The sequence below is a fragment of the Protopterus annectens genome, chromosome 3.part1 (assembly GCF_019279795.1).
Source record: "Protopterus annectens isolate FY-2018-M chromosome 3.part1, PAN1.0, whole genome shotgun sequence".
Taxonomy (NCBI): domain Eukaryota; kingdom Metazoa; phylum Chordata; order Ceratodontiformes; family Protopteridae; genus Protopterus; species Protopterus annectens.
The window spans coordinates 1,856,170,981-1,856,459,338 of NC_056732.1; the positions used below are offsets into that span (position 1 = coordinate 1,856,170,981).

Here is a 288,358-nt window from a genome sequence, read left to right on the forward strand (position 1 = left end):
ACATATACACACAGACACACACACAGACACATGCACAGACATACACACACCCACACACATGCACAGACACACACACACACACACACACACACACACACACACACACACACACACACACACACACACACACACACACACACACACACACACACACACACACATACACACATTACATATTATATATATAGATTGCACAATTGGAAATTAAATTGACCTCTGTATTGTAGATCCACATTTGTCAACAATGCAGATGGTAACAGTTGTGCAGTAATGGACAGTCCCTGTGGAAGGGGGAATATAGCATTTAGCGGAGGGTTGTGCAGTCTCTGAGCTAGTATATATAATTATCAGTGGGATTGGGGGCACATGTGATATGCTGGGGGCTCGCCCCCTTACAAAACACTTTTTCAGAGTTTAGCATGCTCCAAGGGCAACCTTAGAGCATGCATAGATGGATGTCAGCATTCATGTTTCAATGCTATTCGGTCAGTCTTAGGCAAACTGACATAATGTTCATCGGGCTACATATATTACACACACACACACACACACACACACACACACACACACACACACACACACACACACACACACACATGTGTGTGTGTGTGTGTGTGTGTGTGTGTGTGTGTGTGTGTGTGTGTGTGTGTGTGTGTGTGTGTGTGTGAGACACAGTTGGCATAATGGTTAAGGTCTTTGCTTCCCATGCACACTGTATGAGCCTGACCTCTGGCCAATGGCTGTGTGGAGTTTGTATATTCTAACTGTGCCTATGTGGTGTGCCTCCTACCTCCAAAAAACACTCTGTTTCCACCTCAAGCTGACCCCAAAGAAAAAAGTCTTAAAAGGAGTTGTTAAGAACAGCATAGACTCTATATGGTACCTATCAGGGGAATATTTAGAATTCATAGGTTCATAGGTTCATAGGTTCATACTAGGCTATCTGCCCTAGGGCATTTATAAGCCTAGCCAGAATGTGTTTGGCTTTCGCCACCCATTTTAAATTTATTTCGCTATGCCCTTTTTCGAGGTTAGTATACTGTGCCTCTGTCTAACAGTGACACAGAAGTGATACCCGGGGTAAACCTATGATCTCCCATCCACTCATCAAGATTCCTCTTGAAGAGAGTCAATGAGGGACTCTGCCTAACCTGGACTTGGATTTTATTCCAGAGTGAAGGGAGCCTCTGGGTTATGAATCTGTCCCTCCAGCATGTCCTGTTTATTTCAGTGCTGAGGTTCAAGTCTCTTGAGCGTAGCTCGATGGGATTTGGATTTTCTGAGGTGCAGCATGTCCATTAATTCCGGGTTGGACATGGCTTTATACATCAGGCACAGATCGCCTCTGAACAGGCGGTATGCCACTGAGTAGAGCTGGAGTTTCTTTAACCAGGCAGCATATGGCATCTGTTTGAGCCCTTTGATCCTCTTGGTGAGGTACTTTTGGGGTCTTTCCAGTTGCTGCAGGTGTCTGGTAAGGTACATCCCAAAAGGGGCATTGTGCTCAATTATGGGCCTGATGAGGGATGAGTAAAGAGGGACGATGACCTCCCCTGATCTAAATGTGAATCCCTTCATGATTAGGTGGGCTATATAAAATGTTTTTCTAACCACTTTGGCCACGTGGTTGTCAAATGAGAGATTGCTATCAACTTGGGTCCCCAGGTCCCTAATTACTTCTTCTGTAATGAATGGATTACCCCCTATGTGGTAATTTGTGGGCACTTTGTTTTTGCCAAAGGGGATGACTATACACTTTTTGGCATTTAGCTTGAGGCCATGGCTCTGGCACCAGTTGTCTGTTTCTATGAGGCCCTTTTGGAGGATGCTTGTGTCGGCTGGAGAGTCGATTATGGCACCCAGTTTGCAGTCATCTGCGAACTTGGTCAGCCACAGTCCTTCCGTGTTGGCCTGTACCTCCAAGAAATATATACCGAACAAGAGAGGTCCCAGGACTGAGCCTTGTAGGACACCACTTGTAACTGGTTTGGAGTCTGACATGGCTCCAGCAATTCTAACCATGTGGGTTCTGTCTCTGTCCTTGAGCCAGTTTGCAATCCATCTAGTGACATAGGGGTTTATATTTAAGCTGGTGAGCTTATCTATAATGCCCGAGTGGGGTATTGTATCGAAGGCTTTTGCGAGGTCCAGGTAGGCTGTGTGGACCACCTTCCCCTCGTCAATGGCCTTGGTGACTGTTTCAAAGAAATCAACCAGGTTTAAGAGGCAGGATCTGCCCTTAACAAAGCCGAACTGGGTAGGATCCAGTGTCTGTAGGTCCCCAATATCTTTATTTATGAGGTCCATGATGATCCTTTCCATAGCTTTGCAGACCAAGCTAGTCAGGCTTATGGGGCTATAGTTTCCAGGATCCGTTGAGGCACCACCTTTATAGAGAGGGACCACTGTTGCTGTACGCCACTTTTTGGGCACATATCCTGTAGTAAGGCTGAGATTGAACAGTAGTTTTATGTTTGGGTTTAGCTCTTCTTGGAGTTCATGTATAGAAGCACTATTCTCTTGCACCATTGCCAAATTATGGAACTCCCTCCCACCCACAATTACCTCCGTACCATCATGCACTAACTTCAAAACTTTATTAAAAGCGCACCTAAAAACATGCTGGCTATGCCCTTGCAACTCCCACTTTAATATCATCCACCCCATCCAACTTCTACCTTTCTTTCACCTCCACTAACTACCTTGATGATAGCAAGCTCAGATGCTCATAAGCCTAGTACTTATTATACAGCAGGAACTTCTCATTGTTACATTTGTTAATGCCTGTTATGTACTTCACAGATAAAGATTCTAGTTGTCTACTGATGTACTATGTTCTTCATCTGTAAATATGTTGTAAGTAATTTCTATGTTAAATTGTTAATCGCTATGTAATCCAATTTAACTACTGTCTGTTTATTTTACTGTGGAGCTTTTCTCCTCGGGCCTCCACTGAAAATGGACCCACGTCCAGTCGGACACTCCCGGTCAACAAATTTAAATAAATAAATAAATAAATAATAAATGTAGGACGCAGCCCGGGACACCGTCTGGTCCCATTGATGCTGTGTTTTTTGCTTTGGAGAGGGTGGCTCTTACCTGAGCATCTGAGATGTCAGGGGGGGCAGCACTCTGCTGGGATAGATATTTGCCCTTTTGGTAGGGGGGGGGAGAAGTTTGCGCTGAACCTGTCAGCTAGGATTTTGGCAATGTCTGTGGGTTCGGTGTATTTTTTGTCATTTAGGACTAATTCTGAGCATATCTGGGAATTACCACCCAGGTTCCTAACATAACTAAAGAAAGCCTTGTGATTATCCTTAGTGTTCTGTGCAATTTTTCTCTCGAAGCTGGCCTTAGACAATTTTATGAGTGCCCGTAGTTTTTTGCTAATACTGATCAGTGATGCCTTCCCTTTTTGGGATTTTGCTCTATCATTTAGTAGCTTCCTCCTTCTATTGTATAGTTTGTTTATGGCTGGGGTCCACCAGACAGGACGTCTGCCTTTGGAGGATTGGGGCTTGGTTTTATTTGGGATCGCATGATCCACGCATTCCTAATTGTGTTCATAGAATGTGTTTATAAAGGATTCTGCGGTCTGGGCTGTATTTTCCACAGGCCCGGGGGCTTTGAAGGATTCCACCTCGGTTTTGAGGAGTGTGAAATTTGCTTTAGGGAAGTTTTTCACTGTGGTTTTCTGGGCAGGGGGTGGGGTCGGGATGTGAATATCCAGTGAGATTAGTTTATGGTCTGATCTTACCAGTGAGGGATACACTTCTGGTCTGGAGCATAGAGTCCCCATGTTGGTGATGATCAGGTCCGGTATGTTTTCCCCTCTTGTGGGAGTGGTAACAAGTCGTTCCATAGCATTTGAGTTTATAAATTCTAGGAACCTTTGGGCTAGGGTGTTGGAGCTAGAGTAATGCTCCCAGTCTATGTTTGGGTAGTTGAAGTCACCCAATATAATGGTGTTTGGAGAGACCTTCATATTTTCCAGTGTTCTCAGGAAGGCCGAGTGGGGTTCCTGGGTTTGGGAGGGTGGTCTGTAGCAGGCTATAAACTGGAAGGCAGTTTTACCCACTGTTAGTTGCACATGGATTGTCTCTGATGCTTCATGCTTTGCCACCAACCTGGAGGTGTGGGCATCTTTGTGGAGCAAAATATCCTCTAGACAGGAAAACATTGATCACAGACTGTAAACTATGTCAGAAGTAATCACTCAGTGGTATAGAAAGTGGTTCTAGATGATTTGGTCACATTGACTAATGTCACCAAAATAGGCGTGGGTATTTGCCACTAATAAGTGGTTTGAGGCCTGCTCTGAACTACAGCAGGGACCCATGCTAATGGTGGGAGGAGTCTATGCATCTTTACTATCCAGTGTGTGCCTGGCAGCCTTGGGTCAGAAAGCTACTTGTGTCACCTGGGACAGCTCTGTTGAATGAAAGCTGGACTTAAAATAAATCAAAGTGCCAAGCATGGACTTAGGATTGCCACTTGCAATATTGGTTCACTGACAGGATACAGCACGGAAGTGGTTGCCATGATGACCATTAGGAAGCTGGACATCCTGTGCATTCGGGAGACATGATAGAAGGGCAGTACAGCAAAGCCACATGGCTTGGGATCCAGTCTCTACTACTCAGGTGGGAGGATGCCACACTAGAAATGGTGTGGGATATGAGATGAGGAAGAGTCTTCAGAAGACAGTGTGAGTGATGTCATCAGATTTAATGACAGACTCTTGGCAGTCTCTAGTGTAAATACATGTAGGTATTCATAAACTCTGTAAATGATCCACAGCAGGGTTGTGATGTCATCAAATTTAATGATAGACTCATGGCAGTCTCTAGTGTAAATACAATTAGATATTCATAAACTCTGCCTATGATCCACAGCAGGGTTGTGATGCCATCAAATTTAATGACAGACTAATGGCAGTCTCCAGTGTAAATACAGGTAGATATTCATAAACTCTGCCTATGATCCACAGCAGAGTTGTGATGTCATCAGATTTAATGACAGACTCATGGCAGTCTCCAGTGTAAATACAGGTAGGTATTCATAAACTCTGCCTATGATCCACAGCAGGGTTGTGATGTCATCAGATTTAATGACAGACACATGGCAGTCTCCTGTGTAAATACTGGTAGGTATTCATAAACTCTGCCTATGATCCACAGCAGGGTTGTGATGTCATCAGATTTAATGACAGACTCATGGCAGTCTCCAGTGTACATACAGGTAGGTATTCATAAACTCTGCCTATGATCCACAGCAGGGTTGTGATAATGAGGAAGATAGTGCATTCAGAAAGCATTTGTAGGAACTACTAGATAATGTAGGACAACATGAGTCAGTGGTGATTATGAAGGACTTGAATACTCATATTGGGATGGACAGAATATGATATGAGGACTGCCTGGGCATACATGGGGCAACAGTAATAAAGAAGGAGAGACCATTCTAGACTACTGACTGGTAAATCCTTGATTGTGGCCAAGCAGCAAGAGAGAGACCGCCACAAGATCACATTCAAGAGTGGCCAACATGCAAATATTTCCTAGTAAAGAAATGGCATTGGGATGGACTCAGTGATGACAAAGTCATTCCCAGTAAAACAACTGGCCCACATCATAAATCAGTGGTGGCCAGAATCAGCTGCAAGCAGTGGTCACAGAAGGCTGTAAAGTCAACGTCAACAGACACCAGGGTGAAGATGTGGAGTGAAAGCACAAGATTTCAAGGAAACACTCGGAGCTCTAGGACCTCAGGAAGAAGAGGAAGAGGGTGGAGTTGAAGAAGAAGGCCGTATAGGCCTAAATCTAATATGCAACATCAACAAAAGCTGCTGGAGAGACAGGTTTGTCTTCCAGAGGTTGCCCCATCTCTGGAATAGACTTCCCATACATGTCAAACAGAGTACCTCTCTGACCCTTTTCAAGTGCAACCTTGATGAGTGGATGGGAAACCACAAATTTGTCCCAGGGGTTCCACCTTTGTCCCTCATTGACAGGGGTGACAGGTGCTGACTGAAGTTTCTTTTTTAGGGATAAACTATTGGCTAGGCTTGTAAGAGCCCCAGGGCCATTAGCCTAGTAGCCTCCTATGATCCTATAAGAATTTCAGCATCCCAAAGCAATATTTGTGGTGACTACAGAATAGATATGCAGCTCAGTCAGGTATGGAAATAAGGTACATAAGGAAAGCAAGTGGTGGAATGCAGAAATCTAGGAAGTCATAAAAAGAAAGAAGGAGTGCAGGAAGAAGTGGGAGATAGAAAAGACTAGGAAGTATTACTGGTTGGCTAAAAAACACGCTAATAAAGCAGTCACAATAGCAAAGAACAAGGCATCAGAGGCACTCTACCAGCTTCTGGAACATGACTCAGTAGGTGGCACAAAGAAATAAATCAAGAGGTGAAGCAATGGTAGAAAAAATAAAGAAGATAGTTAGGACCCCTCCCCAGTAAGGGATGCAGCAACAACCTACTCACTGTTCTACAAGACATGAAAGGCAGATGGAAGGAGTACTTCCAGCAAGTTCTGAATGAAGAAAACCCCACTAAAGCTGTACTGCCTCAGACACAGTCTACATTAAGAGAAGAAGAGGAGCCCATTCTAGAAGAAATAAGAACAAGACTAAGGAAAATCAATAAAGGGAAAGCAGCAGGCTCAGATGACATCATAGCAGGCTCAGATGAGGTCACAGCAGGCTCAGATGACATCACAGCAGGCTCAGAGGAGGTCACAGCAGGCTCAGATGAGGTCACAGCAGGCTCAGAGGAGGTCAAAGCAGGCTCAGATGAGGTCACAGCAGATATGATAAAGATAGTTGGGTGAACTAGGAAAGAAATGGCTCCTGAGGGTACTCATAGCAGGATAGAAAGGAGCATCTCAGGTGACTGGAGAACAAGTATATTTGTGCTAGTGTACAAGAATAAAGGGAACATTAACACCTGTGGGTACTACAGGGGTAACAAACTCCTGTCACATTACACGAAAGTGTTGAAGAGTGTGACTGATAAATGAATATTCAGCGTAGTAGAAAGAAAGATGAGAGATGAGCAGTTCAGATCAGAATACATAGGTTCATAGGTTCATACTAGGCTATCTGCCCTGGGGCAATTATAAGCCTAGCCCGATTCTGTATGGCTTACGCCACCCCTTGATTTGAGTATACTGTGCCCTTTTTAAGGTTTAGTTTACTGTGCCTCTGTCTAATAGTGACACGGGAGTAATCCCTGGGACAAACCTACGATCCCCCATCCACTTATCGAGATTCTTCTTGAAGAGATTCAGTGAGGTGTTCTGCCTCACATGAACTGGAATTCTATTCCAGAGCAAAGGGAGCCTCTGGGTTATGAACCTCTCCCTCCAGCAAGTTCTATTTATTTCTGTGCTGAGGTTCAAGTCCCTCGAGCGTGTGGCTCTAAGGGATTTAGATTTACTGAGGTGGAGCATGTCCATTAATTCTGGATTTGACATAGCTTTGTATGTCAGGCATAGATCGCCTCGAAGTAGGCGGTATGCAACTGAGTAGAGCTGGAGTTTTTTTAACCGAGCAGCATATGGCATCTGTTTGAGACCCTTGATCCTCTTGGTGAGATACCTTTGGAGTCTTTCTAATTGCTGCAGGTGTCGGGTAAGGTACATCCCAAAAGGGGCATTGTATTCTATGATGGGCCTGATGAGGGATGAATAAAGGGGCACGATTACCTCTCTTGATCTAGATGTGAAACCCTTTGTGATGTAGTGGGCTATGTAGAAGGTCTTTCTAACCACTTTGGCAATGTGGTTTTCAAAGGAGAGATTGCTATCAACTTGGGTCCCCAGGTCCCTAATAACTTTCTCTGTACTTAATGGGTTTCCGCCTATGTGGTAATTTGTGGGCACATTGTTTTTGCCAAAGGGTATGACTATACATTTTTTTGGCATTTAGCTTTAAACCATGGCGCTGGCACCAGTTATCTGTCTGTGTGAGACCTTTTTGAAGGATGTTTGTGTCAGCTGGAGAGTTGATTATGGCGTCCAGTTTGCAGTCGTCTGCGAACTTGGTGGGCCATAGTCCTCCCACGTTTGCCTGTACCTCGGAAAAGTATATACCGAACAAGAGTGGTCCCAGGACAGAACCCTGTGGGACGCCACTTGTGACCGGTTTTGAGTCTGACATGGCTCCAGCAACTCTCACTCTGTGGGTTCTGTCTTTGAGCCAGTTTGCGACCCATCTTGTGACATAGGGGTTTATATTTAAGCTGGATAGCTTATCTATGATGCCCGAGTGGGGTATTGTGTCAAATGCCTTTGCAAGGTCCAGATAGGCTGTGTGGACTACCTTCCCTTCATCTATGGCTTTGGTGACTGTTTCAAAGAAGTCAACCAGGTTCAAAAGGCAGGATCTGCCCTTGACAAAGCCGAACTGGGTAGGATCTAGTGTCTGTAGGTCCCCAATGTCTTTGTTTATGAGCTCCATGATGATCCTCTCCATAGCCTTGCAGACTAAGCTAATCAGGCTTATGGGGTGATAGTTTCCAGGGTCCGTAGATGCTCCACCTTTGTGGAGTGGGACCACTGTTGCTGTACGCCATTCTGTGGGCACATATCCTGTAGTGAGGCTGAGATTGTATAGCTGTTTTATTTGAGGGATTAGTTCCTCTTGTAGTTCATGTAGGACGCAACCTGGGACGCCATCTGGTCCCATGGAAGCAGTGTTTTTTGCTTTGGAGAGGGCAGCCTTCACCTGAGCGTCTGAGATGTTTGGGAGGCAGCCCTCTGCCGGGATAGATATTTGCTCTTTTGGGGGGGTATTTGCTCTTTGCACAGCTGACCTGAAGTTTGCAGTGACACAGATAGTTGAGAAGAAGCTAAAATGAAAAAGTAGTTCAACTGGGCATTCCTAAACTCGAAGAAAGCATAAGGGAAGGTCCCAAGAAAGCTAATTTGTGTAGACCTATGATGATCTGAAATACTTGCAGAAGTGGTGGAGTTGGCAGTACAGGCTACTTTTACAAGGACCCTGTGAATCATAAAGATATTCCCAGTGGGAGAAGGTTTGTATCAACGTTCATCTCTGAGCTCACTGCTGTTCATGATGGTGATTCACTACATTAGCAAACAGGCCAGAGGGGACAGGTTAACAAAGCTGCTATATGCAGATAATGAGGCTTTACAAGCAGTCTTTGAATAAGAATTTTAGCAAATAATAAGGGAATGCAATGTAATGCACAGATAAGACAGTTGTTATGGCAACAACTGCAGGAAATCAGAAAAGTCTTAAAACTGAAAGAGAAGGGAAAGTAGTAGAACATGTTAATAGCTTCAGATATCTAGGAGGGGTGATTGAGGAGAATGGAATTCTGAATGAAGAGGTCAAAACTAGAATCAGAGGGGTTGCAGCCAAATGGCACAGAGTGTTATGGGTAATGTGCAACAGAAGAATGCCAAAGAAGCTAACAGGTAGCAAACAGTGGTGTGATCACTACTGCTGTATGGTACATAAACCTGGGCAATGAAAGCAGAGCAGATAAGAAAGCAAGAGGTGATGGGGTGTAATACCTGAGATGGGTGGCAGGGTACACACTGTGAAACAGATGAAGAAATGAGGACATCAGAGCAGAAGCCAAAGTAGTTTAAATTGCAAAGAAGGTCAAAGAGAACAGATTATGGCAATTTGGGCATATGTGGAGGAAAGCAGAAGATGATCTTGTGAAGTATATATGGGAGAGATAGGAGGAAGGAAAGAGGAATAAAGGACATCCAGCAAAATATATATGGATTGCATGAGAGAAAACCTGCAACAGATATGACTAAAGAAGGCAGGAGACTGGCAGTGAAGTGAGAAAGATGGTGACAGTTGATGTGCCATCCCAACCCCATGTAGAAAGTGAGAACAAGGGATTGACAATGATGATGATGACGTACAATTACCTAATGAATGTTAAAATATTAAGCCACAGTCACACAAGAGATCAACCACAAGATGCTGAAAATTCATTTATCAACAAATGAAATGTAGAAAAGACAAAGGATTGCAAAAGGAAAACAAATTCCATTTCTGATCCACAAACCATAACCCTAACACACCACTCTGACAAATTTGTCTGAAGACTGGCAGTATTATGGAAATGGTTTTTCTAAGGTAACGTTTATGGTTAAGGTTAGGAATGGGGTTAGGTTTAGCATTAGCATGCATTTCTAAGATGGGCATGGGGGGGGGCATGCTAATCTTAATCCTAACCCTGTATATAACCCTAACCATACACCTCATCTTAGAAAAGCCCTGCCCATAACACTATCACTACGGATGACATCTTCAAACTTCATTAAATACAAATACATACCCACCACTAAACCTAACCTCTTAGCTAACCCCTGCTGCACCCATAACATGCACATACACACACACACACACATGCACACACACACACACACACACACACACACACACACACACACACACACACACACACACACACACACACGCACACGCACACGCACACAAAATCTATTCATCTACCTAATCCTTACTGTAACCCTAACCAGGCAAGTATATACTTTTTTTTTTTTTTTTTTTTTTTTGGCACACTCAGTTGCTGGCTCAGTTTTGCCTACTTCTGGGTTGGTTTTCATTCTCACTTCACACCAACATGCTTCAGTTAATTATACAGGGAAGTGATTTTAGATTTGTTCTCTTCATGTTTCAAAACTTTCACTATGTTTGGATCTGGTGAGGTCAACAGATATGTATGCAGTCCTACGATTTCTATCTGTACCCATAATCAATTTCAAGGAGGCCCATGCCTCCTTCAGAAGGGGAGAATCTATAATCTTGGTATACACACATTTTTATGTATCATTTGATAAGCATGAAGCATTTTTCTTGTTTTTCTATCCAACTGATCTGGTATCTTTTTGGACATGTCAATCATCCAAAACTGTAAGTTAGAAAAGGAAAAGCAAATTGGTTTATCGCTTGGACTTTGTTCGTAGATGTCAGTGTTTTCTTTCAGAATTAATTTAAGTCTTCTAATATATTCCTTACTAAATTTTATTTGCATTTGTTCATGTTTTATCATCAATCATTCATCAGTTCCCAAATATTTATACACTTCCTCCTCAGGTTCCTTTGCATCACATTCCTGTCCCAGATGGATATTTTCTTGGTGCTGCAGCTCTCCTGATTTAAATGTTGCTTTTGCTGATTTATCAAGATCAAATGTCATTGTTATATTATCTGAAAAAGATTTATCCACTTCCAGTTGTGCTTTCATCTTCTTATCTGACAAACTATACAGTTTGAAATCATCCACTAAAAAGATGAGAAATTTTTACACTTTATTGTTTTCTGGGAGCCAAACTGTAACAGTAACCTCATCTGTTAAGTAGATAATTGAATGGGTTAAAGCCAAGAAAAAAAAGCAGCTGTGACAAAGAGTCACCCTGAAATATCCCCCTTCAAATTTTTACCCCAGGATAATAATTTGTGCTTTATCATGGCTTAGCTGCAAAGTAGTTTGCCACTATTTCATGGTCACTGTAATGTACTTGATCAATGTAGGATACATCTTATACAAATTTCCATGAATGTGGGATGCTTTTTCTGTAATCTTTCCATGCCATACTTAGATTCTTCCCCTTTTTACAAGTCTCCATTATGACTTCATTTAACAACAAATGATCCTTTGTTCCATATGACTTTTTGTTACCTTTTTGCTCTATTGCCATGACTGAGTTTTTTTCCAAATGACTATAAACTCTGTCAGCATCAATTCCAATATACGGTTTATACATTGTTGGACAAAGTTATTGACCTGTAGTTTTTAGGATAGCTTGGATGTTCACTCTTATGGAGTATTGTTTTTCCTGTTGTTAACCAGGCTGGCCTCTTTGCGGGGTGCACATATACTAAATCTTCATGTAAAAATGTTAATACTTTTAGCCAGAAGTTAGGTATCTGGGCCTGGGGGTTTCAAATTAGGAGCTTTTCTTAACTTTGTTTCAATCTCTCTGGCTGTTTTATCTCATTTCATATCCTGTACATTTGAACTTCTTACTGTTTATTTTACTTCATCTACCCATTCAGCATCTTTGTTATCTTCCACAGTGTCTTCATAGATATTTCTCAAAAAATGTGTCTATTTCTTCCTTTTGTGTGATATTTCTATTCCTTTTGCTTTGTTTCCCAGCTCTATCTAAAACTTTTTAGGTCATAATTTTGTACTTTTCTTTATATTTATCTGCATATTTTCCAAGTTTTTTTGCCTCTGCTGGTCTGTTCTAATACTGCACATTGCTTTTATCACATCTATATTTCTAAATATTTTTCTTGATATGTTTCCTCTTCTATGCTCTTCTAACAGTGACACTTCTTGCCTTAATTGCTTCATAATTTTCTCTATTAGATACTTCCATGATGGCATTCAATTTCTCCCCTACCTTTTCATTATTGCCCTATATTTTTGTGGTAAGACTTTATCTGTTATTAATTTAGCTGCACAGTAATATATCCTATTTACTTATTGATAACTGTGTTCATTTATTTTACCAGACTACTAATATCTTTGATCTTATTGACTAAGGGCACATTCTTTATTTTCCATTTCCTTCAGGCATTCTACAGAAAGTCCCAGAACATCTTCCTTTGACATATTCTCTTCAGCTGCATCCTGCATAATCCATTCATTTTTCATATAAGAACTCACTGGCCTATCAATACACAATATTGACTACATCAGAGTTGCCACCATTTCCTGCTCCTTCCCTTGCTGTGCAACTCCAACTGAACTTTTGTCCTGGTTTCCATCTGAAGGCTCCAGAATATCTTCATGTCGTAACTGATCAGATACTTCCCATTCAACCTGTTTCTCTTTAGTGACTCATTGTTCCATCATACTGTGATGTTACCAGAGTTGGATTTTCTATACTCAATCCTTCACTTCACAGGTAATCCATAACTTCACTTTCTATTTCTTTAACTTTCTGATTACTAAGCATCTTTTCTAATTTCCCCCTTTATTTTCTTATTTTTTTATTGTAAAAGTTTTCATATCTGGATGACTTTGTCTGTATTTCTGTTCAAATATTTTTGCTGCTAATTTTTCATATTGATTAGTTTTGCTTTTTCTTTTGCATAAATATTGGGGTCTATATCTTAACATCAAAGTTGCAAAACTTTGAATGCTATAATATTGAACCCAAAACCTCAAAGACTGACAACAGTGAAGCCGCGGAACATCAAATTCTTTTCCAGGAAAATAATTCGGTGGGCCAGTTCCACGGCTTTGCTATTTCCTCCACTGTGGTGCGATCTCAGAGTTGGTATATTTAAGTAGGGGGAGTGTGGGGGCACAGCCCCCCATGTTGGGGGTTTGTGTGTTTTGTGCTGGAACAGTGATTTTTTTTTCCCAGGGAAAAAAATCGCTATTCTCAGCTTTCGGAGTTTTACGCTTTCGGGGTTTCAAGTTCAATGTTATTGTGTTCGATGTTTTCCTGCTTCGATCTTGTGATATAAACCCAAATATTGTACCTTATTAAATCTCTTTTTTTCCATGTCCACATTTCTTCTTCCGATGTCTCCTGCTCCACCTGTTTCTCCTTACTTGGTGAGTTCTTTATTCCATCCTGCTCTGAGGTAACATGTGTTAAACTTTCTACACTAAATCCTTTACTTCACGGATATTCCATAACTTCATTGACTGTTTGTTTAACTTCTACTTTACTGATCTTCTGTTCTACATTCACCCCTTGTGATCTTATTTTTTGTATTGCGAAATTTTCCATATCTGGCATAAATGTTGCACAATATCAGAGCACTATCTCTGTTTTCCATGTCCTTTTTTTATAACTTTCAAAAATCTCTAGGTTTTGTTTTTTTTATATTTTTGTACTTCCTTGGTTGTTTCTTTTTTCAAATGGTCCAAAGTTTCGAGGTCTATATAATGTTTTTCTGAATCCATTGTATTAATGAACACAAATCTGGATTTGATGCGTTTGACAGTGTTTCTTGTACAAGTATTTTTCTTTCCTTTACTTTCTGCCTTAATATTTTTTTAATATCTGCTATCTGGAAATTCTGGCCTTCCTGCAAATAGTAATAATACATAATTTCTTTCTTATCCTCAATAGTATACTCTATCATCGTTATGGCCTGTCAAGTTTTGTGTTTTTTTGTGGATTACTATTTCCTTCTACAAAGGGGGGATCCTCTCCCTGAGCTTGGCTTACCCCTTTGTAGCAATGTTTTCATGTCTTCAGGATTCTACAGTGTCATTTTTTCCAGTCCTGCAACTAGTGCACCCATCAGAATTGGACACTTTTATATCATAGGACTTCTGCACTCAGCTGTCTTTTTTGATTCTTCAGCCTATGTCTGTCTATGATACATGTTGTATAAAACATAGTCTATATATCAGTGTCATCTTGGTGAGCTTTGGTAAAAACAGGGTCCACCTCCTGAAGGTACTAACTAAGACTTGAGGACATAGCTCTCAACCTTCCCTTTCCAAAATGAGGAACACTGGCCTTCATAATGTGGAACAAATGGGCAAAATGTGAAACACATACTAATAGCTTACTAACAACTTCAATCAGGAAGGTCATGGGATGGTTAAAATATGCTGGTTTTATTTATAAAAGAAGACATTTTAATGAATTAATATGATTCATTTCTATTTATCATGGATACGAGTTAAAAAACTTCATAACATTGAATGTGTGAAAGACCCTTTCAACGTGGAACTTTGAGGAACATGAAATTTTTAAGACCCCAGTGAGGTACACTTGAGAGATATGCTTAAGAATAAATTAAATTCCAGCAATACTACTCTGCTTTGCTTGCTGGTTTTATCATCTCTCCATTTAGACCCCTTCAATTCCAGAATTGAAGAGCAGGAGATATTCCATGGGGGTGTGTGCTCAGTATGAAGCCAGAAGTGGCAACTTATTACACGGATATCAGCATTAGAGATTATGTATGCACACTCAGATATTTTTCCAGAATTACCACAAATGACTTAGATCCCTAAAATAGGACAGATGAGGAGAAATGGGAGGGTGAACTATTTTAAACAGGATGGCAAAGGCTGTTATTGTTTTGGACTGAAATGTCTGTAGGGACTTGTAGATGTTACAAAAAAATTAGGGCAGTGTCAAGTCTGAATTTGATCAGCTGTCGATTGTGGCAGAGTTTATGTGAAACCCGATCAGCTATGTAAACCCATGGATTAAACAATTAGTAGTTAAAGCTGTATTGCTCTTTTTGCATACATTGACAGTTTATAGTTGGAAAAACTCTGTAGTTAGGATGATCGATATACTTCTGAGCTCACACTGTACTAATAGATAATAAAGTGTGCTGTTGTTTAGAGGGATACATACTACAAAATAAATAAACAATATACAGTAAAAGTGTGTTTGTTCTTTCATCATGTGTGTTACACAATGCCTGTTCCTGCACTACATGTGTAGGTGATTCTTCCATCATTGCACATACTACACAGTGTCTGTTCCTACACTACATGTGTTACAGGGTTCCTTTTTCTGCACTACATGTATCACAGTGTGCCTGTTTCTGTGCTACATGTGTGCTTGTTCCCTCATTGCATGTGTTAAACAGTGCCTGTTCCTGGACTACATATGTAAGTGTTTGTTCCATTACTGCACATACTACACAGTACCTGTTCCTGGACTACATGTATAAGTGCTTGTTCCTTCATCGTGTGTGTTACACAGTGCCTGTTCCTGCACTACATGTGTTACAGGATGCCTTTTCCTGCAGTACATGTATCACACTGTAACTGTTCCTGTGCTACATGTGTAAGTGCTTGTTCTGTCATCATGTGTGTTACACAGTACCTGTTCCTGCACTACGTGTTACAGGGTATCTTTTCCTGCAATATATGTATCACACTGTGCCTGTTCCTGCAATACATGTAAATGCTTGTTCCGTCATTGTGTGTGTGTGTGTGTGTGTTACACAATGCCTGTTGTTGCAATACTTGTGTTACAGGGTGCAACTTCCTGCACTATGTGTATCACACTGTGCCTGTTCCTGCACTACATGTGTTACAGGGTGCCTTTTCCTGCACTACATGTATCACACTGTGCCTGTTCCTGCACTACTTGTATAAGTGCTTGTTCCTTCATCGTGTGTTTTACACAATGCCTGTTCCTGCACTACATGTGTTGTAAGGTAGCTCTTCTTGCACTACATGCATTACACACTGTTTGTTCCTGAACTAAATGTGTTAGTGCTTGTTTCATCATCAAGTATATTATACAGTGCCTTTTCCTGCACTACATGTATCACACTGTGCCTGTTCCCATGCTGCATGTGTAAGTGCTTGTTCCCTCATTGTGTGTGTTACACAGTGCCTGTTCCTGCACTACCTGTATTGTAGGGTGTCTCTTCCTGCACTACATGCATTACACAATGTTTATTCCTGCACTAAATGTGTTAGTGCTAGTTTCATCATCGAGTTTGTTACACAGTGCCTGTTCCTGCACTACATGTGTTACAGGGTGCCTCTTCCTGCACTACGTGCATCACACTGTGCCTGTTCCTGCAGTACATATAAGTGCTTGTTCCTTCATCATGTGTGTTACACAGTCTCTGTTCCTGAACTAAATGCGTTGTAGGGTGCCTTTTCCTGCAGTACATGTATCACACTGTGCCTGTTCCTGCACTACATGTAAGTGCTTGTTCTTTCTTCGTGTGTATTACATAATGCCTGTTCTTGCACTACATGTGTTGTAGGGTGCCTTTTCCTGCAGTATATGTGTTACAGGGTGCTTTTCCTGCAGTACATGTATCACAGTGTGCCTGTTCCTGCACTACATGTGTAAGTGCTTGTCCCATCACTGCAAATACTACACAGTATCTGTTCCTGCACTACATGTGTTACAGGGTGCCTTTTCCTGCACTACATGTATCACACACTGCCTGTTTCTGTGCTACATGTGTAAGTGCTTGTTCACTCATTGCATGTGTTACACAGTGCCTGTTCCTGTGCTACATGTGTAAGTGTTTGTTCCATCATTGCACATACTACACAGTGTCTGTTCCTGCACTACATGCATTGTAGGGTGCCTCTTCCTGCACTACATACATTACACTGTGCCTCTTCCTATGTAACATATTGCAGTGTGTGTCATTGCACTACATGTGTTGTACAGTACCTGTTGCAACACAAAATGTTACTCAGTGTGTGTCATTGCACTGCATTTGTTGTACAGCACCTGCTCCGACAAAAAAGTTACACAGTTTGTGTCATTGTACTACATTTGTTGTACAGAGCCTGTTCCTGCACCATATTCTGCCCAGTAGTTGTTGTTGCACACCATGTGTTACGCATTGCCTGTTCTTATGCAAGTATTGCACAAAGCTTGTTCCTCCAATATGTGTTACATTATGCTTGTTGCAACACTACAGTGGTTAAACTGTTACACAGTGCCTCTTTCTATATTACGTGTGCCTGTCTCTAAACTATATATATGTTACATGGTGCTTGTTACAGTATTACAGTGGTTAAACTGTTACACACTGTCTCTTTCTATATTATAGTGTATCCTTCTCTGAACTACAAGTGTTACATGGTCTCTGTTAAGTAGTTTCTCTTAACCACTGTTACTTTTTTAAAGTAACTGTTGTTGACAATTGCACTCATCCATCTATCAATAATGACTTTAGATCTAAAGAAGTCTACTGCACCTCATTTCCAAAGGAGAAACTTGTGGCACTCTTAACTATCCTTCTGGATTTTTTTGCAGTTTGGGAAGTTGGATAGAATATGACTGGGCCCTGGCCAAGAGTGACTGAGTGAGCAGGAATGAATAGCGAGTTAACATCAGCAGACAATGCCTGATGTAGCTTATATTAGGGCTGTTGAGAACATCCATTTTTGAACAATGGCTACTGCAAGATATAGTGTCTTACTGGGCAGTGAACCAGTTAGCAGATTGGGAATACACGTAGCATTTAACAAATTAACACAAGGGAAGTCAAGCTCTGTGGACGTACAGGATCATACAGTTATAGGAACTACAAAGCAAGTAAGCCTGAAGCCTATGCAAACCTTGTCAAATACCACCCTCAAAATACTCCTCCCATTTTTAGGAGGGCAAAACTTGTCAGGCCAGGGATAGACCTGTGGGTACCCATGTAGTCAGCAAGGTTAATCTTGAAGGAGGCAAGGGACTTACTCTGTTTAACATGCAATGGCAACTTATTCCAGAGATGGGGCACCTATAGGGTAATGAATCCATCTCTCTGATGTTTTATTAATGGGGTAGTTGAAATCCTTGATTTGGGTGATTGTACAGCCATACATCCTGTGAAGGTACAACAGATCCATTAGGTTGAGGTCTTTGCTGGCTTGGAATGCCAGGCATAGAGATCCCTAAAGGAGTCTAATAAGAGACAGAGTACAGGGTACATCCGTCCTTTTTATTTCTTCTACTTAATGGCCAAAGCCCTGTTTTTGCCCCACAGTGCCTTTTTATACTATTTTTACTGAGATCTACTTGCAGTGCAAATGGTTTATTCACATCACAATATCTGAATGCAGGTGCATCTGTAATTATTTTCTTGAGCATGTCAAAACTATTTTCCCATTCATAACTTAATTCTCACAATAGATCTTGCATTAAATATCTTTTTACATGCATAGTTTATCTCAGACATATTAAATAAGATTTGCCTAAAGGTGATACTATCTCTGACAGATTTTTCAAAATGCTGCTTCACTCCTAAAAGCCTCTATAATAGGTTCATAAGTCATAACTCATACGAGTGTGCCTAAAATATGGAATATGCAAATGTAAATGCAGGAATGTGATAGATTGAACTTCTCTAGGCCTCTGTTAATTCATTCACAGTGAGGAATACATCATTTTTCTCCATAAAAAATAGATTAGTACTAGGCTAACTGTTCTTATGGGTCATTTTAAGCCTAGCTAATTACCCCATGTGAGAATCAAATTCTGTACCTTGTGTCTGTAAGGTAAACACCTTAACCATTATGTCAACCTCCCTCCCATTTTTCTTATCTTCTGGTTTTGGCAGATGAACAACAGCTCGGATGTTTTCTGCACATGCTTTAGCCCCTTGGACATTAGACTATGACTAATGTATTTCAGACGTTTCATTCTTATTTTACATTTATTCTTATAAAAATGAAGTTATAATGTCTTGGTTTATTTAGCAGCTTTTCTATCTCTTATCATGCAATTTTCATGTCTGACCCTAAACTAGTAGAATATATTTTGTTTACAAAACTTGCCAAGCCTTACCTGGGCACCTGATATCTGGAATACCTCTGGTACTGATGAAAATGAAATGGAAGTCTAAGGAATATGCACCTTCCTTGTACATCTAATCCTGTGTTCCAGAAACCTGGTTAGCACCTAGTATTGAAAAGGATTTAGCATTTGGTCTTGGCGATCACTTCTGAAACTCTTAAGGAATAAATAATGCTCTATTCTAATCATTTTATTCACATACTGTAGTTTAATAATGGCAGTGCCATATTTGCTCCCCAGGCTAGTGAAAGCAGATAACGTATACATACTAAATCTAGAGTACTTGATAATAGTTTTCAATCTTACTCACAAACACTCACTAATCTACAATGTATGTACTGTACCTGTGTACTATGGTTTACTATTAAAATGTCGAATGGCACTACGTCGACTGTACTATAGTCGAACACGGAAGTTCGAAAATAGTAATGTCGACGTCAAAAAACAATCTAGGAATGGTTTTAACATGGGTCGAGGTAGGTGTTCAGTATTATTCAGAACTACAAACATCTCCCCTACCTCGACCCATGTTAAAATACAGTCCTAGATTGTTTTTTTGTCGTCGACATTACTATTTTCGAACTTCCGTGTTCGACTATAGTACAGTCAATGTAGTGCCGTTCGACATTTCAATAGTAAACCGTGTACTATGTATGTATTCTACCTATGTTCCAAATTTCAGCTGTACACCACAAATCTATTAATTACCTTTATTTTTAAATTAATATTTTTTTTGTTTGTTCTCTCCGCTGTAACTGTTGATGTGCCGCATACCACTGTAAAAACATGTCTCTTGTAATTTGTGTGTATACTGATCATGTCTAAATAACTAAATGTGTCTGTAATTTTTCATTGTGGAGCTTTTCTCCCCGGGCCTCTGCTGAAAAAGGGCCTTTTCGGCTCAGACACCCCCGGTTAACAAATGTAAAATAAAATAAATAAATAAATAAATAATACAAATATGAATTTTCTTCCTTTACAACAGTAACCATACTATTCACCCACATGTTGACTCTAACTTATTCTTAATGAAATCTAAGCTTTCTACTGACTTTAATCCCCACTCTATTTTATCCCTGAAAAGCTACTGATACTTTTCTTGGACCATATACCACTGGAACAGCATTGTGTGTTCCTTTATATGCTATTCTCTTGGCATAGTTCCTAAGCCTAGAAAAACACCACCATTGTCTTATGATATTCTTTCTCTGCAAAGTAACTGTGATGTCTATGTGACTGCATGACTAATTCTGTACACAACCACTGTTGGACATAAATGCTATGAACATGCTTTGCCATTCTTAGCTTCTTATAAACTGAATTATTTAAAATATAAAGTGCTAAAATCTGAAAAAAAATCTTACTTTTTATTTTTATGTTAATTTCAGCAGTTTCTGATTTGATGACTACACCTTGGAATATGCTAATAATGTGCACAGAGCTGGTATTTTTATAGCCCATGCTTCACTTATTCATATCATCACATAAAATAGTACACTTTCACCTATGTCTCAGTTAATTTAATGGTTCCCTTATTAACTGTCACCATTACTTTCCCATAGTTTGACCCGCATTCTTTTCTCAGGGCTTCTGCTGCACCTTCGTACTTCAATGTATCAGCTCTTTTCACTAGCATAGTGCTCTCATGCAAGTCAAAACTGTCATATAGTTCAAATTCATGTTTATGTTGAGCAACAAGGAAATTACTTGGATGCATTGGGTTCTGCTATTACAGATCTTAGTAAAATATGACATTATACAGAGCTCATTATAGAGAATTCTTCCGGTCATTCTTGTAGCAACTCCTACCAAAATTTGAATTTCAGATGCACAAATAGTTATTTATCTACATTTGTTTACTGGGTAATGCACTGTTCTCTAAAGACCATCTGTAGGCATACCATGGGTGAGCAGGGTCACAAGAAATCAGCAAAACATAATAATTTTATGGCTATTACTATTCATTCCCACAGGCTTTCCTATCAGTTCTTTATGTAAATTTTATTCAATTTATATGTTTACTTTTTTAACATTTTATTTCACTCACATTCTGCTTTACACACACACACACACACACACACTTTTCTCATTTTATACTTTTGTGTACAAGTAACTTCACTTGCTCTGCAAACATTCACAACTTTAGATAAGGTGATGTATGTTTCTCTTAATGACCTGTCCCTTGTTTCATCATTTCTTGTACCATAGATATTTGTGTCATTAATAAATCAGGTAACTCACAGAATTTGGTCTTTGTCTATATTTTTGTCAGCATCTTAAGTATCTGTAAACTGCCCTTGAAAAGAATAAATGACAAATATGCAGCAAATTCTTTTTAGGCTCACAATTTCTAAACTTCACTCCAGGACTACCATTTTATCTGTTTTCCTCTTCAAGAGAAGTAAGAATTAAATGTCTTCATGGCTTCTTACCTAGTAATTTGCAGGAATATGACACACTAAACTTCTCTAGGCTTCTGTTAATTCACTCACAATAAGGAATAAATATTTTTTCTCCATAAAAAACTACTTAACTATGCTAAGTTGCCTTCCAGTAAAAATACCTTTGGTGGTAGCTGTACTTGAAGCATTTTCTACAGTATATTACAATTCTGTACTTTCAAAAACATAAGCTTGAGAAAGCAAATATATTTCTTCACTTTTGTAGATATTTCTCCACTCTACAAGCATTTATTAACCTTTGTCACCATGTTCATAGGTTCATAGGTTCATAGGTAGATACTAGGCTATCTGCCCTAGGGCATTTATAAGCCTAGCCAGAGTGTATTTGGCTTCCGCCTCCCTATTAAATTAGCCTACTGTGCCTCTGTAAAGTAGGTCACAGAAGGTACCCTTTTAACAGTTTACTGTGCCTCTGTCTAGCAGGGACACAGAAGAGATCCCAGGGGTGCATTTGCAATTTCCCATCCACGCGTCCAGATTTCGCTTGAAGAGGATCAGCGAGGGGCTATGTCTAACATGAACTGGGATTCTATTCCAGAGTGAGGGGAGCCTCTGGGAAATGAATCTGTCCCTCCAGCATGTCCTATTTATTTTTGTGCTGAGGTTTAGGTCCCTGGAGCGTGTAGCTCTAAGGGACTTTGATTTTTTGAGGTGGAGCATGTCCATTAATTCTGGGTTTGACATGGCTTTGTACGTCAGGCATAGATCGGCTCTGAGTTGGCGGTAAGCAATTGAGTAGAGCTGGAGTTTCTTTAGTCGAGCTGCATAGGACATCTGTTTGTAGCCCATGATCCTCTTGGTGAGGTACTTTTGGGGTCTCTCCAGTTGCTGCAGGTGTCGGGTAAGGTACATCCCAAAAGGGGCATTGTATTCAATTATGGGCCTGATGAGTGATGAGTAGAGGGGCACAATGACCTCTCTTGATCTAGATGCAAACCCTTTCGTGATAAGGTGGGCTATATAGAAGGTCTTTCTAACCACTTTGGCAACGTGATTATCAAAGGAGAGATTACTATCTACATTGGTCCCCAAATCTCTAATTAGTTCTTCCGTACTTAATGGATTACCACCTATGTGGTAATTTGTGGGCACCTTGTTTTTCCCAGAGGGGATGACTATGCACTTTTTAGCATTTAGCTTGAGGCCGTGGCTCTGGCACCAAGCATCCATCTCTGTGAGACCCTTTTGGAGGATGCTTGTGTCAGCTGGAGATTCGATTATGGCCCCCAGTTTGCAGTCATCTGCAAACTTTGTCAGCCATAATCCCCCCGTGTTAGCCTGAACCTCAGAGAAGTATATACCGAACCTCAGAGAAGTATATACCGAACAAGAGAGGTCCCAGAACTGAGCCCTGTGGGACGCCACTTGTAACTGGTTTGGATTCGGACATGGCACCTGCGATTCTGACCATGTGGGTTCTATCTCTGAGCCAGTTTGCAACCCATCTTGTGATATAGGGGTTGATATTTAAGCTGGTAAGCTTATTTATGATGCCCGAGTGGGGTATTGTGTCTAAGGCTTTTGCGAGGTCCAGGTAGGCTGTGTGGACTACCTTGCCCTCATCTATGGCTTTGGTAACTGTTTCAAAGAAATCAACTAGGTTTAAGAGGCAAGATCTGCCCTTAACAAAGCCGAATAGGGTAGGGTCCAGTGTCTGGAGGCTCCCAATGTCTTTGTTTATGAGTTCCATGATAATACGCCCCATAGCTTTACAGACCAGACTAGTCAGGCTTATGGGGTGATAGTTTTCGGGGTCAGTTGTGGCACCACCTTTGTGAAGTGGGACCACTGCAGCTGTACGCCATTCTTTGGGTACATATCCTGTAGTAAGGGTAAGTTTGAACAGTGACTTAATGTGAGGGTTCAGTCCTTCTTGGAGCTCGTGTAAGACACAGCCTGGGACACCGTCCGGTCCCATAGATGCTGTGTTTTTTGCTTTGGAGAGGGCAGCTTTCACCTGTGCATCTGTGATGTCAGGGAGGTTACATTCAGTTGGGATAGGCATTTGCTCCTTTGGGGAGGAAGGGGGAGAGAAGTTTGCGCTGAATCTGTCTGCTAGGATGTTGGCTATGTCTGTAGGTTCGGAATATTTTGTACCGTTATGCAACAATTCAGAGCATATCTGGGAGTTTCCGCCCATGTTCCTGACATAACTAAAGAAGGCCTTGTGATTATCTTTAGTGTCTAGGGCAATTTTTCTTTCGAAACTGGCCTTTGATGATTTTATGAGGGATCGAAGTTTCTTGCTAATACTGATCAGAGATGCCTTCCCTTTTTGGGATTTTGCTCTGTCATGTAGTAGCTTCCTCCTTCTGTTGTATAGCTTATTTATGGCCGGGGTCCACCAGACCGGTCTCCTGTTTTGGAGGAGTGAGTCCTGGTTTTATTTGGGATAGCACGATCCATGCATTCCTGCAGGTGCTCATAGAATGCATTTGTAAAGGATTCTGCAGATTGGGCTGTATTATAGTTCATAGTTCACAGTTCATAGTTTAGTACTAAGCTAACTGCCCTTGCAAGCCATTTCAGGCCTGGCCAATTATCCCTTGTGAGACTCAAACTCTGCACCTTGTGTTTGTAAGGCAAACACCTTAGCCATTAAGCCACCCTCCCACCCTCACCTTATCCTCAGGCCCAGGGGCTTTGAAGGATTCCACCTCAGTCTTGAGAAGTGCAAAGTTGGTTTTTGAGAAATTCTTTACAGTGATTTCCTTGGCTGGGGGTGGGGACGGGATATGGATGTCCAGGGAAATTTGTTTATGGTCTGATCTTACCAATGAGGGGTTTACCTCTGGTGTGGAACATAGAGTGCCCATGTTGGTGATGATCAGGTCCAATATGTTGTTCCCTCTTGTGGGAGTGGTGACCAGTTGTTCCATTGCGTTAGAGTTTATAAATTCAATGAATCATTGGGTGAGGGTGTTTGGGCTTGAGTAGTTTTCCCAGTCAGTGTTTGGGTAGTTGAAGTCACCCAATAACATAGTGTTTGGAGAGACCTTCATATTCTCCAGTGTTCTCAGGAATGCCAAGTGGGGTTCCTGTAATAGGGAGGGTGTTCTGTAGCAGGCTGCAAACTGAAAGGCAGTTTTGCCCACTGTTAGCTGCACATGGATGGTTTCCAATGCTTCGTGCAGTGCCACTAGCCTGGAGGTGTAGGTATTTTTGATGAATATAGATACTCCCCCTCCTTTTGTGCTTCGGTCCGAGTTTTGGGGCCGAAACGCATGGTATGAGTTATAACCTGATAGTGCTGGGGTGCTCTCAGAAAGCCTTGAACCAGGTTTCTGTTACTGCACAGACATCGATTTTCTCCATACTGAGGAGAGCCACGAGTGCGTGCATCTTGAGGTTTAGACTTCTGGCATTGAGTAGCATTACCTTTAGTTTTTTTATCCTTGGGTTGTCTATGGAGGTGGGTTTGTCCTTTGAGCCTTGCCTAAAAAAGGCACTATGGGGGTGGCAAGAGCCTTGGCCAGTATACGAAAGCCTAAGGGTGACAGGTGCAAGCTGTCCCTAGCGAAGCAACGTGGCTTGTCGAGCATGTCATCCCAGGCTGACAGACACTGGATCCCCTTTGAATGACACCAATACTTTAGCCAGTTGTTGAAACTGATCATTTTGTCTTTATACTGTGGCATCATTCTTGGTGAGGGAAAGATGCTACTCAAGGTCAGGGTCATACCAGCCTGGGCTACATGGTCAGAGAGCTCCTCTATGTCTCTTTTCATGTAGTCCAGGGAGGTGCGTCTCAGGTCATTCACACCAGCATGGACAATGATGGAGTCATACTTGTACTTGCTTTGGAGTGACCTGAGTGCTTGCATTATGTGGCGGATCCTGGCACCCGACAGGCAGCTTACAGTGACCTTCTCCTTGTTCAGTCTGGTGAGCGGGACGTCAGTGTGCCGGACAATAGAGTCCCCTATAACAAGTGTATTTGGTGTGTTGTTTGTCCTTAAGGGCTGTGACTGTGAGGCACACTGATTTTGTGAGATATGTGATTCATGGGTATTGTTGAGGGGTGGCTCTTGCTTGGATATCTGCTTAGGAGGTCTTTGCTGTTTAGGCAGATTTTTATTTAGAGCCTCCGAGTATGTTTTTGTGTGTTTATGTGTTGAGTATGCAAATGCAATAGGTCTGTGTGAGACTGGATTTGTGGTGTGGGTGGTTACCTTTTCCTCCTGACTGACTGTGCCAGTCTTGGGTTGAGAGAGCTCTGCCTCCAGTTTGGCTGTGTAACTGCATCCCTCACATGTATTAGAGTTTGTTGGAAGGAGGAGAGGGTTGTCTGTGTACATAAGGCAATTGTAACATTGCCTCAAAATTCCCAGATTCACCAGCTGGACTGGAGAGTAACCTTGAAACTGACCCTTGGACATACCAGATTAGTATAGGGAACTGTTTTTTTACTGATCAGATTATTTACTGATCAGATGTGTGGACATGAGGGTTAGGGTGGGGTAAGTGAGTTAGGGTTAGGGAGCGAATAATGTGAGTGTGAAATAGTTAGGGACCTTAGGGTAAGGGTTGGGTTAAGGTAAGTGGATAGCTAGTGGTGTATGTCAGGTTTAGTGTAGGGATTTGTGAAGTGTATGTGTGTGGATTATTTATTTTGGTGTGCTTGAGTTGTGTGTATGTTTGTCGGAACAGCAAATGTTTTCCCTGGGAAAAAAATCGCTATTCTGACTGTTTGGTTTTCTGGCGTTTCGACTGAATGGGTTCGATATTATAACATTCAATGTTTTTAGACTTCGATGTTATAATATAGACACCCATATTTTAGGTACACTCTGCCTTAAACATGTTCTCATTAATTTAAGCTTAAATAGTTCACACTATGCTCTTGAAAAGGTATTTGTAAATATGGAAAATCACTGTAGTTTGCAGCAAATATTTTTGAAATGCCTGAAAATGAAAACTTATGAGAAGGGCAGGCAGTCATGGTCTTAATACCCAAAATATTTTACAAATGACATTAACCTGAAAACATAATTGCACATTTTTGTTAGTACACAAACCTGTTTCAGACATTCTTTCATCAAGTGCATAAAAATTAACTCAGGCATGATTTTGTAACATGACAAAACAATTATTTCTTGTTCATCTTAGTGACTGCATATTAGTAAGTCTTTAAGATAATGCCATCTTTGTGACCTGAAAGAAAAACATAGATGGCTGCTAACTGAAGTTTCTGTTCAAGAAGGTGTTTAAAGCTGTTCCCGTTACTTACCTCTAGTCAGTAAGGAATGGAATGTTGCACTGAAAGCTCATCCGAAAACAGACACAGAAATTAAAAATTCAAATGCAAAGTAAATACCGTAACTCACAAGGGAAAGTGCTGTAATTCTGTTCTATATATAGGGATTATAGCTTTCATCATTTTGTCTGGAAATTGTGACAATACACATGTTCAATTAACACACAAAACAAATATGTTTTAAGAATGTAAAACTGTATAAGCAAGTTTAGTAGGTTAACATTCATTTGTTGTTTTGTACGTATTCTCAGAACAAAACTTCAATTTCCAGCTGAGCATATACAGGTACCAATTAATCTGAAGTAGTGACAGCTAGGTCATGTAGTAAAGCAACATTATATCATTGCCTCATAAAGAAATTACTGTTTGTAAAATCTGTCTGTATACTTTGTACTTTATTACATGTTGTCTAAAGCTGAACAAACGGCTTTCACAGGCATTATTGGCACAACTGCACTGAGTGCAGTTTTCTATTCAGATAAGTTGTACATATTTAACAGATTCTTGTAAATGACGTGCATGTAGTGTTATTACCAACTTACCAATAAATGCATACCTTTCCACTGCAGTATGACATGTGCAATCATAACCTCATGTTTTGTATACATGGTCATTCTTACTATAAACTGTTAAAGCTGTCAGGTTACAGATAAAGGTCCAGAAGGTTGCCTTAGCATAGGTACTTGTTCGAAACTGTATTAGTAAACTGTCCTTGGCTCTGAATCAATGCTTCTTGATTTTTCCACACTTATCCTAAAATATTTGTGTACAGCATGTACAAACAATGGGCACATTCATTCAGCAAAATAAACAGTTTTCAGCAAGACAAGCACTGTGAAATTAAACACTAGAAGAAACATGCTTTTTTTTTATTCGGCATCAAGAAGAAAATGCATGTGGATGCAAGCAGCACTGAAACACATGCAGCCCTTGAGCTGTGCAGACTATGACCTTTTAGAATTCATTTTAACGCTGTGGTTTTGTATGGTACGTGTTACTTACGTTTCTCTCATTCACGTACAGCCTCACACAGGGACACAACAGTCTCTCCTGTTCATCACTGATGCAGGGGAGCATTCAGCATTGGAAAATATTTTTGATTTTTATATTTTTCTGTAACATAGTAACAGGAATATGTGTGTGATTTTGTAAACAAGGTCACCCACATGATAATACCACCAAGTCCTTAGGATAAATTCTGTTTCTGGCATGTTACTCAGCCTTTCAATCTGATTTTGTCACTCCATCTGGATCCTCCACTTCGGTGTGGACACTCTGATGTAATGCCAAATTTCTCTTACGTGTAAATCCTTTATCACATTTGGCACACTGATAAGGTTTGCGTCCAGTGTGGATGCTCTGGTGTCCTGCCAGGCTTCTCTTATCCATAAAACCCTTGTCACACATGGCACACTGATATGGTTTCTGTCCAGTATGGATGCTCTGGTGGGCTGCCAAACATCTTTTATCTGTAAAACCCTTGTCACATATGCCACATTTGTATGGTTTATACCCAGTATGCACACGCTGATGACTTACCATTGTGCTCTTCTGTCTGAAACTCTTTTCACACATGGTACATTTGTAGGGTTTCTGCCCAGTGTGGATGTACTGGTGACTTATTAAGTTACCCTTCTGTGTGAAACTCTGTTCGCACAAAGCACATTTATATGGTTTCTGCCCGGTATGAATAACTTGATGCACTGCTAACCCTTTCTTGTCTGTGAAACTCTTGTTGCACAAGGAACACTGGAAGGGTTTCTGTCCAGTGTGGATAGTCTGATGCATTGCCAGGCTTCTCTTACGTGTAAAACCTTTGTCACATGTGTCACATTGATAAGGTTTTTGTCCAGTATGGATGCTCTGGTGTGCCTCTAAGCACCTAACATATGTGAAGCCCTTGTCACACATGTTACACTGAAATGGTTTCTGTCCAGTATGGATACTCTGATGTGCAGTCAGACATCTTTTATCTGTAAAACCCTTGCCACATGTTATACACCTGTACTGCTGTTGCCCTGTATGGATGGTCTGATGGCGCATCATAGCATTTTTTTGTCTAAAGCTCTTTTCACACATGCCACATTTATAGGGTTTCTGACCGGTGTGGATTTCCTGATGCACTGTCAAGCTCTTCTTTTCAGCAAAACTCTTGTCACACATGGGGCACTGATAGGGCTTGTGTCCAGTGTGAAGACTCTGGTGCATTGCGAGACTTCTTTTATGTGAAAAGCCCTTGCCACAAGTAGCACACTGATAGGGTTTCTGTCCAGTGTGGACACTTTGATGGGCTGCCAAACATCTTTTATCTGTAAAACCTCTGTCACATGTGGTACATTTATAGGGTTTCTGCTCAGCATGGATATACAGATGTTTTATCATACCTCCCTTACGTGCAAAACCCTTGCTACATTTAGCACATTTAAATGGTTTATGCTCACTCTGTACTAAATTATATTTTTTCGTGTTATCCTGTCTAAAACTTTTGCCAAGTGTACTACAGTTAAAGAGTGATTGTCCAGTGTGGATTCTCTTATGCACTACTAGATGTCTCTTACGTGCAAAAGTCCTAGTAAACATGGGGTATTTATATAGCCTTTGTCCTGTGTTGATCAAATGATGCTTTTCCATGATAGACTTTTGTGGAAAATGTTTGTCACTTGTAGTGCATTTAAACATTTTCTGCCCAGGATAAATGATCGGATGCTTTGCTAGATTTCTTTTACACGTAAGCCCTGCATCAAGCATGGCACTTTTATGTAGCTTTTCTCTATTTGTTTGTCTTTTCCTTCTGCGAGTAGCTGAACCAGGCAAGTTGCTACTGCGAAGCGAAATACTGTTGCTGTGATTAAACCATTTACAAGGCCTTTCCAGTTTGTTAATTTCAGGATTCATTTCTAGTTCACTTTTCCTGATAATCTGTTTGTTACTTTCTACCCAGTTACGGTATTCCCTTCTAATCTGCATCGGGTTAAGTCTTGCGAATGACTCTGCATTTGACAAAGGTTTGTCCCACACAGAATAACAGTACTTTCCATAAAATAACTGCCGACTTTGAGTCTCAGTGAAATCTGCATTCCTGTCAGCTAAAAAAAAAAAGTCAGAGTCAGAATATAAAGCATCATGCTGAAAAGCTATTTTTTTACCTTTACAACAGACACTTATTGTGCCCTCAAACACACCTTTATTTCAACTTCTAACTGTAATAAACACGGGTTAATAATGAACTACATTTTCATAAAATTTAAGTAACAAGTATATCACCAAAAACAAATGCCTGTCATCTCACTATGCCTAACTGTTCCTTTTAATCATGTTAACACCATGAAGCCCATACTTGTAATAGTTGTATGTATGTATGAATTGTTCATCAGTTTATTTTTTAGCTTTGTTTAAAAACTTCAAGCATATGTCTGACATACTTGTATTTCTATGTTACCAACAAAATATAGGTTTGATTCCTATCTATCACAGCATAACTTTTAAATATTTAAAATAAACTCTCTGACTGGACCAATAACAAGTTATGTTTATTACAGTTAGGGTAACAGTAAACAGTATTAGTATAAATTTCACATGTTAACATGCTCCATTCCACAGATTTGTAAAGAAAAGTCATTAAATGTGCAAAATTCCCAACAATTTACTAAAAGGGAGCACATTTGTTATAAAAAATGTCTCTGATTCAAAATAAATCAAAATAAATCATTCATGAACTAGGAAATTTTATTTTATTTATTTTTATTTTACATTTGTTGACCGGGATAGTCCGACTGGATACATGTCCATTTTCAGCGGAGGCCCGGGGAGAAAAGCTCCAAGGGTAAGCAGATACAGCATTACATATTACAAACAAGACTATTTACAGAGATTAAGCAAGCAATTTAAACAAGTTCCACAGGTTACAGTTAATCCTGAGCACAAGTCAGGATTAAATTAAATTACACAGTAAACTGGTAAACAGATTTTTACACCCAGAAATGTACATAAAAATGTATTGCATGGTTTACTATCAGCAGGAAGCTTATTATATAAAAGCTCCTTGTCACTTAAGTAGTAGCTAGTTCTGCTTGAATAATGGTAGCACCATTAAATCCAAGCAAAAGGAAAGATATTGAATTCAAGGTTCTTGCATGACTTGTGCATGTGCACCTACAAACCCATATTAAAAAAATGCAAAATATGCAATGAACTGTAGGCCTTGTTATTCATAAAACATTGCTAAAGACATTCAGATGTACTACCCAGTGTTTAAACTGCTTGCAATAAGGTAGGATATTAACAGACAATAAAATAAACAAAATAATAACAAACAAGTAGGTAAATATACTGGGCTGTGTAAATTTTGTCTTAAAAGTAAAAGAGGAATAGAATTTTCAAAGTAGCACTTTTATATGTTTTATTCAGCATATCAGTAAAATACATCTTTCTTCCTTAATGCCACTTTGAGTTTTTAACATTTATTAATACATTTACTCAGAATTCATATATGATTGTGTCAGTTAAGCTATTTTTAAAGCAAGAGGTGATCAGTTAAACAAGGATAACATGTCGCATAGCAACTTGCCACCATAGCTTGCGACTTGTGTGAGGAAGTTCTCTAAAATACTAAGTTGTGTTGTAACTTTAGATAAATAAGTAATGTACTTTTCTTAAGCACTTTGTTTCACTGTTCAACTTTATATATACATATATATATATATATATATATATATATATATATATATATATATATATACCATACATCATAGTTTCCTTTTACCATGAAACTGCTAATGAATTTCATAAATATATCCCCAGGATTCATGAATCCTCAGTGTAAGACTAAATAAGTCTTACTCGGAGGCTGCAGTTGAATGGTATGACGTCAGCGTGCCATGAATATTCATGAGGGCACTCTGACTCAACCCCAAGTCTAACACGGACCGTGCAGGCAAGCAGGGGGCGTGTCCGACTGCCGAGCAGTGTAAAGGTCTATGCCCCTGCAAGTGTATGAAATGCAAAATGTCAACAAACAACAGCGAGTCCGCTCAAATGTCCATGTATCCAACACCACACACCCTGACATTGTAAACCCCCAGCACAGTTATAAAAAGTAAAAGATTATTTTTTTTTCTAATTCCCAATATAGCTGCCCGTATTTGCACGTGTGTGCGCGGGTTTGCCCATTGCTTAGCTGCAGTTAGCAATCTCGACATGGAAGAGCATAATAAGGAATATTTATGCAAATTACGCCAAATAGTAATAGCGTAGTGGTAGAGCATTCGCACAAACAGGAGGCATTCACGGTTCGAGTCCCACCACTCCCCTTCCTATTTTATGTTCCAAATTAGTATATGAAATAATTCCTGACCTATATGATTAAACTTTTACTAAAAAGCATTGAAATGGCGTATGTATCAGTGAACAAAATCTATATTTATAATGGAACCTGACATATAATTGCCCGCAGTTAAGTAACGCTTAACCCAGCACAATGTAGTTGCCCATAGCTAAATCGCGCTTTACCCAGTGCAATATAGTTGCCCATAGCTAAATAGTGTTTTACCCAGCGCAATCGGTTTGCGCGGAGCTGGACGCCATGCCAACTATCGGGCAATGTGGAGCAACGTAGAGCAAAGTTGCTTAAACACAGCCATGCCCCCTAACCTGTCTGGACAGAAGTAAAATAAAAAGCAATGATAAGGTTTGAACCCAGGACACTGTGCACCATAATCAAAGTACTGAACCACTAAGCCACAACAGCTTAACATATATATAGTAATAAATGTTAGATTAACCATTGCTAAGCAGGTCTGCAGTCAGCTGAGAATATTCAAAAACGGCCAATCACAGAAAAGTGCAGGAAATGCGGCATATTTAAGCGGCATAGGCGGGAATACTCGCCATAACTGATTGTAGCTCTCATCTGCAGTTAGAATGTCTGGTGCTGGAGAGGGTACACGCTTTTGAGTGCAACGCTGGGGCACCGAGGAGTCAAGATACATGGTTTGACTCCTAGTCCATCGGCATGAGACTCGACTCCTGCAGGGCCAGTTCCAAGGAACAGAGTATAAGGCAGAGGCTTTGAACCGGTTGGCTCATGAACTCACCAGTGCCACAGGCGTCCCTCGGACTGGTGAGTAGGTCCGTCAACACCATGCAGACCTGAAGAGATGGAAGCAGGACTTTCTGAACCAGTGGATCCAGGAGGCCCATCATATGCATGATGCCCCACTACTAAGTAGGTAGCCATGGAATGCAATATGTAAGACAAGCTAATATAGTCTAAATAATGGATAGGTATGTCTCAATATCCCTTCATTTACTCCACAGCTGCAGGTGCTCGTGCTATGAATCAGCAAGCCTATGCAGATAGGCTGCTAAGGCTGCGCCACCAGGCAGGTTAGTAAATATTCTGCATGTATTGTTACATGATATATGTGAGCGAGCATGACAAAAGTGTTTTAGCCCAATAATATAGCAATAAAATGTCCTGAATAAATCCTCTGCATGTACTGTTATATAACAAACGTCAGTGAGCCAGAAATAGAGTGTACTAACCCACCAATCAAGGTAAAATAAGTCTGGAATACTATCTCTGCATGTACTGTCACAACATATAAGTGAGCAGGCCTGAAAAAGAGTGTTGTAACCTATCAAGAAAGGTATAATATGTCCTGAATATGTCTTACGTATGCACTGTAATATCAAGTAAAGGAGAGAGCCTGTAGAAAAGAGTGTTCAATGTAATTAATAAAGGTATAAAACTTGGAGTGTGTCTGTGTCACTTACTTTGAAATGTTGTTGTACCCTTGCAATAAATAAATAGTACTGTTGTATTAGGTGCTGCCAACCCACAGTTGTGCAGTCCCATAGGAAGTGGATGAAGGAAGTGGCAGTAGCTGTGAAGCATAAAACATTCATTCCCTGAATAAATCATCTGCATGTACTGTTACATATCATAAGTCAGATAGCCAGGAATAGAGTGTAGTAACCCATGAATAAAGCAAAAATATGTCTGGAATACTATCTCTGCATGCACTGTCATATAAAATAAGTGAGTGAGCCTGAAAAACAGTCTTGTAACCTATCAGTAAAGGTATAATATGTCCTGAATAGGTTTACTGTACGCCGTGTAATATCAAATAAAGGAGAGAGCCTGTAGAAAAGAGTTTTAATGTAAATAAGAAAGGTATAATACTTAAAGTGTGTATGTGTCAGTTACTCAGAAATGTTGTTGTACCCTTGCATTAAAGAAATATTACTGTTGTATTAAGTGCTGACAACCCACAGTTGTGCAGTCTCATATAAAGTGGATGAAGGAAGTGCCAGTAGCTGTGAAGCATGTAACAGTCCTCAACAGTTGTTAAATGGCTGACATGCATAGGTAAATCTGGCACACGAGTAGCCTGTCAAGTTGTTCCCCAGAAATGTTAGTGTGCTACCTGAAAAGTAGGGTTGTGTAGAAAATCAAGTGAAAATGTCATGTGAACACATCCAGATGTGCAGATACATTAAAATATAAATAAAATACAAGTATGTAGCAGTAACATCTGCATCTTGGACAGTTACTATGTCAGATATAGGTCAGGTATATAATGAAGTAGCCAAACCCATAACGCAATCAAATGCATGTTGCCTAGTGTAATAATACATGTAGGGGATATACACCTGCAGTCAATAGGAATGTAGTGTACAGTTAAAGTACTAATAAGATGTTAATGGAGGTTCCTTTTTACACCCTACTCCATGTGCATAAACAATGCAATTCCACACTTCAATGGGTATGTCTACTCTCATAACATTTGTTGGGACATATGTCCTATTCTTATATAAAATCTGCATTTACTTTGATGCATGTCCCCTGTTAAAACACCACAATCTTGGTGGCCTGTTGCCACCAATCATCCCTGCATGCTGTTGTAATGTCCACTGTCATTCAACACATGCATGTGTTATGCTTGCTGTTCAACTGTTGTAACCCTGGTGTGTTGGGTTAATGGGAATATTACTGCATGCTGTTACAACTAACTTGGAATGCTGTTGTTTATGTTGTAATTAAACACACCTAATCAAAGAACGTATGGGAAGGCCAGTCCCAGCGGACCCACCTGTCCCTCCTCAGCTGGCAGTTGCACCTGGCACCAGCAGGTCTGGTGCCCAGCCCGGGCCACCCTCCTCCGTTGGTCCTGTGCCACCTTTGGGTGGAAGCGCTGCAGGTGATGGGGCTCACCCCCCCCTGCAAGCGTGGGTGGAGAAGGGCCTCCTGTCGCCCTCCGAAGGGTCCGGGTTGTGGTGCGTAGGGAGATCCAGCGTTTAGTCGCTGATCCCCTACGCCAACTCGAGGGAAGAGTAGCGCGACTCGCGGGTGAGCCTGCCCCTCTATGCAGCCCCCAGCACAGTGACCCTCGGGTCTGTGAAGGTCCAGTGGTGACTGCCCATGGGTGGGGATCTCAGTCCCACTGTTACCATCTGTGGGCTCATGGGCTTGCGATTTCCAAACATTCGTCCCCTTCAATTGTGTTCACCCACCCCATGTGTCATGCTCTGCCCCTGTATGCGGCTTGTTTGCCTTGTCTGTTTACCTACCCAACCTACCTCCCCAAATATACTTACTTCCTCTACCTCACTTTCCATTCTCCCTTGGAAAAAAAAAAAAAAAAAAAAAAAGGGCAATCTGTACCTGCAAAAAAATCAAGCCCCATACATAGCTGCCCATTTCACACACATGTCCGCTGGACATGTAAACTGATAATTATAATTGGCAGTACAACAAACTTTGTTGTCCTCACCCCTCTCTCAGGGGTGGAAGGTTTCAAATTTCACTCCAAATTTGCTACATATGCACAGCTGTTGCTGTTAAAGAAATGGGCAGCTATGGACCTTCCCTACACCCGTCCTGCACATCCCGAACTTGTGTACCTATTGTCTTTCCCTCTTTGTGACCCCTTTTTCACCACTTTCCTATCTCCCCATTTTCTTTTCTTTCAAAGAAATTAGCGCGGGGGTTAGCGGGAATAAGTACTTTTAAGCAGTAGTAAGCAGGTTTAAGCAAGTTTGCGCATGTGTGCACTTAGCTAAGCATTGATAAGCGTCGCGCAAACCCGCTTACAACTGCTTAAAAGTGCCTTAGTCACTCTAGGTCAGGGCCCTTGTTCTGCTCAGCAGCAAAATAAAATACCTTTGTCAGTCTCGAACCCCAGACCTTGGACACATAAGACTGCATGAAGTACCACTAAGCCACAACAGATATACAATAACTTGGTGCTGCAAAAAATATATCATGCATTACAATGAGTGAATGCAAAGGAAAAATAGGAAGGCCATAACACAAAGCCTGTTCTGTGGATCTTTACCAGCAATTGTTGTAGGATTGCATTACATGAGTGTGATGTGAGAAGCAGCCAATCAAGCAGAAAATAATGTTACAGAGGCACTTTACAACCCCCACACAGTATCATAGCAGGACAAACACTGGCATATCTGAGTAGGGCAGAGGCCATACCTCCTAACTCAGTCAACTTTCCAGGGATGTCCCTGATTGTGAAACATATTTTAGCTGTGTCCCTCAGAATTCCTCAGAAAAGTAGTGACGTCAGTCCGAAAGGTGGGCTATTACACAATGAATACTGACAATAATAACAGTAGACACCGCTTGTATGTCTTGAAAGGAGTACTAATCCATATGCACTACTTCACTGAAGTATACACCTACTGCCCCTATTATGTGTAAGGTGTATCTCACTTTCAACTACCTATCCCTGACACCATGCAAAGATGTATCTGACTGTTCCATAGGCCCGGCAGAGGCCCAAACACACAGGCATATAGGCTATACTACTGTTACACACTCTGCAAATAGCTTTGTTAGGACCTCCCCAAGCATACCCTTATGTAGGAGTATAACACAGAAATACCAATGGATGTAGCCATGTACTGGTAGCAACTGACTGTAACAATGCCATTGTAACAGTGCTGAAAACACCTGTGAGTTGCACAGACAAAGAATGACAGTGTAACCTCTGGCTACCATCTGGGTAGGTTCACAGGTGGGAACCATGCAGACAGATGACCTGACCTGATAAACCCACAGGTACACACAAATCCTGCAAGTCCAGTAAGATAATATTCACACATTAATGCATAATGCTCTAAGTATGTAAGCATCCCCCCCAATTAAAAGATACTTGTGCGTTTAGGGTCTACCAAGTGTGTAGGTAGGCATACTCAGTACAGGAATTGTCCAGTTGTCCTGCGAACCCTGTGCTAATGTCAACAGTAAAAACATAAACCTGCAGAAGTCAGTACATTAATATTCCCAGTATAGTCACATAAATGTTGTGTAAGCATTTGTAGTGGTGAGTAAAACTCTACACTGATAGCTCAGTATTGGAAGTGGCAACAGTCAGGTCTGAGTACAACATGTACATCACTGTCTACGCCTCTAGCTTCATTTATAAGACGTATGCCAACCTTCTGACTTACACAACAGTGTCCACAGCAAACAAGCATGGGCCCCACTCTGGATATCTGAAAGGGCTATGCCTACATACCCTAGCAATTTAAAGCATTGGGTTGCTATGACAGTGAGTACTGCAATTACCACTCAGCAGGCTGTATGCATTTACCAAATGCTGGGCAACAATTGGTGCAGACGGCATCACATGCACATGTGCAGATACCTATAAAAGCAGATAGTACTTGCTATCCCCACATGCAATCATTACATTGCAAGTTCCACATAGTGAACAACCCCAAGCAGGAAAAAAAAAAAAATAAAAAAAAAAAAAAAACAACAGTACGTTTCTGTACCAAAAAAAAAAAAAAACATACACAGATGGACCTGGAAGGGACATACAGGTATGTAACAGTTTGTAGTTACCGGCAGGTAGTAGATGGTTATAGTTAGTACTGTAGAGCCTCTGATACATGCATATGTGGCAGCAGTAGGTATGTATGCACTGATGCTATGCATAAGTATTGCCATGGAGAAATTGTTGGGTAGCTGTGTGCAGTGGGACATAAGTGTGACATTTGTAGCTCAGCAGTACATGTCAAACATCTGAACATGTTATCTATGGTCTGTACAGTACTGCGTTTAATGGCAGTTTGGGGGAGTATTGCAAACACCTAGATAAACTTGGATGTCACAGAGTAAGACATGCATGATAGTCACATAATGTGTAGCTTAGCATTGGCAACCGCTGTAGCAGGCTAGCATAGTAATGTATCATTTGCAGCTATGTATACCCTTGTACTATTACTGTATGCACACATGTAACAACTGTCCATGTTGTAGCAAGGCCCAACAGGTCATCCGTGAGGTGTCTGGACTTACAACAGTGTGGACCTTGTATCTGTATGGCACACACATATGTCGAGATACATGTGTGTCTGATTTATAAGGATCTGAACATGTGCATAGAGCAAGGGACATACTGCAACTGTTTGTGAAGGGTGGACATTTATATGTTGGTGCAGGTTGTTATGTGCATATATATATATGTAGGTTGTAGTGTGTGTCAAACAAGACTGCATACAGTGCTGGCATATGACATGTGTTGTTCAAATGCCGTGGGAATGCTTTGTTAGGTATATAGTCTTCCAGATATGAGGTCCTGCTAAACATATATGGGCTGAGAACACCTTCCATGCATTCTGCATAAGACAGTGCAATATCATTACATAACTGTATCCCCCTCAACCTTTGCATAATTGATATTCCCACCATGAAAGGTGGACTGTATATGTGCTGACATGCATATCAATGTGTACACCAGTGGATGTTGAAATGTACGCCCCAGCTAAATGTTGTACATGTATTGCCATCCCTGTTGTTAAAAGCCCTGTACCCATGAACTAACACATAGGTGGTAGTGTACTCAACACCGAAGGTGTGATAAGAGACTACGGGACACAGGTGGACAGTAGTGTTCCTAATGATGATCACTGTGCCACACTAGTCATGTAAACCTAGTACAGTCCACATGTCGTCAGTAAATGTGTGTCATCCATGGAAACAGAGGTCAGGGTTCCACTCCACTCATCAGTCATAACACCTATCATAGAGTACAATGTCCCTGTTGGTATGTACCTCAGAAGACATCCACAGCAACAGTAGATGCCAGACACATACCTCACAAAGAGTATTACCGAATTCCAACAGATGCCCTATGCTGACTGTCTTACCAAACCAATTGTATACTGTATCGCATACCGCCTACCCAGAGGCTACCCCTGCCCAACATACAAAGCTATGGCAAACCCACAGGTGTTGGACGTGCTCCATGTAAACAGATGGAACACCAGACAAGATACACACTCTACTGCCCAACACCTTGTAATGTAAAAAGCAGAACATGCTTGACTGGCACATCATCATCACAGACACATACCATACTGTCAAACCAACCACCTATCAACAGCATATGAAGGTCCTCATTAGCAGTTGCCATCAATAACCATGATGATTGCATGTGAGATAGGAAACACAACCCGATAATCACCCCTGTGGCGCTGCATGACAGGGGCACAGGAACCTACATTACATGTGTGTCATAGTGCAGGGTACCATATGTCTATGCTTCCATAGGCCCTATGGATAACAGCCTATCAGCCACCTAGGACATGATACACACATGCATGTACCTGTTGCAACATATGCTATGTGAGGTTGACTGTGTGTGATGGAGAATGTGTATGTGAATGTGTCAATGATGTGTATATGTGTGATAGCCTAGTGGGAATCTGTGTATACCATGGTATGTAGTGTTGTAGCTCTAATCCCATCAAAAGGTCTGTATGCTATTGCCAGGCAGGAAAATCAGTATGGCATACGTTGTGACGTAGTCCCATGGTGTCGAATGGAGTGTGCCTTTGTAGGCTAAAGCAGTACATGTATGCTTATTGATTGTTAACACTAGTGAATACAAGTCACATATGGACTGTAGTACTACCTGAAGCTGTATGCCTCTACTGCACAGTATGGTTTATATCCACATGGCTTGGTAACACACTTTTGTTTGTTACCTGTAGTCCTCACACATCGCATACCTCAGGCATGAGGTTATGTATGTGCTGACACACAGTAATGTATGGTACAGAGGTAACTGTAATCTGGGTTGCCATACCTTTGTGTCTTGTAGGTATGTCTGATGTGTGTGTGGGTATGCCTGTAACATGGCCTTGGTGGTATGTGTGTCACAGGATATAGGTGCGTATCTAGCAACATGTATAGTGTAGTACAGCAGTAAGCCACCTATAGTGGTGAATGTGCACATATGTTACTGAGGGGTTTGCTATCAATAAGTAGTGTGGTGTACTGCTAGTACCATAACCGTACTGTACATTGATTTAAATGGATGACAAATGTCTGTATGCATTAGCTTCATATACACTTCCTGTGGCTAGGTGTTGCATTGTGTCACATACAGTGTGCCATGTACTGTTGTATAGTCCTACATACTGGTTTCACTTTGTGGCTATGCAGAACATGGTTTGGTATATAGAATGTGCCAGGCACTGTCAGGCAGTTGTGGTCTTAGCAGTCATATGTGTTATTAAAAGTGTGTATCTACTGACAGCCAATAGGTTGCTATATATGGCATTTCACTGATGTCTATACATTAGAATGCTGAGTGTGCAACATGGCTTTTTCACAATTACTGTGTAATTGTCTTCCAGGGTTATGGCACACAACAGAAGGCCATCCTATACCCCTGAGGAGGAGGAAGTTATCACAGATGCACTCATCCAACATTATAATCTTCTGTTTTCAAGATACTGCCAGGACCAGCACTGTCGCACTGCACTGAGGCAGGATGTTGTCCATCGGGTGAATGATGTAGGCATGCATAGCCGGACTTATGAGCAGGTACGCCATCACTGCAGTGATTTAATCCGACATGTCCGGCAGCATGCCTCCGATGTCCACAGACAACAGCTTGCCACAGGTGGTGGTGCTGCTACACATCCCCCCTCACCAGAGTGGAAGAGCTGCTCCTCAGCGTGATGGCTCCTGGCCAACCGTTACAACAAAACTGTATCATCATGGAGGCCGGAGTCACCCAGCACAGCGACAACGAGCGTGCAGGTAACATGGCATATCCGTAGACCACTGTTATCCCAAGTGTTATAATATGCATTAATCAGATGTGTACTGTGTATACAGAATATGTGGAGCCTGGTGTCATGCAATACTGATAATTCGGGACATTATCTGTATGCCTGTGACTGTCACTCCATGTACTACTGTATAATTGCAGACTCACAGCAGCAATGCCATAGTTGTTGACACTGACATACTGTCGCATATCCTTGCAGGTCCCTCTGGAGGGATAGCAAGACAGCAGCCCCATGCTGGTGAGTGGGCTACAGTCAATATAGAATATAACATGTGCATGTCATAGGAGAGTTGTAGGCTATATACACATGTTAAACACCTACACATAGTGCATGCTCTGCATGTTCTCTGTGTGACTATGCACTTCCCAGTGACATGAGTAGCTGACTCATACACATGCAACACACAGAGCATCACAAACAAGTGTGGTATACTGTAGTGGACATTGTATAGGCATAGTCAATATACATGCACACAACATACACCACTTTGTCATATGCAGTATGTGTTAATATGATACACATGGCGTATGTAGACACCTGCTGTAAGGTCATACTCCAGTATCCCATATGTCATCAACACAGCACACATACTATACCTGAGGGTGGGGGCCTATCATGGGGTTGTGTGACATGCGTCAACACACAACACAGTCATGTTAGACAATGCTCCCTATTGAACACCTGACATGCCCATGTAATGACTATCTGTGAACTGTTTAATGTAGCCTAAGTGGTGCAGGTCAGGTACAGCAAGTTATTTGCCAGTGTGACATGCATCAGTGGCCTTGAGTGACTACATGATACTGCTTGATGATGGCTCATGGTACTACACTACATCCAGTTACAGTACCTGCAGTACTACACATACCATTCATTGTTAGACACCTGACAGTTGTATGCATCTGGACATGGTTTGTATACCTATGAGTGATGGTCCACAGGACATTGGAAAATGTTTCAGACTTGCAGTGCAATGTTGTGTCCATGTACACATTATGTACCAGGGTGAGGCCAATCAGTGAACAACACACATGCATCAATAACATGTATACTGTTATCTACAAGGACTCTCTACGCTCGCACTGCATGCCATCGAGCAACACACATCCTGTATGCTGACACATGTGAGAGGACTCTTTGGCTTGTGATACTGTACTCCACCATCAACCACTAACGACTATGTTCCATATTTCTGTTGGTGTGTGTGTGTCAACTTGAATGTGTAGTGTATTAGTGTGCATGTGTGCATGTGTGCATGTGTTCACGTGTGCATGTGTTCATGTGTGCATGTGTTCATGTGTGCACATGTGCATGTGTTCATGTGTGCATGTGTTCATGTGTGCATGTGTGCGAACATCCTGTACAGATGGTAAAGTGTGCTTCCTGTCTCCCTCTCACAGGTGCTGAGGTATTATTGGATGGGTGCAGCAGGGAACCTGAGGTCACTGCCACAAATAGTGACCATGATGATACATGTGTAGTGGCACAGGCATGTTTGACAGGGTCTGTCGATGGTCCACCAATCGACAGTACACAGCTTTCCACCCCATCTATGTGCACATACGTACTGCCATTACATCCCTCAACACCAATGGCCTTAGGTGAGGAACAGCATATGGGAGGCATTGACCAGGAAAGTGTGGTATCCATGGCACATGCAACTCCACACAGCAGCCATGCCCAGACACACGGAATGGTACCACATAGGCATATGTCCAGGGGTTCTCGTGGGAGCATCGCTGGCCGTAAAGCCCCTGGCAGGCGTGCCCGCACAGGTCTCACAACCTCAGGTATGTTCCGGGCTGTGATGCAAGCACAGGCACATATGGAATGGTACACCAGGCAGGGACTAAGGGCACAGAAGGCTCATAACACCGCGATCAATGACAGCATCCATGACCTTGCCAGTGCCATCCGCAATTACACCGATGTCATTGATAGACATTGGGGGGAGACACTAGATGTCCTCCGCAATGTTATGTCCATGTGCCAGGACAGTGCAGGACGGCTGCGATGTGGACGTGGACGTATGCCAGCAACATCCTCAGCTGGCAGTCATCGCGGATGACACCCAAGTGCCAGCCACTCCCGTAGTGCCAGTACCAGCCCCAGCAATGTTGTGGCTGGGCTGTCGGTAGACCATCTGAGATGACCACGTTCACGTGGCTCTGGCCAGTCCCAGCAGGGACATGGGTCCAGTCAACATCCCTCTGCCTCTGACGATAGTACTCAGTCTGGCTTAGTACCCGATACAGTCCGTGTCACCCCTGACAGGCACAGGTACTGTGTCCGTGGCCGGAGACAGTGATCTGTACAGCCTGGCAGGTACAGTCTGTGGCTGTCCCACAAACTCCCGTATTTGGCAGCCACAAGGGGGTACAGTGTGCATGCAGACACACACACATACTACCAACATGTAGGGCTAACACATACACACACACATCACATCAACACTGACCCATACTGTACTGTTTGTCACTCACATACACACACACACACACATACATGTTGATTGGATGGGTCATTGTCAGGCTCTGGAAAACAATCACACACCCTGTGCATATGATGAAACTGTGCCACCTCCTGTCATCTGTGACATTGATGCAGGAACAGGATAACATGGTGCTGATGCACAGGGTGACCTACTAGCAGTGTAGCATTGTTAGCATGTTGTGAACAGTAATGGGTAATGATATCCTTGTAGGTGTATCTGAGCAGGCATGATGCATCACAGCATCATATTGTTTACACCAGTGTTAATTCCAAACATGGATTGTCGACACATGTGCCAGTTGGCTGATGTGTATGGTACTGGCAGCATGTGTCATTGAGTGGATGTAATGTCTGTGATGTGTGCTGTACATATTCCAAGGTGTACATTTGTGAACATGGTGGAGGTACACTGTTTGCATGTATGTGCATGGTGAGCACATGTGAAGGGTGACATGCCCTGTACTACACAGTGTTAATACTTCACATTTCCTATTGGTGTCCAATATGCATGTCACTACACATATATCACAACTTGGGTACACATGTGTATATGACATGGTATGACACAATGCTGTGGGTGATACTGTTGATATCGGTTATTGGTTAGCATTCTGGTAGTGTACATAACCTCAACAGCCTGATTTTAACCAATCGTTACATGATGTCTTGACAACTGACACACAGCTGTAGGATACATAGTAGCATTAGAATCTTTCCGGTATTGTACTATACCAGTTACCAGTGGTAATGACCACCACACATTCCCGTGACCACTCCTGTTTGGCATGTGTCTGTCCTAGGTACAAGCAGACACACTAGGGATATGTACATCCACATCTGGTGATGCATACAGTGGCCTACAAAGCATTCCCCGGATTAGACACCTATCCTCCACAAGGGTATCATACAGACACATACCTGTTGACAAACCCATGTTGTGAAGCTATGATCCAACAATAGCATAGTCATCCACATTTTCTACACATAGTATCCTGATTGTACCACATTGGTAGTAGCACACAACATGTAGCAGGGGTACCGATGTGTACAGACAACCACATGTGATTTCATCTGTCCTTTGATATCCACATTCCCAAAGCTATGCTGATGTCCCTCAGTGTATCACATAAGCAATAAGGTGTCTGTATGCATATACACGGAGTTGTTGTATACCTACCATGAATGGCCATTATTGACAGACTGTGTTGTATTTGGGCATGTCTGTCATATGCCACAGGCATACACCCACACTCACACTATTCTATAACAACTGTCATGTGTGTGTGTGACACAGATGACCTAGGGCACAGCTCACTACAGTGGCTGGACTTGTCACATACATACATATGTGAGCTACGGTCCAAGAAGCAGCAGCAAAAACTGTCAATGGTAACAGATGTAGATGTGTTGACAGCAGGCTTCACACCTATGACGTGAATGAGGTCACATGTACATATATGTCTTGTCCACACAGTTACCAATTTAGGTCACATGTACATATGTGTATTTGCCACACAGATACCTGCAGTGTGCAATGCACATACTGTTGTTTTACTGATATGTCATACAGTAGTAGAAGCAAAACACACAACACATTGCTCAACAGTGTCACACACACACAATCAGCAATTGCAGGATTCAAAACCCTACCTACCTATGTCATGGTACTAGACAGATATGCATTACCACGATGCGCCATATGCTTTACTGGGAGTTTTCATTTCCATTGCTGTATTTGTGGGATACTGACATCATCAAACCGGCCAAAGGGGTATTCACCTCTTTCAATGTGTTTTCACAGTCTCAAAAAAGGCCACTCCTCTCATAGGATTAGACACACACACTTACACTCCCACACTCAGCATTTGCAGGTTTCAAACCCCTACCTAACTATGTTATGACACTAGGGAGATACATATTAACACGACGCACTATATGCTTTACTGAGAGTATTCATTTCCAAAGCTGTATTTGTGGGATGCTGATCATCACACTTGGCAAAGAGCTATTCACCTCTCCTAATGTGTTTCCACAGTCTCCAAAAAGGCCACTCCTCTCAAAGGGAATTTCACACACACACATTCACAGGATTCAAACCCCTACCTAACTATGTTATGACACTAAGGAAGATACGCATTAACATGACGCGCTATATGCTTTACTGGGAATATTCATTTCCAAAGCTGTATTTGTGGGATGCTGACATTATCACACTTGGCAAAGAGCTATTCACCTCTCCTAATGTGTTTCCACAGTCTCCAAAAAGGCCACTCCTCTCAAAGGGAATCTCACACACATTCACACTCAGCATTTGCAGGATTCAAACCCCTACCTAACTATGTTATGACACTAGGGAGATACGCATTAACATGACGCACTATATGCTTTACTGGGTGTTTTAATCTCCACTGCTGTATTTGTGGGATACTGACACCATCGCACTTGGCAAAGAGGTTTTCACCTCTTTTAATGTGTTGTGAAAGTCTACAAAAAGGGCACTCCTCCCAAAGGGGATCACACACACACATACACCCCCCCCACACACACAGCAATTGCAGGATTCAAACCCCTACCTAACTATGTTAGGATACTAATGAGATACACATAAACATGACACACTATATGCTTTAATGTGTGGTTTCTATTCTCATGCTATATTTGCAGGATGCTGACATCATCAGACTGGACATGGTAATGTGTGTGCACTTAGTGTTATGCAATCCCAGGAATGAACCTTGTGGGTCAGCAGGTGTGAACATCTTGAACAGGAATCCACAATTCATAGCTTGTGTGATCTATCTGTGGACAAATTACCATTCCTTCATATGACAATACATATTTATGCACAGATTGTTGGTTTTGTGGATACAACATGTGTCTGTGATGTTGGTAAAGGGCTATGCAAAGTCTATGTGGGACCTGTGTTGTTCCTTTCAGTGATGTATGTCCTGGGTGGCTGCCTTGCAAGAAATCTAGCAGGTTTGGGGAACATGATCTGCTCATTAACATACCACAGGCATTTGGGTTGTTTGTTTGTCGGATTGCAATAGCTCTGTTCCTGACTGCAATCATGATGGACTCCATGGACTAGAAGTTCGGACTTCATAGGCTTATAGGACTATAGTTCCCATTGTCTGTTGTGCACCAACACTTGTGGGGTGTGCCACATGTTGCTGTAACACATTCAACAGTGTAAGTTCCTGTAGAGAGTGTGAGGCTCAACAGACTGTTCAGGTGCAGAGTCTGTTTGTTCTGTTGTTCACTTATGACACATATGGGGAAACATTGTTATCCACGTGATGGGATTCATTTGGCTTTGGGAGGAGCAGTTTACACATTCTACATGTGATATCTCCTGGTATGATGATAGGGCCTTTTGTCACTGGGAGGTGGGTATGTATGTATGGGCCTGTCTGACAGGATGTCGACATTGTCAGTCAGGTACAGTTGCCCCTGACTCAGGACACATATGACTGTACATTGCTATTTCTGACATAGCTGAAGGAGGTGTAATGTTTCTGTCTGTACTCCTTCGCAGATTATCTTTCCAAAGCAACAACAAACCTGACCACTAAACCCCTGTTATACTCTTTTACACACTTCACACACTACTGATCCTTTGTGATCAGTCAACAGTGTATGTCATTGTTATATCCTGGCATGTCCAAAGGTCAGTTTTGTGTGTACTCTCCAGTCCAGCTGGTGCATATTGGAATTTTGACGCATTGTTACAACTGCCTTATGTACACAGAGAACACTGTCCTCCTACCAACAAACTCAGATATATGTGAGAGATGCAACTGTATAGACAGACAGTAGGCTGAGCTCTCCCAAGCCGTGACTGGCACAGTCTATCAGGTGGTGAAGGTAACCACACACACCACAAATCCAGTCTCACATGGACCTATGACAACAGCAAACCATATACATTAACACACACAGACATACTCGGAGCCTCTAAATATACTCTGCCTAAGCAGCAGAGACATCCAAAGCAGACACACAAACAACTGCTAACCCACAACCATACACACATATCATATAGTTCACATAGTCATTGTGCCACACAGTCACTGCCCTTAGGCCTACACCTCATACACTTGTATTAGGTGACTGTAATTGTCGGTCACACTGACATCCCACTCACTAGGCTGAACAAGGAGAAGGTCACTTTGTGCTGTGTGTCGGGTGCCAGGATCTGCCACATGACACATGCACTCTTGTCAGTCCACTGCAAGTACAAATATGGCTCCATCATTGACCATGCTGGTGTGTAAACCCTCAGACGTTCCTCCCTGGACTACATGACAAGAGACATAGAGGAGCTCTCTGATCATCTAGCCCAGGCCAGTATGACCCTGACCTTGTGTAGCATCTTACCCTCACCAAGTAGTATGTCACAGTATACAGACAAACTGATCACTTTTAACAGTTGCCTAACATATTGTTGTCATTCAAAGGGGATCCAGTGTCTGTCAGCCAGGGATTACATGCTCAGCATGCCACATAGATTCGCTATGGACGCCATGCACCTGTCCCCCCCTAGGCTTTCACAGACTGGCTTAAGCTCTTGCCACACCCATAGTGGCTGTTTGAAGCGAGGCTCAGAAGACAAAACCACATCCATAGACGTTACAGGGTAAAGGAAACGGAGAGTAATGCTGCTCAACAACTGATGTCTAACCCTCAGAATGCATGCACTCAGGACTCACATCAGTATGGAATCTGTCAATATATGTGCAGTAACAGACCCCTGGTTCAGGCTCACAAAAGCACACCAGCACTAACAGGTTTTACTTCATACCATGGTTTTCGGACACAAGACTCGGACTGGACAACAACAATAGGGGAGGGGGTATCCATATACATCATTCATACACACACCTCCGGGTTGGTAGCAGTGCACAAAGCATCGGGGAATGTACATGTGCAACTGAGAGTGGGCCAAACTGCATTCCAGTTTGTAGACTGTTACAGACCACACTCCCAAACTCGGGAACAACACTTACAGACCACACTCCCAAACTTGGGAACAACGCTCATTATTCCTGGGAACACTGGGGAATGTACATGTGCAACTGAGAGTGGGCCAAACTGCATTTCAGTTTGTAGACTGTTACAGACCACACTCCCAAACTCGGGAACAACGCTCGTTATTCCTGGGAACACCGGGAATGTGAAGGTCTCTAAAACACCATTATATTGTGTGACTTCAAATACACAAACATTGACTGGGAATACTACTCAAGCACTGACACCCTCGCACAACAGTTGCTAGGATTGTTACACTCAAATGTTATGGCAGACCTGGTCACCACACCCACAGGGGGTTAAAACATGTGGGACCTGATCATCACCAACATGGGGACTCTATGTTCCACACCAGAGGTATACCCCTCATTGTTAAGGTCGGAACATACATTCATCTCACTGGACATACATATCCCATACACACACACACATCCTAGGTGATCTCAGTGACATACTTCTCATGAGCAAACGTCACACTTATACAAACCGAGGTGGTATCCCTCAAAGACCCTGGGACAGTGTTAAGTACGTCTCAGACCACTTAATCCTTTACAAGCCCATTCTATGGACAACTACTGGAATGCATGGATCATGCTATCCCAGATAACTACAAGACTCGCTCCTCCAAAGGCAGGGGACCTGTCTGGTGGACCACGGCCATTAATGTGCTATACAAGGACAGGAGGAGGCTACTACATGATAGAGCACAATCACAATCAGGAAGGCATCTCTGATCAGTACTATGGTACAGCTGATCACTTGCTGATTCATCTAAGGCCCACTTCTAACGGACACTTGCAACAGACACTATGGACAATCACAAGGCCTTATTTAGTTATGTCAGGGACCTGGGTGGGAACTCACAGATATGCTGTGAGTTACTGCATAATTACAAAAGATACAGTGAAACCACTGACATTGCTAACATCCTGGACAACAGGTTCAGTGGGAATGTTTCCCCACCATCTCCCCTGCAGTGCACATGTCCATCCCAACAGGGTGTAGCCTCCCTGACATCACAGATGAACAGGTGAGTGCTGCCCTCTCCATAGCAGACAACACAGCATCAATGGGACCAGACGATGTCCCGGACTGCGGCTTACACAAGATTCATGACGAACTTCAAACTCACATTATGTCACTGTTCAATATCAGAGTTACTACAGGATATGTACCCATGGAATGGCATACAGCTACAGTGTACCCGCTCCACAGTGCTGGTGCCACAAGGGACCCTGGACAATATCGCACTATATGCCTAACTATCCTGGTCTGCTAAGCTATGGAGCGTATCGTCATGGAACACATACACATAGACATTGTGAACCTAGAGACACTGGATCCTACACAATTTGGGTTTGTTGTGGGCAGATCTTGGCTCTTGCACCTGTTTGATGTCTTTAAACAGTTAACAGGTCCATAGACGTACAGAGGGTTGTCCACACAGCCTACCTGGAGCTCGCACACCAGTTCAACACAATACCCCACTCGGCCTTTATACATAAGATCACCGGATTCAATATCTACACATGTCACAAGATGGATTGCTAACTGGATCATGGATAGCACCCACATGGTCAGTATTGCAGGTGCCATGTCTGACTATACACCAGTTACCAAAGTACCAACAAAAAACAAGTAATCTCCGTGGTATCCCCAAAGCCACAGCCATTTACCTTGATTACTTGCTGAAACCTCTAGCAGAAAAGAATAAGTCATACATAAGAGATTCAATGGATTTTTTGAAGAAAATAAAAAACATTACAGTGGAAGCTGACAGTATTTTGGTAACTATTGATGTGGAATCCTTGTACACAGTGCTCCCTCACAATTACTGTATAACAGCAGCTATGGAGTCTTTTAAGAAACATAATCAGGGTACACAGGCACAACTGCAAAAGTTAAGCAAGCTCATTAATCTTGCACTGGACTTCAATTTCTTTACTTTCAATGGCAAACACTACAAACAAAAAACTGGTATAGCAATGGGGGCTGCCATGGCTCCCAGCATAGTTAACATAGCCCTGGGCAAATGTGAGGAGGACTTTGTGTTAAACAACACAGACTACATGCAGCATATCACATGCTATTTACGTTTTATTGACAATGTTTTTATTGTGTGGGAAGGTGACACCTTGCAGCTTGGAGATTTTATCACTTACCTCAATCAAACAACCCCCTTCCTGAAGTTTACCTCTTCCCATAGCTGTACTTCAACCACTTTCTTAGATATGCAGATTATCAAGGACACCAACAATAACAGAATCACCACTGATCTATTCAGAAAACCAACGAGGGTTAACTTATTACTCCACAGTAAAAGTCTACATCCTACAAAACCAAGTATAATGTAGTGAAATCCCAAGGCTATAGATTAGCGCGAATTACCACAGAGATGGAACCATTTTTGAGAAACCTGAACAACTTAGAGAATGATTTTCTAGTGAGTGGCTATGAAAGTCAGATGGTAAAAAACATCCTGGAACCCATTATAGAACTGAAAAGGACTGAAGCACCTTCACTCAACCTCCCCAGTAGAAAAATGTTAAGTAATCCCACAGAGAATAACAAATGCAAAAATAGCTGCATCCTGACATACACTTTCGATTATCACAGTATCAAAAATATTATTGAAGAAAACTGGGACATTGTCACAGGAAACCCTTTTCTGATTATCATCTTAGGTGAAGCCCATCCTTTGTTCACAGGAAGGCCAGGAACTTTAGAAGTTTTGTTGAATTTAAACCTAGACCATGTGAGAAAAGCACTAAAAGATGTGAAACTAATTGTACATTTTGTATATTTATACAGCAAGGTGATAGTTTTTATTGCCCGTATTTAAAGAAGATCATTAAAACCAGTGCAGGGGGTGACTGTAACACTGAAAAAGTAATTTACAGGGCACAGTGCAATGAATGTGATGCATTCTATGTGGGCAAGACTGTAAATAAACTCAAGCGAAGGATTTCATGTCATCTGTCAGAAATCCGCTCTGGATGTAAAAATAATGCACTAGCCAAACATCTTTCTCTTTATAACAGACACACAGGTTTTAAGTTCCAGATCCTGGATCACATAGACATGGGTGATCTTGAAGGAGACATCCCAAATATTCTGGAGAAACATGAACTCATGTGGCAACTAAAGCTGAACTCTTTTAGGAAGCCTGGACTAAACTACTACTGCTGAATTAAAAGTGCACTGGAACTTAGAAAATTGCCACATTGTTTACATGACTAATTGTATTTTATTTTATTTTTTTCTACAAATTGGTTTTAAATACCATTTTAAATCATTTCAAATTTAAGTGTATATTTTGTTTCCATCATTTTATATAGATATATATATATATATATATATATATATATATATATATATATATATATATATATATATTTATTATTATTTTTTTTTTTTTCTGTTTTTTTTTCTGGTTCTTTTTTCCACTTTATTCAAAATGATGGTAATAACAATACTAACTAATTATACAATTATATAGGTTTTTAGGGTTCTTGTACACAGACCTGAAGAAGTCTAGAAGGACGAAAGCGATCTTTGTTAACAATAGGTTATGAAAATAGAAACTGATTTTTACATGCAAAATGTATATGTATATATTTATATATAATTTTTGATCGCAAAATGAACTAAGGTTGATATATTTCCAGACATGTAGTATATATTGCCTTGTATAAAATCACAGACTTATAATCTACTTAATAATTTGGTTAAATAAGATGTACCATTAAAGTACATTAGGGCTATATATTATTATGACAGCTACTAGGTAGGGCAGGGCCAGCTCGAATGTCATACTGATAGGGGAAAGGATGTGAATTTAACATTTGTACCAATAACACTTTGTTTTACAGCACAATAAACCACTCCCATGCCTGATAAAAAGTATATATATATTTAGAAAGCTTGTGAGGAAATTATTACTCTATTTTTGTTTTACTTGGATCGCTTGTCTGTGTACTTAATAAAGGATTTTCGACTGGAAACAGACTGCCTGCCTTGCTTGGATTACTTTCGAATACTTAGTAATGCTGTAGAATTATATATTTTCTATTATTACTTTTTGACTTGACGAGTTTACGTTCGCTACTTCTACTACTATTGTCTGATCTGATTAATATACAGTGATTAACTAGAAATATATGGACTGAAAATCTTCCACACAGAGAAGTTTTTTACACTGTTTTACTATACACCATTTACACGTGGCATCTCACAGGGCTCAGTCCTGGGACCTCTCTTGCTCCGTATATATTTCTGAGACATACTGGCTAACACAGGAGGAATATGGCTGACCATGTTTGCAGATGACTGCAAACTGTGTGCCATAATCGACTCCCCAGCTGGCACTAGCATCCTCAGAAAGGGTCTCACAGAGATGGATGACTGGTGCCAGAGCCATGGTCTACAGCTACCTTCCGTTAGATGCATAGTCATCACCTTTGGTACTAACATCGTGCCCACACATTACCACATAGGTGATGATACATCACGTACGGTGTGTGTGATTTGTGATTTGGGGACATGAATACTGTCAGAAGAAAAATTCAAACGAGTCGCATCTGCCTCAGGTGATAAAAAAACTTTATTAGCAGCTAACCAGATTACACAGCACGTTGGCCAAGATGATCTCCTCTGGTCAACTTGTTTACTGACATCGACTTTTATACTGCAAGCAAAACAACTTTTTGTTACATTTCTGACCGTTGACAGTTGGCTATGAAAAACATATAGGATAAACATGTTTATCACAAATCACCTCAAACCAACAGTTAGTACAGAATGTTCAAGAAGTACAGAATGTTCAGTTCAACAATGGTAGCTCAAATTTTCCAGGACACACAGCCTGCTTCAGTAAATTAACTCTTACTCGGCCGTGCGTCCTTATCCCAGGCTTCACTGAGCTATAACCAAATCTCTTTATACTGAAATGCAGAAAACAAATATCATTCAGGTTCATAAGCAATGCTGCATTTTGTTCACAGATGAGGCCCATCTTTGATAGGCATATCCCAACAAATAACATGTTCACTTTGCAAGAACAGGAAAAAGACAAATAACAGTATGTTTTAAAACTTTTTCTCTTAACATTTCTCCCCTGAAAACACTTTTATTTGTCTTTTATTTCAGCAATATATGGTAAAAACTAAGTTTTTCTTTGCATACATTACTTCATTGGCAAGACAAACTTTTAAACGTCAAAAACATTTGCAAAAGTCACACTTCAATGTATTCACTTTCACCAGTCTGTTGCAATTGCTGGTACATCGTCTTTGTAACAGCAGTATCAACCAGTCTTTGTAGAAGACCTCTGATACAGGGTATACAACAGCAACCGCATACCACCACGATAGCCACAGCGACTCCAACGAACACCAGGAAACTGCTGATGAGATGACTCCATTTTCCAAACCATGCTTGTAGAAAGTCTGTAAAGGGATTACTTACCCCAGAGTTCTCTGCCAATCCTTCGGATAACATTTCCAAACCTTTCAAAGCTCGGGTGATACTTCCATTAGGCGCAGTGTTGTTTGGAATATACGTACAACAGAAAGTCCCAAACATCCTGCAAACTCCTCCTTCTTTGGCCAGGAGCATATCCAACGCAATTCGATTCTGCCGTGCCACCTGTGAAGTGGCCTCCAGTTGTTCAGCAATTCCTTTCAATGCATCTTTGGTATAGTTCACAAAACGCTGCTGGTTATAGTAAATGTAGTTGATCCAGTCCACATTCTTATTAGGTTGAATCCAGACAAAGATGGATGTAAAACCAGCTGCTATTTGGTTTATTGCTTTGTATTCATCAGGTACGCCTCTTGGTACACCAATGCTATCGATGTAGACACCGTTATCGAAAGATTGCTTCGGTGCCTCTCTTTTTCTCCTACTCAACCACTTCGGCTTTATTTCAGGTTCTCTTACGAAACTGCTTGCTGGAACTGGGAAAATGTAGAATGGCAGAATTAACTTTACAAGTGCACAAGTTCCCTTCCAGGGAATCGTAAGCCTTGATCTGAGTTTGTTGTCTCCACATAACCACCATACGTCTGCTAAACTATGAGTTTGGTTCTCCAGAAATGGATTCTCATTGCCATTCACAGTAGCATTGCAATAGTTCTGTCCCATGTTGCCATAATTCTTCCCTGTGCCATCTCTGGAAATGCACATATACGAACCTGAATAGGAAATCGCTGCAGGCGGTTTCTCAACTTTGCTTATGACTGGAAAATGCTGAGTTTCATTTTTGCATTTATCTTCAGTTTTGTTGAAGAATACTTTCAACAGACACGTTAGGTTACCTTCATCTTGCATCAATGGGACTGTCGCTAGTTGCTGTTTACCTTCAGCACAAGAAATACAGTTCTCACGATGTGCTTCTCGGGTACTATATCTAACCCAAGATAACTATATGAATCCGTCTCGAGTAACAATTGTTCTTCTTCTGTGAAGGCAAAATCTGCTTTACTTGTCGCATTCTTAAGGCTTTGAACTTTAAGTTGGAGGGTCCCCAAAGGATCAGTTCTAGTTGGAATGGACACTCCGATTCCATAAACTCTTGAATCACTTTCTTGTGGTGACACAATGGTTATAGCAATTACTTCGGTACCTTGGAAATGCGCAATTTTTATTCTTTGTTGCCTGCTTTTATCTTTCTCTGGTATCATTGCACCACTTGTTTCCCATCCATTCACATCTGTTGACCAACAAACATTTGACCAGGACGTACAGTCTCTATTGCACAAGTATTTTGCAGGAGTCAAGAAATGATTATTGTTCCATTTAGAACAGTCCAAAATTCCTTCACAAAGTTTCACCTTAAACACAGTAGTAACACCTATTTGCACTTGCAGCACCACCATTCCTTTTTCTCTTGCAACTGTTCCTTCTCGTATGGACATATTTACTTTTGCCACCAAAATCATCATCATGTGACAGTTCAAGTACCAGTTGAACATGGCCATCCTTCCTAAGGACTACCTCGCGCCGTTGGTTTCTTCACTGTGTTTGAGACGAACTAACCCCTATTGGGCTAATCCCCCTTTGTAGCCAGACTTTGCGCTCAGAGGTCCGGTGGAGTTTGACCAACATCAATGGTAGAAGGAAGAGCCTTGAGTTTTTTAAAGTGGGTGATATGAATCCACGAAGTCCTCTCAGCGATCTTTACAGCCATAGGTGTCAAGATTAATACTTTGTATGGGCCTTCCCACCTGGGGGATGACCAATTCTTTCTCTTCACAATTCGGATCCACACCCAGTCCCCGGGTGCCATGCTTAACAAGGTTTCATTTCTGGAATCTGCAAAGGAGTCATTGGTTACAAGAGATTTGACATTTAGCAGCTTCTTCATATAATCCGCTAGATCCTCACCCCCCTCACGTTCCGCTGGCAACAATCCTTGCCACTGCGGGACATAATATGGTCTCCCAAACAAAAGTTCAAATGGTGTAAGTCCTTTGTAGGAAGGTGAGATTCGCATATACAGGAGTGCCAAAGGAAGGCACGCAGTCCATGATCTATGTGTTTCTGTCATCAGTTTGCGGAGCTTACTCTTCAAGACACCGTTGTGTCTTTCCACCAGTCCAGCTGATTGGGGATGGTAAGCACAATGATATTTAAGATCAATTTGAAACACTTGACCCAACTTCTGAACAATCTGGTTAACAAAATGAGACCCATTATCACTGTAAATGCGTCTTGGTAAACCAAATCGGGGAATTACTTCTGTAGTCAAAAGCTTTGCTACTGTTCGTGCATTCGGATGCTTCACTGGAAAAGCTTCTACCCATTTAGAAAAAGCATCAATAATGACTAAACAGAACCTTTTTCCCTTTGAGGGTGTCAATTCAATAAAGTCCATACAGAGTGTGTGGAATGGATATGGAGGGGTAGGGAATGCCTGCTGAGACTTCTTAACTCCCCCCTGAGCATGATACTTTGCACATAATAAACAAGATAAACAGAATTGCTTTGCATAAGTTGAAAACCCTTTACACCAAAACACCTTAGACACTATTTGAATCATTGTCTGTACTCCTACATGGGCAGGTCCATGGCTAACCAATGCCGCATACCTAAAAAGATTTGAGGGTAATACCATTTTGCCATCTGATGCCCTATACAACCCATCCTGTTGAGTGATACCATATTTTACCCAACAACATGTTTCCTTCTGTGTTGTCAATGTTTGCATTACTTTTAGTATCTCTAAGTCTAAGAGGTGTCCGGGCTCCATATCATTATCATGTAAAAGCAAATCATTTTCTTGAGCTGCCTTCTTTGCAGCCATATCAGCAAGGGCATTTCCCATGGAGACAGGATCTTTTCTGTTGGTATGTGCGGAACATTTACATATCGCTATCTGAAGTGGTAGTTGCACTGCATCTAACAACTGTAAAATTAAATCTCTGTGATTTATTGGTTTGCCTGTCGCAGTAACCATTCCCCTATTCCTCCATTGTTGAGCGAAAACATGTACAGTGGAGAAAGCATATTGACTATCTGTATAAATTGTCACTTTTTTACCCTCACCTAAGGTACAAGCTCGAGTCAAAGCCACCAACTCAGCTGCTTGTGCAGAATAAATGTTTGACAATCCCTTTGCTCCAAAACCTCAGTTTCTGTGGCGACTGCATACCCTACTAGTGTTTTTTCTATAGTGTCCTTCTTTGCTGATCCGTCTACAAACAAAACGAGATCAGAACCTACCAACGGAATATCCGTTAAATCTGGTCGGCGAAGCACTTTGTCATGAATGCTCTCTAAACAAACGTGTGGAGTACCTTCTTCTGGAGTCGGCAAAAGTGTCGCCGGATTAAGAGTAGTACATCTTTCTATGGTCATATGAGGCTGTGTCAGCAGCACTGTCATACATGACAAATGTCGACTAGGAGATAAAAAGGTTATCTTATCTTGCAAAAGTATAGTAGCTACTGAATGTGGGACCCGCAATTGTAATGGGTGAAACAAAACTAATGATGCTGAGGCTTGTACTGCCATGGCAGCTGCCACTACAGCTTGAACACAATGCGGCAATGCCCTTGCAACAGGATCTAATCTGGAGGAGTAGAAAACTATCGGCCTCTGTTTATCCCCATGTACTTGTACCAGAACCAAAGTCATATATCTTCCCTTACAATCAACCATTTGTACAAACGGCTTAGAATAGTTTGGAAAGCCCAAAACAGAGGATCCTGCTATCAATTGCTTAATTCTATTAAATGCTTGTATTGCCTTATTTGTACACTGTATATTATTCTTAGCCGCCATGGGAGTATCATAGATCAGTGCGGTCAATGGCCCTACTTCCTCAGCATAGTTATGGATCCAACTTCTACAAAAATTAGTCACACCTAAAAAGGACATCATCTCCCGCTTAGTTGTGGGCATAGGTGCCTCAAGAATTGCTTGTTTACTTTTGTTCTCCAATTGTCTACCTGCCTGCGAAATTAAATAACCCAAGTACTTTACTTGTGCTTTCCACAATTGTAGCTTCTCTTTATTTACCTTATGTCCTTGCTCAGCTAAAAAACTAAGAAGGGCAAGGGTATCCTTTTACAACTTTCCTCGTGGGTGAGGCCAACAAAATATCATCTACATACAACAGAACCTGGCTTCCCTCTGGGGAACAAACTGAGCTAAATTGCAGCCATTTCTTGTGCGAATATTGTCGGACTCTCACAATAGCCCTCTGGCAATCTGGTGTAGGTGTATCTTTTACCTTGATAAGTGAATGCAAACCAAAATCTACTCTCCTTATGTAGTGGTATGGAGAAAAAAAGCATTGCTTATATCTATGACAGAAAAATATCTGTGCTGAGGTAGTAAATCATTAAGTAATGTATAGGGGTCAGGGACCACCGGTGCTCTTGGGATCACAGCCGAATTAACTGCTTGTAAATCCTGAACCAACCTCCATGACCCATCTGGTTTCTTTACAGGAAACAACGGAGTATTGCAGGGCGAATCTGGGCATTCAACAAGAATTCCTACCTGTTTTAGCTGCTCAATGACTGGCTTAATTCCTTCCTCTGCTTGTTTACTTAGTGGGTATTGGTGCTTACGAGGTCTAAAACCTGACTTTGGAGTTATACAAACTTCACCTGCTGTTTTCATCAGTCCTACATCCCCTTTACCTTTTGACCATAAATCTACAGGTAAGGCACTTAACGCACTATCTTCCTCTTGGGTTAGGAGGATCTGTCATGCCCTTTCTGTTTTGTCATCCCTGAAGTGCACACTTGGTTGTGCCCAAGTCACTCAATTTAATCTTTGTACCTGGATCTGTTGATCTTTCAATTGACTTTCGGACATTGTGTCCCAATTCGTTACCTTTTTCGCCAAATCTACCCAATGTGTCCCCACTGCTTTAGTAATTGAAATATGTGGGCTATAACTTGAGCGATATAAAGAACTCATTTCCTTGGTCAAAGTACAGGTTACTACTGTATTACCTTGCGTATCCCAAAACATATCATTCAAAATTATCCTTGCACGTTTGTGCTTAAAGAATTCTTTTTCACATTCTTTATCCGGACCAGGGGCCTTTCTAGAGAACATTGTACAATGTAAGTGCGCCGCAACCTGCGGTGACCCGCTCCTAGATTTGCTTAAAGCTAGGTTGATCAAATCTGTATCAACCCTCCCCGGCCCATTTGAAATCAAGTCCTGGCTATACCAGTAAAACAAGTCTTGTGCTCCCTGTACCACCAAGCCATCCGCTAACCTTTTTGCCTCAATGCCTTTAGGTATGGGAATTGCCGCTATTCCAAACAAATGCATCAAATCTCTTCCCAGCAAATTAACTGGACAAACTTTTGATATAATTACCCTACACCTAACAGTTTGGTTTGTTTGCAGTTCTGTGAACAATAGAGGATGAGACAGTGGTTCCTTATAGATTTTCCCGTTTGCCGCTTTCACAAGGACAAACTCGTCCGTCTCGCAGTTCGGGGGCAGAACTGCTGGACCCAAAAGTGTACGCGATGCACCTGAATCACATAAAAACTCCACTTTCTGTCCCTCAACCAAAAACTCTATCATGGGTTTTTGATCTAGATGCATAGCAATACCCAAATTTGCCAGGTTTATGACTTCACAGTCACAATCCTGCCCTTCCTTCTGAGTGTTCTGACATTCATCGCAGAGAGTGTCTGCCTCATCATCATCACAATCATTCTCACTTTCTTCTTCTCTACAATAATCACAATAATGAATTTGGCGCCTTCCTTTACTATCATATAGTCATGCGGAGCCCTTGTTCGTAAGCTGTGGGGGGTGTTGCCACTCTTCACAGTCAGCAGCAAAGTGCCCATGTCTACCGCATTTAAAACATTCTCCACGTTTTAACCTCCCCTCATATTCCTCTGAATGTCCGCCCGGTTTATTTAACGTGTCCCATTTTGGGCCCCCACGTTTTTTTACGCCACCACAGCGCCCTTGCCCTCTTTGGTCCTGTACCAAGAATATCCCACCATCATCCCCTACTGCTAACACTTGTACTTTCTTTTTCTTTTTTAAATTGAAATGTCACTCAGCATGCCGTGCATATTCAAACAAAGGTTGCAGTCTACATGTTCTATGATCTACCATATGCTTAGTTATAAAACTACTTATCAGAGCCCTACAACCCTCAAGAAAAGCATTTTTCAATTGCTGTTCATACGGGCTATCATTGGTCTGATCCTGCGAAATCATCATTCCACAATGGTTATTGAACACTTCTGTCAATCTTACAATATAGTGATCTACAGATTCATCATCATTTTGGATGCACTGATTTATTACTGTCCAATCTGCCCTTGGACGTCACTTATCAGAAATTCTCTTTAACAGATCAGTGACTCGCGTGTCTAACACCCCAGAATTATGCTTTAATGTAGTGCCGTCATCTGCCTTACATGTCCAAGTACCACAAACTAAGTGCCAATCTGGACCTAGGATTTGTCGTACTACTTGTTCTACTTCTAAACCATTTAGATGATAACTTAAACGCATACTAACTATGTCCTCAGAAAACTTTTGAAAATTAACCTTGGGATAAGGAATACCATCCGTAGCTCGTTTTATATTCTCTCTAGCCCAGGGACGATAAACTAAAATAGTTGGCTCTTGTCCAACATCCCCTGCTTGTGGGTTTGCAACTTGTATTAAGGGAAGAGCTTCTGAGTAGTCAGAAAGTTTAATGGCCCAACGTTCCTGCCCTGCTGGTCCTGACCTTAACTGCATAGGTTGGTCTACCTGTTGTAAAGCAACCTTGGGTACTACGGGAATTTGCGGGTAAATTGGAGGGGTCACAACGCTTCCTTGAGCAGCCAATAACCCACCCTGCTGTACAGATCCCACATCTTCAGACTGATATTGAGGAGGTTCCGCCGGTACGGCAGCAGCAATTTCCCCATACGGTGGGGCAGTTGCCTGCCTTTGCACCGCACAAACTGTATGCTCATCCTCCTTATCTAAAAATAAAGCTACTTTTCCACTTGGCACCAGTGATCCCTTTTGATTTATTTTTTCTTTTTCCTGGCACTGTTTTTCTTTTATAGCTCATCTATTTGCTTCTTCTAACCATTTTTGTGCTTGGGGAAATCCCAATTGTCTTTGCTTTTTAGTTCTAGTTCCCGCATCTCTTTTCAAATCTCTAACCAATTTTGCACAGGCATTCTTATTCAGGGTACCATCAAAATAATATTTCAACTTCCACTTTTTCAAAAATTTAACATTATTTTTGTTTAAATCTTTCATATACTTAGCATCAACATTTAAACAGACATCACTCTCACACTTGCAGCAACTCGAACCCATGTTTCCCCTAGATTTCTTATTTTAGGACTGTATCAAAGTTATTTTACAGGGCTTATTATAAAATGGGGCTATCTTAACGGGTGATCCTAACAAAATAATCTTAACAAGTAATCCTACCCACCCTTAACTAAAAAATAAAACCCTTGTCGACAAGGTTAAATTAAATTAAAAGAAAATTTATTTTTCATCCTACCTGAACCAGATGAGACTCTGTTTCCCCTTTTCATTCAGAAACCGTCCCTCAGATAGGGATCAGAGAGCGGCCGGCCTCCTTTCAATGACAAATCAGTTGGAGGGCTTTCAGTCGAGGGAATCTTAAGATGAGAAACTCTCACCTGCACAGGTTTTTTGGTCTCTCTGTCGGTCTGATCCGTATCTTCGTAGAGGTTTCCGGTCCGAAGGACCAAAATGTCAGAAGAAAAATTCAAACGAGTCGCATCTGCCTCAGGTGATAAAAAAACTTCTTTATTAGCAGCTAACCAGATTACACAGCATGTTGGCCAAGAAGATCTCCTCTGGTCAGCTTGTTTACTGACATCAACTTTTATACTGCAAGCAAAACAACTTTTTGTTACATTTCTGACCGTTGACAGTTGGCTATGAAAAACATATAGGATAAACATGTTTATCACAAATCACCTCAAACCAGCAGTTAGTGCAGAATGTTCAAGAAGTACAGAATGTTCAGTTCAACAATGGTAGCTCAAATTTTCCAGTACACACAGCCTGCTTCAGTAAATTAACTCTTACTCGGCCGTGCATCCTTATCCCAGGCTTCACTGAGCTATAACCAAATCTCTTTATACTGAAATGCAGAAAACAAATATCATTCAGGTTCATAAGCAATGCTGCATTTTGTTCACAGATGAGGCCCATCTTTGATAGGCATATCCCAACAAATAACATGTTCACTTTGCAAGAACAGGAAAAAGACAAATAACAGTATGTTTTCAAACTTTTTCTCTTAACAAATACTTAGTACTCTTGCCTTTGACATTCACGTTGACAATGTTGTTGGACACACCTTCTATATAGCCCACCTTATCCCATAGGGTTTTACATCCAGATCAGGTGGGGTCATTGTGCCCCTATACTCATCAGGCCCATGCTTGGATACAATGCCCCATTTCGGATGTACCTTACTCAACACCTGCAGCAACTGGAATGTCCACAAATGTACCTAACCATGTGGATCTAGGGACTCACACAGATGGTATGCGCAGTTTGCCTATGGTGACCCCAGCTCTCCTCAGTTGCTTACTGCCTACTTGGATGCAATCTATGCCTGTTGTTTGAAGCCATGTCCATCACAGCATTGATGGACAGGCTCCACATCAGGATATCACAGTCCATTACAGCTACACGCTCTAGAGACAGGTACATCAGCAATGATGTTAATAGGACATGCTGGTGGGGCAGATTCCCATCCCAGAGGCTCCACTCACTCATGCATGAGATTACAGTCCCACATACGCAGAGACCCACACTGACCACCTAAAGGTGACATCTTCACAGGTGGATGGGTGATCATATATTTAGCCCCGGGATATGTTCTGGGTCCCTGCTAGACAGAGGCAGAATTAAATGAACATATGTGGGATATCTTGTGTGACCTACTATTCACACGCACAGTCTACTAATCTAGCAGGGTTGCAAAATACAAACACACTGTGGCTAGGCTTCTACATACCCTAGGGCAGATAGCCTAGTGTCAACCTCTGAACCTATGCTAATGTTCGGGATGCACATTGTTCAGTGATGGTACTGATTGCAGGTTTTGTTTCTTCTTTGCTTTCCCACTTTCTATGAACAACCTAGGTATCTGCATGACATATTTGATTATGACAGGGTTTCACTATATTATATATGTGTCTGTTGTCATATCACTGTGTACACATGGTGGATTGGTGAATAGTGCGAGGTTCCTGGGATGACACATGCAACAGACAGATATATGTGGCCCACTGCTGTACTCAGACATGCCCTAAGTGTGTGAGCATGCCCAATTCAGACTTTCACTGTTTTGTTGCCTGACATTTGTCTCATATATTCAAGTGCGTGAGCATGCCCAGTGTGACCTTGCAGTATGTTGCTGTCTGAGGTCCACTACATTTGTTGATGTGTGTGAACATTACCAATATTAACATTTATACTATATGTGTGTTGAATATCAGGTTCTATTCTTACTGCAGGCCTCACCTTTGTGTCTTAACTCGACAGGGATTATGCTATGCCTGCAAGGTTTCCATGAGATACTTTGCATTGACTTATCAACATTTTTTCATACAAGCTGACCATTGACATACTGTCATGGTTTAGTGGTTCTGTACTATGACTATAGTGCACTGTATCCTGGGTTCGAGGACTGTCACTACTTCATATTTTCATACATGGCAGAACAGACTGCTTCAAGAAATGTGAAGCAAATATGAACATGTTAACCTGCTTTTGATGAACTATGCCCACATTTGACTAGACTTGCACAACATTGCTCAATGTTGACCAACATTGCTGGACAGTGCACAATACTGCTCAACATTGCCTGAAGTTGTGCTACTTAGTGTGTGCAATTTTGTTTACATATACTAAATAGTGGTAAAAGCTGCTTAGCACTGCATTATATTGCTTAACACATAGCAATCATGCCTCAGGTGGTGCTGCAGGGCTGCCTAAGTTGGATGCATGTTTTACACTCCCTATACATGTTTGTTAACAGGTAGTGTCAAGTTAGACATCGCTTTTACTGTATGTGCAAGTCGGAGAGAGCTATCATTTCCAGGTTTCCTACTGAGCCAGTGTATATGCTATGCGTTGCCTCTTTGCCACGGCCAAAGCATACTGGGCACGCCTCCTTCTGCCTACTGGGGCAGGCTCAGGTTGTTCCTCCTCCGAGTCACGCTCTGCCTGCGATGGCTTTGGCAATGGTGGGGGGCTGTTGTGCCCGGCCCTATGCTGCTTCTGCTGCAGCTGTTTTCGCAGGATCATATTGTGTAGCATAGCACATACCATGACTATTTGGGTACATGTAGTTGGTGAGTACTGCAAGGCTCCACCAGATGTGTCCAGGCACTGGAACCGTGACTTGAGCAGACCAAACACATGCCCGATTACATTTCGTGTTTGTGCGTGTGCCTCATTATGGCGTTCCTGTTCAGGTGTGTGTGTATTTCTGATGGGTGTCATCAGCCATGGCTCAAGTGCATATCCAGCATCTCCCACTAGGTGACCATGAGGGATGTCCCCATTGGCAAATGTCTGGTACAGCTGTGTCAGATGCCAGATATGGGAGTCATGGTAGCTTCTAGGGTAGCCAGCACACACATTCATTACTATGCCCTGGGCATCACACACGACCTGGCAGTTGATGGAGGGGTAACCCTTGCGGTTATAGTAGACCCTACCCTGCTCACCGGCTGGTGCTTTGATGCGAATGTGCGTGCAGTCTATTGCACCCACTACCTCAGGGTATTCCGCTATTTGCTGGAAGTGACGCATATTGCTGGCCAATACCTCATGGGAATTGGGGAAATATACATGCTCACCAACATGTGCTGACATGGCATTCAGGAATTGGTGCAGTACCCTGGATGCTGATGCCTGTGAAATCCCCATCATATCGCCAGTTGGTCCCTAGAAGGTACCTGTTGCTAATATTCCTAGGCCAACACATACCTTGGTTTCTACTGGGATGGGTTCCCCTCTGTTGGTTCTGTGTGTGAGGCGTGGCCTGCACAGCTCAACAATTTGCTGCATGCTGTCTCCGTCCACTCTATAGCGCTCCACTATCTCCAGCTCATGTAGCCCCTTGTAGGTTACCCTAGGCCTGTATACTCTTCTCCATCTCCTCACTGTGGGTTGTCCAGCAGCATTTCCATTGTCACCACCCTCAGCATGTTGCATATGTCGCCTTATAACAGCAATGGCAGCCCCTAACATTTCTTTGTCTCAGTAAAGCTTTTTCAGTTTTCACTTCTATTAGCTTACTGCAGTGTTGCAGTGTCTCTTGAGAGAAACATAGTGGAAAGTTGTTTGCAGAGTTTTAAGTGCTGGGCTGGGCTGGGCTAGTGTACTGCCTGTGTAATTGCCTGATTCTGATTGTTTTCACCTGCTAGCTCTGCTAGTTCTCCCTGGTTAACTTCCTACTATTTGTTGTGCTTCCTTTTCCCTTTCTGTTTCCTCAGGGGGGCAGCGCCGTGCACACAAGCGCAAACACGCTCACACCAGCTCACACGCGTGCACACATGCTTACACGGACTAAAACTTGCTTATTCTTGCTAACACACATGCACACAGGCGCAAACGCGCTTACACGGGTTTCAACATCCTTACACCTGCTAAGTCCGGCTTAAACGCGGGCACACAGGTGCACACGCGCACACACATGCTTACTCGGTTTTACAGGTACGCACACGCACGCATACATGGTGCAGGCATTTCTACAAGAAACTTTGGTGTTGTTCACGGCATACATCTTCAATTTCTTGCCTTTAGCTAGGGTACCTGTTGACACACCTCTTCCAGTGATTAGTATCTGACAGCAGACACATTACACTCTACTCCAATGAGCTTCACTTCTCTCAGACATACCCCCCTTATGATGTCACCTATCTTCTACTCTGTTACACCCCTTATCCTACTCCTACACTACACTGACTGTGCTCTTTTGCTATGTAAACTTGTGATTCACTATCCTTACCCTCATTTGCATAGGATTGCCTACTAATGCTTGGTTACAACTCTTAGACGGTGCTTCCCCCCTTAGCAACCTCTACTCGGTAGCCATGTTGCCTTTGGACTGCCACTCCCTTGCATTGTATATTGGGGATTGTAAAATCCACATTTCTGCATTTTAATTATTGGTTTTCTGTTTTTTACAGCGCACCGCATTTGCGTGGCGCTGCACTACGCTTAAACATCGGCGATTAGGAAAAAAATATGTTTTATTTTATTTTATTTTTGCATCGGTGGACATTGCCAATGGCCGTATTTTTGGCCATTGGCATGCTTCCTCGACTGGATGCATCCTTTTTTTCGAGCTGTCATGGCTCTGTTTTGCTATTTGCAGAAAAGTACTCAGTTGTCAACGGAGTACATTTCTGCAAATAACACTACTTTTACTCGGACAGGTTAGGGTTTCCTGAATCACAATTTTACCTCATTTACATGCCTTTCAGCAGCAAATGAGGTAATTTGCATATCCTAGCCCTGTCCATGTAAGGGGAGTTTTAGGAGCTCTCTTACACACCCCTGCCGGCTGTTCCTGGATCACTCGGAAGACATGTTGGCTGCATGGAGTCTTACTCTACTCTTAGACTCCGTGCAAGCCTTCGTGAAAACGGCCCAATGTATATAACAACCTCTCATTAATATTATCCTTGCTGTTTACTGTTCTTGCTATGAACAGTCGGAGTATGGTAGTTAGTATTTCTCTAACAATGTTCAACTATTTGCTATTTTTTTTGAAGAAAAAAATATATATATATTTAGTTCTAACTACAATTTATTTGTAGTAACTACTACTACTTTTTATATTGTATTTTGTATGTATCTTTACTGTTATTTCATTCTTTATTGTATTTTGTAAGTGTCTTGGAGCTTTTCTCCCCGGGCCTCTACTGATAATAGACATGTATCCAGTTAGACTAGCCCGGTCAACAAATGTAAAATAAATAAAAAATAAACAAATAAAAATAAATAAATAAATATGGGTCTACCTCAGAAGATCGACAGACCATTTGATCGGCATTCATTTGGTCGACAGCTCATTTGGTTGAAAACCAGTATTCAAGGCACATAGGGATTTGCCCCACTCCCAAATGTTGTGCGACCCTGGAGTTGGTATATATAGTTAAGGGGGTGTGGGGGCACAACCCCCCACATTAGGGGGTGTGGTGGGCGAAGCCTCCCACCTATTTTCATTTAAAATGTGTAGTTTTTGTTGCATTTTCATGTTTTTAAATGGTAATAGGTGGGGGTCTTTGCCCCCCACACCCCCCCAACTATATATACTAACTCCAGGGTCGCACAACATTGGGGAGGGGGGCAAATCCCTGTTATGTGCCTTGAATACTGGTATTCGACCAAATGAGCTGTCGACCAAATGAATGTGGACTGTCGATCTTCTGAGGTAGACCCATATATATATATATATATATATATATATATATATATATAGATATGTATGAGCCATACACTAGACTTACTGGGGAGGAACAAAAGAAATGTAATCCCCTATACTGACTGAGTTTTGCTTCTAATTTATATCCAACAACACAAAATGGAAATTCCGTGCTTTGTCCTTTTTGGACCTTTATATTACTTGTTGTATTTGCACTGCTTCAGGAAATTTTTTAGAGATTTTAACCTAAAGTTGATTTATTTAAATAATTATTAAAAGGAGGTTTCAATTATATATGACTCTTTTATTTATTTATTGTCTTGTTGAATGGGTTAGACCAACTAGGCTTGTGGCCTATTTTCAGGGGAGACCTGAGGTGGTATTTATACTATGGGAAAATTTGGTCAAGGCATCAGGGAACTTCTTCTACCTGTGGTCAGCACTCACTGTGTTGTTTGTATGCGAGTATGTGTGCACATCCCATTCCTAGCAAGGAGGCAGCTGGGAGGACAGTATGTGAGATGGAACAGCAACAGATGGGAGTGGAGGCAAATGCCAGCTCAGCAGCAGTAACCAGCATAGCAGTAGAAGATTCAGAGAAAGCTTTTCAAAAAAAGTTATTTGACTGGACTGAGGAGACAGACAGAGAGGAGTGTATAGTTACAACCCTCCAACATGGATGGTTGCGGGATGATATACTTCAAGAAATTATTAACCAAAGTGAGATGGTAAATGAGGTTTCATGGGAGGACATTATGTAAAAATAGATGAGGGAGATGTAGAAGCAATGCCAGAAGGAAGCATCACAAGGATAAAGAAGACGGACACAGAGACAGTAGTAGCCACAACAGAAGGCATGAGGGGAAAAAAAAGAGAACTCATGGTAAGAATACAAAGCAAAACCGAACAAGAACTGAACAAATATCAGGGAAAGAGAACTCATGGTACGAATACAAAGCAAAAACGAACAAGAACTGAACAAATATCAGGGAAAGAGAACTCATGGTAAGAATACAAAGCAAAACCGAACAAGAACTGAACAAATATCAGGGAAAGAGAACTCATGGTAAGAATACAAAGCAAAACCGAACAAGAACTGAACAAATATCAGGATAAGAGAACTCATGGTAAGAATACAAAGCAAAACCGAACAAGAACTGAACAAATATCAGGGAAAGAGAACTCATGGTAAGAATACAAAGCAAAACCGAACAAGAACTGAACAAATATCAGGGAAAGAGAACTCATGGTAAGAATACAAAGCAAAACCGAACAAGAACTGAACAAATATCAGGGAAAGAGAACTCATGGTAAGAATACAAAGCAAACCCAACAAGAACTGAACAAATATCAGGGAAAGAGAACTCATGGTAAGAATACAAAGCAAAACCGAACAAGAACTGAACAAATATCAGGGAAAGAGAACTCATGGTAAGAATACAAAGCAAAACCGAACAAGAACTGAACAAATATCAGGAAAGAGAACTCATGGTAAGAATACAAAGCAAAACCGAACAAGAACTGAACAAATATCAGGGAAAGAGAACTCATGGTAAGAATACAAAGCAAAACCGAACAAGAACTGAACAAATATCAGGGAAAGAGAACTCATGGTAAGAATACAAAGCAAAACCCAACAAGAACTGAACAAATATCAGGGAAAGAGAACTCATGGTAAGAATACAAAGCAAAACCGAACAAGAACTGAACAAATATCAGGGAAAGAGAACTCATGGTAAGAATACAAAGCAAAACCGAACAAGAACTGAACAAATATCAGGGAAAGAGAACTCATGGTAAGAATACAAAGCAAAACCGAACAAGAACTGAACAAATATCAGGGAAAAGAGAACTCATGGTAAGAATACAAAGCAAAACCGAACAAGAACTGAACAAATATCAGGGAAAGAGAACTCATGGTAAGAATACAAAGCAAAACCCAACAAGAACTGAACAAATATCAGGGAAAGAGAACTCATGGTAAGAATACAAAGCAAAACCGAACAAGAACTGAACAAATATCAGGGAAAGAGAACTCATGGTAAGAATACAAAGCAAAACCGAACAAGAACTGAACAAATATCAGGGAAAGAGAACTCATGGTAAGAATACAAAGCAAAACCGAACAAGAACTGAACAAATATCAGGAAAGAGAACTCATGGTAAGAATACAAAGCAAAACCCAACAAGAACTGAACAAATATCAGGGAAAGAGAACTCATGGTAAGAATACAAAGCAAAACCGAACAAGAACTGAACAAATATCAGGAAAGAGAACTCATGGTAAGAATACAAAGCAAAACCCAACAAGAACTGAACAAATATCAGGGAAAGAGAACTCATGGTAAGAATACAAAGCAAAACCGAACAAGAACTGAACAAATATCAGGGAAAGAGAACTCATGGTAAGAATACAAAGCAAAACCGAACAAGAACTGAACAAATATCAGGGAAAGAGAACTCATGGTAAGAATACAAAGCAAAACCAAACAAGAACTGAACAAATATCAGCGAAAGAGAACTCATGGTAAGAATACAAAGCAAAACCGAACAAGAACTGAACAAATATCAGGGAAAGAGAACTCATGGTAAGAATACAAAGCAAAACCGAACAAGAACTGAACAAATATCAGGGAAAGAGAACTCATGGTAAGAATACAAAGCAAAACCGAACAAGAACTGAACAAATATCAGGGAAAAGAGAACTCATGGTAAGAATACAAAGCAAAACCGAACAAGAACTGAACAAATATCAGGGAAAGAGAACTCATGGTAAGAATACAAAGCAAAAATGAACAAGAAAGTACAGTTTTGTACCTACCATAAATGTAGATGTTCGAGTGCGCATACAGCTGCAGTCATTACAGATGGGTTATCCTGCCGTCAGGCGGGTCCTCGGTCGGCCGAATTCCAAAGTCTAGGTCCGGCGTCGGTTGTCATTGCTTCTTCCCTGACGTCAGTGCAGCAGGGGTATAAAAGAGGCAGCCGACGACATCTTCTTCAGTTTTTCTTGCCCCAGATGTCAGGTGCCCCCAGAAGGAAGGCAAAACATAAAGTTATGTAATCATGCAAAATAGAATAATCAAAAAACAGTAGTTGCAAGCAAATACACCATAAAAGAATACCCCAAGTAGGTTGTATGAGAAGGTGTTTTTCATAAGGCCTGTCCTAAGAGGGGACGGAGGGAGGGAAACCTGGACTGCAGCTGTATGCGCACTCGGACATCTACATTTATGGTAGGTACAAAACTGTACTATGTTCATCGTGCATACAGCTGCAGTCATTACAGATGGGAAGAATCCCAAAGCTAAGTAGGGGTGGCAGGCACTAAGTGGAACTAGGAGGAGCAAGGATGCCCTGCAAGACAGCAGTGGCAAATCCCGCTCTAGATTTAGAGTAAAGTGGAAGGTGATAGTGTTTGGAGAAAGTGTGCACTGAACTCCAAGTGGCTGCTTCCAAAATGTCCTTGGTAGGAACCCCCCTGAGGAAAGCTGCAGAGGTAGCTGTGGCCCTGGTGGAGTGGGATCTGATGCTTGAAGGCACAGCTTTTCCATGAAAAGAGTAACAAAAGCGTATGCAGTGGGCTATCCATTTTGAGATTGTCTGTTTGGAAATAGCCTTTCCTTGAGCACCTGTAGCATAGGACACAAAGAGTTGCTCATATTTTCTGAATGGCTTTGTCCTGTCCAAATAATAACGAAGTTGTCTGTGAATGTCCAATGAATGCAGTAGTCTTTCCCCTTTGTTTTGTGGATTAGGATAAAAGGTAGGTAAGTGGATAGTCTGATTCAAAGCTACACTGGATACTACCTTTGGCATAAAGGTAGGGTTGGTTCGTAGGGAAACTCTGTCCTGATGGAACATGATGAACGGTTGCACAGCCATGAGGCCCTGTAGCTCCGAAACCCTGTGTGCTGAGGTGATAGCCAGAAGGAAGGCTGTTTTCCATGATAAGTATTGTAGTTCTGTTGAAGCAGCTGGCACGAAGGGAGGAAGGGTCAGCTTTTCCAATACGAAGTTGAGGTCCCAAGCAGGGACTGGTGGTTTCCTTGGGGGGTTTATATTCTTTGCCCCTCTGAGGAACTGTCTTAAGAGAGGATGAGAGAATAATGGAGGATCTGTGTTGTATTGTGCAGAAATGGCTGAAGCGTGGATTTTGATGGAGGAGAAGGAAAGTCCACTCTTTAACATCTCAGCTAGGTACTGTAAAATTTGAGGTAAATTTATTACCCAAGGATTCTGGCCCTTTTCTTGATTCCAGGCACAAAATCGTTTCCATTTGGCGGAGTAGGCTTTTCTAGTAGAAGGTCTTCTGGCCTCCAAGATGACATCCTGCACCTCCTTGGAGAAGAGGGTCTGTTGGAAAATCAAGGGATTCTCCATGCAGCTAGATTTAGGGTTTTGAGCTGGCTGTGAAGAGTCTTGAAGTTGTGCTGGGACAACAGAAGAGGGGCTAGAGGTAGGATCCATGGTGGGGAATGTGTCAGGCTCTTCAGGAGTGGATACCAGTGTTGTCTTGGCCAATCTGGAGCAATGAGAATGATTTTCGGCCTCTCTGCTCTGGCTTTTAATAGAACCTTGGGCAGCAGAGGAAGATGCGGAAAGGCATAGACTGTCAGCGTTGTCCATTTGAAGGAAAGTGCGTCCACTTTCCAGGCTTGTGGATGATAGGTCCTTGAACAAAATTTTTTCAATTGGCAATTTCTGTGGGTAGCAAAGAGATCTATGTCTGGCTGTCCCCATGCCTGAGTTATCTTTGTGAAAACTTGAGGATGCAACTTCCATTCGTGTGGATCTGTCATATTTCTGCTTAGGCTGTCTGCCAGTGTGTTTTCCTTCCCTGGCAGGAATTGTGCCTGTAGTTGAATTTGCAATTCCAGTGCTGTGTTCCATAGGGTCAATGCTTGCCTGCACAGGGGGTATGAATGAGTTCCTCCCTGTTTGTTTATGTACCACATCACTGTGGTGTTGTCTGTCCTTATCAATAGCTGGCCTGGATGTAGTAGGTCTTTGAAGGCCATTATAGCATTTTGCACAGCTAGCATTTCCTTTTGGTTGATGTGTAGGTGCTTCTCTTTTTGGGACCATTTTCCCTGAATGCACTGATCTGTCATGTGTGCTCCCCAGGCGTAGTCTGAGGCGTCTGTTGTGATGATTTGAGTTGCTTGAGGTACGCAGAAAGGGAGACCTATGTTTCTCTGGCATGCTTGAGCCCACCACAGAAATTCCTTTTGAAGGCATGGAATGAGTGGTATAATTGTTTCCAAGCTGTGGCTGTGTTGAGACCATAAGTTTTTTAGGTACCATTGAAGTTTCCTCATATGCAGCTTTGCACATGGGATTAGTAGGATGCAAGATGCCATGAATCCCAGAGCCTGCAGGACTTTCCTTGCAGTAAGCCTGGTGAAGGTTGCCATTTTGCTGAAGTATTCAAACAGTTGCCCTTGTTTGTCTGGCATGAGGTAGGCCATCTGGGTGGTTGTATTCAAGCTGGCACCCAGGAAAATTATTTGTCGAGAGGGTATTAGTTTTGATTTCTTTTTGTTGACTGTGTATCCCAGAAAGTTCAACAGTTTTATTACAAACGCCAGGTGCTTCAGAAGTATGTCCTTGCTGTCCGCTTGGATCAGGCAGTCGTCCAGATATGGGTATATTTGTATTCCATGAAGTCTGCAAAAGGCGATTACTGATGCCAGGCATTTCGTAAACACTCTGGGCACAGTAGATAAGCCAAAGGGCAATGCAGAGAATTGATAATGGGTTGAACCTGCAAGAAATCTGAGGTATCTTCTGCAATCTTGTCTGATAGGGACATGCAGGTATGCCTCCTTGAGGTCCAATGTTACCAGCCAAGACTCCTTGCCCAGCATGGGAAGAAGCTGCTGTAATGTGAGCATCTTGAATTTTGGTACCTGTAAATATGTGTTTAGGATGGATAGGTCCAAGATAGGTCTCCAATCTTTGTCTTTTCTTGGTACCAGGAATAGTCTGGAATAAAACCCTTGACCTTGTTCTTTTGCAGGTACCTCTTGAATCGCTTTCATGTCCATGAGAGCTGAAATTTGTTTTTGTGCCTCTGCCCTTTGATTTTGTGGCAGGTTTGGCATGCCTCTCATTTTTGAAAGGGTGTGAAAGTGGAACCTGTAGCCTCTGTCTATAATGTCCGGAATCCATTTGTCTTTTGTAACAATATGCCAATTTTTTGAGAATAATGCCAGTTTTCCTCCCAAAGGTGCTGCCATTAAAGCTTTGCTTGGCAGGTAAAGGGGGAAGTCATTGTGTCTGCTTTCTGAATGACTGTGATCTATCTTCTCCACCTCTTGGAGTTGGTGCTGCCCTCTACCCCTTGGGCATCTGTATCTGCCCCTTTGAGGTCTGTCTGTGGCTGGAAAGGACAAATTTTTTGAAGGCCAGTTTCTGCTGAAACGTGGAGGTTGTACCTGCAGGAAATCTTTCACTGTTTGCATTGATTTCGCTTTTTCCTCCATTTTCTTTAGTACCTCCTCAGCTTTAACACCAAACAATACATCTTTTTGAAGAGGTGCATCTAATAATTTAGCTTTGACATGATCTGGTAAGGCTTGCTCTTTGAGCCAAGCATGTCTACGTATAACAGACCCCGTAACAGCAGCTCTACATGAGGCCTCTAGAGCATCAAAACCACACTGCAGGGTATGCTTACCCACTTGCTCTGCACCATGCAACAAATCCTGCAACTCTTTTAAATCTGGTTGTTCTGATTGTGTCATTTTGCTTTTCAACTGAGATAACAAAAACTGTTGATACTTTAACATATGGAACTGACAGTTTAATGCCCTCATGGTTAAAGTGGCCGAGGTATACACCTTTTTCCCCCACCTTTCTAAAGCTCTGGAATCTCTCTCTGAAGGTAATGGGTTTTTAGCAGTAGAGGCCTTAATTCCCTTGGGACCCTGTGAAATAGTTTCTGGGTCAGCAGTATGGCTTTTGTATAGGAACTGGTGTGAATCAGGAACCCGGTAATACCTGTCTGGTTTAACAGGAGCTGGAGGTAAAGAATCTGGATTAAGGCTGGCTTCTGTTTACACATCATCCAGTATATCTAAAACAGGAGGGATAGCCAGGGGCCTATGCTGGGGGAGCAAGAGAAAATCCCTGAGCCTTTTCTTGGAATCTGAGTAATCTTGGCCTTCCCAGTGAAAGTGTTCCCTCAAAGTATGCAGGGTTTCCCCAAAAGAGTGGTCCTCAGGGGGGGGAGACTGAGGGAATAGACTCCTCTGCATCAGAGTCTTCAAAGGGAGAATAGGCATAGTCCTGGTCCTCAGAATGTTCAGAGGTAATAGAGGCTTGATCTGAGGAAGGGTAGTCTTCCTCTAATCTGGGTCTTTTGTCCGAGGGGGGTTGAGAACCCCTGATAAGAGTAATCAAATCCTCAGCCATTTTGAGCATCTGTTTTTTAGGCATGGGGCCTTGAGAGGGAGTTTGAGGTCCCTGTTGTTTGGTTTTCATGGCTGCTTTAGATTTTGTGAAAGCTTTAATGGAGAAGGAGGAAGGCCTGAAGACACCTTGAGAAATGGCAGGCTTGTCTAAACTCTGAGTTTCCCCGCCAAGAGTGGTGTCGGTATCTGTAATAGGAATGGGGACAGAGGAGCCTGCGACCTCGGGTACTGAAGACGCCAGTAATGTAGTGTCATCGGTACTCAGGGGCTGCGTAGGCACCTCGCTGAAAACCGGAGAACAGGTAGTCGGCCTTAGCGTGGTTTCAGTAGTCGGTGCGGACCTCGTATGTCGGTCCTTATCTTTGCGTCTTTTACTCAAAACTGGAGTTGGAGTATCCGACGACATAATATAATTAAATTTTTTACCAAAATAGTGAAGGGCGAACTCCGCCCGGCGCTTAATAGTGCGCTTGTTGAATCTAGCACAAAAACGGCAGGCCGAGACGTCGTGGTCTGGGTCTAAACAAGGTATACCGAAAGAGTGGAAATCCTTATGCGGTATTTGCTTCCCACATGAAATGCAATTATTAACTTTGTCTGACATCGGTCTGAGGCAAGAAAAGTTTCCCCAACGGGGTACTTAGCTTTTAAGAAGACTTCGGCTGAAATATTTTAGTAAATCTCAGGAGCTGGCCGACCGGCACTTGCAAACTGCTTCTGCTTCGGGCACCGCGCAGCAAGAAAGACTGAAGAAGATAGCGTCGGCTGCCTCTTTTATACCCCTGCCACACTGAAGTCAGGGAAGAAGCGACGACAACCGACGTCGGACCTAGACTTTGGAATTCGTCCGACCGAGGACCCGCCTGACGGCAGGATAACCCATCTATAATGACTGCAGCTGTATGCACGATGAACATCTGAACAAATATCAGGGAAAAGAGAACTCATGGTAAGAATACAAAGCAAAAAAGAACAAGAACTGAACAAATATGAGGTATGGAACAATATAATTTTACCCTTGGGTGTAAAAGCACTAGGGCTAAGAACATTTATTTATTTAAATTTTTATTGGGTTTTCAATTTGTAAAATAATCACAACAATATTTACAGTCAGAATTTTATTAACATAATAAATGAAAAAAATTCAACTAAACCTCATACACAAAAGCAAATAAATTATCTACAGGAGTGTCAATTAACCATCAAGTCATTGAAGTTACTATACATTATATTGAATCTAAAATGCAGTAATTTTTGCTTGTCAAACAGATCTCTAAGTTTTGTCTGTGTATTGTAGCAAGAGGTAATCCTGGTTGTTCTTGACTTAATTGTAATGATTTTCAGGTGACAGACTTCAGTTGTAATATTTATAAATTCTTTGAAGGAGGGTGTAGATTCATTCTTTCTATTCTGCGTTATAACCTTTCTCAATATACATAATACAGACCACAAAATGTGATATTTGTTTAACACATATAGGAAAAGGAGTGCTAAAAAGGCTTAGTGATTCAGATATCTTTATCTAAAAAAAGCTTGTAAAAAGTGATTGTTATTCCAATAAGGTGTTAAGACTGTACACTCCAAAAACATGTGTTGCCAATCCGCTTTAAGTTCTTGTTTACATCTCTAACAAACTTATTTCTTCTTGAATATTAATTCAATTTCATGTGGTATGAAGAAAGATCTATGAAAAAATTTCCAAGTAAAGAGATTTCATTTAAGAGATGAAGTTGTATGTTTACAAGATATTAGACTTAATTTTTTTCTCTACTTGTAGGTCTATTATTAATTTGGGTAAAATAGTTCCAGTAATTGTCATTGCAAATTTTTGTTTCTCTCCTGACAACTCTATAAAATCTGGATGAGGGACCCTTTACCAATGTGTTTTGCTGCATTAAGAATATGAGATATTCAATTAATTTTGGGATATGATCTTTTATCTTTCATTGTATTAACTTAATTTCCCCTGCTACATGTTGTCTGCAGACTTGTACAACTAGCCATGTCTTTAGCTAAATTATATTTGTTCTTAATATAATCAACATAATGTAGCTTTTTGTCTTTAATTAACTGAAACCAATATAGCAGAATTTTCTCTTTAAATGTGATCACTGTTTCTAACTTTGAGGTGGAGTTGTAATTTTGGGTATACACCATAGGAAATATAAGAAAGATCCGTGCTTTATATGCCAGTTTTCTAAAAGTGTTTAATGTAGTTAAAATAAAACAGGAGTCACTTGTTTGGTGACTTTTTCCTATAAGGTAATCCTTTAATTACCAATGATGACTGTTAGTATGAGATAATTATTAGAATATCTGATATGTTTAGAGTTTATAAAACGATTTCCTAAAAACTCTTTCCACCTAGCTATGTGTTATTAATCCAAAGATATATGTTTTTATAATTGATGATAAGCAATATAATTCTAGAAAGAACATTTATTTTGAATAGCACAGTAGTACAGGGACATTTTGTGGAATTTTTGAGACTTTACAAGGTATGGAGATATTTTTGTGTGACTATGAAATAAGGCAGAATGACAAACCTTGGAATGAATACGTAATAAAAGCATCCTTTCAAGAGACTAAAAAGAAAGTTCATATACAGTTTCGAACTAAAGTAGAAAGAGAGACTTAACATTTAAAATATGTGTAAAGAAATAATATTTCAAAAGTTTATCATAACAGGGGTTTATGGAATGAGGCATGGGACTGTAACTGTAACTTGGGGCATGGGACTGTAACTTGGGGCACGGGACTGTAACTTTATTTTGAAATGGAAAGGGAAAGATTTGTACATATTCCAAGTGTTATAAAGTTTGATGGTAACAGGGGTGTTGCAAAATACTGGGAACAGCTAAAGGCATTATTTTTGCAGAAAAAAGAACATCTAGTTAATATCTGTAACAAAAAGAAGTGTAATATATGTGGTAAAACATGGCATGAAGCAAAAAAATGTGAACTTGAAAGTTATAAATGTAAAAAGGATATTTATGGATGGATTTGTAAAGAAAAAGAGAACAAGCAGATGAAATGGGAGATGCTGAAAAAATAATGAGGGAAATGAACTGCAGATAGTATCAGAAATTAGTGATGAAGAATATATAAGTCGGGAAATGGTGAGATGGAATAATAATTCAATTGGTAGAAGAGTTAAAGATAGAAAAAGAAAGTTTAAAGCTATTAATATAAAAGAAAAGCAGAAAGGAATGGATAAAGGTTTTCATATAAGAAATTAATATCGGATATTATCTCCTAAACAAAGAAACAAGGAAAGGAATAATTTAAGAATTTTTTCTGTGAAAGTCAACACTAAGGAAAATATTACTAGAACAATAGCAATTTTAGAATGATGTAACAAATGTTATGTTACGATAATTATTTTAGAGGACATAAGAATTTTGACACATGAAGAAAGATTACAGACATAAAAATATGGGATGGGGAAATAATACGGAACATAGGGAATGAACAGTGTTAAGTAATAGCAGTTCTATGTAAAAGAGTAGTGAAAATTCTGGATGTTATATTAGTCAAACTGGGAAGACTGACAATTATAGATGTAAGATGGCAAAAAAAGTTGTACAGAATTATTGCTATATATGCATGTGTGATTAGAAAAGAAAGGGAAATCTAAGAAAATATTGGATTATGTATTTGTAAACATGGATGTAATAATTACAGGAGATTTTAATTGTCACTTAAGGGGAAATAAGAAAAGATGAAATATGTACAAATGAAAGCAATAAAATATGGAAGATTAGTTATATGGAATAAAAATATGGACTTACAGGAGAGGTACTTTAAAATCTGAAATAGATTTTTTTTGGTATCAGAAGGAATATGTATAATTGAAGAAGACACTATTGCAACAAGTTTTTCAGATCATAATAAAGAGTGCATAAAGATAGAAAACAGTATAAAAAGAATAAATTAAAAGAATGGAATGAAAAAGGAAAGAAAGATATAAAGCAATTATGGAAGTATCATATTACTATTAAAGCATTTTATGTTAATTGGTCAGTATGGTCGCTTTTAAGCTTCTCCCTGGGCCTCCACTGAAAATGGGCTTCTACCCAGTCAGACTTTCCAGGTAATTAAATCTCAATAAATAAATAAATAAATAAATGAAGGAAAATATAAAGATGGTTATCTATTTAAAAGAAAAAGTACAGTTTTGTACCTACCATAAATGTAGATGTTCGAGTAAGAACACTGCTGCAGTCATTACACTTGGGTTATCCTGCCGTCAGGTGGTTCCCCAGTTGGCCTGAGTTCCAAAGTCTAGGTCTGGCGTCAGTTGCTGTCACTTCTTCCCTGACGTCAGTGCGACAGGGGTATATAAGATGCAGCCGACGCCATTTTCTTCAGTTTTTCTTGCCCCAGATGTCAGGTGCCTCTAAATATGTAGGCAATTGCAATTGCTAATAAAACATACATAAGAAAAGCAAAAAACAACTTACAGCTACCAGCAAATACTCCCATAGGTAGTAAGGGTAGAAGACATAGATACGTACCAGCCAGTAAGAGGGGAAGGAGGGAGGGTTACCTGTACTGCAGCAGTGTCTATACTCGAACATCTACATTTATGGTAGGTACAAAACTGTGTTCATCGTGTGACACTGCTGCAGTCATTACACTTGCGTGGAATCCCAAAGCTGAGGTAGGGAGGATGGATCTATAAGGCATTAGGGGTGGCTATAAGGCCCTGCAGCACAGCAGTGGCAAAGCCAGCTCTGGATTTGGAATATAAAGGCAAATGGTAATGTTTGGTGAAGGTATGTACAGAACTCCATGTTGCTGCTTCTAAAATATCCTTGGTAGGCACTCCTCTGAGGTAGGCAGTGGATGTTGCCCTGGTGGAGTAAGATCTAATGCTGCTAGGGACAGGTTTCCCGTGGTGTGCATAGCAAAAACGTATACAGTGAGCTATCCATTTTGAAATAGTCTGCTTTTAAATGGCTTTTCCCTGTGCTCCTGCAGCGTATGCTACCAATAATTGCTCAGATTTCCTGAAAGTTTTGGTTTTGTCCAAGTAGAAGCGTAACTGTCTGTGAATGTCCAAGGAATGTAGTAGTCTCTCCCCTTTGTTCTGTGGTTTTGGATAAAAAGTTGGCAAGTGAATAGTTTGGTTTAGAGCCACACTTGATACTACCTTTGGCATAAATGTAGGGTTAGTTCTTAAAGAAACCCTGTCCTGGTGAAAGATGAGGAAAGGTTCCACTGCCATTAGTGCCTGTAATTCTGAAACTCTTCGCGCTGATGTTATTGTCAGTAGCAGAGCCGTCTTCCAAGAGATGTATTTTAATTCTGCTGTGTTAGCTGGCTCAAAAGGAGGTAAAGTTAATTTTTCCAAAACAAAGTTGAGGTCCCAAGTTGGTGTAGGTGCTCTACGGGGCGGTCTCATGTTTTTAGCCCCTCTGAGGTACTGTTTGAGCAAAGGATTTGAAAAAATTGGTGGAGCCGTGTTGTAATGAGCAGAAATGGCTGAGGCGTGAATCTTGATGGATGAGAAGGAGAGGCCCTTGTCCAGCATCTCAGTTAAGTATTGAAGAATCTGAGGAATGATTGGGACAAGAGGGTCAAGGCTGTGTGCTTGGTTCCAGGCACAGAATCTCTTCCATTTATCCGAGTAGGCTTTCCTGGTGCAAGGCCTTCTGGCCTCCAGAATGACATCCATAACAGCTTTGGAGAGAGGCAATGCTTGCTTAGGATTAAGTTCGGTAATCTGAATACCAAGAGCGTCCGAAGGCCCAGCCAGCTCCACGTGGGAGTTGGAGGCGGTCTGTGGTTCTATTGAAGCGGTCGTCAGGGGCTGCATAGGCACCTCACTGAAAACCGGAGAACCGGCGACCGACCTAGAAGAGGCCTCGTCGTCAGTCTTGGGCCTCGGATGCCTGTCCTTGTCCTTGCGCTTTTTATGAATTTCGGTCATCGGTAGTTCCGACGGCATGATGTAATTAAATTTTCTGCCAAAATAATGTCGGGCAAAATCAAACCAACATTTAATAGTGTGCTTGTTAAACCTAGCACAAAACCAACAACCAGTGACGTTGTGGTCTGGGCCTAGGCATGGGTACAGTAGGAGTGGAAATCCTTATGAGGTATTTGCTTCCCACAAGAAATACAATTATTAACTTTTACTGACATCGGTCTGAGGCAAGAAAAAGTTTCCCCAACAGGGTACTTAGCTTTTTAGAAGACTTCGGTTCTGGATTCGGAATGAAAATCTCAGGAGTCGGCCGACCGGCACTGGCGAACTGCTTCTGCTTCGGGCACCGTGCGGCAAGAAAGACTGAAGAAAATGGCGTCGGCTGCATCTTATATACCCCTGTCGCACTGACGTCAGAGAAGAAGTGACAGCAACCGACGCCGGACCAAGACTTTGGAACTCAGGCCGACTGGGGAACCGCCTGACGGCAGGATAACCCAAGTGTAATGACTGCAGCAGTGTCACACGATGAACATGATACAAATTGTTATATATTTTGGAAAAAATGAAGAAAGAAAGAAAAAAGAAAAGCAAGAATATGCTAAAATACATAGAGATATGAATAATATAGACAATAATAGAGTTTATTATGAGAAGGAAAAACAGAAAGAGTATGAGAGAAAAAAATCAAAGAATTATGATATAAATAAAGGTATTTTTACAAGGAAGAAAAGAGGAAATTGAACCTTATTTAATCAAAACAGTGGAGGATCGTAGCATAATGAGAGAAATGAAAGATAAAGAAGGTAACATAAAGAAAAGTCATCAACAAATTACGTAGTTGCAAGGTATGTGGAAGAAATATTTAGTAAAAAGAGATAGAGTATAAAGAAATGTGAAGTAAAAATTTCAGAACATGCTAATAAAGAATTTGGAAAAGAGATAACATTTTATAAATTAAAAGCAATTGTTTAAACAGTTAAATTTGGAATCAGTGTCTGGCCCAGAAGATACTGGGTTTGAAATGTATAAAAATCTAGAAAAATGGCAGAAAAGCTATTTAATATGGTCATGCAATGAATGATTAAATGAAGGATTAAAATATAAGGAACTATGTGGTGGTGTATTAAAATTGATATGGAAAAACAGAAAAAATGATATAAAAAACTGAAGACGAATAGTTCTAAACAATACAGACTATATGATATTTAGAAAAATAATACAGAAGAGATTTGAGAATAAGGTAATACATAAGAGAAGAAAGTATAAAAGGTATAAAAGGAAAAGGATGCCAAGAATTATTAACTATAGTAAGAGAAATTATAGATGATATAAGTTACGAGAAAAAAGATATAAAACTTATGGTAGGTGAAATTAATAAAGCATTTGATTTAATACGGAGTTATATACTGTGGAAAATAATGGATGTGTATAAGGCTAATAATAAAATCAAGCAAGTGCATAGAACAGCTTATAAGAATAATAATGTAAGATACTTAGTCAATGGATGGTAAGTAAAGGAACAGATATGTATAATGGTATAAGACAGTGGTGCCCTGTGACTACTATTTTATTTGCTTTTGTCATAAATACAATGGTTAGAGAGGTAAACCAGAAAATGAAGAATGCAAATTATAAAATTCAAACAGATGTTGAAATTCCAGTTATGTCTTATGCAGATGAATTTATTATAACAACTAAGAATGCAGCATGGATGAAAGAAGTTATTATCTATTTAGTTGAATGTTTAAAGGGAAAAAAGGTATCACAATTAATAAAAAAGAGCAAAGGAATGGCCGACACAATAAAAAGAGCAGGTGGAAAATTTTCTATGACAGAAATATCTGTCTTAAGGATAACTTTTGATAAATAAGAAAATAAGAAGGAATGGGATATAATAGCAATAAAGGAAATAAAATATATTTGTATATTATGGAAAACATACGGATTAGTATATAGGAAAAAGCATATTTGATTAATTCAATGTTAATGGAAAAGCTAAAATATTTATCCAGTATTGTCATGACTCCAACAGGATACAAAAACCTTTACTAGAAATATTTTTCACCAGTATATGGGGATCAAGATTATATCCTGTTGTAATGGATATATTAAATATTAATAAGGAAGGAGGAGGATTAGCTATGCTATGATAAATCCAATAGTTTGCACTTCTTCTTCTTCTTCCAGCTGTTCCCATTAGGTGTTGCCACAGTGGATCATCTGTTTCCATTTCTTCCTGTCCTCTGCATTATGCTCTGTCACACCAACCACCTGCATGTCCCCTCTAACCACATCCATAAACCTTATCTTAGGCCTTCCTCTTTTCCTGTTACCTGGCAGCTTCATCCTTAGCACATTTTTCCCAATATACTCAGCATCCCTCCTCAACACATGTCCAAACCAATGCAATCTCGCCTCTCTTGCTTTGTCTCCAAACTGTCCAACCTGAGCTGACCCTCTAATATACTTACTCCTAATCATGTCTACCCTCGTCACACCCAGTGCAAATCCTAACATCTTTAACTCTGCCACATCCAGCTCTGACTCCTGCCTTTTTGTCAATGCCACTGTCTCCAACCCATATAACATAGCTGGTCTCACAACCCTTTTATAGATCTTCCCTTTCACTCTTACTGGTACTCTTCTGTCACAAATCACTCCTGACACTCTTCTCCACCCACTCCACCCTGTCTGTACTCTCTTCTTCACCTCTCTTCTGCACTCGCCATTACTCTGAACTGTTGATCCCAAGTATTTAAACTCATCCACCTTTGCCAACTCTACTCCCTGCATCCTCACCATCCCTCTACCCTCCCTTTCATTCACACACATATATTCCGTCTTAGTCCGGCTGACCTTCATTCCTCTCCTCTCTACAGCATATCTCCACCTCTCCAGGGTCTCCCCAACCTGTTCCCTACTCTCACTACATATCACAATGTCATCTGCAAACATCATAGTCCACGGGGACTTCTGTCTAATCTCGTCTGTCAACCTATCCATCACCAGTGCAAATAAGAAAGGGCTCAGAACTGATCCTTGATGTAATCCCACCTCCACCTTAAATGCATCTGTCACTCCCACTGCAGATCTCACCGCTGTCACACCACCCTTGTACATATCCTGTACCACTCTTACATACTTCTCTGCCACTCCCGACTTCCTCATACAATACCACAACTCCTCTCTAGGCACCCTGTCATATGCTTTCTCTAAGTCCACAAAGACACAATGCAAATCCTTCTGACCTTCTCTGTACTTCTCCATCAACACTCTCAAAGCAAACATCCCATCTGTAGTGCTCTTTCCTGGGATGAAACCATACTGCTGATCACTAATCATCACTTCCCTTCTTAACCTAGCTTCCACTACTCTTTCCCATAATTTCATGCTGTGACTGACCAGTTTTACCCCTCTATAGTTACTACAGCTTTGCACATCACCCTTATTCTTAAAAATCGGTACCAAAACACCTTTTCTCCACTCCTCAGGCATCCTCTCACTTTCCAAGATTTCATTAAACAATCTGGTTAAAAATTCCACTGCCATTTCTCCTAAACACCTCCAAGCTTCCACGGGTATATCATCTGGACCAACAACCTTTCCATTCTTCATAGCTAGCCTTACTTCCTCCTTGCTAATCCATTACACTTCATGATTCACTATCCCCACATCATCTAACCTTCTCTCTCTCTCTCATTCTCTTCATTCATCAGCCCCTCAAAGTACTCTTTCCATCTACTCAACACACTCTCCTCTCTTGTGAGTACCTTTCCCTCACTATCCTTTATCACCCTTACTTGCTGCACATCTTTCCCAGCTCTGTCCCTCTGTCTAGCCAATCGGTATAGGTCATTTTCTCCCTCCTTAGTGTCCAACCTTTCATACAACTCTCTATACGTCTTATCCTTAGCGTTTGCCACCTCTCTCTTTACCATGCACCTCATCTCCTTATACTCCTGTCTACTTTCTTCATCTCTCTGACAATCCCACTTCTTCGCCAACCTCTTTCTCTGTATACTCTCCTGTACTTCCTCATTCCACCACCATGTCTCCTTGTCCTCCTTCCTCTGTCCAGATGTCACACCAAGCACCTTTCTAGCCGTCTCCCTTACTAGCTCTGCTGTAGTTACCCAGCTATTCGGTAACACTTCATTGCCACCCAGTGCCTGTCTTAACTCTTCCCTGAACTCCACCTCACAATCACCCTTTTTCAATTTCCACCATTTGATCCTTGGTGCTGCCCTCACACTCCTCTTCCTCTTCTTGATCACCAATGTCATTCTACAGACTACATCATTAAATTTATATAAGTTAAATGAAAAAAAAAATGAAAAAGTAGTGACAAATGTATTGAAGTCTAGGGGAGTTTGGGAAAATATAAGAAATAATAAAATAACAAAATAATGTTTAATGAAGAACTAGAGAATCGTCAGTAAAAGATTAGAATGTGGAAAATAAAGACTGATGAGGTAGAAGACAATAGAAAAGCACGGCATAATAATATTATGAGAAAATATTATTGTACTAATCCATGGGACGTGGTCCAGAAGTAAAGAATAAATCAATTTAAAAAAGAAACAAGTAGTGTAGAAATAATGCTGAATGCTCAGATTTTTGTGGACACTGGGAATAAAAGAAATTACATGTCAAGGCAAAGATACCTTATAAAGAGGAAATTGAGAGAAAATGTTTGCATTGTAGAGAAGAAAAAACAGAACATGTTTTAATATGGGAGAGTTAAAAAGCTGTGGAATAAATTATGCATAGAAAATGTTTTTGAAAATATCAAAATTTACATTTTTGAAGATATAAATATGGATGTGATTGAATATGGATATTATGAAAACATATACAAAAAATGAAAATAGATTTAAATAAGAAAGTATTTGATATAGTTTGGGTATTATAGAATGAAAGAATTAATGAAATCATGTGTAATGGAAACTGGATATTGTCACTAATGTTAAATAAAATTAGATTATGGTTATGAAAAAGGGGTAGAGGCTGATATGAAAGTACAGAAATGGCAAGTTTTGATGAATAAATATATAAATGAAAATGATTCAAAATAGTTGTGCAAATTTGTATGTACATAAATATGTAAATATGTTAATATGTACATAAATATGATTATAAATAGTAGACTCCAAGGGATTTTTCCTCAGGTGGATGACAAATGGAGGTGTGATGGGCAAGAAGTAGGTGGCTGGGAACATGTTTTTGGGGGGCTGTAGTGAGCTGGCAGACTTTGGGGATTCCCTGCAGACCACTGTGTCGGAGATGTTAGGTGAGCAGATTGGACTGACTGGGGAGGTCATTCTTTTGAGCTATGACACAGAATCAGAATTGCCTAGACATAGTAAAGCTTTGCTGAGTCTAATTCTAGTGGCTGCCAAAAAAACAGTTATTAGAAAATGGAAATCAAAGTCTAGACAAACTTTACTAGAAGTAGTGAATATAGTAACAGAGATAAAACAACTGGAATTGGGGTCTTTAGAAAAGGGAAGGAGCAAACTGCATAGGAACAATGGGAATTGTAGGAACAATATATGCAGAGAAGGAACAAGATTTAAGAGGCAGGATTTGATTGAGCCATATAATGCTTGACTGGCAATGACAGGAGAGATTATAAGTGATGTATAATGTTTGCAACTGCAGTTGTTTCAATGGTGTGTGTGATGTATAATGTTTGCAACAAAAGTGGTGTCATTTTGTTTGTTTTTCATTTATATAAATATAAGACTGCCTATGTCATATGTGATAATTTAATAAAGATATTTATTGGAAAAAATATCACAACAAAAAAAAAAATACATAAAGGACCCCCTACTCTTTTCAATAGGTGTTGTGGGATTGTTTACATCTACCTAAACTACCATCAACTCTAGCAGATTAGGTGCATACTGATTATTAAAATGATAGTGGTTTATTTAGGGGCATAGTTTTTAACAACTCAAGTTTCATGATTAGTAATAGGGTGGACTAATTTGATTTAAGTTAATAAATCATTTTATGTCAGTTACAAAAATAGTATACTAATACAAACAGTATAATTAACATATACTAATCAGCTGCTAGCCAGACAATGCACATTTTCCTGTGCTATCTTTAATGTAGTCTGGAGTCACAAGGTGCTCTTAACATTACTCTGTAAAACCACTATATAACTTCACATTATACAGTTCAAACACTATAACTATAGTCATTGTCTCATGTAATACCTTTTTCAGTACTGTGACTGTACATTCTCATATAGTGATACAGATGCATATTATTTTTTGTTAGAATGTAATGTAACCCAGGCTGAGCTTGTAATTCGTCTTGCTATATCAATGTTCTACCCCGGATAACAAAATATAAATAAATTAATATATAAAATTGTATTCTAAATATAACACACCATAATTGAGAGGAATGTTTTTATAACTTGCTTTTAGTCTTCTTATAGCTTTATATTAGTGGTGGTGCTGCGGTAGCGTTGTCGCCTCACAATAAGACGCTGTCCGGTTCGACTCTCAGCTAGAGCGTCTTCTGCGTGGAGACATGCGTGAATGGACATACCTTCGTTGAAGGTTGTGCGTCAGGGCTGGCAACTCAGTACGTAAAAATCAACTGCCAATCATTAGCGGACCGGAGTTCCGCTGTGGCGACCCCTAACCGGGAAAAGCCAAAAGACACAACATATTAGATTAAATATTCCAGTGAAAAAAGCTGATATTTAATACTCTCTGTACATATAATATGGAAGGTAAAGTATGACTATTTAATATTAAAGTGCTCTCTCTAAATTGAGGTTTGCTATATGGAAATCAGAAACAGATTTTTACATGGTACTTATCGTCTGGTACTGAAACTGCATGAGTGGGCTCGGGAAAGCAAAGTATGATTGGTTTTCAGTGTGATGGATTAAGGAATCTCATTACTGAAACTAATTTGGACTATGAACTCATTTTACACTGGTGAGTGCTCCTTTAATTTAGACAGAATCATATTTTATCTTTATTTGATATTAAATAGCTAAGGAAACTGTAGTTATGTTAAGATGTATTTATTATTAGATTTGGATAATAAAAAGGAATAAATCCTCTATTGGCATCATCATATTGTTTTTGTTTTTTTTTTATTTACGGTATGTTCATTGGCTTTCCAAAGCAAAAGTTACAGTTACAATATATTTAATAAATAAAAAATAAATAAATAAATACTTGGATTATTTTTTTTTTTTTTGAAAAGTCCTTTTTATTGTATTTTCCACAAATACAATAATAAAAGTGAAAGTACACACTGATTGCAGACAATACAGCATGTGATACATAACTGAGTAAAGGTATCCAAACTTTCCAAAGAAAAACATTTAAACATTTGCAAGAAACTTTATGATTTACAATTGAGATGGTTACAACATATCTAGGGATTACTTAGTGCAGACTTATGCTGAGGACGTTGAGAATTAGGACTGTAAATGCAGGAAACCTTTAATTGTCTAGACTGGAAGAACAAGAAAACAGAAAAACAAGAAGAAAGAGAAAAGAAAAAAAACTTTAAAGTTTTCCAAAACCTAGAGGAAAAAAATTACATTATATACAAGATATACAATGTTGGAGCCATCCTTTTATTGAATCACAGAAGTGTGTTTTCTATATCGGTGATACAACTATTTATGTTCAATAACATAGAGGATTTATTTTAAATCACCCACCTACCTGACATTGAGTTTTAAGTATTCTGTATGTTAATCAAAATTGTCTCTAGGAGAGAATTCCAGTATGTTTGGAAGTACAATCTGTTTTTAATACTTTTAGTAGCTAGTTTGTGAGAGGTGATATATTTAACTGCCATTTCTTTAAAGTTGTTCCATGAGATGTTTTTGCTATTGACCCAATTCTTAGCTACATAGAATTTAAGTAGTGCTCATACTGTAACTAAGATATCAAATAAAACCAAACAGCAACACCTTCTCTATCTCATCTGGACCTTGGCCTGCAGCATGTGCCAAGACCAGCAATAATCTTAGGTTCCCACTTACCAATTCTAGTAATGTTAAGGAGATAGAGAATATTATGAGGAAGAACTGGTGAATCCTACTGTCGGACAATGAAGTTAGGCAAGTAGTTGGCTCCCCACCAAGTTTTGGTTACAACAACAATAATTTGAAAAGGATGTTGTGCTATCCTAAAGCCCATGAGCCTAGAAAGGAATTAGTTCAGACATACGGAACGTTTCCATGCACTGCATGTGATTGATGACAATATGTAGACAGTGCAGGAATGTTTGTACACCCCGATACAGGCAAGTGTATAGAGTTTAGGTTGACAGCTACATGCAACACAACCTCATTCGTTTATTTGGCAGTTTGTTAGCAATGTAGCGCATTTTACTTACAGAAAACAGATAGACGGCTAAGGGATCGTATAAGAGAGCACATCTATAATATTAGCAAAAGCATTCAGACTAATTCTCTTGCGCAACACACCTGATACACTTGTAATAGGTAACTCTATCGTCAGGCACACTGACGTCCCGCTCACCAGGCTGAACAAGGAGAGGGTCACGGTGAGCAGCCTGTCGGGCGCTAGGATCTGCCACATAACACAAGCACTCAGGTCACTCCAAGGCAAGTACAAATATGACTCAGTCATTGTCCATGCTGGTGTGAATGAGCTGAGACGTACCTCCCTGGACTAATTGAAAAGAGACATAAAGGAGCTCTCTGAGCATGTAGCCCAGGCCGGTATGACCCTGACCTTGAGTAGCATCTTACCCTCACCAAGAATGATGCCACAATATGAAGACAAGATGATCAATTTCAACAATTGGCTTACGTAGTGGTGTCATTCAAAGGGGATCCAATGCCTGTCAGCTTGGGATGATATGCTTGACAAGCCACGATGCTTCGCTAGGGACGGCTTGCACCTGTCACCCTGGGCTTTTGGATATTGGTAAAGGCTCTTGCTACCCCCATAGTGCCTTTTTAGGCAAGGCTCAAAAGACAAACCCACCTCCATAGGTATCACAAGGGATAAGAAACTAAGAGTAATGCTACTCAACGCCAGAAGTCTAAACCTCAAGATGCACGCACTCGAAACTCTCCTTAGCATGGAGAACATCGATATCTGTGCAGTAACAGAAACCTGGTTCAGGGCTCCCGAGAGCACCCCAGCACTACCAGGTTATACCTCATACCATGCTTTTCGCCCCAAAACTTGGACCGAACCACAAAAGGAGGGGAGTATCGATATTCATCAAAGATACCCACACCTCCAGGTTGGTGGCAAAGCATGAAGCATCAGAGACTATCCATGTGCAACTAACAGTGGGTAAAACTGCCTTCCAGTTTATAGCCTGCTACAGACCACCCTCCCAAACCCAGGAACCCCACTCGGCCTTCCTGAGAACACTGGAAAATATGAAGGTCTCTCCAAACACCATTATATTGGGCGACTTCAACTACCCAAACATAGACTGGGAGCATTACTCTAGCTCCAACACCCTAGCCCAAAGGTTCCTAGAATTTATAAACTCAAATGCTATGGAACAACTTGTTACCACTCCCACAAGAGGGGAAAACATACTGGACCTGATCATCACCAACATGGGGACTCTATGCTCCAGACCAGAAGTGTATCCCTCACTGGTAAGATCAGACCATAAACTAATCTCACTGGATATTCAAATCCCGACCCCACCCCCTGCCCAGAAAACCACAGTGAAAAACTTCTCTAAAGCAAATTTCACACTCCTCAAAACTGAGGTGGAATCCTTCAAAGCCCCCGGGCCCGTGGAAAATACGGCCCAGAACGCAGAATCCTTTATAAACGCATTCTATGAACACCTTCAGGAATGCATGGATCATGCGATCCCAAATAAAACCAAGATGCAATACTCCAAAGGCAGACGTCCTGTCTGGTGGACCCCAGCCATAAACAAACTATACAATAGAAGGAGGAAGCTACTAAATGATAGAGCAAAATCCCAAAAAGGGAAGGCACTGATCAGTATTAGCAAAAAACTACGGACACACATAAAATTGTCTAAGGCCAGCTTCGAGAGAAAAATTGCACAGGACACTAAGGATAATCACAAGGCTTTCTTTAGTTATGTTAGGAACCTGGGTGGTAATTCCCAGATATGCTCAGAATTAGTCCAAAATGACAAAAAATACACCGAACCCACAGACATCGCCAACATCCTAGCTGACAGGTTCAGAGCAAACTTCTCCCCCCCCTCCCCACCAAAAGGGCAAATATCTATCCCAGCAGAGTGCTGCCCCCCTGACATCTCAGATGCTCAGGTAAGAACCGACCTCTCCAAAGCAAAAAACACAGCATCAATGGGACCAGACGGTGTCCCGGGCTGCAACCTACATGAACTCCAAGAAGAGCTAAACCCAAACATAAAACTACTGTTCAATCTCAGCCTTACTACAGGATATGTGCCCAAAGAGTGGCGTACAGCAACAGTGGTCCCTCTCCATAAAGGTGGTGCCTCAACGGATCCTGGAAACTATCGCCCCATAAGCCTGACTAGCTTGGTCTGCAAAGCTATGGAAAGGATCATCATGGACCTCATAAATAAAGATATTGGGGACCTACAAACACTGGATCCTACCCAGTTCTGCTTTGTTAAGGGCAGATCCTGCCTCTTAAACCTGGTTGATTTCTTTGAAACAGTCACCAAGGCCATTGACGAGGGAAGGCGGTCCACACAACCTAACTGGACCTCAAAGCCTTCAATACAATACCCCACTGGCATTATAGATAAGCTCACCAGCTTAAATATAAACCCCTATGTCACTAGATGGATTGCAAACTGGCTCAAGGACAGAACCCACATGGTTAGAATTGCTGGAGCCATGTCAGACTCCAAACCAGTTACAAGAGGTGTCCCACAAGGCTCAGTCCTGGGACCTCTCTTGTTCGGTATATATTTCTCGGAGGTATAGGCCAACACGGAAGGACTGTGGCTGACCAAGTTCGCAGATGACTGCAAATTGGGTGCCATAATCGACTCTCCAGCCGACACAAGCATCCTCCAAAAGGGCCTCATAGAAACAGACAACTGGTGCCAGAGCCATGGCCTCAAGCTAAATGCCAAAATGTGTATAGTCATCCCCTATGGCAAAAACAAAGTGTCCACAAATTACCACATAAGTGGTAATCCATTAAGTACAGAAGAAGTAATTAGGGACCTGGGGACCCAAGTTGATAGCAATCTCTCATTTGACAACCACGTGGCCAAAGTGGTTAGAAAAACATTTTATATAGCCCACCTAATCATGAAGGGATTCACATCTAGATCAGGGGACGTCATTGTGCCTCTTTACTCATCCTTCATCAGGCCCATAATTGAGTACAATGCCCCTTTTGGGATGTACCTTACCAGACACCTGCAGCAACTGGAAAGATCCCAAAAGTACCTCACCAAGAGGATCAAAGGGCTCAAACAGATGCCATATGCTGCCCGGTTAAAGAAACTCCAGCTCTACTCAGTGGCATACCGCCTGTTCAGAGGCGATATGTGCCTGACGTATAAAGCCATGTCCAACCCGGAATTAATGGACATGCTGCACCTCAGAAAATCCAAATCCCATCGAGCTACGCGCTTGAGAGACTTGAACCTCAGCAGTGAAATAAATAGGACATGCTGGAGGGACAGATTCATAACCCAGAGGCTCCCTTCACTCTGGAATAAAATCCCAGTCCAGGTTAGGCAGAGTCCCTCATTGACTCTCTTCAAGAGGAATCTTGATGAGTGGATGGGAGATCATAGGTTTACCCCGGGTATCACTTCTGTGTCACTGTTAGACAGAGGCACAGTATACTAACCTCGAAAAAGGGCATAGCAAAATAAATTTAAAATGGGTGGCGAAAGCCAAACACATTCTTGCTAGGCTTATAAATGCCCTAGGGCAGATAGCCTAGTATGAACCTATGAACCTATGAATCTATGAAGCATGTATCCCATAATGAAACTCATACTTTCATAGGTTCATAGGTAGGTACTAGGCTATTGGCCCTAGGGCCTATACAAGCCTAGCCAAAAAGGTACCCTGGCTTTCGCCACCCAAGAAAATTATTTTCCTGTGCCCCTGTCAAGCAGAACCACAGAAGTGATCCCCGGGGTGAATTTCCTATTACCCATCCAATCATCAAGATTTTTCTTGAAGAGTGCTAATGAGGAGCTCTGCTTTGACATAGATAGGTAGTCTGTTCCAGAGTATGGGAAGTCTCTGGGACAGGAATCTATTCCTCCAGCATGTTCTGTTTATTGTGGTGACAAGGTTTAGGTCCCTAGAGCATGTAGCTCGGAGGGATTGGGATTTCTTTAAGTGGAGCATGTCCAACAGCTCTGGGTTTGACATAGCTTTGTATATTAGGCAGAGATCGCCTCTGAGTAGGCGATATGCGACGGAGTAAAGCTGGAGGTTTTTGAGACGGTCTGCATAAGGCATCTGTTTGAGGCCAGTAATCCTCTTTGTGAGGTATTTTTGCAACCTTTCCAGTTGTTGTAGATGTCTTGTGAGGTACATACCAAAAGGGGCGTTGTACTCTATAATGGGTCTAATGAGTGATGAGTAGAGGGGAACAATGACCTCTTTTTTTCTGGATGAGAAACTTTTTGTGATGAGGTGTGCCATGTAGAAGGATTTCCTGACCACTGTGGCAATGTGATTATCAAAGTCCACCTGTGTCCCAAGGTCTCATCACACTTTTGGTGTTAAGTAGACTACCGCCTATGTGGTAGTTCACGGCTACAGAGTTTTTACCAAAGGGGATGACAATGCACTTTTTGGCATTGAGCTTGAGACCATGGCTTTCACACCAGGCATCTGTCTCAGTGAGGCCCTTTTGTAGGATGTCCACATCGTTAGGAGCTTCGATTATGGCTCCTAGTTTGCAGTCATCTGCAAATTTAGTTAGCCAAAGACCTTCTGTGTTAGCCTGTACTTCAGAGAAGTAGATACCAAACAGGTGAGGACCCAGGACTGAACCCTGTGGTACTCCACTTTTCACTGGACTGTAGTCTGATTTGGAGTCTGCTACTTTCACAGTGTGGGTTCTGTCAGTAAGCCAGTTGGCAACTCATCTTGTGACATAGGTTTATACCTAGTTTAGTGAGTTTATCTATAATTCCAGAGTGGGGGGGATGGTTTCAAATGCCTTGGCGAGATCTAGATAGGCTGTGTGAACCACCTTACCCTCATCTATGGCTTTGGTGACTACTTCAAAGAAGTCTATCAGGTTTAGGACACATGATCTGCCATTTACAAACCCAAACTGTGTGGAGTCCAGAGTTTGGAGATCTCCAATGTCTTTGTTTATGAGTTCCATGATGATACATTCCATGGCCTTGCAGACCAGGCTCGTAAGGCTAATGGGGTGGTAGTTCCCGGGGTCTGTTGTAGCACCCCCCTGTGGAGTGGGATAACTGTCGCAGTGCGCCATTCAATGGGCACAAATCCTGAGATAAGGCTATGATTGAACATGATACTTAGGTGGGGTGCCAGTTCATTCTGTAGTTCATGTAGAAGGCAGCCTGGGATGTTGTCAGGACCCATGGATGCTGTGTTCTTGGCTTTGGAGAGTGAGGTTTTTACCTGTGCAGCCATGATTACAGGAACTTTGCATTCTTCCGGTATAAAGATGGGCCCTTTAGGGGGTGAGAGGGGGTAAAGTTAGCACTGAACCTATCAGCCAGGATGTTGGCAATATCAGATGGTTCTGTATATTTAGTGTCATTGTGCTGTAACTCAGAGCAGATCTGAGTGTTGCCATTAAGATTCTTGACATAGCTATAGAATGCTTTGTGGTTGTCTTTAGAATCAGTGGCGATTTTGTTTTCATAACTAGCTTTGGAGGATTTTATGAGGGATCTCAGCTTCTTACTGAGGCTGACCAGGGAGTTCCTCCAATCGTGGGATTTTACTCTTTTTTGCAGCAGTTTCTTTCTTCTGTTGTAGAGTTTGTTTATGGCAGAAGACCACCAGATTGGCTTCCTTTTTTGGAGGATATCATCTTGGTTCTGTTAGGGATAGCACGATCCATGCACTCGTGTACGTGCTTATAAAGTGCATTTGTGTAGTATTCAGCAGCCGTACCTCTATTGTCCATCTGCATGGGTGTCGTGAAGTTTGCCACTTCTGTCTTAAGAAGCGTGAAGTTGGCTTTGGAGAACTTTTTTACGGTTGTTTTCCTAATGGGGGTGGGGGTGGGGTGGGAGCGGGATGTGGATGTCTAGGGTGATTAGCTTGTGGTCAGATCTGACCAACGAGGAGATGACCTCTGGTGTGGAACACCGGTCACCCATGTTGGTGATGACCAGGTCTAGGATATTGCTGCCCCTGGTGGGGGTGTGGATATGTTGATCCAAGGCATTGGAATTGATGATTTCCAGAAAACGTTGAGCAAAAGAGTTGGTACATGAGTAGTTTTCCCAGTTAATGGTAGGGTAGTTGAAATCACCCATTATTAAAGTATTGGGTTGTACCTTAATATTTTCCAGTGTATCAAGAAAAGAGGAGTGGGAATTCTGGGGCATGGTGGGGGGTCTGTAGCAAGCTACAATCTGGATTGCAGTTTTGCCCAGAGTTAGTTGAACGTGGATAATCTCGGATGCATTATGCTGAGCAACTAGCTTGGAGGTGTGGATATCCTTAATGAATATGGACATGCCTCCACCTTTAGTGTTTTGGTCCGGGTTTGGTGGCCGAAAGGTGTGATATGAATTATAGCCTGGTAATGCAGGGGTGCTCTCTGGAGCTTTGAACCAGCTCTCTGTCACTGCATAGATGTCCATGTTCTTCATTTTAAGGAGTGCCTCGAGTGAGTGCATTTTGAGGTTTAGACTTCTAGCATTGAGTAGCATTACCCTCAGATTTTGCTTGCTTGTACCTGTTATGGTGGTGAATTTGTCATTTGAACCTTGCCTAAAAAAGGCACTATAGGGGTGGCAAGAGCCTTTGCCAGTATCCGGAATCCCAAGGGTGACAGGTGCAGGCCATCTCTGGAAAAGCAGCGTGGTCTGTCGATCATGTCATCCCAGGCAGACAGATACTGGATTCCGTTAGAATGACACCAGAAGCTTAGCCAATTGTCAAAGTCAATCATTTTGTCCTTGTACTGTGGTATCATTCTGGGTGATGGCAGGATGCTACTCAGGGCTAGGGTCATACTTGCCTGGGCTATAAAGATTGGAGAGCTCCTCCATGTCTCTTTTCATGTAGTCCAGGGAGGTACATCTCAGGTCATTCACACCAACATGGATAATGGCAGAGTCATATTTGTACGTGTTGTGGAGTGACCTGAGTGCGTGCGTTATGTGGCGGATGCTGGCACCTGACAGGCAGCTGACAGTAACTTTTTCCTTGTTTATCCTGGTGAGTGGAACATCAGTATGCCTGACTATAGAGTCACCTATGACTAGAGTGTTGGATACGTTATGTCTTATGCACTGTAGTTGAGTGGCACACTGAATATGTGAGCTATGTGTCATTTGGGTTGTGTTGGGGGTGGAGGTTGCTTGCATTTCTGCTTTGGAGGTCTCTGTTGTTTGGGCAGATTTGTACTGAGAGCCTCCGTGAATGTAGGTGTGTGTTTTGTGCTTCTGTGTGTGTGTTTTGGTGGTGTAGGTTTTGAGGGACTATGTGATGAGTGTGGTGCGGTGCAAGTGTTTACCTTCTCCTTTTGACTGTCTAGGCCAGTCTTCGGTGAAGAGAGCTTTGCTTCCAGTTTGGCTGTATAAGTGCATCTCTCACAGGTCGTAGTGTTGGGTGGTAGGAGGAGAGGGTTGTCTGTGTACATGAGGCAATTGCTGCATTGTCCCAAGATGCCCAGATTCATCAGGTAGACAGGAGAAAACACCAGGAGCTGACCTTTAGACGTGCCTGAATAGGTGCTTATTTATTAAGTACTAAAAACTGTTTTCCTCTAGACAAGTGAGGAAAGTTGAGTGCTGTAGTAATTTGTAACTTATTTAGTGCTTACAATGAGTTCTGAACAAGTGCTGAGCTCAAAGAAACAGATTTGAGTGCTAAAACTAAAAAGCTGCTAGTTGCAAGGGAAAACTTGAAGAACAGACTTTATGGAGCCAGGAATAGAGGGGGGGGCTTAGGAGCTCACAAACAGTCCTGGACACAGCAAATCCGTATCTGGACAAGACCTGCCACAGGAAAGGGGGGAAGCAAGCTTTGAATTTTTTTTTTCCAGTAAAGTGGAAATGGAGAAAGCTGGAACAGAAGTTAATTCAACGTTAAGAATCTGAGTGGGTTGGCCTTCACAAATGTTTTCTATACATTGAATGAACTAATGACACTAGACTGGGAGGAGTGTCACAGATCAAATATACAGTATGGGCGGACAACTGCAAAGCTACCGAGTATAAGAACACACAACACTACGGAGGGTGGGTAGGAAAAATTACAGTTCCTAGCTGTAGCCACTAAATGAAAGTTTTAAACAGATCAAGGAGCAAGCAGACTCTAGAGAATGCTTTTAACTGTAAACAGACAATTATAGTAATGCACACTATTACAGTTCCTAGCTGTAGAACACAGAAACCTCAAAAAATCAAAAATGCACAGAAAAGCTCGGATAGAGCACTCACAAACAGAAAATACAACTCTCAGTATGAAAAAGCAGTTTACAGTTAAGTAATTCAGTAAACATGCAATTAGAGTAATGAAACAGTATCTAGCAATGAAAAATACAGTTAAAACAGTATAAAACAGTACATAAATGCAGTGAAACAATAAAAAAGCTTTATAACAGTGCAAAATGTAGTAGATCAACTGTATAGCACAATTATAAGCGTTTCAGAAGTGCAGTTCAGTGAAATAAGGTTTATGGTGGTAGAGATTATAGCTCCTGGGCCTCGGGGTGGTGATGTCAGTAATAGGGTTGAGAATTGTGAATTGAAATGGATTATCAGGATGAGCGCCCACAATGGTAAAGGTTTGAACGACAAGATTTGTATCAAGCCTGTTCTTAAGAATAGACCTTTAGTTAAATGAAATATATTTGCATTGTTTTACATATTTTTAATGCGTGTGGTATGATACTTGTCTATTTATATGTTGAATTAATGAGGTTATTTATGTATTCAGCTGTTTTCATATGACACTGTTTTGGAATGTATAATGTATTTTATATGTTTTTATGATTTTTCTTCACAGTTTTTCATAGTTGTTTAAGGTGCTGTATGCCTTTTAATGAATTTCATTCATCAATTGAAAGAGAATTTTTATTGGTTGATATTATTTTAAATGAAGGGTGTAACTATGTGAATCTGTCTGATGAAGCAGTCATTGTGAACTGTGTAAGTGCTAACATTAAACGTTTATCTATTGGATTATATGCCTTCTTATTGCCATGGTTTGGTTCATTTTTTTTTTTTTGCTACATTTTAACAGTGCTGTGTGTTGCAGCTCTGAGTGGAGAACCGATCCTGTTCCTGATTGCTGTTGCTGTTTGGTTTATTTGATATATTTGCAGCAGAAAGGAGCCATGGCGGAAGGGAGAGAAGTATTTGTTAATCGTGCTCTGAGTTCCAGAGGACAGGTGGATGTGGTAACTAGATTCAAGGAAGCTTTGAACTATAATGATAATCCGTTACTGACTGGTATGAATTTTGTTAATAGAAATGAAGCTGAGCCTCAGTATGACTCGGCTGACCTACATAAGCATTTGTTTCAGTTGGAGGATGAAATGTTTAAATTAAAACGGCTCCAAGCACAGACATTTAATTTTGAAGCTTGTTTAGAATATCGCATTGTACCACGTGGCTTAAGGGTATTGTTAATGCCGACTTATGGAGACATATATACTGAGTTCCCAACAGATATTGTTGATATCAAGCTGAGGAATATTTTAGACTCAGCACTAATTTTTGAGTGTGAAATGCTGTCTCAAAAACAAAAGAAGATAGAGAGGGATCTATCTGACTTTTCAGCTAACCATGAGTTTTCTTGGCCAAGGAATAGACCTGGAACAGATTCACGTAATCCAGGCACATATAAACAAACGGGGGAACAACGACATTTGAGAACAGCTGAGTGTTCCTCATCTCAGCCAATGGGAGAAGGAGCTGAAGGACAGCACCCACCTAAGACGACCAATGACAGCGTTGAAACCAGAGATACACACTCTATGTGTGTTGAATCAAGCAGGCAGTAGTGAGGCTCTAAACAAGCATGCATCCACTTCGCTGGATTCAGTTTTCAACAATGGACAACAAGAGTGTCCTGGTACTTCCTCAGGGACTAAGAGGAAGCACAAGGGAATGGCTAATGATGCTAGTGTTTCACAGAGAGACAGTAATGGATTAATGCTCAAACAGTCTTCGAGTTTGAACAATCTCCCTTTTCCATTACCTATAAACAAGGACACAAGACATCGCTCGCAAAGCAGGGGGAGAACGAAGCAGAAGTTAACTCCAGACAGCCACCAGAACCAATCCCTAAAAAGGATGTGGCAGAAAATGAAAACTCCTTGTCTTGGAATATATCCAAGAGGGTCTTAACAGAGAATGAACTGTCTTTGCTGAACAGAGGTACGAGTTATGTACCCACACAAAAAACTTTATTAACAGACTTTCTGATAGATTTGAAGGTTTTTGTGAGAAATGCTATGTTGAAAGTTAACTTTAAAATGCATGATGTCAACACAATTAGTACTAATGAGAGAGCTATTTTTAGGAAACCCAGTGCGTACATTCCATGCATGAATTCTACTTTAGAAGTATTTGAAAAGATGTGTGAGAATGAAATGTAATCATTGTTTGACGGTAAAAAACTATGCAATAGGGCACAAAATCTATCTAGGGAAGAGAGTGTCACACTTGATAGTTTAATGCATGATACAACCATTTCTATCAGACCAGCCAACAAGGGTGGTTCTGTTGTTGTAATGGATTTTGTATTTTATAATGAGGCCATGCTTACTATGCTTAATGATCCTGGTACGTATGTGAAGATCACACGCGAGCAGATAGATTCAATGGTTAGGAGAATCGATAAAACGTTGATGGAGTGTTTACTTGGTCGAGATATTAATTTGGATTTATATAACTATTTGGTTTGTCATAAACCTTTGATTCCCAGTACTCATGGCTTGCCTAAAGTCCATAAGGATCCACTCAGACCTCCTTTTAGACCTATAGTGTCAGGGAGGGGCTGGTGTACTGAAAGTCTGTCTATCTATATTGAGAATCAGTTGAGGCCTATCCTAGATCAGAATAAGTATATCTTAAGAGACACCAAGCATTTTTTGAATGATCTACAATGTATTTACTTTATTTACCACCTGTAATAAAAGTTTCATTTTAGTTACGTCGGATGTTAAATCCCTTTTCACTTGCATACCCAATCAAGTAGGGATTAGTATGCTAAAGGAATATCTGAGTGGGCACAGTGGGTATGGAGAGAAGCACATTGAACTTATTTGTCTGTTTATGGAACTGGTTGTAGAAAACAATGTTTTCACCTATGGGGACTCCTATTATTTGCAGAAAGATGGCGTAGCTATGGGCACCTCCTGTGCCAAAAGCTACGCCAACATGGTTTTAGCGAATTGGGAGGAGGGACATTTGTTGACTAGGCCTGAAACAGGCTTTTACCGGAGATTTGTGGATGACCTCTTCCTGGTTTGGGAGGCAGGAGAGGATTCTTTGGAGATCTTTTTTAATGATTTGAATTTGACCACAGATTTTCTGGAGTTTACCATTACCAGCTCCAGGCAATATGTAGACTTCCTAGATGTGACCATCTGTAATTTGGATGATGGCACTCTTAAAACTAGAACGTATCGAAAAGGATGTAGTAAGAATGCTTATTTTCACAGAAAGAGCATGCACTCCCCCCCCCCCATATTTTTAACAATATTGATAAGGGTCGGGGGCTGAGAGCATCTAGGTTGAATGCCACAACCATAGATTTTGGAATGGAGACTGAGGTACAGAAAAAGAGGTTTAAAAGTAGGGGTCATAATACAAGTGTAGTGGAAGGTACTCTGGCTAGGGTGGCGAATTTGAGAGACACAGATGGAAAACCTTATTTCTCATCTGGACCTTGGCCTGCAGCATGTGCCAAGACCAGCAATAATCTTAGGTTCCCACTTATCAATTCTAGTAATGTTAAGCAGACAGAGAAGGTTATGAGGAAGAACTGGTGAATCCTACTTTCGGACAATGAAGTTAGGCAAGTAGTTGGCTTCAGACCGAGTTTTGTTTACAACAACAAGAATTTGAAAAGGATGTTGTGCTATCCTAAAGCCCATGAGCCTAGGAAGGAATTAGTTCAGACATACGGAACGTTTCCATGCACTGCATGTGATTGGTATCCATATGTAGACAGTGCAGGAATGTTTGTACACCCACATACAGGCAAGTGTATAGAGTTTAGGTTGACAGCTACATGCAACACAACCTCATTTGTTTATTTGGCAGTTTGGCAGCAATGTAGCGCATTTTACTTACGGAAAACAGATAGACGGCTAAGGGATCATATAAGAGAGCACGTCTGTAATATTAGCAAAAGCATTCAGTCTAATGCTCTTGGGAAGCATTTATCCCATAATGAAACTCATACTTTCAGGTTTATGGTGGTAGAGATTATAGCTCCTGGGCCTCGGGGTGGTGATGTCAGTAATAGGGTTGAGAATTGTGAATTGAAATGGATTATCAGGACACGAGCCCACAAGGGTAAAGGTCTGAATGACAAAATTTGTATCAAGCCTGTTCTTAAGAATAAACCTTTAATTAAATTAAATATATTTGCATTATTTTACATATTTTTAAAGTGTGTGGTATTATACTTGTCTATTTATATGTTGAATTAATGAGGTTATTTATGTATTCAACTGGTTTCATATGCCACTGTTTTGGAATGTATAATGTATTTTATATATTTTTATGATTTTTTTTTTCACAGTTTTTCATAGTTGTTTAAGGTGCTGTATGCCTTTTAATGAATTTAATTCATCAATTGAAAGAGAATTTTTATTGGTTGATATTATTTTAAAGTGAAGGGTGTAACTATGTGAATTTGTCTGACGAAGCAGTCATTGTGAACTGTGAAAGCGCTAACATTAAATGTTTACCTATTGGATTATATGCTTTGGTTCATTTTGTTTTTTGCTACGTTGTAACTAAGATATGTTTGCGCATTCCTATGACTGAACTAGGAATAATATGCAGGATCATTATTTCCCAAGAGAGAGTTTTTTTTTGCGTATCCAACTTTCTCTAGTTGCATTCTTGGAGAACACCAGAGCTTGGAGATTTTCTCGCACCTCCAGAAGATGTGGAGAATATCCACATCTTCCCTAAAGCAGAAGGGGCACAGTGAGCTTTTTTGTAACCAAATTTTTTGAGAACAGCTGGGGTATAATATGCATTATTGTTAATCATCACTTGTGTGTGTATGAGATTTTTGAAAGGTGTAAGTTTTAGGGTATGATTAATGGCTTCTTGTTTTTGTATTATATAGATATTATTTACGTTTTCCCAGTATTTTGAGTATAGTAATGCTGATTAGTGTTTTAACTCATTTATTAATTTATATGAATTTGATAACATTTTTTCTTTAGCTTTTAGAGCTTTGATTATGTTTTGAGTATTTTCTATATTTTGTGTTTCTATTTTGTGGTTTGAATATTTTAGGTTTATTATTTATATAATTTGTCTAAGAATGTAATTATAGCAAGCTGGCGACTTGAATTTTTCTCATAGTTTATCAAGTGTGTCTTCTTTGTACTGCAGGCTAACCCATACTATTAGTTCTTTAATTCTTGGGAATGGTTTGAGATCAATCATTGTATTATTTAACTTAATATTTCGGTTCATATGTATAGGTTGTAACAGTACTAACAAATTCTGCAGATTGATAGAAAGAAAAGGGACTGGAATGTAGTAATACCATTTTTGATTATTGCGTGTAGTTTGTGAACATTTTTTTGTTGGGGTTGGAGGAAAGGAACAGCTTTGGGATTTATGTTTACGGAATTTAGTAAATTTGCCCATATTTTAACCCATATTGGGCACCAAGTCTTTTTTGCCCTATCATATTCCGCAATTTGGATCAACCTGTTTGCTTTGATAATAAGGTAATATAGGCCAAAATCTGGTAGCCCCAGCCCGTCTTTTATTTTTGGTATTGTAAGTTTTTTGTAGCTTATTCTTGTTGTTTTAGGGTGCCATAGGAATTTGGAGAGGGCCTTTTCCATTTCTTTGAGTAGTTTTTTTGGTAGTTTGAGGTTAATTGAGTTTAGCTGAAATAGAATTTTGGAAAGAATGTTGATTTTAATAATGGCAGATTTAGAAAGACGCGATAGGTTTAAGTTTTCCCATCTTAAGATGTCTTGCCTAATTTTATCCCATGTGTTTAGGAAATTTGAGCTAAGCATTTCTTTGTAAGTATGAGAGAAGTGTATGCCTAGGTATATAAATACGTGGATTCTTATATTTCAAAACTGACTGCAATGGTAATGAGATAATATTGAAATGTAAATACTTAAAGAAAAAAAGTCTGATGTTATCTTCCTGTTAGAAACACATAATTCAGGAAGAAATATATAAGCATCTAGTTAAGCATTTCAGATACTTCTGACATCACTTAATAAGAAAAGAAGGGGTCGCTATGTTGTGGAAGAAAAAAAAGCTTTTATGTCGAAAGTTTTCCATACACATACTGACCCTAGTGGTTTATCTTTGATTATAACAGAAATATCCACCCCCCAAACAAAAATAGATTCTAACTGTATACTGGATTAGCATTATGGGAGCTAAAATAGCTAAATAATTATTAGAAATAGTAACAATCAATACAACAGGCAGCTTAGCTGTAGGAGGAGACTTTTACTGTATTTTAGGTGAACAAGACTCAAGTACTCAGAAGATCCCAAGAATATCAGACAAAATAGACATTGAACTGAAAACATCAACATTAAAAGAGCTGGTGCTCAGGACAAATATGACAATGGTTGTGCCTAATATTCAGTTTCTTTTCACATTATTCATGCTTGGTGAACAGAAATTGCTAAAGATTGTGTAGCTAATGGTTTGTGTAATAAAAACAGATTATGTAGCTAATGGTTTGTGTAATAAAACAGAAAAAACAGAATTCCCGATGTGATCTTTTTCTAGTCATAATGCCGTATGTGCTAACACTGATAAGAATTTTAAAAGGCTGCAAACTTTTACAAGATTGCCTGCATGCCTGACTAATTTAAAGTATATTAAAATAGCTATGAAAAGTAATTAAGACTTAATGTGTTCCAATACTTTGACAAGGTAGAGCAATAATCCTCCTGAAATACATGAAATAACACATTTAACAAAATTAAAGTCGGGAGTAAAAAGAAAACAAGGAACTGAAGAGCTAAAAACATGACAATCATTCTTTAACATTGCATTATGGACAGCTGAACGATCCTTGTGTCTTCTGACAGCCTTGTTGACTTGGGTCTCTTGAGGCAGCGTAGCAACTGCCTCATGTACACTGATAACCCTCTATGAATAACTCACTCCAGTGCACAGTGCAAGAGCTGTATCTACACCGAGTCTTAAATCCATAAAGAATTTACGAACATAAGTATGACATTTGTAAAATAATACCACCGACGCTCTGGAAAACATCTGAATGAAAATCATGCGCACGATTTTAAATTTTCAGAGTTGGAAAAAGTTACACAAAATGAAAGGGGCAGACCTTGACCATTATGGGTAGAGAAAAGGGAACTTTTATGGCAGCTGGAATTAAATTGCTGCACCTGGCCAGGTTTGAATGAACATATTACCATTGCCCCACTGATAAAGCTGACAGCCCTTAATAGATAATAAACATATATCTCTTACATTTTCTTTTCCCAGGTTGGGGTGCTTGATGAATATGTACTGGAATGTAATGCTTTTATTTGCCAATACAGTCGCTGTTTTGTATATAAATTGCTATATTTGTTGGTAAAATTTTTATTTTTATTTTACATTTGTTGACCGGGACAGTCTGTCTGAGTGGAAGCCCATTTTCAGCTGAGGCCAGGGAAGAAAAGCTCAGAAAAAAACAAAAATTCATTGAAAGTTACAGTGTAGATTTTACAAAGAATTTAAAGAAAAGTATATTAACAAAAAGATAAAAGAAAGGGTTATGAATGAACATTGCAACTGTTATCACCTTAGCCTTAGTAGCTGGTAGGTGTTGTTAGCTCTGCTGCTATAGGTTATTAGAGTGTGTGGGGGGTAGATTTGTGGGTGATGGAAAAAGTGGGGGAGGAGTCTGTGAGTGGTGACTAGTGTATAGAGGGCAAGAAATATGTGCGGGCTGTGTGTTATTAGCCCGGGCTGGTACAGGAGCAGAGCCATTTACTAGTGAGGTGGCTTTTGAGCAACTTTTTGAATTGGTGTAGGCTTTTTAAGCAGTAATTGGGTTGAGTGGCACATAATTGTTACGTATTTAAATAGGTGTTCATTTTAATTTAATCTGTCTGATGACATTTTGTGAATTTTAGCAAAAAGAAAGCGCTTACCATTTTAAAATAAAGTTTTAATATCGGTGGCTCATTTGGCCGTTACCGGCCCTTCTTGTTGAGATTTACTAGTTTGTTTTTCTTTTTGTGGAGTTACAACCTTAAATCCATGCTCCTTTGTACTCAAAACAGTAACACTGAAGAGGCTGTCAACCCACCCACCCACCACTACTCATGTACATAGTACCACTACTCATACACAAAGTATGCAGCAAACACAAAAATCAAAATATGTGGAGGTTCTCTCAAAAAAATTACCAAAACAATAGACAAAGTACAGTTGTGTACACTTACCATAAATGAAGATGTTCGAGTGTATTCACTGTTGCAGTCATCACACTTGGGTTATCCTGCCAGGGGTAGCCCTCAGTCGGCTCGAATACCAGAGGCGTAGTATTTCTGCATCGGTTGCTGTCACTCCAGAACCAACGTCAGGTTGTCATTGGTATAAAATCAGACAGCCGATGCCATTACAACAGTTTTTCTTGCCCCAACTGTCAGGAGCCCCCAAATAGGGAGTTAGGTTATGGTGGAAGAACACCAGCAGTAGAAAGTAAATACCAAAAGTTCCCTGTAAGGAGAGAGGAAGAGAGAAAGAGAGAGAGAGAGAGAGACAAGGGGGTTGGAGGGTGGGAAACCAGGACTGCAACAGTGATTACACTTGAACATATACATTTATGGTAAGTGTACACAACTGTACTATGTTCTTCGTGTTTCACTGCTGCAGTCGTCACACTTTGGTTGATTCCCAAAGCTGAAGAAAAGGGTGGTGACAGTTAAGAAGACTTCAGGGTGCCCCATTTCTGGGTTACAAGGTTGAAGGTTCTGTGGTCTAACTGCCACTTGTGTAGGTCTAGCAGATTTCTGCTTAAGTTGTCTGCCAGAGAGTTTAGGGAGTCTGGCAGGAATTGTGCTAGCAGGTGAATTTGCATGGCCGAGGCAGTGTGCCAAAGGGTCATGGCGAGCCTGCAGAGAGGATAAGAGTGAGCCCCTCCCTGCTTGTTGATATACCACATCACTGTGGTGAGAGGCCTCGGGGAGAGTAGGGGTCTGAAAGCTGTCAGGGTGTGCTGAACAACTAGCATCTCTTTTTGGTTGATGTGCAGATGTATTTGATTTAGGCTCCAATGGCCCTGAATGCACCTGCCGTCCAGGTGTGCACCCCAGGCATAGTCTGATGCATCTGTGGTAAGGGTCTGGGCGGCATGGGGTTGTGAGAAGGTAAGTCCCTTGCTGTGGTTGCATGCTGCTGCCCACCAAAGAAAATCTTTCCTTAGGGTATCATTTTTATTTTATTTATTTTTTTTTATTTTTTATTTTTTATTTTACATTTGTTGACCGGGCTAGTCCAACTGGTCATAGGTATGATAGTTTCCAGGTCTTGAGAGTGTTGACACAAAAGGCTTTTTAGGTACCATTGTAGTTTCCTCATATGCAGTCTGGCATATGGAATTACTAGAATGCAGGAAGCCATGAATCCTAGAGCTTGCAGGATTTTCCTTGTGGATAACTGGGGTCTGGTGGCTAGTTGAGAGAAGTAAATGAAAAAATAGGTACCAACTGCAGACCAGATGAGCGTTTTACAAAAAACCTTTACTTTATACTGTGAGCGCTTTCATGCAGATAATCTCCGCACTTCCTCAGACAAAATTACAGACATGTGACATTCATTATATATACTTTACATAAATAATTGACCGATTAAACAATTTAAACAATCAATCTTGTAACAATCAGAATTCCCTTGCTTTCATATTAAAAATTCATAAAACCAAGTTTAAAATAAACTATAATAGAAAACAGAATAAAGAAAAAAGAAAGAGAATAATAATAGTAATATATCCAACACCTACTCCTATATGGAATATTCATGTATTATTCCATTTATTAGTATTATTCCAATAAAAATTTCAAATGTTTCCAAATATTTTTCTGACTTATAGTTAATTATTTTACATAAGACATTTAATAGAACAGGTCTCGTTGAGACCTGGGGAAACATGTGCATTTGTCTTCAGTTGCCATAGCAACTCCTGTTCTTCTAGCAACAAATTCCAGGGACCACCTCTTGGATCTCTTGAATTGAAATTTGTGATCTCTATTATCCGAAATATGTTTCGCTATTCGCATATTTCGGATAGTAGAGATCACAAATTTCAATTTTTGGTGATTCAGAAAATTAAAAGAGATCCAAGAGGTGGTCCCTGGAATTTGTTGCTAGAAGAACAGGAGTTGCTATGGCAACTGAAGACAAATGCACATGTTTCCCCAGGTCTCAGCGAGACCTGTTCTATTAAATGTCTTCTAAAACTCAGAGCTCTTATGAGATAATATATTTATTTAGTTGTTCTAAAAGTTATGTAAAATAATTAACTATAAGTCAGAAAAATATTTGGAAACATTTGAAATTTTTATTGGAATAATACTAATAAATGGAATAATACATGAATATTCCATATAGGAGTAGGTGTTGGATATATTACTATTATTATTCTTTCTTTTTTCTTTATTCTGTTTTCTATTATAGTTTATTTTAAACTTGGTTTTATGAATTTTTAATATGAAAGCAAGGGAATTCTGATTGTTACAAGATTGATTGTTTAACTTGTTTAATTGGTCAATTATTTATGTAAAGTATATGTAATGAATGTCACATGTCTGTAATTTTGTCTGAGGAAGTGTGGAGATTATCTGCATGAAAGCGCTCACAGTATAACGTAAAGGTTTTTTGTAAAACGCTCATCTGGTCTGCAGTTGGTACCTATTTTTTCGTTTACTAAGTTTGTTTTCTAGTTTTGTTGTTTATGGCTGATAACAATGGTATCCAACCATCGCAGTCCTCGGAGATGTTTTTATCCAACACCGATCCTGGTACGGTTACCAACGATGATACTAGTTCCGTTGGGAACTTAACGGCTCTTATACAGCGTCTTACACAACGGGTAGACGACTTGGCTACACAATTCAACAGCCGGTTTCCTGACTTAACGCCTGCGGTTCGTCCGAGAACAGGAGTCATCTTTCAGCAGATCTCTCAAACTTCGAGGTCTGCACAAGATGAAAATGGTTTAGAACAACGAGATTCAACCTATAACACAATAGACAATATTCCTAACGCACAACCTATAAGGCAAGACTTAAGCACAAGTAACGATGGTGTTCCACCAAGGTCAAGAACTAACTAAATTATAATACAAACTATAATGTAAATCAGTCACGTACTAGCAACACGCATCTTTCCAATAATGGTCTTCCCATGTTGCACGAATTTATCCAAGCTTCTGATAATATGTTTTATAATAACTCGCAAACTGGAAATTCTGAATATGATGGGCACACCAATAACAACAGTATTGTTTCCAAGTTGAAACAATTTGACGGAGCTCTATTAAAATACAAAAAGTTACAAGCGGAAACTGTGTATTTTCGTGAGTGTATTAAAAACAGCATCGTACCTAAGTGGTTAAGACAATGGAAGTATCCATCTGGCGTCATAAAAGACTCAGCCTTTCATAAGTAACTAATTCAGTTTTTTAACCAGCAGGGATTGAACTTTTTGGAACTCCTCATAGGTGCCTATAATAACCAAATGGTGGATTTGAAGACGCAATTGGAAATACTGGAGAAAGAGATAAAAGACGACAAAGACTTTCACAGTTATGAGTACGACTATGGTTGTATCTTTATCAGCATAAATTCTCTATTGAACAAAATAAATGAGACAAAGAAGCGGAAATTCAACAGAGATAAACTAGCTTACAATAAGAACACACCACCCTTTTTAAACAACACTATGGTTCAGTCTCAACGTGCTTTACGTCAAAATGATAACATCAGCAATGACGGTGACCAAGTCTCTGATGTTGATTTCGACGAATTCCCACAACTGTTAGTAGATTCTCAACACGAAAATGGTGATATACCTTCAGAAGTTAGAAGAAGTGAAAGGATTCATCAACAACAACAAAAACAAAAAAATGATGCGAACGCCCAAAATTCATCTTCTTCTTCGGGTTTTCAACAACATCGGAATTTTCTGAAACCCAATATGAACAGGAACAACAAGAGAACTCAGAACAGGAAATTTTACAACCGCCGCAAGAAGTAATAACGGACTATGTGCACGGTACGCCTGCAATTGTTTATAATACCAGTAAAGACTTTAAAGTATATAATTATACCTTATTTACACCCGAAGCTGCGTTTATTGACATTCTAGCAAAGGGTTTTAATTTTGCACTACCTAGCAGCTTAAATATAGGGCGGGTGTTATGTGATCTTAAACTATACACAAGAAAATTGAATCTGAATGTGTTGTTTAAGGGAAGTAATGCTATTTTAAATGATGAACGGGTACCCAGTGTATATAATCCACCTCTTAACAACCACCTAGCAGCATTCGAGAAAGTTTCTGAAATACATTTGAGGGGCTTACACAACAAGCTTAAACATACTCATGAAAGGGATAGTACAGTTAACGATATGATTAAACCAGTTAAAAGTCACCAGATAAGGGTTATGAAACCCGACAAAGGCGGGGGTGCAGTCTTGATGTATGAAGAGGACTACAATAAACATATGGAATCGATGTTGTCCTCAGACAACTATGTAGAAATTTCCAGAAATTAGCTTAACCAAGCTCTTTCGAAAATTAAGAACAGCTTAAATGATTTATTCATAGAGGGAAGTATTACTTCGGACCTATATCATTATTTAGACATGGTAGCCCCCCGTACTCCGGTCATGTTCGGAGTTCCTAAACTCCATAAAGGATTGAACAACTTAGCTTTCAGACCCATTATTGACGGCAGGCAATCGATTACATATGCCTGCGCTAAATGGGTAGATAATAAATTGAAAGGAATTTTGAAGACAGAGCCACAAATATGTGTTGACTCGTGGCATGTATTAAAAAACCTTAATACTATTCCCTTTCATGATGATTATAAGTTTATTACTGCAGATGTTACGAATCTGTATACTGTTATCCCACAGGACACCGGCCTTGAATGGGTCAGAGAATTCCTTTTGTTTAAGCATCTTGATGGTAATGACATTGACTTAATTATCATATTGTTGGAATTAGTGTTGAACAATAACTATTTTTTGTTCAAAAACAAAATTTACTTGCAAAAGACTGGGGTAGCGATGGGCTCCCCATGTGGTGGCACATTCGCAAACTCAGTTATGGCGTTCTGGGAACGCACGTATTTGTTTAATCACACTTCATTTAAACAAACAGTCGCATGGTACACAAGGTACCAAGACGACATTTTTATGATTGTTAATGGTAGTGAAGATCATATAAAGAACTTAATGCAAAGTATGAACAATTTTACTGCCTTTTTGGATTTTACTTTTGCACTAGAAGGGGAATCAATCAAATTTCTAGATATTTTGATTAGTAAGGATCCACTTAGGAAATGTTTTGTTACTAACATTTATAGAAAAGAGCTGTACAGTAATTCTCTTTTACATTTTACTAGCAACCATCCTTAATTTCAAAAAAGAGGCATTGTAAAGGGCCAGTTAGTCCGTGCCTCACGTATGTGTTCAGAGGACTATCTGTTTGATGAGGAATGTGTACTTCTCAAACAGATGTTTACAAACAGAGGGTACCCTAGTAGACTATTGGACAATGTGATGAAAGAAGTACATCAAAAACGTCACAATGGTTCTCTAGCACCACTTTTATTACATCATAACACTGACACGCAAGCACAAGATCTAAGCACAGTGTCGCTTAATGAGAGACCTGATTCAGAAGTTAACAATTTTATTAACTATAAATCTTGTCTATCTACCCAATATAATGAACACATGAAAGGACAAATGAACTATACTGGACAAGTTAGTTCACTAAAGATGGCAAAACGGAATATAAGTAGCAAAACGAAGTGAATACACTTGTAACAGCACCAATAATGTAGTCCCAGTCAAAAAATAGCGTAGAATCCACTTTAATAAACGCTTTCATCACACGACTTCATCAGAATACTTTACAAACTCATTTTTACCCATTTAAATACACACTCAATCAACATTTAATTAAAAACAATTAAACAATTAATCAATTCAATTAAAAATGTATATTAAAAACTCCTCACAGTTCATGCTGAATTAAATAAATGCAATATATTATATTCCTTATTTATACTTAACTTTCTGTACTTTAAAAAACATTTCACATTAATGGCTTCATTCAACCCAGGATGTTTGTCAGAATTTAATCTAATCTGCCACATTGTTTCTTTTTGTTCTAACATATTTTTGAAATCCCCAGCCCTATTATCAACATCACAAACTTCAAGTACTGAAAAAACAAATTTTTTAAAAAAAATTACAATTTCTCGAATGTTTATATAGGGCATTTTTTTCATCTTTGGATTTCATGCTATATAAGTGTTCCTTTATGCGGGTGTTGAGACTACGAGTAGTCATGCCCACATAAAAAGCAGGACATGCTGTGCACATGCCTATATAAACCAAACCACAAGAGTTACAATCTACATACCCAGGTACTTCAATAATTCTATTGTGGCTGGCTATAGCAATGCTGGTACCTACAGATATAAACCGACAAACTTTACAGTTCTGGCAGCAAAACATACCATTTTTCATTATACCCGCCTTTTTATATTCACTTTTATTGTATTCTAACATTTTTTTAATGTTATTGGTGTTCCTGAATACAAAATGTGGGTTGCTGCCTAGAATCTTTGAAACATCCTGATTCCCTTGAATTATCTTCCAATTTTTGTTAACAATTGATGCTATTACATTCATTTCACTACTCATCTCTAAGGAACATATAACTTCTTTTTCTACATTTTTATCATTCCTAATTTTTGTTAAACTTTGAGAATCAAAATCATTTAAAATAGCTGGAAATAAACTGTCACGCTTCTCAAAAATTTCATTTCCACTATTCATTAAATAATTAATGTCATAACCTCTATCTAAAAATAATGAGGTTATGAAATGAAATTCTTCAATCAAATTTTCAACCCTGCTAGTCATTCGGCTTGCTCTTATATATTGCCCTCTGGGTATATTATTGACAATGTGTTTTGGATGGTTACTTTTATAATGTAAATAGCCATTTGTAAATGTCCGTTTCCTATGTATTTTACTATGAAATCTATTGTCATGCAAATCCCACCATAGACATACATCTAAAAAATTCACTGATAAACCTACATCACCCATGGTGAATTTCAAGAAATCTGAACATTTATTGGCTTTTGTCATAAAATTATTTACTGTCAATTCATCACCTTCTATTATGAAAAATAAATCGTCAATAAATCTTTTGTAAAACACAATTGTAAACTCTTCTTTTATCATGGATAATATATCCATTTCCCACCATGCCATGACTGTATTAGCGAATGCTGGGGCGGCAGGAGACCCCATAGCAATACCTTTTCTCTGCCTATAATATTGATTGCCAAAAATAAAATAATTATTTTCTAACACTATTTCTACAAAACTACAGATAGTGGAAATAACATCATTCGGAAGTAATTTTTTCTTTGTTAAATAACTACGTACTGCTTCAATGCCTACATAATGAGGGATACATGTGTACAGGGATATGACATCCAAAGTAAAAATAATATGTTTGTTGGAGTCAAACAGTCTATTCATATTGAATTTCTTAATTTCCTCCAAAAAATGCCATGAATCCTTAATAAATGATGCCGTTTTTTGTAATAGTGGTCCCAATACTGCATCAATAATTAATGAAATGCCTTCTGTACTAGAATGGGGGCTAGACACAATTGGTCTGAAAGGGGGATTTTTGGAATCTTTATGAATTTTGGGGATTCCAAAAATCACCCCTATTTTTGGATTTTGTACAGAACAAAATTCATATAATTCTAAACCAATATATCCCGACATAAGTGCTTCATATATATATGATTCAATAAATCTAAATCTTTTATGAATATCAAATAAATTCACTTTCTCATATTCATCTTGATTTTCTAAAATGTCCATCATATTGTTAAAATATTTTTGTTGTTCCATGACCACTATATTTGCACCTTTATCACTTTTCATGAAACGTAATCTACTTTTTAAGGCTATTAATTTTTCTAAGGCCATCCTTTCTGTTTTATTTAAGTTATCTTGGTTATTTTTAGGTTTTCTTAACATTTTCCTGATGTCTTCGATGCATGTTTGTTCAAAAACTTCCATAGTATATTGTAGTCTGGGTACAAAACTGGAAGGTTTAATTAATACTTTATTGGGTTGAGATATATCATGCATCAAATATGTTAAGTTTAGATTTCTGACAAATTTTTTAACATCTATAACCGTTTTACTTAAACTGGCTTTGTAATTGGGAACAAAATTAAAACCATATTTTAATACCTTTAACTCTTCAGTAGAAAAAACATGTTCTGTTAAATTAACTATATTAAAACAATCAATTTCACTTATTATGCTTCGTCCCCCGACGAGATGGACTAAAAAGTCTGACTTCTAGTAAGAACCGTTGATTTATTACTTTGACTCCTTTTGGCCATCAAGGCCTCATTCACTGTTTTCTGTTTTACACTCACATCTTGTTGTTCTGTATTATGTAAAGGCCTATTCGGACCTGTTCTTTGTGGTTTACCCCCCTCAATGTTGGTATTATTGCTAGCATAAGTTTCACTTGGAACACATGTTGGAGTTTAGAAATATTTTGAACATCAACTGGGAACTGATTTTACAAGATTCCCAATGTAATGAAATCTTAGGTTCAAAACCTCTAGTGGTCTTTAAACGAACACCATCTCTCAAAACTTTACTAGAACGTCCTTTCCAGTCACACAGAATGAATAAAGGTATGTTCAAATGTGGACACTGCAATTATTGCAAGCACATTCAAACGGGTTCCACATTTTATATTAAAGGAGAAAAATATTACATCAACGACAAATGTAACTGTCAAACAGATGGGGTAGTTTACGTAGCAATTTGTCAATCATGTAATGCCTTCTATTTTGGCAAAACCGAACGCCCATTTAGGCAACGTATATACGAACATTTATACGCTATTGCTAAAAATAATGTCATCAATGCTTTAGCGAAACATATTTCGGATAATAGAGATCACAAATTTCAATTTTTGGTGGTTCAGAAAATTAAAAGAGATCCAAGAGGTGGTCCCTGGAATTTGTTGCTAGAAGAACAGGAGTTGCTATGGCAACTGAAGACAAATGCACATGTTTCCCCAGGTCTCAGCGAGACCTGTTCTATTACATGTCTTCTAAAACTCAGAGCTCTTATGAGATAATATATTTATTTAGTTGTTCTAAAAGTTATGTAAAATAATTAACTATAAGTCAGAAAAATATTTGGAAACATTTGAAATTTTTATTGGAATAATACTAATAAATGGAATAATACATGAATATTCCATATAGGAGTAGGTGTTGGATATATTACTATTATTATTCTCTTTCTTTTTTCTTTATTCTGTTTTCTATTATAGTTTATTTTAAACTTGGTTTTATGAATTTTTAATATGAAAGCAAGGGAATTCTGATTGTTACAAGACTGATTGTTTAAATTGTTTAATTGGTCAATTATTTATGTAAAGTATATATAATGAATGTCACATGTCTGTAATTTTGTCTGAGGAAGTGCGGAGATTATCTGCATGAAAGCGCTCACAGTATAAAGTAAAGGTTTTTTGTAAAACGACAATGCCCAAACGAAATACCACTGATAAAAAAACAGAAATGCAAAGGCCAGGAAACAATCTTTTTGTAAAACGCTCATCTGGTCTGCAGTTGGTACCTATTTTTTCGTTTACTAAGTTTGTTTTCTAGTTTTGTTGTTTATAGTTGAGAGAAGTAGCCTGTCAGATAGGCTTGTTTTTCTGGATGGAGTAAGGAATGCCATCTGGGATGCTGTGTCCAGGCTTGCTCCCAGGAATACAATTTTTTGTGTGGGGACTAGTTTTGATTTCTTTTCATTGATAGTACACCCCAGAGAGGTCAGTAGGTCCTTTACAAAGGTCAGGTGCTGTAAAAGCTTTTCCTGACTGTCTGCCTGAATCAGGCAATTGTCTACGTAGGGGTAAATTTGAATATTTATTTGTCTGCAAAAAGCAATGGCTAGAGCCAGGCATTTTGTGAAAACTCTGGGAGCAGTGGATAAGCCAAAGGGAAGCGCAGAGAACTGAAAGTGCATAGATCCTGCCCTGAAATGTAGTTATTTCCTGCAAGATTCCCTGATTGGGATGTGTAAGTAGGCCTCTTTTAGGTCATGGGTGGCTAATCAAGCATCCTTGGAAAGCATAGGATCAAGCTGCTGGAGGGTGAGCATTTTGAATTTTGGTATCACTAGAAAGGTGTTTAGAATGGATAGATCGAGGATTGGGCACCAGGTGCCCTCTTTTCTGTGTACCAGGAAGAGTCTGGAATAGAAACCTTGGCCTATCTGGTCTGCAGGAACATGACGTATTGTCCTCATGGAGAGCAGGAAATGGACTTGCTTTTTGGCCTCTGCCCATTGGTTTGAAGGAAGATCTGGGAACCCTTTTGGGGTTGGCAGAGTGTGGAAATAAAATTTGTATCCCTATGGTGAGGACCCATCGGTCGCTGGTAATAGAGGCCCAGTTGTTTGCATGGAAGGAGAGTTTTCCTCCTGGGGCACAAGCAGGTGGGCAGAGGTAAGGGGTGGAGGTGTAAAGTCATTGTGAGTTCTTACCATAAGGGGGTGGCTTAGCACTCCCTGTTTTTGAAGAGGAGGAACTCCATTGCTTAGATCTCTGCATTACATGGGACTGCTGTCTGGGGGGTCTGCTTCCCTTGGGTCTTGGCTGAGCTGGCCTGGAGGGGGCAGGAAAGGACCAGTGCTTGGAAGGGGCAATGCCTACTGAACCAAGGAGGCTGGACCTGTAAAAAGTCTTTAACTGTCTGCATAGATTTAGCTTTTTCTTCCATCATTTTTAAGACTTATTCTGCCTTTGTGCCAAACAAATTGTCTTTGTTCAATGGTGTGTCCAATAATTTTGATTTGACATGGTCTGGCAAGGTCTGTTCCTTAAGCCAAGAATGCCTTCTAAGGACAGAACCAGTGACTGCTGCCCTGCAAGATGCTTCTAGTGCGTCAAAGCCACATTGCAAGGTTTGCTTAGTAACTTGGCTTGCAGAATGCATAAGCTCTTGTAATTCTTTATTTTCTGCACAAACAGGAAAGGAAGATTTTTTTTTTTGTTTGAGAAGTTCCATGGTATGCTGCTGATATTTCAGCATGTGGAGCTGACAATTTAGTGCTCTAATAGTAAGAGTTGCAGAGGTGTATACTTTTTTACCCCATCTGTCTAAAGCTCAGGAATCCCTGTCTGAGGGGGGTGGGATTCTTAGCTGAGGTCGCTTTAATTCCTTTAGGTCCTTGGAAGATGACCTCTGGGTCAGCAGTAGAATTTTTGAAAAGGAATTTGTGAGAGTCAGGGATTCTGTAGTACCTGTCAGGTTTCCTGGCAGCAGGAGGGAGGGTGTCATGAGAAAAACTGGATTCAATAAAAACATCATCCACAACATCCAGGACAGGAGGAATGGCCAGAGGTCTGTGCTGTGGATGATCTAAGAATTACTTGAGTCTCTTTTCTTAAACTGAGGATAGTCCTGACCTTCCCATTGGAAATGCTCCCTTAAAGGATGTAGGGTTTCACCAAATGAAAAATCCTCGGGAGGAGAGGCAGAAGGAAAGGATTCCTCTGCATCAGAATCCTCATAAGCAAAGAGGGGTTGCATGTCTTCATATTCAGAAACCTCAGAGTCATCGGACTCCTGTTCAGATAAAACTAATGGGGACAAGTCTCTTTTTCTTTTGGAAGGGGTAGCCTGGCTTCCTCTAATAAGCATAATAAGGTCTTCTGCCATTTTAAGCATTTGAGACTGAGGCATGGAAGCAGGTACTTGAGATTGGGTCGTAGGTTTTTTAGGCATAGTTCGTACCCTGGGCCTTAGAAACTCTGTAGTTTTAGAAAGAATTGAAGACGTGAAAGAAGTTGCCGGTTTGTGTCGAGTATCAGTAGTGCGAAGTACTTCCGCAGAAGCCAGTGCCTGCTCAGTGACTCCAGACCCATCCAAGGTAGAGACATCTGCAGGATCCTTAGTCGAAGAAGAGTCTCGCAGGATACCAGACTCCGAATGGGTCTCGGTAATGGTCTGCAAATCCATAGAAGCAGGCATGAGGGGCTGCAAAATTGCCTCACTATGGACCAGAGAACTGATGACTAGCTTAATGGAAGCATCGTCGGCAGTTTTGGACCGGTGTGGTCTGTCTCTGTCTTTATCCTTATGTTTTTTCGGAAGATCGGTAGTTGGATGGCTTACCGAAGCCATATTGGAATACGAGGACTGAGAGCGGAAATATTTAGCTACAATAAGGGCCTAACGATGTATAGTTCTGGCGTTGAACAAAGCACAAAAGTGACAGTGAGAGATGTCATGGTCTGGGCCTTAACAGGTGACGCAGTAAGAATGAAAGTCTCAGTGTGGTATTTGCTTTCCACAGGCGAGACAATTATTAACTTTTTCTAACATTGGTTAGAGCAAGAAAAAAGGATCCCCAGCGGGGTACTTAGCTTTAGAAGACTTCAACTTCAATTCAGAAATGAGAACTCAGGTAGTGGCCGACCGGCACTCGTGCGAACTGCTTCTGCTTCGGGCTCCTTGGCAAGAAAAAATGATGTAATGGCTGATTTTATACCACTGATGACCTGACATCAGTCCTGGAGCAACAGCAACTGAAACAAAAATACTACACCTCTGGTATTCGGACCGACTGAGGACTACCCCTGGCAGGATAACCCAAGTGTGATAACTGCAACAGTGAAACACAGAGAACATCTTCAAAACACAAGACTGTTACAGCTAATACAGTTCCCACAGCACCCATGACACACAGTAATACCAGTGTATCACCTACCAAGCCCATAAGGCATAACATTAAAAAAGTAAATTTTCTTGTAATTGGAGAATTCATAATGAAACACACAGGTGTCCCACTCACCAGGCTGGACTAGAAGAAAGTCACAATCAGCTGTCTGTCCCATGCCAGAATTCATCAGATCACAAATGCACTCAGGTTTCTCAGCAACAAGTACCATTATGACTCTGGCATAGTTCATGTTGAAGTGAACGACCTGAGACGTACCTCACTGGACTATATGGAGGGAGACATTATTAAGCTCTCTGAGTATATGTCTCAGGCAGGTATGTCCCTAGCCTTGAGTAGCATACTATCCTCATCTAGAATGATGCCACAGTACAAACAAAAAAATTATTGATTTCAATAATTGGCTTAGTTTTTGGTGTCATTCAAAGGGATCCAGTTTCTGTCAGCTTGAGAAGCCATGGTTGACAAACCTCACTGTTTTCCCAGAGATTTTTTGCTCCTGGCACCACTAGGCTTTCAGTTGCTGGCAAAGGCTCTTGCCTCCCCCCAAAGTGCCTTTTTTAGGCAAGGTCTTGAAAATAAACTTACAGGCATGAAATTTTCCAATCATAACAAAATAAGGGTCATGCTGCTAAACGGTAGGAGCATAAACCAAAAACTGCACACCCTGGAAGCACTTCTGTCACTGGAAGATGTAGATGTCTGTGCAGTCACAGAAACCTGGTTCAAGGCATCAAACAGTACCACGGCCTTGCAAGGCTACAATGCGTTCCACACCTTCAGACCACACAACGAACATGTGAGAACCAAAGAAGGTGATGTTTCTATCTATACTAGAGATAAATTCACCTCCCGTCTAGTTAGACTGAACAACTCAACGGAGTTACTCTAAGTTCAGGTTACTGTGGGTAAGACATCTATTCAAGTCATAGACAGTTATAGATCCCCCTCAGTGGGTCATGACAAGCATGAAGCTTACTTGACCATCTGGAGTCAATCCAAATATTCCTGATCACTCTGGTTATGAGGGATTTCAATTATCCCACCATCAACTGGGAAACCTATGCTAGCACTAACTCGCTAGTGCAAAAGTTCCTTGACTTTGTTAACTCAAATGCCCTGGAACCAATCGTTCATACCTCGACAAGAGGAACAAACATACTACATCTGGCCCTCACTAACATGTCAAACAGATGCACTGTCTGACCCTCATTAGTTAAACCTGACCACAAATCAGTCACCTTCGAGCTGGCACTAACACCAGAACTCTCAAAGGGCAAAATCGAATAAAAAACTTCACCAAGGCAAACTATACCCTCCAAGGTGAAGGTATAAATGCATTTCAAATCCCATCCCCAGCTTAACTACAACGAAGCTTACACTAAATCCCTATACGATCACTTGCATAAGTTACAGATTCAGTTCTGCCAAAAAGAATCAAAGCCAGAGCCCCAAGTAAAAACGAAATGCCATGGTGGGCATCCACTATCAACACACTTTACAATAAATGCAAAAAGTTGCTGTCCAAGAAAACAAAGGAGAGGCTCATCAATGGAAAAGCACCCTCTTCAGCCTCAACAGGAAAATAAGACAACATGTCAAATCCTCTAAGGGTTCCTTTGAGAAAAACCTAGCAAGCACAGCCAAGGATAATCATAAGATCTTTTACAGCTACGTACATAAAGCCTTCAGAAACCAGAGTAGCACTAATATTGACAAACTCAGAATCTTTCTCACAGACCACAACCTGATCTATATACTTTCCTTAAATGACCAAAACACAACAGCTGTAAGTCTAACCAACCTTCTACTCCAGCTGCAAGACAAAATCTCCCCCCTTATCTATACACTTTTTAAACCCACCAAAACTAATGGTTATCTTCTTCTTCTTCTTCTCTTTCAGCTGCTCCTGTTAGGGGTCGCCACAGCGGATCATCTGTTTCCATTTCTTCCTGTCCTCTGCATCTGGCTCTGTCACACCAACCACCTGCATGTCCTCTCTTACCACATCCATAAACCTTATCTTAGGCCTTCCTCTTTTCCTGTTACCTGGCAGCTTCATCCTTAGTATCTTTTTCCCAATATACTCTGCATCCCTCCTCAGCACATGTCCAAACCAACGTAATCTTGCCTCTCTGGCTTTGTCTCCAAACCTTCCAACCTGGGCTGACCCTCTAATATACTTATTCCTAATCCTGTCCATCCTCATCACACCCAGTGCAAATCTTAACATCTTCAACTCTGCCATGTCAAGCTCTGACTCCTGCCTTTTTGTCAATGCCACTGTCTCCAACCCATATAACATAGCTGGTCTCACTACCCTCTTGTAGACCTTCCCTTTCACTCTTACTGGTACTCGTCTGTCACAAATCACTCCCGACACTCTTCTCCACCCAATCCATCCTGCCTACACTCTCTTCTTCACCTCTCTTCCACACTCACCATTACTCTGAACTGTTGATCCCAAGTACTTAAACTCATTCACCTTCGCCACCTCTACTCCCTGCATCCTCACCATTCCTCTATCCTCCCTCTCATTCACACACACATATATTCTGGTTATCTGCTGAACTCAAACATCTTTAACTCTAAGGGAAGCATAGCAAAAATGGAAACAAACTTCTATAACTGACAGCCACATCTCTTTTATAGCCTTACGTAACCTAGCCAAAAAAAAAAATTCAATCAGGAGACAAAAAAGAAATCTCCAAACTAATAAACACATTTGGGTTGGGAGGGTGGCCTAATGGTTAAGGTGTTTGCCTTACAAACATAAGGTGCAGGGTTTGAGTCTCACAAGGGATAATTGGCTAGGCTTAAAATGGCTTGCAAGGGCAGTTAGCTTAGTCCTAATCTATGAACCTATGAACCCCTCTTGCACTTCCCGAAACACATTTGGAAAAGGTTAACTTTCTTACATAAGACTTCCTCATGATTCCCTGTCTAACAATGCCATTCAATGTGGTACAATAAAAAGTAATGCAGAAGATTTTCTTAAAGGACTAAGCCATCTCCCACCAATAAACTTCACCTCTTCCACAGATAATTTATTGCCTACCCAACCACCACTGTTCTACTTCAAATGCATACGTCCCAAAGAAGTCTCTGTTCTACTTGAAAATATTTCCACTGACACCCCTCCTGGATCTGACAGCATAAAGCCCTGGTTTGTATATCACTGCAGAGATCATCTATGTCTCCCTCACAGCCACATATATAATATATTCTCACATAAAACATCATGTCACAGATTTGGAAACTGCTCTAAGCAATCCAGCCCAAAAGATACCTCTCACATCCATCCAATATCCATTTTACCAATTGTGGGAAAGCGTTTGAAAATATATTGTAAACAAAACTCTTTCTCTCTCTATATACCCAGTGCCTCTTGTTCTACACCCAAATCTCCCTCTACATCCAGCAGTACCCACCTACTCTACACCCAACTCTCCCTCTATATCCAGCAGTACCACCTGCTCTACACCCAACTCTCCCTCTATATCCAGCAGTACCCACCTGCTCTACACCCAGCTCTCCCCCTGTATCCAGCAGTGTCACCTGCTCTACACCCAACTCTCCCTCTATATCCAGCAGTACCACTTGCTCTACACCCAACTCTCCCTCTATACCCAGCAGTACCACCTGCTCTACACTCATCTCTCACCCTATATCCAGCAGTGCCACCTGCTCTACACCCAGTTCTCCCTCTATATCCAGCAGTACCACCTGCTCTACACACAACTCTCCCTCTATATCCAGCAGTACCACCTGCTCCACACCCAACTCTCCCTCTATATCCCGCAGTACCATCTGCTCTGCACCCAACTCACCCTTTACATCCAGCAGTGCCATCTGCTCTACACCCAGCTCTCTGTATATCCAGCAGTACGACCTGCTGTACACCCAACTCTCCCTCTATATCCAGCAGTACCATCTGCTCTAAACCCAACTCTCCCTCTGTATTCAGCAGTACCACCTGCTCTACACCCATCTCTCCCTCTATATACAGCAGTACCACCTGCTCTACACTCAACTCTCCCTCTATATCAAGCAGTACCACCTGCTCTACACCCAGCTCTCCCTCTATATCCAACAGTACCACCTGCTCTACACTGAACTCTCCCTCTATATCCAGCAGTACCACCTGCTCTGCACCCAGATCTGCTTCTATATCCAGCAGTACCACCTGCCCTACACCCAACTCTCCCTCTATATCCAGCAGTACATCCTGTTGTACACCCAACTCTCCCTCTATATCCAGCAGTACATCCTGCTGTACACCCAACTCTCCCTCTATATCCAGCAGTACCACCTGCTCTACACTGAACTCTCCCTCTATATCCAGCAGTACCACCTGCTCTGCACCCAGATCTGCTTCTATATCCAGCAGGACCACCTGCCCTACACCCAACTCTCCCTCTATATCCAGCAGTACATCCTGCTGTACACCCAACTCTCCCTCTATATCCAGCAGTACCACCTGCTCTACACCAAGCTCTCCCTCTATATCCAACAGTACCACCTGCTCGACACCCAACTCTCCCTCTATATCCAGAAGTACCATCTGCTCTACACCCAACTCTCCCTCTTTAGCCAGCAGTACCACCTGCTCTACACCCAACTCACCATCTACATCCAGCAGTGCCATCTGCTCTACACCCAGCTCTCTCTGTATATCCAGCAGTACGACTTGCTGTACACCCAACTCTCCCTCTATATCCAGCAGTACCATCTGCTACTACACCCAACTCTCCCTCTGTATCCAGCAGTACCACCTGCTCTACACCCAACTCTCCCTCTATATCCAGCAGTGCCACCTGCTCTACACCCAACTCTCCCTCTATATCCAGCAGTGCCACCTGCTCTACACCCAACTCTCCCTCTATATCCAGCAGTACCACCTGCTCTACACCCAACTCTCCCTCTATATCCAACAGTACCACCTGCTCTGCACCCAGATCTGCTTCTGTATACAGCAGTACCACCTGCCCTACACCCAACTCTCCCTCTATATCCAGCAGTACATCCTGCTGTACATCCGAATCTCCCTCTATAGCCAGCAGTACATCCTGCTCTACATCCAAATCTCCCTCTATATCTAGCAGTACCACCTGCTCACCTCTAAACAACATGGATTCTGGCCTGGACAAAGTACTATGACAGCACTTTGGTCCCTAACTGATGACATGCTGCAAAATTCTGATAGTGGCCTCCTTACAGGCACCCTATTTACCAACCTGAAAAGACATTTGACTCTACCATCCACTATCTTCTCCAAAACAAGCCAACTCAAATTGGAATCAGTCCAGATGCCACTTCTAGTTTGAAAACTTCCTCACTGAGAGACACTTCAGAGTTAAAATAGGATCCTCCCTGACAAGCCTTATCTGCAAGGCCATGGAGCGTATTATCATGGAACTTATAAACAAAGACATTGGCAACCTTCAAACACTGGACCCCACCCAGTTTGGGTTCGTGAAGGGCCGATCTTGTCTCCTGAACCTGACTGAATTCTTCGAATCAGTCTCCAGAGCCATGGACAAGGGTAAGGTGGTCCACACAGCCTATCTAGAACTTGCCAAGGCCTTTGACACCATCCCCCACTCTGGAATCATAGATAAACTTACTAAGCTGGGCATTAATCCTTACGTCACCCAATGGGTTGCTAACTGGCTTACTGATAGAACCCACACTGTAAAGGTAGCCGGCTCCAAATCCAGCTCCAGACAAGTGACAAGTGGTGTACCGCAGGGTTTAGTCCTGGGACTGCTCTTGTTTGGCATCTACTTCTCTGAAGTACAGACCAACACTAAGGGACTCTGGATAACAAAGTTTGCAGATGACTGCAAACTGGGAGCCATTATTGAATCCCCAAATTATGTGGATACTCTACAAAAGGGCCTTACAGAAACAGATGCTTGGTGCCAGAGCCATGGGCTCAAGCTCAATGCCAAGAAATATATAGTTATCCCCTTTGGGAAAAAAAGTGTATCCGAGAATTACCATATAGGTGGCAGTACACTAAACACCGAAAGTGTGATTAGAGACTTAGGGACACAGGTGGACAGTGGTCTCACCTTCGATAACCACATTGCCACAACAGTCAGGAAATCCTTCTATGGGGCACACCTCATCACTAAGGGCTTTTCATCCAGAAAAAAGGAGGTCATTGTCCCACTGTACTCATCCCTCATTAGACCCATTATAGAATACAATGCCCTGTTTGGTATGCACCTCTCAAGACATCTGCAACAACTGGAAAGGCCGCAGAAATACCTCACTAAAAAAATCACAGGCCTAAAGCAGATGCCCTAAGCTGACCGCCTTAAAAAACTCCAGCTATACTCTGTTGCATATCATCTACTCAGTGGCGATCTCTGCTTAACATACAAGGCCATGTCAAACCCAGAGCTGTTGGACATGCTACACTTAAATAAATCCCAATCCCTCAGAGCCACACACTCCAGGGATCTAAACCTTGTCATCACAAAAACAAAACATGCTGGAGGGATAGGTTCCTGACCCATAGACTCCCCAAACTCTGGAATAGATTGCCCATACATGTCAAGCAGAGTGCCTCTTTGGTCCTCTTCAAAAGGAACCTTGACGATTGGATGGGAGAAAGGAAATTCACCCTGGGGATCACGTCAGTCGCCCTGCTAGACAGGGGTCCAGGGAAGTAAATAGTGTGGGAAGAAATAGCCAGGGAATTGTTATGGCTAGGCTTGTATAGGCCCTAGGGCTGATAGCCTAGTACCAACCTATGAACCAATCAGAATCTACACCTGTTACCAAAGGTGTACCAGAAGGATCCACTCTTGTTCCTTCCTCTTTTCCATATTCATTAACAGATTTCCTTGTGACCCTTCTATCTCTCACTTATCCTCCTTGCTGATGATATGGCCATTTACTAATCAGGTTACTCTCACATTAACACTCAATGCCAACTGCAGTCAGACCAAAACTATGCTTTTTGAAACTCCACAGAAAATTCACCAAGTGCCTGAACTAGCTATCCTTGACTTACACAACCATTCCAAAGGGACAGACTCCACCTTTAAATACCCAGGATTATGGCTTGATCAGTCACTAAACTTCCATTTCCAAAAGGTGAGAGCCCTCCTCTTTTCTACCCCAACCAGCCAGAGCAGCCATTGCAGTTCTCCTGTCCCAGCTTAAATATGGTCTCCCAAGTTTTGCTTCTGCCTCCAAGGAAAACCTTACCACACACTGCAGACTATCTCTAACAGTGTCTGCTGATGCCTTATAAACTTGCCTTTCTGTGAACATCATAGTATCACCCTATAAAAATCCAAATGGCTACCCATAAAACAAATAGCTACCCTACTTTCAGGATCCTAACTCAACAAACTACTCTAACTCCACACATTTACTCCTCTTGTTGCTAAACGTCATGAAAAAATCCTTGTATAACCAGAGATACTATTCACAAGCCACACCAACTCCCAATACCATTAGAACCACCTCACCAACCACACCAACTCTCATTATCCCTAGAACCATCTCAGCAGCCACAACAACTCTCATTACCCCTAGAATCAACTCACCAGCCACACCAACTCTCATTATCCATAGGACTAACTCACCAGCCACACCAACTCTCATTACCCCTAGAACCACCTCACCAGTCACACCAACTCTCATTACCCTAGAACCAACTCAGTAGCCACACCAACTCTCATTAGCCCTAGAACCACCTCACCAGCCACAACAACTCTCATTACCCCTAGAATCAACTCACCAGCCACACCAACTCTCATTATCCATAGGACTAACTCACCAGCCACACCAACTCTCATTACCCCTAGAACCACCTCACCAGTCACACCAACTCTCATTACCCTAGAACCAACTCACTAGCCACACCAACTCTCATTAGCCCTAGAACCAACATACCAGCCACACCAACTCTCATTATGTCTAGAACCAACTCACCAGCCACACCAACTCCCATTTCCTCTAGAACCAACATACCAGCCACACCAACTCTCATTATGTCTAGAACCAACTCACCAGCCACACCAACTCTCATTACCCCTAGAATCAACTCACCAGCCACACCAACTCCCATTTCCTCTAGAACCAACATACCAGCCACACCAACTCTCATTATGTCTAGAACCAACTCACCAGCCACACCAACTCTCATTACCCCTAGAACCAACTCACCAGCCACACCAACTCCCATTTCCTCTAGAACCAACATACCAGCCACACCAACTCTCATTATGTCTAGAACCAACAAACCAGCCACACCAACTCTCATTACATCTAGAACCAACTCACCAGCCACACCAACTCTCATTACCCCTAGAACCACCTCACCCACCACACCAACTCTCATTAGCACTATAACCACCTCACCCACCACACCAACTCTCATTGACCCCTAGAACCACCTCACCAGCCACACCAACTCTCACTACGCCTAGAACCACCTCACCCACCACACCAACTCTCATTAGCACTAGAACCACCTCACCCACCGCACCAACTCTCATTGACCTTAGAACCACCTCACCTGCCACACCAACTCTCATTGACCTTAAAACCAAATGCCACAGCACTGCATGTGCTTTCTCCTCTTGGGCACCTGCTCTTTGGTAAGCTCTCTTTACTGATATAATGGAGATTAACACATTTCAAATTCAGAATACAACTCAAAAATTACTTCTTCACCCAAGAAAAATGCTCCTGCTTCAACATAGGACATATCATCTACCCTATTTTTTTTTCCAAGTCTCGTCTCCTCTTTCAAGATTTAATGAAGATTGACATACTTTAGAAACTATTTAGAAAACAAGCAGAGTTAGGCCACCACAGCGAAACATTTATTGACTAATACAAAAATAAAATGGCATAAAAATAACAGAGGCATAGAAATAGGGCTAAGTGGTTTCAGCTCATAAAGTCTTCATCATATCCTGCATTACTGCCAGGCTTCTCCCCTTTAAATCCAAGAGTAGCTAATTAAAATTAATCTAGGAAGTCTCCTCCCTTTTATCAAATACTGCATTACTGCCATTGCTCCTCCCCTTTAAAGCAAAAAGCAGCCAATTTAAATTTAAAATTTTATCTAGTAAGTCTCCTCCCTTTCAACAGTGGCTTTAATGTAATCATCCCATTCAATCCAGGGAGCCAATCAGCCTGCAAATCAGCAATCCACCGGCTCTCCAAAACCTGTTTTATTATATAAATCACCAGCCTGAGGATTTTCATGTACTAATGCTAATGCCATAAATATAAACTTGTGTTGTACATTCTCTTGGGGGAGGAGCACTGGCAGTAATGGAGTATTTGATGAAATGGAGGAGACTTCAGTAATGTAGGATCTGATGAAGGCTGAGACTGTGGAAGTGCATGGAGAGCTAAATGAGAACCGCATGCTTGCAAATGACGTAAACAATGAAAACAGAGAGATTATGAAGACGAATTGTGATAAAAAGTATTATAACAACAGAAAGAGCAGACATTACAGACTTGGAGATGGGGAGTCTTCAGATCAAGTCTCACAGAATATAGTAGGGATCCAATTATAAAAGGAACTCCCGTCCGTAGAGAGGACAATGAACATGGAATAGTGTTATGTCTCCCAGGAGCAACAATACAGGATGTGAATAGGACCTTAGGATGATAACGCTATGGAAGTATGCCACTGTTTTTATTCAAGACGAATCAAATGATCTCATCTTTAAGGACTTGCTGACTTATTAGGGAGCTTACAACCCTCTCAGATAACATAGCTTCTACAAATGTTAAGACATTTTCACAAATCACATATAGAAAGAAGAGTCAAATCACTGTGAATGAAAATATTTTTGTGGTAAATTCCTATAAAAATGGCCTGTTTTAAAAAGTGTAAATGTAAAGAACATCCAACTGAATTTTTTGGGTACACATGTATTTAGACAGGATTAAGTCCACTTCTTAAGATAAGGAAAGAGAACTTTTTCGACAGATATATTACAATATTAGTCTAAAACAAGACAGGATTTTTGCTAGGACAGAAATGTAGCAGTTCACAGATAGCAAAATCAAATTTATCTGTGCTGGTTATTAATGTAAGGTGCATTAATAAAATTTTTTATTGAAAATTTTACTGCATTAACATAAGATTGATGTTGTTATGTTTGGAAACATAGTTAAAGACAATGAATAGAAACCAGTTCTCTCAGGATATAAATGTATTTTTTCCTCTAAAAGACATACTAACAAAAAAATCAGGTGGAGGTGTTATGATAAGGATTAAAGACTGTTATGAGACCTGTGATTATTACATGTTCATTCAAAACACCAATACTATAGGTTGTATAGCTGTGACAGTAAAGACAACCCTGGAACATATAACAATTGTTGGAGTGTATAGACCACCATAGTCAAGTGTTGATGATCTAAAGGAATTCATACATTCCTTGCATGAAACACAAAAAGAAAAACAATAATCAGGAAAAAATATAGTACTGAGGACTTGAATTTACCAGAGCTAGGCCAGAATAATATCGACTCTGCAAGATTAAGGGCATTATTTACAATGAGTGTACACTTTTAACAAATATTGCAGGTTGTAAACAAACCAGCCAGGGAATAGAACAAACTGGATATTGTTTGTGTTCCTAATTACGACTGTTACTTTTATGTCATGTTTTATTGTCTTTACTATGCAGTGGTCCTAGGGTTACAAAGGATAAACTGCTTCTAGATAATTCTGCCAAACTGAAATCTAAACCAACACACAGAAGATTAATAGCAGAGTATAAGGAAGGAAAACAGTTACTACACAACACTGAATGGAATGATGCATTCAATGGAAAGACAGCAGAAGGAACATGGTAAGTTTTGACAGGAAAACTGTTTGCATACAAAACATTGAAAAAAGTCTCACATCAGGATGTAGGCACACAGTAGGATATATTTCCGTAAGAACAAAATAATTAAGATGAGAGAGAAAAAAATATAAGAAATAGAAATGTGGTCAACCGATAAACTTTGAAAACTGAAGTAAATAAACTGGACATACAAGCCAACATAGTATTAGAGAAGCTCAGGAAATTTTTGAAGAAGCTATGTATAAAGATATTGGGTATAATAGGGAATCAAGTGATATTTAACCTGTGGTAGGACAGATAAAATAATAAACTGTGTGTGGATTTTAAAATTTATTCTCAAACACAACAGACTTTGAATATATTTTCAGAGTCATATGAAATACAATTTGGTTCCACAAAGGCAGAGGTAATTTGTGCTAGTAACATTCAGGTAACTTCATATACTAAAATTAAATTAGATTATGTTGAAAAGTACTATCCAAACTAGACCTGAGCAAAGCACATGTAGGAGATGGAATTAGTAATAATGATCTGAGAACACTTCTACATGAACTTACAGTAAGGAGATATAAGGTATGAACAGGTATTTGTCCATATTTAGGGATATAGTTTATCCTGATGTTGAGTAGTTTGTTTAGGACTGAGCATGAGCTTTGAGGAAAAAAAAAACATGTTTCAGTTGTTGTTAGAGATTCCCGACTATGTTTTGGAGGAGTGTCATGTTGTAAATATGGATAGATTTCTCAGGATTGAAGGTGTTCACTGGTTAAATCCATCTTTAAGGGAAACTGGAATAGGACAAATCCAAAGTTATACAGACTGAGAAATTTGCTTTCTTGTTACACTGGTATGGAAAAAATGTCAAGTTCTTTTGGAATAAATTATTGTTAAAACTGGAAAAGTTTGGACGTTCAATCATATATCAGCATGCATATGTTGAAATTAGGTCTATAACTACCTGTAATATGATATTCTATAATAATATAATAACAGCTGTAAATGAAAAATTGTTCAGTGATGTAATTTGTAGAAACTTAACCTCAGCCATTGATAGGTTGTTACACAAAACACTGACTAATACCTTTAAAAAACTAGGTATTTTTAAACACCTTTATTAAATTATTACTTAAGACACAGGCAAACACACTTTAGCAGAAAAGAAATCAAACCATATTAAATGTTTTCCATTCATACATTATACAACACATATATTGTCTTTCTTCTTTGCAATTATCAAGAGTCAAACATTACATAAATTGCTGAATTTCTGCCTTTCTTTAAACCTCACTCCTCCTCCACCTGAACATCATTATGCGTGTATTGTTCCTGTGATTTCCATTTATTTCTATGCAATTTGCTCCTTCCTTTTTCTAAAGATCCCTCTTCCAATTCGTTTATCTCTTTTATAATATTCAATACTTCAAATACAGTTGCTTTAGACTTAATTTCCATTTTCTAGTATTTTTTTTTGACAGCCAACAAAATTAAACTTAATAAGATATTACTAAGTCTAAGCAATTCACATCTTGTGTCCCAGCTCAAAAAAGAATGTCCTTAGTTACATTCACTTACCCAATATTTCTGATAGAGTATTCTGCAGGGAATTTGTAAAATATGCCAACTCAATACACTCCTAAAACACATATTCCTACTTACCTCTTTCCTCGCCATCACACCTCCAATATTTGCTGTGTACCTGAGGAAAAATTCTTTGAAGTCTGCTTGGTGTATAAAAATACCAATGCAAAATACTTCATGCAAAGATCCTAAACCCTCTAGATTTTGTTGCCTACTTGGGAACCATACATACGTCCTCACACTGTTCTTTCGTAAATTATTTTTCTATTCGCTTTTCCAAATCTTTTCTAACCATATCTGATTCTTTAAGTTATCATGCAATATTTTGTATGCCAATTAATTAGCCCTTTTTTAACTGCAGTTTCTGTCCTAGGTTTGACTAAACATTCCAACAGAGCAGGTCTTTCATTTAAGATTCCCCTATCCCTTTCTCTTTACCTATATTCTGATAGCGCCTTCTTGGCCGCATCCTATTTTAGTACATTTCCCTCTCTAGTTATTTGCTCCCAATAATTTGGTCCCCTGCCAGGTTTCTCCGGTAAATACCACAACCCTCTTGCCTATTTTTGTACCCCTACTTGCAGTTATTGCCTAATGGCAAATACTCCTTTCACCAGTCTCATGTTGGCTTACTTCTTAGAATAATTTCTGGTTTATGAATATAATATTCTGTATGGCTGTTATTAGTCTCCTTAAGGAGCTGTGTCCAAAATCCCACCCTCTCTTTATTTCTTGAACTTTCACATTGCTTCATCCCTTTCCATTTTGAATTATAACTTTCTGCTTTTGTTACGTAGATGAGTCTTAACTGTGTAGCTTTAAAATACCCCTTCAGATCAGGTAATTCTAAGCCACCTTGATCTATTGGAAGGATCAGCTTATCCCTTTTAACTTTTGCCCCTTTTCCCTCCCAGATAAATGCCTTCAACGTTTTATTAAATATTATCCACAGGTTCTCCTCTGGTTGATAAAAATATTTCTGACCTGTATATAAAAACATTTTCACTGCTTGTATCTCACTATCGATAGCCTTAAGCAGGATCTAGCAGTTTCTCACATTTTGTGTTACCTTTTGTTTAGTCTTTTTCTACAGATCATGAGCTGCTCTGACAGAAGCCTGTTTTAATCCACGGACCTAAATACATCATCTTACCATGCTCTCACAAGACACTAGTTAGCATAATGGTTAAGATCATCACCTCACAAGGACAAAGTGTAAGGTTTGATCCTGATCTCAGGTCAATGCCTCTTTGAGGTTTGCATGTTCTCTCTGTGTGTCTGTGGGGTTCTTCTCATCTCCAAAAAAAACATATTGAGTGTTTTCAGCTATTTCTCAGCAAAGAATGGAGTTGTGGACAGCAGTAGCACAAACTCTACATGGTGCCCTATAAAAGGAAGAGTTGTATAAACCAACCTCTTTGGGCATCTACTGTTGTGCACAATATCCTCATGATAGGAAAACAGGGATCACAAACTATGCACTATGGCAGGGCTAGCCATGGTGTAAAATATGACTCTAGGTAATTCAATCATGTTGACCAATGTCACCAAAAAGACATCAGTGTTTGCTGGTTATAAGTGGGATGAGGAACTGATCAACTCCAGGGGTGTATGTGCACCTATTAACAGAAAAGGAAAGAGAAAGAAAGGGTGGTATTTAGAAAAACACCATCACAAGGGTAGAGAGGCCTAATTAGAAGAAAAAGTTAGAGAAATGAAACTTTATCCAGAGTCCACTACTTAAGTAACAGCAAAGGAAGGAAGGGAAAAAGATATTAAAAATAAAAACTCACGAATGAGGAGACAGACAGAAACCTATTTAACACCCTTAGCTCAAGAGCAGAAAATTCACATCCAAATGATGTGGTGGCACACATGATCTGGGTATACCAAGTTTGTGGGGAACTGTGGGTAAAGGGAGGAGTTGGAGACCTGTATCCATGAGTCTAGTGAAAGAAGCCGAGTTGGATCTGAGACTTATCAGTTGAGGAATGAATGAAAATGATCACATCAGATCAATGGATTTATTTAAGAACCTGGGCATATGGGCAGAACCAGCTCTGAGTCTTTCTAATCATATCAACTATCTGGTTATTGAAAGTTACAAAACTATAAGCTTTATATGAAAAATTATAAAATCTAAGAAATTAGACGTTATGAAAAGTACAGTTGTGAACACTTACCATAAATGTACATGTTCGAGTGTATTCACTGTTGCAGTCATTACATTTGGGTAATCTGCTTGCAGGTTGCCCTCAGTCGGCCTGATTAACAAAGTCTTGGATCCTACGTTGGTTTCTGTCCCTTCTCCCATGAAGTCAGGTCGCCAGGGGCATAAAACATGTAGCCAACGCCATTACATCAGTTTTTCTTGCCCCAGATGTCAGGTGCCCCCCTAATGGGGAGCAAATAAACATAAAAACACAAATGTATACCTCCAACAAAAAGCAAATACACCAAAAAGGCTTTTAAGCATAGTAAAGGAAAGTAGAGGTATAGCCAGAAGAAGTTAGGGGGCCGGTGGGAGGGTAACCAGGACTGCAACTATGAATACACTTGAACATCTACATTTATGTTAAGTGTACACAACTGTACTATGTTCTTTGTGTTTCACTGTTGCAGTCATTATATTTGGGTAGATTCCCAAATCTATGGTTGGGAGGAGGAGTTTATATAGCATTAGGGCCAGCTATAAGGCCCTGCAAGACAGCAGTGGCAAAGCCAGCTCTGGATTTAGAGAAAATTGGCAAATGATAGTGCTTGGTGAATGTATGTACAGAACTCCAGGTAGCAGCTTCTAGGATGTCCCTGGTAGGAACACCTCTGAGAAAGGCTGCAGAAATAGATGCAGCCCTGATGGAGTGAGATCTGATCCCCTGGGGGGATAGGTTTTCCATGGCGCTTATAGCAGAAATTAATGCAATGGCTTATCCATTTAGAAATGGTTTGTTTTGAAATAGCCTTGCCCTCTGCCTCTGCAGCAAATGCTACCAGCAGTTGTTCAGATTTTCTTCGAGGTTTAGTGTTGTCCAAGTAGAATCTAAGTTGCCTGTGCACATCCAAGGAATGTAGAATCCATTCCCCTTTGTTCTGTGGATTTGGAAAGAAGGTTGGCAAATGAATGGACTGATTAAGAGCAACACTGGATACCACCTTGGGCATGAAGGATGGATTGGTCCTGAGTGACACCCTGTCCGCATGTAAGATGATGAAAGGCTCCACTGCCATAAGGGCCTGTAATTCAAATATCCTTCTAGCTGAAGTGATTGCTAAAAGGAAAGCCATTTTCCAAGAAAGAAATTTTAAGTCTGCAATAGCAGCTGGCTCGAAAGGAGGTAGAGTGAGTTTCTCCAATACAAAGTTAAGGTCCCAGGCAGGGGTTGGAGCTCTCCTTGGTGGTCTCAAATATTTGGCCCCTCTGAAGTAATGCTTGAGCAGAGGATGCGAGAAGAGGGGAGGTTCTGTGTTATAATGAGCTGAAATGGCTGAGCCGTGGATTTTAATGAAGGAAAAAGACAGAAACTTGTGAAGCATCTCAGTTAAGTATTGCAAAATCTGAGGTAAATTGGGCACTGCTGTGCTCATCCCTTGAGACTGGTTCCAGGCACAGAATCTTTTCCATTTTTCAGCATAAGATTTTCTAGTACTAGGCCTCCTTGCCTCTAAGATGACATCCATCACAGGTTTGCTGAGGGATGATAAGGGTGAGTTTAAGTAATTAGCCAGGCTGCAAGGTTCAATGTTGGAAGCTGAGGGTGCAGAATCTGGTTCCCCTGCTGAGACAGCAGGGAAGCGGTCTGAGGCAGGTGCCATGGAGATAACTGCGACACACTGCGCAGGAGGGGGTACCAGTGTTGGCGCGGCCAGTCTGGAGCAATCAAAATCATCCTTGGTTTGTCCTGTTTGACTTTTAGTAGAACTTTGGAGAGCAGAGGCAGTGGGGGGAAGGCATAAACTGACAGTTTTTTCCAGCTGAAGGACAGAGCATCCACTTTCCAGGCTTGTTTGTGCGGAGTCCTTGTGCAAAACTTGTCCAATTGGTAGTTCTGGGGGGAGACAAACAGGTCTATGTCTGGGCTTCCCCATTCGCTTGTCAACATGTTGAAAATCCTTGGTTCCAGTTTCCACTCGTGTGGGTCCATGAGGTTTCTGCTTAGTCAGACTGCCAGTGTATTTAATTTTCCTGGCAGGAATTGAGGTGCACTTGGTAGCTCAAGGCTGTGTTCCACAATGCCATGGCTAGTCTGCAGAGGGGGTAGGAATGTGTACCCCCCTGCTTGTTTATGCACCACATAACCTACCATTAGTTGTCCTGGAAGAATGTAGTCCTTGAAGGCTGTCAGAGCATTCTGTACAGCTAACATTTCTTTTTGACTGATATGTAGGTGCATTTGACTTGGGTTCCATTTGCCCTGAATGCACTTCCCTGCCAGGTGAGCCCCCCGTGCATAATCTGATGCATCTGTTGTTAGGGTTTGGGTGGCAGGGGGTAGTGTGAATGGTAGTCCCTTGTTTTGGTGGCAGGCCTCTGCCCACCAGAGGAACTCTAGCCGTAGGCAAGTCAACAAATGTTAAATAAAAAAAAAAAAAAAAAAAAAAAAAATGATTGGAATCATTGTTTCTAGGCTGTGAGAATGTTGACTCCATAGGCTTTTTAGATACCACTGTAGTTTCCTCATATGCAGTCTTGCATATGGAATTAGAAGAATGCAGGAGGCCATGAACCCCAAGGCTTGCAGTATTTGTCTTGCAGATAGCAGGGCTTTTGTGGCCACTTGTTAGAAATAGGTTATCAAATGAATTTGCTTTTCTGGTGTGAGGTACGCCATCTGGGAAGTTGTATTCAAGCTTGCTCCCAGGAATGTAATTTGTTGACAGAGTACCAGTTGTGATTTCTTTTCATTTACGGTGTACCCCAGACAAGTTAGAACCCTTTTTACGAATGCCAGACGATTCAAAAGTATGCCCTGGCTTTCTGCCTGAATTAGACAATCGTCCAGGTATGGGTTTATTTGAATACTTCTTTGCCTGCAAAATGCAATAACTAGAGCCAGGCACTTTATGAATACCCTGGGCGCAGTAGACAAGCCAACGGGCAGTGCAGGGAACTGATAATGCCTGTAGCCTGCTATGAAGCATAGGTATCTTCTGCAAGATTCCCTGATAGGGATGTGCAGGTATGCTTCTTTTAAATCTAGTGTTGCCAACCAGGCATCTTTGCCTAACATAGGAGGTAATTGGTGAAGAGTCAGCATCTTGAATTTTCGAATCTCCAGAAAGGTGTTTAGAGTAGACAGGTCCAGGATTGGATGCCATGATTTGTCTTTTCTGGGTACCAGGAAAAGTCTGTTTTAGAAATCTTGTCCCTTTTCCTCTTCTGGTACCAGTTTAATAGCCCTCATGCTTAAGAGAGAAAGTACTTGTTTTTGAGCCTCTCTGCCCACTGATTTGGGGGCAGGTCTGGCTACTCATTTGGTGTTGGCAACGTGTGGAAATGAAATCTGTATCCCTGGGACATTATATTTAAAACCCATTTGTCCTGGGTTATGAGTTCCCAGTTCTTTGCATGAAGAGCAATCTTTCCCCCCAAAGGGGCGGTCAGAAGATAAGTGCTTGGAAGTTTTAAAAGGAAGTCATTGAGACTGTTTACATAGGGGGGTGACTTGTTATTCCCAGATTTGGAAGTGGAGACCCCCACTGCTTAATTCTGAGAGTCCACTGGGACTGAAACCTGGGGTTTGTTCTGGTATACTGGCAGGTTAGATGGGTATTAGAAAGAAAGAAGAGGTCATTGTCTCCCTCTACTCTTCTCTCACAAGGCCAATCATCGAGTACAATGTCCCATTTGGCATGCACCTCACTAGACATCTGCAAGAACTGGAGAGGCCGCAAAAGTACCTCACAAAGAGGATCCTAGCCTTAAACACTTGCCCTATATGGACAGACTCATAAAACTCCAGCTATTCTCTGTCTCATATCACCTACATAGAGGCGATCTCTGCTTGACTTACAAAGCCATGTTTGATCCAGCTCTGTTACAAATGTTACATCTAAAGAAATTCCAATCGCTCCACGCCACATGCTCCAGAGACCACAAAACGCATTACCACAATCGACAGAACATGGTGGAGGAACAGGTTCATAACCCAGACACTGCCCATGCTATGGAACAGACTTCCCATACATGTCAAACAGAGCACCTCACTGGACCTCTTCAAGAGAAATCTTGATGAGTGGATGGGAAAAAGAAAATTCACCCTGGGGATCACTCCAGTGGCTCTGCTCGACAGAGCCACTGGGAACTAATGTTGGAGGGCATGATGCCAGGGTAATCCTATGGGCTAGGCTTGTAAAGGCTCCAAGGCCATTAGCCAAGTAGACACCTAAGAATCTATTACTGCTCATCTCACCCTTCACTAGCACACGATGTTCTGTAGTACTGCTCACCCCCAGCCTTCAGTACCACAACATGTTCTGCAGTACTGCTCACCCCCAGCCTTCAGTACCACACAATGTTCTGCAGTACTGCTCACCCCCAGCCTTCAGCACTACACTATGTTCTGTAATACTGCTCAGCCTCAGCCATCAGTACTACAAATGTTCTGCAGTATTGTTCACCCCCAGCCTTCAGTACCACGCCATGTTCTGCAGTACTGCTCAACCCCAGCTTTCAGAACCACACCATGTTCTGTAGTACTGCTCACCCTCAGCCTTCAGTACCTCACTATGTTCTGTAGTACTGTTCACCCCTAGCCTTCAGTACCGCACCATGTTCTGCAGCACTGCTCACCCACAGCCTTCAGTACCACACCATGTTCTGTAGTACTGCTCACTCCCAGCCTTCAGTACCAGACCATGTCCTACAGTACTGCTCACCCTCAGCCTTCAGTAAGACACTATGTTCTGTAGAACTGCTCACCCCCAGCATTTAGTATCATACCATGTTCTGCAGTACTGCTCACCTTATAGCCTTCAGTAACACATCATGTTCTGTAGTACTGCTCACCCATACCCTTCAGTACCACACTATGTCCTGCAGTACTGCTCACCTCATACCCTTCAGTACCACACCATGTTCTGTAGTACTGCTTACTCACAGCTATCAGTACCACACAATGTTCTGCAGTACTGCTCACCCCCAGCCTTCAGTACCACACCATGTTCTGTAGTACTGCTCACACCCAGCCTTCAGTACCATGCCATGTTCTGTAGTACTGCACACTCCAGCCTTCAGTACCACACCATGTCCTGCAGTACTGCTCACCCTCAGCCTTCAGTAAGTCACCATGTTCTGCAGTACTGTTCACCCCCAGCATTCAGTACCACACCATGTTCTGTAGTACTGCTCACCTTATAGCCTTCAGTAACGCATCATGTTCTGTAGTGCTGCTCACCCATACCCTTCAGTACCACACTATGTCCTGCAGTACTGCTCTCCTCATACCCTTCAGTACCACACCATGTTCTGTAGTACTGCTTACTCACAGCTATCAGTACCACACCATGTTCTGTAGTACTGCTCACCCCCAGCCTTCAGTACCACAACATGTTCTGCAGTACTGCTCATCCCCTGCCTTCAGTACCACACCTTGTTCTGCAGTACTGCTCACCCCCAGTCTTCAGCACTACACTATGTTTTGTAGTACTGCTCACCCTCAGCCTTCAATACCACACCATGTTTTGCAGTACTGCTCAGCCTCAGCCATCAGTACTACAAATGTTCTGCAGTATTGTTCACCCCCAGCCTTCAGTACCACACCATGTTCTGCAGTACTGCTCAACCCCAGCTTTCACTACCACACCATGTTCTGTAGTACTGCTCACCCTCAGCCTTCAGTACCTCACTATGTTCTATAGTACTGTTCACCCCTAGCCTTCAGTACTGCACCATGTTCTGCAGCACGGCTCACCCACAGCCTTCAGTACCACACCATGTTCTGTAGTACTGCTCACTCCCAGCCCTCAGTACCAGACCATGTCCTGCAGTACTGCTCACCCTCAGCCTTCAGTAAGACACCATGTTCTGTAGTACTGCTCACCCATACCCTTCAGTACCACACTATGTCCTGCAGTACTGCTCACCTCATACCCTTCAGTACCACACCATGTTCTGTAGTATTGCTTACTCACAGCTATCAGTACCACACAATGTTCTGCAGTACTGCTCACCCCCAGCCTTCAGTACCACACCATGTTCTGCAGTACTGCTCACACCCAGCCTTCAGTACCACACCATGTTCTGTAGTACTGCACACCCCAGCCTTCAGTACCACATCATGTCCTGCAGTACTGCTCACCCTCAGCCTTCAAGTAAGACACCATGTTCTGCAGTACTGTTCACCCCCAGCATTCAGTACCACACCATGTTCTGTAGTACTGCTCACCTTATAGCCATCAGTAACACATCATGTTCTGTAGTACTGCTCACCCATACCCTTCAGTACCACACTATGTCCTGCAGTACTGCTCACCTCATACCCTTCAGTACCACACCATGTTCTGTAGTACTGCTTACTCACAGCTATCAGTACCACACCATGTTCTGTAGTACTGCTCACCCCCAGCCTTCAGTACCACAACATGTTCTGCAGTACTGCTCAACCCCTGCCTTCAGTACCACACCATGTTCTGCAGTACTGCTCACCCCCAGCCTTCAGCACTACACTATGTTTTGTAGTACTGCTCACCCTCAGCCTTCAATACCACACCATGTTTTGCAGTACTGCTCAGCCATCAGTACTACAAATGTTCTGCAGTATTGTTTACCCCCAGCCTTCAGTACCACACCATGTTCTGCAGTATTGCTCAACCCCAGCTTTCAGTACCACACCATGTTCTGTAGTACTGCTCACCCTCAGCCTTCAGTATCTCACTATGTTCTGTAGTACTGTTCACCCCTAGCCTTCAGTACCGCACCATGTTCTGCAGCACGACTCACCCACAGCCTTCAGTACCACACCATGTTCTGTAGTACTGCTTACTCCCAGCCTTCAGTACCAGACCATGTCCTGCAGTACTGCTCACCCTCAGCCTACAGTAAGACACCATGTTCTGTAGTACTGTTCACCCCCAGCATTTAGTACCACACCATGTTCTGTAGTACTGCTCACCTTATAGCCTTCAGTAACACATCATGTTCTGTAGTACTGCTCACCCATACCCTTCAGTACCACACTATGTCCTGCAGTACTGCTCACCTCATAACCTTCAGTACCACACCATGTTCTGTAGTACTGCTTACTCACAGCTATCAGTACCACACCATGTTCTGCAGTACTGCTCACCCCCAGCCTTCAATACCACACCATGTTCTGCAGTACTGCTCACACCCAGCCTTCAGTACCACACCATGTTCTATAGTACTGCTCACCTCCAGCCTTCAGTACCACACCATATTCTGTAGTACTGCACACCCCAGCCTTCAGTACCACACTATGTCCTGCAGTACTGCTCACCCCAGCCTTCAGTACCACACTATGTTTTGCAGTACTGCTCGCACCCAGCCTTCAGTACCACACCATGTTCTGCACTACTGCTCACCCTCAACCTTTAGTACCACACCATGTTCTGTAGTACTGCTCAGCCCCAGCCTTCAGTACCACACCATGTTCTGTAGTACTGCTCACCCCAGCCTTCAGTACCACACCATGTTCTGTAGTACCGCTTACCAACAACATTCAGTACCACATCATGTTCTGTAGCACTGCTCACCCACAGCCTTCAGTACCACATTATGTTCTGTAGTACTGCTCACCTTCAGCCTTCAATACCACACCATGTTCTGAAGTACTGCTCACTTCATACCCTTCAGTACTGCACCATGCTCTGCAGTACTGCCCACCCCCAGCCTTCCATACCTTACCATGTTCTGTAGCACTGCTCATCCCCAACCTTCAGAAACACACCAGGTTCTGCAGTACTGCTCACCCCCAGCCTTCAGTACCACACCATGTTCTACAGTACAGCTCAGCCCCAGCCTTCAGTACCACACCAGGTTCTGCAATACTGCTTACCCCCACCCTTCAGTACTATACCAGGTTCTATAGCACTGCTCACCTCCAGCCTTCAGTACCACACCATTTTCTGTAGTACTGCTTACTCACAGCTATCAGTACCACACCATGTTCTGCAGTACTGCTCACCCACAGCCTTCAGTACCACACCATGTTCTGCAGCACTGCTCACCCCAGCATTCAGTACCACACCATGTTCTGCAGTACTGCTCAATCCCTGCCTTCAGTACCACACCATATTCTGTAGTACTGCACACCCCAGCCTTCAGTACCACATCATGTTCTGTAGTACTGCTCACCCCCAGCCTTCAGTACCACACCGTGTTCTGTAGTACTGCTCACCCCCAGCCTTCAGTACCACACCATGTTCTGCAGTACTGCTTACCCACAGCATTCAGTACCACAACATGTTCTGTAGTACTGCTCACCACCAGCCTTCAGTACCACACCATGTTCTGTAGTACTGCTCACCCCCAGCCTTCAGTACCACACCATGTTCTGTAGTACTGATCACCCCACCCATCAGTACCACACCATGTTCTGTTGTACTGCTCACCCTCATCCTTCAGTACCACACCATGTTCTGCAGTACTGCTCACCCCAGCCTTCAGTACCACACCATGTAATGCAGTACTGCTCACCTCAAGCCTTCAGTACCACACCATGTTCTGTAGTACTGCTCACCCCAGCCTTCAGTACCACACCATATTCTGTAGTACTGCTCATCTTCAGCCTTCAGTACCACAGTATGTTCTGCAGTACTGCTCATACTCAGCCTTCAGAACCACACCATGTTATACAGTAGTGCTCACACCCAGCCTTCAGTACCACAACATGTTCTGTAGTAATGCTTACTCCAGCCTTCCGTACCACACCATGTTCTGCAGTACTGCTCACCCCCAGCCTTTAGTACCACACCATGTTCTGTAGTACTGCTCACCCCCAGCCTTCAGTACCACATCATGTTCTGCAGTACTGCTCACCCCCAGCCTTCAGTACCACACCATGTTCTGCAGTACTGCTCACCTCCAGCCTTCAGTACCACATCGTGTTCTGTAGCACTACTCACCGCCATCCTTCAGTATCACACTGTGTTCTGTAGTACTGCTCACCCCAGCCTTAAGCACCACACCATGTTCTACAGTACTGCTCATCCCCAGCATTTAGTACCACATCTTGTTCTATAGTATTGCTTACCCCCAGCCTTTAGTATGACTCAATGCTCTGCAATGTTGCTCAGCCCAGTCTTCTTTACCACACCATGTTCTGCAGTGCTGAATACCTTCCCTGGCATTTGTTACCACATCATGTTCTGCAGTGTTTTTAACACTCAGCCTTCAGTGCTCACATAAATTTTCTTCCTAGCAGCTCAGTTTCTCAGCTTCCCATCCTTCTGTGTCATTCTGCTATTATATTACATTTTCAAACTTCCATTATGGCAAACACTCCTCCATAACTTTCAGTAGCTGACATGTATGACTATTACTGCATTTTTTTCAGAATTTGAAGACAAACATTTACAAAATAAAAATACATGCAAAAAAATAACTAGCAGCCATGATGATAGACTGAGTATATTCTGGTGAAGTCCTTATTTGTCCGAGTTCAACATAACATATCACATAGGATACATTCAGGTATTTGGAAAACTGTTGCAACCCTCACTAATGGATATATTGCATTCCTTTACCTACCTAATTCCTTTACCTACCTAACATTCTTAGTGTTTATGTAAATACAAGTGAGAAAATTGAATAATTATCATGTACTTACTGCCAATACAGTTACTGGGAAGCTGCTTTTGCTGCACTGTTGCATCTGTTTCAGTATTCATCTCATTGTTTATAATAAGTAAACAAAGATGCGCCACTGGGATGTTATATCCTGTAAATAAAGGCAGCAGAAGTTTACAGTCACAAAAGTATACTTCAAGAAATCTGCAGTATGACTACAGTGGCTTATTTATACATAACCTTCAGACAATAGCAACCATAAACAGAACTATAGTAAAATATCCTTAGGAACCATAGATGTACAATGGCTACCTCTGGAAGCAGGTTATTACATTTCACTTTCTTACATTAACTTAGTGCTCAGCTGGTTACATGCTTACATTTGATGTCATGAGGCTCACGAGAGTCATTTCTAAACCCAAATTAATTCTCCAACACTAGCACTGCAGTAAAAAGACAAAAACCAGCCCACAACATACAAAAGGCTACCGACAAGGGAACGGACTGTCAGAGTTGAAGGATACAACTAATCCTGTAAGAGGTAGAAAAACCCAAATGCAAAAACAGCACACTATGTAAAATCCAAAGATTTATTTGATAAGTGCTTTCATCCTTATAATAAGAACTTCATCAGATAAATAACAGCTACATGACTAAAAAATTTATAGAAGGTAATAGAAAAATGTAATAAATATGTCAAGAACCCCCCCCACCCATTTTTAACCATTTAAAAACCTTGTGCAAGTTAAAAAATTTATTAAAAACATAAAAATCGTTAAAAATATGTGGTAATAACAAACATTACATTCAAAATATATTCTAGACAGTTTAATACTTAATTCGTTACCTCCCCAGTGCTTTTAATCTTAATAAAAAACTAATGGAACCATGGTCATTTAAACTTGGCCTGTTACCTGCATTCAAAAACAATTGCCAGTAAAGTTCACATTTTTCTAATAACAATGGCCATGCTCCTCCCCTTCGGTCCATGGTGATGCTATCAATTACTACAAATTTAAAAAGGGGGTCATTTTCTTCCATACAATGTTTACTTAAAGCATTAGTCTCTTTTTTTAGTTCTAATGTCATACAAGTGCTCATAAATTCTATTCTTTAATATATGATCAGTTTTGCCAATGTAAAAACATTGGCATTTACAACAAAGAGCACAGTAAATGACCCTTTAAGAAGCACAATTATATCTCCCACGAGGTAGCACATAATTGTTAATACACGCAGTATTGCATTCATAAATGTACTTTGCAAAAATTGCATGCACCATATTTCCTCTTAATGCCATCACCTTTGAAAATCCTGGGCTTTTTTCAAAAATGTTTTTAAGATTCCTACCCTTCTTGTATACTACTAGAGGGGATTCACTCACATGTAGCCTAATGTTCCTTTCATTACTTAAAACAACCCAATTTATTTTCAAAATGTTTTTGATAACCATCCATATTGTAAGTAGTCGTAAATAAAGTCCTAAAATCGACCATACTGTTAGAAGTACAGACCAAATCACCTCCAGTAGAGTCCTGTGTTTATTTGTCAGATAACAATGGCACAAAATAACCTCTTCCCTTTTATCAATAACCTCTATCATAACACTGACAACAAAATCGAATGGGTAACCTCTGCTTAAAAACATAGATTTAAGGTGGTCACACTCATCTAAAAAAAGAATTCATAGTGGAAACCATAAGGGCTGCTCGGACATACTCACCTTTAACAATACCCTTCATTTGCTTTAGAGGATGTGGACTCGAAAAATGTAGAAAACGATTAGAGTAAGTCTCTTTTCTAAATATTTTTGATAAAAATCTTAACATTTTTAATGTCCTTAAAGAGCCAAACATCTAAAAAGGCTATGTTGTTGGTATCCATACTGTGAGTGAACTTTAAAAAATTGGTAGTAGTGTTAATATAGGCTACAAAGTCATCTAGTTCTTCCTTTGGTCTGTACCACAAAATAAACACCGTAAAGCCCAAAAAAATGTTAAAGTCCTTATTGTGAAGGCTGTTTGCAATACAAGCTGTAACACTGAAATTGAAATCCACTTGCACGTATAAAGCCACACCGAAGTCGGAAAAAACTTAAACCTTAACGCATGTATGAATGTAACAAACTGCTGATGCATCAATGTTTTATGGTTTCCAACTGTTTTAAAAGTATGAAACTACATACTTTTGAGAATGCTCCTAAACAGAGCTTTCATTTCCTGAATTTACTTTTGCAAGAAATGCTGCTAACACGCCTTCATTGTGATTGCATTACTAATTAAGGCGAGGGTGTGTTGCATAAAAACTTGACTCTGACACTGCATTTTACTTTTGCCTCTGATGAAGCTGTAGTTTTAACCACAGCGAAAACGCTTGTTTTAACAATAAAGTGCGTTAAGGTTTAAGTTTTTTCTGACTTCAGTGTGGCTTTATACGTGCAAGTGGATTTCAATTTCAGTGTTACAGCTTGTATTGCAAACAGCCTTCACAATAAGGACTTTAACATTTTTTTGGGCTTTACGGTGCTTGTCCGGACTGCTTTTGTGCATTTTACAAAATAAACAAATCATGCAAAAAATGGGTATAAATTTTGAAGTAAGAAGCAAATATAGACTCAAAACATATTTCTTCTTCCATTGTAAAACTACAATGTTAGCGTATAGACCCCCACATGCAGACCATCGCTACACCCTCTTGTTGTAAATAAATATCATTATCAAACAAAGCTGTTTCTTAACACTAATTCAATAAGTTGTTTAAAAAGAGGTACCTTCTTGTGCTCAATGCCTTTCTCATAAAGGTATTCACTAAACCATTCAATAACAGTGTTGTCTGGGATATATTTTTCTTTTACCTTCTATAAATTTTGTAGTCATGTAGCTGTTACTTATCTGATGCAGTTATTATAAGGACAAAAGTGCTTACTAAAAAATCTTTGGATTTTACATAGTGTGCTGTTTTGGATTACTTTGAAGTGTCATTTCCACTGCATTTGGGTTTTTATACCTCCTATTGTATTAGTTGTATCCTTCAACTGTGACAGTCCATTCCCTTGTCGGTAGCCTTTTGTGTGTTGTGGACTAGCACTGCAGTACAACCTAAGGGGGTGCCGTACACCTGAGGTGCCATCTGTCAGATTATACATTAAAATTAGGCCATATCAGCCTAGTAGTAACATAGTTGAATGTTACATTTTTCTCCCTACAAGATTTAAGCCTATCTAAACTTGTACTCTGACTGTGGCCTTAGGTTAGCTAAGCTGTCAAGCATAAAACTGTGCAGTGACTACCAGGCTCTTGGTGAATGTTGTATATTATTAACAGAAGCTATCAGAAACACAGTTAGTTCACTATGATGGTCCTATAGTCCTTTCAGTGAAACATGAGTCCACTATGTTTCTCTAGATGGCCCTCATTGGTGAGCTGAAAATGGGCTAACACACACAAAACTGTTAAAACTTAAAAAAGAAATACACAGCTGACATGCCTCTCAAAAACATAACTAATGTGCCTCTCTGCTACAACTGCACCTTGGAACTAAACAAAGCATTTCTCCATTACTTTTATAAAACAACTGACTCTATTTTATTTGTCAGCCTCCACAGAAATCCCCAATTTTTTGCTATTAATAACTTAATTTTCCCCAAAATATCCCTTCTTGTCTATTTCTTCTAAAACTCTTTATCCTGAAAAAAATCCCATAATGTTACTATAACAAGCTTTTTCACACTTTGGTCTAATAGTTCACCCTAATTCTTACCTCATTTTGTTTTTGCAAATTTTTAATTTTCCTCCTCAAACTGTGGATGATCTACTGTGAATTTATTTCTAAGTTATACATTCTGAAGTACTTAATACCTTTTTCTCTTCTGTAAAGAAATGTCAAGAAAAGTAAAACTAATACTGAAAATGAACACACTGGGTTTAACTGCATCCAAGCCCCCAATACGTTTACTCTGTGTAAAAAATGCCACTTTGAACTTGGTTTACCAGGAACCTAAAATTATAAAAAGAAAATATGACCTCATCTTCATTTTTGTTTCTGATAGCAAAGAACCCACCCCCTCCACACATACAATCCTGCCCCTAGAAAAACTGATTATATCAATTCTTCTTGAAAGACAAACTAATCTTACTTCATATCTTAATAATTTCTTTCATGTTATCACACATCCTGCAAAATTAAAAGTATCAGTTTCTCATCTGCTAATTCAATTAGTAAAAATGAAGTACTAACTATCACATTTAATGCACAGCAAATCCTCTGACTTAACAAAGTCTTTTTTTCTTAAATTAATCCCCAGACTATCCTCTAACAGTGCAAGGGCTAGCCATGTGCCTGAATGGATAAAGCATCTGACTCTGGCACAGAAGATTATAGGTTTGAGTCTGGTCATGGTCATCTAAAATGCAAGACAACAGCTTGTCTTCCTCATTAGTATAGTGGTGAGTATCCCCACCTGTTATGAGGTAGACCAGGGTTTGATTCCCTAATGGGGAATAGATGACGCTTTTGATTCTGGCAGTTAGTACAGGGAGTTAAGGCTGTCATCTGTAGCTCCTGTGGTATAATGTTTATTCCTTCAGCCCTTATTTGCCTACTGTGTATTTTGAGCAATCACTTAACCAGACATTGCTCCTGGATCTTACCTGAAAAGGGACTTTGTGTCCAGTCAGCCTACCTGGCTAGCAAATGGGTATTATTATCTCTGGTCTAGTACTCCCAAAAGCAATGCTACCAGCTGTAGGTTTTCAAGGGTACCAGGATTTCTGAGAGATCTGGGTTGCATGGCTAAATTTAAAAATGCCCCAGTGGTTGTTAGCCTACTACAAACCCAAGAACCAATAATCGTTAAAACTTTACTCATAATGCTGCATATGAAAGAACTATTCTAAAACTCATATTCACTCTGTGGCACTCAGGACAAAGTCCTGCTTGCAACCTAGGTATCTGGATTCATTTATGGACCCAGCATTACAGCAGCCAGGCAAGGAGAAAGAGAAGTGAAGGAGTATTGCCCAGTTGTTTCTGGGGGGGGGGGTGCACACACTCATGGGCCCGATGGGCAGTGTGATTTCCCTGCTAGAGACCAGGAAAACCACCTCTTATACTTTAAGTAGAGGAGTGGGCCTGTTTGACAGAAAACATCTAATGCGGAAGTGAGGGGACAGCTGTCACTGCAGCCCATCACATGTTCTTTCCCTGATGCCTCACTGGGTATATGCAAGAGGATTGTTCTGCGTGTAAAAAAAAAAACTGAATCCACGACTTATGGCTGTCTGAATGGCGACCACTCCCATTTAACTTTCAAACCAGTGATGGGAAATTAATTAACTAATTGAGCAGGAGGGTTAGATGACTGACAGACAGAGCAAACAGACAAAAAAAGTCATCCATATTCACCTTCCACCTCACCTGTTCTGTTGTAACGTTAACCTTCATGCATAAAAAAATCAAAAAGTACAAAGGAACATCTCAACTTACTCCAACCTCCACACTCCTTTCTTCTAAGGACATTATCATCATGAACTCCAACCTTCACACTCACCTTTCTTCTAAAGACATCATTATCATGGGACTCCAACCTCCACATTCGCCTTTCTTCTAAAGACAACCTCATCATGGGACTCCAAGCTCCACATTCGCCTTTCTTCTAAAGACATCATCATCATGGGACTCCAAGCTTCACATTCAACTTTCTTCTAAAGACATCATCATCATCATGGGATTCCAAGCTCCACATTCACCCTTCTTCTAAAGACATCATCATCATGGGACTCCAAGCTCCACATTTGTCTTTCTTCTAAAGAGATCATCATCATGGGACTCCAAGCTCCACATTTGCCTTTCTTCTAAAGACATCATCATCATCATGGGATTCCAAGCTCCACATTCACCCTTCTTCTAAAGACATCATCATCATGGGACTCCAAGCTCCACATTCGCCTTTCTTCTAAAGATATCATGATCATTGGACTCCAGGCTCCACATTCGTCTTTCTTCTAAAGACATCATCATCATGGGACTCCAAGCTTCACATTCAACTTTCTTCTAAAGACATCATCATCATCATGGGATTCCAAGCTCCACATTCACCCTTCTTCTAAAGACATCATCATCATGGGACTCCAAGCTCCACATTCAACTTTCTTCAAAAGACATCATCATCATCATGGGATTCCAAGCTCCACATTCACCCTTCTTCTAAAGACATCATCATCATGGGACTCCAAGCTCCACATTCGCCTTTCTTCTAAAGACATCATCATCATGGGACTCCCAACATTCACACTCACCTTTTTCTAAAGACATCATCATGTGACTCCAACCTCCGCACTCACCTTTTTTTAAAGACATCATCATCATGGACTTTAGAAATTCATAACATACTTTTTTATTTACAAGTTAAACCTCTCTGAAGTCCCCTCCCAAGACCTTTGTAAAATCTTTTTTAAAGTTCAGTTTTTCCATCAACTCACTGGTGTTGCTATGGGGACAGCATTGGCCCCATTTTATTCTAAGATTATTTTGTAATTGGGAAGATAATTTTATCTTTAATTCTAGGTTAAATAAAACATTGGATTGTATGCCAGATTTTTGGAAGGCAGTTTTGTCATCCAGAAAGGAACAAGACATGGGTTGGACAACCTGTTCACTTACATGGAATTAACCAGCATTTTTTTAAGATTTACTTATATATTGGAAAAGATGGCCATCAATTGTTTAGATATGACACTTTATAAGGATGTCACACAAAAATTTTACAAATCCATGATATACAGGAAACACATTTTTCAAATGCATACTTACATTTTAATAACTGCCACCTATAGAATCAGAAGTCTAGGTTCATAGGTTCATAGTACAAGGCTATCAGCCCTAGGGCCTATACAAGCCTAGCCATAACAATTCCCTGGCTATTTCTTCCGACATTATTTACTTCCCTGGACCCCTGTCTAGCAGGGCGACTGACGTGATCCCTGGGGTGAATTTCCTTTCTCCCATCCAATCATCAAGGTTCCTTTTGAAGAGGGCCAAAGAGGCACTCTGTTTGACATGTACGGGCAATCTATTCCAGAGTCTGGGGAGTCTCTGGGTCAGGAACCTATCCCTCCAGCATGTTTTGTTTATTGTGATGACAAGGTTTAGATGCCTGGAGCGTGTGGCTCTGCGGGATGGGGATTTCTTTAAATGTAGCATGCCCAACAGCTCTGAGTCTGACATGGCCTTGTATGTTAAGCAGGGATCGCCTCTGAATGGACGATATGCAACAGAGTACAGGTGGAGTTTTTTAAGGCGGTCAGCGTACGGCATCTGCTTTAGGCCTGTGATTCTTTTAGTGAGGTATTTCTGCGGCCTTTCCAGTTGTTGCAGATGTCTTGAGAGGTACATACCAAATGGGGCATTGTATTCTATAATGGGTCTAATGAGGGATGAGTACAGTGGGACAATGACCTCCTTTTTTCTGGATGAAAAGCCCTTAGTGATGAAGTGTGCCACATCGAAGGATTTCCTGACTGTTGTGGTGATGTGGTTATCGAAGGTGAGACCACTGTCCACCTGTGTCCCTAAGTCTCTTATCACACTTTCGGTGTTTAGTGTACTGCCACCTATATGGTAATTCACGGATACATGTTTTTTCCCAAAGGGGATAACTATACATTTCTTGGCATTGAGCTTGAGCCCATGGCTCTGGCACCAAGCATCTGTTTCTGTAAGGCCCTTTTGTAGAGTATCTACATCATCTGGGGACTCAATAATGGCTCCCAGTTTGCAGTCATCTGCGAACTTTGTAAGCCACAGTCCCTTAGTGTTGGCCTGTACTTCGGAGAAGTAGATGCCAAACAAGAGCGGTCCCAGGACTGAACCCTGAGGTACTCCACTTGTCACTTGTCTGGAGCTGGATTTGGAGTCGGCTACTTTTACAGTGTGGGTTATATCAGTAAGCCAGTTAGCAACCCATTGGGTGACGTAGGGATTAATGCCTAGCTTAGTAAGTTTATCTATAATTCCAGAGTGGGGGATGGTGTCAAAGGCCTTGGCAATGTCTAGATAGGCTGCTGTGGATCACCTTACCCTTGTCCATGGCTCTGGAGACTGATTCTTTTAGATAAACCCCTGAGACATTAAATTACTTATGTTATCCTAATGGTATAGGTATCTTGAAGTTTTAATGTACACACTTTTGAATGCTTATGTTTTTATTTATATGTATGATTTTTATATATATTTATATGTACTCTTTAGCGTCAGATGCACTACTTTTATGTCCATTTTTAACAATTGTTATTCATTCAAGAGTGATATATCTGAAGGTTTCTATGACTATGTGTTTTTCCAACTGCATACAAGCTATATACCTTTAAGGATATAGCCTTATTTTATCAGATGTTTGATATGAGATGTTTCATTGGTTTATTATGTAAGTAGTGTGGTATTTAAATGATTCTGAATGTTGGTTTTTATTTTAAGTCTGATGAAGCGTCCAGTGAGATGCGAAAGGGCTTACTTTTTTCAGTAAAGAAGTTGTTCCTTTCATATACATCTGTGGATTTATAGTCATATGAGTTGACAATCCTCCTGGCTTACTTCGATTGTCGTGGAGTATTCATCTTTTCTTAGTTTGGATTTGCTTCAGTCACATGTTAGGTGATACCTTACCCTGAGGTTTGGTTTTGGATATTCATTACTGATTCGAAGAAGTCAATCAGGTTCAGGAGACAAGATCGGCCCTTCACGAACCCAAACTGGGTGGGGTCCAGTGTTTGAAGGTTGCCAATGTCTTTGTTTATAAGTTCCATGATAATATGCTCCATGGCCTTGCAGATAAGGCTCGTCAGACTGATGGGATGGTAGTTCCTGGGATCCAAGGTGGATCCCCCCTTGTGGAATGGGATAACTGTAGCTCTGTGCCACTCAGTGGGCACAAAACCTGAGGTGAGGCTATGATTAAACATGACACTTAGGTGAGGTGCCAGTTCATATTGTAGTTCATGTAGTACACAGCCCGGGATGTCATCTGGTCCCATGGATGCTGTACTCTTAGCTTTGGAGAGTGCGTTTTTTACCTGTGTGGCCATTATTACCGGAATTTGGCAATCTTCCGGTATTGAGCTGGGCCATTTAGGGGATGAGAGGGGGGTGAAGTTGGCACTGAGCTCTAAGGATTTCTAAAGATTCTAAGGGGAGGTGGTGCACTTATCGTCTATTATTCAGACAACAGTATTTTTTCAAAGGAGAGTAAGGGGTTGAAAAAATGTTTCAGTATAGGGCTAACCTAAAGAATTAACCAACGCTGTACTGCAAGAAATTACACTAGTTAGACAAACAACATTTGTACCTATCTTGGGGGACAGAAATTACACTTTTGATCACATTATGAATGATGGATAAAGATGTCAGTTAATTGTTTTACCTTATGCAGGAGATTCATACATACATGCTAAAGCAAAGCTTATTAATGAAAGAGTGTGGTATTTGTAGAAACAACATTTAAAGTATATTTTCAAAACTAATGAGGGAAAACAAGAAAAATACAAGGCACACATGCGTAAATGTGGTAGATGCAAATGATGAACATATATCAAAGACAGCCCCTTTGTCATGGTACAGTCTTGCCCTAAAATCATTCCATGTGGCACAAGATCTGATTATAAGACACACGGGGTGGTACACTTTGCTAATCGCCTCTTGTCTGATGCTTTTTATATAGGAAAAACAGAAAGGAGTTTATACAAAAGAATTCAGGAACACTTGCATGATATGAAGAGAAAATATATCAGGAGAGCACTTTGCATTCACTCTTTTGTGAAAATTTTAGAATTGTTTTTTTTTTTATTTTGGTAAAGATTCCTGTAAAGACAAGAGGAGGCCCCTGGTGGTAACAGGAAGCTAGTATGGTAGCTCTGTTTGGATGCCACAAACTGACCATGGTTAAATGACAAGGGTATCAATAAACAATGTATTAAAACTGACATCTGCTAAATGGAATAATATTTTTGGTCATATAAGCCTTTTAAAAATACACATAAACACTATATTTATATTTGTTATATGCAGGATTCTTTTTTTTAATATTTCTATTCTTACATGGTATTTGTTTATATGTTGCTGTATGTTTCTTTCAGCTGTTTTTAATCTCATTTTATTTTATCCAATCACGTCTGCAAGATTTGGTCAGCTGATGCTGTTGTATCACATGACACATTCAAGGTATACTGCATAAAAGAAAGTGTATCAGTGATTTCACACATTTCTGAAGAAGAAGAAAAAGAAGAATGCGCAGAGGATGAAAGCATTTAAATAAAGTTTTACAGCCTCAGGGATATTACTCTTCAGGGCTTATTTTTTGTCTTTTGGAAGACAGTTGAACAGACTAGTAAAGCCTCCATTCGTTAACAATGAATTTTTCTTGTTTGATAAAAAATTCAGAATCAGTCACTGCCTGGCCTTTCCAATACTTAAGTTTTTTAGATAAGCTGTAGCTTATCGTTATTAATATTTTTGAACATCAGGTAAAATGTGTGAGGATATTTAGCTGATGCAAGTGACAGAAGTATGTTTTTATATTTTACTTCTGTTGACTCACAGAAGCTTAAATAATTAGTAAACAAGCCCTTCAAAGAAAATACTATTTTTCAAGGGTGTTTCTCCAATAAAATACATTCATTAGTGTATTTTCCATGTACTAAAAAGTTGTTACAATGGTGACATGTAACAACAAATTTCACAATAAAACTGCAAGCTACAAGTAACTTGAAATTTCAGACATTATGTCTGTATTTAACAGACAAAACACAAGAATTATGTTAACATTTTTAGTATTTTTTTTTATTTATTTATTCAGTTAGTTGCTGACATTACTATTTATTTAATTATTTATTGACATTTGTTTACTGGGAAAGTTCATTGGGCAAGGCTAGCCCATTTTCAGTGGAGGTGTGGGTAGAAAAGCTCCAGAGAACAAACATAGAGTACAAAACAAAACAAGCTCCATGGAACATACAAAGCATACAAACCATTGTAAAATTAAACATTTTACTTAAGAAGTACCTTACTGACTAAAGCAGTACATTTAAAATAGCTGCTAGACATTCTTCAAAAATAAGCATATGCACAAAAAAGATAAAAATAAAATATGCACTACAATCAGTGGGGCAGTTAGCTGATGTATGTTGCAAAATTATGTTTGTATTTTATTACAATTTGCTTACAGCAACTTTGTTAATTGTAAAGCTTGGGTATGTTAAATGAAAGGTTGGCTAAATAGGGGAATGTCAGTTGCTTATTCCGCAAAATGGAGAATTAGCAGATTATAGCATTAGCCAACTTTATACCTATAAATAGATGACCTGAAATATATACACCAGTGAATGTGAAGAAAAACTATTTAAGTCGAAGAAGGGATAATTATTTGACTACAGAGTAATTCTGAATAAGCATCTCCCTCATTTGCTATGCATCTAGTATTGCTGTGTGGCAGTATGTGTCAGATTTTACCATGTCTAGGGATGTACAAGAGAAACGTGTTAATAATTTTTATATGTTATTAATGCATTGCTCACATTTTCTACACGGTGAACTACGAGAAATATGATGGTGCTTTTTTCCAAGTTTTGATATAAATAAATGTCAGCTCATCAAAATAAGTTAGTAATGGATACAGATATAGACTGTCTCCATATAATAAAGGGATATAAGGTAGAAGTGATAGATACAGATATAAACTGACCCCATATAATGATGGGCTATAAGGTAGAAGTGATAGATACAGACAGAAACTGACCCTATATACTAGGGAAATAAGGTAGGAGTGATGGATACAGATGTAAATTTTCTCCATATAATAAGGGGGATAAGGGGGGAGTGCAGATAATTTGGGAAGAATGAGGATTACTGGAGTAGAGTGAGGAAGAAAACAGAGATGAGTTTTACAGCGTTATATAGTTTGGGTCTAGGTAGGCATGGCTGTCTGTACAATGACAGTTACTTTAGAAGAAGATGGTGATGAAGCAGCTAGCGATTCGAAAACAGAACCACTTAAATTAGCAAAAAGACCTAGGACAACGGATGAATATGTGAAAATAATCCAGGTAGATTAATGGAGTTCTACAGTAATCTATCAAGCTGGGATGTGAAGAAAAACTATTTAAATGTGAACAAATGATGACTATTTGACCACAGAGCAATTCTGAATGAGATGCATCCAGCTCACTTGCTGTGTCTATCACTGTTATAATGATAAAGAAATTAACGACTACTATTGATCATAGTATTATTTCCCAGTTTATGATTGTAGATATCAACAGAGAAAGACCTGAGATCAGACTGCTGGTAAAGGTGATACGAATCTACCTTAGTAGGCAAGATTACATCTGTATGAAAATTACACTTACTTAGAATTGAAGTATAGAATTACAAAACAGTGTAAGAAATGTCTCTGTGTGGAAGATTTAAAGTCCATACATTTCTAGTTAATCACTGTATATTAATCAGATCAGAAAATAGAAGTAGCGAACTTAAACTCGTCAAGTCAAAAAAATAATATTTCTTCTTCTTCTTTCAGCTTTTCCCGGTTAGGGGTTGCCACAATGGATCACCTGTCTGCTCTTGATTGGCAGTGGAGTTTTACAGTGTCGTGTTGCCAGTCCGGCACCCAACCTTCCACAGAAGGCACACACACGCACTCACGCCTAGGGCCAGTTTAGAGTATCCAATCCACCTACAGCATGTCTTTGGGATGTGGGAGGAAACTGGAGCACCCGGAGGAAACCCACGCGACCACAGGGAGTACATGCAGACTCCACAAAGAAGGCACTCCTGCCGAGGATCGAACCAGAGAACCTCTTGCTGTGAGGTGGCAACGCTAACTGCTGCACCACCGAGGCCACCCCAAGTCAAAAAAATAATACAAAATATATAATTTCAAATATTGTACAGAATTACGAAGTATTCAAAATTAATCCAAGCAAGGCAGGCAGTCTGTTTCCAGTTGAGAATCCTTTATTAAGTACACAGACAAGCAATCCAAGTAAAACAAAAATAAAAGACTAATAGTTTCCTCACAAGCCTGAAGAAGTGTAGAAGGACAAAAGCGATCTTTGTTAACAATAGGTTATGAAAATAGAATATGATTTTTACAATTGATTTTTTACATGCAAAGTGTATATGTATATATTTATATATATTTTCTGATTGCCAAATGGACTAAGGTTGATATATTTCCAGCCATGTAGTATATTGTCTTGGATAAAATCAACCTATTATTAACAAAGATTGCTTTTGTCCTTCTAGACTTCTTCAGGTCTGAAGAGGTACCACATCATTATAAATTGTATTTAATGTACGTAAGGGTTATATTATTATGACAGCTACTAAGTAGGGCAGGACCAGCTGGAATGTCACACTGATGGGGGAAGGGTTGTGAATTTAACATCTGTACCAATAACACTTTGTTTTACAGTACAATAAACCACTCCCTTGCCTGATAAAAAGTATATATATATATATATATATATATATATATATATATATTTAGAATACATGTGAGGAAACTATTACTCTGTTATTTTTGTTTTACTTGGATTGCTTGTCTATGTACTTAATAAAGGATTCTTGACTGGAAACAGACTGCCTGCCTTGCTTGGATTACTTTGAATACTTAGTAATTCTGTACAATATTTCAAATTATAAATTTTTTATTATTTTTTTGACTTAAGATGAATTTAAGTTCGCTACTTCTACTACTATTATTTGATCTGATTAATATACAGTGATTAACTAGAGATATATATGGACTGAAATCTTCCACACAGATAGGTTTTTTACACTGTTTTGTTTTTGGTTTCACTATACTTGTTTAGTGGGTTGTTTGAGACTTCGAGGATACCACGGAGATTGCTTGTTTTTTTTTTTTGGAAGTATAGAATTACCAGGCTAAAAATGATGTTACTATGTTTGGGATTGTGGAACTAGACTAGATTCTACCATGACAGTTTGTATACACAACTGTCACTGGTGGGTATAGTTATATTAGAAATATGCAAGACTGATTCTCACAAGTTCAACTTGCAAAATAGTCCTCTAAGGTCAGGTAAGTTAAAAGGTGTAAAGCTCCCAGGTTACCTCAAAAAAAGGCAGTTATCAAGAGCTGACTTCACAAGATGATGTAACCTGAAGCAAACTGGTAAAGCCAATGTCATTCACAGTATTTTGTTTGTCAAAGAAGAATAACAAGTTTCTTGACCAGTTCACAACTTCACGTCACATGACAATGCCATTCTTTTCAATAGGTACAATTCTCAACTAAGGGTAACACATCAGAGACCCCCCCTTACCTAAGGAGATCATGTTCTCATAGTTCTGCACCATCACCTCTCTGTGCAGCTCTTTCTGCTGTTTATTCAGCATCGCCCACTCCTCTCCTGAAAACTCAACAGCAACATCTTCAAAACTTTCTGGTACCTGAAAGAAGACAGAATTGTGTTGTTTTTTTTTTTTTGGCTACATTGTACAAACAGATAAAAATAAAATGTGACTGAGTACATAATCGACTCTTGCTAAAAATTCAGAAAGTAAATTGATACAGTTTATTCTCCCCACTCTGTTTGATGACAGGCATGTGAAAACACAACTATTTTATGATGAGTTAGCATCCAGGATAACTACTTATGTTCACTCATTACTTTTATGACAACATTTCAATTAAAGTACAATTAGCAGCAAAAGATACTTAACAGGAACAGAAAAATTAAAAAATACACACAAATTACACGAATGGATGACACCCTGCATCCTTTTGTGTCAAACAATCTTTCTGTAAAGATTTTAAACAACAAAATAACATATAGCACATAAGTACGAATTTTTAGTGACAGAACATATAGCAACATTTCAAAGTATTATAACAGACCTGAAACCAACAGTGACATTCCTGGAATAAATGTTTTAACAACCAAAAGCTAAAAGTGCCTACCAGACAAACAGACTGATCAGGATTGTACATCAGCAACCGAGTCTTAAGCTTGCTTTGATTAATGGAGTTCATTACAGAGATCCAGCCTGGCATTACCACTTTAAAAGGAAGGAATGAAAGTCAAACTAGGAAAAAAGATTTAATGCAGATATAATCTGAAAGCGAGTTTTCTAGTGAGAAACGTATTACTTAAATTTGTCATTAATTCTGAAAGAAAGAAGAAAATTTAGGGACATATATAGTACATAAAGAGGTCCACAACATGGTAATAAAGAATTTAACTATGGAGAAAAGTTCTATAATCATAAAGTACTTCTCTTGGATTGATTTGAATTAAAACAGCTTGTTACCAGGATGCTTAATATTTATAAGCTTCAGAGGCACAATTTTGTCACTAAAGTGCGATTGCAAAGGATAAACTGTGGTACAAGATCTCAAAATATGCAAAACATTGGCAGATAAGTAGGAAACATTGGTCCTTTGGGAGTTAGGTGTGCACCAAAATCTATCATACAGTGGGTATAAAAAGTTGTTTTTAAAAGGATACAGTGTAAAGTACCACTCCAAAGGTGAGTTCAAACTTAATTGTTTGACAGTATAGGATCCACTTTCTTCCAATATATGGAGTGAAAAGGCTAGCTGCCACAAATCATGTGTAAACTAAACTTGTATGGGGTTGTCATGGGATTAGAGAGGAGTAGTACGTAGTTTAGTTTAAGAACACTTAAAGTACGTATTTGTACTGAATGACACTTTTAAAATTCATGTGAAGTCCCAGTAATGTTTTCATTTGAAATATAACCAATACAAAGGTTACAGTAAAATTTGGAAGCACGTCAGAAAATCTTAGCAAAGAAGTCAGCCACAGTAAATGATGCAAGACCGTGGCAGGATTCATGAAGGTTACCACAAAGTGTACACTGTGTGTACACTTAATGTAACCATTCGGAGACAATAGACAGCACAAGCATTGCGGCTGTGTTGCTCAGGTGTAGCACACTTTGTGATAACCTTTATGAATCTGACTCAACTATTCCACTTGCTATTAAAATGTGTGGGTTGGAGACAGTTGTTGAACAAAATGTCTGATTTCAAGTAGTTCCACTTCTCTCTTATCTCTGAAAATGCTTACACAAATCAAGTATGAACCTGTCTGGCAGTTGGTGCAGAGCTGTTGACAAGACACTTCCTTTTGTACAGAGTTTGATTCCCACAGCTTTCATTTGCCTGCTGTGTGATACTGAGCAAGTCACTTACCCAGACAGTGCTTTGGGGCAATTGGGACTTTGGGCCAGGCTCCTTAATGGCTTCCTGGACTGTATGCTTAATAACTACATCTGAATACGGTGGCTTCACATGTTAGAGAGTATAGAGAGCGACGGTAGTGAGAGTATTGCATGCAGAGAGGTACAGCCCATGGTTTACGTGCATAACCAAATGTCATTGTCTTTGGAAGACAAAAGAAGCTTAAAAAGCTTAGAAGACTGTGTTACGAGACACCAATAAAATCTGGAAGTGTAACGTATTCATGTGTTTTAGGAGATGACAGTTTATAATAGGATACTCAGATTTAGAGAACCATATATATTTGAATGATTCATTAAGAATCATATTGAAGAACTTTTTTTGGAACAGACTGACAAGTTTAGACAGAAAAATAATTTATGAAATACAGTCACATTAATAACTGAGGTCTTCAAAGGCTTTAAAAAGTTCTGAGTTCACCATTTACTTATAACTTTGGATCTTTTCTACTCAGACCTCCACTGAAAATGGGCTTCTACCCAGCTGGCCTTTCCTGGTAATCAAATGCCAATAAAGAAATATCTTGCTGAACTAGGGACTAAGATTTACTAACATAATTGAGGTCATAATAACTAAAAGTAGTTCAAAGACATGAACACTTGAAATAATTTTAATATTGAACAAATATAGTTATACTGTTATAATCATCAGGGAAGGTGAATATTACAGATTTGTATAAACTTAGATTGTTGATAGAGAAGATTTTGTACATTCTACAAGATCTAACCTCTCATAATTTAATATTGTTCTGACATTTACCTGTTTATTTCTTGTGCCATGCTTGTCTTAACCACTATGGCAAATTGCTACAGGTAGCATTGTGTACTATTGTCTTTTTATTTATTTTATTTTTTTATTTATCCTTTGTTGACTTGGTCAGTACTACTAGGCTAATGTCCTCTTTTCAGGTGAGACCTGAGATTGCATTGGTACTAGGCTATCAGCCCTAGGGCCTATACAAGCCTAGCCATAACAATTCCCTGGCTATTTCTTCCCACATTATTTACTTTCCTGGACCCCTGTCTAGCAGGGCGACTGACGTGATCCCTGGGGTGAATTTCCTTTCTCCCATCCAATCGTCAAGGTTCCTCTTGAAGAGGTCCAAAGAAGCACTCTGCTTGACATGTATGGGCAATCTATTCCAGAGTCTGGGGAGTCTCTGGGTCAGGAACCTATCCCTCCAGCATGTTTTGTTTATTGTGATGACAAGGTTTAGATCCCTGGAGCGTGTAGCTCTGAGGGATTGGGATTTCTTTAAGTGTAGCATGTCCAACAGCTATGGGTTTGACATGGTCTTGTATGTTAAGCAGAGATCGCCTCTGAGTAGACGATATGCGACAGAGTATAGCTGGAGTTTTTTAAGGCTGTCAGCGTAGGGCATCTGCTTTAGGCCTGTGATTCTTTTAGTGAGGTATTTCTGAGGCCTTTCCAGTTGTTGCAGATGTCTTGAGAGGTACATACCAAATGGGGCGTTGTATTCTATAATGGGTCTAATGAGGGATGAGTACAGTGGGACAATGACCTCCTTTTTTCTGGATGAAAAGCCCTTCATGATGAGGTGTGCCACATAGAAGGATTTCCTGACTGTTGTGGCGATGTGGTTATCGAAGGTGAGACCACTGTCCACCTGTGTCCCTAAGTCTCTTATCACACTTTCTGTGTTTAGTGTACTGCCACCTATATGGTAATTCATGGATACATGTTTTTTCCCAAAGGGGATAACAATACATTTCTTGGCATTGAGCTTGAGCCCATGGCTCTGGCACCAAGCATCTGTTTCTCTAAGGCCCTTATGTAGAGTATCCACATAATTTGGGGATTCAATAATGGCTCCCAGTTTGCAGTCATCTGCAAACTTTGTTAGCCAGAGTCCCTTAGTGTTGACCTGTACTTCAGAGAAGTAGATGCCAAACAAGAGCGGCCCCAGGACTGAACCCTGAGGTACTCCACTTGTCTCTTGTCTGGAGCTGGATTTGGAGTCGGCTACTTTTACAGTGTGGGTTCTATCAGTAAGCCATTTAGCAACCCATTGGGTGACATAGGGATTAATGCCCAACTTAGTAAGTTTATTTATGATTCCAGAGTGGGGGATGATGTCAAAGGCCTTGGCAAGGTCTAGATAGGCTGTGTGGTCCACCTTACCCTTGTCCATGGCTCTGGAGACTGATTCAAAGAAGTCAATCAGGTTCAGGAGACAAGATCGGCCCTTCACAAACCCAAACTGGGTGGGGTCCAGTGTTTGAAGGTTGCCAATGTCTTTGTTTATAAGTTCCATGATAATACGCTCCATGGCCTTGCAGATAAGGCTTGTCAGACTGATGGGACGGTAGTTTCCGGGATCCACGATGGATCCCCCCTTGTGGATTGGGATAACTGTAGCTCTGCACCACTCAGTGGGCACGAAACCTGAGGTGAGGCTATGATTAAACATGACACTTAGGTGAGGTGCCAGTTCATATTGTAGTTCATGTAGTACACAGCCCGGGATGTCATCTGGTCCCATGGATGCTGTATTCTTGGCTTTAGAGAGTGCATTTTGTACCTGTGTGGCCGTTATTACTGGAATTTGGCAATCTTCCGGTATTGAGATGGGCCATTTAGGGGGTGAGAGGGGGGTGAAGCTGGCACTGAATCTATCTGCCAGGATATTGGCAATATCCTTCGGATCAGTATATTTAATGCCATTCTGTTTTAGCTCAGAGCAGATCTGAGCATGGCCATTTAGATTCTTGACATAGTTATAGAATGCTTTGTGGTTGTCTTTGGAATCTTTGGCAATTTTATTTTCATAACTAGCTTTGGAGGATTTTATGAGGCATCTCAGTTTCTTACTGAGGCTAGTAAGGGAGTTTTTTGAATCCTGGGATTTTCCTCTTTTCTGCAAAAGTTTCTTCCTTTTGTTGTAAAGTTTGTTTATGGCAGGGGACCACCAGATTGGCGTCCTTTTTTTGGATGAGAGCATTTTGGTTCTATTTGGGATGGTACAATTCATGCATGAGTGGATGTGCTCGTACAGTGCCTTAGTGTAGGATTCAGCAGTTGAACCTTCAGTTCCCGTTTGCATGGGTGTCATGAAGTTTGTCACTTCTGACTTGAGTAGCAGGAAGTTGGCTTTGGAAAAGTTTTTTATGGTGGTTTCTTTACTGGGGGGTGGGGGTGGGATGTGGATGTTAAGGGTGATTAGCTTATGGTCAGACCTGACTAACGAGGGGGTGACCATAGGTATGGAGCATTGACTTCTACTTTTAGGGGAAATTTGGCCAGGATATCTAGGAGCATTCCCTACTCTTTTTTGATAGGTGCTGTGGAATCCTTTACATCCACCTAAGCTATCACTAACTACACGGATGAGACCTCAATTTAATGTCTCATCCAAAGGAAGACACACGCAGGAGTGCAGCCCCCCCACTCCCATTATTACACTGCAGTGTCAGCAATCCAGTCACGTAGAGTGGAAAGAGAATCCACGGTCTTCTGGCCTTCCAGCACTCGAGGTGAGTGTGTTCCCTGTTGCACCATTGACACTGACACCATCCTGCACTTACTATGTGCAAATATATGCATTGTGGATGTATTTTTGTTGCATTCACAAAATGAGTAATGGAGCCTTTTCCCCATGGGCCTGTGCTGAAAATGGGCTCTGTGCCCAGATGGACATTCATAGTAAACAAAAGTAATAAATAAATAAGTAGGACTGAAAATATTCCATGGCCTTTTTGATTTGTGGGAAATCATTACTTGTGCAGGGGGCGGCCATGGTGGTGCAGCGGTTAGCGTTGCCGCCTCACAGCAAGAGATTCTCCGGTTCGATTCTCGGCTGGGGTGCCTTCTGTGTGGAGTCTGCATGCCCTCCCTGTGGTCACGTGGGTTTCCTCCGGGTGCTCCGGTTTCCTCCCACACCCCAAAGACATGCTGTAGGTGGATTGGACACTCTAAATTGGTCCTAGGTGTGAGTGTGTGCATCTGTGTGCCTTCTGTGGAAGGTTGGGCGCCAGGCTGGCAACTCGACACCGTAAAACTCCACTGCCAATAATGAGCGGACAGGTGATCTGCTGTGGCGACCCCTAACCGGGAAAAAGAAGAAGAAGAAGGAAATCATTACTTGTGCAATGGAAACATTTTGGATTTTTCGTACCCTACCCACTATGTTCCTTTTGTAATTTTATTTATTTAACGTTTGTTTACTGGGAATGTCTGACTTGGAACAAAGCCACTTTTCAATGGAGGCCTGGGGAGAAACACTCCGGGCACATGTCTTTATGATGTGGGAGGAAACTGGAGCACCCAGAGGAAACCCACAAGAATGTAGGCAGGACATGTAGACTCTGCACAGAAGGCACCCCAGCTGAGAATCAAACCGGAGAACCTCTTGCTGTGAGATGACAATGCAACCGCTGCACCACTGCACCTCAGATGCTCTTGAGTTGCCCACCCATTATATAAATATCAGTTTAGAAGCTCCTCCCAGTCTTACCTCATTTGCACACACTAAGGTCATATTGGAAAGACACTCCGCATACAATGTAAGGCTTCAGTTATATTCCCTTTCATATCTTAGCACCTGCTATATGCATGTTAGAATACTTACAGCATTAATCCCTTTTCCAGTTTATTTTTTATTTAATCTGCAATATCTGGGATGAGATTATAAATAAGTGAGAGCCTGTAACCCTCTTCTGAGGAATAAGCTTGTAATTAGTGTTACTGTGAGCCAGACTGGAAGTAACGCGACTGGTTTGTTCCTGGTGAGAGAAGGAGCACAGACACATTAATTCCTAACTGTTTCTGATTAGGTGTGGGACTTCCCCAATTGATCTAGTTGCCATTTCAGTGAGAATCTCTTTAATTTAAATTTCAAGTCATGACACAGCTCAGTGTTTTACTGCAAAGCTGATGAATAAGAAACTCAGTGCGTCTATCAAGAGAAGACAATATCAAAGCTACTATCCACAGCAACATCTAGGGCATGACTAACAATTGTTGGAAAATCTGCAACCTACTTCTTAGAACCACCTTGGGATTAGTCCTGCTAAAAAAAGAAACAACTTCTGGCTGTTTGCAATTACAGTAAAACCAACACTAATAGGATCATAGGTTAGTACTAAGCTAACTGCCCTTGCAAGCCATTTTAAGCCTAGCCATTTATCCCTTGTGAGATTCAAACCCTGCACCTTGTGTTTGTGAAGCAAACACCTTAACCATTAGGCCACCCTCCCAACCTGTTGTTATGGAACGCTTCACAAATTTGCGTGTCATCCTTGCGCAGGGGCCATGCTAATCTTCTCTGTATCGTTCCAATTTTAGTATATGTGCTGCCAAAGCAAGCACAAAGAAACAGCTTCTGCAAGGCTCAAACCCAGGACCCTATACACTACAGTCACAGTAGTTAACCACTAAGCCATCAAATAATAACCAGGTAATAGATAATTGGGTGAATCACCACTTAATTCAGGGTTCCTTCTATCTATTATATCACTATGGCAGTTCAGCAGATTATATGGCAATTTACCAGATTAAGGAGTTAGTAAATTATCTGATCACTCACAGGTCTCAGTCAACATGGACTGTCAGTCTGCTTTGTCCCTTTCTTTTGTCAGCCTACTTGAACTATGGACTCTGAGACTGTGCAGCAACTGACTCTAATTTATTGATAATCCTTTACTAATATCTTGCACCAGCACAACTTGTGAGTGCTGCAAACATGTTTTCAAACTGCAGACTAGCTTCTTGCATGCTGCAGACTACAAGCTAGAAAGGATACTGATCCTGAACTCCTCCAAGTTCAGGTTACCATTAACAAGACCCCTTATTACCATGGCTAACTACAGCTCTCTCTGAGCCCATAACTCCTAGCTAACTAGTATGGAGCCTCTTTTCATTAAATCAAACACTATTTTCCTAGGGAGACTTCAACTGCCCCTCCATTAACTGGGAGACATATACATCCCCTAACATGCATGCCCATAGATGTCTGGACTTCATCAATATAAACTCCCGGGGACAGTTAGTGTGCACTCCAACCAAGGATGATAAAATCCTAGACTTGGTCCTCACTGATATGGGACAGCTCCCTACCAACTGTAACTCCCTCCATGGTCAGATTGGACAACAAATGAGTCACATTCCCCTTAAGAATGAAGCCAGGAGCATCCTCCCAAATCCTCAGTATTCAGAGGTTATGCCAGTGCTAATCTACAGAAACTGACTGATGACCCAACTAAATTCAACACCCCCCACCAATTTCATGGCCCCCCACTGCTTATGTGTAAAATCCTTTACTGTCAAATTCTATGCATATGTCAACAGCTGCTTAGATGCATCTGTCATCCTCCAAAGTAAATACAAATTCAAATTCAAAAATAAACCATTATGGTGGTACCCAAATATAAACAGGCTCTATAATAAAAGAAAAAAAAAGCTAATTACACATAAAAATAAATGTAACTCTTGAGATGCAAGAAAAGATCTTGCTAAAATTAACTGGAAATGCGCACCCTGATCAAATCAGCCAAAGCCAGATATGAGGTAAAAGTTGCCACCCAGACAAAGGACAACCAAAAAAGCCTTCTTTAATTACGTTAGAAACCTTAGAACAATGTCCAGCACTGAGCAGCACTAATAGTACATGATATTACACACTCAGTTCCAGAGGACATAACCAATCTGCCAACAGATACATCTGGCTCTAGCTTCACCCCCATCCCCTCCTATAGTCTGAGATCTCATACCTGCAATTACTCAATTTTCCCATGAACAAGTCTTCAAGGAACTATTCAAGGTCAAAAACACTTCTTCTATGGGGCCGGACAGCATACCAAGCTACCTACTGGCCAACCTGAAAAAGGAACTGTCAGACTCCATCAAGAAGTTCTTCAATGTCAGCCTCCAAACAGTGTTTGTGCCAGACAAATATAAGACAGCAACTGTCATCCCCTGCACAAAGGTGGGGCATCAATGAACCCAGATAATTATACACCCAGAAATCTGACCAGCCTCATCTGTATGGCTATGAAGAGAATAATTATGGAGTTAATAAATAAGAACATAAATAACATACAAACTCTTGACCGAAGCCAGTTCAGTTTTGTCAAGGGCAGATCCTACCAACATAACCTGGTTGACTTCTTTGAGAAAGTTATTGAAGCAATGGATGAGAGTAAATCAGTGCACAGAGTGTATGTAGACATTGTGAAGGTGTTCAATATAACCCCACACTCAGGTATTGTAGATATCCCAGCTACGCATTAATCCCCTATGTAACTCATTGGATAGTAAACTAGAGCACAAATAAAACCCAAGAAGTTAGGGTGGGCTGCTCTACATCCCCAAAAACATCTGTCACTGGCAGTGTACCCCAGGGTTCAGTACTTGGGTCACTCCCCTGTGGCATTTACTTCTCAGACATCAAAGCTGCTGTTAAGGGTCTAGGGCTGACCACATTTGCAGACGACTGTAAACTAGGTGTTATCATAAACTCCCCAGAAGACACCAAAAATCCCCCAAAATAGCATTTTCCAAACCAACAGCCAATGTCAAAACCATGGATGAAAACTGAATACCAAGAAATGCATAATAGTATCCTTTGGCAAGCAAGACACCCCTTGTAACTATTACATAGGATCATAGGAGATTACTAGCCTATCGACCTGGAGATAATTTCAAGCCTAGCCAAGATTTACAAGCTGTAAATGATGCAGTAATACCAAGGGCACCTACAGTGCCAGACCCATACACACTGTTAAATGATTTAAAACCTCAACAGAAGTATTTTTCTGTGGTAGACATCAGCAATGCGTTCTTTTCGATACCGATACACCCTGACAGCCAGTATTGGTTTCCATTCACATTTCAGGGGAAATGGTATACATATACGCAACTACCACAGGGATATTGTAAAAATCCAACAATATTCTCACAAAAAATGGCAAGCAACTTGGCGAGATTTACCCCACCAAGAGGCAGTCAGATTTTACTTTATGTAAATGACATCTTGCTGGCGGCTCCCACTCAGCAAGATTGTAAAAAAAAATACCATAGCGCTATTACGATTTTTAGCCGCTAAAGGACATAAGGTAAACAAAAATAAACTGCAGCTTTAAAAAAAACAAGTCAAATACCTGATAGCTCACCTTAATGTTAGAAGTATCAACAACAAAATTTCCCAATTGCATGCACTCCTTGATGTGTACTCATTTGATATCCTATGTCTTACAGAGACTTGGCTAAAACAATCCACACTAGACCAGGAAATTAGCCCTCCTGGCTACAATATCTTTAGATATGACCGTATAACCAAAAAAGACGGTGGTATAGCCATCCTCTATAAATCTAATCTCCAAATTTCCCCTTTCAATGTGCATCCTTCATTTGACACCAAAGCCGAACTCCTGACTACCAAACTCCAAATCAATAACACCAAATCTATCTATCTAATCTGCATGTATCTTCCCCCAGGTAGCAATACTAATACTCTTGAAAACTTGCTTAGCTATTGTTCTACCCAACTACCCCAGGAGACCATTATACTGGGTGACTTTAACATCGACTGGTCCTCCTGCAGCTCCACTAACCCTACTAACCACATAAATCTCTTTGGATTCTCACAATTAATATCAACTCCTACTAGAATTCACAAACCCACCAGTAAGGAATCTATTCTTGACTGGATCCTTATTAACACCTACCCTGAAACTTATACTCCAGGAATCCTTCCCGACGATATCAGCGACCACATGCTTACCTACATTATTAGACAAAAAGTACATATCCCAACTACTCATAATCTTAAAACCTCCCGCGCAAAAAAATTCTTTAACCCACATAGCTTCCTAAATGAACTGCAAGCATGTGACTGGTCACCACTAACCCATCTTGAACTAGACAAAGAAGTTAACTATTTTAACACCAAATTTCTTCAAATTCTAGATTACCATGCTCCTCTTCGTTTGACTAGAATAAGATCCAAACCTGCCCCATGGCTCATAAAACAAACTAGACAAAAGATGTTCCTTAGAAATAAAATCTGGGCTAAATGGAGAGCTACCAAATGTCCATCAGATCAACTCCACTTTAAGCAGTTAAGAAGTGCCACCAAGAAAGATATTCTCAAAGACAAAAAAGACTTCTACCTTCACCTACAACAAACCAGTCAACAAACTCCACAAAAATTTTGGTCAGGGATTAACAAACTTCTTTGTCCAGGTCACTCTGCTACCCCTGCCCCTGTAGGTTTTAACCATAATAACTCCAACCAGATCCCTGATGCCTTTAACACTTACTTTACAGAAGCCATTCAAACCCTAGCCAATTCTTTACCTCCCTTTACTGCTTCTCCAATAAATTCTTCCAAGACTATATCACCTACCTTTCAAATACAACCTGTACCTACCTCTCTCATCTGTAAGCTACTTCAAAAACTGAAACCTTGTACCCCTTCTGCTGACCGTCTCCCATCTGAATACCTACAAATTGCTGCAAAAGCTATAGACTATCCCATCTCTATCCTTATTAACAGAACCATCTCAGAAGGCAAAATTCCATCCATATGGAAAGTATCCCACATCATCCCTCTACATAAAGGAGGGTCTTCTACTGAACTATCTAACTTTCGGCCTATTGCCTTACTCTCCCCAATAGCTAAGATTATGGAAAAATGTATTCACAAACAACTACTTAACTACTTACTACAAAATAACCAATTAGCCAATTGCCAACATGGCTTCAGACCATTTCATAGCACTACAACTGCCCTACTATCTTTCACAGACTATATAAATAAAATCGCAACAATAGCTCCTTTTCCTCTGCACTATTCATTGACCTGTCAAAAGCCTTTGATATGGTTAACCATAACTTACTTTTAGACAAACTAAAGACCCTTCCTCTTGAACCACAAGCATTACAATGGCTTACGTCTTATCTGAATAATAGACAGCAAGCAATCCTTTGGGATAACAATCTGTCTTCACTACTTCCTGTTAATATTGGGGTACCCCAAGGCTCTAGTCCCCTTCTGTTTTCCTTATTTATTAACGATCTACACATAAATATTCCTCAAGCCACCTGCATTCAATATGCAGAAGATTCCACCTTAATTTGTTCAGACAAGAACATAGACTCTCTCCAGTCCCTCACCCAAACAGTTCTTCATAATGTTGAAAACTGGTTTATGCAACACTGTCTCCTACTAAATCCCAAAAAAACAAAACTACTCCTTTTTACCCCTACTCATAAATCACCCATTCCATTGTTCTCTGTAACCTCTAACAATGCTACCAACATAACCCCAGACTCTACAACCCGCCTACTAGGAGTTACAATTGATAATCATCTCAACTTTGATGACCACATCAACACCACCATAAAGTCCATTAACAAAAAACTTGGTACCCTCTATAGAATTAAACCCTTCCTTACCCCTTCTGCCAGGAAAACTATTGCCCAGACCCACCTCATTTCTACCCTTTTCTATGCCTCTGCTATATATACTAACCTATCAAAAAATAACCTCTCCAAACTTGTCACCTGTTATAATAGCATAGCTAGATTCATTACATGCTCCACCTTTAAAACTCACCACTGCCTCAACCTCAAAAAACTTGGATGGCTAGAACTGGATAACCATATACTCTGTCAACAATTACTTATCACTCAAAAGATTCTATACCACCCTAACAACACCCCTATCCTCTCTAATCTGATTACACCATATAAAAATCTTGCTACACTACGCTCTGCTAATAAGCTCCTAGTTTCCACATTTAAATCCAACAACAAAGCTGGTGACTCACTTTTCTCTAACACAGCAGGTAAACACTGGAATCAACTTCCTTCTGAACTATCAATCTTAGCATCTACTCCTCTATTTAAAAAACACCTCAAAGAACATCTTAAAATTTGTTGGCTTTGTCCATGTGCTAACCCAGACTGATATCTTCCCCCGTCCTTCTCTTACTCCTTTCCCTACTCCTCTATCCTTTCCCCCGTCCTTCTCTTACTCCTTTCCCTACTCCTCTATCCTTTCCCCGTCCTTCTCTTACTCCTTTCCCTACTCCTCTATCCTTTCCCCATCCTTCTCTTACTCCTTTCCCTACTCCTCTATCCTTTCCCCCGTCCTTCTCTTACTCCTTTCCCTACTCCTCTATCCTGTGCCACCTAATCCAGGTGCTACTCTTTTCTTCTTAGTAATTTTATAAAACATAAAACCCTTTCTCTCTCTCTTTATTGGGTTGTACTCATACCCACTATTGTATTTAGTATAACTGTTTTCTTTACTCTAATAATTTTGTTTTTTTAGTATATTTTTTACAGTAATATTTTCAGAGTTTATAACCTGAGTATTATAATTTCTTTTTACCAATGCTTTCACTTTATGTGATTTTACATGCCTTTTTATATATGTTTAACATTGTCACTATTCATGTTTGGAACTTTTCTCCTCGGGCCTCTACTGAAAATGGACATATATCCAGTTAGACTAGCCCGTTCAATAAATGTAAAATAAACAAATAAATAAATAAATATGTGATATCCAAAAAAGGCAAAATATTAAATAAAGATAAAAAAGTAGCAATTTTACAAGCACCAAAACCCACTACCAAAAAAAATGATGTCCTTCCTGGGTACAACTAATTTTTGCCGGAGTTGGATTCCAAACTATGCCTTGAAATCTGCACCTCTGACTGACCTGATATACAAAAAGCCTATGGCAGCACAGGATTTGTTACAATGAAAACCAGAGGCAAAATCTGCTTTCTGCAAACTGAAACAGTTAATAGCGTCCTCATTAGTTCTAGGATTACCAAACTACCATAAATGTTTTTTTCCAAACTGTAGACTGTAAGCAAGGTTATATGACATCAGTGTTAACACAGCAGCATGGGGACAAGCAATGCCCTACTGCTTATTATTCATCACAGCTAGATCCAGTGGCACGGTCTTTACCCCACTGTGTACAAGCAGTAGTTGCAGCTGTAATGGCAGTACAGGCTTCGGCCTCAGTAGTATTATTCCACCCTCTCACTTTGAGAGTGCCTCATGCAGTTGCGATTATTTTACTGCAAAAAAAAGTAGCATATCTTTTCCCTGCTAGGCATCTTTCCTGTATGACCATATTGTTAAGCCAACCTCACATAACAATTAAACGATGCATGACTTTAAATCCTTCTACCTTGCTCCCAACCCCTGCAGACGGCACACCACACCGCTGCCTGCAGGTAATTAAGCAAAAGACACTACCTAAAAAAAATCTCACAGATGTCCCCTTAAATAATGCCGAGGCGACATACTACGTGGATGGTTCGTGCAAAAGGGGTCCTGCAAGACAAAACCTAGTAAAATATGCAGTAGTTTCTGACACTAAAATTATAAAAGCAAAACCTTTACCACACAACTTATCTGCACAGGCAGCAAAATTGATTGCCTTGACACGGGCATGTACCTTAGCAAAGGGTAAAAGTGTAAACATTTTTACTGACAGCCAATACACTTTTTCTACTTTACATGTTTTTGCGCAACAGTAAAAAAATCGAGAAATAATAACATCTACTGGCAAACCTATCAATCATGCACAGTTTATTTTAAATCTTTTAAAATCTATTCAGTTACCTCAAAAATAGCTATTTGTAAATGCACAGCTCACACCAAGCAACAAGATAGGATTTCAAAAGGTAATGCAAGAGCTGATACAGCTGCAAAACAAACAGCTTCAAAAGTATTTCTTTTAAATAAAGAACTACAACCCTCTGAGATTTTAGACTTAAAAATGTTAAAGACAATGCAGGCACTCACTACGCAAGCTAAAAAACAAAAATGGGTAAAATGAGAAGCAATTCTCGAAAAGGGGCTGTACATCTCTAAAAAAAAAAAACGATACTACCCTCTAATTTGTTTAAATATGCAGCTTTGTTGAGCCATGGGCAGTGCCATGTCTCAACAGGGGGGATGGTACAGCTGGTGAACCAGGTGTTCACAACATATGGATTTACAAACTCCTCTAAAAAATTTTGTTTGATGTGCCATGTTTGTAATAAACATCATGCACAAGGGGAGTTAAAGCCCAAGCAAGGGAGTTTCCCTACACCACCGTATCCGTTTCACACTATCTGTATGGATTTCATAGAATTGAACAAATGTGAAAATAAGAAGTATTGTCTTGTCATTGTAGATATGTTTTTCAGGTGGGTGGAAGCCTTTCCAACCAAATATCCAGATGCAGCCACAGTGGCAAAAGTACTTGTCAAAGAAATCATCCCTAGATTCGGCATTCCGGAAAGGATCTACAGTGACAACGGTACACACTTTGTAAACCAAACCATACAGCAGTTAAGTAAGCATTTTTGGTATTTCTTTAAAAAATCATTGTGCATACCATCCGCAATCTGCAGGGCTAGTTGAGAGGCATAATGGAATATTAAAGAATAAATTAAGAAAATTAATAGCCAAAATAGAAAAGAACTGGGTGTATTGTTTGCCCCTGGTACTGTTGAGCATGACAAAACCTAGTAAAATATGCAGTAGTTTCTGACACTAAAATTATAAAAGCAAAACCTTTACCACACAACTTATCTGCACAGGCAGCAAAATTGATTGCCTTGACACGGGCATGTACCCGTCAGAACTGTTCTGACTGCAAAAGGATTGACTCCTTTTGAAAAACTGTTTGGAAGGGCTTATTATACACCCCAGTGGAAACTTCTCATGCCCACAGACCAGGAAGCTGACTATACACTAGCTGATTATATGAGAAATTTGTTGAATTCTAAACATCTGTTGCAGTCAAATTCTGTTTCAGATAAAGAACAAACCGAAACATCGGAAGTGGCAGTGATCCCAGGGGACTGGGTTTGGATAAAGGCCATTAAAAAGAAAAATTGGACGTCACCAAAGTGGGAAGATCCACACCAGGTGCTTCTTTCGACACCTACTGCAGTCAAAATCGCAGAGCGAGCCTCGTGGATCCACCTGACGCACTGCAAACTAGTTAAGAACTTTGAACTGGACAAAAATCTTACCTCTCCATCAGGGCCCTCAGCACAAAGTCTGGCTACAAAGGGGGGTCAGATCAATAGGACTGATTCGTCTCAACCCCAGTGAAGAAACCATCGGTGCTGAAGGTCCTATTAGGGCAGAGAGTAAGATCACATGTCAAAAGCAAAAATGATAGAATCCAGAAAAATCCAAATAAAACCACTCGGAAGAATCGGAGAAAACAGGAATGCAGAACAACCATTTCCTCAGAAGTATTGCATAATCATCCTGTTGACTGTACTAGTGACAATAATCTTTTTGTTGTGGCCATTCCTTTTCCCAGCCACACAAACTGAACTGAATAAACGTGGAGAGTTGCACGTAAAGTGGCACCCAAACTTCAACACTTACCAGGCAATCAAATATGTGTATGCTGAGACCTTCAATGTTTCGAATTGCTGGATTTGCACAGCTTTGCCAACAGCATACGGGGGGTTACTGTTAACTTCAGTCCCCCTAGGAGCCAACAAGACCTGGGAAAATTTAGTCTATGATACATCAGATGTTACATCACAAGAAAAATTCAGATAATAAAACTACTCAGGAAAGTGTATGTTTATAGTAAAGTTACTACTTAATGCTTGTTGTTTGTTTGCTTGTTATTTCCCTGAAATGCTAATTCCACCTAAAACGCAGCTTTTCAGTGCTTTTGTGGATCACTAGTGATATCTGCATTGCTTACTGTACTTATTTCCTTGTTTCACTTGAAAGAAAGTTACTGTTTGTCGTTTTTGTATTTAAGTTACCTGTAACACATTGCATTTAAGTTACCTGGCACTTGCTCACTAAAGCAATTATATAAGTCAGCACTAAAAAATTAAAAGCACCACACCCTCACAAACTCACCTTGAGTACCTTGTTCCCCATTGGCCCTTTTTTTCAATTATAAAGGAATTCCCAATACTATTCTAGCATGTCCAAAGGTCAGCTGTCAATCTCCTCTCCGGTCCAGCTGGTGAATCTGGGAATCCTGATTCAATGTTACAACTGCCTCATGTACAGAGACAACCCGCTCCTCCCCCCAACAAATTCCAACACATGTGAGAGATGCAACCATATAGCCATACTGGAGGCTAAGCTCTCTCAACTCAGTACTGGCATAACCAGTCAGGAGGAGAAAGAAACCACACTCACTACAATTCCAGTCTCACATAGACCTACCACGACAGCAAACCAAACACATAAACACACAAAAACATACTCAAAGGCTCTAAATAAAAATCTGCCTAAGCAGCAGAGACCTCCAAAGCAGACACCCAAGCAACCGCTACCCCAAAACAAAACACGTGCAACACATAGCTCACAAAGCCAGTGTGCTGAACAGTCACAGCCCTTAAGGCTAAACAACACACCTGATACACTTGTAATAGGTGACTCTATCGTCAGGCACACTGACGTCCCGCTCACCAGGTTGAATAAGGAGAAGGTCACGGTGAGCTGCCTGTCAGGTGCTAGGATCCACCACATGACACAAGCACTCAGGTCACTCCAAGGCAAGTACAAATATGACTCAGTCATTGTCCATGCTGGTGTGAATGACCTGAGACGTACCTCCCTGGACTACATGAAAAGAGACATAGAGGAGCTCTCTGAGCATGTAGTCCAGGCCGGTATGACCCTGACCTTGAGTAGCATTTTACCCTCACCAAGAATGATGCCACAATATGAAGACAAGATGATCAATTTCAACAATTGGCTTAAGCATTGGTGTCATTCAAAGGGGAGCCAATGCCTGTCAGCCTGGGATGACATGCTCGACAAGCCACGATGCTTCGCTAGGGGTGGCTTGCACCTGTCACCCATGGGCTTTCGGATATTGGCAAAGGCTCTTGCTACCCCCATAGTGCCTTTTTTAGGCAAGGCTCAAAAGACAAACCCACCTCCATAGGTATCACAAGGGATAAGAAATTAAGAGTAATGCTACTCAACGCCAGAAGTCTAAACCTCAAGATGCACGCACTCGAAACTCTCCTTAACATGGAGAACATCGATATCTGTGCAGTAACAGAAACCTGGTTCAAGGCTCCCGAGAGCACCCCAGCACTACCAGGTTATACCTCATACCATGCTTTTCTGCCCCAAAACTTGGACCGAACCACAAAAGGAGGGGGAGTATCAATATCCGTCAAAGATACCCACACCTCCAGGTTGGTGGCACAGCACGAAGCATCAGAGACTATCCATGTGCAACTAACAGTGGGTAAAACTGCCTTCCAGTTTATAGCCTGCTACAGACCACCCTCCCAAACCCAGGAACCCCACTCGGCCTTCCTGAGAACACTGGAAAATATGAAGGGCTCTCCAAACACCATTATATTGGGCGACTTCAACTACCCAAACATAGACTGGGAGCATTACTCTAGCTCCAACACCCTAGCCCAAAGGTTCCTAGAATTTATAAACTCAAATGCTATGGAACAACTTGTTACCACTCCCATAAGAGTTAAAACATACTGGACCTGATCATCACCAACATGGGGACTCTATGCTCCAGACCAGAAGTGTATCCCTCACTGGTAAGATCAGACCATAAACTAATCTCACTGGATATTCACATCCCGACTCCACCCCCTGCCCTGAAAACCACAGTGAAAAACTTCTCTAAAGCAAATTTCACACTCCTCAAAACCGAGGTGGAATTCTTCAAAGCCCCCGGGCCTGTGGAAAATACGGCCCAGACCACAGAATCCTTTATAAACGCATTCTATGAACACCTTCAGGAATGCAAGGATCATGCAATCCCAAATAAAACCAAGACCCAATCCTCCAAAGGCAGACGTCCTGTCTGGTGGACCCCAGCCATAAACAAACTATACAACAGAAGGAGGAAGCTACTACATGATAGAGCAAAATCCCAAAAAGGGAAGGCATCTCTGATCAGTATTAGCAAAAAACTACGGGCAATCATAAAATCGTCTAAGGCCAGCTTCGAGAGAAAAATTGCACAGGACACTAAGGATAATCACAAGGCTTTCTTTAGTTATGTTAGGAACCTGGGTGGTAATTCCCAGATATGCTCAGAATTAGTCCAAAATGACAAAAAATACACCAAACCCACAGACATTGCCAACATCCTAGCTGACAGGTTCGGTGCAAACTTCTCCCCACCAAAAGGGCAAATATCTATCCCAGCAGAGTGTTGCCCCCCTGACATCTCAGATGCTCAGGTAAGAGCCGCCCTCTCCAAAGCAAAAAACACAGCATCATTAGGACCAGACGGTGTCCAGGGCTGCGTCCTACATGAACTCCAAGAAGAGCTAAACCCAAACATAAAACTACTGTTCAATCTCAGCCTTACTACAGGATATGTACCCAAAGAGTGGCATACAGCAACAGTGGTCCCTCTCCATAAAGGTGGTGCCTCAACGGATCCTTGAAACTATCGCCCCATAAGCCTGACTAGCTTGGTCTGCAAAGCTATGGAAAGGATCATCATGGACCTCATAAATAAAGATATTGGGGACCTACAGACACTGGATCCTACCCAGTTCGGCTCTGTTAAGGGCAGATCCTGCCTCTTAAACCTGGTTGAATTCTTTGAAACAGTCACCAAGGCCATTGACGAGGGAAAGGTGGTCCACACAGCCTACTTGGACCTTGCAAAAGCCTTTGATAGAATACTCCACTCGGGCATTATAGATAAGCTCACCAGCTTAAATATAAACCAATATGTCACTAGATGGGTTGCAAACTGGCTCAAGGACAGAACCCACATGGTTAGAATTGCTGGAGCCATGTCGGACTCCAAACCAGTTACAAGTGGCGTCCCACAAGGCTCAGTCCTGGGACCTCTCTTGTTCGGTATATATTTCTCGGAGGTACAGGCCAACACGGAAAGACTGTGGCTGACCAAGTTTGCAGATGACTGCAAACTGGGCACCATAATCGACTCTCCAGCTGACACAAGCATCCTCCAAAAGGGCCTCATAGAAACAGACAACTGGTGCCAGAGCCATGGCCTCAAGCTAAACGCCAAAAAGTGTATAGTCATCCCCTTTGGCAAAAACAAAGTGCCCACAAATTACCACATAGGTGGTAATACATTAAGTACAGAAGAAGTAATTAGGGACCTGGGGACCCAAGTTGATAGCAATCTCTCATTTGACACCCACGTGGCCAAAGTGGTTAGAAAAACATTTTATATAGCCCACCTAATCATGAAGGGATTCACATCTAGATCAGGGGAGGTCATCGTGCCTCTTTACACATCCCTCATCAGGCCCATAATTGAGTACAATGCCCCTTTTGGGATGTACCTTACCAGACACCTGCAGCACCTGGAAAGACCCCAAAAGTACCTCACCAAGAGGATCAAAGGGCTAAAACAGATGCCATATGCTGCCCGGTTAAAGAAACTCCTGTTCTACTCAGTGGCATACCGCCTGCTCAGAGGCGATCTGTGCCTGACGTATAAAGCCATGTCCAACCCTGAATTAATGGACATGCTGCACCTCAGAAAATCCAAATCCCATCGAGCTACGCGCTCGAGAGACTTGAACCTCAGCACTGAAATAAATAGGACATGCTAGAGGGACAGATTCATAACCCAGAGGCTCCCTTCACTCTGGAATAAAATCCCAGTCCAGGTTAGGCAGAGTCCCTCATTGACTCTCTTCAAGAGGAATCTTGATGAGTGGATGGGAGATCGTAGGTTTACCCCGGGTATCACTTCTGTGTCACTGTTAGACAGAGGCACAGTATACTAACCTAGAAAAAGGGCATAGCAAAATTAATTTAAAATGGGTGGCGAAAGCCAAACACACTCTAGCTAGGCTTATAAATGCCCTAGGGCAGATAGCTTAGTATGAACCTATGAACAAAATAAAGTAGCATTGCACTTGTCTGTTCGACATAAGGGGACTGTGTGTTTTTACAAAAATGATACAGTTCAGGTGGGTTGAAGCAATTGCAATGTGACTGTTCCTTATAGATGCTACACTAAATCTGATAATACTAGATCTTATTGCAATACAAACTATGATTCATTTTTTGAATTGATGCACAAAACAATTGAGGAAGTAAAACATGATTCTGTTCTCTACAAACAACTGCCTATAATTGACAGAAAAATGTTTCACGCAGGACAAGCGTATGTTTATAGTAAAGTTACTACTAAAGTGGTAAAAAAAGCATATAAATGGTTACCTGAGAATTGGTCCGGCAGTTGTTTTTTGGGCTACCTGGTTCCGGCCATATGACACACAGCAATTTTACCTCAAGGAAAAATTCGGAATGTTCGAAAAATTAAGAAACTTGTCAATCCAGTGGGGCAAATCGATGTGCACTGAAAAAACCATCATGCTGTGGGCGATGGACTGACACACATGGACTTGAGTGATACTGTTATATCGTGGGCAGGCATATTACCAGCATATGGAGCAACAAAATCGATCTGGGAGCTGAGAAAACTATCTAAACTTCTCGAAGTAATGAGTAATGTGACCTTTTCCTCCCTAGAATTGGTGACTGATGAACTGAATGCCATGAAAACTGTAGTGCTTCAAAACCGCATGGCTCTTGACTTCACCCTAGCGGCGAGAGGAGGTACTTGCGCTTTAATCCAGGAGGAGTGCTGTTCGTATATTCCTGACCACAAACACGAAATAGACAATCACCTTGAGGTAATTTAGCAAGTGTCGGCTATGACCAAGCCAGGACCAAATCCATTGACGGACTTTTTCCAGATATTGTTTGGGGGGGGGGGCAGTATCCTGATGAACATCCTCCTGATTGCCATCTGTGTAGGAATGATCCTACTGGTGGTATGTGTTTGCTGCTGCATTCCCTGCATAAAAAGACTGATTAAAGACTTTATAGACATGTCAGTTTCAGAAACCTTATACCAAGGTGCTAAACTTGAAGAATTGTTGAAAAATTAAAAATGCTTTCATAAGTTTAAACTGAATGACTCTCTTAACTGCAAATCCTGAGTAGGAAGAGGTTAGGGAAAAAAAAACTGTTTATGCTTATTTTAAAAGTAAAATAAAAGTATTAAAAGGGGGAAATGTTAGAAAAATATGTATTAGTAATATGCTTAGTGCATTCGAGTTTTAAAAAGGGTTAACACATTTATTCTATTTCACACTGCATAAATCTGCACGAGCTGCAGAAGCATTCCAATCCTGTTATGTCATGAAATATGCACAGTTATGATCTCTGCTTATGCTTTGGAAATTTACAGGAAAGCATTCCATTTCTGCTAATGTCAGGGAAATAATAATAAATGTTTCACTTCTACTAATGTCATGAGATTTAAACAAAGAGTTATTGATTTTCTGCTTATGCTATGAGAAAATGCATAGCTGCTGGAGCTATTGATAATGAAGACAAAGGCTGTTTGAAAATATGAACCGCAATCAGCATTTACTTGTCCCTAAGCTAGAAAAGTACCTTGAAATGTAACATATGTATTAGAGCTGCACAATTGAAAAATAGAAAGCTTGTAGTGGGCTAAAAAATACAGCCCCAAGGTCAGGTTGTTTTTCTCAAATGTTTTTCATAAGTCCAGTCATGTCAGCAGGAAATCCAAGTAACATTTTCTATGTAACACATAGTGAGTTTTAAATCTGTACATGTCAGCAGGAAATCTGAGTAACATTTTCTGTAGAATAATACAGAAAGCTGTGTCTAACTATGTCAACCATAGAAAAGTAACATTTCATAGAACTGTATAAAAGAAGCATAGTGCCTACTAGTAATTTAGACAAAATCCTGTATCTGCATGTTTTGTAAGTAATAAAGGGTGCCTAACCTGAACCTTACGTGAACTGGTCTTTGAAGTTTTTTCCTTTGACATACACTGATTACGCATATCACATTTTTGGTATGTTTAATAAGTTGGTTCATATTTCCAGTGATGTCTGGCCTGTTAGGTTTTTTCCATAATATTCCTGAGGTTATTAGACTTTTTATATGCAAATCTATGCCGCTCAACGAATACTTTAAACAATGCCAATTTGGCCTTAAAAATATCTCAATTCTACTCAACAATCTTACAAAAAAACTATGGAATTAATACAATACTGAAGTATCATTTCCCTCTTATAAATAGGGGGCTTTTGAGGAAGCCCACCTATGTTAATGGTACTTAGTCCTAACAATGGTTTAAACCTTTCACTCCTAGCCTTCGTTATTTCAGAAGTGATTTGTTCCAAAATTTTTTCAGGTAACCCCTTTGTATAAACATACTATGGAGAACTTTTACCTGCTTCAGAAAGACCTCATCGTTAGATATCATTCTAGACAACCTTACCAGCTGACCCTTAACCATACTTTGTTTTTATTTTAAGGGGTAATTGCTCTTTAAATGCAACTAAGACTTTGAAAAAGTAGGTTTTCTGCAGATCTTGGAAGAAAAACCTTTTGCCCATTTTCCACAGTGGCAGACAGATGATCAACACGACCAGGTTTATGAATGTATGTAAAAAAAGCAGCAAACCAGGCATATCCAAGCATCAGATTCCGGTGATTTCTCCTGTCCACCTGGTGAATCTGGGCATACTGAGGCAATGCAGCAATTGCCTCATGTACACAGACAATCCTCTCCTCCTACCACCGAACACTACAACCTGTGAGAGATGCACTTACATAGCCAAACTGGAAGCAAAGCTCTCTCCACCCAAGATTGTGCTAGACAGTCAAGAGGAGAAGGTTAACACCCACACTACACCTCAAGCAACACATAGCCCTTCTAAACCCACACCACCAACACCCACACATAGCAACACTAAGCCCACATATGTGGAGGCCCTTAACTGTAACCTGCCCAAGCAACAAGGACCTCCAAAGCTGAAATGCAAACAAACATCAATCACAACCAAAGTGTCACATAGCTCACAACACCAGTGTGCCACCCAGCAACAGCCCCTACGGCAAGACAACGTACCTAACACTTTAGTCATAGGTGACTCTATAGTCAGGCACACTGATGTCCCACTCATCAGGCTGAACAAGAAGAAAATTACAGTCAGCTGCCTGCTGTGTGCCAGGATCCGCCACATAACGCATGCACTCTAGTCACTCCACAACAAGTACAAATATGACTCTGTCATTGTTCATGATGGAGTGAATGACTTGAGACGTACCTCCCTGGACTACATGAAAAGAGACATGGAAGAGCTCTTGAATCATGTGGCCCAGGCAGGTATAACCCTAGCCCTGAGTAGCATCCTGCCCTTGTCCAGAATGATACCACAGTATAAGGACAAAATGATTGACTTCAACAATTGGCTAAGCTTTTGGTGTCATTCAAAGGGGATCCAGTATCTGTCTACCTGGGACAACATGATCGACAGACCACAATGCTTTGCCAGAGATGGTCTGCACCTGTCGCCCCTGGGATTCAGGTTACTGGCTAAGGCTCTTGCCACCCCTATAGTGCCTTTTTTAGGCAAAGTTCAAAGGACAAAACCACCACCGTAACAGGTACAAGCATGCAAATTCTGAAGGTAATGCTACTCAATGCTAGAAGTCTAAACCTCAAAATGCACTCTCTCGAGGCACTCCTAAAAATGGAGAACATTGATATCTGTGCAGTAACTGACACGTTCAAGGCTCCAGAGAGCACCCCTGCAATACCAGGCTACAACTCTTACCACACTTTTCGGCCACCAAACCAGGACCGAAACACTAAAGGTGGAGGAGTGTCCATATTCACCAAGGATATTCACACCACCAGGCTAGTTGCCCAACACAATGCGTCTGATATTCTCCAGGTGCAAATAACACTAGGTAAGACTGCAATCCAAAGTATAGCTTGCTACAGATCCCCCATCATGCCCCAAGATTCTCACTACACCTTTCTAAACATACTGGAAAATATTAAGATACAACCAAACACTAATACTGGGTGATTTCAACTACTCTGCTATTAACTGGGAAAACTACTCATGTACCAACACCTTTGCCCAACAGTTCTTGGAATTCATAAATTCCAATGCCCTGGATCAACTAATCCATAGTCCCACCAGGGGCTCCAATATCATAGACCTGGTCATTACCAACATGGGAAATCAATGCTCCACAACTATGGTCACCCCCTAGTTGGTCAGGTCTGACCATAAGCTAATCACCCTTAACATCCTCATCCCACCCTCAACCCCCAGTAAGGAAACCTCCATAAAAACTTCTCCAAAGCCATCTTCATGCTACTCAAGTCAGAAATGACAAACTTCATGACACCCATGCAAACAGGAACTGAAAGTTCGACTGCTAAATCCTACACTAAGGCACTGTATGAGCACATCCACTCATGCATAAATTGTGCCATCCCAAACAGAACCAAGGATGCTCTCCTCCAAAAAAAAAAGGAATCCAATCTGGTGGTCCCCTGCCATAAACAAACTTTAAAATAAAAGGAAGAAACTGTTGCAGAAAAGAGGAAAATCCCAGGATGCAAAAAACTCCCTTACCAGCCTCAGTAAGAAGCTGAGATCCCTCATAAAATCCCCCAAAGCTAGTTATGAAAATAAAATTGCCAAAGATTCCAAAGACAACCACAATGCATTCTATAACTATGTCAAGAATCTAAATGGCAATGCTCAGATCTGCTCTGAGCTACAACAGAATGGCATTAAATATACTGATCCCAAGGATATTGCCAATATACTGGCAGATCAATTCAGTGCCAAATTCACCCCCCTCTCACCCCCTAAATGGCCCATCTCAGTACCGGAAGATTGCCAAATTCCGGTAATATCGGCCACACAGGTAAAAAAATGCACTCTCCAAAGCTAAGAATACAGCATCTATGGGACCAGATGACATCCCGGGCTGTGTATTACATGAACTACAAAATGAACCGGCACCTCACCTAAGTGTCATGTTTAATCATAGCCTCACCTCAGGCTTCGTGCCCACTGAGTGGCACACAGCTACAGTTATCCCACTCCACAAGGGGGGATCCACCTTGGATCCCGGGAACTACTGCCCCATCAGTCCAACGAGCCTGATCTGCAAGGCCATGGAACGTATTATCATGGAACTTATAAACAAAGACATTGGCAAACTTCAAACACTGGACCCCACCCAGTTTGGGTTCGTGAAGGGCCGATCTTGTCTCCTGAACCTGACTGACTTCTTAGAACCAGTCTCCAGAGCCGTGGATGACGGTAAGGCCACACAGCCTATCTGGACCTCGCCAAAGCCTTTGACACCATCCCCCACTCTGGAATCATAGACAGACTTACTAAGCTGGGCATTAATCCCTACGTCACTCGATGGGTTGCCAACCGGCTTACTTACAGAACCCACACTGTAAAAGTAGCCGACTCCAAATCCAGCTCCAGACAAGTGACACTTGGAGTATCTTAGGGTTCATTCCTGGGACCGCTCTTGTTTGGCATCTACCTCTCTGATGTACAGGCCAACACTAAGGGACTCTGGCTAACAAAGTTCGCAGATGACTGAAAACTGGGAGCCATTACTGAATCCCCAAATGATGTGGATACTCTACAAAAGGGCCTTACAGAAACAGATGCTTGGTGCCAGTGCCATGGGCTCAAGCTTAATGCCAAAAAATGTATAGTTATCCCCTTTGGGAAAAAACGTACACCCATGAATTACCACATAGGAGGCAGTACACTAAACACCAAAAATGTGATGAGAGACTTAGGGACACAGGTGGACATTGGTCTCACCTTCGATAACCACACAGCCACAACAGTCAGGAAATCCTTCTATGTGGCACACCTCATCACTAAGGATTTTTCATCCAGAAAAAAGGAGGTCACTGTCCCACTGTACTCATCCCTCATTAGACCCATTATAGAATACAACGCCCCATTTGGTATGTACCTCTCAAGACATCTGCAGCAACTGGAAAGGCCACAGAAATACCTCAATAAAAAAATCACAGGCCTAAAGCAGATGCCCTATGCTGACAGCCTTAAAAAAACTCCAGCTATACTCTATCGCATATCGTCTACTCAGAGGCGATCTCTGCTTAACATACAAAGCCATGTCAAACCCACAGCTGTTGGACATGCTACACTTAAAGAAATCCCAAGCCCTCACAACCACATGCTCCAGGGATCTAAACCTTGTCATCACAATAAACAAAACATGCTGGAGGGATAGGTTCCTGACCCAGAGACTCCCCAGACTCTAGAACAGACTGCCCATACATGTCAAGCAGAGCGCCTCTTTGGCCCTCTTCAAAAGGAATCTTGACGATTGGATGGGAGAAAGGAAATTCACCCCGGGGATCACGTCTGTCACCCTGCTACACAGGGGTCTAGGGAAGTAAATAGTGTGAGAAGAAATAGCCAGGGAATTGTTATGGCTAGGCTTGTATAGGCCCTAGGGCCAATAGCCTAGTACCAACCTATAAACCTCAAAAAATGGAGGTAGAATTAATGTATTTCAGAAATTAATGCATCAAACAGCATATCATCCTATAGTGTTCAGTGTACACAGTGTACCCCATCATACCTCTCAACTGAGAGATTTTTGCCTCATATGTTTGTTTTTCATAAAATTGTGGTTTTCAGACAAATCACTGGCAAATCATTAAAGACTGAAGGCAGAAAATAATGACAGCCATTTGAGTTTCAGACTCATAAAATTTAAACTAATGCAAAACCTGTTATTCTCTCAACTTTTTAAGTTTGTAAGAGCAATATTTAAAAATTTCCCTAATTTTGGGCCTTTGTACAGCCAATATATATGGCTTTGTCCAGATTTCTTGCTTTAAGAGGTTGACAGGTATGTACCCCATAGCCACAGACAGACATTGGACTGCCATCCCAGTGTCATAGCCTACCAGTATAAAAACACCATAGACATCCACTACAGGGTTTGTTGTTCTTGCAGAAGTACTCTAACAGGTAGGGCTCCTTCCATAATTCTGTGAAGCTTAAAGTCAATGACATTTACTCAATTTTTTTGCAAGTTTGCATTTCAAAGCATTGTTGCATAAGCAGCACTGGCACTTCATGTCACAATATGGCACAAACAAGTACCCCGTGTCATGGAAGGTATGCTAATGAAGCCATTCAGTGCCCCTGTGTGTGAATCTCTGCTGGTGTGCAATGCACTATTTAAACATGCTGGCGCTAGTAGTGCATGTCATGGCAACTGTGAACCATGTGATTATTATGATGATCCATGCAGCATGCGGATGCCCCTAGCAACCATGGACCATGTGATCATTATGACAATCCATTCAGCATGCAGATGCCTCTGGCAAACATGGACCATATGATCATTATAATGATCCATGCAGCCTGTGGATGCCCCTGGCAATTGTGAACCATGGAATCATTATGATGATCCATGCAGCATGTGGATGCCCCAGGCGATCATGGACCATTTAATCAATATGATTCATACAGCAAGTGAACGCCCCTGACAACCATGAAGCATTGAGTAGTATGATGATGATGCATACAGCAAGTGACGCCCCTGACAACCATGAAGCACGTGATCAGTATGATGATGCATACAGAAAGTGAACGCCCCTGACAACCATGAAGCATGTGATCAATATGATGATGCATACAGCAAGTGAACGTCCCTGACAACCATGAAGCATGTGATCAGTATGATGATGCATATGGCACATAAATGCTCCTGGCATTGCAATACAATGCCATGATAATATATGAGTGCCACAGTGTAGGAATAAGGTCACTGTGCAGTGCTACGTTGTATGGCACATAGTTAACAGGCAAGCATCCATGTTTAAAAGCCACCATTTTGATCCTCAAGTAGACCTGAGTTAGCAGTTATACCTATGATTTGGCACTACAGAATGCAAGGAACACACATAGTGTGCCTGTTAGTAGGATTTTCCTCTTTTTTTCTGTAGATGAACATTAGGAAGCTCCTACTGAGTGCATATGATGGCTCACTGCAGAACGTGGATGCCTGGCACAGGGCACAGGCTTGCTGGGATGGTGAGTAATGCCACTGGCATCACCTATTCTTGTGAGCAATGCTGGCAACAATATGTGGTCTGAGGCAGTATCAGCCTGATCTGACTCATCAGCTGCAGGCAAAGCTTCACAGAGTAGCCAGGAAAAAATTGGGACTTCTTTATTTCCTAACCTTGTAACCATCTAGTCCTCTTCCCCTCTCACTCTTTAGGCTTATTTGTTCCCCAACCAGATACCTTAATATTCACAACAGATAAAACATGGTGAGCAGAACAACCCAGGACATCCCAAACCTCCGCAATACGCTTCCCCTAAATGCTAAGTAATTCAACTCACTACATGACTGCATAGGTACCCACACATTTATTCCAGGACCAACCAGTATGGCCCTTCTGGAGAAAACAGGTGCAGCCCATGGGAGGGTACTGGCAAGGCTTGAATGGTCATAAGGCTCAGTGGCCTTGGAATATCTATGAATTTATGAAAAAAGAGGTGAAAGTCTTACTGCCTTTCATTCCACTGAGGATGACAGCCAAGCATATAAGAGTACTGTCACCATCTGTGAGGGTAGGGGGTTTGATTTTTAATCCTTAAACACACAGTACATACCCAGTAAGCCCACCAAGCATTCAGCATGCAATGGTCATCAGAAAGGGCATGCCACTCACTTCAGCAAGTGATGTAACACCTCAGTACTGCCCTGTCCCATAGGCATCACAAAGCGCAAGCCATTCATTTTAACAAGTGATGTAACACCTCAGTACTGCCCTGCCCCATGGGCATCAGAAAGGGCAAGCCATTCATTTTAACAAGTGCTGTAACACCTCAGTACTGCCCTGCCCCACCCCATGGGCATCAGAAAGGGCATGTCATTCACTTCAACAAGTGATTTAACACTTCAGTACTGCCCTGCCCCAAGGGCATCAGAAAGGGCATGCCATTTATTTTAACAAGTGATGTAACACTTCAATACTGCCTTGCCCCATGGGTATCAGAAAGGGCATGCCATTTATTTTAACAAGTGATGTAACACATCAGTACTGCCCTGCCCCAAGGGCATCAGAAAGGGCATGCCATTCACTTCAACAAGTGATTTAATATTTCAATACTGCCCTGACCCATAAAGCCAGCACTCCGACGTGCTCTACTAACTACACTGGGAACTCTACTAAGGGATCAAACACCCTAGACATACACCCCACACTGCCTTCCTGCGGGGTGAAACAGTTCACAGTACTACAGGTTATCAGTCCTAATGTTCGAGGTGGTAATATTTGTAATTACACAGAACGTATTGAGATAAAATGGATTATTAAATTTAGAGCTGATAGACCACCAGGTATTAATGACAAAATTCCTTTAAAACCTATTTTATCTAACAGAAGGCTGCAAGTATATAAAGACAGATAAAAATAAGCAATGATTTTATATTATAGTATGGCTATTTTTAGATTATTTATTTTCAATATACATATTTTTATATAAAGTTTAAATTAATTTAAGCGTGTACAATTCTTATAGTTTATAGTAATGTTTAATGTTATGAATCTCTTATATATGATAGGCTAAATTTTATGCACCTATATTCGTTAAAATGTATTTTTTATTAGAGTTTTAGCAGGATATGATGTAATGAATTTTTAATGAGCACAAAGGTATTTAAGATTGAGATGTTCATTGTTTTACAAAGTCTGATGAGGCCCTAGAGGTGAAAGCGCTCACTGTGCACAATAAAATTATATTACTTTAAGCTGAAGCTATGTTTATCTTTTCGTTTTTCGTGTAAGAACCTATAGATTTGCATCTACTGTGACTGTGACTGACATCCTGTGTCTAGGAGCCGTGGTGTGCCCCGTGGATGATTTTTAATACTTTATTTGTCTTATTATACTGTTTTTACATCCTTTCAGGACCGATTTCCCTGTTGAGCTGCCGCTTTTGGATTTAACATAGTAAAAGGACACTGCTTTGTTATGTAACACGCACGCACACAAACACACACATACACACACACACACACACACACGCACACACGCACACACACACACACACACACACACACACACACACACACACACACACACACACACACACACACTACAGTGAATTATAACATTTTTCTACCAGAAAACCTTCAGTCTACAGAAAAATGCAATGTTTTTCCAAAAAAAAAAAGAATGTAGAAAAAAGAGGCAAGGGGCAAGTGAAAAGAAAGAAGTCAAAACTGAACATGGAAGGATTGAAGAACATTACTATAAGAAAAAAGAGGAGAAAGACAGAAGCTGACAACATGGCTCAATCTGTGGATGTACAAAGCCAGCTGGATGAGAATTGCATGCTTGTAAATGTAATAAGCAATGAAAACAGTGGGAATAATACGACTAATGGTGGTAAAGATCATTCCTTTGTAACAATTCATAGAGCAGATATTACTGAATAAAAAGTTGAAGATTCTTCAGATCTGGTCAGAAAAGGTATTCTTGTAACTGCAGATTCAATTATTAGAGGCCGTGATAATTAAAGTTGCAGAGAAGATAATGAACATTGAACAGTGTTATGCTTGCCAGGAGCAAAAATAGAGAATGAGAGAAAGGCCTTAGAACACCTTCATGTTAGGAGGTATGGATTTATTTTAATTTATGTTAGTACAAATGATCTCACCCACAAGGACTCTCTGACTGTTAGTAGGGTGTGTTATCAGTATGACAGTTAACTGGGATGGATGACTTCCCAAAGGATGCTATTATGCATTTCTTGGCATTTAGTTTTAGTCTATGACTCTGACACCAGTTGTTTGTCTGTGTCAGCCCCTTCTGGAGAACATTTATGTCAGTGTGAGATTCAATAACAGCTCCTAATTTGCAATCATCTGCAAATTTAGTCAGCCAGAGACCATGCCAAAAAGGAGCAGTCCAAGGACTGATCCCTGAGGGTCTCCACTTGTGACTGGCCTCTTTGTAGAGGCCGACTCCCCATTTCTAACTTCCTGGGTCCTGTCTGTGAGCCAGTTGGCTATCCACCGGGTGACATATGGTTTTGTACCTAACCTCTTGAATTTGTCAACAATGCCTGAGTTGGGTATTGCGTCAAATGCCTTGGCCAGGTCAAGGTAGGCAGTGTGAACGATTTTGCCCTCATCCATTGCTCTGGTGACCTTCTCAAAGAAGTCCACCAGGTTGAATAGGCATGATCTACCCTTGACAAAACCATACTGGGTTGGGTTCAGTGCCTGGAGGTTTACTATATCTCTGTTGATCATCTCCATGATAATTCCTTCAATGGCTTTACATATAAGACTAGTGAGACTTATGGGTCTGTAATTTCCAGGGTCTGTAGGTTGCCCACCTTTGTGCAGAGGGATGACTGTTGCCTTTCTCCATTCATGAGGCAAGAAGCCTGTTTGGAGGGGTTAAATAGTAATTCCAGAGGCCCTGATAAGTCATGTTTCATGCTATTTAGAAGGCATCGTGGAATACTGTCTGGGCCCACTGATGCAGTGTTCTGGGTCTTAGAGAGAGCGTTAAGGACCTGTTCCTTAGTGATAGTAGGGGAGTTTTATTTGATGACATTTCCTGAGGGAAGTTTGAGGAGGAGAGAGGAGTAAAGTTGGAGCTGAATTTATCAGCCAGGAGGTTTGCTATATCTTCTGGCTCAGTAGAGGTGGCTCCATTTACAATGAGCTCTGCACACAATTGTGTATAGCCTTTGTGGTTTCCGACATAGCTAAAGAATGCTTTGTGGTTGCCCTTGGCCTAGGAGGACAAACTCACCTCAAATTTGGCTTTGTTAGACTTCATTTGTCCTGTGAGTTGTTTGTTTAGTTTGATGAGAGCGCTTTTATCATGCTGGGTGCTGCACCTTCTAATTTTTGCCAAGATTTTCTTACTCCTGTTAAACATCCAGTTGATTTTGCGATTCCACCAGGGTGGCTTGTTTTTTGAGTTAGTTCTGTACTTCTTCCTGGTGGGTACAGCTGCCTCTATGCAGCTATTAACATGCTTGTACAGGGTTTCTGTGAACAGTTTTGCATAGGCAAAAGTGTTCTCAGGGTTTATAGGGGCATGAAATTTAGACATATCCTCACTTAATAGCAGGAGGATAGCCTTAGATTAGTTCGTGAATATTCCCGGTTTAGCTGCGGGTCCAGGTTTTATTTTGACTTCAAAGGGGACCATTCTCTGGTCTGACCTTATCAGGGAAGGCATTACAGTAGGGGGTGTGCAGCACTCTCCCATATTAGTGAGGACCAGATCCTGTATGTTTGCACCCCTGGTTGGTGTACTGAGTATCTGGTCTAGGGAGTTTGTGTTTACAAAATCCAGGAATCTCTGTGCATGTGCATTTGATGTCATATAGAATTCCCAGTTAATAGTGGGGTAATTAAAGTCACCCATGAATATGGTATTGGGTTGGACATCTGGTGTTTCTAATAAGTTTAAATACACGGTATGGGTTTCCTGGGTCATACAGGGGGACCTATAGCTTGAAAGGACGTGGTATTATAGCTATAATCTGTTCACATCCCTTGTAAATAAAGCTGTCCTGAGTCTTGAAAAGCTGATGTCTGAGTGTTTCTGTGACTGCTGTTGAACTGAAATACTGGAATACATATAAAAAAGTAACTACTAAACACACTCAAAGACCATCATGCTGTCACTGTGGCAAACATCTGCATTATGTTAGAAAGTCAAAAACATTTTTGTAGTCTGTATATCCTCAAAAGATTTTGGAAGGAACAAGTCGCTGCACCTTTCTAAACATACTGGAAAATATTAAGATAAAACCAAACACCCTAATACTGGGTGATTTCAACTACCCTGCCATTAACTGGGAAAACTACTCAGCTACCAACACCTTTTCCCAACGGTTCTTGGAATTCATAAATTCCAATGCCCTGGATCAAATAATCCATTGTCCCACCAAGGGCTCCAATATCCTAGACCAGGTCATTACCAACATGGGAGATAGATGCTCCACACCAGTGCCACCCCCTCATTGGTCAGGTCTGACCATAAGCAAATCACCCTTAACATCCACATCCCACCCACACACCCCAGTAAGAAAACCTCTGTAAAAAAACTTCTCCAAAGTCAACTTCATGTTACTTAAGTCAGAAGTGACAAACTTCATGGCACCCATGCAGACGGGAGCTGAAAGTTCGACTGCTGAATCCTACACTAAGGCACTGTACGAGCACATCCACTTGTGCATGAATCGTGCCATCCCAAAGAGAACCAAGATGCTCTCCTCCAAAAAAAGGAAGCCAATTTGGTGGTCCCTTGCCATAAACAAACTATACAACAGAAGGAAGAAACTGTTGCAGAAAAGAGGAAAATCCCAGGATGCAAAAAACTCCCTTACCAGCATCTATAAGAAGCTGAGATCCCTCATAAAATCCTCCAAAGCTAGTTACAAAAATAAAATTGCCAAAGATTCCAAAGACAACCACAAGGCATTCTATAGTTATGTCAAGAATCTAAATGGCAATGCTCAGATTTGCTCTGAGCTACAACAGAAAGGAATTAAATATAATGATCCCAAGGATATTGCCAATATCCTGGCAGATCGATTTAGTGCCAACTTCGCCCCCCCCACCCCCTAAAGGGCCCCTCTCAGTACCAAAAGATTTCCAAATTCCGGTAATCACGGCCACACAGGTAGAAACTGCACTCTCCAAAGCTAAGAATACAGCATCCATGGGACCAGATTACATCCCGGGCTGTGTACTACATGAACTACAAAATGAACTGGCACCTCACCTGTCATGTTTAATCATAGCCTCACCTCAGGCTTCGTGCCCACTGAGTGGCGCACAGCAACAGTTATCCCACTCCACAAGGGGGATCCACCTTGGAACTACCGTCCCATCAGGCGAGCCTAATCTGCAAGGGCATGGAACTTATAAACAAAGACAATGGTAACCTTCAAACACTGGACCCCACCCAGTTTGGGTTCATGAAGGGCCGATCTTATAGATTCATAGATTAGTACTAGGCTAACTACCATTGTGGGCCATTTTAAGCTTAGCAAATTGCCCAATGTGAGAATCAAACCCTGCAACTTGTGTCTGTAAGGTAAACACCTTAACCATTATACCAACCTCCCACCCTTGTCTCCTGAACCTAACTGACTTCTTCGAATCAGTCCCTAGAGCTGTGGACAAGGGTAAGGGGGTCCACACAGCCTATCTGTACCTCGTAAAGGCCTTTGACACCATCCCCCACTCTGGAATCATAGATAAACTTACTAAGCTGGGCATAAATCCCTATGTCACTCGATGGGTTGCCAACTGGCTTACTGACAGAACCCAGAATGTAAAAGTAGCCGACTCCAAATCCAGCTCCAGACAAGTGACAAGTGGAGCACCTCAGGGTTCAGTCCTGAGACCGCTCTTGCTTGGCATCTACTTCTCTGATGTACAGGCCAACACTAAGGGACTCTGGCTAACAAAGTTCGCAGATGACTGCAAACTGGGAGCCATTATTGAATCCCCAAATGATGTGGATATTCTACAAAAGCGCCTTACAGAAACAGATGCTTGGTGGCAGAGCCATGGGCTCAATTTTATTGCCAAGAAATGTATAGTTATCCCCTTTGGGAAAAAAACATGTACCCATGAATTACCACACAGGTGGCAGTACACTAAACACTGAAAGTGTGATACAGACTTAGGGACACAGGTGGACAGTGGTCTCACCTTTGATAACCACATCATCACAACAGTCAGGAAATCCTTCTATGCGGCACACCTCATCACTAAGGGCTTTTCATCCAGAAAAAAGGAGGTCATTGTCCCACTGTACTCATCCCTCATTAGACCCATTATAGAGTACAATGCCCCATTTGGTATGTACCTCACAAGACATCTGCAACAGCTGGAAAGGCCACAGAAATATCTCACTAAAAGAATCACAGGCCTAAAGCAGACGCCCTATGCTGACTGTCTAAAAAAACTCCAGCTATACTCTGTGGCATATCGTCTGCTCAGAGACTATCTCTGCTTAACATACAAGGCCATGTCAAACCTTGAGCTGTTGGACATGCTCCACTTAAAGAAATCCCAATCCCTCAGAGCCACACGCTCCAGGGATCTAAACCTTGTTATCACAATGAACAAAACATGCTGGAGGGATAGGTTCCTGACCTAGAGACTGCCCATACTCTGGAATAGACTGCCCATACATGTCAAGCAGAGTGCCTCCTTGGCCCTCTTCAAAAGGAACCTTGACGATTGGATAGGAGATAGGAAATTCACCCCGGGGATCACGTTAGTCACCCTGCTAGACAGGGGTCCAGGGAAGTAAATATTGTATGAAGAAATATCTGGGGAATTGTTTGGCTAGGCGTGTATAGGCCCTAGGGCCGACAGCCTAGTACCAACCTATGAACTGTCACCAGCCAGCATAGGGACATCACAGACAGGTAAACAAACCCACTTGTTACCTGGCTCCTGGCCTCCCCTCAGATGGCACCAGAATATCTAGTGGTACTTCTTGATGGCCGGGGGTAAGCAACCCGCTGTGCATGCGACACTCTGCACCCCCCCCCCTCTCCTCTCACTCTCTAGAGGTATGAAAAAGACCATTCTTAAATGAAAAAGTAACGTTTTTATTAGGTTATACTTTCCTGACCATCCTGGCACTGCAGTTAGACTGTTGGATTTACATAAAATAAGCATGTAGGAATATGGCTTCTTGAAGCCCAGTAGGCCATGTAAGACACTTAAGCTCACAAACAGAAACACAGAAGAAAATAAGGAAAATAGATGAAAGTGTAACTGAGAAAGTCCACACACTATGTCTTAATTAGAATATGGCAGTGATGAAAACTGAGAGGCACAACATGTTTAATAACTGTAAGTGTGCATAACTGAACAACAAATAATTATGTGTAAGTGTGTCACTATAGGCGTGGAGGGTGGAGAAGGAACTGGACACTGGTTTAGCACTGTCTGTACTGGTTCAGCACTGTCTGTACTGGTTCAGCACTGTCTGTACTGGTTCAGCACTGTCTGTACTGGTTTAGCACTGTCTGTACTGGTTCAGCACTGTCTGTACTGGTTCAGCACTGTCTGTACTGGTTCAGCACTGTCTGTACTGGTTCAGCACTGTCTGTACTGGTTCAGCACTGTCTGTACTGGTTCAGCACTGTCTGTTGTCACATAGACTTGCTAGGAAATGTAGTTTTCCCATTTACCTTTAACAGAAATCAGTTTAATTGTGTATCTGACGTTAAACCAAGAAACAAAGGCAAGATCGAGGGCTTTGAAAGGGAAAAGATGAATGTGTACATGGTTAATCAGTAGGACCATTATTCAGTAAATAAAATCTGACAGCTTGTGTTAAATATGATCTTTCTGAATTTTGTTACAAAACCACAAGATGGCTGCTAGAGCACCACTAGATTGACACTGCAGTCCTCAGAAGATGCACTCTACCACACTAGTATTTATCAAGAGAGGCAAAAACAAGTAGCAGTTAATACAAAGATTTAAAGCTATCAGCTACTCCACAGTTTGACTCCTTTAGCCTCCATTTGCCTGCTGTGTAACCCTGGGCAAGTCACTTACCCAGACAGTGCTTGGGGACAACTGTGCAATTAAACAAAGGCTCCTTAATGGTCTCCTGGATGACATGCCTAGTAACAACCTGCAAGTCTAAAAATACAGCTTGCAGTAAAGTTGCAATAGCCAAGAGTGGACTAAGTTGATACCACCATTGTTTGTGGTGCAACAGTTGGCACATTCACCTTTGGTGCAGAAGGCTGTGGGTTCTAACCAATTGCCGACACTGCATTGCAACATAGTGGGGTGCTGCACTCCTGAGTGTGCTGTTCTTCAGATGAAATGCTAAACCTAGGCCCCATCTGCCTGAGCTGATGGTAGCACACGTGGATGTAAAAGATCCCGCAGTACTTAAAGAAAAGAGTAGGGGTCCTTTATTTTATACATATTTACATAAACATACAAATATTTAAATCATTTATACAATTATTTAAAGTCATTTTTATATTTTTACACATCAGTCTTATTTATTTATATGAATATTGACCCCACCCCTTTTCCATAACTATAATCTAATCTTTTTTTTAATATTAACAACAATAACCAATTCCCATTAAACATAATTTCATTTTTTTCATTCCATAATACCCATACAACACAAAACACTTTTTGTCCAAATCCAATTTTGATTTTTTTTTTGTTTATATTCTCACAGTATCCATAGTCAATTGTATCCATGTTTATTTATTTATTTTATTTTACATTTGTTTACCGGGAAAGTCCGACTGGAAACATGTCCATTTTCAGCAGAGGCTCGGAGAGAAAAGCTCCAGAAAGCAGAGTACAAATACATTAGGAGCAATAGAAACATTTAGAGATCCGTATAATATGCAGTTTTAGTAGGGTTACAAACTTAGATAAAACATAGTAGACAACGTCAAAATCATGCAGCTTCAGTTTCAGACAATAATACATGTAGTTATGGCCTAAGTCCCATAGGTTCATAGGTAGGTACTAGGCTATCGGCCCTAGGGCCCATACAAGCCTAGCCAAAAAAATGTACCTTGGCTTTCGCCACCCAAGAAAATTATTTTCCTGTGCCCCTGTCGAGCAGAGCCACAGAAGTGATCCCCAGGGTGAATTTCCCATTTCCCATCCAATCATCAAGATTTTTCTTGGAGTGCTAATGAGGAGCTCTGTTTGACATAGATAGGTAGTCTGTTCCAGAGTATGGGAAGTCTCTGGGACAGGAATCTATCCCTCCAGCATGTTCTGTTTGTTGTGGTGACAAGGTTAAGGTCCCTAGAGCGTGTAGCTCGGAGGGATTGGGATTTCTTTAAGTGGAGCATGTCCAACAGCTCTGGGTTTGACATAGCTTTGTATGTTAGGCAGATATCGCCTCTGAGTAGGCAATATGCGATGGAGTAAAGCTGGAGTTTTTTGAGTCGGTCTACGAAGGGCATCTGTTTGAGGCCAGTAATCTTTGTGAGGTATTTCTGCGGCCTTTCCAGTTGTTGTAGATGTCTTGTGAGGTACATACCAAAAGGGGCATTGTACTCTATAATGGGTCTAATGAGTGATGAGTAGAGGGGAACAATGACCTGTTTTTTCTGGATGAGAATCCTTTTGTGATGAGATGAGCCACGTAGAAGGATTTCCTGACCACTGTGGCAATGTGATTATCAAAGGAGAGACTGCTGTCCACCTGTGTCCGAAGGTCTCATCACATTTTCGGCATTAAGTAGACTACCAGCTATGTGGTAGTTCATGGGTACAGAGTTTTTACCAAAGGGGATGACAATACACTTTTTGGCATTGAGCTTCAGGCCATGGCTTTGACACCAGGTATCTGTCTCAGTGAGGCCCTTTTGTAGTTTGTCCACATTGTTAGGAGTTTCGATTATGGCTCCTAGTTTGCAGTCATCTGCAAACTTTGTTAGCCAAAGACCTTCTGTGTTGGCCTGCACTTCAGAGAAGTAGATACCAAACAGGAGAGGACCCAGGACTGATCCCTGTGGTACTCCACTTGTCAATGGTCTGATGTCGGATTTGGAATCCGCTACTTTCACAGTGTGGGTTCTGTCCGTGAGCCAGTTGGCAACCCATCTTGTGACATAGGGATTTATACCTAGTTTAGTGAGCTTATCTATAATTCCAGAGTGGGGGATGGTGTCGAAAGCCTTGGCGAGATCTAGATAAGCTGTGTGAACCATTTTACCCTCATCTATGGCTTTGGTGACTGCTTCAAAGAAGTCAATCAGGTTTAGGAGACATGATCTGCCTTTTACAAATCCAAACTGAGTAGGGTCCAGCGTTTGGAGATTACCAATGTCTTTGTTTATGAGTTCCTTGATGATACGTTCCATGGCCTTGCAGACCAGGCTCGTCAGGCTAATGGGGCAGTAGTTCCCGGGGTCCGTCGTGGCTCCCCCTTTGTGGAGTGGGATAACTGTCGCGGTGCGCCATTCAGTGGGTACAAAGCCTGAGGTGAGGCTATGATTGAACATGATACTTAGGTAGGGTGCCAGTTCATTCTGTAGTTCGTGTAGAATGCAGCCTGGGATATTGTCAGGTCCCATGGATGCTGTGTTTTTGGCTTTGGAGAGTGTGTTTTTTACCTGTGCAGCCATGATTATAGGAACTTTGCATTCTTCCGGTATAGAGATGGGCACTCTAGGGGGTGAGAGGGGGGTAAAGTTAGCACTGAACCTATCTGCTAGTATGTTGGCAATATCAGTTGGTTCTGTATATTTAGTGCCATTATGCTGTAATGCAAAGCAGATCTGAGTGTTCCCATTTAGATTCTTGACATAGCTATAGAATGCTTTGTGGTTGTCTTTAGAGTCAGTGGCAATTTTGTTTTCGTAACTAGCTTTGGAGGATTTTATGAGGGATCTCAGCTTCTTACTGAGGTTGACCAGGGAGTTCCTCCAGTCATGGGATTTTACTCTTTTTTGCAACAGTTTTTTTCTTCTGTTGTAGAGTTTGTTTATAGCAGAGGACCACCAGATTGGCTTCCTTTTTTTGGAGGATAACATCTTGGTTCTATTAGGGATAGCATGATCCATGCACTCGTAAGTGCTTATAAAGTGCATTTGTGTAGGATTCGGCAGTCATACCTCTATTGTCCGCCTGCATGGGTGTCATGAAGTTTGCCACTTCTGTCTTAAGAAGTGTGAAGTTGGCTTTTGAGAAGTTTTTTACGATGGTTTCCCTAATTGGGGCTGGGGGTGGGATGTGGATGTCTAGGCTGATTAGCTTGTGGTCGGATCTGACCAACGAGGAATTGACCTCTGGTGTGGAACACCGGTTTCCCATGTTGGTAATGACCAGGTCTAGGATATTGTTGCCCCTGGTGGGGGTGTGAATAAGTTGATCCAAGGTGTTGGAATTTATGAATTCTAGAAAACATTGAGCAAAAGAGTTGGTACAGGAGTAGTTTTCCCAGTTAATGGTGGGGTAGTTGAAATCGCCCATTATTAGGGTGTTGGGTTGTACCCTAATACTTTCGAGTGTATCAAGAAATGAGGAGTGTGAATCCTGGGGCACGGTGGGGGGTCTGTAGCAAGCTACAATTTGGATTGCGGTCTTGCCCAGAGTTAGTTGCACTTGGATAAACTCGGATGCATTATGCTGTGCAACTAGCCTGGAGGTGTGGATATCCTTAATGAATATGGACAAGCCTCCGCCTTTAGTGCTTCTTTCTGGTTAGGTGGCCGAAAGGTGTGGTATGAATTGAAGCCTGGTAATGCAGGGGTGCTCTCTGGAGCTTTGAACCAGGTCTCTGTCACTGCACAGATGTCAATGTTCTCCATTTTAAGGAGTGCCTCGAGTGAGTGCATTTTGAGGTTTAGACTTCTAGCATTGAGTAGCATTACCCTCAGATTTTGCTTGCTTGTACCTGTTTCATACCCTTATTAGGGTATATGACTGAAATGCTTAGGGAGAGTTTGCAGGAACAGCATGTGTTGATTAATCGGGGTTTAAGCAGGGACATTGCCAATGCTGTTGGAAGTGTAGTTTGAGGCTTTTTTTTTAATTGGGTTATGGAGGATTGGTGAGTAAGTTCGGCAAGTAAGTTTTGCCTACTGAGTTGGTGAGTAGAGAGTCCCCAGCCACATTTATGCTTAGTTGTTTGTAGCAGCAGTTTATCAGTAGAGCGAAGTGACCTCAGGTTGCTGTATGGTTTGATGATCTTATTTAGTGCTGGTGTTTTTTCAGGTTGATATAGTATTTTGTGGGTTATTATAAATTGGTTGTATCAGAGAAGACTGGGCCACTCTAGCCATCCTAGCTGAGTTAGGTTGATACAATGGTGGGTCCTACAGGTAGCATCTGTAGCAAATCTAGCAAAATGGTTGTAACAACTAGAAAGTTTGGTTAGGGTGGCTTGGTTCAGATTAGTGAAGAGGGGGGAGGCATAGAGGAGGGTAGAAAGTAGGTGGGACTGAGCGATAGTGGCTCTTGCAAAAGGAGTGAGGAAGGGTTTTATCCTGTATAGGGAGCCCAGTTTTTTGTTGACAGATTTAATGGTTTGAGTGACATGGATATCATATTTTAGGGCGTTATCGACTGTGACACCCAGGAGTTTTGTGTGAGTATCTGAGGATATGATTGTGCCATTGTTGGAACGTATAGCAAAGAATGGGGAGGAGGATTTGTAGGTGGGGGAAAGATGAGCAGTTTAGTTTTATTGGGTTTAATAGAAGCTGACGGTTTGCGAACCCTTTTTCTACATCATTGAAAGTATTCAATGTTTATGTATATTTGAGTATTCGTGTTTATGTATATCCTCTATTATTAAAATTTTCAAAAAATTTTGCTGTACACAGTCTGTTCCATAGTTTTTAACTTTCTCAAATTTCAAAAAAAAAAAAAAACATGTTCTACTGTTTCTTCTTTACCACAGTGCAAACGTATTTTTTTCTCTTTTCTATTTGGAAGACATTTTTTTATTACCAGTCTCCATAAAACATTCAACATTATAACTACACAATTTCCTTCTAAACACACTGTTCAACCTCAGCCTCTCCACAGGCTACGTGCCTATAGAATGGCGCACAGCAATGGTTATTCCGCTCCACAAAGGAGGGGCCACAACTGACCCTGGTAACTATTGCCCCATAAGCCTGACTAGCCTGGTCTGCAAGACTATGGAGCGCATCATCATGGAACTCATTAACAAAGACATTAAGAACCTCCAAATACTTGACCCGACCCAGTTTGGTTTTGTTAAGGGCAGATCATGCCTACTAAACCTGGTTGACTTCTTTGAGACAGTCACCAAGGCCATAGATGAGGGGAAGGTGGTTCACTCAGCCTACCTTGACCTTGCCAAGGCTTTTGACACCATTCCCCACTCAGGAATTATAGAAAAACTCACCAGCCTGAACATAAACTCCTACGTCACGAGATGGGTTGCCAACTGGCTTACAGACAGAACTCACACGGTAAGATAGCAGGCTCCAGGTCCGACTCTAAACCAGTCACAAGTGGTGTCCCACAAGGCTCGGTCCTGGGACCCCTACTGTTTGGCATATACTTCTCAGAAGTACAGGCAAACACAGGAGGACTATGGCTAACCAAGTTCGCCGATGACTGCAAACTGGGAGCCATAATTGACTCTCCGGCTGACAGGGACATTCTCCAAAAGGGCCTTACTGAGACGGATACCTGGTGTCAAAGTCATGGTCTCAAGCTAAATGCCAAAAAATGCATAGTCATCCTGTTTGGGAAAAATAAAACACCCATGAATTACTGCATAGGTGGCAGCCCCGTTAATACTGAAGAGGTAATAAGAGATCTGGGGACCAAGGTAGATAGTAATCTCTCCTTTGACAATCATATTGCCAAAGTATTTAGGAAATCCTTCTATGTAGCTCATCTAATTACTAAAGGGTTCGCATCTAGAATTAAAGAGGTTATAGTGCCCCTCTACTCGTCACTCATCAGATCCATCATAGAGTACAATGCCCCATTTGGGATGTACCTCACAAGACACTTCCAACAGCTAGAAGGACCACAAAAGTACCTCACCAAGAGGATTACTGGCCTCAAACATATGTCCTATGCAGCCCGACTGGAAAAACTCCGACTGTACTCAGTGGCATATCGCTTACTCAGAGGTGATCTCTGCCTGACTTACAAAGCCATGTCCAACTCACAACTGATGGACATGCTCCACCTAAAGAAATCCAAGTCACTGCGAGCCACACGCTCTAGTGAGCTAAACCTCACGACAACAATAAGTAGAACATGCTGGAGGGATAGATTCCAGTCACAGAGACTCCCCATGCTTTGGAACAAAATTCCTAACTACATTAGGCAGAGCCCCTCACTAACACTCTTCAAGAGAAACCTTGACGAGTGGATGGGTAACAGAAAATACACCCCTGGGATCACTTCATTGGCTCTTCTTGACAGAGGATCAGTTAATTAATCAATGGGTGGCGAAAGCTGACACACTCTGGCTAGGCTTATAAATGCCCTCGGGCAGATAGCCTGGTACCTACCTATGAACCTATATCCCATCTATTTTTATTGCCTCCATTATTAAAATGTATCCCTAAAACAGCTTTGTTTGCAGTTCCTGTTACTGAATCTTTACCTAATTTGGAACAGAGGAAGTTCCCTTGCTTACCAGTGGGAGTGGGAAGCATTGAGCTGCCTGTTGGTCCAGTTTTGTGAGGTTTCAGCCAGCAACTTGTAGTTCATTGGTCGTTTTGGGCCAGTTCCTAGCTTCTTTCAGCCCCCTGATATAAAAAACGCTAAACGCGCGTTTTTTGGCTTGTACCTACTCAGCACAGATCCTCGTGGTGGCCAGCAGAGTAATCCAAGCTTCAGAGAGCTAAAAAAGCGACTTTACCTGATTTAAGTATAATTTTTGTGGCTTTCCACTTCTATTTATCTAGCAACTGTATTTCGCCTGCTTGCTGATACATTGTTACTGTTTTTCTGCATTTATTCTGTTTTTGCACTTGTTTCTCAATTTGTTACTTTTAAAATCTGTAACTGTTGCAAATTGTTTGTGTAGGCTGTGATAGCCGATTTATAGCATTTATAAGTGTTTACTGTATCTGTTTCTGCTTGTTTTCTGAAAAAAAAAAAAAAAAATATCTCTTGTTTTCCCGCCTTACTAAGCTAGAATAGTCCAGTTTCAGAGCTTGCTGATCCCTGGGCTTTGTTTGCAGTTCCTGTTACTGAATCTTTACCTAATTTGGAACAGAGGAAGTTCCCTTGCTTACCAGTGGGAGTGGGAAGCATTGAGCTGCCTGTTGGTCCAGTTTTGTGAGGTTTCAGCCAGCAACTTGTAGTTTATTGGTCGCTTTGGGCCAGTTCCTAGCTTCTCTCAGCCCCCTGAGATAAAAACGCTAAACGCTTTTTTTGGCTTGTACCTACTCAGCACAGATCCTCGTGGTGGCCAGCAGAGTAATCCAAGCTTCAGAGAGCTAAAAAAGCGACTTTACCTGATTTAAGTATAATTTTGTGGCTTTCCACTTCTATTTATCTAGCAACTGTATTTCGCCTGCTTGCTGATACATTGTTACTGTTTTTCTGCATTTATTCTGTTTTTGCACTTGTTTCTCAATTTGTTACTTTTAAAATCTGTAACTGTTGCAAATTGTTTGTGTAGGCTGTGATAGCCGATTTATAGCATTTATAAGTGTTTACTGTATCTGTTTCTGCTTGTTTTCTGAAAAAAAAAAAAAAAAATATCTCTTGTTTTCCCGCCTTACTAAGCTAGAATAGTCCAGTTTCAGAGCTTGCTGATCCCTGGGCTTTGTTTGCAGTTCCTGTTACTGAATCTTTACCTAATTTGGAACAGAGGAAGTTCCCTTGCTTACCAGTGGGAGTGGGAAGCATTGAGCTGCCTGTTGGTCCAGTTTTGTGAGGTTTCAGCCAGCAACTTGTAGTTTATTGGTCGCTTTGGGCCAGTTCCTAGCTTCTTTCAGGCCCTGATATAAAAAACGCTAAACGCGCAATTTTTGGCTTGTACCTACTCAGCACAGATCCTCGTGGTGGCCAGCAGAGTAATCCAAACTTCAGAGAGCTAAAAATGCGACTTTACCTGATTTAAGTATAATTTTTGTGGCTTTCCACTTCTATTTATCTAGCAACTGTATTTCGCCTGCTTGCTGATACATTGTTACTGTTTTTCTGCATTTATTCTGTTTTTGCACTTGTTTCTCAATTTGTTACTTTTAAAATCTGTAACTGTTGCAAATTGTTTGTGTAGGCTGTGATAGCCGATTTATAGCATTTATAAGTGTTTACTGTATCTGTTTCTGCTTGTTTTCTGAAAAAAAAAAAAAATATCTCTTGTTTTCCCGCCTTACTAAGCTAGAATAGTCCAGTTTCAGAGCTTGCTGATCCCTGGGCTTTGTTTGCAGTTCCTGTTACTGAATCTTTACCTAATTTGGAACAGAGGAAGTTCCCTTGCTTACCAGTGGGAGTGGGAAGCATTGAGCTGCCTGTTGGTCCAGTTTTGTGAGGTTTCAGCCAGCAACTTGTAGTTTATTGGTTGTTTTGGGCCAGTTCCTAGCTTCTTTCAGCCCCCTGATATAAAAAACGCTAAACGCGTTTGCGCGGTTTAGCGCGATTTAGCGCGGAGCTGCTACCGTTGCACACTAGGGCAGCGCTGGTTAAGCAGATTTAAACTATTTGGGCTACCTAAATTCCACTCTTCAAATTTTCCCTTAAAGCTACCTTCCTCGAACTATACTACTGATCTAATCAGCGTATACTATAACTAAAAAGATCATCTCTACTTGACTCCAAGTAGACTATTCTCTATCTGTTAAGCCTAGCACTTGCTCCTACAGTACTTATTACCTTGATACGGTGCTCTTGTCATAGATAGTACCCCAAAAAGGCAAACCCCCATTTCTCGGTCATCCACGTCCCCCTGCATCTTCTTTAAAGTTTTTTTTTTGTCTATTCCTTCTAGCATGTCGAGGGATCAGTTGCTAGTGTCCTCTCCTGCTCAGCTGGTGAACCTGGGAATATTGAGGCAATGTTACAATTGCCTCATGTACACAGACAACCCTCTCCTCCTCCCACAAAACACAAATACATGCGAGAGATGCAACTATACAGCCAAACTGGAGGCTGAGCACTCTCAACATAGGACTGGCAAGACCAGTCAGGAGGAGAAGGTTACCACACACACTATAGACCCAGTCTCACATAGTACCATCACAACCTCAAATCATACACATAAACACACAAAGACATACTCGGAGGCTCTGATCAAAAATCTACCAAAACAGCAGAGGCCACCAAAGCAGACACCCAAACAACCACCACCTCAGAACACATCACCTGCAACACACAGACCTCACAGTCAGAGTGTCAAACAGTCACAGCCCTTAAGGCCAAACAAAATGCCAGACACACTAGTCATTGGTGACTCCATAGTCAGACACACCGACGTCCCGCTCACCAGACTGAGTAAGGAGAAGGTCACAGTAAGCTGCCTGTCGGGCGCTAGAATCCGCCACATAACGCAAGCACTCAGGTCTCTCAACAGCAGGTACAAATACGACTCAGTCATTGTCCACGCTGGTGTAAACGACCTGAGACGTACCTCCTTGGACTACATGAAAAGAGACATCGAGGAGCTCTCTGATTATGTAGCCCAGGCAGGTATGACCCTGACCTTGAGCAGTATCCTACCTTCACCAAGAATGATGCCACAATACAGAGATAAGATGATCAGCTTTAACAATTGGCTTAAACACTGGTGTCATTCAAAGGGGATCCAGTGTCTGTCTGCCTGGGATGACATGCTGGACAAGCCACGCTGTTCATGAGGGACGGCTTGCACCTGTCACCCTGGGATTCCGGATATTGGCAAAGGCTCTTGCCACCCCATAGTGCCTTTTTTAGGCAAGGCTCAAATTCTAAACCTACCACCCTAGAACACAAAAAAGGAAATAAACTAAGGGTAATGCTGCTCAATGCCAGAAGTCTGAATCTCAAAATGCACGCACTCGAGGCCCTTCTCAGTATGGAGAACATCGATGTCTGTGCTGTGACAGAAACCTGGTTCAAGGCTCCTGAGAGCATCCCAGCACTATCAGGTTTTACCTCATATCATGCGTTCCGGCCCCAAAATCCGGACAATACCAAGAAAGGAGGGGATGTATCCATATTCATCAAGGACTCCCACACCTCAAGACTGGTTGCAACGCACGATGCATTGGAGACCATCCAGGTGCAATTAACCATAGGCAAGACTGCTCTGCAAATTGTAGCATGTTACAGGCCACCCTCACAAACTCAGGAACCTCACATGGCCTTCCTGAAAACACTAGAGGGGATAAATGTATCACCAAACACCATCATACTAGGTGACTTCAACTACCCTAATATAGACTGGGAACACTACTCAAGCCCAAACACCCTAGCCCAAAAGTTCCTGGAATTCATAAACTCAAATGCCATGGAACAACTAGTTACCATCCCCACAAGAGGAGATAACATACTTGACCTCATCATCACGAACATGGGAGCACAATGTTCAACACCGGAAGTATACCCCTCACTGGTGAGATCAGATCACAAACTAATCTTGCTGGAGGTCCTCATCCCACCCCCACCTGAAATAAAAAAGACCACAGTAAAGAACTTCTCAAAAGCCGACTTCACACTTCTAAAGACTAGTGTGGTCTCCTTTAAGGCCCCCGAGCCGGCGGAAAACAGTACACATGCCGCTGATTCACTTACAAATGCCTTCTACCAGCACCTGCAGGACTGCATGGATAAGGCAATCCCAAGCAAAACAAAGACTCTCTGTACCAAAGGCAAGCGTCCAGTCTGGTGGACCCCAGCCATAAACAAACTCTACAACAAAAGGAGGAAGCTACTACAAGATAGAGCAAAATCCTTAAAAGGTAAGACACCCTTGATCACTATAAGTAAAAAACTAAGAGCTCTCATAAAATCATCCAAAGCAAATTTTGAGAGAAAAATAGCTAAAGACTCAAAAGACAATCATAAGGCCTTCTTTAGCTATGTTAGAAACCTGGGAGGAAACTCCCAGATATGCTCAGAACTAGTTCAAAACGATGTGAAGATTACTGATCCTACGGACATTGCCAACATACTGGCTGACAGGTTCAGAGCAAACTTCTCCCCCACCCCCAAAAGGAGAGATATCTATACCAAATGATTGCAGCCCCCAAACATCTCCAACGCCCAAGTGAGAACTGCTCTCTCCAAAGCAAAAAACACAGCATCCATGGGACCTGATGGTGTCCCCGGCTGTGTGCTCCACGAACTCAATGAGGAATTAAACCCACAGCTAGGACAGCTGTTTAATCAGAGCCTTACCTCTGGATACGCACTCCAGGAGTGGCGCACTGCAACTGTGGTCCCACTTCACAAAGGCGGTGCCTCCACCGACCCTGGAAATTACCGCCCATTAGCTTGACAAGCCTTATCTGCAAAGCCATGGAGAGGATCATAATGGACCTCATAAATAAAGACATAGGAATTTGCAGACTTTGGATCCAACCCAGTTTGGCTTTGTCAAAGGCAGATCATGCCTTTTAAACTTGGTTGACTTTTTCAAACAGTCACCAAAGCCATTGATGAGGGAAAGGCAGTCCATACAGCCTACCTCGATCTGGCGAAGGCCTTCGATACAATACCCCACTCGGGTATCATTGAAAACTCATCAGCTTAAATATTAACCTATACATCACAAGATGGGTTGCAAACTGGCTGAGTGACAGAACCCACAGGGTCAGAGTTGCTGGCGCCATGTCAGACTCAAAGCCTGTCACTAGTGGTGTCCCACAGGGCTCAGTCCTAGGCCCACTCTTGTTTGGCATCTACTTCTCTGAAGTACAAGCAAACACAGGAGGGTTATGGCTGACAAAGTTTGCAGATGACTGCAAACTGGGCCATAGTAGAAAACACATCTGACACAGATATCCTTCAGAAGGGTCTCACAGAAACGGATAACTGGTGCCAGAGCCATGGCCTAAAGTTAAATGCCAAAAAATGCATAGTCATACCCTTCGGGAAAAACAAGGTTACCCCTAGCTACCAAATAGGTGGCAATCCACTGAGCACAGAAGAAGTTATCAGGGACCTGGGGACCCAGGTTGATAGTAGTCTGTCATTCGACACCCATGTAGCTAAAGTAGTTAGGAAGACCTTCTACATTGCCCACCTTATCATGAAGGGATTCTCATCTAGATCAAGGGAGGTCATTGTCTCCCTCTACTCATCACTCATCAGTCCAATGATTGAGTACAATGCCCCATTCGGAATGTATCTGACCCGACACTTGCAGCAGCTGGAGAGGCCACAAAAGTTCCTCACCAAAAGGATAAAGGGTCTCAAAAATCTGTCCTATGCTGCCCGACTGAAAGAACTCCAGCTCTATTCAGTCGCCACCGCTTGCTCAGAGGTGACCTTTGCCTAACATACAAGGCCATGTCAAACCCAGATTTGATGAATATGCTTCACCTCAAAAAATCTAGATCCATCAGAGCCACAAGGGCGGGAGACTTAAACCTCGACACGGCTATTAATAGGACGTGCTGGAGGGATAGATTCATCACCCAAAGACTCCCTATGCTGTGGAACAAAATCCCGGTATATGTGAGGAAGAGCACCTCGCTGGCCTTGTTCAAGAGAAATCTTGACCAATGGATGGGAGATCGCAGATATACCCCAGGGATTACCTCAGTGTCACTGCTCGACAGAGGCACAGCAAAATAATGGGTATAGTTCCCCATACTAAAGGGGTGGCGTAAGCCACAAAACTATGGGCTAGGCTTGTAAATGCCCTTGGGCAGATAGCCTAGTATGAACCTATGAACCTATGAACCTATTTCTTTCGTGTAAAATGCTGATTCTTTCACCCATTTCTTTACTTTTCTCTTTATTAAAAGACAAACCTCTTTCCTTTATACAATAAACTAAATAAACTAAGTTCTCTTATCCACTCTATTTTAGTTGTCATAATCAAATCATCTGCATAGGACATCATAACTGAAATTTCAGCTTCCAGTTGAATTATAAGGTTTGCATTCTTCATTTTCTGATTAACAACTATTATATTCATAACTAAAGCAAATAAAATACTACTCTTAGGGCACCCATGTCTTATATAATTGCACGTCTATTTCTTTACTAAACCAACCATTCACTAAGACTCTTACTTTATTATTACTGTATGCTGTTTTACATACTTGCTTGATTTTATTGCGAACATTTTACATATCCATTATTTCCCAAAGTATATCATGATATACTGAATCAAATGCTTTGTTAATATCACTTAGCATAAGTTTTGTATCTTCTTTTTTCTAACAATATCATCAATTATTTCTCTCAGTATGATTAATAATGCTTGACATCCTTTTTCTTTAATACCATATACACTTTCCACCACTATGTACTGCATCTTATTCACAAATCTTTTTTGCATTATTTTCATAGGAGATTACGAGGCTAATGGCTTAAGAGCCCTGACAAGCTTACCCAATATAACATGATTTTACCCAATATATGGCCCCTAGGGGCAAGAGGATGGCATGAATTTTTTCCTATGTATTGAGTAGCTTACAGATTGTCCCTGTCCATAAGGGTCACAGGCACTAACCCAGGTGTAAATTTGCAATTACCCATCCATTGATCCAAATTTCATTTGAGGAGGGCCAGGGAGGGGCTCTGTTTAATATGGATAGGAATACTGTTCCAAAGAAACTGCAATTTCTGAGACAAATATATGTCTCTTCAACATGTTTTGTTTGAGTCGCTGACTAAGTTTAGATCTCTAGACTGGATGACCTTCATGCTGTTTGACTTGTAAATGTACAGCAGCTCCATCAGGGCTGGATTTGTGAAAGCCTTGTATGTCAGGCATAGGTCACCCCCTTAATAGTCAATAGGAGACAGAGTGAAGGGACAGGGAATAGGTCACTCCTTAATAGTCAGTAGGAGACAGAGTAAAGGGACAGGGAATAGGTCACCCCTTAATAGTCAGTAGGTGACAGAGTAAAGGGGTAAGGAATAGGTCACCCCTTAATAGTCAGTAGGAAACAGAGTAAAGGGACAGGGAATAGGTCACCCCTTAAAAGTCAGTAGGGAGCAAAGGGACAGGGAATAGGTCACCCCTTAATAGTCAGTAGGAAACAGAGTAAAGGGACAGCGTATAGGTCACCTCTTAATAGTCAGTAGGAAACAGAGTAAAGGGACAGGGAATAGGTCACCCCTTAATAGTCAGTAGGAGACACAGTAAAGGGAAAAGGAATAGGTCACCCCTTAATAGTCAGTAGGAAACAGAGTAAAAGGACAGGGAATAGGTCACCCCTTAATAGCCAATAGGAAACAGACTAAAGGGACAGGGAATATGTCACCCCTTAATAGTCAGTAAGAGACAGAGTAAAGGGACAAGGAACAGGTCACCCCTAAATAGTCAGTAGGAGACCGACTAAAGGGACAGGGAATAGGTCACCCCTAAATAGTCAGTGGGAGACAGACTAAAGGGGCAGAGAATAGGTCACCCCTTAACTGTCAGTAGGAAACAGAGTAAAGGGACAGGGAACAGGTCACCCCTTAATAGTCAGTAGGAGACAGAGTAATGGGGTAGGGAATAGGTCACCCCTTAATAGTCAGTAGGGAATAAAGAGACAAAGAATAGATCACCCCTTAATGGTCAGTAGGAGACACAGTAAAGGGACAGGGACTAGGTCACCCCTTAATAGTCATTAGGAGACAAAGTAAAGGGACAGGGAATAGGTCACCCCTTAATAGTCAGTAGGAGACAAAGTAAAGGGACAGGGAATAGGTCACCCTTAATAGTCAGTAGGGAGTAAAGGGACAGGGAATAGGTCACCCCTTAATAGTCAGTAGGGAGTAAAGGGACAGGGAATAGGTCACCCCTTAATAGTCAGTAGGAAACAGAGTAAAGGGACAGGGAATAAGTCACCCCTTAATAGTCAGTAGGAGACAGAGTAAAGGGACAGGGAATAGGTCACCCCTTAATAGTCAGTAGGAGACAGAGTAAAGGGACAGGGAATAGGTCACCCCTTAATAGTCAGTAGGGAGTAAAGGGACAGGGAATAGGTCACCCTTAATAGTCAGTAGGAAAAAGAGTAAAGGGACAGGGAATAGGTCACCCCTTAATAGTCAGTAGGAGACAGAGTAAAGAGACAGGGAATAGGTCACCCCTTAACAGCCAGTAGGAGACACAATAAAGGGATAGGGAATAGGTCACTTCTTAATAGTCAGTAGGAAACAGAGTAGAACTTTACTGACTATTATGATTTATTCAGTACTGTCTCTACTGACTATTAAGAGGTGACCTGTTCCCTGTCCCTTTACTCTGGTCACCCCTCAATAGTCCGTAGGAAACAGAGTAAAGGGACGGGGAATAGGTCACCCCTTAATAGTCAGTAGGAAACAGAGTAAGGGAACAGGGAAAAGGTCACCCCTTAATAGTCAGTAGGAGACAGAGTAAAAGGACAGGGAATAGGTCACCCCTTAATAGTCAGTAGGAGACAAAGTAAAGGGACAGGGAATAGGTCAGCCCTTAATAGTCAGTAGGAGAAAGAGTAAAGGGGTAGGGAATAGTCACCCCTAAATAGTCAGTAAGAAACAGAGTAAAGGGACAGGGAACAGGTCACCCCCTTAATAGTCAGTAGGGGACAGAGTAAAGGGGTTGGGAATAGTCACCCCTAAATAGTCAGTAAGAAACAGAGTAAAGGGACAGGGAACAGGTCACCCCCTTAATAGTCAGTAGGAGACAGAGTAAAGGGGTAGGGAATAGTCACCCCTAAATAGTCAGTAAGAAACAGAGTAAAGGGGTTGGGAATAGGTCAACCCTTAATAGTCAGTAGGAGACAGAGTAAAGGGACAGGGAATAGGTCACCCCTTAATAGTCAGTAGGAGACAGAGTAAAGGGACAGGGAATAGGTCACCCCTTAATAGTCAGTAGGAGACAAAGTAAAAGGACAGGGAATAGGTCACCCCTTAATAGTCAGTAGGAGACAGAGTAAAGGGACAGGGAATAGGTCACCCCTTAATAGTCAGTAGGAAACAGAGTAAAGGGACAGGGAATAGGTCACCCCTTAATAGTCAGTAGGGAGTAAAGGGACAGGGAATAGGTCACCCCTTAATAGTCAGTAGGGAGTAAAGGGACAGGGAATAGGTCACCTCTTAATAGTCAGTAGGAGACTCATTAAAGGGACAAGGAATAGGTCACCCCTTAATAGTCAGTAGGAGACTCATTAAAGGGACAAGGAATAGGTCACCTCTTAATAGTCAGTAGGAGACTCATTAAAGGGACATGGAATAGGTCACCCCTTAATAGTCAGTAGGGAGTAAAGGGACAGGGAATAGGTCACCCCTTAATAGTCAGTAGGAGACAGAGTAAAGGGACAGGGAATAGGTCACCCCTTAATAGTCAGTAGGAGACAGAGTAAAGGGACAGGGAATAGGTCACCCCCTAATAGTCAGTAAGAAACACAGTAAATGGGTAGGGAATAGGTCACCCCTTAATAGTAGGAGACTCAGTAAAGGGATAGGGAATAGGTCACCCCTTAATAGTCAGTAGGAAACAGAGTAAAGGGACAGGGAATAGGTCACCCCTTAATAGTCAGTAGGAAGTAAAGGGACAGGGAATAGGTCACCCCTTAATAGTCAGTAGGGAGTAAAGGGACAGGGAATAGGTCACCCCTTAATAGTCAGTAGGAGACAGAGTAAAGGGACAGGGAATAGGTCACCCCTTAATAGTCAGTAGGAGACAGAGTAAAGGGACAGGGAATAGGTCACCCTTAATAGTCAGTAGGGAGTAAAGGGACAGGGAATAGGTCACCCCTTAATAGTCAGTAGGAGACAGAGTAAAGGGACATGAAATAGGTCACCCCTTAATAGTCAGTAGGAGATAGGGTAAAGGGACAGGGAACAGGTCACCCCTTAATAGTCGGTAGGGAGTAAAGGGACAGGGAATAAGTCATCCCTTAATAGTCAGTAGGAAACAGAGTGAAGGGGTAGGGTATAGGTCACCCCTTAATAGTCAGTTGGAGACAGAGTAAAGGGACAGGGAACAGGTCACCTCTTAATAGTCAGTAGGAAAGAGAGTAAAGGGACAGGGAACAGATCATCCCTTAATAATCAGTAGGAAACAGAGGGACAGGGAATAGGTCACCCCTTAATAGTCAGTAGGAGACACAATAAAGGGACAGGGAATAGGTCACCCCTTAATAGTCAGTAGGAGACAAAGTAAAGGGACAGGGAATAGGTCACCCCTTAATAGTCAGTAGGAAACAGATTAAAAGGACAGGGAATAGGTCACCCCTTAATAGTCAGTAGGAGACACAGTAAAGGGGTAGAGAATAGGTCACCTCTTAATAGTCAGAAGGAGACACAGTAAAGGGGTAGAGAATAGGTCACCTCTTAATAGTCAGTAGGAGACACAGTAAAGGGACAGGGAATAGGTCACCTCTTAATAGTCAGTAGGAGACACAGTAAAGGGACAGGGAATAGGTCACCCCTTAATAGTCAGTAGGAGACACAGTAAAGGGGTAGAGAATAGGTCACCTCTTAATAGTCAGTAGGAGACACAGTAAAGGGACAGGGAATAGGTCACCCCTTGATAGTCAGTAGGAGATACAGTAAAGGGACAGGGAATAGGTCACCCCTTAATAGTCAGTAGGAAACAGAGTAAAGGGACAGGGAATAGGTCACCCCTTAATAGTCAGTAGGGAGTAAAGAGACAGGGAATAGGTCACCCCTTAATAGTCAGTAGGAGACAGAGTAAAGGGACATGGAATAGGTCACCCCTTAATAGTCAATAGGGAGTAAAGGGACAGGGAATAGGTCACCCCTTAATAGTCAGTAGGAAACAGAGGGACAGGGAATAGGTCACCCCTTAATAGTCAGTAGGAAACAGAGTAAGAGCTTTTAGTCTATCTGCATAAGACATGTTGTTTACACCCCACATTTTCTTTATGAGAAACCTCTGAGTATGCTCCAGCTCTTGTAAGTTCCTAGTCAAGTACATGCCAAATGGCGCACTGTTTTCGATTACTGGTCTAATGACTAGTCTAATGTCTAGTGGGACTATAATTTCCTTTGGTCTGTATGCCTATCTTTACTTATAAGTTGTGTCACATAGAAGGATTTCCCCACCACTGTGGACACAAGGCAGTCAAGGTTCAGGCTGCTTTCTGTGTACCTTGATCTCTCACCTCTACTCTTTGGAGTCTGCTATTGATGTTGTAATTTTCAGGGGTATATGACTTCCAAAAGGGTATGATAATGCATTTTTTCACATTTAGTTTTAACCCGTGGTTTTGGTAACAATCATCTGTCTGATCTAGACCCTCTTGAAGGATATCTGCATCATTAGGGCAGTTATTAATTGTCCCCAGCTTGCAGTCATTAGCAAACTTTGTCATCCAGAGGGCTTCCATATTAGTCTTGACTTCAGAAAAGTATATTCCAAACAGGAGTGGATCCAGCACTGAGTCCTGTGGCACACCACTAGTAACCCGGCATCTTGCTAGATCTGGATAAACCCACTTTAATCACGTGTCTTGTTAGTGAGCCATTTGGGTCTCTATCTAATGACATAGGGATTTATGTCAGGTTTTGTGAGTTAATTTATAATATTTGAGTGGGGGATTGTGTCAAATACCTTGGCCAGGTTGAGTTAGGTGGTATTTACTATTTTACACTCATCCATGGCCTTAGTGTCTTTCTCAAACAAATCTACCAGATTCAGTAGGTATGACCTGCCCTTGACAAAGGTGAATTGTGCTGGATCCAGTGCTTGGAAGTTTCCTATGTCATTATTTGTCAGGTCCATAATTATTCTTTCCTTGGCCTTACATAGAAGACAAATCAAACATATGGGTCTGCGATATCTCGAGTCAGTAGATGGTACCCCCTTTATGCAGAGGGATGACTGTTGCTGTCCTCCACTCTGCTGGGACAAAGCCAATCTGGAGGCTGTGGTTAAATAGAGATCCTAATGGGCCTGATAAGTCCTGATTTGAGCTGTTTAAGAGGCAACCTGGTATATCATTAGGCCCCACTGAAGCTATGTGTTTGGCTTTAGAGAGTGCAGTGACAACCTGTTCTTTGGTGATAATTGGTGATGGAGTGGTGGAGGCTATTTCTTGGGAGAGAACTGGAGGTGATGGGGAGGTGAAATTTGAGCTGAATTTGTTGGCGTGCAAATTTGCTATACCTTTTGACTGAGTACAGGTGATGCCATCTACAACTAATTCCGCACATTATTGTGTGTTGTCTTTAAGTTTGCGGACATAACTGAAAAATGCCTTATTGTTATCCTTAGCTTTGGAGGTTATTTTTACCTCAGTCTCCTTTCAGAGACTTGACTAGTTCCCTGATTCACTTGTTTATCTCATTACCTTTAGTTTGCATATTTGAATGTTTATTGGTATATTTACCTACTAGTTTTCTATTAGAAACTCAATAATATAAGAATTGTATAGAATGCGTACACAACTAGTTTCCATAATAGAATTATTGCCACTTGAAGAAACTTCTGATTCCACCACTACATCAATTGTACTCTTAACCTGCTTTTACAGCTCTTATGTGTTATACATGATTTATATTAGACTATATATTTTTATAAATATTAAACTGTTTCATGGAGCTTTTCTCCCTGAGCCTCCATTGAAAATGGGCTCAGGGTCAGTCAGACATACCCAGTCAACAAATGCCAAAATAAATAAATAAATGAGAGATATTTTGCTCTATTGGGCACATTCCCTCTAACTTCTTAACAGGATTTTTGTTCTTTTATTGTACAACCTATTAATACCAGGGGTCCACCAGGGTGGCATGTTTTTGCAGTTTGACCTGAGTTTATTTCAGTCTGGTACCACTGTTTCTATGCAGCTGTTTATATGGTTGTACAGGGATTTTGTGTACACCTATGATATGTTTCTGTGTTTTCTGGATTTGAGAGAGCTTGAAAACTAGCTATGCCATCCCTTATTGGGGATAATTTACCTTAGACAAGTTCTTAAAGTTTTTTAGGTTAGGTAGGGGTACTAGTTTTACCTTTATTTCAAGAGAAACTGCTTTGTGATCTGATCTTACCATTGAGGACATCGCACTGGGGGGGGGTGCAGCACTCTTCCATATTTGTGAATATCAGATCTAAGATATTAGTTCCCCTAGCGGGAGTGCAGACTAGCTGCTCCAGGGCATTTGAATTTACAAAGTCAAGAAATCTTTGGGCCTGCATGTTAGTGGTCATGTATAGCTCCCAATTAATGGAGGGATAGATAAAATCACCCAAGAGTATGTTATTGAGCTGGCTGGTGAGTGATTCTAGTAACTTCAGGTATGATATACAGGTTTCCTAGTTCATTGGGGGGGGGGACCTGTAGCTAGTAAGAATATGGTAATTAATTGTTCCCATGGTTAGTTCAACATGCAGTAGCTCAAGCATCTCATATTTTTGACCAGCCTTGAGGTGTGCTTATCCTTTATGCAGATATATACACCTCCCCCTTTAGATTGTGTTCAGTGGTTGGTTGGAATGTATGAAAGGCATTATAGCCATGCACTGACAGAGTGCTTTCTGTGGCTTTAAACCATGTTTCAGTAACTGCACTGTCAGCATTCTCCAGGGTGAAGAGAGCTTCTAGGGAGTGAGGTTTCTTGATGAGACTCCTAGCATTGAGCAGTAACACTTTTAGCTTGTCCTGGGTAGCTTTGGTTATGTTGTAAGGTTTGTCTGCTTGGCAATGCCTAAAAAAGCACTATAAGGGTAGATAATGTTTTGGTCAATATCTGAAAACTTAGAGCTGACAGATGAAGACCATCCCTGGCAAAGCAGTGTGGCCTGTCAACCATGTCCTCCCAGGTGGACAAGTATTGAGCCCCTTTGGAATTACACCAATAGTTAATCCAATTGTTCAACTCAATCATTTTCTGCTGGTATGGTGGCATCATCCTTGTAGAGGGTAGAATGCTGCTCAATGCTGGTTTCATACCTGCCTGTGACACATATTCTAAGAGCTCAATCATATCTCTCTTCGTATAGTGCAAGTAGGTACATCCCAGGTCATTCATCCCCCACATGGACTATGAGTGAGTCATTCATACTTAGGGGTAAGTGACCTGAGTGCTTGCGTGATCTTGTGAATCCTAGGCCTCACAGGCAACTAACTGTAACCTTCCCCTTCTCCATCCTGGTAAGAGGGACATCAGTGTGTCTCACAATGGAGTTCTCTATGAACAGAATATTGGGTTGTGGAGTATTTTGCCTTACTGTCTTGGTTGCTGAGACACATTGAGATGTGGTTTTACGCGTTGTGATGGGAATTGTCTTATTTGTGTGTATGCTGAGTTTCTGAGCACAGCACCTGAGAAGCCTTTGAGGTTTGGGTTTAGTTACATGTGAGCACTTCTGCAAATGTGGTTCTATGCATGTGGCCCATTGCGGGTGTGGTGAGTGATGTGTGTGAGTTGCTGACAACCTGTTTCTTGCTTTTTGTGTCTGCATGTGAGGGTCTAGCCTCCTATGTCAATGTGTAACTATATCTCTCACAAACGTTTTTTTTTTTTACTGTTAGAGAATTAAGTGGTTGTCAGTGTACATAAGGCAATTGTTACATTGCCTCAGGAAGCCCATGTCCACCAAGGTGGATGCAGAGATATCTGGAAAATGCCCATTCATGGTTGTAGGTCCTAATGTGTACTTGAAAGAACAGAAGTGGAGGGTGTTTGTAATCGGATGAGGGAAGGGTGCTTACTTGGTGTAATCTGCAGCTAATCTAACCAGTAATGCTGCCCAGCATCAAACCAAATACTTTCTGAGTAGCAATAGTCCTGGATGCTATAATAAGATAAGATAAACCTAAGTAGTCCTAACTAAATGCATAAATGCTGCTCACTGTAAAAACTAGTTGCCCCATGAGTAATGTGGGAAATTTCAACTTCTGGTAAATGCAAGTATACAAGGCACTATTAAATACATACATATCTTATAGTCTATATTATTTAAAACTATTGGTCTCCAATTGTTTTATGTAAAGTCATTTTTCTGCCATTCTTTTAGATTCTTATACATTTCAAATCCAATACCATCTAGACCGGATGATGATGATTCTACATTTACCTGTTTAAACACTTTTTTCTAACTCATATAATGTAATCTCATTTGCAAATTCCCTATTGATTTATTCAGTATTTTTTCTTTACTTCCAAAGTCCTTACATTTTTTCTCTTCTACTTTTGAAACATTTCTTCCATATAATTTACAACAATTTCCATAATCTGTTGCTGACTTTTCTTTAGATTAACTTCTTTTATCTTGCATTCCTCATATATTTTCTTATAAATTTCTTTCGCAATATTCTCTATTGTTTTCTAAATTATCTAACAAATCTCTAACTATTTTAACATACGTCTGCTCTGCTATAATTTCTTTCTTACTTCACTCTGCCAGTGTAAATAGCTATATTTAAATTTTCTTTTAAAAGTAATCATCCTTTTTGACCAATTCACATAAAATATTTTCAGAGTTATGGGATCCTTCCATAACTGATTAATTTCTTTCCATTATTTTTCATTTATACTTTTCATAGCCTTTCCTACCTTTATAAGTTCTTTATTATGATATATTAGGAGCCATATCGCCAAATGATCTGAAAAATACTGTTACAATAATTTCTTCTTCTATTATAAATATTCCTTCTGATACTAAAATATAATCAATTTCAGATTTTAAAGTACCTCTCTTATAAGCCTATGTTTTCTTCATATAACCAACTTTCCACAATTCATTACTTCCATCATCTTTTTTACATCCGATCCTCTTTCCTTTCCATTTCCCAATAAATCATAACTGAAATCTCCTCTATTGTATACATAGTCAATATTTTCTGAAATAAATTCTCTCTTTCTTTATTAATCATATAAACGTATACTGCAATAATTCTATAAACCTTTTCTTGTCATTTTACATCTATAATTGTTAATCTTCCCATTTTAACTAATATAATATCTAAAATCTTCACTATTCTTCTACATAATACCACTATTCTTAAACACTGTTCATTCCCTTTGTTCAACATTACTTTCCCATCCCACATTTTTTCTGTCTGTAATCTTTCTTCTTATGTCAAAAATCTTATATCCTCCAAAATAATAATATCAACATAAAAGAAGTTATGTACTCACCATAACGTTCAATATTTGTAGTCCATCTTGCCCTTCATTCTTACATGTGGGTTCGGACCCGATCTTTGGCTCCGACTCAGCCTTTTTACAAGCTCAAAGTCTTCTAGTTGGCTCATGGCTAGGTAGGTATCCCATGGTGCACCAGTACAATCCCCAGATCTTGTTTGCTGCTAACTATAGAAAGAAAGAACAAAAACTACACAGAAAGAACAACAATAATAAAAGGTCTCCACTTATTAGGAAAAAAATTACTGTCTCCAGATCTTTCCAGGATGGGGGTAGGAGGGTGGATTCGTAAGAATGAAGGGTGAGATGAACTACAAACATGGAACATTATGGCGAGTACATAACTTCTTTATGTTCTGTAGTCCTGTCTCGCCTTCATTCTTACATATGGGACAGCATCCCTAGCACCTTATTCTTGGGTGGCTCATGGAAAAATACTCCTGAGTACCATGGAACCAAAGGAGGCTCTACCCCTACAGGTCAAATCCAATTTGCAATGAGTAATAAATGTGTGAGGGGGTAGCCCATGTTGCTGCTGCCCAAATATTATCGATTGGAACCCTGGCTTGAAGGGCTGCAGAAGTACACTGAGATCTCGTAGACTGAGCCTTAACTTTGAACGGTAAAGGCTTACCATCAGAAGAGTAAATGTAAGGTATGCAGCTAGAGATCCAGTTAGAGAGGGTCACTTTGGAAACCGGGAGACGTAATCTGGAGTTGGAGAAGAAAACAAATACTTGGTCTGACTTCCTGAATTCTGTGGTCCAGTGTAAATACAAACAGATACTCTGTCTTTGTGAAAAATCAAATAAGGGGGTTTGACAGACAGTGCTTGTAACTCTGAAACTCGTCTAGCAGATGTGATTGCCACCAGAAACAAAGTCTTCCAAGACAGAAATTTCAAAGGAGATGAATAAGCTGGCTCAAAGGGTGGAGAGAACGAAGTTCAAATCCCACGAACAACCGGTTCCTGAAAGGGAGGTCTCAACAAAGTGGCACCTTTAGGAAAGGTCTTACATAATCTATGTGACATCAGAGTGGACTCCTGTTGACCCAAATGGAAATTTGAAATTGCCGCCAACTGAACCCTAATTGTGGCAGCAGCACAGCCCTGGAAAAACAGTTCAGACAAGAATTCCAATACCACTGGGACAGATGCAGTATAAGGGTCAACATTCCTTTCCTCAGCCCAGATAGAAAACCTTCTCCATTTACTGGTGTATAACTTTCTAGTGGAGGGTTTACGAGAAGATGTAAGGATGTGAGTCACAGAGGATGAGAAATCATGAAGCCTGACTAGGGATGGAACTGGAGCAGCCAAGCTGTCAAACTGAGGGTGTGGAGGCTGGGATGAAGAGAGCCTAACATGTACGTCAATAGATCTGGCACTGGGTCCAGAGTCCATGTGTCGTCTGGTAGGTGAGGCCCGAGGAAGGGGAACCAAACCTGATGAGGCCAGTAAGGAGTGATGAGGATCAATTTTTTTTCTCAGCAGTTTTGCTTTCTCAATAACCTTGGGTATGAGAGGAAAAGGTGGGAAAGCATAAAGGAGACCCGGGGCCAATCGTGAACAAGTGCATCTCTTGGTGACTCCTCCAGAGGGGGGATGAGTAAGAAATAGTTGCTGCATTTGGAGTTGATTGGACTGGCAAAAAGATCGCAGCAAGGCTGACCCCATCTGTGGAAAATCTGTTCCGCTATTTCCTGCTTCATAGACCACTCATGAGGCATCAAGATTGCCCAGCTGAGTTTGTTGGCTATCATGCTGGTTGTCCCCGGGATGTGCATCACCACAAGAAAGCGCTAGGAAGATATCTCCCATTTCCAAACCCGAATGGCCTCTCGACAGAGTGGGTATGATCTGGTTCTGCCTTGTTTGTTGAGATACCATACTACCGACATGTTGCCTAATTGTATTGCAATCGTCCCAAGAGAAAGAAGGGCGTGGAGTGCTTGCAACACCAGAAGCACTGCCCTCATCTCTAGGACATTGATATGCAGGTGGGCCTCGTTATCTTGCCATGTGCCTTAGACAGTCCTGCCTAGATAATGCTCCCCCACCCTATCTGTGAGGCATCTGTGGTCACTGTGGCAACTGGTTGGCGAGGGAGGAATGGGGTGCCTGTCTTTAACTGGTTGGGTTGGATCCACCAATGGAGGTCCTTCTTGCAAGACTCTGTTAACAGGATGTGGTGGTGTAGAGGCAGTTGTTGAAAGGAACACTGGAACGATAGAAGCCATTGAAAAATCTGCATGTGTAGTCTGGCTAATGGCACTAGTAATATGGTGGAGGCCATGGTCCCTAGAAGTTTCAGTATAGTCTTTGCCTTGACTTTTCAGAGGGGGAAAAGATGGTGAATCTGTTGTATGAGATTCTGTGCCCTTTCTACTGGAAGACAAGCCAACATGGCTACTGAGTCTATTTCTGCGCCTAAAAAAAGTCACAAATTGAGCGGGTGATAAGGCAGACTTTACCCAATTTATAGTAATCCCTAACTGGGCACAAAGTTGGATACTGGCATCTCTGGTTTGAAGTAGATGCCTGGTGGGGGCAGTCAGGAGCCAGTCCAGATATGGAAACACCTGGAATCCTAGACGTCTCAGGTGAGCTGTCACTACTGCCATACATTGTAAGTCCCGAATCCTACTTCGTCTGCAGGGATGGTTTGGATGACTCTGTTTGCAAGCAACTTGTTCACTTCTACAGTTGCTTGATCCCTGTGATTGGGTGGAACATCCAGGATCCTCTTGAGAACATGAGGTGGAAGAGAAAAGGGTATGAACTAACCTCTGGTGATAATTCTTTGTATCCATCTGTCTCGAGTGATACTTAGCCAGGCTTCCAGATACAAATAAATGCAACCCCTGACCGGCTCCAGAGAAGCACAGTCGGGCCCCACATCAGGAGCGCTGATAGGGCCAGCCTCGAAACAAATCGCGGTCTCCCTGGGATTGCGGTCCGCCCCTGGCTCTAGAGTTACATCTGTCATTCACTCCTCCTCCTCTGCCTCTGAATGAGGAGTCACTCTGTGCATCCTGGAAAACCCTCTGGGACTTTTTGAACCACATTTTACCACCACTCTGACCCTTGGGATATAGTCTAGAGGGTATGGTAAAACATACTCCCACAGCAGAGAGTGTTTTCCCTTCTTGCTCGCACCTGGTGAGTGTGTCTTTTACCTTAGGTCCAAACAATGAAGAACTGTCAAAGGGGGCATTGGTAAAAGTAGACTTGAATGGTTCTGCAAAATTACACAAGCCCATCCAGGACTGCCTCCTTAGGGAAACTCCTGAACTCGTTGCCCTGCTCGCTCCATCGGCTGTGTAAGAGATCAGCCTCATGGACGAGTTAATGATGGAATTCAAGGTGGACAACTGAGCAGACACCTTATCAGGGACTCCTTCAGTGGATGTACCTTGTAGAGTCTCTCCTAACACCTTCAGGAGATCTCTCTGAAGCCTTGTAAAGTGAGTTAGGTAGTTCAGTGATCTGAGAGTGAATGCTGCTGATGAAAAGATATGCTTCCCGTACCTGTCCATCATTCAAGACTCCTTATTTGGCGGATGGACAGATGAAGAAGTCTCTGCTAGTTCCTTCTTAGTGGCCACCACCACCACCATAGCATCTATGGGAACACCCTTTGATAAAAATTCCTTCTCCTTGGGGACTGACAGAAATTTATTAGGTCTCCTGGGGACTGGCTCCACGGCATCAGCAGTCTCCCACACCTTTCGACTAACAAGCTCTAAAAGTTCGTCAAAGGGTGGAGACACCCACGAGGCTGAAGGTTGAGACCCAAAAGCCTTCAGGTACACCGACTCCTCATCAGAAGGGGTAACAGTGGGCCAGCCGCACCTCTGCTTAAGGATCTCTAAGATGTCTACAAAGGAGACATCATCAGAGGATGACTTAGGGGACCCTTCTGACTCCTCGAGGTCGGTGTCGGAGGTAAGAGACTCATCCTGGGAGTCTACATGCTTCCTCTTGCATGTCCTCTTCTGCAGGGGCTCCATGGAGGGAAATTCCGGGGAGGTCTTGGAAGAGTGGGGGCCACCAGCCGGAGGCTCCTGAGGCTGCGGGTCTCTGCTGTCCATAGAGGGAGTAGGTGCTGAGATGGAAGTCAGTGCCCAAGGGGAAAGAGAGCCGGTACCCCTGGGTGGAGCTGATGATCGGGACAGCACATTCCTCATCATCTCAAAGGCCGACCTCTCCATCTCCAAAGACCTCCCTTGCTTCGAGGAGATGGAGGACGCCATTGACTTCAAGATAGATGTAGGGTCCGAGCTCACCCTAGCCGACGCACCAAGAGGATGACTTGGAACCGAGGAGGTTCGGTTCCAGGCATCCCTGTCAGGGCCGACTGGGGTGTTTCAGCTCCTAGACACCAGTGACTGCACCGAAGGTGTCGGAGCGGAACTCGGCTCTGAGACAGCCTCAGGGGGAGCTGGAACTGAGGGTTCCAGAACCAGCGGCACTAAGCACTCCGGCTCTGAAAGCCCAGCATGGCTCGGAGGAGGAATCACCAAAGGGATAATGGACTCAAGTGGCTCCGGAACCGACTGGGTCGGAGCCAACAGCATTTTCGGTACGGCAGATGACTTCAGGAGTCTCAGCACTACTCTCGCCACATCTTCTTCCGATAGGCTCCTGGAAGATCTGGAAAACAGTGTGGGAGATCTAGACCTCTGTAATATAGGGGACCTTAATGTAGGGGAGACCGGTAAGGGATCGCTAGACCAGCTCCGATGTCTGCTATCAGTTGTCGGCTATGAACTTCCTGGTGCCGACACTGTAGCCATAGTAGCTATGTCCTCGTTCAGTTCCGAACTCAGTTGGGCCAAGGAGGAAGAAGACTTGTCGGGCTTGGAAATTTTGGGAGGTGGTTCCGATGCACCAGATGGTACCAGTGAATGCCTCTTTTCTTTCTTGGAACCATGCGATTTAGAGGAGGAAGATGAGCTGGCCAGGTCTTCCTCAAAAGAGGGCTTAAGGAGACCTTTTAGTATCAGTTTATTCTTTTTCTCCTGTAATACTCTGGCACTGAATGAGTAACAAACACGTTTCTTGTAACTGGATGGCCCTGAGGCAGTACACACAGTTACTGTGGCCATCGGTAATGGATATCTTCTGTGACCATTTCAAACACATTTTAAAACCCAGAGGGTTTATGATCCTTTACCTCCTTAGACATATCACTGAAGATGCAGCCAAAGGACACATCCAAACACACAGAGAGAGGACTAGGTCCTCTAACTTAAACAGCCCTAGCCCTTACCTCACTAGCAATCACACAACCACGAGGACTAGGTCCTCTAACTCAAACGGACCTAGTCCTGGGTAGAGAGAGAAGGGAAGAAACCTAGGTCCTCTAACTGAAATGGACCTAGAAGGGACAGAAGGTCAGAATAGCAAATTTAGTTACACACACACACACACACACACACACACACACACACACACACACACACACACACACACAAAGAGTCTCTATACAAGAACTATGCCTTAGAAGCGATAAGGGTTGACGTATCAAGAACCCTTGTCAGCTAAGATAAATCCAGCAAAAAACTATGCTGACTACTCCACAAAAAACTAGCCTAAGCTAACAACACAGCACACTAAGAACACTAAATAGCTAAGCTCTAAGGAATAATGCACACAAAATTTAAATTGAGTGCAAATGCGCCTTGAACACTAACTATTAACTACCAATATCTGAACTAACTAGCCCAGTAAATAACAACTAAAGGCAAAAAGTGCCCGGAAAAAAAAAAACTGGCACACACACACACACACACACACACACACACAAACTGGCCAATGGCCAACAGTTCTCAACAATAATTAGCTAACACTAATAGAATAAACGACTCTGACGATAGGAAACAACACTAGCAAATGCTAAACAATTCTATAGAAAGCTGAAATTAGCACAAAATAACAAAAATTAGCAAAATGTATTAAACTTAGCCACGGCCAAGAAGAAGCACATCTGAACTCATCAATGTGTCAAACGAGATCTGGGAATTGTACTGGTGCACCATGGGATACCTACCTAGCCACGAGCCAACTAGAAGACTTTGAGTTTGTAAAAAGGCCGAGTCGAAGCTGAACCCACATGTAAGAATGAAGGCGAGATAGGACTATAGAACATCATTTGTTATACCATTATAAAATTGTTATCTTTCTTGTAATAGTTTTCATACTATTTACTTTCACTGAAAGGATCCTTAAGTTATTCCTTCTCCAGTTTCTTAATTTAAGAGACAGCATTTTATTCTTATTCTAGTTTCTTTAAAAAATTGTTATCCATTCCCTTTCTTATTTTCCTTTATATTAATGGCTTTAAATTTTCTTTTTCTATCTTTTGCTCTTTTACAAACAGAATTATTTTTTCTTCTTACCATTTTCAAAATTATATCTCCTTTGTCAATAACTTCTGATTCTATTTTAACTCCTCTCCTTCATTATTTTTTTAGTATCTCTCTTATTTTTCTTCTAAAGTTTCACCTGTTTCTAACTCATCTTCAATCCTGTTTTGTTCTTTATTGCTGCTCTGATCCACAGTACTTAACTTGTTCACTTTTTCCAAGTCTTTCATAACATACAGCCATATATTGTCAATGTTACTTCTGACTCTTATGCTGTTGCTCTTGTATATTGTTATATGCTGTTATTAACTTTCTAAACAAATTCTTATTATGTACATTGTTTTTGGAGCTTTTCTCCCTGGGTCTCCACTAAAAATGGGCTCACATCAGCCCAGTGGACTTTCCTGGTTAATAAAAGCAAACAAATAATAAATAAATAATAAATAAATAAATTTTCTTTACAATCCATCCATAAAAGTCCCTTTTTTACATTTGAAACATTCAACTTCACATTTCTTTTTCAAGTCCTGTTTTACCGCATATATAACATTTTTTGTATCACAATTAATAACTAAATGTGCTTCTTTTTCACAGGGAAAAAATGTCTTTGGCTGTTCCCAATATTTTACAACACCCCTGTTAATATCAACGTTTATAATACTGAATTAGAATCTGTACAAGTTTTCCACACCACAGTCCATAAACAGCTATTATCATAAACATCTGAAATGTCTATTATTTTTTTACATTTTTTAAAACGTTCTTTTAAAATCTCTCTTTCCACCACTGTTTGAAATTGTATATGGATTTTCTTTTTTAGTTTCCAGAAAAGATGGTTTTACCACATATTCATACCATGAATTATTATTTTGTCTTTTCTCATACTCACATAGAAACTTCTGAATACCTTGTTGTTGTTGTGTCTTTCGGCTTTTCCCGGTTAGGGGTCGCCACAGTGGAACTCCTGTCTGCTAATGACTGGCAGTAGATTTTTACGTGCTGAGTTGCCAGCTCTGACGCACAACCTTCAACGAAGGTACGCCCATTCATGCATGTCTCCACACAGAAGGCGCTCTAGCTGAGAATCGAACAGGACGTCTTACTGTGAGGCGACAACGCTACCGCAGCACCACCACCGCAGTATACCTTGTATAGTCTCAAAAAATGTCATAAAATGTCTCTTCTCTTTATTAATCAAAATAAATGCTCTTACCTCCTGTGAAGTCACCCCAAGTGAAGTCACCCCAAAGGTAAAATTACATTGACCCATACCTCATATCTGTTCAGCTCCTGACTTTTCACTATATATTCTTACTACAAATTTTCTTTTTGGACTGATCTCGTATTTTCTTTTCTCTCATTTTGTTTTGTGTGGTTGCTACTGTCTATGCATACATTTTCTTTGCTTTTGCACTACCTCCTTCTAATGCCATTTTTAAATCCTCCTCATTTATGTTTTCCATGATGTCCTCACATGATACTTCATTCTCTGGTTCACTCTGGTTAATTGTGTCCTGAAGTAAATCATCCTGCAACCCTCCAGAATGGTGGGTTGTAACTATACATTCTTCTCTGACTGTCTCCTCAGTTTGTTTGAAAAACTTTTTCAAAATCCTCAACATCTGCTACTTTGTCTTTTTTTTTTTTTTGGAGGTAGCATTCATCTCCACTCTCTTCAGTTGACTGTCTATGCACCATCCTCTCAGCTGCCTCCTCACTTAGGAATGAGTAGGGGACTTTCCCTGATGCCCTGGCCAAATTTCCGCTACTAGTATAAACACCCCCTCAGGTCTTGCCTGAAAAGAGGCTACTAGTGGGACTAACATGGTCAACATAGGATAAATAAATAAATACAGAGGCTGGAGGACATAGTTGGTAGTAAGAAAATGATGGAAAAGAAGTCCCACCAAAGGATGAAGAAGTTTTGCTATGAAGTTTTTCCAAACCTCTAACTGGTTATGCAAGATAAGCACACAAAGAAAATGGATGGAAGATTGAATGAATCTTCTTGATAACTGAAACTAAAAAAAGCCACATTCGATTTTGCAAAAAAAAAAACACAACAGTATTCCAGCAAACGCCATAAAGACACCCGCTAATACTTGTTCAAGAAAAATAATGGAACTAGCAAACAGTAGCAACAGTAGCAAACAGTAGCAACAGTAGCAAACAGTAGCAAACAGTAGCAGTCAGGTAATTGTTTTACCCAGAAAGGCAGGAATACGAAAGCAGAAAATATCACTCCAGAAAAAGCTATGCAAAACATGTGACAAATTACTTTAAGAATCAATAGACAGTAGCAGCACTGCAGATAAAAAGCAAACAGATGCAACTAAAGTTTGTTAATACCAGTTCACCCAAAGAGGGATAAATCGCAAAGCACATGTACTTAGCGGGTCAACTGACCAAAGAAGTCACCCCATATGGAAGGATGGTCATAGCAGCCAACAAAGTTGGAAAAATGAACATTCCCACCTATGCACATGCAATGATGACCATACTACCCAGCAGAAATGGAGAGATGACCACACCCCCATCACAGATGGATGAATGGCCCTAACTACTGTAATATCTGCAGAAGAAAGTGACATCCCCACAGATTATCACATTAATAAAAAGGTCCTAAGCACACAATCAGTCGTGAGGAACCTGGGCACCCAGGTTGATAGCAAACTGACTTATGACCACCATATTGTCTCCACTGTATGGAAAGTTTTCTACATGGTCCACCTCATTTGTAAGGTTATGTCATACAGGGAGAAGGTGGTCATAACATCCCTGTATTCCTCCCTTATAAGACCCATTATTGAGTACAATGCCCCTTTCGGCATGTACCTCACAAAGCAAATGCAGCAGCTGGAGAGACCAGAGAGGTTCCTCATCAAGAAAATCCAGGGCTTCAAACATCTACCCTACACAGATAAGCTAAAGGCCCTATCTCTCTACTGAGTCATACAGACTCCTCAGAGGTGACCTCTGTCTGGCATACAAAGCAGTCTCAGACCTCTTTTTGATGGTTCTGCTGTATATTCGCAAGTTAAGCTCCAATCGAATAACCCGTATGCGCGACCTCAACCTGGTCTGTGACATCAATAGGACTTGTTGGTGGGACAGATTTGTATCCCAGAGACTCCCCCATCTGTGGAATAGACTCCCTCTCCACGTCAAGCAGAGCACCTCATTATCCATTTTTAAGTGCAACCTGGATAACTGGATGGGAAACAGAACATACACCCCTAGGATTCCACCTGTGGCCTCAGGGCCTAAAGCCTAGTAACTTCCTAAGATCCTATGAAGTATGCACTACCACAGATGGAATGCTGACCAATACAGACAAAATGTTGACCACTGGGACAGATGACTATACTATCCAGCCCACTGGTACAGATGGAAGAATGACCATACCATGCAGCAGTGATAGGACCCATCACCATAGATGTTGTGATGGCCATAACTGTGTTAGTGTCCACAGCTGGGTGAGTTGCCATACCATCCTGCCCACCCTCCCTTAAATGGAGGGATGACCATAATTGGGCCAGTGTCCACAGATGGGTGGATGGCCCATGATGAGCAGAGATATGCTGCCAGAAGAATGATCCTAACGGAAGACTACACTCTGCATGTGTGCAGCCATGTATAAGAAATGAGAAGTTTGAGCACCATCCCATATGAGAAGCCTAAACAGTGTCCCAATAAATAAAGAGGTCTACTGCAGCATGCTGAGGTCATGTCACTTCCAGTGCAGAAATGTAGATCATGGAAGGCTCCACCAAGTGGAACTAGGCAGACCAGTGAATCAAATCACAGGTTCTATCTCCGGTATCTGGAAATAAAGTAAGGGTGACTGGTCTCCAGTAGCACTGTGGTGAGCATCCAAAGCCTGGGCAACAGGTGTGACAGGAAGCAGCATTTTGAACTTAAATGTGTTGTGATGTTGTTTCTTAGTATAAATACATTACTTACATGTGCAGCAATGTTATTTCCCAGTCTAAACACCGTTTTTTAGATGGTGATTCATGTCTGCAGTAACTCTGCATATATGTTCATTGTGGCATGTAACATATTACAGTCATAGTTTTATATCACACACACACACACACACACACACACACACACACACACACACACACACACACACACACACATACACACACACACATAAACACAAACACAGCACAAGTTCCACATCCTAAAAAGGATCCTAAAGCACATCACATGTGTCACATCTTAAAAGGGTTCCCATGGTAACGCCCTATAACAACTCCCTACCCATACTTCCCTTTTCTTTGAGTGTCAGTGCCCATGAGTTCTGCAATAACCCCTCACCCATACTCGCCTTCAGTCAATGCATGCCACTGTACTAGGTTTCTACAATAATCCATACTCCTACACCTTTTTGGTCTATGTCATCACCTATATTTTTATATTCCTTTCCCCACTTAGAAAGTATATACCAATTCTGGGTTAAGGAGAGGTTCTGAATAACGAGGGAAAAACATGAACAGGAATGAAGAAACATGGGAAATAAATTTATAGCGCTAGCTTTTCCTGCAAAAAATTAAACAATTAAAAAAGGCGATGATGATCTTATCTTTTATGCTCGTAGAATTTCAAACCCATAACTCAGACCATCATGGACTCCAGGTGCCAGGTTCTTAGCTAAGTATTTAAAAGGCTGGATGATTTATCCATTTTTATGCAAAAATACACCCCATTATTGGTTTCATGCAAACACTCTTCAAGAGAAACCTTGACAAGTGGATGGGAAACAGAAAGTTTACCCCGGGGATCACTTCGGTGGCTCTGCTGGACAGAGGCACAGGGAACTAATCTAAGAGGGCAGCGAAAGCCAACACATTCTGGCTAGGCTTATAAATGCCTTCAGGCAGATAGCCTAGCACCTGCCTATGAACCTATGAATTAACTCTACACATTAAGAATTCCAAAGATATATCATATTTTTTGTAGTGTATGCAGGGAACACAAATCTATATTTATAAATCCTTTTTGGCATCTACTTCTCTGAAATAAAAGCAAATGCTGAAGGCTAATGGATGACTAAGCTTGCTGACAATTGCAAGCTTGGGGTTATCATCGACTCCCCTGCAGACACTAGCATTCTTCAAGAAGGTCTATCTTTGGCTGACAAATGGTGCCAAAGCCATGGTCTTAAACTCAATGCTAAGAAATGCATAATTGTCCCCTATGGGAAGTCAGCCATTCTGGTTAATGACCATGTTTATAAAACACCCCTAAGAGTCACCCCAGTGGTCAGGGATATGCTTAGGCATGTAGACAGCAGCCTTACCTTTGACCACCACATGGTTACTGTGGTGAGGAAATCCTTTTACATTGCACAGTTAATAAGTAAGGGCGTGGCATCTATGTCCAAAGGGGTCATTATCCCACTGTACCCTGCCCTTATCAAACCAGTCATACAGTGTACAATGTTCCCTTCAGTACATACTTGACCAGGCATATGCAGCAACTACAGTGACTTTAAAGGATCCTTACAAAAGGAATACAAGGCATACAAACCTGCCGTATGCAGTGTGCCTTAAATCCCTTTCCCTTTATCAGTTTCCTATAGATTGCTGAGGGGTGATCTATGCCTGGCTCACAAAGTATGCACAAACCCCACATTTATAAATCTCCTGCATATTTGTAAGTCAAACAGTACCAGAAATACAAGCTCTACAGACCTGAATTTTATCTGTGTCTTAAACAGAACATTCTGGAGAGACAGATATGTTCATAGGTTCATAGGTGTGTACTAGGCTAATAGCCCTGGAGCCTATATAAGCCTAGCCCAAGAAGACTGGCCCCCTATAGAACAGCGTTCTCATCCATGTAAAGCTGAGTTTGTCTACTACCCATTTTAAGCATAACCTAGACAAGTAGATGGGGAATAGAATATTTACACCTGACCTAGCACCCATGTCCCTTACGGACAGAGGTAGTTAATAAATGCCTTGCCCTCAATGTCCTATTGTGATACAGGACACCATTATTCTTTCAGGAAAACTTGGCTAGGCTTAGAAAGCCCCCCCCCCCCAGGTCATTAGACTAATAACAAGTTATGAATCTATAAATCCCAGGGTGGCTCTCCTAAAATACCCTGCATGATGACATTTTTTAATATATATATTCATCATAAACTTTGCAATACTTTAGTCCTTGTTTTAGCAAAAGAACAGGACTGAGATGTGTTTCAGTATTTGTTATGCCAACAACTTACATGGTTTAAAAATAATATGGTTTTGCTTACCAACTGAAAATAGCACAAAGAAAGCACTTTGCCTTCTGCTTTATGAAACAGACAAAATTGGTATTTGTACCACATCTTATGGTTTAGCCACCTATTAAAGATTGAGATGTGAGCGTGTATGTGCATGTGTGTAAGCGTGTGTGAGCATATGTGTGTGTATGTGTGTGCACGCATGCATGCGCATGTTCATGTGTGTGTGTGTGTGTGTGTGTGTGTGTGTGTGTGTGTGTGTGTGTGTGTGTGTGTGTGTGTGAGCATAAGACTGTGTGAGTGTGTGTCTGTGTGTGTGTGTGTGTGTGTGCGCGCGACCATGAGTCTGTGTGAGTGTGTGTCTGTGTGCATGTGTATTCATGCGTGTGTGTGCGTCTGTGTGTGCATATGTATTCGTGTGTGTGCGTGAGTGTGTGAGTGTGCATGCATGTGTGTGCACATGTGTGTGTGAACGCATGTGTGAGCATGTGTCTGTGTGAGTGTGTGCACATGTGAGCATGTCTGTGTGTGTGCGTGTCTGTGTGTCTGTGTGTGTGTGTGAGTGTCAGCGCACGTGTGTGCACACGCATGTGTGCACATGCCTGCACATGTGTCTGTGTGAGTGCGTGTGCGCGTGTGTGAGCATGTGCCTGTCTGAGTGTGTGTGCATGTGTGTGAGCATGTGTCTGTGTGAGTGTCTGAGCGTGTGTCTGTGTGAGTGGGTGTGTGCATCCACGTGAGCGTGTGCCTCAGTGTGTGTGTGTGCATGTGTGTGAGCATGTGTGAGCATTTGTCTGTGTGTGTGCGTGTGTGTATGTGTGTGTCTGTGCATGTGTGTGCATGTGTGTGAACGTGTGTCTGTGTGAGTGTGAGTGTACGTGTGTGCGTGTGCATGTGAGTATGTGCGTGCATGCAGGTGCATGTGAGTGTATACGTGTATGTGTGTTTATATCAGTGGTCAGTGTACCAAAACATTGACTTACAAAACAGTGAGAGCAGGACCTTGACATTTGACATGAGCGGAAGTATCACAATATCGAGTACGTCTCAAAGCAGATGAGGCTGTTATCCTGCTCTACAGCAGAGATAGGAAACCTACCGAAATAACATTGTAACCCCCTCGTAGCCCTTACTTATTACATATACTAATTCTGAGATTGCACAATCCATAGGGAAAAGGCATATTCCTGTACTCTAGGGACTGTCAGTCTCGAATGCATGAGTTACCTCTCAGTGTTGTAGAGGACTGCTCTCTTTCCCGCTGTGAAATGTGCATGATATTGTGTGCCTCAGTGTTCTGTAATTTCACTCGTGATCTGCTGACATTCTGATTTCACTGTTTTGAAACTCATCATATGTCATCCTTCTGAAATGGATGCATATATGGGCATATACACACACACACACACACACACACACACACATATATATATATATATATATATATACACACACATATATACACACATACACATATATAGGTCAATGTAGATATACAGATATACATACATTCTAAGACTGGGATATATAGTCACTTGTTTTGCAAAGGTCTACACACTGTACATCCTCTAATTTATTACTATTCTGATAATGTTTATTTGCATCTACCAGTGTTTACTATATTTAGTATTTCATATTGCTTCCCATTGGCTAATGCTGTTTTTAATCCACTGTTTAATGTTGTTTTATTTGTGCTTTTCCTATTTATACTACTTGTTCTCTCCCGGACTGAGTCTGAAATGTGCCCATTTAGAGCAGTGTTCTACTCCAGTCAACAAAAAAAAAAAAGAATAACTATATATATATATATATATATATATATATATATATATATATTATGCATGACCATTCTTGTATAATAATTCTAATTCACTTTTCCATCTTTTTTGTTTCCTGCTACATGTAAAATAAATAATTTTCATAACAAAAAAGAGAGAGAGAGCCCGGCTTGCATCATAATGCTAACTTGGTGGTTCTTTTCCTACTGTTTATATACTTATGTAATGTGCAAGCTATTTTAAATGTAATGAATATTCATTAACAGAAACCTATGAAATCCAATTTTACTAAAGATCCCAGGGCATCCTGCAGCTCTTAACTCCAGCTTTAGGATCTTGGTTCTCTCCCCGCCAACACAGACTGCAGAGTTCACACACAGTAGAATGCACTGCCTTTTATGATTTATGATAAGAACAAAGTATGTTTATCTCAGTTAAGGCATTTCCTTTGCAACTCCGTCTATATAGCACAGAATTCCTGACCTCCAGTTTCATAATCCTGGTTCTGCTCCTACCAACACAAAATACAGAGTTCCGAAATACTGGAATGCATGGCCTTTTACAATACTTATAGATCAGCGTTATAAGGAAAAAGGACATTTATTTCATGCAATCAGTTCCTCTGCAGCTCCAGTGTGATCCAGAAGTGCTATCTGAAGCTTTATGTTTCTGGTTCTGTCTGCAGAAACATAGAAATGTGCTGCCCTGTGCAATGCAGGATTAGAAGAATATTCATTTAATATGCTGCACTCACCCCTATGGTGCACTCTGCATCCCTAGCATCATGATCAAGGTTCCATCCCCACCAATGCAGACTGCAGAGTTTGAAATAACAAGAATATGCTACCCTTTACAATTCAGAATTAAAACAAAAGATAATTATATGCATTCAGTTCCTCCTGCAGCTCAGAATTATTTATCAGCAATTTCAATCTCTACTGTTTCTGCAGCAAACTGCTTTGTTCATAAACATAAAATTTAGCATTACAAGAACAAAGTGAATTTTCTCCAGAGAAAGTAAGTTTTCTCATCAGGTCAGGTGGTCTTACCTCCAACTTCATGATCATCCGTTTCAAGGTCCAGCCCCACAAGCCAAACTTTTCAAGCACAAATTCAAATGTTGTTGTGACAAGGGGAATAATAAAAAGCCACACAGGTCTGACTATGTATATAACATTCAGCTGAAAAGACAACAAAGCTGTCTTTAACTAGTATTTATTTTTTCTTGTAACCTTATAGTCACTTCCTGTCCATCTGTGTATTATTCCCCTACTTACAACAGACTGATAATGTGATTAATATTCATGAACTAAAGCTGTGATGAACATGAAGAAGGAGGAGTTTGTATAAATATTTAATGAAATACTGTGTTACAGCCTGCTTACACACCGCAGTGTTTGGAGAGACAGTTATAATACATACATTTGTGCTGGATATGATGCAGATGGAATTCATTATCATATGTATTTCTCTTCAGTCTTCAGCTATATGTGTGGAGTTTTTTCAGATTTTATATATATTGCTTTGTGAACTTTTGCATTCCTACAGTGATCTTTATAGGTAATCAACAAAACGTGTTCAAAACTGGTTAGCTAGCACAATGCTACAATATATCAGTAACTTAAACTATATGTGAGTCGTTTAGTTTATATTGTACTTGTCAGAAGAAAAATACAGAGAGAGAGACATACAGACAAATAGGTAGGAGCAGACTGACAGAAAGAGCAACAGATAAAACTGAGATGATGAGCCATGTTCTGTTTGTATACTCCTTGCTAAATGAGAGAGAGAGAGAGTGAATTAATTAAAAAAATAGTGCAGAAGTCTTGCCTTTCTGCTTCTTTAAGTTTTTATTTGATTCTACATATTCCAACAATAATCCAACAATTTGAAACAAAATAAAACAAAACTAAAGTCCATAACAAGATTATATTCACAAAACCATTAGCACTTTTCTAAATTTCTGCCAGGCTATGTATTGATGAGTTACATTTCTAGTTCTCATTATTATGGTCGATAATTCATTTTTACAAATAGATTTGGCTAGACAGATAAATTCACTAGTAAAAGAGAGAGTAGTTTTCTTTTCTAGTTTTTAATTATAACTTTCCTAGCAACAGCTAGAACAGACCAAAGAAGAAGTAATTGTGGTACTAGAATAGCATCTGGGATTGGGGTATTGAACAAATTGAAGGAATCTGTAATAGTGCAGTTATCTGACCATGGTGTTTGGCAAAAGTTAAACTTTTGCCTTTCTTCAGCTGCTGGTAAACAAGTCGGAGACACGTTTGCACAGTGGTAAAATCTCTGCCAGGGTCAAGGGTTCATGCCTGACCTCTGTTTACTGTCTGTGTGGAGCGTGCATGTTCTCCACGTCAGTATTTCAGTTTTTTCCTCCATTGTGCTGGGTAATTGGGTACACTAAATCGACAGTGTATATGTTGGACTTAGTCTCACTCTTACCGCTGGATCTGAGAAGGATGATTTCATTACCTGGTTAACAAATAAAATAATCTGAATTCAAGTGCAAATGGAAAACGTAACTCAATAACCAGCGAGTAAAACTGAAATCGAAGTTTATTATTGTAAGCGCTTTCAAAGGGGACTCTGCCCCAACTTCTTCAGACAAATAACTTTCAAAAAAACCTCGCTTTTTATACAAAACCAATTAAATAATAATTCATTTATCCCAACCAATTAACATTCCTTAAAAATATTGTTGAACTAAATAAAGACCATAAAATGTCTCCCTACTAAGTAAATATGCACATCCAAATATAGGAAAGCCATACATTACTTGGCAGGTGATCAATCCTTTAAAATACTAAAACCTTGTTATGAATACTGAGTGCTGAACAACAATCAAACAAGACATTAAATTAGCTAACAGCTTATGTACATTTAAAGAAGGCACACTTCCAAAAAACCTAACAATATAACCTTAAAAACTAATAATATTACACTCGCCTGTCTAAACAAGCCAATAACTAGAACTGTATCCTACCACTTATTATTACACGAAATTTTAAACAAATTTTTAATATATTGTTACTATACCTAAGACAATGAGCATTTATTTAGTTGCATAGTAGAAGTAGTTATAAGTATATAACTACTAAAGTTTGTAAATTCATTATATATACACAAAAGTATCCCATTATTAAATCTCATGTTCATCTACTTAAAGCTTTAAGCTTCAAGATACTTTTAACTGATCCACATTCGTTTAACCCTGGTGGGATGTGGGCTGAAGTTCGAATTTGCCACATTCATTCATTGGCTTCTAGCTTCACCTGCCACGGTCCCCCTCTCAATTCACCTTTGATTTGTTGTATTACAGTGTATAAAAACTATATTAGTTAGAATGGCTTGTTTAGACAGGCAAATGTAATACTATTAGTTTTTAAGGTTATATTGTTAGGTTTTTGGAAGTGTACCTTCTTTAAATGTACATAAGCTGTTAGCTAATTTAATGTCTTGTTTGATTGTTGTTCAGCACTCAGTATTCATAACAAGGTTTTAGTATTTTAAAGGATTGATCACCTGCCGAGTAATGTATGGCTTTCCTGTATTTGGATGTGCATATTTACTTAGTAGGGAGACATTTTATTGTCTTTATTTAGTTCAACAATATTTTTTAAGGAATGTTTTTTGGTTGGGATAATTGAATTATTATTTAATTGGTTTTGTATAAAAAGCGAGGTTTTTTGAAAATTATTTGTCTGAAGAAGTTGGGGCAGAGACCCCTTCGAAAGTGCTTACAATAATAAACTTTGATTTGGGTTTTACTTGCTGGTTATTGAGTTACATTTTCCATTTGCACTTGAATCCAGGTAGTTTGTGTTCAAAGTGTTTGAATTTTTATACAGTTTGTTAACAAATAAAATAATACAGATACCAGGTTGGGAAAAAGTCATTCCTATAGTCAAACACCAGTTTCAGATATATCAGATGTGTTATGTTGCTGGCACCACTATACGTTTTAGCACTGGGATGTTACTAAAGCAGACTGAATTATGGTTCTTGTGTGTTGGGATACATTTTAGCACTCATACAGGTCTGACTGGAGAGATGAAACAATCAGCAAGCAAAGGAGAGTAGTATTGCTGGAACTGAATTCATCCTTAAGTCTTGGTGAGTACCTTCATGAGGTAGACCCTTTTTTACAAAATCTCATCAAGACAACACTGATTATATATATATATATATGACTGTCATTTTATATAGCATATATCATGGATACAAGTAGGTTAAAAAAAGACAGCTGGATGCACAAATCCCAAGATAGAAAAAGTGCCCAATCCCAGTAAGTGAACTGGTGCCAGGACTGGAAAAAAGACAGTATTGAATCCTCAAAATACGGAAACATTCTTGCAATGGGGACAGGCTAGGCCCAGAGGGGAGGATGCCCCCCCCCCCCATTGTAGAAGGAAGTAGCAGTCCACAAAAATCACAAAAAACTGACAGGCCAATAAATGAACCATAAAGATGACAAACTGGACTATTGACGATAAGAAATAAACTACTTACACTATACCCAACTCATAATGGCCCACAGAATACTATAACAGCTTGATTAGATCCCCTGCACTACAAAACATACTACAACTGTATTCCAATAATCGTGTATTGCGTTCCACCAAAAAATCATTGCTTCAGATATCTAAAGCCAATAATATTGCAAGAGAATCACTTTTCTCATATCTTATAGCCAGAATCTGGAATACTCTCCCACTTACTATCAGGTCTACAACAAACACTGTCACTTCAAAAAATACTCAAAAAACACTTATGCAATAATTGGTTATGCCCAGGCTCCAGACCTGACTAGCTACCCTCCTCTTACCCATGATCCTTTCTGCTTTTTCCCTTCTTCTGCATATTACCCCCATTATCTCATCTTTCCTTTAACTTCGTCTTAGCAATGTAACCAGGCTCATCCTATGCTGTTCATTTTAGCTAACCCTGTGTCCACTTTACCCCATCCACATCAGTTTCATCTTTCCAAACTCTCTCGTGTAACCTGGTATGTTAAGTTCATTTAATCACTAATTAAGAAAGTAGTATATTATGCTAAGTTCATGAACTGTGAAAAACTTTTTTCCACCTAGGTATGTTCAGCTCTCTGCATATTACTATAACATTATTAGCTATGTAAGATTTGATATTGTTTGCATTTTCTTCGGAACCTGTCTAACTTGTATGTATTACTTGTGGTACTTTTAGCTCTCTGTTTATAATTGTATCACTATCATCTATGTAAGATTTGATATTGTTTTGTGTCTTTTTTGGCACCTGTCTAATTTGCTTTGTGTTACTTGTGGAGCTTTTCTCCCCGGGCCTCCGCTGAAAATGGGTCTTGTGCACAGTCAGACTTTCCTAGTAAACAAATATCAAATAAATAAATGTATTTTTGCTATTATGCAAGAAGCCCAGAATTTCCAGACAGAAGATATACAAAAAGATTAAGAAAGAAACTAGAGGAAAGAAAAAGACATGCACAAGAAAAACTGTCAAAAGTTTCAAATGCAAATTTGTATTCATTAATACAACAGATACGTGAAAAGCATTATACAGACCGAGAAACTTTGGGCCATTTGACTGAGGAAGTGTGAAAATATAAAGAACAAAATTTTGAGATTTTTGAAAGGTATAAAAAACAAATATGGACACAGGAAAGAGAGAGATCTGATATGGTGCAATATTTATGCAAAGCAAAAAGCTAAATTAATCAATACAAAAAAGCCCCAAAGATATTAGAAGAGAAATATAGGCAAAGGCACCCAGATATGGAAAATTTCACAATTAAAAAAATAAGATCACAAAGGTGGAATGTAAAAGAGTAGATTAATTAGTAAAGTAGAAGTTAAAAAAGGAATCTGAAGTTATGGAATACCTACAAAGTGAAGGATTTAGTGTAGAAAGTCTCTAAAACAGGTTATATCCCAGCATGACTGAACAATGAGTTCCCAAGTAAGGAGAAACAGGGGACATCTGAAAAAGGAATAGAGGACATGGGGAGAAAAAGATTTAATATGGTGCAATATTTATGCAAAGGAGAAAGCAAAAGTAATAAATACAAAAAGAGCAGCACCAAAGACATTTCAAAAGAAATGGAGGCAAAGGAATACGAATTTTACATGCGCTGATGCTGTTGCTTGGCACATGAATAGTAACATGTGAATGGGAGAATATTAACATTTGGGTGTTTCAGTACACACACACACACACACACACACACACACATATATATATATATATATGGTTCTACCTGACATAATCGAAACCACACAACACCGACAACCACATCACCGACACCACATATTCGACAGTCCATAAACACGAAACCACACATAACCGACAACGAAATAACCGACGGTACACAAACACGAAACCCCATACAAAACAAAACACATCCCCATTCCACAAACCACACACACAACACAAGCACACCAAAATCCTTACAAGCCCACACTAAACCTTACCCTAACCCTAAGGTCCGTCACTATCGCACACTTACCTACCCGCTCCTAACCCTAACTCACTTAACCCTATCGCCCCCTAACCCTAACTCACTTAACCGCCCCGCCTATCGCTCCCTAACCCTAACTCACTTAACCCACCCCTATCGCTTCCTAACCCTAACTCACTTAACCCACCCCTATCCCCACAGACCGTCAATCTCCACACTTACCTGCCTCGCACCCTAACGTCCGTCACTACCGCATACTCACACAGCCTTTCCCCATGTCGGCATCCTCGGCGTTGGTGTTGTCATCCGTCGTGTCGGTCTTCTGCATTGTCGATGTTCTGCAACCCGCGATTCGCGTCGGTCTTCTTCGCTTTCGATCTTCTGGAGCTCCGGATTCCGATGTCGGTCTTCTCAGCTGTCGACGAAGTCAGGTAGAACCATATATATATATACACACACACACACACACACTATATATATATATATATATATACACACACACACACACACACACACACATATATATATATATATATATATATATACATATATACACACACACACACACACACACACACACACACACACACACACACACACATACACTCACACACACAGTGAAGAATAAAACCAGAGACTGTAAGTTTTGTGAATTATGTGATTCACCTGCCAACACAATGGCACTGGATCAAATATATAATGTAACACCTTATACTGGACCAATATAGGATTTACAATTAGAGTCTGTCATTAGAAGTTATTAAGTGACTGACGTTAGATTAATGTGTAAACATCCACTTGTACCTAAAAGAGGAAGTACATCATTTATTTCCAATCAGCTTTTTAAACAAGTCATTTTAAAAATGCCAGATTACAGTTCTGATGTTTCCTGAACACTTTTACACCTCATCCCTCTGTGCTACATTAAAGGTTTTGATACAAACACACCTCTTATGCCATTGACTGATGCTACTGTTAGCATAGGAGCTACAAATTTACAGTAAGAAAGGCCTGTGTGGTATGAATTCAGGGTATTTCGTGCCACACAGGAAAGTCATGTAGAGCATGAGACTGTGTATCTCCAAATGTATTATGACTATCACAAGTTTTATAAACACATTTCTGGCAAACAGGTTCAAACTGAGAGTGATTGCAAGCCATTAGATTACCGTAAGGAAAGTCTTGCATAAGGCTTCAGTGAGGCTGTAGGGAGCACTACTATTTTATTTGTAAAACTGTAACCTGCAAAGTACTTACAAACTAAGACCTCAAACTCTCATAGCTAATGTTATGTTGTTTCTATCTCCAGGAGCAAAACTAGTATCTTTTGGGGACTGATCTACAAATGAATCAAGTTAGTCATCAATCACCTCTGACACAATTTTATAATTTTACTTTGAAAATGCCAGAAAATAACTTGTTAAAGGCGGTATCCATGAAAGGTCAATCTTAGCAGAAAAAGTGTCATTCTAAAAAGTGCCTTCTTGAAGAGAGAGATGAACATTTTTGGCTTATGAGGGGATACCTCATCTCATTTTGTTTTAATTACCAGTTACCAGGCAATGGCATCTGATGTGTAAGGCATTTACATAGACATACATAGAGCAGTATATAATCCCAGTTTATTAAAAGAGGCATTTTAGACATTGTTATACAGAACAATACCATCAGCTCAAAGCAATGACACAAGTGAATCAGAAAGGAAATAAGACTCAGCTCTGGGGAGGGGGGTCTCTGGAGCTGAAGTGATGCAGAACAGTTGTAGGGGGAGCCAAGCTCATCACTTGAATGGGCGCCACTCTGCACTGGGTATTAATGGATTCAGGACAATCAGGAAATGAAGATTTGTATTACTTATTCATTTAATAACCAAACAACTGACCTGATTCTTATGAATCTTCAACTACACCTCAGATTTCAAAGACAGTAGTGAATTAACTGCGGTGGTGGTGCTGCGGTAGCGTTGTCGACTCACAGCAAAATGTTGTCCGTTCGATTCTCAGCTAAAGCGTCTTCTGTGTGGAGACATGCGTGAAGGGGCGTACCTTCGTTGAAGGTTGTGCGTCAGAGCTGGTAACTCGGCATGTAAAAATCTTCTACCAATCATTAGCGGACCGGAGTTCCGCTGTGGCAACCCCTAACCGGGAAAAAGCCGAAAGACACAAAGTGAATTCAGTATGAATACTCAGTTATCTGCCATGTCTTTGGAGATCACAGCAAACTGGAGTACCCAAACAAGACTTACACATATAAACTCTATGACCTGCACATTTAAACTCTATGACTTCCACATGCAAACTCTATGGCGTACAGCATGCAAACTCAATATATACAGTAAAATGAAATCAGACTCATACCCTTGAAGCTGAAGCTTAGAGGCAGCCAACATTTACCACTCTGCCATTATGGACTATTTAGCAATGGGGGGGGGGGTTACTACCATATTGTGGTGACATGGGTGCAAGAGGTTCAGGAGAAGAAAGGAAGCCCCAGTACAAAACTGGTCACTCTCCTACTTAAGAAAGGCAAGATGTAGGAGGTAGAATAGCTGGCAATGTGTTATTGTCTTCACAGGAGGATAACACAGAGATAATGCTGAGGACAGTGGATACAAAGATGTGTTATTGTCTTCACAGGAGGATAACACAGAGATAATGCTGAGGACAGTGGATACAAAGATGGACAGGAAGCACTTTGCTGTCAGAAGCATGACATACACAAACATGATGCAAGAGATAGAAAGAGGACATGCATAATGAGTGAGAATGAGGCTGACTTAGAAAGAGGACATGCATAATGAGTGAGAATGAGGCTGACTTAGAAAGATGACATGCATAATGAGTGAGAATAAGGCTGACTTAGAAAGAGGATATGCATAATGAGTGAGAATGAGGCTGACTTAGAAAGAGGACATGCATAATGAGTGAGAATGAGGCTGACTTAGAAAGAGGACATGCATAATGAGTGAGAATGAGGCTGACTTAGAAAGATGACATGCATAATGAGTGAGAATGAGGCTGACTTAGAAAGAGGACATGCATAATGAGTGAGAATGAGGCTGACTTAGAAAGAGGACATGCATAATGAGTGAGAATGAGGCTGACTTAGAAAGAGGACATGCATAATGAGTGAGAATGAGGCTGACTTAGAAAGAGGACATGCATAATGAGTGAGAATGAGGCTGACTTAGAAAGAGGACATGCATAATGAGTGAGAATGAGGCTGACTTAGAAAGATGACATACATAATGAGTGAGAATGAGGCTGACTTAGAAAGAGGACATGCATAATGAGTGAGAATGAGGCTGACTTAGAAAGAGGACATGCATAATGAGTGAGAATGAGGCTGACTTAGAAAGAGGACATGCATAATGAGTGAGAATGAGGCTGACTTAGAAAGATTACATGCATAATGAGTGAGAATGAGGCTGACTTAGAAAGAGGACATGCATAATGAGTGAGAATGAGGCTGACTTAGAAAGAGGACATGCATAATGAGTGAGAATGAGGCTGACTTAGAAAGAGGACATGCATAATGAGTGAGAATGACGCTGACTTAGAAACAGGACATGCATAATCAGTGAGAATAAGGCTGACTTAGAAAGAGGACATGCATAATGAGTGAGAATGAGGCTGACTGACTCAGCATTGCAGGAGTCATTGTGCTCATGAGACGATCTGAAGCTCTATGATGAAGCTTTAGGATATTCTTGAGCCAACAGGCTGCCCATGGGACATGTTCTCTCACTGACAATGATCTTATATTAACCCTGCAGTTGAATTCTGGACTGTAGAATGGTGAGTACATTGTGCATTTATGTGACTGTTAATCTGCAGACTGTATGCTCATTCATAAGGTTCATCTACGCAAGCAAGAACGAGGCAATTTCAACAAGATTGCCTGAATTGTGTTTTCTATGTTATAGTCCTAAAATATAGCTGATTACTCCACCCATAATGTGCATATCCCACTATAACAGAATATCGACTAAATGGGCTGTAACTAATGAATTGTTAGCAGCTGTGTTAATTGAACAGGTATAATGAAAAAATGCATAAGACGAGATACTGTTGTTAGTTTCCTCTAGTATGGCTTTAAGACTGATTCCATTTCTTCAAGTGGATACAGCTGAGGTGCTCTGTAAACATGTGACATATATTTGCATTATCAAACATCTTAAATTAGCTTGCGGAGGGAATGGATGAAAAAACTGAAGTGATATAACACTAAGGAGGAAAGACTGCACCATACATTAGTTTGCAAGCTTTCTTTTCCTGCACCCAGAAGAATGATCTGAACAAGTATAATCTTTCTGCGGGATTGAAAGTGAATTATTCAGGTCACCACCAAAGCAGTTTATGCTGTGCTGACTGCAGAGTGTTGCTGTCCACAGCCCTCCTCCGCAAACCTGCTCCTTCTTTTCCAGGGCCATTGTTCCTATTTTCAGTGCATGCAGTTCGAGAGGTGTGCTCCTGCAGTTTGAGAAGTGTGCTCCTGCAGTTTGAGAGGGGTGCTCCTGCAGTTTGAGAGGTGTGATCATGCAGTTTGACAGGTGTGCTCCTGCGGTTTGAGAGGGGTGATCATGCAGTTTGAGAGGTGTGCTCCCGCAGTTTGAGAGGTGTGCTCCTGCAGTTTGAGAGGGGTGCTCCTGCAGTTTGAGAGGGGTGCTCCTGCAGTTTGAGAGGTATGATCATGCAGTTTGAGAGGGGTGATCATGCAGTTTGAGAGGTGTGCTCCTGCAGTTTGAGAGGTGTGCACCTGCGGTTTAAGAGGTATGGTCTTGCAGTTTGAGAGGGGTGTCCTCCTGCAGTTTGAGAGGGGTGCTCCTGCAGTTTGAGAAGTGTGCTCCTGCAGTTTCAGAGGGGTGCTCCTGCAGTTTGAGAGGTGTGCGCCTGCATTTTGAGAGAGGTGCACCTGCATTTTGAGAGAGGTGTGCCTGCAGTTTGAGAGGGGTGCTGTTGCAGTTTGACAGGGGTGCTGTTGCAGTTTTAGAGGAGTGCTGTTGCAGTTTGGGAGGGGTGCTGTTGCAGTTTGGGAGGGGTGCTGTTGCAGTTTGAGAGGGGTGCTGTTGCAGTTTTAGAGGGGTGCTCCTGCACTTTGAGAGGGGTGCTGTTGCAGTTTGAGAGGGGTGCTACTCAGTCATGGGTTTGAGGAATTGGTAAAGTCATTGAGCTCATTGCCCATAACTGCAGATGGCACTTCATTCCAACATATTTAAATGTCATTGGCTCACAGGATAATAGGAAGTTACTAGGCTAGTGGCACTGAGGCCCTTACAAGCCTAGCCAAGAATTTAGCCCATGTTCCAACAGGTCAGTACCTGAGGCCCCTGTCTGGCAGGGACACAGGTGGAATTCAGGGGTGTATTTTCTGTTCCCTATCCAGTTATCCAGGTTACACTTAAAAAGGGTTAATGAGGTACTCTGATTGATGTGGAGAGGGAATCTATTCCACAGAAGGGGGAGTCTCTGGGACACAAAAATGTCTTGCCAAGTCCTATTGATGTCACAGACCATGTTGAGGTCACACATGTGGGTTATTCAAGTGAAGCTTGACTTGCAGATATGCAGCAGTCCCACCAAGGCGCTGTCTGAGATTGCTTTGTATGCCAGACAGAGGTCACATCTGAGGAGTCTGTAGGAGACTGAGTAGGGGGCCAGGGCCTTTACAGTATCTTTGTAGAGTAGATGTCTGAGGCCCGAGATTCTCAGAGTGAGGAATCTCTGTGGTCTCTCCAGCTGCTGCATGTGCTTTGTGAGGTACATGCTAAATGGGGGGTTGTACTCAATAATAGGCCTTATAAGGGAAGAATATAGGGATGTTATGACCTCCTTGTCCCTGGATGAGATACCCTTACTAATGAGGTGGCCATATAGAAGGATTTTCATACAACACAGGGATTATGATGGTCAAAAGTCAGTTTGCTATCAACCTGGGTGCCCAAGTCCCTCAAGACTGATTGTTTGCTTAGGATGTTGTTATTAATATGATCATTTGTGGGGACGTCACTCTCCCCAAAGGGGATGATGATGCATTTTTTGGCATTCAGTTTGAGACCAAATGGTGAAAAATAATTTCAGTGAACTCTTTTTGGCAGCTCTGAACCCATAATTTATGAAGTTGGGACTAACTTGTACACAGCTGTATTTTTATTTATGAATTTTTGACAGTCCTGAGGGCTCATTTACATGTTTGCTTCATATATGGAATACTGCAGTTCTACAATGGGGTAAGACAGTTAATGGGAACTTATCTAACTATATATCCACATTTATGAATCCCTTGGGGCGTTGATACTTGCATGTAGTTACATGGATTCCACCAACTTGTCACATTCCCCACCTATATGCCCTAAACCACTTCTTTCAATCCTATTTTTGACTGGATCTTCACTCACTCCTCTAACCTTTATATAACCCTTGTACATTACCCGACACCTTAAGTCAGTGGTTCCCAAACATTTTCGATTCTCGGCTCCCTTGCTGAATCCAGGTTTTCCCAAGGCGCCCCGCCCAATAGCGCTCATAAAGTGCATTTTTTTAGGGGTTCCCAAAGTGTGCGCTGCGGCGCCCTGGGGAGTGTGTCCTCACAGGGGTGCCATGAACTAATAAGGTTAGCTGCAAAATAAACTGCGAACAGTTTGCGGTTTATTTTGCAGTCAGTAAAACAAATAATGAGCACTAAGTGTTGCAAATCCTCAGAAATAATTTATTGAAGTAAAAGTTTAGCGTTTTCGTCACTTCAATTGACTTCTTCAGAACAACTGACGAAAACGCTAAACTTTTACTTCAATAAATTGTTTCTGAGGATTTGCAACACTTAGTGCTTATTATTTGTTTTATTAGTTTTGTTTCGAGCACTACTGCACCATTTGTTTGGTGTTGTTATTTTGCAGTCAAGCTTATTAGTTTGCAGTGAGTGTGAGTGAATGCAGGAATGAATGAAGAAGTGGCTGTGTGTGTGTGTGTGTGTGTGTGTGTGTGTGTGTGTGTGTGTGTGTGTGTGTGTGTGTGTGTGTGTGTGTGAATGAATGAGGAAGTGGCTGTGTGTGTATGTGTGAGATCGAGAGTGAGAGCGGTGTTAGTGAATGCAGGTATAAGTGAGGAAGTGAGTGAGTGTGTGTGTGTGTGTGTGTGTGTGTGTGTGTGTGTGTGTGTGTGTGTGTGTGTGTGTGTGTGTGATTTTTAGAGCACAAAATCTGGACAAAGAATAAAATGATGGGGGGACAAATAGGGACAGTCTTTAAATATTGCTCTTACAAACTCAGAAAGTTGATAGAATAATAGGTTTGCATTAGCATGAATTCTCTGAAGGATGTGGAGTCTTAAACTCAAATGTTTGTCATTATTTAATGACTTCATTCCTCAACTATTTGCCAAAAAAGTACAGATTTTAGGAGGAACACAACAAAAATATGAGGCAAAAATCTGGACATTCAATCTCACACACACACACACACACACACACGCATGCACGCACGCACACACACACACACACACACACACACACACACACACACACACACACACACACACACACACACACACAAATTCACTTCCTCATTCATACCTGCATTCACTCACGCATAGCTCTCTGTCTCTCCCGATCAAACACACACACAGTCACTTCCTCATTCATACCTGCATTCATTCACACATCGCTCACACTGTCTGTCATACCCACATGCCACACACCCACTTACGCATTCATTCATACATCCCTCTCACTCTTCCAATTTCACACATACACACATATTCACTTCCTTATTCATACCTGCATTCACTCACACATAGCTCTGTCTCTCTCCCGATCAAACACACATGCAGTTACTTCCTCATTCATACCTGCATTCATTCACACATCGCTCTCACTGTTTGTCACACCCACGTCACACACCCACTTACGCATTCATTCATACATCGTTCTCACTCTCCTGATCTCACACCCACATGCCACACACCCACTTACGCATTCATTCATACATCCCTCTCACTCTTCCGATCTCACACATACACACACACAGCCACTTCATTCATTCCTGCATTCACTCACACTTTGCTCTCACTCTCCCAATCTCACACACACAAACAGCCACTTCTTCATTCATTCCTGCATTCACTCACACATCGCTCTCACTCTCCCGATCTCACACACACACACACACACACACACACACACACACACACACACACACACACACACACACACACACACACACACACACACACACACACACACACACACACACACACACACACACACACACACACACACACACACACACACACACACACACACACACACACACACACACACACACACACACACACACACACACACACACCACGCACACACAGGCTCTTTTGCTTTCATGCACGCATTCACTCACATAGGCAGGCAGATACACACACAGACGCACTCATACAGGCATTCACTTACCTGACAAATAAGCTGCTAAGCATCGCGGCGCCCCTGTGAGGAAGCCGTGGCTCCCCAGGGTGCCGCAGTGCAGAGTTTGGGAACCAATGCCTTAAGTGATCATCTTCCCACCTCCATCCAAAGACACTCTACTGAACTACCCAAATCACACTCTTGTAGAGACTCTTGTAGAAACTCTCTAACTTTAATACCAACACGTTCAACTCCACACTATCCAGCATTAACTGGTCCTTCCTCCAGCAGCTCCCTCTCAATGAAGCCGTGCTAAGATTTAACCACATTTTTCTAGATATTCTCAACTTCTTTGCCCCAACCAGGAAAATTAGAATTAAGGCTAATTATGCCTCCTGGCTGACTGAGGAAACCCGATCTCTTATGCACAAAAGAGACAGTATTTGAAAAGCCTGAGCCAAAACCAAAAAACATCCTTGTTTAAAAGCTACAAGGAACTCAGGCACCTTGCCACAAAAACAAATTAACAAAGATAAAAGATCTTACTAAAACTCTCCTCGTATCAACTGTAAATCCAATCCATGAAAATTCTGGTCCTCCCTTAACAAAATTCTCCAGCCTGGTTGCCCTTCCACTCTATTCCCTTTCCCAAATAACACTCCTCTAGAAACTGCTACCCTTCTCAATAATTACGTCATTGATACTGTTCAAAAACTACTAATACAAACCATAATGTCAACCCCTCCTCTTCTAACCCACACAATAAAAACCCTCTCTCCCTTCAGCCGGTTTCCACTGCTTACATCAAATCACTCTTGCTTCAGCTTAAACCCTGCTCTCCCTCCACAGATAGCCTTCTTCCTATCTTCCTCAAACTAACTGCTGAATCTATTGCCTACCCTGTATCCCTGCTAATCAATAGATCCATTCAAGAAGCCACGGTCTCAGACATTTGGAAATCCTTCTTTACCATTCCATTGCATAAAGGGGGGAACTCTATTGACCCATCTAACTATAGCTGCATTGCCATCCTTTCCCCTCTCTCTAAAATACTTGAAAAATTCATCCATACTTAGCTGCTCAATTTTCTCCTTCAGGAAAACCTTCTAACACCCACTCAACATGGCTTTTGGCCAAACTACAGTACTGCCACTGCACTCTTATCTTTTACTCATACAGTAGCTGAGGCCAGAGATGATAATCAACTTGTTTCCTGTCTTTTTCTTGACCTGTCCAAAGCCTTCAATACTGTCTCTCACTCTATACTTTTATCCAAAATAGCTAACCTCAAGCTCTCTGCTCCCTCCCTCGACTGGTTCACTACTTACCTCTCTAATAGGCAACAATCTGTCAGATGGCTCACTTTCTGCTCCCCCTCCCTACCCATCACATCTGGTGTACCCCTGGGCTCCATTCTGGGACCCCTTCTGTTCAATATTTTCACCAAAAACCTCCACAGCTCTTGCAAACAATCCTCCCTTATTCAATATGCTGATGATTCTACACTAATCTCCACTGCCAACAATATCTCTGACCTCTACGGTCATACCCAAGACTCTTTCCTATCCATTGAAAAGTGTCTCTCTGATAACTCATCTTAAACCCTAAAACAACTAAACTCCTGATATTTCTCCCTCGTTCTCTCTCAACATAACTCAGCCTTTGTTATCACATCCTCTAACAAGATCACCATTAAATCTGAACCCCAAACTAAGCTCCTTGGTACCATCATAGACAATGAACTAAAATTTAACTTGCATATCCTTCAAAGTATTAAAAAAAAAACACAGACAACTTGGACTACTATATCAAAATAGAAAATTTCTCACTTCTAACAATAGACTCTCCCTGGCTCAGGCTCTCCTCCTCCCATCCCTTCTCAGTGCTGCCCCAATCCTAACTAACATGCAATCTACTGCTGTATCTAAACTCCAACAAACATACCACAAAATAGCTAGATTTGCCACTAACTCCACCACTGTCTTTCTCTCAGCTCTCTTCAATGGCTGGAATTCCCTCAACAGCTCCTGCCATCACAATTTCAAATCACACACCCATTACTATACAAACCATCTTCCTGTCCATCTGTCTCTTTGTATCCTCTTACACCCCCACTCACCCTCTCCGCACATCCAATCAGCAACTCCTAGTTATTTACAAACAAATGTTGGAAAACTGCTATACAAATACACTGTAGCCCAAACCTGGAATAAACTACTCTCACACATAAGATCCACCCCCCACCTTAATCACTTCAAAAAGGAACTTAGACTACACCTACTCAACACAAAGTCCTGCCCCTGTCAGGTCCCTACCTAACCATATACACTTCTGTATTTACCACTGTATCTCTACACAGACATATCACTCCTCCATTTCATAACTTTCTTTTTGAACACTTACTTCTACCAACAATTTATACTCATTACCTTGACCTCTACATCACATGTATATAAGTATATATTTGTACCTCTACATTAAGTGCTTCTCTGTATTATTATTATACTAGAATATATTAGAAAATTAATTGCTTTATGTGGTACATAAGAGCTTCAAGCTCTTTTTCTTTTTTTATCTTGTTTATTTTCTGTACTTCTCTGTATTGGAGCTTTTCTCCTCGGGTCTCCACTGAAAATGGGCTCCTGGCCCAGTTGAACCAACTCGGTTAACAAATGTCAAATAAATACATAAATAAATAATGTGCCTCATCCCTCCTCTTCCCTATACCAAGGGCTAATGTGTTTATGAATCTTACTAGTCATTCTTGTGTACTTTGTTTTAAAATACTCTTGTTATCCACCCATAACACCCTATATCTCATTACTAAAAGATGGCACCAGGGCACTATCTGCCCTTGACGTACCTCTGACATTAAGAAACCAGACACCAGTGAAGGGACACTAGCAATATCATATTATTTAATCATGATCAACAAGTCAGACATGAAGTTCAGATTTCCATGCAAGTAACCAAAGCTACATTTCTAAGAACAAGCGTAACTCTCTGGCCATAAATGTTTCTGAAAGGAGCTTAAATCCATCATTGGTATACACATCTACCAACCTCCATCTCATTGACCACCAATACCTCACCTAACAACCAGCTTAAACACTTCTTTACCTCTTTCTCCATCCCTCCCTTTTCTGTGCAGCATTTTGTCTTACCCCATTCACAACACAACTCTTCCCCTTCTGTCTCTGAACTCACTCTAACAATAAATAAATACATAAATAAATAAGAAAAAAATACTAGCACCTATTCTTTTTATCTTAAACTTATGCTGTCATACTCAGTCTACACTTTTCTTTATCACTGATCTAAACCCAACAAACTCCAATTTGTTTTAATCCAAATGTCTTAAAAAGGTATCTGTTTATATATCCTATTCTCGTATGTTCATATTTAACCTTATCATCAAAAGTGTAATGTTCCCAATGACATAAGAACTGCCTCCATTAGCACTCTCGAAAAAGTCTCTAATCCTGCTTTACAGGACCTCTATAGACCCACTGCTGTCCACAATTCAACTGAAAAAAGACAAATAAGAGAACCTAGTAAGAAAACAGATCCTAAACCTCATCCCTCATACTTTCCTTTCAGGTACTATTCACATGACAGCACATTTTTTAAATTATCCTTCAGTACTACTGCACTTTTCATAACTTAATACGTTTAATGAAGAAGCTCAACAGAATTTGTCCATCAAGAAGGTTACTGCCCCATTCCTGTATTGGAATTTACAGGTGTCCATGTAGTTGTCCAGATCCTTCTTGAAAGTATGAATTGGTGAGTGGAATTTGTGAGTATCTGCATAACTGATAGTCACTTCTACTGAGGTTGATTGCCCTCTTATGTTCATGTCATCATGAGGTATTTTAAGCTAAATGTTTTTAAATGTTTGCTCACTATTCTAAAGTCAAGCATTTTTATGCCTGTCCTCGAATATACTTTACCCTCAACTCCCTCTGTATTTCGAACACAAGCATTTTACAAAAGGCCCAGTTTCTCTGATGAATAGACATGTCTGTCTATCCTTTTTAAAGTACTTAACTTAGACCTTTGCCTTCCTTTGCTTGTAAGGTAACTCCCCACATTACCTTCATTGATAGCCCTGCTGGGATTATCAACTTGCAAAGGCCCTCATTCTTCTTGTTGACCACTTTAAAGTCTTTGTTCTGAATGTGGCCCACTTTAAAGTCTTTGTTCTGAATGTGGCCCAGCAGCTTAGCTCTTTTTAAACATCACTTTCTTCCAACATATCTCCTGCACCAATGTAAATGTTTCACTCACATTCCCTTAATTCCCCTTATCATTACAACTCCATTTCCTAATCCTCTTCCCTAATCACTCACTCGCTCACTCATTTTTCCAGTTTTCCTGTATCTCTCTCTCACACTTTCTAAATCATCCTTTGTCATTTTCTAGTCTTGGTTATTCATAGGATCTTTCTACTCTATGTTGTTCTGTGTATATACGTATGTAAATATTTCTGTCATAACTTCATTACATTCCCTGATTGCATTAATTCTTTTGAAGGTACAGGGCCCATCATCAGGTTTACATTTTGTAGATATCCTAGTGTTCAAGACCAAGTAATCTAAATTACATACAAAGGGATCACGACTCCTTAACCTACCTAAAAATGCCTAGACCAGGTTGTTAGAAAATAGATTCCACCCCACAGTCCACCTCTGACTGAACAAGGGCAAAGAGGATTATCTCCTGGTTCTGGATTAACTCTTTGTCCTTGTGTAGGTATTGGAAGGGTTTGTGGAGTTTGCCAATCATGTAATAATAGTCATAAAGACCTGGAGAAGGAATATGCCTACAAACCACATAGTGCCTTGTGGAAGGTGTTGAAAGAGTATGAATTACATTTTAGTGTTAAATAAAATACATTTAAGGTAGACATAGGACTCCACCAATAGTGTGTGTTGTCTGTCTTGTCTGTGATTTCCATGGACAGGATATCAAGGTGCAGCTGAGTTTAGGAGACTATCCAGATAGGAGACACAAAGATTTCATCTATGTTGCTTGCATATGATGTTCTTTTGGCCTCATGTGATTGTGATCTGTGGTGATCTCTGGCATACACTCAAGTGGTTCACTTCTGATTTTGAAGCAGGTGGTATGGGACTCAGTGTAAAGCAGAGGTCACAGTATACTGCTTTCTATAGATGGATGTGTTTAAGTGCCTTTGGGAGCTTGTTCATGATGGAGTTAGAAGGGATCTTGAGATGGGCCACGGGATGGGTGCAATGGTGACAGGACTGCTGGTATTTGCATCAGACTATTATGATGAAGCAGGAGTTGGGTCCTAGGCTGATGCTCTTACAATTTACAGTTCTGTCTCTGTCCCTCTCCTCACCTACAGCCACAACCACTGGACAGCAGTTGAAAGAAGTAGATCATGGATACAAGTGACAGAACTGAAATTACTTTTGTAGGGCTGGTAGACTCATCTCCATGAAAGAGTAAGGGGCTTGACAATCCAGAATACTCTAAGAGTAGAAACAGTGCTTCTCCACATTAACAGCAACCAGCCAAGGTGGTTTAGGCCACTAATGAGGATGCCTACTGGTCACTTCTCATAGGAGGTGTACCAAGCACAACCCACTGTGTGAAAAGACCAAGGATATGCTGTTGCAATTATATCTTTCATCTAGCCCAGAATTACCTGTACCTTTGACCTAGCCTGGGAATACCTGTGCCTTCAACCTAGCCTGGGAATACCTGTACCTTCAACCTAGCCTAGGAATACCTGTACCTTCAACCTAGTCTAGGAATACCTGTACCTTCGACCTAGCCTGGGAATACCTGTATCTTTGACCTAGCCTGGGAATACCTGTATCTTTGACTTACCCTCAGAATACCTGTACCTTTGACCTACCATCAGAATACCTGTACCTTAGACCTAGACTAGGAATGTCTGTGTCTTTGACCTTGCCTGGTAATACCTATAGGGTCTCCCAGGATGAGCCAGAGACTGCTGCTTGGAATAGAGAAGTCTGGGCTGTTTTGATCTGCTTGCTGCCACATGACCCTCACAAGAATTAGTGGTTCAGAAAAGGGATTAAATGGATGGATACTATCCACACTACTTTCTATTTAATACTGTCCTATTTTTTGTTTGCTATCTATGTGCCAGTTCATGACTAAAAAGGATTCTGTGATTGCCCCACCTAGCCAATCAACAAATGTAAAATAAAATAATAATAATAAAATAAAATCAGAACAGATGAACATCTCAGAAACTGACAGTGAAACTGCAGATTACTCATTTTTAATGTGAAATATTTCTTTTTCTGAGGAAAAATCATTACACCATCTGTAGTAGTGGATAGTATGCCACATGGCACTCTGCCTGTTTAACATTTATTCTGGAAGTGTGGGAAAACAAGCAGGTACAAGCATAGGTTCATAGGTAGGTACTAGGCTATCTGCCTGAAGGCATTTATAAGCCTAGCCGGAATGTGTTGGCTTTTGCCGCCCCCCTTAGATTAGTTCCTTGTGCCTCTGTCCAGCAGAGCCATTGAAGTGATCCCTGGGGTAAACGTTCTGTTTCCCATCCACTCATCAAGGTTTCTCTTTAAAAGGGTTAGTGAGGAGCTCTGCCTAATGTAAATTGGAATCTTGTTCCAGAGCATGGGAAGTCTCTGGGACAGGAATCTATCCCTCCAGCACATCCTATTTATTGTTGTGGTGAGGTTTAGATCCCTGGAGCATGTGGCTCGAGGGGATATGGTTTTCTTTAGGTGGAGCATGTCCATCAATTCTGGGTTGGACATGGCCTTGTATGTCAGGCAGAGATCATCTCTGAGTAGGCGGTATGCAACCGAGTACAGCTGGAGTTTCTTCAGTCGAGCTGCATAGGGCATCTGCTTAAGGCCAGTGATCCTCTTGGTGAGGTACTTCTGTGGTCTTTCCAGTTGTTGCAGGTGTGTGGTAAGGTGCATCCCAAATGGGGCATTGTACTCTATGATGGGTCTGATGAGTGGTGTATAGAGGGACCCAACAGCCTCTTTCGATTTGGATGCAAACCCTTATGTGATTAGGTGGGCCACATAGAAGGATTTTCTAACCACTTTGGCAAGGTGATTATCAAAAGAGAGGTTACTATCTACTTGGGTCCCCAGATCCCTTATTACGTCTTCCATATTTAGGGGGCTACCACCTATGTGGTAGTTTGTGGGTACTTTGTTTTTTCCAAAGGGGATGACTATGCACTTTTTGGCATTTAGCTTGAGGCCATGGTTGTCTGTGTCAGCCACAGAGTCAATTATAGCCCCTAGTTTGCAGTCATCTGCGAACTTGGTCAGCCATAGTCGTCCTGTGCTTGCCTGTACGTCTGAGAAGTATATGCCAAACAGGAGGGGTCCTAGGACTGAGTCCTGGGGAATGCCACTTGTAACCGGTTTACAGTCAGACCTAGCTCCAGCAACTCTTACCATGTGGGTTCTGTCCGTGAGCCAGTTGGCAACCCATCTCGTGATGTAGGGGTTTATGTTCAGTCTGGTGAGCTTGTCTGTAATACCTGAGTGGGGAATGGTGTCGAAGGCCTTTGTGAGGTCTAGGTAAGCTGTGTGGACCACCTTTCCCTCATCTATAGCCTTGGTAACTGTCTCAAAGAAGTCCATCAGGTTTAGGAGGCATGATCTGCCCTTAACAAAGCCAAACTGGGTAGGGTCCAGTGTTTGGAGGTTTCCAATGTCTCTGTTAATGAGATCCATGATGATGCGCTCCACAGCTTTGCAGACCAAGCTAGTCAGGCTTATAGGGCGATAGTTCCCAGGGTTCGTTGTGGCTCCACCTTTGTGGAGTGGAATAACTGTTGCTGTGCACCACTCTGTGGGCACGTAACCTGTGGAGAGGCTGAGTTTAAACAGTGTGTTTAGGTGAGGGGTTAGTTCATCTTTGAGCTCATGTAGGACGCAGCCTGGGACACTGTCTGGTCCCATTGATGCTGTGTTTTTGGCTTTGGAGAGGGCTGTTTTAACCTGAGTGTCTGTTGTTTTGTGGGCACTACATTCTTCTGGTATAGTTATGGGCCTTTTGGGGGTGAGAGGGGGGTGAAGTTTGTACTGAACCTGTCTGCCAGGATGTTGCCTATATCGGTCGGTTCAGTGTATTTTGTGCCATTCTGCACTAACTCCAAGCAGATCTGAGAATTGCCACTTAGATTCTTGACATAGCTAAAGAATGCCTTGTGGTTATTTTTGGAGTCCATGGCAATTTTTCTTTCGAAGCTAGCCTTGGATGATTTTATGAGGGAATGTAGTTTCTTGCTGATACTGATCAGGGATGTCTTCCCTTCTTGGGATTTTACTCTTTTCTGTACTAGTTTCCTCCTTCTACTGTATAGCTTGTTTATGGCAGGGGTCCACCAGACTGGTTTCCTTTACTTAGAGGAGTGAGTCTTGGTTTTGTTTGGGATAGCACGAGCCATGCATTCTTGTAGGTGCCCATAGAGTGCATTAGTAAAGGTTTTTGCAGCTTGGACAGCGTTATCCTTTAGCATGGGGGCTTTGAAACTTCCCACCATGGTCTTAAGTAATGTGAAGTTTGCTTTTGAAAAGTTTTTCACGGTGGTTTCTTTGACCGGGGGTGGTGGTGGAATGTGGATATCCAGAGTGATTAGTTTATGGTCAGATTTAACCAGCAAAGGGTTGACTTCTGGTGTGGAGCACCGGTCGCCCATGTTGGTGATGTCCAGGTCCAATATGTTGTCACCTCTGGTGGGGGTGTTGACCAGTTGATCCAGGGCATTTGAGTTTATAAATTCTAGGAAATGTTGGGCAAGGGAGTTTGTACTTGAGTAGTTCTCCCAGTTAATGTTTGGTTAATTGAAATCACCCAATATCAGGGTGTTTGGTAGGACCTTTATGTTTCCCAGTGTTTCCAGGAATGCGGAGTGGGGGTCCTGGGACATGGTGGGTGATCTGTAGGAAGCAATAATTTGAAAAGCAGTTTTGCCCATTGTTAGTGGCACATGGATGATCTCTGAAGCATTGTGCTGTGCCACTAACCTGGAGGTGCGGGTATCCATGATGAATATGGATACTCCCCCCACCTTTTGTATTTCAGTCTGGGTTTTGTGGCCGAAATGTATGGTATGAGTTGTAGCCTGGTAGTGCTGGGGTGCTCTCTGGAGCCTTAAACCAGGTTTTTGTTACTGCACATATATAGATTTTCTCCATACCGAGGAGTGCCTCAAGTGCGTGCATTTTGAGGTTTAGACTTCTGGCATTGAGTAACATTACCCTCAGTTTTTTGTTACTTGTGCTATTTACGGCGGTGGGCTTGTCTTTTGAGCCTTGCCTACAAAAGGCACTATGGGGGTGGCAAGAGCCTTGGCCAGTATTCGAAAGCCTAAGGGTGACAGGTGCAAGCCATCTCTAGCGAAGCAGCGTGGCTTGTCGAGCATGTCATCCCAGGCTGACAGATACTGGATCCCCTTTGAATGACACCAGAAGCTTAGCCAATTGTTATTGATAATTTTTTCTCATTCTTGGTGAGGGCAGGATGTTACTCAGGGTCTGGGTCATACTGGCCTGGGCTACGTGATCAGAGAGCTCCTCCATGTCTCTTTTCATGTAGTCCAGGGAGGTACGGCTCAGGTCATTCACACCAACATGGACAATGACAGAGTTATATTTGTACTTGTTCTGGAGTGACCTGAGTGCTTGTGTTATGTGGCGGATCCTGGCACCTGACAGGCAGCTAACAGTAACCTTCTCCTTGTTCAGCCTAGTGAGTGGGACGTCAGTGTTGCTGATTATAGATTCACCTATTACTAGTGTGTTGGGTATGTTATTTTGCCTTAAGGGCTGTGACTGTGTGGCACACTGGTTTTGTGAAGTATGTGTTTCATGGTTTGTGTTGGGGGGGTGGGGGCTGCTTGGATGTCTGCTTTGGAGGTCTCTGTTGCTTTTGCAGATTTTTATTTAGAGCCTCCAAGCATGTTTTTGTGTATTTATGTGTGTTTTTTTGCCGGTGCTGGTTTTATAGGTCTATGTGAGACTGGTGGTGTGATGCAAGTAATTCCCTTCTCCTCTTGACTGCCTGGTCCAGTCTTGGGTTGAGAGAGCTTAGCATGTATCACTGTTGACTGCTGGCTTGTATTGATGAAAGATTGTACCAATAAAGCAATGTCATAAAAAGCAGTGACAGAAAGAGAGAGGGAGAGAAGTTTATTTGTTGTTATTTGATTACTTGGAAAGCCTGATTGAGTAAAGCCCTTTTCAGCGAGGCCCAGGGAAAAAAGTTTCACATTACATACATTTGCACCATCAATTAGCATGAACTAACAATAAAAATATTGTATATAATACTGATATATAGTTTAACAGGTGATCACAGTGTTAAGCAGGATCATAGGAAGTTACTAGGCTATTGGCCCTGAGGCCCTTACAAACCTAGCAAAGAATTTAGCTCTGACAAGTCAGCACCCGATGCCCCTGTCCAGCAGGGACACAGATGGTCGTAATAGTATCGAAGCTTTGGCCAGGTCAAGGTAGATGGTGTGCACTGCTTTCCCCTCATCCATGGCTTTGGTGACTGTCTCAAAGAAGAAAACCAAATATAACAGGTATGACCTCCCCTTGACAAAACCCAGCTGTGTGGGATTGAATGTTTGGAGGTTGCCAATGTCCTTGTTAATGTGGTCCATGATACACCCCTCCATGGTCTTGCAGATCAGGCTAGTTAGGCTGATGGGTCTATAATTTCCTGGATCAATAGACACTTCATCTTTGTGCAAAGGGATGACAGTGGCTGTCCTCCACTCAGCTGGGATGGAGCCGGTACTTGGGCTTTGACTGAATAGGGTGACGAATGGTGCTGAAAGTTCCTGCCTGAGTTCATTTAGGATGTAGACTGGGATGTTATTTGGTCCCATGGAGGCTGTATTTTTTGCCTTTGAGAGGGCAGTGATGACTTGCTCCCTAGGGATAAGGGGAGGGAGGCAGGTGCTGGAGATGTCCTGATTTACTGATGGGGGGACAGAAAGGTGAAATTTTCACTGAACCTGTTTGCCAGCAGTTTTGCTATATCTATGGTCTTTGTGTATGTAGTGTCCTTCACCCCTAGTTCTGAGCAGATGTGAATGCTTCCTTTGAGACTGTAGACATATGTAAAGAAGGTCTTATGGTTGTCTTTAGTAGATGTGTCCAGTTTGGACTTGAAGTTTGCTTCGGAGGATTTCACTAGTGCTCTTATTTGCTTGCTCAGGCTAAGCAGAGATTGTTTCCAATTAGGCACCAGCTCCTTCTTGGTCCTGGACAGCAATTTTTTTCCTTTTATTATAGAGTTTATTTATTACAGATGTCCACCAGACATATTTAATCTTCCTTGAGGAGGAGGATTTTTTCCTGTTGGGTATTTCTGATTCCATGCAGCTATATAAAGGCTCGTATAGTACTTTGGTGTAGATTTGGACATATGTGCCAGTTCCTACAGAGGGGAAGGGCTGTGAAGCTGTTTATTTTTTTCCCTCAGGAGGTTGTATTCAGCTTTATAGAGTTTTTTTTTTGTTTGACCCTAGCTGGGGGCGGGGGGGGGGGTCAGGGGAGATGGTGACTTCAAAAGTGACCGCTGTGTTTTTGAATCCTACCAGGCAGGGTGACACTGTAGGGATGCTGAGTGGTTACTCACGTTGGTCAATACTAAGTCTAAGACATTATCACCTCTTGTTGGGGTGTCAACCAGCTGGTCCAAGGCATCTGAATTGACAAAATCAAGAAATCCCTGGGCATTTGTGTTCTGGCATGAGTAGCTCTTCCAATCAATGTTTGGATAGTTAAAGTCACCCAGAATCAGGGTAAAGGGGTGAATCTTGATAGATTAAAAGTGGTCCAGACAGTTGAAGTGGGCATCTTGAGTCAAAGTCGGGGGCCTGTAGCTAGCTATGATTTGAATAGGGGTCTTGTCAATGGTTAACTGCACCTGGAGTGTCTCCTGTGCATCATACTGTTTGACCAGCCTGGAGGTGTGCATGTCTTTAATATATACTGCAACTCCACCTCCTTTTGCTTTGCTGCCCACGTTTTGGGGTCTGAATGTATGATAGGATGAGTAACCTGGCATGGCTGGGGTGCACTCAGCAGCTTTGAACCAGGTTTCTGTGATTGCACAAATGTCAGCATCTTCTAGGGTTAAGAATGCTTGCAATGGTGCAGTTTCATGTTTAGACTCCTAGAGTTTAGCAGCATGACCTTTAATTTACGTTTTGATAAAATTTTCATGTTGGTAGTTTTGACCTCATGGTATTGCCTAAAAGACACTATGGAGGAGGCAACAGCCTTTGCCAGAAATCTGAAGCCCAAGGGAGACAGATGCAGGCCATCTCTGGCAAAGCATCGTGGTCTGTCGATCATGTCTTCCTAGGCTGTCAGGTACTGGATCCCCTTGGCGTGACACCAGAAACTAAGCCAATTGTTAAAGTCAATAATTTTCTGTTTGTATTGAGGCATCATTCTGGGCAATGGTAGAATGCTGCTTATGGCTAGGAATATACCTGCCTAGGACACATATTCAGCGAGCTCAATCATGACTGTCTTCATATAGTCCACAGAGGTACATCTCAAGTCGTTCGCGCCAACATGGACTATGACAGAGTCATAACTCAATCTGTTGTTGAGAGACTTGAGTGCATGGGTAATATGGCGGATTCTGGCACCTGACAAACAACTAGCATGACTTTCTCCTATTCCATCCTGGTAAGGGGCACGTCTGTGTGTCTCACAATGGAGTCTCCTATGACTAATATGTTGGGTTTATGTTTAGGCTTTAGTGGTTGTGAGACGCAGGTGTGTGGACTATGTGTGGTGTGTAGTGTGGAGGGCAGTGGAGTTCACGTGTGTTTTTGCCTCAGAGGTATCTTTTGTTTGGGTATGTTTTTGTTGAGGACCTCTGCATATGTGGGTGTGTGTTGTGTGGGTGTTTGAGGTGAGATGTTTGTGTTGACAACCTTTTCAGTGCCAGATATACTGGCTTGTGAGGGGAGAGCATAGAATCTAGGTTCTGAATGTAATTGCATCTCTCACAAATTGTGTTCCTAGCTGGTAGTAGTAGAGGGTTGTCTCTGTACATGAGGCAGTTGCTACATTGCCTCAGGATCCCTATATCAATCAAGACTGGCATGAGAAACTGTAGGTAATTTGCCATCCATATTTGTCAGAATCTGAAGGAGAGAGGTCAGAGACTAAGGGGGTAAAGGGTAGAAGGTCTAAGAGGAGTACTGCTAGTAGGTGATCACACAAGTGCTACTAAGGGAAAATCAGTGTGTTAAAAACAGTGCAGCTGTGGTGCATGATGTGCAAACAAGCCCAAATCAGCTCAAACATGGGGTTTAAATACCACAAAAAAATAGAAGATTCTAGTAACACAGAAATCTAGCCTATCCTGCTAGTCCCTGCTTTCTTTACCAACTTGTGCCAGACAAGGTCCAGGCAGCCCTGCTACTCTCACTAGCAGAGGAGATAGGCCCCTACCAACACAAGATGGCTGCCAGAAACACAGAAGGCAAACACAAGATGGCTGTCAGAAAAACAGAAGGCAAACACAAGATGGCTGCCAGAAAAACAGAAGGCAAAAACAAACAGCTCTGGATGCAGCAAACCTTGTATCCAGACTATGCTACTCAATTTAATGGTAAGAACACAGTAAAACTCACAAAGGAGATCAACCACTTACAGACAAAAACAGAACTCACAGTATGAAAAAATGCAGATAAACAGTAATGAATTGCAGTAAATAGCAATGAAATACAGTCAAACAGTAATGAAATGCAGTTAATCAGTAAAATGCTTTAAAACAGTGCAAATGTGATAAATTAGCTCACAATCACAATGGTAAAAATACAGCTCAAATATAACAGCAATTCAGTAGAATACTGTTGTCGATTTAATAAGGCAACTGACAAGCAGTAATAAATGTGACAAACTAAATGCAGTTGAACCCATAAGAACAAGTAGCAAAATGAAGTAGGAAGAGGCACATATTTTAAAGTAGAAAGTGACAAAACAGAAGATATTAGTATTTACAGAATGCTACGGTTATGCTTATCTGTACAACATTCAGTATTACATGGTCATATTGAAATTTTAGTACACAGACAGCAGATGATGAATATCCATATTTAATCCTAACAGTAGGGTAGGGAGTTGACAGAATGGGTAAGCTGTTTACCTCACAGTAACAAAGTGCAGGGTTTAACTATCCCCTCTTAGGGAATTTGGCTTGCTTTAAAATGCCCCACAAGGGTAACTATAACTAGCATAGTATTTACCTATAAACTAAATCATGTTTTGTGTTAGGGGCTAGAATATTGGTTAAGTTGTTTACCTGACAGACAGGAAGTACAAGGTTTCAACTTCACTAAGGAAAACTGGCTAGGCTTAAAATGGCCCAGAAAAGCATGCTTCCTATGAATAGATATTATTTGAAATGTAAAAATAGGAGATGAAGTATAAAGATTTTAAGATATTTATTTGATTTAGCTGCATAAGTAGGGAAATTTGTGTGATGTGATTATGATTTTAAATTGTTGATGAGATATGATCAGACTAAGAAGGGGCTTAGTAATGCATTTGTTAAAAATGCAGGACCATTTCACAATGACTTCTGCAGCTGTTTTGAGATATTCTTCTGGTAGGTTGTCATCTGCAAGACAGGTGGGTTTAAGTTTTTAATAAGTTTTTTAATGTATTGTTAGGATTATAGCTAGCATGCACCATAAAAACTGTGAAGTAAAAATGAAGTTTGGGGGATGGGAGATTGCCTCCAGCGTATACCATATATGATGCTAAAACAATGTTGTTTTTCCTTTGATACTACACATAGCAATCATTACAGGGTAAATCCTTGATTATGGCCAAGGCAACCTGGAACTAACTCATTACAGAGAAGATGGAGGATCCAGTGAGAGGTGGCCAGCAAAAACATAGAAGACTACCTGCATGACATTCCTTAATCAGCTGGCTCTAGCCTCTCTTGACACTCATAAAGAGAGGGGTGGTACTGCAAAGTAACTCTCCCTTGGAGAACAGACACTCACCATGGAATAATGTGGGAGCTCTGTCTGAGAAGAAGTTTGAGGCAAATAAAAATATCTTGGAAGATGGATTTTCCTCCAGGGAGTGTGAACATGGACTGCCCTCGTGTTTTAGTTCCTCATGGTGCTCTGGCAGGAGCTTGTGACCCTCCTGCTGATGAAAGAAGTAAGTTTGGCCTTGTATTTTCTCTTCGTGTATCTTGCTGACACGTTAGGCAGTATTTCATGTCATGTTGTACCGCAGACAATAAGGACAACAGTAGTGCAGATCTCTGATCCTGAGCTAGCAGCTTGTAAAACATTTCATGGATTGTATTTTCCAGGCATCAAATGCAAAACTTTTCCATAATGAACATCATTTCTGAGATCTCAGTTATGTAAATGGCAGAAATGTGGCAGGGACAGGGCTAGGGACATGCCCAAGTCCATCATACGATATTGCAGTGTATGCCAGCAGAAGGTGGATGTTCTCCTTACCAGGGGAACAGAAGGCAAGGATTACCACGTTGGAAATAGAATGACAGCATAATTCAGTCATAGACCCATGAATAAGGACTACCAAGATCAGAGTTTTTTTTTTTTCTTCAGAGATGGTATGTTGCTGATTTGGATCATTTTCGATGTGTGTTCTTATAGGTTCATAGGTAGGTACTAGGCTATCAGCCCGAGGGCCTACGTACGCCTAGCCAACAAGGTTCCCTGGCTTACGTCACCCAAGAAAGTTATTTTCCTGTGCCACTGTCGAGCAGAGACACAGAAGTGATCCCCGGGGTGTATTACCTGTTTCCCATCCACTTATCAAGATTTTTCTTGAAGAGTGCTAATGAAGAACTTTGCTTGACATAGATGGGTAGCCTGTTCCAGAGTATGGGAAGTCTCTGGGACAGGAATCTATCCCTCCAGCATGTCCTGTTTATCTTCATGTAGTTTACGTATTTTTATTAATCTGTTCCCATTTGTCAGCTATTCCATCAATCAAGTATATTTCTTATCTCTATGACTACAGTTATCTTTCTTTTCCATGGTGCTATCCTAAATGCTCCTTTGTTTATCTAGCACCTTATTATCTGTTATTACTATCCTTTCACAACAGTACATTCTGCACAGTTACATCTGGAGCATTTCTCCCCGGGCTTCCACTGAAAACAGGCTCTGTGGAACCAAGTCGGACTTTCCTGGTCAACAAATGATAAATAAATAAAAATAAAAAAATCTGTAAGTGCCATGAATGATTTCACTTACTGCATTTATCTGTTTCATTAATCAGCTTAGCATAATATACTTTCTGTAGCCTATCATATTAAGACTGCTGTTTAATTTATGCTCGTAACATTTTCCATATAATTTTCTGCTTTTTTTCTGCCAGTATTTGCTTTGGAATACTACAATATCTGGCATCACACTTCTAAAGAGATGATAGTAGACTATCCTATGTGAATATTAGTTCATTTTTGTGGTTCTTTGAGATTTGAGTTCTTGGGGATCTCTGGTATGTGTATGTGTGGAATATTTGCTTTTTTACTGCATCTTTATAGGTTCATAGGTTCATAGGTTCATACTAGGCTATCTGCCCTAGGGCATTTATAAGCCTAGCCAGAATGTGTTTGGCTTTCGCCACCCATTTTAAATTTATTTTGCTATGCCCTTTTTCGAGGTTAGTATACTGTGCCTCTATCTAACAGTGACACAGAAGTGATACCCGGGGTAAACCTACGATCTCCCATCCACTCATCAAGATTCCTCTTGAAGAGAGTCAATGAGGGACTCTGCCTAACCTGGACTGGGATTTTATTCCAGAGTGAAGGGAGCCTCTGGGTTATGAATCTGTCCCTCCAGCATGTCCTATTTATTTCAGTGCTGAGGTTCAAGTCTCTCGAGTGCGTAGCTCGATGGGATTTGGATTTTCTGAGGTGCAGCATGTCCATTAATTCCGGGTTGGACATGGCTTTATACGGCAGGCACAGATCGACTCTGAACAGGCGGTATGCCACTGAGTAGAGCTGGAGTTTCTTTAACCGGGCAGCATATGGCATCTGTTTGAGCCCTTTGATCCTCTTGGTGAGGTACTTTTGGGGTCTTTCCAGTTGCTGCAGGTGTCTGGTAAGGTACATCCCAAAAAGGGCATTGTACTCAATTATGGGCCTGATGAGGGATGAGTAAAGAGGCACGATGACCTCCCCTGATCTAGATGTGAATCCCTTCATGATTAGGTGTGCTATATAAAATGTTTTTCTAACCACTTTGGCCACGTGGTTGTCAAATGAGAGATTGCTATCAACTTGGGTCCCCAGGTCCCTAATTACTTCTTCTGTACTTAATGGATTTCCACCTATGTGGTAATTTGTGGGCACTTTGTTTTTGCCAAAGGGGATGACTATACACTTTTTGGCATTTAGCTTCAGGCCATGGCACTGGCACCAGTTGTCTGTTTCTATGAGGCCCTTTTGGAGGATGCTTGTGTCGGCTGGAGAGTCGATTATGGCACCCAGTTTGCAGTCATCTGCGAACTTGGTCAGCCACAGTCCTTCCGTGTTGGCCTGTACCTCCGAGAAATATATACCGAACAAGAGAGGTCCCAGGACTGAGCCTTGTGGGACACCACTTGTAACTGGTTTGGAGTCTGACATGGCTCCAGCAATTCTAACCATGTGGGTTCTGTCCTTGAGCCAGTTTGCAATCCATCTAGTGACATAGGGGTTTATATTTAAGCTGGTGAGCTTATCTATAATGCCCGAGTGGGGTATTGTATCGAAGGCTTTTGCGAGGTCCAGGTAGGCTGTGTGGACCACCTTCCCCTTGTCAATGGCCTTGGTGACTGTTTCAAAGAAATCAACCAGGTTTAAGAGGCAGGATCTGCCCTTAACAAAGCCGAACTGGGTAGGATCCAGTGTTTGTAGGTCCCCAATGTCTTTATTTATGAGGTCCATGATGATCCTTTCCATAGCTTTGCAGACCAAGCTAGTCAGGCTTATGGGGCGATAGTTTCCAAGATCCGTTGAGGCACCACCTTTATGGAGAGGGACCACTGTTGCTGTACGCCACTCTTTGGGTACATATCCTGTAGTAAGGCTGAGATTGAACAGTAGTTTTATGTTTGGGTTTAGCTCTTCTTTGAGTTCATGTAGGACGCAGCCCGGGACACCATCTGGTCCCATTTATGCTGTGTTTTTTGCTTTGGAGAGGGCGGCTCTTACCTGAGCATCTGAGATGTCAGGGGGGCAGCACTCTGCTGGGATAGATATTTGCCCTTTTGGTGGGGAGGGGGGGGGAGAAGTTTGCGCTGAACCTGTCAGCTAGGATGTTGGCAATGTCTGTGGGTTCAGTGTATTTTTTGTCATTTTGGACTAATTCTGAGCATATCTGGGAGTTACCACCCAGGTTCCTAACATAACTAAAGAAAGCCTTGTGATTATCCTTAGTGTCCTGTGCAATTTTTCTCTCGAAGCTGGCCTTAGACAATTTTATGTGTGCCCGTAGTTTTTTGCTAATACTGATCAGTGATGCCTTCCCTTTTTGGGATTTTGCTTTATCATTTAGTAGCTTCCTCCTTCTATTGTATAGTTTGTTTATGGCTCATCATACAGACTCTGGTACCTGCATTTTGCAATCTGTCAAAATATGGAACTATTTTTAGTTTTGTTGCATTCTATGAAATTTTTTTCTCCAGACTTTTGTGTGTCTCAATGATATAGTAAGAAATGCTCCCCACCCTGTTCATGAGTCAAGATATTTTTCAAGTTCCACAATGTATATATTGCTTAAAATGCTGGTCTTTGCCACTACTGCTGTATTCAGCATTTATAGCATAACCAGAATTGTTTCCTTACGTAGCACACATTGTTATCATTGCTACAAGCATTTTTAAATATTCTTCCAAATTATTTCTATTAGTTGTCCAGGAATACTAGCACACTTTGAGTGTCCTTGTTTGGTTTCAGTTTGCTTGTCCTGATGTTTGACTGTTATATATTCCTCAGTATAAAGAACACAAAGGTCACTTAGTATGGCTATTTTGATAAGGAAGAGTAAACCTGTCTGGTGGACATCTGCAATAAATAAACTGTATAACAAAACAAAAATTACTGTCCAGGACCCAGAAGGAGCAGGTGCCCAATTGGAAGCAATCTCTTCTTAGCCTTAACAAGCAAATAAAACCACTAGTGAAATCCTCCAAAGCAAACTTTGTGTCCAAATTGGCCCCATCTACTACAGACGAATGATCAAATGTCCGAATCTATAACCACCGAACACACTTTAACGAAAGTGGTTTTATCGAAAAAGCGCTTTCGTTAAAGTGTGTTGCGTTGTTGCCTCACAGTAAGACACTGTCCGGTTCGATTCTCAGATAGAGCGTCTTCTGCATGGAGACATGCGTGAATGGGCGTACCTTCGTTGAAGGTTTTGCATCAGGGCTGGTAACTCAGCACGTAAAAATCAACTACCAATCATTAGTGGACTGGAGTTCCACTGTGGTGACCCCTAACAGGGAAAAGCCGAAAGACACAACAACTAAAAAAAAAACAAAAAAAAACAAAACAAAAAAACACTAGATTAACGTTTCTGCAGGGGGGGCTTCCCCCCTGCACCACCCATGTGGGGGGCTGTGCCCCCCACACCCCCATACTTTAATATTCTCCCTCTGTGACCACACTACAGTGGGGAAAATGGAATTTTCCCTTATCTATACCGTAGTACAGCCTTGGCAACAGGCATACTTACGCGAAAGTGTTTTTTCAGTAAAAAACACTTTCACGTAAGTATGCCCGGCCATCTGTGTTTTAGACTTTTGATCATTCGATCAAAAGTCCTAGACCCATATATATATATATATATATATATATATATATATATATATATATATATATAAAATATATAATATTATTTAACATACGTCTGTCTCTCTTTTAATAGTGGATTAATGCTACTTTTACTATTCAGCCCTGGTGGGTAGTCTGCTCTAAAATAATTTATTCATTTGCATTCTTTGATCTCAGTTCTATTATTGAAGTCACCTCCCATAATACCAAAAGAAACTTTAGCTAAAACTCTAAATTTAAATGTATTTTCTATACCACAAGCATCAATATGCTTAAATAATGCATTTGTTTCAATGCACCTACATATACCCGACAAATGTGAAGATTATTGAAAGAAATTGGGGTATTCTAACATCTGATAATGAAGTAAAAAAATGTGTAATATTTCCTGGCAGGTATAGTAAACAAAACTATTTATGCTATCAAAACATTTTTATATGATGGAGAGTTCTATTTCTCCTGAGCTTTACACTTTTCTGTATATAGAAAATCCTGTGATTTAATGGGCTCCCTAAGATTCATAAGAGCCCACATATACCAGCCACGAGACCATTTGTATCTGGAAGTAGATGGGTTACTACTGCTTTATCTAAATATTTGGAGTATGAGTTATATAAATTGTTGAAATATAGTAAAAGCTATATAAAAGACACGAATGAGTTGTAATCTGCGTTGCATATATGGATTAATAATAATGGGCTAGGTAGGCCGTGGCTTGTTACCTTTGACGTTAAATCATTATTTACCATTATTCCAAAGGAAATAGGTGTACAGTATGTTACAGAGTTTTTATTTGAGCATAGTGGTTTTATTAATAGTAAAATAGAATTGATTTCTTCTATGTTAGGTACAGTTCTTTGCAATAATGTTTTTCTGTTTAAGGACCGATTTTACCATCAATACTCAGGTGTTGCCAGGGGCACACCTGTAGCTAATAGCTATACTAATCTAGTATTAGCTAAATGGGAAGAAGTCTATATTTTCAGCAAAGAGAATAATTCTTATTACATAGAACTTGCCCTTTATAAAAGATTTGTGGATGACATCTTCCTTACTTGAAAGGGTGATGAACAGTCTTTTCATATTTTTGTTGAGTATGTACAGATGACAACTACTTTTTTATTTTTTGAATTAAAGTATTCTGAATGTAATATTAATTTTTTGGATGTTAATATTATATATAATAATTATAAGTTTGATAGTTCTATTTATAAGAAGTATGTAAGGGCCACACGCTATGTACATGCCAACAGTACGCATCCAATGCATATTTATAGAGGGGTAGTAAGAAGTCAGCTACTTAAGGCTAGCAGAATAAACACAACTAATGAAGGTTTAATAGACATGTAGATGCTATGGTTCATGATTTTACTTTAGGAAAATATAATACTAAAATTATTAATGATGGTATATTACTTATAAATTCTGAAAGAGAAAAGTAGGTAAACCGTAATTATTAGGTAAAACATTGGAGAATGGCCCTACCACCGGTAACCCTGATTGGTCTGCTAGGTATATTACTAAGTACAATACACATACTACACAAGTTCAAAAGATTATTGAAAGAAATTGGGATATTCTATCATCTGATAATGAAGTTACAAAATTTGTAGGTGATAAACCCCATTTTGTGTTTAAGAAAGAAAGAAATTTGAAACAACAGTTATGTTACAAAGATTTTACTCTCTCTACTAGTACTAACACCACTTCTGTTACTAATAGAAATCAGACAATGCCATGTTATAATTGTGTCTTTTGTAAATTTATTAATCCATCTAATGAATTTATTCCTCCTATTTCAAAGAAAAAATTCATTTTTAATGTATATGTGACTTGTTTTACTGAGAATGTGGTTTATCATGCAAATTGTGAAAAACGTATGTAATTTTATATACGTAAAACTAATCAGAGGTTGAAAGACAGAATTGCTTCACATTTGTCAGATATATGTAGGTGCACTGAAACAAATGTATTATTTAAGCATATTGATGCTTGTGGCATAGAACATACATTTAAATTTAGAGTTTTAGCTAAAGTTTCTGCTGGTATTAGGGGAGGTGAGTTGAATAATAGAACTGAGATCAAATGGATAAATTATTTTAGAGCAGACTACCCACTAGGGCTGAATAGTAAAAATAGCATTAAACCACTATTAAAAGAGAGACAGACATATGATAAATAATATATATATATATATATATATATATATATATATATATATATATATATATATTTGTGTATATTTATGTACCACACACACACATATTTCTAAGTATATTTTTACATATAGACTTTTATAGATTATATTTTTATAAGTAACACTTATTTATAAATATTATTTAGAGTTTGTATTTCTTTAAATACCTGAACTGACAATTATTACTCTTAGACATGTGATTGATTCTTCAGTTTTCATTTGCTGGAGGGTATTTTTAAATTGTATATATTGATGGGATTGTAGCAGCTGCTCCTGTTTGTACACTGAAGAAGAGTGCTGTGAGACTTGAAAGCTTTGTGTTTTATTTGATTTTATTAAAGGATTACTTTTTATTAAAGGAGATTATATGTTTGTTGATAAGGTTCATGAGGATCATAGGGGATTACTAGGCTATCGACCTGGAAGTAACTTTAAGCCTAGCCATTTCATCCCAATGTAATACCATAGAAATGCTAGTCAATACCGAAGATTGCATTTAATGATGACTGCCCATGTCCAGGGCAGTCTGTGAGACTTGAAAGCTTTGTGTTTTATTTGATTTTATTAAAGGATTATATTTTTATTAAAGGAGATTACCTATATTTTTGTTGATAAGGTCCATGAGGATCATAGGGGATTACTAGGTTATCGACCTGGAAGTCATTTTAAGCCTAGCAGTTTTATCCCAATGTAATACCATAGAGATGCTAGTCACTACCCAAGATTGCATTTAATGATGACTGCCCATCTCCAGGAGGGTTGTGAGCTATATCCCCAGTAAGAATTTACGGTGCCCATCCACTCATTCAGGTTCCATCTTGAACAGTGTCATAGAGGTGCTCTGTTTCACATGAATTGGTAGCCTTTTCCAAGATGCAGCTGTCACTGGGAGATAAATCTGTCCCTCCAGCATGTCCTGTTTAAGTGAATCACAAAGAAAATGTTAATGAATCTGGGAGATGGGGTATATCCAGGAGTGGCCTTAGGTCAACTGGTGCCCTCATCCTGGTCTACTTACACCAAATAAATACTGAAAAAGTGCCCCTGCTAGGGTGGCGCCCTAGGGAGCTGCCTAGTTGGCCTATTACTATGGCCGGCTATGGGTATATCAACACAAACAACAAAAGGCCGGAAAATGGAAGAAGCTTTAAACAAATATTTAGATGAGATGATAAAGCTACAAAAGTCAGAGGTTGAAGTGAAGAAAAGGCTAGCTAAATATGAGACTGCTCAGGAAGAGTTGTTTCAAAAAATAATAGAATTAGAGAACAGAGCACATAGGGAAAATCTGAGATTTTCAGCTATACCAGAGAAGATGGAAGGAACAAATTGCATTAATTTTATGAAAGCACAAATAAGCATCTGGACTAGTATTCCACAGCATCAGTTGTTAGTTGAAAGGGCACATCATGTGTATGCTCCAAACCTGGCTATGAGAAAACACCCTAGACCTTTAATAGCAAAGATGCAATCCTACCAGTGGAAGGAGTTGATTCTGGAAAAACTGTGACAGAAGGACAAAATATTAAAAGTGGGAGACAGCAGAGTGTTTGTGGAGAATGATTACTCATTGTACACCAGGCAGAAAAGGAATATATTCATTCCACTATTCAGGGAATGTCAACACTCAGGTGTGAGATTCAAACTGCTATACCCAGCTGCCTTCAAGGTATTCTTCCCTGGAAGGACAAAACCATTTTTTGATAAAATACATGCTAATGAAAAAATACAAAAGTTTTAGCAACAAAAAGTGAGGTGTGAAACAGAAGGAAATTCTGTTTCTTCTTCTTCTGGTAATAAAGACCACAGAGAGACTGTAACTGTGAAACATTTTCCACTGTTTCACCAAAAAATGTTTGTGCGAAGGAAAGGAGCACAAGAGTTGACTAGAAGAATTGAGAGTACATTGGAAATGAAGCAGAGACAGGATTTGGGAGATGGAGATGAACAGTAATAAAAACAGTAACTTAATGTGGGATTACAATACAATACTTATATTTGTGAGATATGACAGAACAAGAAAATCTGTAAATATTGGACTTTTTCAGAATTTATTGGACTTGTTGGGATTCTAAAGTATATGCTCTACTTCATGTCATTAATGTTCAGAACATACTTTGGGGAGGGGAAGAGAAAGGGAGAAAGTTAACTGCGAGTAAAGAAAAATGTTTTTGCTTGCTAAAAATAAAGTTTTCTCAAGTGTAATGTGGATTGTAAATAGATGCTGCTGTTCTTTTTTTTCCTTTCTTTCTCCCCTTCTCTTTCTTCTTGTTCCATTTTAGGAAATGTAGCCACTGCAATATAAAAAAAAGAATTGTTAAAAGATTATGAAAAAATGAAAAATTAATGTGCTTTTTCTCATTCTTGCATGGTAGAATGACTGGTTTAATGTCCTTAGATTGATTTAGTAGCATGTTGTAAGAGAAAACACGTAAATGAAAAAGAATATTGAATATTCTTAGGCTCTTTTCTAGCCAATGAATGTATGCATATAGCAATTCTGTATCTGCCCATCATATCTCCATGGAAACAATCTAATAAAGAGAAATTGGCTGTCTGGTTTTCATGTCTCCATGGAGACAATCTGATAAAGAGAAATTGGTTACAGTCTGGTGGAGAGTGATTGGCTGGGGGAAAAATAAAAGAAAAACTGGCTAGGAAATAATGTTCTCTGAAAGCTTTCAAAGGTTTCCCAGCTGGGAGAGCTATAAAGATAAGACAAAACCAGTTAGAACTTAGAAGAAGCACAAGCTGCACCATGTGTCTTAGCATGGACAAATTTATTTTTGATTAACTCAAGTCTGTGAGCATGGCTGTCAGTTTTGGGACATTTGTTTCTATTAGGAGGGTAAAACATCAATATTTGAAGATGCACATAGATTTGCACATAGATTTGTGTGTTAGTATTAAAGTAATAAGTATTAGAGGGTATTGGGGTGTTTTTTTTTCTTTGGGGGCTTTCAATAAAACAAAATGTTTTGTAAGATATGACATAGGCTCAAATGGATATGACAAGAAAAAAATACATAAAAGTTCAACCTGCTAAACAGTGTATGCATGTAACACAAAAGTTGGAACTAGACATTTAACAAAAAAGGGGTTGTACATAAAAGGTGGGAACAATAACTTTTTAATACATTGATGCTTTCTGTAATGTCTTTAAATGTCAATGGTCTCAGAGATTAATACAAAAGAGAAAGAATAGTGAACTATATTAAAAATGTAGAGTCAAATAGTTATGTTACAGGAAACACACTTGGAAAGAACTGAATATGTTAATTTGATAAAGAAAGGTTTTCAGGATGGTTATTCAGTGGAATATCTGGGGCAAAGGAAAACAGGATTACATATATTAATTACAAGATGAGCTCCAATAGTGATAGAAGAGGATAAAATGGATAATAATGAAAAATTTGTACTGCTAAGGGGCTACTGGCAAGGGAGGAGGAATACATTGGCATGTATTTATTTTCCACTTAAAATTGCTATAATGGAGCTTAAGAAAGTTCTGGGAGAAATGATCAGTTTTTAACAAGGAATATTACCTATTGGTGAGGAATGGAATTTGTTTTGCAGCAATGAAGGCATGTGCCTGGGGTCCCAGAAGAGAAAATATAATAAAGGAGGGTAGATTTTTGAAGAAACTTATGAAAATACTGGGCATGGCAAATGTGAATTCAGTGAAAAAAGTTCAGAGTAACTTTACATATTATTCCTCAAGATATAAAAACTGGGCTAAACTATGCAGAATTTACATTTCACAAGAACATGTACATTTAATTGAAGGTCTTGATATGCACCCAATATATATTTCAGATCATGCACCAATAATAACTAAAATAAAAACACAGGGGTAAGGAAATAAAATGAGACACTGGTGGTTTCCCAACTATCTGTTGTAAAGAGAGGAAATTAAGGAATGGGTAGAAGAGATTATTAAGGAGTTATCTGAGAGGTTAGAAATTACTTCTGAAAATATAGCTATGGACTTGGATAAAATTAAGGTGGAGTTTAAAAATAGGTGGAAATAAAAGAAAAGGAGCTATGGTTAAGAATAACAAGAATTATTTAGAGGGACTGACAAATGTTAAAGTATTGCAAAATAGGGGAGAATCTCATAGAACAAGAAGAGGATCAACTACGGAATGCTAGGCAGAAAATACAGGATCACATTAATAATACATACAAGTTTAGAAAGACTGCTGTTAAGCAATTGTTTTTTTTTTTTTTTATAATAACACTAGAGCACAAAAACTTTTAGCACAATGACTCAGGCAACAGAAAGTAGAAAGGGCTGTCACCACGCTTAGGGAGCACATAACATGGAAGTTAAAAAAAGATCCTGTAGAGATATTAGAAATATTCTATGAAAGTCTGTATAAAGCAGATAAATATGGAAATCAAGAAAAGATACAAAATGGAAATGTTTATGAAAGAATTAAATATGCAATGCTTAGAGGTAGATGAGATTCAATTACTAACAGTTAGGATAGGAGGAGATGAGATAAAAATTATGATGTATAACCAACCTACAGGGAAGTCCCCAGGAATAGATAGTATTCCTGTGGAAGTTTGGAAGCTAGGAGGAAAAAACTAATAAAGATCTGGAAGTTTTTTTAACAGTATTTGAAGAGGAGGAGAAGTACTAACAACCTGGAAGAAAGCAGTGGTAGCTGTAATACCTAAAGAGGGTAAAGACCCATCAGATCCAGCTTCATACAGGCCCATTTCAATACTAAGCCATGATTATAAAGTGTTCATGTCTATAATGGCTAAAAAATGGCAAAAGTAATACCAAAATGGATAGATATGGATCAGTGTGGTTTTGTGGAGGGGAGGAAAACATTTGACAGCATTAATAGAACATTGATGATCCAGAGAGAAGCAGTGTAAGACATTACCATTGTTGTTGGTGAGTCTTCATGTAGAGAAAGCATTTGGCAGAGTAAGCTGGGACTTTATGAGTGGGGCTGTATAAGCATTTGCATTCTCTGATAAAATTATAAGGTTGATTAGGAGGATATATGAGGGATCTGAGGTGATAATTAAAGTGGGTGGGGCCATCTCTGATAATTTCTGCTAGCAGTATCCATATTTATGGGTACATATTAAAATGATTTTGGTGTGGCAGGTAAGATTATGTGGGAAGAGACTAACCAAAAGATAAAACAAAAACTGAGAAAATGGAAGCTTTGTTATATGGATATGGATAGTAAGTTACAAGCACTTTAAATTTTTTTTTTAGTCCCATTAGTCTTATATACAAGTCAGTCATATTTTTATCAACCAGAGGAGAAGTTGTGGATAGGAATTAATAAAGAGGAAAAGGACAGTACTTTATCTGGGAGGGGAAGACTATAAGAGTCAAATGGGATAAGCTGATTTTTCCAGTAGAACAGGGCACATTGGGATTACCCGATTTGAAGGGGTATTTCAGCACTACACAGTTAAGGCTCCTATAAACAAGCAGAAAACTATAATTCAAAGTGGAAATGGATGATGATGAGACAGAAGAAATGCTCAAAAAACAAGGAGAGACTAGGATTTTGGATGCAGGCCTTTAAGGAGAATAACAATAATCATACAGAATATTATATCTATAATGTAGCAGAAAGTATCCTAAGAATTAAGCCAATACGGGAATGGAGAAAGGAGGTTCTGCTGATAGGGATGACCACAATTAGGGATACAGACAATAGGCAAGATGGGGCTGAAATTTATTGGAGAAAAGTGGCAAAGGAACCAAAGTATTGGGAGCAAATAACTAGAGAGGGAAAGATGATAAATTGGGAAGATGCTAAGAATTTATTTGGACTGCAAAAAAGAGATTGCCTTCCCTATCAAGGACTGATATCAGATTATAGGCAAAGATAAAGAAATAGGGGAGGTCCTAAACAAAAGACCAGCACTGGTAGATACTTTAGTAGAATCTAGATCAGAAGTGGCCATTAAAAAAGGAATAATTAGTAGAGCATATAAAATACAGTAGAGACTACTAGGGTAGTTCAGATAATCAAACTGTTTGGATAATCAAACATACATTGAACTGGATAAAAAACTTCTAAAAGCTTGTTTATTCTTCATGAAGGGAATATACTTTTCAACCATTCAGCGGTTCCAATGGACAATAAAGAATATTTTTCACACACGAGCGAGCTACATGCTCACAAAACACACACAAGTGAATACATATAATGCTTACATATTCAGACTTTATGATTTTTCCTACCGAAAACTTTGGAAGGCTGCATTCGCATAATTGACATTTCTGATAAACAACATTCAGTTAATTGGCTCTCTACTGTATTGCACGATAAATATAAGAATCAATCAGAGGAGCTTAGAAGGTATTGGGAGGAGAGACTGGATATGCAATTCCCAAAGAAACAATGGCAGGATATATGTATGTCTCCCAAATATGCAACAAAATCTACAAGATTTAGAATTTTTGCTTGGAAATGTTTACATAGATATTTTTATACCCCAAGTAGACTCCGGAGAATTTTTCCTCAGGTAGACAGCAAATGTTGGAGGTATGACAGGGAAACAGAAATAACTGAGAACATAATTTCTGGGAGTATGGTGAGTTGGCGAACTTTAAGGATTCCCTGCGGGATGCTCTGTCAGAGATGCTTGGTGGGCAGATTGGTGTGACGAGGCAGTTGATTTTTCTGACCTATGATACAGAATTGGAATTGCCTAGACATGCTAAGGCCTTGTTGTGTCTAATTAGGGTGGCTGTCAAAAAAGCAATTACTAAAAAAATGGAAATCGTAATCTAAATCAACTGTACTAGAAGGAGTGAATATAGTAACAGAGATAAAACAACTGGAACTGAGATCTTTAGAAAAAGGTAGGAGCAAACTGTATGAAACAATGGGAATTGTGGGAACAATACATACAGGGGAGGAATAAGGTTTAAAAGAAAGCAGAACTTAAATGAGCTATGTAATGAGTGAGTGAAAATGATTAGGTAGATTATAAGTGATGTATAATGTTTGCAACTGGGCGTGTGTGTCAATATGGCTTATGATGTAAAATGCTTGCAACTAGGATTCTGTCGGTGTGGCTTGTTTTCATTTATAAATGTATGACTGCCTATGTTGTGAGTGATGGTTTAATAGGAACGGTTCTTGTTTGAAAAAATAGGGGAAAAAGGGCAGGAAATGAATAATTTATGTTCCTTTGGTTATATGATATATAGCAATATATGTGACGTATAATGTTTGTAAACATGAATTGAGTAATAGTTTGATTACTTTTATATAAATAGGCAAATTTATATGTCACAAGAGATAATTCAATAAAGGTACTTAATGAAAAAAAGAAAGGCCCCCAGTTCATAGTTTCATTGGAGGTTACTAGGCTAGTGGCTCTAGATCCCTTACAAGTCTAGCCATGTTAATCCTGAGTTGCTTCAATTGTCCTTGGTTAGACAGATGTAATTCGCAGAATGAGGCTATGATAAACACCAACTACCCCTGTCTATGAGGGACATGGGTGCACCCCCGGGGTGAATTTGCAGTCTCCCATCCATTTGTCCAAGTTCTGCTTGAATAGGTTCAGTGAGGCACTCTGCTTACATGAATTGGAAGTTTATTCCAGAGTAGCGTCAATCTCTGCGAGATATATCTGTCTCTCCAGCATGTTCTGTTAATGTCACAGGCTAGGTTACGATCCCTAGAATGAGTGACTCTTGTGCCAGTTGACTTGCAGATGGGCATCATATCTATCACAGCAGGCTTAGGTACTGCCATGTAGGCCAGGCACAAGCCGCCTCTCAGCAGTCTATACAATACAGAGTACAGTGACAGGGCTTTCAGTCTGTCCACCTAAGTTATGGTTTGGAGGCCTTGTATTTTTTGGTGAGAAACCTCTGTGGTCTGCAGGTGTCTGGTGAGGTACATGCAGAAGGGATTATTGTACTCTGTTAATGGTCTGATGAAGGTTGAGTACAGTGGAGTTGTAACATCCTTAGACCTATATGTAATGCCCTTACTTATGAGATACGCAATGTAGAATGCTTTCCTTACAGATGTGGAAACTTGGTGGTCGAAGTTCGGACTGCTGTCTGCCTGTGTTCCCACATCTCGCATCACTGGGTTTGAACTTAGGTTGTGCTGTCAATACTGTAATTAGAAGAGAATTCCACTTTGTCAAAGGGGATGATAATGCACTTTTTTTACGTTTTATACCATGGCTTTGACACCACTCATTTGTCTGTGTTAGCCCCTCCTATAATATGTTAATATCGTTAGGGGACACAAGTGATTGCACCCAATTTGCAATCATCAGCAAACTTGGTAAGCCAAAGGCCGTCTACTTTAGTCTAGACTTCCGAGAAAGAGATTTCAAATAGTAAAGGGCCCAACACAGATCCTTGTGGAATTATTTATTTATTATTATTTATTGTACATTTGTTAACCAGGTTAGTCCAACTGAGCTGATAGCACTTTTTCAGAGGAGGCCCAGGGAGAAAAGCTCCACAGAAGATATATTTCAAATCATGTAAACAATAATTCTATAACATCTCAAATAGTATATAAAACTTCTAGGCAAAATAAACAATAACTCAGAAACATCTCAAATAATATTCACAAATTATATTGCATACAGTAGTAATGAAAAAATCATGCAGGTTTAACAATAAAGTAATAATATTGCAATAACCCACGCCTGGGTGTGGGTAATGCTGGATTTACCCACGGTTGGCGTGGTTTGGTCCCGAGGGCGAAGCCCGAGGGACCAAACAAAGACAACCGTGGGTAAATCCAGCATTACCCACACCCAGAAGTGGTTATTACTATACAATGCCATTATTTAAGAAAAGAAATAATTATTTTTCTTAAATAATGGCATTGTATAATGCCTCTTTGCTGCCCTTCCGCACCTGTCTGGTGTTCCGCGGCAGTTCTGATGTACTGCGCATGCCTGCGCAGTACATCAGAGTTGAGCAAGCAACGGAGAACGCAAGTTCTCCGTTGCTATCTCGCTATGTTAAATGGGTTTAACATAGCGATACAGCTTTAAAATAAGCAACGGAGATCTCCGTTGCTTATTTTAAAGCTGTCTCGCATGTTAAACTCATTTAACACAGCGAGACAAGTTTAAAAGCAATGGAGATCGCAAGATCTCCGTTGCTTACACATTGTGTCGCTATGTTAAAGGAGTTTAACATAGCGAGACAGCTTTAAAAAGCAACGGAGATCTCTGTTGCTTTTTAAAGCTGTCTCGCTATGTTAAACTCTTTAACATAGCGAGATTAGTTTATACTAACGGAAAAAGTCCGGGCGACCGGACCTTTTTCCGTTAGTATATTGAGGGATTTACAACGGGCACGCTGGTTGGGCTGGCCAATCAGCGTGCACGTTTTTAGGGTAGGCATTGTATAATACAAATTCAATAACACTAAGAATAAAGAGGAGTCAGGATACAGAATAGGCAGCGTACAGTTATAGTGAAGGAAGGTATGAGGTATGTCACTGGTGACGGGTCTTCTGGTAGAGGTAGAATCACCAACTTTGAAAGTATGAGTTCTGTCAGTGAGCCAATTGGCTACCCATCTAGTGATGTAAGGGTTAATCCCCAGCTGGGAGAGTTTCTCAATGATACCTCAGTGGGGGATTGTGTCAAAAACTTTTACTGGGTCAAAACAGGCAGTATACACTGTCTTACCTTAATCCAGGGCTTTGGTGATGGGTCTATATTACATGACTGAAGTTTCAAAACTTCGAATCTGATATGGTTGATACCATAGAATCAAAGTTTTGAAACGTCGAAAATGTAATAAAACAAAACCTACAAAAACAAACCATTTAAATGCTCTAAGCAGGGGGCAAGTCCTCCTGCACCCCCCCACACCCCCCGCTACTTAAATATACCAATTCTGAGATCACACTATAGTACAGAAAAGGGAAATCTTCCGTTTCCATGCTGTATGGAGATCTCCGTTAAAAGATTCAGTGTTTCAAAACTTCGATCGTATGGTGTCGACCATATCAGATTCAAAGTTTTGAAACTTCGATCCTCTGATATAGACCCTTTGGTGACTTTCTCAAAGAAGTCTAAAACTTTTAATAAGCATGATCTACCCTTAATGAAGCCAAACTGGATTGGATTTAGAGTTTGAAGATTGCCTATATCCTTGTTGATAAGGTCCATGATGATTTTTTCCAATGCTTTGCATAGGAGGCTGGTTAGACATATAGGTCTGTAAGCTCCCAGGGTTGGATGATGGGCTCCTTTGTACAAGGGAATTACAGTTGCTGTTCTTCAGTCTGCTGGAACAAAGCCAGTTCTCAGGCTGAGGTTAAAGAAAACCAAGTGGGTCCAATAGGTCCTGCTTTAGGTTGCTTAAAGCAACCTGGAATGTTATCTGGTCCCACTGAGGCCATGTTTTTGGCCTTGGAGAGCACAAATATGACCTGATCTCTAAAGATACTAGACAGAGGACTGGTGTCAGGTATGCTTTGGGGTATGGGTGGTGGGGCCAGAGGGGTGAAGTTTGCACAAAATCTGTCAGCTAGTAGTTTGGCAATATCCTCTGGTGCAGTATGAGTGGTACTATCCACTACCAGTTTGGAACACAGCTTGGCATTCCCTTTTAGATTTTGGACATAATTAAAGAACCTGTTGTGATTATCCTTAGTTAGGGATGCTATTTTACCTTTGTAATTAGCTTTAGAGGACTTTAAACAATATCTGATTTGCTTGTTCAAGTTGTGGAGGGTATTCTTCCTCTGTTGAGTCTGTTATCTCTTGTTATTAGACATCAGTTTCTTCCTTTGTTATATAACCTGTTTACAGGTTAGGTCCACCAGGGTGACTTGATTTTTTGGGAGGACCTGGTTTTAATCCAGTCAGGCACAGTTGAGTCTATACAGATGCTTAGGTGGTTTATACAGGGCATTTGTGTACACCTCTGTATAAGAGTCGTTGTCTGTGATTGCAGGGTGGGGGTATAAAACTTTTTGTACCATCACTCATGTAGGCTCTAGTTTGCTTTGGAAAAGATTTTTTATTTTTTTGCTCCTGTGGTGGTGACAGGTTCAATAGTTACATGAAATGAGACTGATTTATGGTTCATCCTTACCAGGGAGGGCATCACACATGGGGGAGTGCAGTGACCCCCTCAAGTTGGTGAGTACTATGTCTAGGACAATTAAGCCCCTTGTGGAGTTGCAGACTTCATTAGCCTAGTAACAATCTATGAATCTATCAATATTTCTTTACATCTCTACAATGAGGTGGTATGTAATCGCTTCATGGATAATAGTTAGCAGCATTGCAAACACTAAACTAAATCCAGAAATGTAAGGCTTTCTGTATCCTAATGTGTTCATGGTTCAAATGCTGCAATTCTGGGGACAAAACGCAGCTGACCTGTTTCCTCAGTTGTGTATAATTCTGTTTTTTTTCTTTTGTGATTTATGTTTTACAGTTTCTATTATCTTGACATGTTTTACAATTTCTGTTATTTTAGCATATTCAAAAAGCAATGAGCCTCCTAGGCTCCCTAAATTTACATCGAAGCATCTAACTTCAGTCATCTTTCTACTGCACAAAGTATGTGAAGTGATCCTGTTGATGAATCTGTAAAATAATGAAGAACCAACATGAATAGAATGGCTGTAAGCCATACAGCTGCATCTTAAAGGGAGAGTGGCATTACAGCTGATATATATAACTGCTGCAGTGCTCTGCCAGCTGTGCTGTAGTGTAGTGCTGCTCTACATTACCTGCAAAAACTGTGGTTGCTGGTTTGATCCTTACCACAGATGTAACATTTTACCACTATTATACCCCATGGTCCTGTTTGATAATATGATCACGTATTACTTATTTATTTACTGTTATGTTTCATGTTTTCTTGCTGTGCCTGTACTACGTCACTTCACTTATTTATTGTTATGTTTCCAGCATTCATGACTTTGGGTAGTCGTGGCTATGGTTATCCAGGCTCGCGGTGGTGCAGCACCTCTCGATTCTGTTTTTACCATTTTTTAAAGACCATTCGTGTGAACATTTGCGGCACTCTGTGCATTGTGAGGTGGGTCGATATTACGTCCTTCTATCAGAACGTAAGTATCCAACCTCTTGTTTGCTATGAATGACACTGGGAGGGTGGCCTAATGGTGAAGGTGTTTGCCTTACAAACACAAAGTACAGGGTTTGAATCTCACAGGGGATAATTGGCTAGGCTTAAAATGGCTCGCAAGGTCAGTTAGCCTAATACTAATCTATGAACCTATGTTTAATCTAGTTGTGGTCAATTGGGCTCATGGCTTATAACTGTCATGTATAACTTCTCTGTTCTATTTTAATAATCTGTACTATTGCCTTTGGCTTGGATCATGACTGAAAAAGGTCTTCAGACTAGCTCACTTACCAGGTTAACAAGCATCAAGTAAATAAAAAAATAAACCTCTGCCTTCCAGCTGGCTTTATGTGAGAGGTGTGGAAGACAGCTGTGGGTATCCCCTCTGCAGGGGTGGACCCACCACCAGTCCTGGCATTTACAGACAGATAAGGCTTACCAGTCTTATTAGTAAAGTAAAGTGATGGAGTAAATTTTTTTATTTTTATTTTACTTTGTTAATCATGTGGGTGAACTGGTCTGAGGACCCTTGTCAGCCATGAGCTGGGTGCCAATGCAGCTACAGAAATACATCAGAAATTAGATTTATTCAGTTATAGAAAATCTCAGGTATAGAACGCAGTTACACAATAAGTAAATCACTTGTTTTTCCATGTTATACCATACAGTAAACATTGATAACAGTTTACAGAGCCAACATTGTTGGCATTTTTTAATGAACAGTAACACAGCTATTTACAGATTTACACAACAATAATTTCCCTTTGAAAGTGGATCAGGTGAAGGTTCTATATCTTTAGATCTACATGTGGGATTAAAAAGGAGTACTTGGTGTGAAGTTTGCCAGCCTACCCAGACAGAATTTTATAGATAATTCTGTCATTTGTAAATATTAATGTAAGCCACATGCTTGTTGGCTTAAATGGAAAAAATGCTGTTACATGTGGAACTGCAAAAATGTAACAACAGTGCACTCTGCTGACCAAGTAAAGCATATTGTGATCCTTTGATGTAAACACGGCTCTGGCCAGTCCAGATGAAGGAATTCTTGCTGTTGTTTTAAGGCTAGAGTTAATGGCCAGAATTTGCATGCATAAATGTCCTCAATGCTTTGCTTCCTGACCTGGTGTGAGCTTACTAAGGAATGTAGCCTGTTAGCCTGGGAACCCCAAGAAAGTGTGAAGAATGATGTAATGTGAACCAGGAATGTGATTTTAAAAACAGAGAGAATCGGAGACTATTAAGCATTTTTTTCTTGACTATCCAACTCATCAGCACTGTCTTGCTCTATAAGTAAGTTTATCTTAGACTTGTGTTTTCTTTTAGAAATAGCTAGAAACTAGAAAGATTAGACTAAGCATTTTTCTGTGTTGTCAGAACTGTACTACTGAATTATTTTAAGTATTTCTCTGTGATCTCTGAACGCTTGACTAACACTGTGTAGTAACAAGTATTGTCTTGTTTTTTGACTATTTGTTATTAAATATTTTTAAACCCTTTCAGCTGTGGCTGTTTTTGTAGAGATAAGTTAAGCTCTTTAGAGCACTCACATGCCTTTGGTAAAATTGTACAAAGCTACTTCAATAGCTTTAGCCCTGGGCCATACTACCAATTGGATAATAATATTGCACAGTAATAATTGGACACCCTTTTAAGGGCCTTTGAGTAGCTGAAAAATATTAGTGTGTGGTGGCAACTTCACCCCCCTCTCACCTCCTAAAGGGCCCATCTCAATACCAAAAGATTGCCAAATTCCAGTAATCATGGCCACACAGGTAGAAACTGCATTCTCCAAAGCTAAGAATACAGCATCCATGGGACCAGACGACATCCCAGGCTGTGTACTACATGAACTACAAAATAAACTGGCACCTCACCTAAGTGTCATGTTTAATCATAGCCTCACCTCAGGCTTCATGCCCACTGAATGGCGCACAGCTACAGTTATCCCACTCCACAAGGGGGAATCCACTTTGGATCTCGGGAACTACTGTCCCATCAGTCTGATGAGCCTGATCTGCAAGGGCATGCAACACATTATCATGGAACTTATAAACAAAGACATTAGCAACCTTCAAACACTGGACCCCACCCAGTTTGGGTTTGTGAAGGGCCTATCTTGTCTCCTGAACCTGATTGACTTCTTCAAATCAGTTTCCAGAGCTGTGGACGAGGGTAAGGGGGTCCACACAGCCTATCTGGACCTCACCAAGGCCTTCGACACCATCCCCCACTCTGGAATCATAGATAAACTTACTAAGCTTGGCATAAATCCCTACGTCACTCGATGGGTTGCCAACTGGCTTGCTGACAGAACTCAGACTGTAAAAGTAGCCGACTCCAAATCCTGCTCCAGTGACAAGTGGAGTACCTCATGGTTTAGCCCTGGGACCACTCTTGTTTTGCATCTACGTCTCTGAAGTACAGGCCAACACTAAGGGACTCTGGCTAACAAAGTTTGCAGATGACTGCAAACTGGGAGCCATTACTGAATCCCCAAATGATGTGGATATTCTACAAAAGGGCCTTACAGAAACAGATGCTTGGTGCCAGAGCCATGGGCTCAAGCTTAATGCCAAAAAAATGTATAGTTACCCCCTTTGGGAAAAAACATGTACCCATGAATTACCATATAGGTGTCAGTACACTAAACACTGAAGTGTGATGAGAGACTTAGGGACACAGGTGGACAGTGGTCTCAGATAACCACATCACCACAACAGTCAGGAAATCCTTCTGTGTGGCACACCTCATCACTAAGGGCTTTTCATCCAGAAAAAAGGAGGTCATTGTCCCACTGTACTCATCCCTCATGAGACCCATTACAGAGTACAAAGCCCCATTTGGTATGTGCCTCACAAGACATCTGCAACAACTGGAAAGCCACAGAAAAACCTCACTAAAAGAATCACAGGCCTAAAGCAGATGCCCTATGCTGACCGTCTAAAAACAATCCAGCTATACTCTATGGCATATTGTCTACTCAGAAGCGACCTCTGCTTAACATACAAGGCCATGTCAAACCCAGAGCTGTTGAACATGCTACACTTAAAGAAATCCCAATCCCTCAGAGCCACATGCTCCAGGGATCTAAATTTGTCATTACAATGAACAAAACATGCTGGAGGGATAGATTCCTGACCCAGAGACTCCCCATACTCTGAAATAGACTGTCCATACATGTCAAGCAGAGTGCCTCCTTGGCCGTCTTCAAAAGGAACCTTGACGATTGGATGGGAGATAGGAAATTCACCCTGGGGATCATGTCAGTCGCCCTGCTAGACAGGGGTTCAGGGAAGTAAATATTGTGGGAAGAAATATCCAGGGAATTGTTATGGCTAGGCTTGTATAGGCCCTAGGGCCGATAGCCTAGTACCAACCTATGAACCTATGAACTTATGATCTGTCAAAAAAGGTCTTTGAAGACATTCTACATTCTAGCAATACTGAGAAATTAAAAAAAAGTAAACCAGTGGCTCTACAAACACCTGAGCTAGGGATCTAAGTCTTCACCAACAAATAAACAATGTAGACTGGTGAGATACGACCTAAACTCAACAGATTCTGAGTCTATGGAATAAGTTGCCAGTACTCTTTGACTACGTTCAAAGCTAGTCTTGTTAATCGGATGGGTAGACACAAATTTACTCCAGGATCATCATGTATAGTCCTGATTAATTTGAAAAGTAAGCACTACTGTGTGCGTTAAAAGGAAGGCATGACCTTTTAAGTGTGTCTACTTAACGGCATAGATGGCTAGGCATCTTATGATTCTCATGATCTCTTGTATTGTATTTTTTCCTATGGTCCTAAATGTAACCCTTATATAACCCACAGGATACTAAATGGATTCACTGACAGAGCCCAAACAATGAGGATCAGGGTATGCTCTCCACTTAAACATCATTATTAGTGAAGCCACCCCCCCCCCCCCCCGGTCGGTACCAGGACCACTTCTATTTAGTATTTACTTCTCTGATGCCAAAGCCAGTGTTGAGTCTTTAATTGACCAAGTGTGTAGCTGTTTGCCAACGTGGAGCCATCATCAACTCTGTAGTGGAGTCTTATAACCTTCAGCAGGGCCTAACATATACAAACCTATGATGTCAGGACTGCAGCCTTAAGCTAAATGCTAAAAAATGTAGAATTGTGTCCTCTGGGAAATGAGCACCTGAGCTCCTACCATTTAATGGCACCCTCAAAACTGACACTATGATTACACAACTGGGCACTTTTGTAGACAGTGAACTTTTCTGGACCATCATACATCTACTGTTATCAGAATGGCCTTCAACCTTACGCAGCTGATCTTCAAAGGCATGCCTTCTAGGTATAATGAAGTTACTATCCATATGTGCTCCTCCCTCAGACTATGATGCTCCATTTGGTGTTTATCTGTCCAAACACATGACCCAACTAAAAAACAAATAAAAAAAACCCTAAAAACCAGAACTTCCTCACCTTCATTAAATGAACCAAATGCATAATTTCCATGAGCTGCAGAGGTCACCTTTAAAGCAATAGCTCTCTTTCTGTCTCATATAGACTCCTAAGGGGCAACCTCTGCCTTGCCTACAAGGTCTCAAATTACTCAGGCCTTTCCGACCTCTTATACAACCTGTAAATCCATGAATATCTGCCCAAAATATTTTTTAAACTTTCAGTGTACCATAAACAGAATCTGCTGACAGCATAGATGCCTGTCTCAAAGAACTTCTGTCCTCTGAAAGAGATTTCTCTTAATATTAAGCAAATTAGCTTCCTAACCCACTTCAAACATATCCTCAATGAATGTGTGGGAACCAGATCTGGCCCCTGTATCCCTCCTGAAAAGGAGAATAAGTAAGTGCAATTTTTGGTAGCTGGGCTACATCAGTGTCTGTGGTACAACAGGTAGCACACTCTTTGTTGGTGTAGATTGGTGGGTTCTATTCCCACATCAGGTACAGTGATTGATGACACTGTAGTGCAGCATAAGGGGGGTGTTGCACTCCTGAGTGTGTTGTCCTTCAGATGAAACATTAAACTGAAGCCCTGTCTTCTTGAGTTGTTGGTAGCTCAGGTGGATGTAAAAGATGCAGTGGCACCTATAGAAAAGAGAAGGAGAGGTTCTCCAATGCCCTAGTCAAATTTCCCATAGTAGTAGAAATAGCACCTTTGGTCTCATCTGAAAAGAGGCTACAAGCCTAGTGGGACTAACCTGGTCAGAAAACGATAAATAAATTTTTGGATTAAAAGGCTACTACAGCATTCTATTACACCTATAAAAAGTTAGGACACCAGAAGGAATGCTAAAATGGAATAATATGCTGACAGTACAAGACATCACATTGGTGCAGCAGTAGCGTTGTCGCCTCACAGCAAGAGGTTCTTCTGTTTGATTCTCGGCTGGAGCGCCTTCTGTGTGGAGTCTCTGCATGTCCTCCCCGCAATCGAATGGCGTTCGAAAAACATGTGTGAATGGGTGTGCCTTCATTGAAGGCTGGGCATCAGGCTGGCACCTCAGCACCGTAAAAATCTACTGCCAATCATTAGTGGACCGGAGTTCTGCTGTGGCGACCCCTAACTGGGAAAAGCCGAACGAAGAGCAACAAGTACAAGACATCACATTCTTCAGTTTAAAATAGGAGACCTTATGTGTTTATTTTTGTTACAGTATAATCTTTACTCATCATCATCATCATCATCATCATCATCATCATCATCATCATCCCCTTTTTCCCATTTTACATGGGGTCGGGGAATCGTATTAACTGTCGCCAACTCTCTCGATTCAGTGCCACTCTCCTGCCTTCTTCAACACTCATGCCTGACTGTCACAGATCTTCTTTCACACAATCCATCCACCTCTTTGCTGGACGCCCTCGCTTCCTCTTACCTTCTTCCTGTCTGTCCCAAATCTCCCTCACCAGATTGTCTTCTGCTTTTCTACACATGTGCCCATACCATCGTAATCTGTTTTCTTTGATCTTTTCTGCAATTGAAGCTACTTTGGCTTCTGCTCTTATGTCCTCATTTCTTCACCTGTCCCGCAGTGTGCATCCTACCACCTTTCTCAGGCACTTCATTTCCATCACCTCTAGCTTCTTCAACTGTTCTGCCTTTACTGCCCAGGTTTCTGTACCATACAGTAGTACTGGTCGCACCACTGTCTTGTACACCTTACATTTCAGCTTCTTTGGCATTCTTCTGTCATATACTACACCTGATACTCTATGCCAGTTGGCTGCAGCCCCTCTGATTCTAGCTTTGACCTCTTCATTCAGACTACCCTTCTCCTCAACCACCCCTCCCAGATACTTGAAGATGTTTACCTGTTCCACTATCTTCCCATCTATCTCTATTCTCAGCTTCTTCTGATTTCCCCAATCTGCTGCCATTACCACTGTCTTATCTGTGCTTAGTTTCATCCCATGTGCCTTCAGATTTGCATTCCATTCTCCTGTCCTTTGCTGAAATTCTAGATCAGAGTCTGCCTGTACTGCCACATCGTCTGCATACAGCAGCTTTGTTGCTCTGACCCCTCCAACCTGTTTGCTGATGTAGTCCATTTCCAGTATGAACAGCAGTGGGCTAAGAGCTGAACCCTGGTGTACACCCACTCCCACTGGGAACCCCTCAGTGAGGCCAAACACTGTTCGTACTTGAGTCACTGGGTCCTTGTACATAGCCTGTACTAATTCTACCAGTGTTTCTGGGACTTCAAACCACCGCAGTACTGCCCAGATCAGCTTTCTTGGGACCTTGTCATATGCTTTCTCCAAGTCTAGGAAAGCCCAATTTGACTCTCTCCTCTTCTCTAGTTTCTTCTCAAGTATCTGTCTCAATGCAAACATTGGGTCAATTGTGCTGCATCCTGATCTGAATCCGAACTGTTCATCTCCCATCTTACATTCTACTATTCTGCGTATCCGTTTATCAATCACCGTCTCCAGAACTTTCATGCAATGTGGTAGGAGTTTGATGCCTCTGTACTGTCCACAGTTGTGGATGTCCCCTTTGTTCTTGTACACTGGCAGGAGTATGCTTATTCTCCAGTCATCTGGAATACGCCTTTCACTCCACACTGCAAGTGGTACCCTCAGGAGCCATTTCTCCCCTAGCTCACCCAGCATCTTTATCATATCTGCTGTGACCTCATCTGAGCCTGCTGCTTTCCCTGACTTCATTTTAATTAGTGCTGCTCTTACTTCTTCTAAGCTGGGCTCCTCTTCTCTCATTATAGGCTGTTTCTGGGGCAGTACCGCTTCTGTGGGGTTTTCTTCATTCAGAAGCTGCTGGAAATACTCCTTCCATCTGCCTTTGATGTCCTGTGGGCTGGTAAGCAGGTTGTTGCTGGCATCCCTTTGAAGGGTGTCTGACTATCTTCTTTATCTTTCTGTCTTTGCCTTGCAACCTGGTACAGCTTCTTTGTGCCCCTTACTGAGTCACTTTCCAGAATCTGATAGAGTGCCTCTGATGCCCTATTCTTTGCTATTGCAACTTCTTTCTTAGTTTCTTTGTTAGCCAACCAGTAGTCCTTCCTAGC

At 40.9% G+C, this 288,358-nt stretch overlaps 1 protein-coding gene and 1 non-coding gene across 2 annotated transcripts; both read right to left on the reverse strand.

Annotated features, from left to right (window-relative positions):
- Nucleotides 1–27,387: 27,387 nt before the first annotated feature.
- Nucleotides 27,388–233,042, reverse strand: LOC122798767 (zinc finger protein 883-like). The gene is made up of 4 exons (XM_044067878.1): nucleotides 232,854–233,042; nucleotides 156,869–156,995; nucleotides 142,573–142,683; nucleotides 27,388–30,097 (listed from the first exon to the last, which is right to left on the reverse strand). Exons 1-4 carry the CDS (start codon nucleotides 232,869–232,871, stop codon nucleotides 28,236–28,238), a joined length of 2,118 nt encoding a protein of 705 aa, XP_043923813.1. The 5' UTR covers nucleotides 232,872–233,042; the 3' UTR covers nucleotides 27,388–28,235.
- Nucleotides 164,033–164,139, reverse strand: LOC122798994. Its single transcript, XR_006364386.1, has one exon. It is a non-coding gene; the product is annotated as a U6 spliceosomal RNA (small nuclear RNA).
- Nucleotides 233,043–288,358: the final 55,316 nt, after the last annotated feature.

What these genes read in the sequence shown, in the direction of transcription:
- LOC122798767 (XM_044067878.1), bottom strand. An exon ending in TGAGAACATGATCTCCTTAG is followed by an intron (nt 142,684 to 156,868) that starts GTAAGGGGGGGT and finishes CTTTATTTACAG; the next exon opens with GATATAACATCCCAGTGGCG. An exon ending in TCCCAGTAACTGTATTGGCA is followed by an intron (nt 30,098 to 142,572) that starts GTAAGTACATGA and finishes TTTTTTTTTTAG; the next exon opens with CTGACAGGAATGCAGATTTC.